A 269,835-nucleotide genomic window follows, 5' to 3' on the forward strand; every position below is an offset into this window, starting at 1 on the left:
TCACTCAAATCAAAGTCATCTGCAAGCCATGTCATCATTTCCCTGATGTCATGGTCCTCTTTGAGAACGAAGGACAAACATAACAACAACACAACAACAATTTTACTTACCCATAAAAAGGTGTGTACTTGAAAATCTCTAAGATCTCTTCCAGTTCTAACCTATGATCTATCCATTACTATATAGCTCAGAAGATAGAAGCTACATTGACCCCACAAAAGAAGATTAAAGAAATAAATAAAAAGATCCCTGAACTTGGGATCAAAAGATGTGGGTTTGAACATTGGCTGTCAGCTACCTTCCCTGGTCAGTTGGTCAGTTAGCATTTATCAAGCAGTCATAATGTGCCAAGCACAAATATACAAATCCAAGTAGAAAGTTCCTGCCCTCAAGGAGCTGACATTCCAACAGGAGAAGACAATACATAAAAAGAACCTGAAAGGGAGGAAGGGAGAGAATGCCCTGACTGCAACCTGGAGAGGAATGAGACAATGAGGAATGAGAGGCTGGTCTGGACATCCTCCTTAAAATGGAGGCTCTGGGAAGAACCATCTAATCAGAGGCAAAGGCATTAGGGCCAGTACTTCCCAATGTATGAATTTCAGGGCTGGGCTGAGGCTGAGCCTTCAAGTTGAAGAGCTAGGGCACAGTGGAGGAGGTCCACAGTGCAGCCTGGAGAGGAAGGGCCTCAGTTCCCTCATCTATAAAATGGGTGGTTTAGACTAGATGGCCTCCAAAGTCCAAATCTATGTGTTATTGAACCCAGACCAACATGACATGTTTAGACAGCCATGTTGTTCTAGTGTCCAGTGAAGAGCCTTGAGTCTATGTCATATGAGGATTGGTTGGAGGAATTGCGGAGGTTTGGCGTGGAGAAGAGGAGACTGAGAAAGGATATGATTTCTCTCTTCAAGGGTACAAAGGACTCTCAGGTGGAAGAGGGATTAACTGTTTTGTTTGACCTCAGAAGGTAGAACTATGGGCAATGAAGGGAAGGCGAAAAGGGCCAATAGAGACTGTCTATTGGGGAAAAACCTTCTACCCATGCATGGCAGCCACCCCGAAGTGGGATGGGCTTCCTGGAGAGAGAAAGGGCTCTCCTCCTTGGACACTTCCAAGAAGTAAAGACTGGACAGCCACATGTTATAGGGAGGAATATTCTGGCTTGGGCTAGACCAGACCGGCCACCAAGTTCTCTTCCTTCTCTCAGATTCCGGGATTCTGAAACAATTCTGAAACACCAGCGCCTTCAAGGATTGAGTCAGACCATACCAATAATTGAGACAGAAGGAAGGAACAGTACCCATGATTTCAATGATATCATGAATTCCTGGTTGAGAAAATTCCCTCTACCAATGCAGGAGCAGTTCTTACCCTGAGATCCACGAACCACTTTTTTAACTTTTAAAAATATTTTGATGATTGTATTTTAATATAACTGGTTTATTTTATTTTATCTGTTTAAGAGTATTATTTGGAGAAGGGACCCAGAGGGTTTGCCAGGCTGTTAAAGGGGTCCATAACACACACACTAAAAAGTAAATAAGCCTGGTCTGAGAGAGTGGCCTGGGATACTCAGAGGTGTAAGAGGTGGTGCTTCCACAAGGCCATGATGCCTTGATAGCAGTGATAGTAATCCCCACATCTATACTGCTTTGAGCTTTGCTGAGTTTCTTCCCCTAAACCTATGAGATAAGTAAAATGCTTAGCCTAAGTGAAGGAGCAGCTTGAGGGGAAGAGGGGTGGAGACTGCGGAGAGGCTGACCCAGAATATAATGTTTGGAGACACAACATACAAACAAACCCCCTTCCCCAGGCTCATCCTCTGCACCAGCAGGGAGGTCAGAAACCAGCTATTTCCACAGATGCTCCCTCAGCATGAGTAGGTCCTAGGAGGTCACACTGGAGCCCCAAGCTGACCTCTCACAGTAGGTGGGAGAGCATGAGTTGGAAGACTTTCCCCGGGCTAAGAGTGTCCCTGCAGAGAATAACAATCTCCAGGGACTTTTGGGAGGACATCCTCAATCCACAATCCAATATCCAAATCCAAGTCCACCTTCCCTCCCCCAGCATAGATTGCACCCATCTCTTCCCAAGCTGATAGGGAAAAAAAGTTCCTCTCTTTGTGACCAACAGGGTGGTCACTCTGAACTAAGCTAGTCCCAATCTAGCCTCCTCCTTCAGTGAAGTGGGACCTTCTAGAGCTTGTGTTGCCCTGGCCTGGCTTTGAGAACCCAGGCAAGGTCCCCCTGGAGCACCATGAGGTATCAGAGGAAGTTAAAAAGGGAAATTGCTCCCACCAGCTCCTTTGGGTTCAGTCACTATCTCAGTGAGCAAGACTGCCAGAGGTCCTTTCAGAGCTGAATCTATGAGCCACCTGTCCAGCTTTCCACCTCTACTTGGATACCTGGAGCTACATCAGCATCTCTCCCTTGAGCTCCAGGCATTCATCTACAGGTGCATGCTGGACAGCTCCACTTGGATTTCCCAGAGGTGACAAACTCAGTGTGCCCCAAACAAAACTCACTATCTTTACCCTTCCCCCAACCCACACCCCTCTTACTAACTCCCCTATTTCTACCAGGTACACCAGTTTCCTTCCATCTGCGTGAATTCACAGCCTTCTTCCCTCTCACTCATGCTCCATGTCCAATTAGCTGCCAAGTGTTGACTTTCCTCCCTCCTCAGCATCTCCTGCATCCTTCCATTTTTCTGCACTCACAGTCTCCTACCTAATCCAGGCTCTCCTCACTTCTTTCCCAGACTCTTTTAAGAACCTTCCAACTGGGGACTCAGCTTCTAGTCTTCCCCCCTTCAATCCATCCTCCATGTGACTGCTAAACTGATATAAAAACCCAGCACTTATTAAGCACCTACTTTATGCAAAACATTGTTCTAGGTGCTGAGAGAACAAAGAAGAATGAACCAGTCCCTGTCCTCAAGGGGATTAAATTCCACAGGGGGAAGCAATGTGTGTGTTATATTAAAAATAAATACAAAGTGATTTTAGAGGGAAGGGCTAGGGTAGCTGGGGGTAGGGGAAGACCAGGAAAGGCTTTCATGTAGGAGGTGGCATCTGAACTGAGCTTTGACAGGAACAAGGGCATGGGGTACACCCAGCCAGTGTAAAGCCTGGAGACAGAAGATAGAGTATCATGTGTGATGGGCAGGATGATCACTTTGGCCAGACTGTGGAATGTGTTTGCAGGGGAGTAATGTCCAGCCAACCTGCAAAAGCAGTTGATGTCAGGTTGTAAAGGGCTTTAAATGCCAAACACATGAATCTGTATGTGATTCTATGGGCAATAGGAAGCCACTGGAGGTTGTTGGGACCAGGGATTTGAGAATCACCTGGGGAGCAGAAAGGAGAGGGACCAGACAGCAACAAGATGTCCCATGTTTTTCTTCCTGAAGAGGTTGGAATGTTCTGATAATTGGACAGGCAGTCAAGGTATTTAAGTCTCTGGAGCCAAGGAAGTTAAGTACCCAGTGCAGGAGGCATGACGGAGAATTTGAAATAAGTCCAAGAGTCACGTAGCTGGTGGGGAATAGGGAGAAAAATACAGCTGAGCCCCCTCCTTAAATAGAGACCCATGGCCCTGCTCTCCAGCCACTGGGTCCAATGAGAGGGCAAAGGATTAGATGGGAGTGTCCAGCAGATCCAGTTTTGCAGCACTGGGATATTATCCAATGATGAGTTTCCTGGGGAAGGAAGGCATGATGGAGAATTCCAAAGAAGACTCAAATCCTACCTTTCAGACTGAATATCTGGGGAATCTTGGGCTAGTCACTTATCCTCTTTCGAATTTCAGTCCCCCTGTGTGAGATAAGAGGGTTTGATTAGACAGAAGATCTCCAGGATCCCCTCCAGCTTGATGGAGCCGCAAGCAAGCTCTGGCTCTTCCATAACAAAGTGATGGGTCTAGTTGAGATTGCCAACATCAGTGAATAACCTTATACCTAGTCATGCATAGAATGTGGTCCAGATGTGCTGGCCTGCCCTTGAGGTCATTCCGGCTGACCTTTCTTCTACTCTTAGCCTGCCAGCACACTTGGTAGGGATTACCCAGGTGGCTCCTTGATTTAAAGGGACACTGGATCCAAAACCAACGGAAGTCATTTTAGCCTCAGAGCTGCAGGCAGTATGGATGATCAATTCACAAGACTTACGGGGCTTTAAAGTTGGAAGGGCCATAGATAGATAGACAAATGAAAAAATGAATGAATGAATATGCAGTCGAAGGGCCCTTAACTAATCATTGAATCATTAGAATCCTGGAGCCAGAAGAAGCCTCTAGAAGCTTCTAGTCCAGCCAGACAAACTTACAGAGGAATGCTAATAATGACAGCGATGATAACTAGTGTTTACATGGCACTTAAAGGTTTGCAAAGTGCTTTGTAAATATCACCTCGTTTTGCCCCCTCATGACAAGACTGGGGGCAGGTTCCATGATGATCCCATTTTGCAATGGAGACAGAGAAGTTAAGTGACTTGCCCAGGGTCACACAACTGCTAGGCATCTGAGGCCAGATTTGCACTCAGGTTTCCTGGTTCCATGTCCAGTGCTCTAACAACTGAACCATCTAGCAGAGAGGGAAGGGACCAACCCAACATCACACAAGAAGTAAGCAGAAGAGTCAGAATTTGAACCCAGGTCCTCTGACTCAGTTGCTTAGTGCCTTTTCCTGTGGCTATGCCAGGCTGACTCATAGGAAGAGACCTTGCTAAATCAGCTGCTTGTGGGGTCCTTAACCTTTCCTGTGTCCTGGACCCTTCTGGGCAGCATTTAGGGAAGCTGATAGCCCCTTTCTCAGGGGAATGTTTTTAAATAACTGAAAGCAATGCTAAATTTCTGTTAGAGATTAGTGAAAATAGAGAATTTTTTTCCATTGAGTTTACCAAGTCCCTGAAATCTTTCTACAGACCCCCCAAACCTCCAGATAAAAGACCCTATTCTATCTAACCCCCTCAATGTATTTATGGGAAGCTGAGGCCCAAAGAGGGGGGATATTCCAGGTCATGTCACAAAGCAGAGGTGGAGCTGGAACCAGCAGCACATAAAGATGCTGAATCTGGAATCAGAGGATGTGGGTTGGACCTCCAACTGCCACTGACCACCTGGGTGACTGCCAGCCAGTAATTTCACTGTTTGGGCCTCAGTTCCCCCATCTGTAAAATGGGGAGGTTGGATTAGGCAGGCATCATAAAGTTCTTCCTAGCTTCCTAGCTCCAGGCCTGTGAATGTATGAACAAAATCACATCTCCTGATTTGAGCCCTTCGGATACTACTTTCTAGCTCTTTTTTTTCCATACAAACTCTGGAATTCCAGAGAGGCGAGGGCAGGGTCGGTACTGGAAGATTCTGCTGTCCTTCTATACAAGTCACTTTATCCTGGGCCTCAGCCCTACTCCTACCCCCCCCCCATAAAACAGGACAGCTTCCCTGGGCGCCACCCCCCCCCCCCGCCTCCGGAATGCCATGCCCTCAAATGAAACCACTTGTAAAGTGCTCAGAGCTCCACACAGACCTGAGTCACACAAACACAGAGAGCTGTCTCACTTTTGGTTGTCCCCACAATCAGTTTGCTGGTGGGACTGGGCATGGGTCAATGGATTCCCCCTTTGGTAGTAAGATCAGACTCTGCTCTCTGGCTGCTGCCCCTAGAGCCAGGACAGATGTCTTCACGGTGCCTAGGCCTGAGGCCGACCATGTTGGGCTCCCAGGAGCCATAAGTTCAAACCCCAAGAAGGCAAAATGAGCCGTCCCAAGTAACTGAGAATGGTGATAAAAGAGAAAGTGAGATTTGGAGATCCATTACCTGCTGACTGGCCAGCACTCCTGATGTGACTGACCATGTCAATCCTTGTAGATGCTCTTCAGGCCTAAGGAAATAAACATGGTCCTGAAATCCCTCCTCCAATACGAGCTGGAAGCGAATGCAGAGGGCATTGAGTCACCACTACTGCAAATGTTATCCCTACAATCAATCAATATTTATGAATCACCTACTGTGTGCCAAGCACTGTGCCAAGTACCTGGGGGGGGGTACAAAATGAGGCAAAAGACAGTCCCTGCCCTCAAGGAGCTTCCATTCTAATGGATCCAAAAGCTCCATGCCTTCCCTCATTCCCCTAGTTGCTAGTACCCTCCTGTCCTCCCTCAGTGAATCCTGAGAGGCGGTGGCATGTACCCTAACTCACACTGTTGAAGTTATAATTATGTGAAATATAGTCATTGGTTCCAGCCCAATGGAAAATTTCAGGGCAAATTTGAATAATATGGACACTTCATGAATTGCATCTGGTGACTTTCTATTTTAGCTAATCATTCTTGTGCAGTAAGTGCTCATCTCGGTTTCTTCTACTTGCTGAAGAAATCCAAGGGCTCTCAATCCTGGCCACCCTGCTCTGGTTACCTCTGTGGCAGATAACAGGTGACCCCACCCCTTCCACGCACACTTTCTCTATTGTTTCAGAAACATCATCTGGGACTTGGCTCAACAGTGCCCCCTACTGGATCATCATGGTCACCACCTTTCCTCCCTTGCCCAGCTTCCTTATTATCCATTCATAAATAATGCAGGTCTTTTCTTTTCCCCTTACCCTGATCTCCAAAATCAACACAGAGCTGCCCTTTGGGTGGTTTTAAGCCTTACCCCCATGCCTCAGCACAGCATGTGGGGTAATATTAGTCTAGACTATGGGCCCTCCCAGCAGCCCCGCAAGCTCTGGCAAGTTCTACCATGATGGAATTACAAGCCTGGCGACAGACTGTCTGGCTGCAGTGGGGGGTGGGGGTGCGGAGAGGCAGGGGTGGTAGTGGGGGAATAGGCACTGAGGCCCAGACCCAGAACCCCAGCCTCTGGGGGAGGAATTCTCAGTCCAAGGTGACCCATGGTTAAGCAGCCCTCTGGGGAGCTACACCGGGAAATTATAATAACAAATACAGAAACTTTAAAATTACAGAAAATCAGTTCATCTTGGTCTTGGTCTTCTTAAAAGTTTTATGATGACTTTTATTTTTTTAGGCAGACGCTTTAAAATTAGAAATTGGAAAGCAGGTGCCAACCTGCCCAGGTAGAGGGAGTTTCTTCACCCAGGAACCAATGACATCATAGGTTCAGTCCCTTTTTATACCACGACCATTTCTTCAAAACAGAGGGAAGCAACTCAAAAACAATGGCACCCGACAGCCTTTGCACCATTCTTCCCACCTCTTTCTTCAGAGGAGAGAGCAAGCTTTATTATTTGTTCTCTGGAATTGAGATTGGTTATTGCAGTTAATCCAAGTTTGTCTGTTAGCATTGCTCTCATTTATATTTTTGTGGTCATCTCGTCTATTGCTTTCCTGGTTCTGTTTACTTTACTCTGCATCCGTTCATACAAGTCTTCCCAGGCTTCTCTGAATTCCTCATATCTTTCCTGTCTCACAGTTTAATCATATTTACCAATCTTCATAAGCTACAGTTGTTCAGCTATTCCCCGGTTGATGAGCTGCTGTAGATTTACAGAATGAATGTTGAACCCCTGTCTCAAAGCTCATTTGCTTAACACTCTTCTTATTGGTGGAGACTGATGATAATACTCCACACCTGCACAAGGGGCGGAGTTAAGGATTCTAGAAAGAAGAGAGATCTTACCTGGTCTTCCCAACTTCGACATTCAAGAAAGAGTGGTTCCAGACTCTATTTAGCTCCGTGAAGGGAAAATCTCTGGGAAGAAGCTAACTTGTAGGGGAGTCTCCCCCCGATTCTGCCTCAGTGTGGGCTTCAGGGAATGACCATGGGTGAGATCTGAGACTCTCTCTCGGATGAGCTAAGATGTTTCACTGCCAACGAGAGAGTCCCTTCACCCTGGGCACTCTCGGGTGTAGTCTCATCTTTTTATCTTTTCTGGTTTCTGTTTGCTATCAGATGGGATGAATGGGTTCATGGCTTTATCTGCTAATCTCTATGCGGTCTTTGTGGCGCTTGGCAAATTGAAGGGGTTGCTATCTGGAGCTCGGCTTGAACCCCTACACTAACAATATTTAGGTGAGGCGGATAGGTATTATTCCATCTCTCCGCCCCAACCTCCTGATCCAGAGGTTGTCCAGACCTGCTAGAATCGGTCTACTTTCGGAGAAGAGTGAGTAGAAGGGACCTTACAGATACACCTTTGTGGCTCTAGAGAGACCCATGTGTACGCACAAAGCCTACGGGGGCAGCACATACACATCCCCTACAATAGTCAATAAACATTTATAAAGCGTCTGCTATGTGTCGGGCACTATGCTAAGTGACCGTAGAGGCCATCTGGTCAGAGGACCTGGATTCAAATCCTGCCTCCAATGCTCCGACTCTGGTCCTGCCTTACCCAACAATAAAACGAAGGGCTTAGACCCCATGGCTGGAGAGCCTGTGGATTATCCACCACACTGATAGTTCTTATATATAACTGCCCTTTTAAAGGGACCAAAGCCAGACTTGGCGTAGAAAACTCCCAGCCAGGGGACGTCCTCCTCCACTGTAGATTGCAAGTCCTCTGGTAACCAGGTCTCCCCAAATAGAGCATTATTTGCCCACCGGGCTCTTATTTCCATTTATTTTTAAAGAGCCAAAGCTCTGGGGTTTTGGGTGGAAAACCCCCAGCATGGAGACGTCCTCCTCCAATGCAGATTACCTGCAGCTCCTCTGCCTAGGCACTGGTGAGTAGCCCAAGGTCACCTTGCTGGCATCCTTCTCCTATGCCACGCTGGCTCTCCAGGGAGCTTGTCATTCTGGGCTCTAGGACAAGGCTCCTACAGGGCAGAACCAGCGCAGCCCACGTTGCAGAGGAGGCCCGAGGCCCGCCCCTATGACCGCTAGGCCCGCCCACCAGGCTAGGGCCCCGCCCCCAGCAGGAGGCCCCGCCCCCAAGGCTCCCCGCCTCTAGACGGCAGGCTCTCCTCCCAATCCGGCGGCCGCGCACCGCCTTGGCCCCGCCTCCTTGCTTCCTTACGTGCGTGCGCGTGCTGCGCCGTGACGTGAGCGCCGACGCCCATGCAGACACCGCCCTCGGCCCGCGGCTGTCTCCCGTGGAGCCGAGGAGCGTGCGCCGGGTCCGGAAGCGCAGCCGCGGGTGGGAGGCGGGTCCCGGCGCTGCCCTCGGAGCCGCCCGGGGCCGAGATGCGCCGGGCCCGCTGCGCCCTGCTCCCGGGGGCCCTGCCAGGGCGGCGGAGGCAGGGCGGCCCTGCAGGTGAGGCCGCGGGCGGGCGGGCCGGGAGGGGCCGCGGTTTAACGTTCGTCCGTCAGTGTGTCCGAGCCGCGGGGGCCTTCGGGGAGCAGGGCTGCGGGGCCCGGCCCGGCTCAGGCTCCCGGGGAGGCCGCGCGCCGGCCTTCAGAGGCGCTGTTGTCGTTGTCGTGGTTGTCACCCCCGCCCCCTCTGGGCCTCAGTTTCCCCCTCTGCCCTCTCCTGCCCCGCAGCTCCGACCCAGGGACGGAGCGTGTCACGGGCCTGAGAAAAGTCCTCGCCAGTGGCCTCCCGTCTGACCCTCCCAACCCTGGCAAGGGCAGGAAACTGAGGCCCGGAGAGTTTGCAGGACTTGGCTGGGGGCCCCCGGAAGGATTTAACCCCCGCGCTCCAGCCGCGGCGCCCCCTTTTAGGTTGGGAGGTGTTTCCCTCTTAGCGAAGTAGGTCCTGAAGGCAGTATCATCCCCCCATTTACAGATGGGGAAACTGAGGATCAGCGAGGTTGAGTGGCATTCCTGGGGTCTCCCAGTAACATGGATGGAACCAATCTCGAGGGAGGCGGGATCTGCTCTCCCACCCGGAGTCCTGTTGTGTGCCCAGCAGAACTCGAATCCAGGCCTTCCTGATTCCTAGGGCTGTTTCCGTCCCGTGGGCTGGGCTGGAATGAGCCCGTAGAGATTATTTAATCCGATGTTCTCGTTTTACAGATGAGAACATTTGTTTCCATTCCCCAAGCATGTGCCCATTTTACAGAAGAGGAAACTGAGGAAGCAGTGTTACTTGACTTGGCCAGGGTCACACAGATAGTAGATGTCCGAGGCCAGATTTGAACTCAGGACCATGAGTCTTTGTGTCTCTAGATCACTTGGCTGCCCCTGCCAAGCAAAGAGCCAGGTGTACAACCAAGGGAAGAGGATGTTCCCTAATGAAAGACTTTTGTTGCCAGGGGTACTTTAATAACCAGCATTTATTAAAAATATATACAATGGAGAGGCGCCCTGGCATTGTAATATGTTTTTAACACTCTGAGATTTAAAAAAAGAATTTCCTCCCCAGCAGCTCCATCACATGATACAGGGATTATGTTTTTCAGCTGTGGGGTTTGAAGGAATTCAAGCCTTGGTTTTTCCTTTTGTTTTGTTTTTTCCTTTGGTGTTTCTAAAATAATGGTAAGAACTCACATTTGTTTACAGGGTGCTTTCCTTACGACAGCCCTGTGGGATAGCAGTATTAGTGTTACTTTCCTCGTTTCATATATGAAGGAATGATGATAGTGATAATCCTAGCTGGCAGGAGGTTCAGGGAGGTTAGATTACACTCAGGCTCACACAGCCAGTGTCAGTGCTCAGCCTCCAACTCAGGTCTTTTAATTACAAGACTGGTTGATTCTTCCAGCACTCAGAGACTTGGTAAGTAATAGAAAGTAAAATCCTGGTGTTGATTGAATACAGACTGAAGCAGGCTATTTTTTACTTTCTTTCGTTAGTTTTCCTTTATTTGAGCCTTGTACAAAATGACTAATATGGAAATGTTTTACATAATTGAACATGTATAACCTAAAAAAAGGAAGTAAAATCCTGTTATCTGGAATTATAGAAAATGAGAGTTGGGAGCAAATTTAGATCAAAACCCTTCATTTCACAGATGAGGGAACTGATCCAAACAGCTAACGTGATTCTGTCCAGTTAGTGGTGAGCCAGGGCTCAAACTACCCTCTCCAAGGTAGTGATGATAAAATGATATTTTACCATCCGAAAGCAGTGGGCTTCTCAGTCGTCATCCTTTTTGGCCGTTGCACTTTGACTCTGTTGACCACTCTTTCTTCCTGGTCACTCTGTTCTCTCTTGGCTTCTGTGACACTGCTGTGTCTTGTCCCCCCCCACCCCTCCACCCCTTGTTTGGATGCGCCACAGCCTCCTTTCCTCGATCATCATCCTTCTCCCACCGGTTGAGCTTGGCTTTCCCAAGGCCTTTCCCTACCTTCTGTTCCCTCTCTGGACTCATGCTCTTGGTGGCCTTGACAGCTTCTATGAGCTCAGTTACTGTCTTCATGCAGAAGACTCCCAGATCTATATACTTAGCCCTAATCTCCCTTGGGAACTAGTCTCATATCGCCACCTGCCTTTCAGTACCCTTACTTAAAAGCCCCAAAATGTCGGAAACAGACCTTATGTTTCCCTAAAAAGCCTCCCCAACTCCAGACTTCTTGTTTCTGTTAAGGATGCTATCATCTTTCCAGTTTCCCAGGCTTACGGTCTTGGTGTCATCTCTGACTCCTCCTGCTGAACATTTAGTTGTCAAGTCTGGTTGATTACAGGCTCCTGCATCTGTCATCTTTTCCTGTTGACCCAGCCACCACTCTCATTCAGACACTCCTCACCTCTGGGCCCGATGGACTGTTTTAATTGTTTCCTAACAGGTCTCCGTGCTTCTGCTCTCCCTTCTACATGCAGTGCATCCAGCGGGCAAGTGCTGGGTTGATGCTTCGGAAGTACAGTGCTGACCATGCCCTTCTGTTCAGAATCTTCAGGAGCTCCCAGGTGTCGCTGTTTTCAAATCCCCAATCCTCGGCCTGGCGTCTAAATACCTGCATAGGCTGGCTCCCTCCCACCTATTTTACAGAGTTGTTAATTAATACAACTCCACCGTTGTGGCATCGCTATCCAAGATGCAATCTTCAGTTAGATTTTGAAAGGATAAAGATTTCGTGTACTCTGCATTCCGGCTAAACTGACTTGTTGTGCCTGACATTCCTTCTCCTCACCTGTGCACAGTCAGGTGTTCATGTGCAGAATGCAGCTCTCTCCCTGCTCCTGCCTTTTGATACCCCTGGCTTTGCTTTCGAGGCATAGCTTAGTAACCCTTTCCTACTGGAAGCTCCTTGATCACCTTCCTTATTGGTGCCCTCCCCTCCTGAAGTATTTGTATTTACATGCTTTAGATTGTCCCCAGGGAGGCTGTAACTTCACCAGTACAGGCCTCCTTTCACATTTATCTCTATTCGAAGCTCCTAGCAAACTGCGTTAAAAAAAAATGTGCCTCATTTCCCCCCAGGCCAGCGCTTTTCCCATTACTCCACATTGCTTCCTCTTGAGGGAATAATCTTGCAGGTCATATAATCCAAGCCACCTTCATTTTCAAACTAAGAAAACTGTTACCTAGGATGGGAGAGGGAAGTTTCCAGATTTGATGACAAAGCTAGTACTAGGACCCTGGTTTCCTGACTTCAGTCCAGGCCTCATCTTTACACCAAGGTGACCTTGCTTTCTCCGCTGGCACAAAGCCAGACACGATCCTGGCTGGCTCAGCAGACCCAAGCTGCCCCTGGTAGGAGAAGGCTTTGTCCATATTACAGACTCTTCCCTTGGCTGTTGGCTTTCTACCCCAGCCAGCTAGGTGATGTCACCACTGCCTGGATCTTCCCCCCTCTTACACGTTGGCATGTCTGGTGTGTGGAGAGCCCAGAGGGGGAAGTGATGGTGAAAATGTTCACAGCACAGCTGAGCAGACTGTTGACTTTACCCTAGCATCACCTGATCTTCTGCAGGTGTGGAGGTAGGATTTTTGTTGTGAGTTCATGTAAAAATCATTGTTAAGAATATGAAAGCTGTAGGTAGGAATACGGGGCTTTAGGGAACGTTTTTGTTCTGCTTCACGGCCACAGGTTTCTTCTTGGCAAATTGGGACTGACTGAAATTGCAGGGTGCAGAATATCGTATAGTAAAAATGTTTAAAAAGGAAAAGTTTTGTTATTAAGAAATGTCCATGTTAGAAGATAATCTGGAGGTTATTAACATATTCCCTTTTCAATTCAGTTCTGGTTTCATCTCACACTGCCATCTTTTAATGCACTTTACTCCATTTAATGTAAGGAAAAATTTTTCAGCCTTGGAAAACGTTAAAAGGATCATATCTGTTGTGTCCTGAATTTACTCTGTCATTGATTTGTGCTATTTTTGGTTGTTGAATTAACTGAATTATAAAATGAAATGGGATTTTCCCAAACTGCCTGATTTTGTATTCTCATGCTTCCTGGGTAGTTAGCCACAGCCATGTTCAGATTAATGTATAGGAAACCATGCGGTCACTATTTAATTCAGCAAGAAGTTAAGGCCCCCTGTGGTGAGAGTCATTAAATAATGGTGCCGCCCAAGAGCTGGGGGGGAGGGTGGCGTGGCGGCGGCTGCGAGCCCTGGCCCCTACCTGGGCAAGTCTTTAAACCTCTTTGGAGGCTTTAAGCCCTAAAGTATCACGTGGTTGTAAGTTCTTACTATTAGGAAAAGACATGACATTTGTCAATGTTATTTAATTAGTAAAAGAATGTAACAAGACGGCTCTTAGGCCATAGACAATCATGTATGTGAACTTGCAGCACAGATTAATCAAAAGCAACAGAGAAATTCAAAACAGTTATAAGACAGAGTTGTTCAGAAATGATTTCTTGGGGGAGGTAAATATGGACCCGGACCTTGAAAGCGTAGGATCAGGGCTGGCGGAAGGGAAGGAGGAGTCAGGGTAATGGTGTGTTTCAACAATCCGGCTAGCAGCTGTTGTGGGGGTGAAAGCCCAACAACAAGATCGCTACCAGCACTGCAAAAGCACAGGTTCTTTTGATCTGCTTAACTAAGGAAAGCAAGGTGAAGGGGTTGGCAAGCCTACTTTAATTCAGCACACAAATATCATTCACTTAGTTCAGGGGGAAAATCCAGCACCCTGAACTTCAGAGCAAAATACAAACAAATTACAAACATCAACAGACAGAACAAATACAGATTCATAGTTACCAACACTAGGTTCAGCCCAGGAGCTCAGAACAAGGGCTGGCCCAGAGTCACGCGTGCCACCACTGCTGCGGCAAAGAGCTCCCAAGAACAAACAGCCAACCCCTGGTTTTTATATCTTTTTCCGGGTCAGGGGTGAGTCACACATGCAACTCACCCATGTGACCTAGAATCGTCACAAAGAGGAGACTTAAACCCACGTGGTCCAAAAGCCTCTGCTGTCCCGGACATGTAAACTAGGCCCTCCCTGGAGTTACCCCCCCCAGTTGCCAATCCACACCCTCGTAGGTTTTACACCTAATAGGGGTTTGGGCCTGGGGCTTAGCACCCAGTAAGGCTCAATGAATTACTCAAAGGAAACAAAGGCCAAACTCTTCAAGGGCACTTGGTTGAACTAAGTGCTAAGGAGCCTGTTTTGCTTACCAACACATGGTGGCATTTTAGGTTCAAGAGAATAGTGTTGCAAAGGCCATGCGTGGGAGGTGGTAAGGAATGTGGCCTGCCTGTGGCATAGGACAGTAGCAGTAAGATAGGAAAAGAGGCCAATTGGGAAGGCTTTCGATGCTAAGTGGATCAGCTTGGCTCCGCCCCCAAAGCATTAGGGAGTAGTTTCAGGGTCTTGAGCTGGTGAGTCATGTGATGATGGAAATGTTCTAGGTAGCTGTGGTGTGCACACTGATGACTGGGATAGGGCGAGCAGCAGCTAGGAGGCTCTTGTTCTGGCCTGCACCTCTGTGGGGGCTGCAGAAATGGAGAATGTAAGAGGAAGAAATAGCAGCATTTGATTAGTGATAGAATGTGAGGCTAGGAGAAGCTGGAAAAAACCAAGCTGAGCCATGGTCTTCTGAGAATCTGAGCGATGTAGAGAATGGTGCTGCCTTCTGCAGACATGGTGGAGGGGCCAGGGAGAGTCAGGTCTGGGTGTACTGAGTTTGAAGGGGTGCAGTGGAGGGGGCCGATTTTCATGTGAGAAATGGGAGATGGAAGATTAACTTTGGGCATGGGCTTAGTCACGTACTGCCGCTGGCTTGGAGGTCAGGCGGGGAGGGGAGATGGAGGAACTACAAGGCTACCTGCCTCCTCCTTAGTGGTCTGACTCCAATGATGGGATTGGGGGGTTTGTTGTTACACCTGGACAATATCTGTCCTCCTCAGAAATCTCCCCCAGCTCCCCATTGCTTCTAGGTTAACATGTAAACAAACCAGGCATTCTGCTTGACTTTTCAACCTCGTCACAATCTGGCCTCATCCTAGCTTTTCTTCCTCATTGTACATGGCGTTCCCTCCAACACACTGTGGTCCAGCCAGATCGGCTTTCTCTCAACTACTCCCCAGCAGCACTCCAGCTCGTCTCCATGTCCTTATACTGGCTCCCTCAGTACATGGAGTGCACTCCTTCCTCACCTCCACCTTATGGAATCACTCTTGAGGACCCAGCCCAAGACTGGCGTTCTCCCTGAGGCCTTTCCCGATCTCCATGGCTGCTCATACCTCCCCTCCAGTTCCCGGGCTGTATTCTGTATCTGATGATTCTGCATCTGCTTCTCTGTCCATGCAGATCTATAATTGAGAGCAGATTGTTCCATTGTGTTTGGTTAGCTATCCGCAGCATATAGCACAGTGCCCGGCCCTTAGCGTGTGCTTCATCATTGCTTGTGGTTTGATCTCTTATATGTCAGCCTTGCCTCCCCACAGAGATCATCACCCTGAGCCTGCATCAGTCACGTTTTCTTCTGTCAACTTCCTAACTCTAGTCTGGTGCTGAGCATACAGACATCAGAGATGGCCTTTACGTTCTCTAAGGAGCAGTCTGATTGTGCCTTTCACCTGTGCTCCCAGTTGGGGTGTTTTGTGGTTGGCGCAGTACAGCTGTTACCTAAGGGTCCTGAGTTGTCGACTCAGGAATGCCAGATACTCCGTTAGGACTGGTCTTCTCGTGCAGCACTTTTACAGAGAGCCTTCCTCTGCCGCTCCTGAGCCAGTAGCAGTCAGTCAGGTGGGGCTGTCATTGGAAACACATTTAGGTTCAGTTAAATAGCAACGTACTCAGCAAACATCGTCCTTGAGCTGAGATCCCGCGTATTAGGTTTCGTGGTGTATCGTATGGTCGGTTACTTACTAGTATATGAACTGACTGGTCAGTGGGAATTTTTTTTCCTCTCTCATGAGTGCCTAAGACCAAGGTGTGTCTCTTAATTTTTTTCTAAATTTGTTCCTTCCTGTATTAGGAGGGCAGAGTTTATAATCTCAAAGAGGATCATAAACATGTCTGAAAGGTTCGGAACCGCCGGATATAAGAAACTCTCAAAGTAGAAGGCAGAAGAATCAAAACATATATTTAGGCTCCACAGTAACCAACCCATGAACCAGCAACCCCATTTTGATATATTGATCAAAAGCTTCCAGGCCCAATAAGTACGCCTTGAAAGAGTAACCAGGAGGCTACAGAGAAGCATGATTGCGTAAAGCAAAATCATGCTTCCCCCTCTATGGTAAAAAGATTACCCACTGGCCTCAAGTCCTTGTTCAGCTTCCTCCCGTAGGTCAGCTCTGCCACTGGCAGCTCCTCCTTCAGCTGTGGCTGTGGCTGTGGCTATAGCAATAGCAGCCTCTGGCTCCAACGGGAGCTGCTTTTAACCATCCAGCTTCTGCGGGGGTGTAAGGTACGCCGGGAAAAGCACAGGTTCTTTCGATCAGCTTAAACAAGGGAAGCAAGGTGAAGGGGCCGACAAGCTTACTCCAGTCCAACATACAAACAGTATTCAGTTCAGGGGAAAAAGCCAAACTAGTCAAGGGCACTTGTTGACTAAGTGCTAAGGAGCCCATTTTTGGTTGCCAACACACTTCCTCCCTTACATTTCAGTAACATAAGGTATTCTGATGCTTTGAATGTTGTCCTCGTCCAGCTTTCTAAACAGCTGCCAATAACAACAATAATAATAATAATAATAATAACATTTATATGGCCCTTATTATGTGCCAGGCACTGTGCTCAGGGTGCTACGATTATTACCACATTTGATCTGCACCACCACCCTGGGAGGTAGGTGCTATTATCCATACCCATTTTCCAGATGGAGAAACCGAGGCAGTCAGCGGCTAAGGTACCAAGTATCTAAGGCTGAGTATTTGTCTCCGGTCTTCCTGCATCCAGGCCCAGCACTCTGTGCCCTGTGGTGCCCCCTTGAATCACGTTCCGATTACCTGCTGTCATTCACCAAGAACACACCAAACCAGGGCCTGCTAGTCTTTATCCTTTCCCAGCGCATCTCTGAAGGTTGCACCTCCTTCAGCTGTAATGCACTCTTGTGAATTGTAGCAAGGGTGTGGAAGATTGCTTTGACCGTGTCATCTCTCTCCTCTCCAGGAATGGGAAGGCTTTGGCTCCGTGGGTAGCCCGCTGATTTTATAACCACACATTGAAACGACTGAGACCAAGAGCCTTGGTTTGATTTCTCCTACTGATCATCTCAGCATGGGGAGGTAAGTGCCTGGCACCAGGGCTTGGCATCGGTCTCCATTTGAATAGGTCACAAGTTTGTAGCATGAGTTAAGTCAGCTAGACACTAGGAATAAAAGTGTATGGCGGTAGTAGCCAGCTTTTTTTTGGCTGTTCCAAGCCCAGTGGGGTGCCACAAAAGGGTGTGACAAACCAGAGTGATGAGAAAGGGGCTTGCTGTAGCTGTCAGGGAAGGGCCAGAAGTGCTGGTATCTCTCAGACATGGAGTAGCTGTTTACAGCTCTCTGAAGGATGGATAGGAGGAGAGGCCCCTAAAGAAAGACAATAGAAATAAAGAAGGGGATTTCTCATTTTTAGTGTCAAAACCGTGCACAAACCGTCTCCTTCTTAGAGCAGCCCCTTTGGTGGGTTTTCATAGCTCTTCTATCCACTGCCTGTCCAGCTCTGCCCTTCCTGCTGCTTTTATCCTATGGGTCTGAATTATAAAAAGACTGGCCTAGGGCTCGGAAAATTATCAGAAATATTTTCTTGACTAGGAAGGATAATTTATTTATTTTATTTCCATTCTTTTTTATTTTTCCCACTTAATAGTATTTTATTTTTTCCAACTACATGTAATAGTTTTCAGCATTCACTTTTATAAGATTTTGAGTTCCAAATTTTTTTCTCCCTCCTCCCCCCCTTCCCCAAGAGGGCCGGCAATCTAATACAGGCTGCACATGTCCAGTAATGTCAGATGTATTTCCATATTAGTCTTGTTGTGCAAGAAGAATCAGAACAAAAGGGAAGAACCACGAGAAAGAAAAAACAACAAAGAAAGAGAAAAGAGTATGTTTCGATCCACATTTCGACTCCATAGTTTTTTCTCTGGATGTGGAAAGCATTTTCCATCATGGATCTTTTGGAGTTGTCATTGTATTGCAGAGTTGGTCATCATTCAGTGTTGCCCTTACTGTGTACAATGTTCTGCTGGTTCTGCTCACTTCACTCAGTTTGTGTACATCTTTCCACCTTTTTCTGAAACCTGCCCGTTTATCATTTCTTATAGCACAGTAGTATGCCATTCCATTCGTATATGGCTGAATAAGTGTATATGGATGGAATCGAATACTGTTGTGCTATAAGAAATGATGAGCAGGCAGGTTTCAGATAAATTTATTTTTACATCCTTTTCTTGTATCCTGCGTTGTTAAATTTCAGTTGTTAAAGTAGCTTTAAATGTTCTTTTATAGTTTACAAGTGCCTGTTGTATTTTAAACAAAAGAAGTTAAAGCCTTGGACCTGTTGGATTAAGTCAGCTTCAGGCTTAGCCCACAATTCTTCTACCTTCATCTTTTCCTCAGGTCTAAAAAAGTTTGATTCAGAATCCAGTATGTGCCGAGCCCTCTATGATGTTAGGGATACAGATACAAAATGACAAACTCACTTGTAGGTGCTGAAATTCTGCTTGATAATAGTTACATGCGGAGTAGGTGTTTATTTAAGAAAATAACCTGTTGCTGAACGTGCTGCTCTAAGGCTGGGTTGATTGATTTACTCAGTCAGCTCCCTTCTTCCCCATTTTCTCTCTCTCTCTTGGCTTGAGCCCGCTTTCCTGGACTTTGCATGTTCTTGTGGGAGGAGAGTGTGTTGTACATGTTGGGGCAATATTTGTATCACACATTCTTACCATGCCCCCTTCGGAAGCACTCATCTCTAAAACCCCTTTATGGCTGGCTGACGAAATCAGCTCTCAGGGGATCACGTTGGGGAGAGCACATTGGTGAGGGCCTCGAGGAGGGCCCCAAGAGCTCCTGGGGCAGACGCGGCCTCACTCTGTTACCTGAGCCTCAGCAGAGAGGAAGGGAGGTGGCCAGGATCCTCAGAGCCTGCGTGCTTACACCGCTCAGTTCCATGGTGCCTTTACATAGTGCACATCATTAACTGCAGTACTGCCTATGTGAGAGTGTTCATCACACACCTCTCTGTAGAGGCAGCAGAGTAGCCCGGTGGATGGTGCTGGGCCTGGAGCCAGGGAGAAGGGCCAGTCACCCCACCTCTTTCTGCCTCAGTTTCCTCAGCTGTAACAAGAACAGCACCTAGCTTACAATGTTGCTGTGAAGATCAAATGAGATCCTGTTTGTTAAGCACTTCACACAGAGCCGGGCATGTAGTAATGCTTGTTTCCTTCCTATGTACATTGTATTATCATAATACCTATTTTCATTCTGCATTGAGTCTTGCTGCGTAGGGTGACGGAGCTGAAGATACAGATAGCTCTTCTGGATGAGGAGCTGGGTCTCTGGGCTTCCAGGGATCTTCAGTCCAGAGGTGGAGAACTGTCCATTTAACATGAAAGTTTCCATGTATACGAGACACCAGAAAATAATGTTTAAAGAGGAGAGTGTAGGAGTTGGCATTATTTTTTATATTAAAAAGAACATTCATGCCAAAGCCATTATCACCAGAGCTAAATAGTAGTTCTAGAATTTTTATTCCCTCGGCTGATTTGTGGTATGGCCATGAGTAATTGTACTTTTTTCTTTGCCTCAACATCCTCTTATAAAGAGGGGACAAAAATATTTAAAATACGAGGGTATCTTAGTGGAATGTTTTAAAAAACAAACAGGAACCCATATGTAAGATACTATTCACAATGTCGCTTTGTTGTTATAAAGAATTGTAAACTAAGGAATCGACTCAGTTGAGGGATGATTTAACAAATTATGGTACCCGAATGTGATGAAATATTATTGTGCTATAAGAAGGAACGTGCTCTAGATTCAGAGAAACTTGGGAAGATTTGTATAACCCATTGCAGGGCAAGTAAGCAGAAACAAGAGAACAGTTTACACGATGACTACCACATTATACAGGAAAAAGAACTTTGAGAGCCGTAAGAGCTCTGATGTAAGCAGTGACTGACCGTGACTGCAGGGAGCGGGCCGAGGGGGGAGCCTCTTCCCCACCTCCTGGCAGAGAGGGGATAGGCTAGAGACGGGTGTGCTTGACTCTGCTTGGTTGTTACACGGAGGGGCTTTGTTTTTGATTCTTTGGGGAGGGTGAGGGCGAGATTGAGGCAGAGAGGGTGGCCACCAAAGAAGACAAGAAATAGGAATGCCGTTGGAGTATTTTATTAAAGGCACGGAAGAACACAGAAGGAATTTCCGAGAGAAACATAGACAAGCAGGACACCTTTGAAACTAACGTGCTGAATTTATGATGTTGTTTTTAAAGATGCAAGCTGTTTGTAACAGACGTGAGCCATTTCAGACGCTACCCCTTGTCATTTCTTTGTGTGTGGGAACGTTCATGTTTGCTGGTGTCGGTCAGATTTAGAATATCTTATAACATTTTGAAAACGTGGCAGTGCCCGAAGGGAATGGCTTTAATACCAAGGATATATTGAACCAAGCTAACACCGTGGGTAGGAAATAGAGGCACCTCAGAAACAGATATGGGCATGACTGGTCCCTCTGGGTCCCTTTGGCTGCTCTGAAATGTGTGCTCTCTGCATTTCAGGATCAGCGTCTCCTGCCTGTTTCCTGCTTCCTGGCATTTTAGCATCTCCCCGGTGGGATGTCCTCGAATTCTGAACACCAACCTACGCCAGATTGTCGTCCTTGGCATCCTGGCTGCTGCTGTTTCCTTGTTATACTTCTCTGTCGTCATAATCCGGCATAAGTATGGGCGCTTGTCCCGGGATAAGAAGTTTCACAGGTGAGAAGCTTCATGACGGGATGGACGGATCTCACTTCACGGCTAAAAAGGGCTCTGGGTTCAGGACAGGACATGCCTTGGCTCGGCCCAGGAAAGGGTGACTCTCCCAAAAATGGGATGATGTCATCTGCGTGCCCAAGTCATGCCAAAGAGGTGTCTCAGATCATTTGAACCAGACTTCTACTGTGGCCGTGCTGGATTTTAAATTAAAGTTGACATTTTACTAGCTTTAAAAGCAAGAAGTTTTGTCTTTTTTGAACTTCAAGTGGTTAAGGCCTGTTTTGTTAGGAGTGAGCGATGTGTCTGGCTCAGAGGGTCATCAACATTGCTTGTTTTCTTTTCTGTCAACTTGAATTATTCAGCAAGTGGTATAAAATGTCATAGTGGTGTTACTGCGCCGCAGCCTAAAAGTTCATCGGACGTAATGACTGCTATTTATAAAACATTCTTTACTGGATTTGAGGAGACCGTTTAAGATCCAACATATCCATTGACTTTCTCCTGCTAGGTATCTGGCCCGAGTGACAGACATCGAAGCTACTGACACCAACAACCCGCACATCAATTATGGTATCGTGGTGGACTGCGGGAGCAGCGGATCTCGGATTTTTGTCTATTGCTGGCCCCGGCACAATGGCAATCCTCATGATCTGTTGGATATCCGACAGATGAGGGACAAAAACCGAAAGCCGGTGGTCATGAAAATAAAACCAGGTATGTGGGTGGTAAATGTTATGTCAGTCTTTTTTATTTTTTGTTTTTTTTTTAAATTTTTGGAGGAGGGAAGGCAGAGCAGTTGGGGTTAAGTGACTTGCCCAAAGTCACACAGCTAGCAAGTGTGTCAGGTGTCTGAGAGGCCGGATTTCAACTCAGGTCCTCCTGACTCCAGAGCTGGTACTCTACTCACTGTGCCACCTGGCTGCCCCCTATGTTAGTCCTTTTTAATGCCTTTGTCTTTTCTGCCTGGGCTGAGCATCTGGATTCTCTGGTTCGTGCTCTTGTGCCCTCCTCACTGGGCTCACTTGTTCTCATCCCATCCAGGCACTCGTGCACACCGATGAGAGACTCAGCTTCCTCAAGTGCTTTGTTCCTGCAGACCTTTTATGACTCAGTGGCTAGAGCGGGGCAGTCCAGGCTTTTCCAGTAGAACCCAGAACTTCCCCTGATGGCGCTCGGAGCCGCTTGCTGTGGCCGGGCCTTTCTGCCCATATGTTCCCTCTCTCATAGTTTGCTGGGAGCCCCAGGGGAGAAGGGCCCATGTCCCTCTTTCTCTGCTCAGGCCTGTAGCTACTTTGCTGCCCCCCACAGTCTTCACTAGTGCTTCTCCCCTCCCCCCCACTTCGCCCCACCATCTTCCCTCAGTTTCAAGACTTGAGGGAAATGAAAAAGAGAGACTCTTCACAAAACATTTGGGGATTCTACCATAGAGAATAAGGTCCCTGATCTGACATTCAAGGCCTTACACCATTTCTCTCTGGCCTAGCTTTCCAGACTTAGCTCCTTCTCTTCCTGTGCTTCAGGCAGGCTAGTCTGCTGACTGTCCTTTGCACATGCTCTGCACAGGCCTGCGTTTCTCCTGCTGCTTCTCTCTGGGTGATGCCAGGCCCATCTGCCAGGCCCAGCTCTAGCTCCCCTCTTTGACAGGCCCTTCCTGCCACCCAGTGCTGCAGTGCCTGATGTCCCAAAGTAACAACAGTAGCGGTACCAGCCTCGGGCCTCTGGTTAGGCACCTGCCCATCCCACCCTCACCCAGGTTTCCGAGCCATCCTCTCATGTGTCTCTCACTCTTTTAATTTACAAATCCACAGAGAATGAGGCCTCTGGTCTATCCTTGGATCTTTTTCTCCCACACTATTTAGCATGATGCTTGCTACATAGTTGTATCTGGTCTACATTTGTTGGTCGACAAATTATCGGAGGTTTTTGCTGTTTTGTTATCTATCCCTCCCTTGTTAATAACAAATGGAAATTTCAAACACTTTAAAAATGGGGTCTGATCCTAGGAAACATTTGTCATTTATTTGGGGTGTAAGAGATGGGTGGTGGTGAATATCTTTGTGATCAGATCCATTATTAACCATATGATATGATTGACCTGAGAGGTGATATGCATGTTTGTGTCTTTCAAAAAAATTGATCTTGTCCAAGCCAGATGATATGTAAGAATTAAAATGTGCTTTGTCCACTGTGTAACATCATGGTTTGTTTTATTTTGACCATGGGCTGGTTCTTTAACGTGAAAAGCAATTTTATGTTATCATCCTACGTCATTTAAACTGTCTTCACTTGAAGCTATCTAAGCAAGTTTATAAGCCCAGACCTCTCAAATTTGCTGTTGAATGTTGGGCACTGGCCCTGTGATTTCATTACTGTAAGGAACTTCTTTTAAGAAAACTCTAGCAATTCAGGCCAGCATGGAGTAGCTGAGGGACTTGGCGCTGGCCCCCTGGCCAGGAGAGGGCAGAGGCAGAAATTGGACCTGGGTGTTCTGGCTCTGAGGCCTCTCTCCCGTCCTCTCAACTACATAAAAGGGAATTCAGTTATTCTCCTCTATCAGAATTGTATGAAGAGAGGCTGGACAGGCAACATTTTTTTTTTTTTTGGAGAGGCAGTCGAGTTAAGTGACTTACTCGGGATCGCACAGTAAATGTCAAGTGTCTGAGTCCCGATCTGAACTCAGGTCCTCCCAACTCCTCAGCTGGTGCTCTGTTCACTGAGCACATAGCTTCCCCAGCATTTACATATAAAAATCATTTTGTAACTATCAGCCTTTATTAAAGCACCTACTGTGTACCAGGCCCTGGGTGTATGAGGCAGAAATAAAACAGCACCTGCCTCAAAGAGCTTAGTCTTTTGGGAAGACAAAACGTCCGTTTGTTAATAGATAAAAAATAAATACGAGGGAATTTTATGGCAGAAGCCCCGAAGCCCGGCTTGTCTCAGGAAAGGCATCAGGGATGGGGCATTTGAGCTGAAAGAAGCTGGAAACTCTTCTGAGGAGACGGTGTGTTGTGTGTGAAGGCCAGTAGTGTATGATAGAGCTGAAAGGTGGGGTGGAAGCCAGAATCATGCCCTCTCCCCCCCACCCCCAGACACACACACACACGTACACACTCGCTCTCTCTCTCTCACACACTGTCTCACACTCACTCTCACTCTTTTAGCCCCCTGGCATTCCATTACCGGGTTCAGGTGCTTCAGTCAAGGCCACAAATACTATTTTCCCCATGTGACGCTCAGTGCTTCTGGAGAAGGCCTGTGCAGCAGTTCCAAGGTATTAGCAGCCTGCCTCTTAGTTGCCTCCTGTTACTGATGGAGCATCTATTGCAAACTTCCTTTTGTGGAAATCACAGGTAGTGAGTGCTCCTGTGCAGCAGGAGACTTAAGGCCTTTCCCTCCTCTCGGCTTTGAGAAAGGACGGAAGACAAAGTCCCTCTTGCCTAACTCTAACATTAGTTTTCACACTTTCTCCTCCTCCTCCCCTTTTATTGCTGTTTTCCCCCTTTGGCCCAGAGATCCGGATCTGCCGTGGCTTCACAGCCTGCCTTGACTTAATCTTCAAACTTTTTATATCAGGATGCAAACACTTCAAGGACTAAGTAGAATGTAATTGGACACATGAGCATGTTCTCCACTCCCCTGCAGGGAGGGGAAAACATTTAGACTTTATTTACAGTTTAACCCTACTCTGCTCCAGCCAGGTCCCCATAGTCCCAGCTCCTTGCACTACCCCCCCCCCTTCAAAGTCTGAGAGAGGATTGGGGTGAGGAGGAAGGTTGTGAGGCTCCTCGCTTCCTCTGCCAGGGCCCTGGCACGCTGAATGTTGTCAGCTGTGGCTCCATCAGAGGTCCATGTGCAATGGGACAGGACAAGGCTCAGCTCTGCCTCAGTCTGACGCTCAACGGCCACATCCCCAATAAGGAGGAAGGTCTTGACTTTCTGTTCTGGGCTCACTAAGGCAGCAAACTCCTTGGCCTCAAATTTGTGGTGTTTTTGGTGTACATTTCCACAAAGGGAAGACATCCAGTGGGTGATTTCTTGTTTTCAAAAACTTTTCTAGTTCTCCTTGGTCCTCCCGATTGGCCAGGGCAGTCAGCTCTGACCACCGGAACCCGCTGTCAGGGATTCAGAAGTCCCGGCCTAGCTGCGCAGCCCCCTTGTTGTTCCCACTGAGGAGGAGGGAAGTCACCGTGTAAAGTGACTGTGCTTTTATGTAAGCATCATCATCAGTTTTTAATTAGCCTCCTTTCTGTCTCTGCCTAGACAGATGGCCTTGGTGTGGCTGGGCACTAGCCTGCTTCAGGATGTGAGTGCTTGCATGGGGCAGGCCTAAGAGATGAGGATTGGGAGCTTCTCTTTGCTGTGGGCTGACCTTAGAATCCACTCTTAACAGAAGATAACCTTGTGATCGTAGAGGCCCTGTGTTACAATCAAATTACTGTAGATTGGGGAGCTGGAGCCATGTGATGAAGGGCCTCAAGCGTGGAATGGAGAAGTTTGTACTTGATCCTACAAGTCATAGGGAAGTTGCTGGAGTTTATTGGGGAGGGGTGAGTGACCTCGTCAGATATTTGCCTTAGGAATATCACTTTGGCAGCTGTGGAAAATAGATTGGAAAGGGAGAGAGAGTGGAAACTGGCAGGCCAATGAGGAGACTGTCACGGTAATCTAGGCTTCATAGAACCACAGAACTGGAGATTCAGAGGGGCCCTCAACAGCCGTCTAGTCCAGCCCATATAGGAAAGGAATCCTTATTGTAACATAGCCAAGAAATGGTTGAAGGAAGAGAAAATATAGACAGTGATCAGGTGTCCAATGGAGAGCTGCCACCAGCCTCAGCATTAGGCGCCATGCCTGGAATGTCAAAGAGGAAGGTTTGCTGAGCGATGGCAGCAGAGAGAACGTCTGGACGTGGCCCTGGGGACCAGCCAGCAGAGATGGGGAGTAGTGGCCGAGTAAGGAACTTGGGATTCTGTGTCCTGGGATTAGAGGAGTTTCATAGCCGACAGGGATTGACTGGAGCTTCTCTTTTGTTCTGCTAGCAAGACAGCTCATTCCCTCACTAACAGAGCAGACGTCGGTCCAGCTTATCCAGAGAAGCGCTAGCTGATTTCTAGGGAGAACCTGTTCCTGATTCCTTTATCTGTAAACAGACATTTAAAAATATCTGTTTGGTTGTTTGCCTGAGTCCACATCAGGTTCTTACAGTTGTGAATCTCAAAAGGGATCTCCCACGGCCTTTGACCCACCCCGTGTCCTTGCCAGAAGCAACCATCCGTCCTGGTGTGAAGACTTTAAGTGAGGGGAGCATGTGCTCCTGAGGCACTTCATCCCCCTCTGGCCTGTTGGGGATGTTTTCCTGGAGTCCTCACCTTTAACAGCGTCCTGTAGCCCGAGCCTCCAGACCAGAGCGCCCCAGCGCATCTCTGGTGTCATGCACTGTCTGACAGCATCTGCCAAACTTGGAGGCTGTATGATCTAGTAGATGCGATGGTGGCCGGCAGTAGAGGCTGTGCTGGTAGTCCCTGTTCTGGACAAGTGGCAGTGACCATGGGCAAGTCACATGAGGCTTCTTTTCTCATTCGTACAATAAGGGGGACATCCTTTCTGGTTTTGACACTGTGATGATGTTGTCCTTATCAATGGTGGTGGTGGTTGGTGGTTTTCAGTTGTGTCTGACTCTTTGTGACCCCTTTTGGAGTTTTCCTGGCAGAGGTACTGGAGTCTTTGCCATTTCCTTCTCTAGCTGATTTTATAGATGAGCAACTGAGGCAAACAGGGTGAAGTGACTTGCCCAGGATCACACAGCTAGTAAGTGTCTGAGACCAGATTTGAACTCAGGAAGATGAGTCTTCCTGAGTCAGGCCCAGGACTCTGGTGCCACCTAGTGGCATGCTTTGTGATTCCAAGTGCCACCTATAAAGAAATGGCTTTTTGCAAATGGAATGTTAGCAACATGAGCCTGTCTGGGAAACTTGCAGGATGGCCATCCCAAGAGAGTAGACCCTCTCAGCTGGAATTTCTGTTGCTTATGTTTCCTGCTTCTCCAGGCATATCAGAGTTTGCTACCTCTCCAGAAAAAGTCAGTGATTATATTTCCCCACTTCTGAGTTTTGCTGCAGAACACGTGCCACGGGCCAAACACAAAGAGACCCCTCTCTATATCCTCTGTACGGCCGGCATGAGAATCCTTCCGGAAAGGTAATGAGCAGTGTGTGTGTTGGGGAAGGCGAGGGAGTAAAAATGGTTTTTGTAAGTTCATGGGAAAAGACTCATGATGGACAATGCCATCCACATCTAGAAAAAGAAACATGGAGTCTAAATGCAGATCAAACAGACTATTTTCTTTTTTTGTTTTGTTTTGTTTTATGTTTTTCTTTCTCATGGGTATTCCCATTTGTTCTAATTCTTCTGTACAATATGACTATTGTAAAAATATGTTTAATAGGAATGTATACGTAGAGTCTATATCGGATTGCATGCTCTCTTGGGAAGGGGGAGGGAAGGGCGGGAGAGAAAATTTAAAACTTATAGAAGTACATATTAAAACCTAAAAATAAATTAACTTATTAAAAATATAAGTTCATGGGAGGTACATTCTCAGTGTGAGGACAGAGGGACAGATGTTAAATAAGGGGTGGGAGAAAGGGGAAGTCTTTTATTTCAGTATGTGGAATAAGAAATTAAAAATTCACCTTTTGCCTTACTTTAGCTCTGGGAGATTTTGATACTCTACATCTCTCGGTTACTATGGTACCACCAGGTCACCCTAAAAATTCTACTCTTAAAGAGTATTAAATTGAATTATTTTAAACTAGGTATTTACTTTTAGAACCTTTGATCCAGATCGTTCTGTTTAGTTCTGGGTCTGGAGTTTTAGTTTAAGATGGAGAATGACCAGGATGTTGAAGGAGCTGAACATGTCTGTGCCAGCAGAGATTTGAGAGTTGTCCTGATAACTCTCTTGAGGGGAAATGCTAGTTAACCTTCAAGTATTTAAAGGATAGTCTTATGAAAGTGGGTTTGGATTGGTTCTGTTTGGCCCCAGAACAGGTCTAGGAGTGATGGGTGAACATCCCAGAATGGCATCCTCCGAGTTAAGGGAACCTCGTGTGATGGGAGCTGTCGTGCAGTGGGGATGGTGGTGGTGGACTTTTCCTCCCCCAGGGGCCTCGGATGAAGGCCAGGGCTGGCCTCATGGGCCTCTCCGAGTTGCTGTGGCTGTGTTGGGCAGGGATGTGCCCTGAACCCAAGTTTTCTCTTATGGCTTTATCTGGCTTCTCTTTTCAGTCAGCAGAAAGCCATATTGGAAGATCTCCTGACAGACATCCCAGCACACTTTGACTTTCTGTTCTCCGACTCTCATGCCGAGGTTATTTCAGGGAAGCAAGAAGGTCAGTGTTTGATCACTTCACGATGCCTTTGTGTCATCAGCAGCATGAGGTTTGGGCAGCTCCACACTCAGCCCCTGAATGTCACCATCCGTACCTTCATATTGGGGAAACCACTGCCTCCTTCCCAACAGACACTTTTACTATAGCCAGATTTACTTTGATCGGGAACTGTCACAGTTACCCAGACGCTCAGCCGTGGGAAACACTTAATTTGTTTCCGCCACAGGAGCCACTTAGGAAATGTATTTCAGGTTGATTTGAACAGAGGAATAAGCTACAGCTCTCCAGACTGATGATGGACAATTATCACCAGTCTTCTCTCTGGAGCCTCCCAGGCTGGTAGCTCCTGGAAGTTTCTCTAAGCTCTAAGGGAGAAGCCGGGTCATTGGAACAGCCATTTTCAGAGAGTTAGGAAAAATTACAGCTTAGAATGAAATGGAGCAGTGAACACGTTTAATATAGTAGCTTATTTTATAGCCCTCTTAACAGAACCCAGAGGGTTTGGCAGATGGGTTGCTAGAAATTGTGGCTAAAGGGTCAGTTTGTGGCTGTGTCCTAGAGTGTTTATGACTGCGGTTGTCATTTGTTCCATTAACCCCTCGGAGTGCATCCCACGTTGACAGTTAGGCTCCTAATTACTGTGATACCCTTCTCTCTTCTCCCTTGCAGAACCAAAGGTTCACAAAGCCATGTTTCTCTTTGTATCCTGAATTGAACAAAGACCAAAAAAAGAGAACATTGCCATGTAAAGAGTTAGAACAGAACAGGAGAATAATGTGTAAAACTGTCCACGTCTGTCTGGAGCTTCTTCTTTTAAGAAAACATACAGCTTTGCCATGGACTTTCAGAGCTGTCTTGCTTCTCGATATCTCCTCTTGAACTTCTCTTCTGTGCTTTTTAAAAATGCTTCAATGACTCTCTTTACTTCTTCTCTTAGCAGCACTCTGGCCAGTGCCTTCCTCCCCCCACATCTTCCATTTTTCCCCTCCCTTTCCCCCCTCGTCTTACCTTTGAAAGGAAATATCATTTTGATCATAAAGAACACTATTTTCTGAATTTGTATGTGAAGGAAGTGATGTGCTTGGAGGGAAGAATGGGATAAAAACAGGAGCCTGTGAAGATTTTGTAAAAACTTAATTGTAATTAATTCCACCAATGCTTCATTGTGGTGTGGAGGGGACCCTGAAATCACAAAGCTGGACCGGTTTCTGAGAGGCTAGAAGGGCTTAGAGGTCAGCCCCAGTGACAGACAGCAGCAGGCCTGTCTTCCTAGGCCTGACCATCACCAGAGGACCAGCTCTTGATAAGTACAGAGAGGCACCTGACCCTGGAGAGGCTGGCCCCCAGTGATGAGTGATGACCATTCACTGACCTTTAGAGGGACTGTTGCCTGAGTCTGAGGAGGAAGCACCCACATTCCCCAAAGCCCATTGCCTTTGAGTCCTAAGGGAATGGTAACCCATTAGGACAGTGTGTCTGATTAAGCAGACTCCAGTCACTCCAGACAGACTAGCCAGGAGAGTTGTGGGAGGACGGCTTCTTGGATGTTTGAGCTCAGACCTCCCGGTCACTGCCATAGGGAATTGTTCTGAATTGTCTTTAGTGTTGTCACACGTACTGTTTTATTTTTCATTTGCTTAACTCCTCAACCAATGAGATGACTGGCATTCACATAATTGCTTGCAAAATACCTTTACATACATTACGTTGTTTGAGCAACCCTGTGAGGTCGGGGCCTTCCAGTGTCATTGTCTCCACTTTACAGGTGAGGGAGTGGAGGCTCTAAGAGCTCAAGAGATTTACCCATGATCACATAGCTAGTGAGCATTGGAGGCAGGTGCTGAGCCCAGATCTTCCTGGGTCCCAAGCCAGCACTATCCCTGGTGCTACAAGGCTGTTCCTGATCCTCCACGGGCCTGCCAAGGGAACCTTGTACGTAATGAGAACTCCCTCACCATGCGATTTGAGAACAAAATTCGTTTTCTGTGGTCTTACTGAAAGTGCTTCTAAGACAGTGTCTTTGATCAGTCCTCCAAATAGAACTTTACCATAATTCCCGTTTGTATGAGTCAGACCGGTTATTGTTCTTTGCCGTGTCCCTAGGTGTCTATGCTTGGATCGGCATTAACTTTGTCCTCGGGCGGTTTGAGCACGTTGAAGATGGTAAGTATGATGGCTAGAATAATGAAACCAGTAGGTCTGCTTGTTGGGAAATTGTAATGATTTCTAGTTGAGTACATTTTTTTTAATTGGAGTTGGAATTTTTCTTAGCTAAACCTCTGACACAGTTTTTACAAGTAAACTTCTCAGTACATTTATTTGTAGGAGTCAAGGGATTAAATAAATGGAACTGAATTGTAGAAGACGTTTGGCTTTATCAGTAGGCCAGTTTGACTAAATCCACTTTAAATTCATCATGACTACAAAACGGGTCTCTTGAGAAGACCCCAAGACCAAGGCAGAGTTTGTCCCAAGCAAGGTCTCCTGCATGTTTTGCAGATGACGAGGCAGTGGTGGAAGTGAACGTTCCTGGGGGCGAGAGCCAAGCGGCTATTGTCCGAAAAAGGACAGCGGGTATTCTGGACATGGGCGGAGTGTCTACCCAGATAGCGTACGAAGTTCCCAAAAGTGTAAGCTTTGCCTCCTCACAGCAGGTTATTATCTGTACAGATTTTCTTCCGTTTGGTTTGATTTTTCATTTAACATGTCTCCATCCATTTTTGTTTTGTTTTCTGAGTCTTAAAGCATCATTACTGTGCTTATTGGGGTGCCACCTCCCCAAACCCAGGAGAAAGGAGTCAGGAGGAGAACGAGGCACATCTCAGCTGAGCTGTTTGGGTTTGGTCATTGAAATCAGCTGGTTTGTTTTGCTAACCTTGGTTAGCTCTTTACTTAGAAATGCCAAGGAATACTTGGTTTGGCTTTGGGTTGGGTTTTTTCTGCCTTCAGTTAGATTTTTTTTCAACAGGTACTGTAAAGTTGTTTTTTTTTTAATGACACAATAAAACAAGTCACGATAAATTTAATCCAGTGATGTGAATGGGAAAGGACTTGCACTGGTTGTGCCTTAGACAACTTGTTACTTTCTCAGAAAAGGCTTAGTGTCTTCATCAGGGCTGAGAAGGAAGGTCTGAATTTGTGATTTATGACGCCTTTCCACTCTGCTTATACACCCTTTGTAGCTCTCTCGGTCACTGCTTGCTGTTTTCCCATTAGGCAGCAAAAAGCAGGGGCTTGCAGGGAGCACTGGCCAGAAAGTAGGAAGCCTGGTTTGGGTTCAGGCCTAAAGCTGGATTGCTGCCCAGCTTGACTGCTCAATTCCTCTGACCATTCATGGGGAGGACATTATCTCTTCTTAGAACAGAACTCATTAAATTCTTTGAGCTTATGAGCGAAAGATGCCAGAAAAATCCGGGTGTCACAAGGTGGACCTTCCCTGTCCCTTGCCAGGAGGTTTTTGTTTTGAGACTATAAACCCGTGTGTGTGTGTGCACGCTTGTGCCCCTGTGTGTGTGTGTACGTGTGTGCCTGTGTGTGTGTGTGTGTGTGTGTGTGTGTGTGTGTGTGTGTACGTGTACACATGCATATATTGGCCTCCCTCTATCCCAGCCCACTGATTCCCACAGCAGTATATGGCTGAGATTCCTAAGACACAGCTTCATGAATTTAATGCTGGACAGTACCTCTGTGAGCCATGAAGCCTGAAACACCACCCTGGGGAGGGAAGACAGTTTGAGAGCCTTTTGTTCTAAAGGACAGTTTCCTTCAGAACAAAGATTAAAAAACAAACTAAGTGTGCTATGCTTTGTTTTGGTTTGTTACGGTTGGTGGTAAGATTTTTTTTTTTGTTATCCTTGCGCTTCCAGGAAGAAGTAGCCAAAAATTTGCTTGCTGAATTTAACCTGGGCTGTGATGTTCATCGCACTGAGCATGTGTACAGAGTGTACGTAGCCACCTTCCTTGGCTTTGGTGGGAATGCAGCCCGGCAGAGGTATGAAGACAGCTTATTTACCAGCACCATGCTAAAGAACAGGTATGAGACTCCTTGCTCAGCAGTGGCTTCGAACCCAGGATCCTGGCTCTTTGGTCATGGAAAAATAGCCAGGCCAAAGAATAGACATAGGGCTGTGTGTGAGTGTGTGTATCAGAGCTGTGATTTCACTTCTCTGGAACCTCCACCTTCATTTGCCTGTGTGTTTAAAGGCTAAAATATAGTCAGCAGGCTGGCCATGATAAAGTTCTGCCCAGTAGTTGATCTACTAGCTGTCTGTGTACTCTGGTCTCTGTCTCCCTCCCTCTGGCCATGCCCTCCAGGGCAGCTGTTGATGGCAGCTCAAAGAGATTCTCTTAGTTGACACAGGAAATTAAAGGGGGTTAATTTGGTTCATCAAACTGAATATCTGTTACGGATCATCTCTTGTGCCCTTCCAAAGCCCAAAGGAGATCAGTGTATGCATCCATCCTATACATTCTCAAATTGTGTTTCTGTGCGAGTCCTGTTTATGATTATAAGCTCCCCGAGAGGAGATACACCATGTTACTGAAGCCGTAAACTCATAAACACATAGGAGAGCACCCCGTGGCCTTCTCAGTCTACCGTCATTGTCTATTGGTTATAATGATTGCTTTTAATTAACAATGTAGTAAAATATGCCACAGAAAGTCCATCTAAATCCTTCCCAATTCTGTAATTACAGGTAGGCTTAGTTAAGATAATTCAGAACTGTAGGAAAGGATACACTCAAACAAAGAGGGTAGAGAAATCCAGAGTACTCCGAAGTGTTGGCGAAATTGCCTTGTTTTAAGGTCGCAAAAGGTGATTTGGTTTGCATGATGAATGGGCCTGTGGTACTCTTTAACTTAGATGTAGGGCAACTAAAATCATACCATGATGTACGGTGGTTTGTCTTCTCTTGAGGCTGAATGTTATATTTTGTTACTTGGATGGATACGGGATCTCCTTGAAGTGGCCATGCCTTCCAATATTGCTGGCAGCAACGCATCCACACTTCTTGGTCTGTGATTCTTATGCATGGCCTCCCATAAATCCTCCCCAAGGGTAAGGTCAGATATTCTGATTAACATTTGCAAACACTTCTTAATAATTTACTGTACATTTACAAATGACTGGAAGGGACAAGGAGCAGATTTGCCAGTGTTCTCTGCTCAGCTCTGAAGTTGCCCAGAGATTTGATTACTTAGTTATGGACCAAACATCATTGGCGTGTGGAGTAACAAGATGGAACTTTCTAGTTCTTGGCAGTCTCTTTCCTTCACTAGCAGTTCTATCACTTCTGCAAAGTCAGGGTAACAGTGCTCACACAGTGCCTGGCATGTGGTAAATAGTTAATAAATCAGTCCTTTCTAGGAAAACTTGTTGTAAAACTTAAAGCACCATGTAAATGTGAATTTTAACTCTTTTCGGTAGTTGTATAGATTTCATCGTTAATGTTTCTTTTTACAGGCTCCTGAGTAAGCAGACAGGTCTAACTTCTGATACTCCATATCTGGACCCTTGCCTGCCCTTAGACATTCGGGATGAGATTCAGCAGAATGGGCAAACTATGTACCTGCGGGGAACTGGGGACTTCACCCTGTGCCGGAAGACTCTCCAACCTTTCATGAACAAGACAAACGAGACCCAGACTTCCCTCAATGGGGTCTATCAGCCTCCAGTTCACTTTGAGAACAGCGAATTCTATGGCTTTTCAGAATTCTACTATTGCACTGAGGATGTGTTAAGAATGGGGGGAGATTACAATGCTGCTAAGTTTATTAAAGCTGCCAAGGTAACGGATTTAAGAAGGGCCGTGTTCCCTGTGTTCTGGGGGAATGACAGCCAGCTCCTGCCTGCTGCCTGTGCTGCTGCCACTGGGGCAGGTCTGTGGGGAGGGGCCTGTGAAGCCTCGGGGGAGGATCTAGCAGGAGGCAGGAAAGGGCCCGCGTCATACTCAGCCTGGCACACTTCTGGAGCTTTCCGAGGGAGCCAAAGCTCAGTTTGAAGAGGCTGGTCTTACAGTGTACAGAGTGGCTCCAAGAGCATCTAGAGCGGGCTCATAGGCAGGCTTTGGGGCACAGAGTGGGTGGGTGTGTGGTGTAGGTTTTAGTGGCAGATGTCAATTGAGTCTTTCTGATGGTTTTCCTTTAGGATTATTGTGCAACAAAGTGGTCCATCTTGCGGGAACGCTTCGACCAGGGACTGTACGCCTCTCATGCTGACCTCCATAGGCTGAAGTGAGTGTAGGAGCCCAGAGGAAGAGAAGCCCAAGTTAAATAGGCAAAGCATTTTCATGTTGGGGATAAATCCAGTTCACCTCCACATCAGAAGGACTGCTTGGAATGAGAGGGGCCTGGCCGGATCAGGAGTGAGGCCCTGCTCACTGGAAGCATTCTGGATGCTCCCTTATCAGGGATGCACTTGGACGGCCTCATCAGATTATAGCAGCATGGGCTTGTCTAGGATGGGTCACCAGACAGAATGAGAATATCTCTGTCTTAAAATAAACTGTCCATAGAGCTGTGGATTTCATTGTTGAAAAGAGCTGACTTGAGACCTTTGGGTTTCTGAGCCGGCCTGGCTGCCTAGGAGAGTGGAACCCAGGCCCTTGGAGGTTGTTTCTTGTCTCTGACAGATCAGTCCAGCTTAATCTTGTTTTCTCTTTTGACTTGTAGGTATCAGTGCTTTAAATCGGCCTGGATGTACGAGGTGTTCCACAGAGGCTTCTCATTTCCAGTTAATTATAGCAATTTAAAGACAGCCTTGCAGGTGTATGACAAGGAGGTGCAGTGGACCCTGGGAGCAATCCTTTACAGAACCCGGTTCTTACCTTTGAGGTAGGGCAGTTCATTGAGACGTGGGAAGGCTGTTTCTTTGCCATTAGGTTGAGGACACAAAAAAAAAAACCCTGTTTCTTGGGAAGCATTCTTGCAGCCTCTGGAGCTCCCGGGTTCCCAAGGTGCCTGGGGATTCATCTGTAAGTGGCTGGCTCTGGGCAGGCTTGAGCAATGGGCTTCTTCCCCTCCTGAGAGCTACCTTGTACTTGTTATGTTGCTTTCCATGCTTGCTCTCAGCTGGCTATCCATAGTCCCTTGCTAAGGGATCAGTACGTCATCCTGGTGCCTACCACCAGGTCGCCTTCCCTTGGGATGGGAGGTGAGTGTGCTGGGCAGCTCTGGGCTGCATTATTCTGGGGAACTGTTCTGGGCCCCAAGACAGCTCAAGCCTCCAAGACAGCTCAAGCCTCCAAGATCACCCTATCCTGGGGAGATCTAAGAGCCTGAATGCAGCTCCATTCCCCACCTCCCCAACCTGGTTTCTGTGGCTCCCTTCTTCACCACACACCTCTACTTCCTGTCTCCTCAAAGGTGCCCTGACTTCCTTCTCTGTCTGACTGCCCTGAGTAATTAGACCAACCTGCATCTGTCCTCCGTTGTTCTGTTGTTCTGTGTGGCTTCAGGGAGAGCCCTGGGCAGCTCCACCCAACCACTTTGATTGCTGTGGTCCCTGGGCTCACTTCACTGACACAAGCTTCTGCTAATTTTAGCCTGGTATAGTGCAGAGGACCCAAGACTTGGAGACGGGAATGACCCAGGTTCAGATGCCATCCCTGACAGTCAGCCAGCTGTGATTTATTAAGCATCTGCTATGTGCGACACAGTGTGCTGGGAATGTAGAGACAGATGTGAAAACTGTCCCTGCCCTCCAGGAGCTTACAGTCTGGGGGAAAACAGCATAAACGGGTCTGGTGCCTACATCAGGGAGAGGAGGGGATGGCGATCTCCTGGCAGGTCTGGGCCAGGACATGGATAAGCTAGAGAGCTTCGAGAGGAGGGCAGCCAGGATTGGCCAAGATAAGGATCAGAGGGGTGGAAGGATTAAAACTGAGAAGACTTGAGGGCCACAGAAGCTGCCTTTGGGCATCTGAAGGGCTGTCATGTGGCTGACACTGAGGCAGCTTTGCCACAAAAGTTATGTGACCTTGGACTTAACTTCTCCAATGGAATCCCGAGGGAGCATGGCAGAGGGGACAGAGGGCGGGCCCCAGGGGAGAGGCTGCCTTCCCCAGAGCAGAAGAGCAGGTGGGGCTGGGGCACAGGGCTTCCTGATTCCCACCACCCCACATTGCTTTCCACGAATGGACCAGAAATCCTTGTGTGTTTAATGCTTACTTTCCATCAAGAGATTTGCTTATTCCCTTATTCCCCTTCATGGTCTTTGGACAAAAGTGCTTCTTTGGAAGAAAAGCTCCATGAGTATAGATGTAAGTGGGAGGGACAGACCTTTGTGGCCTTCCTGATCACCTTTCCCAGGCCTCAGCATGACACATCAGAGTCTGGAGCCCATGCAGAGGCTGCCCCCTTCAGGCTGCTAACCAGGTCCTGGAAGACAGCCTGTTCTTGCCCCAGCTCCTCCCCTGCAACCCATTTTGAGATCCTATAGCTGACTCCCTGGAGGCTCGGGCTCTGGTGCCTCCTTCACTCTGCCCCAATGGTCTCCATGCTCTGCCTTCACTGTATTCTGCTCATCTTTTGTCTTGCCCACTTCTCTTCTAGCTGATGCCTTGAAACTAGATCTTTTGGCTGTCGGTCTCTTCTGCTAACCGTGTTCTGTCGCCATAACCCTTCGAAGCTTGGCCAGGCCTGTACCCCGGGGCCTCCTCATCCCAGAATGATGAGGCCTCTAGTTGTGAAGGCCTGGCCCTAGCTCCCAGAGGATGGCTTAGCAAAGTTCTAGAACGCTCAGAAAAGCCAGGGACTGGAAACCACGTTTTGGCTTGATTTCCCCAGGAGCAGATCTCTCAGACTACATGTTGTTGCTGTGATCATAAAGGCCTGAAGTCATGGGCTCGTGTGGTGCAGTGGATAGAGCCTTGGACCCAGAGTCAGAAGGACTTCAGATCTGGCCTTAGACATTTAACTGGCGGTGCTACCCTGGGCGAGTCCTTTTACCTGTGCCTCAGTTTCTTCATCTGAAAAATGGGGATGATCGTGGCACTAGATGAGATCACCATTGTAAAGCACTTGGCTTAGTGCCTGGCATGTAGTAGGTGCTCTCTAGATCTTAGGTGTCACTGTTATTAGTTGTTCTCATTAGGACACTCGCTTTGCCTTTCTCTGCCTCTCCCAGGCCTCTCCAGTTGGGTCTCTGCAGGGCTCTTATTAGTGCCCGCTTTTTCGTGCCTATTTTTAAAGTAAGCAGCAGGCTCACACACAGGATGCAGGATCGGTGTCGTGGTGGTGGTGACGGTAGCCAACATGTGTCATGCTCTAAGGTGTGTGAAGTGCTTCACATGCATATGCTCTGGGTCCTTTTGACTCCTGAGGCAGCTCTCTTTCTACTGCGGTCTGCCACCCCGCCGCCACTGTCTTCCTCAAGTAAAACTTGGTGCCCGGTCCTAATGTTTGTCAGAGCTAAGCAGAAGATGACTGGTAGGTACTTTGTGCTGCCCCTAAACGTGGGATTCCTCATTGTGGCTTCTGTGCTCTGGTCAGACACCTTCGGGGGTAATTTCTTCATGATGCCATTTTTCTCACACCCTGGTTGTAGTTGCAGGTCTTTAGTTTTTTACAAAATAAGTTAATTGGGCGATTTAGCCTTCATTTGCTCTTTACCTTGATAATGATTCCTGGTTTTTCCCCCTCCGTTTTGGCAGAGACATCCAGCAGGAGAACTTCCGGGCCAGCCACACTCACTGGCGAGGCTTCTCCTTTGTCTACAACCACTACCTGTTCTCCGCCTGCTTCCTGGTCGTCCTCTTATCCATCCTGCTGTATGTGCTGCGCCTGCGGAGGATTCACCGGCGCATGCTGTGGAGCAGCTCGGCGGCCTCCCTCTGGATGGAGGAAGGACTTCCGCCCCAGAAGATGGCTGGAGCCTTGTGAGCCGGGGCTCGTGTGAGGGCCCGGGGAGACTCAGAAAAGAAAAAGCCATTTTTGCCTCAGGGGTTCTTCTCATTTCTCCCTCTTTCTTTCCTTCCCATTTGGTTCCTTCAAATAACAACATTTTTTAAAAGACCTGCTTTCCCGGCAGTGTGGTGTTCGCTTATTTTTGGAAACTGCTGAGAAACGGGAAAGGCACTCGGTGTAAATAGAACCTCCCAGCTAGACATCCTAGGGGCTTTCCTCTTTAAGCAGTTGGTCACATAAACGCACTCTCATATTTGGGGCGGGGGCAGGCCGAGAGGAGCACCTCGGGATGAAGAGGGGCTCTAAGAACCACAAAGTCTTATTGACTGAAGAGCTGATTCCTCTTCCTTTGTTGTGCAGTGAGCTCCTCAGCCCAGCTAGGGGAGTGGGTGTGTGTTTGTATTTATTTTTCAGGCTCACTGCTCTGAGATTTCATTAAAATGTTTTAAAATCCCAAGCCATGCAAATAGAAGACAGACCAGGGTGGGGCTGACAGGCTTTAAAAGTGGTAGTGAAGAAACCTATAAAATGTGAAATGTGGATTGTCTCTGTGTGTATATGGGGTGTGTGAGAGCACGTGTATGTGTGTGCATGTCTATATGATGTGTGCGTACAAAATTATGATGAGTTTGAGTGAGGATAAAGAAAGCCTGTCCCTTCCCAGCTAGGATTCTTTTTCAAAAACAAAAGAAAACAAACTTGAACACTTTTGCTTGGTTTGCATTGAGGGGAGTCTCCTGTCCGTACCACCCCCCCCACCCCGCCCCCCTCAGTGAGAAGCTGACAAAGGTCGATAGCCCCTTCCTCCCTCCTATCTCCATGTCCTGGGAACCCTTTCAGTGTGGACACTGCACAGTGAGGTGGTTCATCCCAGGGACGCTGTGTATTAGAGCGCTCCTCTGTTGGTCTGTTTTCTTTGGCCTAGCTCATTCTTTTTTCCAGTTTCCTCCTTTAAATGGACACCTTGAGACTTGACCAAAAGTGGTACTCCCAAGGACCATATTTTTGTAGAGGGGAAGCATCAGCTGGTGGGGAGCTCTCCCCCGGTGTGATGAGGCTACATCAGCAAAGCTCTTATAAAAACCCAGACAGAGAGGGGAGTGTTATGTATTGGCTTAGAGTAATGCTTCCACGGTTCAGGTGCTTCAGACATTCAGAGAAAAAAATATATTTTAAGGAAAACCAAATTAAAGCCCAGGGGTGTGGGGTGCATTCCCAACCACGGCATTCTAGTTGTAGAGGCTTTGACTGTGTGAGACAGCTCACTGGGATCATCTCGCCCTGAGGTTTGGTCCCTGCCCAGGGTCAAGAGCCTCCTTTTGTGCTGTTCATGGCAGCTGGCCCAGAGGAGGGCCATCGGCAGGCAGCACATCGCTGTTTCCAGTGTCGTTGCTAGCTTTTCCTTTCCATGAGTTTAAAGTAGGCCGCAGGGATGGAATTTGCCAGTCGGGCTGTTTGCCCAGCAGTTTGATAACACTGTTAAGTCAGATTTCCTTAAATACTCTGTTGTCCAAAACACTGTGATGAAATACCACAAAGGACAAAGTTCCCTTCCTGATATAAATTCTCCAAAGATGGAAGTCCCCAAAATGCAAAAATTACTGGAACGTTCCCCACTCCAAGGTGAAAGGTTGGTGATTGCTGGGGCAGTGTGTACTGGAGAGACCTCAGGGGTACTTCCCTGTGGTACCTTCAGATCTGACTTCTGAAATGTGGATGCACCTTTGGACCTTTGGCCCCTGGGGCGCAGTCTTCCTGGGCAGGGAGCGGTGGGATGAGCAGACCAGCTTGAAAGAAGGTGGTCCCCAGGGCTGGAGCTCAATCCAGATGCGGCCACAGCCTGCCTGCTTTTTGGTATCAATAGTGTCTGGACCTTGGGGCTTCACTCTCCCACAGACCAGCAGGCTATGCCATGGAATGCACTTGCCAGTGAAAGCTGAGCTAGAGCCTTCTGGTCCTTTAGCTGTGAAAACCCTGGCAGGGCAGGCTTCCAAGATGAACACAACTTGTATTGGAGTCTCCTTTTATCAGGAAGGGCCCAGGTGGGGCCTCTGTGCTTTGCCTAGATCCAGCTGAGGGTGGGAAGTTGGGCCCAAGTCACCCAACATTCTCATGCCCTCCTCCTCCCCTTCAGAGAGGTGAACACAAAGACAATTGATAGGCTAGAGAGAAATGTTATTTCCTCCTGGGTTTCACTAACTTTGCTCCTTGGAAATTTTCAAGATGAATTTTCTAAGAAGCCAGAAAGCAATAGAAAAAAGGGATTTATTTACTTCTAGTGAAAAAAAAATTTTTAAATCAGATGTAATATTGTGATTGGAAATTTTGTTATCAATTCACTTGTGCCAGATAGGAAATAGCATTACATTCCAATGTTTTTTAGCATTACAGGTAGAAGTAATACCCATTGCCTTCCATGGACCTAACTCAGATTGCAAAAAAAAAAAAGAAAAAAATTCTAATCATTAAATCACTCATTATGTCTGACTGGTCCAAGGCTGGTGAATGTCACACTATAAGTCCCTGCTGTGTTTTTTTTTTTTTATGACTCTTTGTGGTCATCAGGCTATTTGCAAACATTTTGAGTTTCTGGTCCACGTAGCTATGGGTTTTGCTTGTTAAGAAATGTAATTTTCTTGTAGAAATTTCCAACATTCATTCACAGAAACCTTCGGGTCGCTTCCCACCATGCTGGGTCAGAAGGAGGACTGGTAGTAGGCCCAGTTCTGCAGAATAAAAGGCAGGCCAAGCAGGGAGGAGCGGAGTTCAGTAGGAGGAGGATGATGTCAGCCGAGGACCTCGGACCTGTGCAACCTTGAAGAACAATGACCTGCTTTCAGTCCTGTTGTGGAGAGCCCCTCTGTGAATGCAGCTCTGAAGCCTCTGAGCCACACTAAGAGGGTTCGCTTTATTTTCAGACCCTGGGGGAGGCATTGTGAATGTTGAATGTTGCAATGTAGTGACAGATTTATAAAGTGAGGAGATGACATTTTTTTCCCTCTGACCTGCTGACTGTGGTGTACTCACATTTCAAAATCAGGCCCACATAAAACAATTTAGGGTACAAGGAGTGTCACTTAGAGACTAAGTGACAAAAATGGGTTTTCAAGATGTTCTTAAAAACAGCTCCATCTTTGTGTTGTGGTTAACATTCAATGCTGTGAAAGTGCGTTAGGTATTCGGCTATGGCCGTGGCTTGGGACGTTTGGTACTAATGTGGCCTTCTGGCTATTGATGGCAAGTGATGTGACCAACGAAGGAGAATTCTGGGACCTATTGCTGAAATGACAGGGTTTTACTGCAGGGGATTGCAGAAAATGAGGGAATGTGTTTAAATTAAGCTTGCATTTTATCAAATTCATATTTCCTTTCAAAGCTGGTAGACCTTGTTTTGGAAAACTTGGAGGTGGACAATCTCCACCAAATCCGTCTCCTTTCATTTTCCATTTTGTAGCAGCCCCATGTTGGCATGCGTGAGTGGACGATGCTGAGAATAAAGTAGAAATTCATAACATTATTTCTGGTCTGGGTGTGGTCTGGAATCCTGGTAGGTGGAAGAGATTTGGCTGCGTAGTTTGCATCTCATTAAAATGAATAGTTTTCATCGACAATTATCTATTTTCCAGTTAAGTAAAGCCCAGATTCTTGGAGAACCCTGGAATTCCATACATAGACTGTATCTGGCTTGGGGTGTGAGATGGGCAACTGCACTCTCATGGGAGTTTTATAGATAGACCAGCAAATGGAAATAAAATATTCCCAAAGGAGAAATTCAAGGCATGCTTGCTACTCTTCTCTAGACACCAATAACAAGCAAAATGCATAAAGATACTCCTACGGGAGAGTTACTTGGAAGGTTCCAATTCATCCCAAGCATAAGACAGAAGAAGAAAGCTATCTTTTTATTTAATTCCCAAAGATGTTAAATTCACAATTTCATAAGCAAAACATTCAAGCTTCTAGTGTCTTTTATCATAAATGGCACCTAGGAAGTGCTGATACATCCTTGGTTTTACTCCGCACTTTTAAGATGATGGGACTTAAAGCTGCATTCAATTACACAGCATCCCCAAGGGTGGCGGAAGGGGGAGGGGGCACAGAAGTGTTTCCTTATTTTCTGGGATGACATGTGACCAGAATAGAGCCTGCAAGAAACAGCCAAGTTGAGATGGAACCCAGATCACAAAGGGAGGGGGCTAGATTAGGTGGCCTACAAGATCCTTTCCAATTCTAAACCTCAGAAAACTTTGAAACTGTATTTCACTTAAGGGTTGAGTCCACTAGAGATGATTTTCACTCTCCGTGTCTTCATGAGTAATACGTGTATGTGTGTGTGTGTATGTATCACATACACACACAGAGGCAGTTAGGTGGTGCAGTGGGTAGAGCATCAGGCCTGGAGTCAGGAAGACCTGAGTTCAGATGCGGCCTTAGACACTGACTGGCTATGTGACCCTGGGCAAGTCACTTCCCCATGTTTGCCTCAGTTCGCTCATCTGTCAAGTGAGCAGGAGAAGGGAATGGCAGACCACTCCAATATCTCTGCCAATGGGGTCAGATATGACTGACATGAGTGAGCAGCAACTATATATATATATGTATATATATGTATATATATACATATATATATACACGTATATGTTTTATATATGGTTTAATACTCAGTATAATTCAAGGAAGACTTCCTGGCAGACCTGCCCTTTCTGCTTCTATAATATAAAAGATGAAGGAGAGATGGGCTGGTGAACATCGGAGGAGACCAACATCGACAAGATGGCACAGTAGAGGAGGCACCCTAGCCAAGCTCTTCTGACATTGCCTTCCAAACACCTTCGAAATACCGCCTCCAATTGAATTCAAGAACATAAGCAGGAGAAGGAAGGGGTAGAAGGAGGGTGGTTTGGGGAGAGGAACAAGATTGCTCCAAAGCCAATTCCGGTCCTGCTGCTGGTGTCACAAAGAGAGTTGGTGTTCAAATACAGGGTGTTCCCAAAGTCTGGACACATAGGCAAAAATACATATTTTCAAGAAAAGAATGAAATTTTCAACAACATTTTATTTAATTGGAATATTAACAAATAACATCTTCAATATGATTTCTGTCATTTGTGATGCAAAGGTTGATGCACTTTGCAAGATTCACTTGAACTTGATGCAATAACTCCACATTGCTGTCAATTTTAGCACCGTCACTCTTTATGCGTTCTATCAAGTGTGTTGCACCTGTGATTTTCATTGAGTACACCTTCTCCTTTAGCATACCCCAGAAAAAGAAGTCAAGGGGGCTAAAGTCTGTTAATATTCCAAATATTTCAAAATATGCATTTTTGCCTATGTGTTCCAGACTTTAGGGACACCCTGTAGAACTTGTAATACTACTTTGAAAGCCATGCCTTGGGGTAAACATAATTCTTTTATGCTTGAGGTAGATAAAATGGGAAAATAAAACTATGTTCTTGAAATGGATAAACTTTCTTTTTCTACTTGGATCAAGAAAAAGTGCCCGTTTCTAACATCTGGTCCTTTTAAATATGGCTGATACAGTTACAGAATATTTTGTATTACTTTTAATTAACTATTGAGACTAACCTTAGGACACGGATGACCTTACTCTGAGCATCACCATCCCCCAAATGCCCACGTATTCAGTACATCAAATGGCCAGTGGTCCTCCACAAGGGCTTGTGAAGGGAAAGAAAAACCACACATCACTTTTGCATTCAAACTGACTGACAGCAAGGTCATGCAAAGATAAAGGAGAGCCTTTTGAATCCTTGAGTTCTCTCCAGCTTTGCCATGAGCATCCATATCAGAGTGAAACGGAATCCTTTTAAAAGACTTAGCCGGGCCCAGAATGTCAGGTTTTGCCTGTGATGAGGTCTCCTAACAAAGGGAGAAGTTTATCTGTCAGTGTCTATTTAAACACGTTTGTATTTTTTTTTAACCAGGTTGGCCCTTCATTCCCCATCCTTGATTCTCTCTGCAGATCCATTAGGCAGGATGGAGGCTCTCTTTGCTGTTTGACCTTCATCAGTGACCCCTGCTTGGCAGGTGCATGACAGCTCAGCTTCAGGACTCCTTGGCCACTTGAACTGCTCAGTAAACACACACCCAAGGCTGTTGAGTGCAAGGAGGCCTTTGTGAAACCCAAACAAGACGCTGGTCAGTGGAAACACCAGTTCTTCTTCAGGGATTTGCCCTGAGAAGAATACTTGAAGGTATCTATCAGACCATAATGATGACTGGCAAAAATGGCAGCTCTCCTTGTGTCAACACAAACCCCACTCAATGGAGGTTTCAGAAATGGTGGGGATTTTTGGGTGGAGGGTGGGGGGTTGCAACAGGATTCCTGTTAAATCACTCAACATAGGTTTGTTTGGGGGCAGCCTGCTGTGCTTTTAAGCTGGGCACCTCTTCCTTCAGGCCTTGAGGAGAGGGGGAGTTAGATGAGGTCCCCCGGACTATTGTTCCATTTGGCTCCAATTCTTTTCCCTTGACCACTGGGCTTATAATTATCAGTAATGGTAACAGCAGCTTTCCCCTGAGGATTCACCGTGCCTACATTTGTGATCCTGATTCTGGGGTCAGCTCTCTGTCCACTCTCCCACAATGCCTCAGGTGAGAAAACTGAAGGGAACTTCATTTCATGATCCTCCAATGAAAGGAAGCACACACACATCAGGGACACACGTGCACACGTAAGTGTTTGCTATTGCCTTGGAGCAGTCAGAAGAGACACTTCTCATAGATAACAATAACAAGCATTTACATGGTCCTGGGAGGTTTGCAAACACTTTACAACAACCTTAGGAGGCAGGTGCTGCTCTTATTACCATTTTTACAGCAGAGGAAACTGAGGCAAATATGTCCAGTGGCTTAGCCAGGGTCACACAGCTAGTAAGTATCTGTGGTAGGGCTTGAACTTGGGTCTTTCTGACTCCGAGTCTCACATTTACCTGCCTCAGTGAGATTCTCCAGATGCTCCTGTTTGTGAGTGACATTGTGAAAATCATATTAAGCCCTCAGGGCACTGCAGCCTTTCTTCAGTGAGACCTGCAGCAACTCACTGGGTACTCACCAGCCCGGGAAGAGCACAGGTACTCAATCAGATCTTGCCCAGATTATGAGTTATTGTTGTGCAGTTTTAATGTCAACACCTCACTCTTTGGTCTAGAGGCTAATTGCTTTTAATCCATATGGGTCTGTCTGTCTGTCTGCCTCTGCTCTTACAGGAGTTTACAAATAAAGATTAAAAACAATCAGTATAAAATCCTTTTCACCATGCTGCTTTTGGAGAGGCCAGTTACAGAAAAACGAGACAAAACAAAACAAAAAAACTCCAATGTGTAAGACAAATTTAGATCTGTGACCTGGTTAAATTCTGTGTATTTCCACACAGCCACTGATGTCCTCCATCTGCCCTTAACTGTCATGGAATAAATATACAGACACGCAGCTTAAGACAATTATGATCATTGATAAAGATTAGGAAATACGCCATGCCTAGGATGCCTTCTCCTTCTGCCCCTGTGACTCCCTTCTTGCATTGGTGAGTTCCCCCTCCACTTTGAGACAAGGCCCAGACCACCCATCCTTTATTCTCTGGATTTTACCACCATGCACTCCCCCTGGCCCTTTGGGTACTGCCCTGCCCCCCACGTCTTTTCTGCTCCTTTTGTCTTGTTTACCTCCATTAGAGTGTGAGCTCCCAGAGGTCAGGGACTGTCTTTCTTTTGGCTTGTATTCATTTCCTTAGCACTTAGCCCAGGTCTTGGGCATATAGCTGGTGCTTAATAAGTGCTTATTGACTTGGGCTGTTAAAAGAGAAACAGCTTAAAGAAATAGCCAGAAAAGTCGTCTAGAAGAAGGCGGTAGCAGCAGACACCAAATAGAGAAAGTTGTGGGAGATTAAACCTTTCACAGCTTTTTCTCCATTATATAAGTGGGGGTTCAGGATGAGCTCTTTGGCCTGTTCAGCAGTGCTCTTGGCCACCGAGGCCAGCGTGCCACATTCAGTACCTTGTCCCCAAACTCTGTGTTCTCAAACACCACATGAGATGCCTCTAGGGTGGCTGACATCTGCGGAACAGTCCTGTTCCCTTGGCAGGAGGTGACTCTCTTAACACCTTCTCCCCTCTTTCTCTGGGCAATTGCAGGGGGAGTCAAAAGCTCCCTCAGACAGAGGCTTAGATGAGGCAATAAACTGAAACCCATGGCTAGTGATCATGTTATCCCCCGTGAGATGCAGTTTGAACAGGAATCATCGGGAGTAGGGAGCACAGGAACTTCAGTTCATTCAAAGGAGGTCTAACAGCAGAGACTGAATTAATAGAGATACAGCCCAGGGGCAGCCACTGAGGAGCCCGAGGGGCAGGGAGGATGCTGGAGGGCTAACAATAGAGATGAGATGTCCGGCGGGGCTGCCCAGCCCACTCTGCAAGGGCAAAGTGGGGATGGGAGAGGAGGATCATGTCCTCTATCAACCCTAACAAGCACCAATGGGGAACATACTAGACTTGGGATCAGAGGACCTTGGTTCAATCCTCACCCCCAGCACCACTAGCTTAGTGACCTTGAACAAGTCAAATGAATTCTTTTTGCTTTGGCTCTCTGCTCTTTCAAGTTGGGATGGGGAGGAAGGTTGGACCAGAGAGCCTTCACTCGAGGTCCGTGATACCTGTGAGCCCCTTTCTGAGACTGCTGCCCTGCACACAGCCCAGTGGGTTGGGTATGAGAAACAGCCGGAAGGTTTAGAAAGAAGGTGGAGGATGATTAAAAGCATCTTCTGCTGATGACCTTTCTTTACATTTCCAGTGTTTAGTACAGTGCCTGGAGCATAGTAAGCACTTCATAAGGTCTTGGTGACTGATTCCTAGTCCATAAGCTCTGTGAGGGCATCAGCCACACAGTCCCTTCAGCCTCTAGCACAGGACTCTGCACCGAGGAGGTACTCAGATGTTTGTCTGGTGCTTTGTTGGGACCACAGGACCATCAGATTTAGGGCAGGAAAGGACCTCCCAAGCCACCTACTCCCCACCCTATTCTTTGACAGATGTGGAAGCCAAGGCTGAGAGAAGGGAAGTAAGTGACTTGCCCAGAGGAGCCCAGGTCCTCTAATTCCAATTCCAGGGCTCTGTCGCCCTGGGTTCACAGAAAGGGGGATGGGCACCAGGGAGGGGACATAGAGGATTCTGAAAGCATTAGCCTTCATTGTTCACATTTGTCTAAGGTGAGCACGGTGGGGTCTCCACGGCAGACACCTGTGCATCCCTAACCTAGGCTCTGTCATGCTCCATGGGCTTTGGACCATCTGGCCAAGGCTGAGCTGAGGTCCCTCTCTTTGGATGGTCATTCTCCCTGCAGAAGCCCATCACCCTTTCCTCTTGAACACTAAGCCCAAATTCAGAGCCACCAACCGGAAAAGTGTCCCTGTGCACCCAGCTGGGGCCTCAGGATATGTAACCAGATGTTGCCACCTAGTGGCTATGTCTTTGCTGACTCCTGGTCCTCTCTTCCTGCTGGGAGCAGCCCTTCTTTGAGGTCATTATCCTATCGTAGGCTTTCTAGGGACCTTTCCAACCTCATAATTTTACAGGTGAGGAAACTGAGGTCCAGAGAAGAAAAGTTACTTGCTCAAGGTTAAAGTTAGTGGCATTGACTGAGCTGGGATAAGAGCTTTCAGGCACTAATGGTTTTTGGTGTAAACTCCATGAGAGACAGCAAGGAGTTTCAAGTGGATAGAATGCTGGACCTGGAGTCAGGAAGACCTGAGTTCAAATCTTGCTTCAGACACTCACTAGCTGCATGACCCTGGGCAAGTCACTTAATCCTATTTGCCTCAGTTTCCTCATCTGTAAAATGAGCTGGAAAAGGATTTTTACCAAGAAAACCCCAAATGGGGTCACAAAGAGTTGGACAGGTCTGACCAACCAAAAACTCTATGGAAGCAGGAAATATGTGCATTATCTTTTGCTATAAATATTGACAGTGTTCTGTGCTTAGGGTTTGAAAGATGTGATTACGAATTACCCCAGACACTTAGTTGTACGACCTTGGGTCATACAACTTAATTTTACTTTTGCATCTGTAAAATGAAGATGACAATAGTAATAGGTCATAGGATTGTTGAGAGAATCAAATGAGATAACATGTAAAGCTCTTTGATACCTGTAAAGGGTGATATAAATGCTTAATATTCTAAGCTAGGGATTCTTAACCATTTTTGTTTTATGGATCCCTTTTGCAGTCTACTGAACCCTATGCACCCCTTCTCAGAATAATATTTTTATTTTTTCCAATTTTTAAAAATTCTATCTCTCCCTCTCCCTCTCCCTCCCCTTCCCTCTCCCTGAGACAGTAAGCAATCAGATATAGGTTATACATGTGCAATCATGTAAAATGTTTCCATACTAGCAATTTTGTACAAGAAGACTAAGAAGAAAAAAAATGAAAGTGAAAAACAGCATACTTCATCTGTATTCAACCAATATCAGTTCTTTCTCTGGAGGCAGATACTTTGTTACATCATTAGTCCTTTGGGATTGTCTTAGATCATTGTATTGCTGAGAAAAGCTAAGTCATTCACAATTCTTCATTGAAGAATATTTCTGTTACTGTGTACAACATTGTCCTGGTTTTGCTCACTTCACTACGCATCAGTTCATGTAAGTTTTTCCAAGTTTTTCTGAAATCATTTTGCTTGTCATTCTTATAGCACCATAATATTCCATTACCATCATATGCCACAGCTTGGTTAGCCATTCCCCAATTAATTTCTAATTCATAGCTACCACAAAAAGAACTGCTCTCAACATTTTTGTACAAATAGGTCCTTTTCCATTTTGTGGATGTCGTTGGGATATAGACCTAGCAGTGGTGTTGCTGGATCAAAGGGTATGCATGGTGTGTCCTTTGGACACAGTTCCAAATTGCTCTCCAGAATGGTTGGATCAGTTTGAAATGCTACCCACAGTGCCTTAGTGTTCCAGTTTTCCTACATCCCCTCCAACATCCAACATTTCCTTTTTTGTCATATTAGCCACTCTGATAGGTGTGAGGTGGTACTTCAGAGTTGTTTTAATTTTCATTTCCCTGATCAATAGTGATTTAGAACATTTTGTCATATGACTATACATAGCTTTGAATTCTTTGCCTAAAAACTACTTATTCTTATCCTTTGACCATTTATCAATTGGGGAATGATTTGTGTTTTTGTAAATTTGACTCAGTTCTCTATATACTTGAGAAGTGAAGCCTTGAGGGATACTTGTTGCAAAATTTCTCTCCAGTTTTCTGCTTTCCTCATAATTTTGTAGCATTGGTTTTGTTTGTGCAAAAACTTTTTAATTTTATATAATAAAAATTATTTATTTTACATTTTGTAATGCTCTCTACATCTTCTTTGGTCCCATATTCTTCTCTTATCCATAGATCTAACAGATAAACTATTCCATGCTCTCCTAATTTGCTTATGGTATTACCCTTTATGTGTAAATCATATACCCATTTTGACCTTATCTTGGTATATGGTGTGAGATTGGTCTATACCTAGTTTCTGCCATACTGTTTTCCAGCTTTTCCAGCAATTTTTGTCAAATACTGAGTTTTTGTCCCAAAAGCTTAGATCTTTGGGTTTACCATGTACTATGGTCATTTACAATAATGTAATTTGTACCTAATCCATTCCACTGATCCACCACTCTGTTTCTTAGCTAGTACCAGATTGCTTTGATAATTACTGCTTTATAACACAGTTTGAGATTTGGTATGGCTAGAACACCTTCTTTTGCTTTTTTTTTTCATTTATTCCCTTGATGTTCTTGAACTTTTGTTCTTCTAGATGAATTTTGTTATTATTTTTTTCTAGCTTTATAAAATAATTTTTGATAGCTTGATTCATGTGGCACCAAATAAATAGATTGATTTAGGTAGAATTGCCATTTTTATTATATTGACTTGATCAATATAATATTTTTCCAATTATGTAGATCTGACTTTATTTGTGTGAAAAGTATTTTATGGTTGTGTTCATATAATTACTGAGTTTGTCTTGGCACGTAGACTCCCAAGTATTTTATATTGTCTGCTGTTATTTTAAATGGAATTTCTCTCTTTATCTCCTGGACTTTGTTGGTAATATATAGAAATGCTGATGATTTATGTGGGTTTATTTTGTATCCTGCAACTTGGCTAAAGTTGTTAATATTTCCAAGTGGTTTTTTAACTGCTTCTCTAGGATAGAGATTGTTTTGTTTCCTCATTGCCTATTCTAATTCCTTTAATTTCTTTTTCTTCTTTTATTGCTATAGCTAACTTTTTTTTAGTACAATATTAAAATGGGCATCCTTGCTTCATCCTTGATTGTACTAGAAAGGTTTCTACTTTATTCCCATTACAGATAACGTTTGCTGATGGTTTTAGATAAATATTCCTTATCATTTTAAGGTAAGCTCCATTTATTTCTATACTCTCTAGTGTTTTTTAAAAGGAATGGGTGCTATATTTTGTCAAAGGCTTTTTCTACATCTATTGAGATAATCATATGGTTTCTGTTGGTTTTGTCATTGATATGATCAATTATGCTAATAATGTTGAACCAACCCTGCATTCCTGGTATGGATTCCCCTGGTCATAGTGTATGATCCTTGTAATATATTGCTGTCATCTCTTTGTTAGTATTTTATTTAAAATTTTTGCATCAATTGGTTGGTTGGTTGGTTATTGTTCTTAATTCTCAAAGAGGACCAAAATGACATCACTATGCTAAGTCAAGTTTCAGTGTGTCAGAAGTGGTCTTGGGACATGTTGCTGTACTCCAATTATTGATTTGTATTTTATTTTTTAAATTTATTTTTAGTTCAATGGTTTTCTTTCAATTTTATTAATCTCTCCTTTTATTTTCAGGATTTCTAGTTTGGTGTTTGGGGATTTTTAATTTGTTCTTTTTCTAGGTTTTTTTTTTTCACATTACATGCTCAATTCATTGGTCTACTTTTTCTCTACTTTATCGATGTAAGCAATTAGAATATAAATTTTCCTCTAAGTACTGCTTTGACTGCATCCCATAAATTTTGGCATATTGTCTCATCGTTGTCATTTTCTTTAATAAAATTATTGATTATTTCTATGATTTGCTCTTTTGCTCACTTGTTTTTTAGGATTAGATTATTTAATTTCCAATTAATTTTTAGTCTCTCTTTCCATTGTCCATTATTGAATGTAATTTTTATTGCATCTTCTGAAAAGGATGCGTTTACTATTTCTGATTTTCTGCCTTGTGAGGTTTTTATGTCCTAATACATAGTCAATTTTTGTGTAGGTACCATGTACTGCTGAGAAAAAGGTATATTCCTTTCTATTCCCATTCAGTTTTCTCCAGATCCATCATATCTAACTTTTCTATAATTTTATTCACCTCCTTAACTTCCTTCTTTTTTTTTTGTTAGATTTATCTAGTTTCAAGAGGGGAAAGTCAAAGCCCATCTTCAATATCTTTTTCTTTCTCTAATTCATTCAACTTCTCCTCCAAAAATTTAGGTGTTATACCATTTGGTGCTTATATGTTTAGTACTGATGTGACTTCATTGTCTATTGTGCCTTTCAATAAGATATAATTTCCTTCTTTATCTCTTTTATTTAGATCTATTTTTGCTTTTGCTTTGTCTGAGATCATGATTGCTACCCCTGTTTTCTTTGCTTCAGCTGAAGTATAATAGATTTTGTTCCAGCCCCTTTTACCTTGTGTTTATCTTTCTACATCAAATGTTTTTCTTGTAAACAATAAATTGTAGGATTTTGGTTTTTAATCCATTCTGCTATCTGCTTCCATTTTATGGGTGAGTTCATTCCATTCACATTTATAATTATGATAACTAACTATGTATTTCCCTCCATGCTATTTTTTGCTTATTTATCCCTCTTTCTCTCTTACCCCCCACCTTTTCCCTCCTCACAAGTGTTTTACTTCTGATACCACCTTCCCCAATATACCTTCCCTTTTATCAGATCCTCTTCCCTGTCCCTTTTTACTTCCTTATAGGGTAAGATAGATTTATATGTCCAACTGAGTGTGTATGTTATTCCCTCTTTGAGCCAATTTTGATGAGAGTAAGGTTTAAGCTTTGACTACCCCCACTTCCCCAATCTCCCCCTCCATTATAATAGCTCTTTCAAGCCTCTTTTACATGGGATAATTTACTCCACTCAATCTTGCTCCTCCTTCTTCTTCCAATGTAGTTTTCCTTCTCACCCCTTTCTTTTGCGTGTTTGGGTATCATCCCATCAAAGTCACCTTATATCCACACTCTCTATCTACGTATACTCCTTCTAATTGCTCTTATGGCAATAAAGTTATTAAAAGTTATAATATTATCTTGCCATATAGAAATATAAATAGTTTAACCTTATTGAATTTCTTATGTTTTCCCTTTCTTGTTTCTTTTTTTTGTCTTTTTTATGTTTCCTTGAGTCTTATATTTGGAGGTCAAATTTTTCATTCAGCTTTGGTCTTTAAAATAGAAATGCTTGAAAATCCTCTATTTTTTAAGTATCCATTTTTCCCCTCGAAAGATTACATTCAGTTTTGCTTGGTAGGTGATTCTTGGTTGTAATCCTCACTCCTTTGCCTTACAATATATGAAGTCCTCCAGTTCTCTAATGTGGAAGCTGCCAAATCCTGTGGAATCCTGACTGTAGCTCCACAATATTTACATTGTTTTGTTGGCTGCTTGCAATACTTCCTCCTTGATCTGTGAGCTCAGAAATTTGGCTTTGGTATTCCTGGGAGTTTTTGTTCTGGATCTCTTTCAAGTGGTGATTGGTGGATTCCTTCAATTTCTATTTTTCCCTCTGGTTCTAATGTTTCAGGGGAGTTTTCTTTGATAATTTCTTGAAAGATGTTGTCCAGGCTTTCTTTTGTCATGGCTTTCAGGTAGTCCAATAATTCTTATTTTATCTCCCCTGGATCTATTTTCTGAGTGAGTTGTTTTTCCAATGAGAAGTATCACATTTTCTTCTATTGTCTTTTTACTTTTTAATTTTGTTTTATTTTATCTTGATGTCTCATATTGTCATTAGTTTAAATTTATTTAATTTTAATTTTTAAGGAATTATTTTCTTCAGTAAGATTTTATATTTCTTTTTCCATTTGGCCAATTCTATTTTGTAGGGAATTTTTTTTTGGTAAATTTTTGTGTATCTTTTCCCATGCTATTGACTCTTTTTTCATAATTCTGTGGCATTACTCTCATTTCTTTTCCTAATTTTTCTTCTACTTCTCTAATTTGCTTTTAAAAAATCCTTTTAAAGCTCTTACAGGAATTTTTTCAGGCCTGTGACCAATTACATTTTTCTTTGAGGTTTCCCATGTAGCCATTTTGACACTATTGTTGTCTTCTAAGTTTATGCATTGATCCTCCCTACCACCATAGTAACTTTCTATAGTCAACCTCTTTTTTTGTTTGTTTGTTTTTGCTCATTTTTCTGCCTTTTTTGTAACTTGGTGTTTTATGTGAGAGTTCGGCTCTGGCCCTACACTGTCTCAGGCTTTTTTGTGCTGGGGCTCTGGGTTTTACTTCTGGCTTTCACTAGGTTCCAGGGCTTAGTTGCTTGCTTTCGGGGAAGGGTAGGCTTCCTTTCCGGCTTGTACTGGGACATGGGGCCTCCCTGTTGGCCTTCCCTGAATATGGAGTTTAGCTGCCAGCCTACTCCCAGGTGAGGCCTTGATGTTGGGTTGCTATGGAAACAGGGCCTGTCTGCCAGCAGGCCCTGGAGGAGTAATTTTGTTGCTGATCTGCCTGCTGGATTGCTATGGAAAAGGGTCTCATTGTTGGCCAGCCCTGAGGAGGGGCTTCTCTATTGGTCAGCAAATGGGTGCAAGGCCTAACTGGTGGCTTGTGCTGGGGGTGGGGTCGTTGGGATGGGGCCTTGCCCCATGTATAGACTACTCCTTTGCCTAAGTGGCTGCTGGTTTCTAGGAGGGCAGGGCCTCAATGTTGGATTGCCCCAGAGGGTCGCAGGCCCCCTGTTGTGGGGCTGGCTGCTGCTTTTGCTGCTTTGGACCTTGCTCCCCTCCCACTCCTTTTCTGCAGGGCTGGTCGGCTGCTTTCCTGCTCCTAGATCAGTTCTGAGGCAGTTTTCTAGTTGTGTGAAGGGGAATTTGGGTGGGCTTCAGAGGGTTCCTTCCTCACTCCACCATCTTAGCATTGGAAGTCCCAGAATAATGTTTTTAAATGTATACAATGCAGTACATCAAATGAAAAAGGAAACCTACGGTTAGGGAAAATAAAGCTTTTTTTCTACCTATCCAAGCTCAAAAATCCCCTGAATTCTATCAATGCTCCCTAGGTTAAGAACTGATATAACTGGGGAAGCTGATGCCCAAAGAAAGCCAGTGACTTGCCTAAGGTCCCACAGATAGCAGAGACAAGATCAGAATCCCTGTCTCTGACTCTAGAGGCAGTGTCCTTTCTGCTGGACCACCATGCTTAAAAGCGCATGTAGGTGAGACTGGCTAAAGCAAGAAGGGCTTCTCCATGATTGGAGCAGAGTGAAAGTGGGAGATGAAGAGGAGATGGAGCTCATGGTGCATTCCCTCCACTTCCCGCTATCACCTCCTGTCCAGCCTCCTGGCCATGAGTTCCTGTGACCCTACCTTCTGCTTGCCATCTCCTGCTGGGTGTGGCATCTTCCCGGAGGAAGGTGACAAGGGATGACATCTTCCTTCTGTCCCAGAGGACTTCGTCTCACCTCAAAGCACCCTACTGGTGCCAGCTTAAGGCAAGGTCTCCCTCCTGCTGCCAGTGCAGTCTCCCAGCTGGGGTGTGGAGCCCCCTCCCTTTGACCTCAGGCCTCTCGTCTCCTGCTACACTTGTCCTTTGAGGGGGGAGGAAGAGCAAAGTTGGAGAATGGAGCTTCTTTATCCTGCTGAGCAGGTCCGGCCACCATCTACTGCTGCAGCATTTCCTGCCTACTTTCTGCCCTTCAGAGAGAAGACTGGTAAAGTAGCCTTTCATCTGACCACCTGGCCATGGGCACCCATCTTGTATCACTCTTCTCTCTAGTCCGATCTCCAAACTCTAATGAGAAGAATGGTGCCCTCCATTCAATATGAACATTCTCCCCGCTGGTCACACCCTTCACATCCCAGTGATTCTGAACCCCTATAAATCATCAACCAAATTCCCTTCTATACTCTCTACCCCCTGATTCCTCATTCCCATCCTCCTAATTGCTCTTACCACAAAGTTTCTAACAAACTCCATCCAGCCCTTCCACTGTGCCCTCTGGAATGCCTGTTCCTTAGGCAACAAAGTTACATTAATCCTTAATCTTTTCCTCACCCACTCCTTCCATCTACTAATTCTTACTGAAACCTGGCTTTCCCCTGATGACTCAGCCTCCTGGCTATTCTAGGGAATTCCCTCTCCTCATGCAGGTCAGTGCCTTCTCTGCAACTTAAAGAACCAGAGAGATTCCTAGAGCATTGAGAAGTTAAGAAACTTGCCCAGGGTCACACAGCCCATGTGTGTCAAAGGTAGACCTCAAATCCAGAGCTTCAGGACCCTGAGGATGGCTTTCTATACATTATTAAGCCACCTCTCCCTTCACAAAGCAGACACTTACTAAAAGCTTGTCGATGGATTGATAACAGCTAGTGGTGATCAAGAAGCCCTTGGGGGTAAAATTGGATCTATGCTCTGAAGGAAGCTAGGGATTCTAAGAGGTAGCAGTGAGGAGAAGATGCACGTCTGTGTCAACAATTTGGCTAACAGCTGTGGCAGGAGTGAAAAACCAACACAAGCCCAACAACAAGAACGCTGCAGACCCATGTTCTTTAGATCTGCTTTACTAAGGAAAGCAACGTTAAGGGGTTAACAATCTTACTTTAACTCAACATACAAGTATCATTCAGTCAGCTCAGGGGGAAAAGCCAGCACCCTGAACTTCAGAGCTAATACAAACAAATTACGAACATACATTTATGAACAGACCGAATACAATTCATTGTTACCAAAGAACCATCAACATGTGAGTTCAGCCGGGAGCTCAACGAGGCTGGCTCAGAGTCACGTGCCACTCTTGCTGCGGCTCAGAGCTCCGAAAGAGAAAACCAACCTTTGCACTTACATATCCTGTTCAGGGCCAAAAGTGAATCACACATGAGACTCACCCAGGTGACCTAAAATCAGTCACAAAGATGTGACTTAAACCCACGTGGTCCAAAAGCCTCTGACGTCACAAACATGTCACTCAAACCCATGTAAGCTAGGCTTTCCCTTGAGGCAAGGAGGTCAAGGACTCCTAATTTAATCAAGGAAACAAAGGCCAAACTCTTCAAGGGCACTTGGTTGAATAAGTGCTAACAGCCCATCTTGATTTCCAATACAACAGCAGAAGTGTGCTACAGACTGTACAAAGGCGCCTCTCATATGTTGCGCACAAGAATGAGAAGCATCGGAAAGACTATTTTGGCTAGATATTAAGAGCCTGTGAAGGTGAGCCATGTAGGGTAAGGCTAACACCCAGCAACATCATAGATGAAAAAGAACCCTGACTGTATCTTGGGTAGGAAATGAGCGATTAGAAGGAGAGGAGCCATTTCAGCACTGGTTGTCTATGTTTGGTCAGATTATTGGCTAGTTAGGGGTGGGAAGAAAGGATAGCATGCAATTGTGACGGCCCCAGAGTAGAAAATTGCCGGCAATACCCTCTTTAGCATGAATAGATGAAAAAGCATTTGTTAACTGCTTATTGTGAGCAAAGCACTTGAGTGACAAATGCAAAACCTGTACAGTCCCTGCCCTCAAGGAGCTCACATTCTTTTTTGAAATTTTGAAATTTATTTTTTATTAATTAATTATTTTTTATTTTTAGTTTACAACATTCAGTTCCTCAAGTTTTTGAGTTTCAAACTTTCTCTCCCTCCGTCTCTTCCTTGTTCCCCACCCCAAACAGCTTGCAATCCGATATAGGTTCTACATGTACCTTCACACTAAACATATTTTCACAATAGTCAAGTTGTAAAGAAGAACTATAACCAGTAGAATGAACCACAAGAAAGAAGAAATAAAACAGTAAATAAACAACAAGAAAGAGAAAATCATTTGCCTCCATCTGCATTCAGACTCTGTAATTCTTTCTCTGGATATGGACAGCTTTTTCCATCATGAGTCCTTTGGAGCTGATTTAGAACTTGCATTGCTGAGAAGAGCCAAGTCTGTCAAAGTTAGTCCTTACAGAGATGTGTGTCTGTAATCATGTATAAGGTTCTCCTGGTTCTGCTCCCCTCATTCAGCATCAGTTCATATAAGTCTTTCCAGGTTATAATGAAGTCCTCCTTTCTTACAGCACAATAGTATCCCATTACATTCATATACCACAATTTGTTTAGCCATTCCCCAATTGATGGGCATCCCCTTGATTTCCAATTCTTTGCCACCACAAAAAGAGCTGCTATAAATATTTTTGTACAATGGGTCCCTTTCCCACTTGTGTGATCTCTTTGGAATACAACCCTAGAAGTGGTACTGCTGGGTAAAAGGATATGCACATTTTTTTTTTAATCCTTCATTCTTTTTTTTTTTATTTTTATTTATTTATTTTTTTAAATGCAATTTATTTATTTAACATATTTGGTTTTCAGCATTGATTTTCACAACATTTTGAATTACGAATTTTCTCCCCATTTCTACCCTCCCCCCCACTCCAAGATGGCTTATATTCTGGTTGCCCTGTTCCCCAGTCAGCCCTCCCCTCTATCACCCCCCTCCCCTCTCATCCCCTTTTCCCTTCCTTTCTTGTAGGGCAAGATGAATTTCTACACCCCATTGCCTGTGTATCTTATTTTTTAGTTGCATATAAAATTTTTTTTGTTTTTGAACATCTGATTTTAAAACTTTGAGTTCCAAATTCTCTTCCCTCTTCCCTTCCCACACACCCTCCCTAAGAAGTTGAGCAATTCAACCTAGGCCACACATGTATTATTATGTATAACCCTTCCACAATACTCATGTTGTGAAAGGCTAACTACATTTTGCTCCTTCCCAACCCATCCCGCTTTATTGAATTTTCTCCCTTGACCCTGTCCCCTTTCCAAAGTGTTTGTTTTGATTACCTCCACCCCCATCTGCCCCTCCCCTCCATCATCCCCCCGCCTTTTATTTTTTTTTATTTTTTGTTTTTATCTTCCTCCCTCTTCTTTCCTGTGGGGTAAGATACCCAACTGAGTATGTATGGTATTCCCCCTCAGGCCAAATCTGATGAGAGCAAGGTTCACTCATTCCCCCCTCACCTGCCCTCTCCCCTCCTCCCATAGAACTGCTTCCTCTTGCCACCTTTATGCGAGATAATCCACCCCATTCTATCTCTCCCTATCTCCCTCTCTCAGTATGTTACTCTCTCATCCCTTAATTTCATTTTATTTCTTTTAGATATCTTCCCTTCATCTTCACCTCACCCTGTGTCTGCTCTCTCTCTTTTACATATATATATATATATATAAACATATATATATATATATACACATACATAGATATATACATATATACACATTCACTTATATATATACATAAACATATATATATATATATATTTGCATATTCCCTTCAACTACCTTAATACTGAGGTCTCATGAATCATACTCATCATCTTTCCATGTAGGAATGTAAACAAAACAGTTCAACTTTAGTAAGTCCCTTGCAATTTCCGTTTCTTGATTACCTTTTCATGCTTCTCTTGATTCTTGTGTTCGAAAGTCAAATTTTCTATTCAGTTCTGGTCTTTTCACTGAGAAAGCTTGAAAGTCCTCTATTTTATTGAAACTCCATATTTTGCCTTGGAACATGATACTCAGTTTTGCTGGGTAGGTGATTCTAGGTTTTAATCCTAGCTCCATTGACCTCCGGAATATCGCATTCCAAGCCCTTCGATCTCTTAATGTAGAAGCTGCCAGATCTTGGGTTATTCTGATTGGGTTTCCACAATACTCAAATTGTTTCTTTCTGGCTGCTTACAGTATTTTCTCCTTGATCTGGGAGCTCTGGAATTTGGCAACAATATTCCTAGGAGATTTCTTTTTGGGATCTATTTGAGGAGGTGATCGATGGATTCTTTCAATTTCTATTTTGCCCTGTGGCTCTAGAATATCAGGGCAGTTCTCCTTCATAATTTCCTGAAAGATGGTATCTAGGCTCTTTTTTTGATCATGGCTTTCAGGTAGTCCAATAATTTTTAAATTATCTCTCCTGGATCTATTTTCCAGGTCAGTGGTTTTTCCAAGGAGATATTTCACATTGTCTTGCATTTTTTCATTCCTCTGGTTCTGTTTTATAATATCCTGATTTCTCATAAAGTCACTAGCTTCCACTTGCTCCAATCTAATTTTTAAAGTAGTATTTTCTTCAGTGGTCTTTTGGACCTCCTTTTCCATTTGGCTAATTCTGCCTTTCAAGGCATTCTTCTCCTCATTGTCTTTTTGGAGCTCTTTTGCCATTTGAGTTAGTCTATTTTTTAAGGTGTTGTTTTCTTCAGTGTATTTTTCAGTATTTTTTTGGGTCTCCTTTAGCAAGTCATTGACTTGTTTTTCATGGTTTTCTCGTATCCGTCTCATTTCTCTTCCCAATTTTTCCTCTACTTCTCTAACTTGCTTTTCCAAATCCTTTTTGAGTTCTTCTATGGCCTGGGGCCAGTTCATGTTTTTCTTGGAGGCTTTTGTTGTAGGCTCTATGACTTTGTTGTCTTCTTTAGGCTGTATGTTTTGGTCTTCTTTGTCACCAAAGAAAGAATCCAACGTCTGAGACTGACTCTGGGCGCGTTTTCGCTGCCTGGCCATATTCCCAACCAACTAACTTGACCCTTGAGTTTTTCAGTGGGGTATGACTGCTTGTAGACTAACGAGTTCTATGTTCTACGTTTGGGGGGGAGGTGCCAGCTCTGTCAGAGCCGCACTCCTCCTTCCCCAAGGACCCCCAGTCCAGACTGGGCTTAGATCTTCAGCAGGCTGTTGCACTCCTGCTCTGATCCGCCACTTAATTCCTCCCACCAGGTGGGCCCGGAGCCGGAAGTAACAACAGCTGTAGCTGCCCCACCTCCGCTGCCCCCCGGGGCTGGAAGCCGAACCGCGAACTCCTTCCACTCCCACAGCTTTTCCCACTAACCTTCTCCGCAGTCTTTGGTGTTTGTGGGTCGAGGGGTCTGGTAACCGCCGCAGCTCACATATTCAGAGCGCTAGGGCCCCCTCCGCCCCACTTCTGGTCTGGATCGTCCACGCCGCTCAGGCTGGGCTCTGCTCCACTCCGTTCCCAGCTCCCAGCTCCCAGCTCCCAGCTCCCAGCTCCCAGCTCCGTGTGGAATAGACCTCACCCAGAGACCATCCAGGCTGTCCTGGGCTGGAGCCCTGCTTCCCTCTGCTGTTCTGTGGGTTCTGCCATTCTAGAATTGGTTCAGAGCCATTTTTATAGGTTTTTGGAGGGACTCGGGTACGGAGCTCACTCTAGTCCGTGCTTACCAGCCGCCATCTTGGCTCCGCCCCGATATGCACATTTTTATAGCCCTTTGTGCAAAGTTCCAAATTGCTCTCCAGAATGGTTGGATCTGGGGGCAGCTAGGTGGCGCAGTCAGCAGAGCACCGGCCCTGGAGTCAGGAGGACCTGAGTTCAAATCCGGCCTCAGACACTTGACACAAGTACTAGCTGTGTGACCTTGGGCAAGTCACTTAACCCCAATTGCCCTGCCAAAAAGCAAAAAAAAAAAGAAAGAATGGTTGGATCAGTTCACAACTCCAACAATGCATTAGTGTTCCAATTTTCCCACATCCCCTCCAGCATTTATAATTTTCCTGTTTTGTCATGTTAGCCAATCTGACAGGTGAGATGTGATACCTAAGAGTTGTTTTAATTTGCATTTTTCTAATCAATAGTGATAAAGATCATTTTTTCATATGCCTATAGGTATCTTTAATTTCTTCCTCTGAAAACTGCCTGTTCATATCCTTTGACCATTTATCAACTGGGGAATGACTTGTATTTCCATAAATTTGGCTCAGTTCCCTGTATGTTTTAGATATGAGGCCTTTATCAGAGACACTGGTTGTAAAAATTCTTTCCCAATTTTCTGCTTCCCTCCTTATCTTGGTTGCATTGGCTTTGTTTGTACAAAAATTTTTCAATTTGCTGCAATCAAAATTATCCATTTTGCATTTCATAATGCTCTCTATCTCTCGTTGTGTGATGAATTCTTTTCCATAATTCTAATTGGTAAACTATTCCTTGCTCTCCCAGATTGCTTATAGTATCAGCCTTTATATCTAAGTTGTGCATCCATTTTGATTTTATTTTGGCGTATATGGTGTGAGATATTGGTCAATGCCCAGTTTCTGCCATTCTGTTTTCCAGTTTTTGTCAAATAGTGAGTTCTTATCCCAGAATCTGGATTCTTTGGGTTTATCAAACAGTAGATTACTATAGTCATTGACTACCGTGTCTTGTATACCTAACCTATTCCACTGATCCACCACTCTGTTTCTTAGCCAGTACCAAGTAGTTTTGATGACTGCTGCTTTATAGGACAGTTTAATATCTGGCATGGCTAGGCCACCTTCCCTAGCATTTCTTTTCATTAATTCCCCTGATATTCCGGACCTTTTGCTCTTCCAGATAAATTTGGTTATTATTTTTTCTAGCTCTATAAAATATTTTTTTGGTAGTTTAATTGATATGGCAGAGTAAACAAGTGAAGTAAACAAGTAAATTGGATAAAATTGTCACTTCTATTATATTAGTGCAGGCCAACCACAAGCACCTGATGTTTTCCCAGTTACTTAGATCTGACTTTATTTGTGTGAAAAGTGTTTTGTAATTGCGTTCATAAAGTTCCCGTGTTTGTTTGGGCAGGTAGGCTCCCCCAAATTTTCTGTCTACGGTAATTTTAAATGGAATTTCTCTTTCTACTTCTTGCTGTTGGGCCTCGTTAGTAATATATAGGAAAGCTGAGGATTTATGTCAGTTTGTTTTATATCCTGCAACTTTACTAAAATTGTTTATTATTTCAGGTAGTTGTTTACTTGATTCTCTAGGATTCTCTAAGTAAATCATCATATCACCTGCAAAGAGTGATAACTTACTTTCTTCTTTGCCTATTCTAATTCCTTCAATTTCTTTTTCTTCTCTTATTGCTAATGCTAACATTTTTAGTACCGTATTGAATAACAGTGGTGATAATGAAAACGATCTCACATTCTAACGTATAAAGAAGAGTGATGTTGGAAGAGGAATATTTTGGTTTGGAAAATTGCAGGGATTATTAATGAAGCCACAATTTTTCCTGTAACCATAGTGGTATTGATTTGAATATGGTTCCCCATTTGGAAAGTACCAGGGAGATGTGGCAGCAGGGCAGAAGATGAGATGATGGTCAAGGTGGCTGGAGCTAGCCTAGCTATGAGAAAGTGAGAGATGCTCACCAATGAGGACAGCATGGGCCCCACGGAGGGGCTCCAGAGCCCAGACAGTCACATTCTCCAGCACATAGTCTCTATCTGGATGAAGCAGCAGCAAAGTGGATAGCAAAAGAATACTGTATTTTTTATCTTTAAAAAGCAGGGATTCCTCCATTACATATCTGAAGGTTGTTTAAGACTCACTGATGGATGTGAAGAGCCCAGATTGCTTTGTTTGCCAGGACTCTGAGTATCAACAACAAGTGAGACATAAAATAGGGAGACAGCTACCCCCCCAAAGTTTTTCCCACTGTCATGAAGAATACCTGCACCAAGCCCAAAGGGAAGAGAGATTCCCTATAGAAGATGGGGTGTTCTTGTCTGAGATAACATGGTGCTGATGGCATCCAGTGGGGGAACACTACTGGTCTTCCTCAATGAGGTTCACACTCGCTCTAGAGATGAGATCCATTTGGGACAAATCAAGTGGATGCAGAATCATAAGATGCCCTTGAATGGACAAGCTGCTTAGCTGGTCTATTAGTTAAGATGTCTTGGCCAGGCGATGAAGATGAATGTGACCTGGCCCAGAATGGAAGAGGAGGAGAACGAGCTGTATTGAAGTTGGGATATTGCCAAGCATTTTTTCATGATTCCAAGCTACTCCCTGTGGTAGAACCCCTCCTTTTTAACTCCAATATTTTCCTGCTAAAGTCCTATGGTTGCGAATCATGGAACACCCTGTTCTCCAATGATTTCAAAATTTCGGGTGATATAAACAATAGTGGGAAAGACATATAGTAGGTTTAAGAAAGGGGCAGCATATTATCAGTAACGACTTGCACAGAAGGAATGTAGCCAACATCATGGAAGACAGGAAGAGTAACTGGGCCAGTTAAGAAGCAACAGCAAGGGGTGGGCCAGCCTGAACACTAGCGACAGTAATAATCGCGGCCAGCATTCATGTAGAACACTGAAGGTTTGCAAAGCGCTTTACAAATATTATCTCATTTCAATGAATCAATCGATAACCATTTCTTAAAGTCCTACTATGTGCCGGACACTGTGTTAAGTCCTGAGGATACAAAAAAGGGTAAAAGACAGTCCCTGCCCTCAAGGAGCTTACAATCCATGGGGTTAGACAGCCTATGGGTGTACACTGGTGTTGTCTTTGTCTGTCTCTATGCACACATACATACACGGGAAGCTAGGGGGCGCCATAGTGCACAGAGCGCTGGTCCTGGAGTCAAGAAGACGTCCTCCTGAGTTCAAATCTGACCCTAGACTCTTATTAGCTGTGTGACCCTGGGCAAGTCACTTAACCTTGTTTGCCTCAGTTTCCTCAAATGAGCTGGAGAAGGAAATGACATATCACTTACTCCAGTATCTTTGCCAAGGAAACCCCCAATGGGGTCGTGAGGAGTCAGACATGATTGAAAAATGACTGAATAACAACACGCATGTGCATATGTGTATGAATGTACATACATCTAACATGTACACACAAAAAACATACACAACAGATACTGGATAATTTGAGGGGGAGGAGTGATGGGGAGGGATCAGAAAAGGGCTCCTGAAGAAGGTGGCACTGGGATTAATGGGGAATTGCAGAAAGAGGCACCTTAGTACAACCCAAATCCTCATTTTGCCAGTGGGGAGGTGAATAGTCCAAAGTCTCACAGCTTGTTGGTGACAGAATCAGGACTTGGTTCCAGGCCGTTCCACTCTTTTCTCAGCCAAATTCAGACTCATGAAAAGAGATTTAAAAGAGTAATTTACCTAGTGTGGTTTTGTAGTCACAGGACGAGGGTTCAAATCCTGGCTCTGCCATTAACTACCTGTGTGACCCCAGACAAGTTGCTTAACCCCCCTGGGCCTCAGTTTCCTCATCTGTAAGATAAGGAAGGCTGGACTAAAAGTCCTCTTAGGTCCTTTCTTGCTGTGATCTCCATCAAGGATGCCTGAAATTCTACCATCAATGATGCCCTCCCTTGCCTTCTCCCCAAATGCTTTTTTTTTTTCAAATATAAATTGCTCCAAGGCGGGGATTATTGCCAGAAAGGAATGGAAATCACTATGTCCCATATATGTGAGAGCAAAAGATGCCTGATGGGAACTGGAGGGGTCAAGTCCTCCTACGCCGAGATGAGTAATGGGAAGCAGCTGTGGCACTATGGGAAAAAGAAGCATTGGAAGATCTAGATTCGAATTCTGCCTCTGATGCTTACCACCAAATCATTTAATGTCCCTGGGCTTCAGTTTCCTCATCTGCAAATGGTTGGACCAGATGGCACCCAAGGTCCCTCCCCACCTCTGGATTTATGAGCCTCTGACTAGATGCCAACTGAGGTCCCTTCTATGGGTCCCTTCTAGGTCTAGAGTTAGGACCCAAAGACCCGCCTCCCAGACAACACAAGGCAGCCTGTGCCGGCCTCGACCCTGGCCTCCTGTCTCTTTTCGACTCCCCTTCCTCTGCTGACCTACCTTGCTGGGTCCTTCACTGGTACCCAGTCAATATCCGTGGGTGGAACTGCTTCAGGGGGACCTTGTGGGAGGGAAAGAGGGCTGTACCAGGAGCCTGGATGTGCGGGGTCCCAGGCTAGACTCAGCTTCTCTCACTCAGGGCCACATTTCCAGACCTCAGTTTCCCCAAAGGTAAAAGGAGGGGCTTGGAAAAGCTCATAGGCACTCGGGTATATGGCTGAGAGAGACCTGAGGTCCTGTCCAGCTCTGACACATCACCGTCCTGTGAGTCAGACGGCGACCTTAAGCAACCCTGCCTCTACCTGGGTTCATGAGCATGCATTTTTTCCAGAGGATTGTCATTGCTTTCACTGGGCCAGTGGCTGGCTGGGATCGTGGATCCAGCCACAGACCAGCCCATGGTTGGCCTTCCGTCTGCCTCTGAGAAAATGCTTCCGTTGTTGTCTGGTCCAGGCTCCCCACCTCCAGTGTGTGCTCTCTCTCTCTCTCACTCTCTCTCTCTCTCTCTCTCTCTCTCTCTCTCTCTCTCTCTTTCTTTCTTTCTCCCTCCCTCCCTCCTTCCCTCTCTCTCTCTCTCTGTCTCTGTCTCTCTCTCTGTGTCTCTGTCTCTCCCTCTATCTCTCTGTCTCTCTCTCATACACACACAAAACTATATCTCCCTCTTTCTTTCCATCTCTCCCTCTCTGTCTTCCCCCACTTCTTTCTTCCTCCTCCTCTTTTCCCATCTCTCTCCATTTCTCTCTCACTATCTCCTTCCTTTCTCCGTCATCCCCCCTCCCCCCAATTCTCTGCTGAATCACAACTGGATCAGGCCCGTCCTCTCAGAGAAGGTAGACAGACCTGGCAGGATCAAGGTGTCTGGGACTAAGGCTCCAACCCAAACCTGCTTTTCTTTTCTTTTTCTTTTCTTCCTGCAGCTGTTAACAGAATGTCTCTCTCCTCTCCTTCTGTCCTCTCCTCCCAATGGGGTGAGAATGATTTATGGACACAGCTGTCTAATACAGGGGGCCAGGGCTGGCCCTTGGCAAAACCACGAAGGTGGCATGACTTTTCTTTCCTAACTTTTCATGGATTCTCATGCTAATGGGGGGGTCTCTTTTTTTTTTGCTAATGTCATGCCACCCTCCAGCATGATGGAGGACAAAGAAGTCTTGATTTGGATCTGAGGACCCCAGAATCCTGATTCTGCTATTCACTTGTTTCCTGTGTGCCATGGAGAGGGTCATTCTAACTCCTTCATCTGAAGGTTCCACCACAAAATGACTGCTGGGCAGGGGTGGGGGAAGAGGAGGACTGAAGGGCTTGCCTTCTCCTCAAGAGACTCCTAGCTCTGCCTATGTATCTCCCTGGCCTCTGTAGAGAGGGGTCAGGCTCTTTTTCTTGCCCTCTTTGACTCTACACCCAACACTGAAGCCCTGGGAAGAATCGCTTAAAGCTCAGATTTGACCCATGTCTAAGGTCTCTTCCAAAAGAGAGTGCAAGAGTGCTCTACATATTATGCAGATCACATATAGGACAGCTCTTTATTTCTTACATACAAAAGATGCACATTGGCAATTATTTCAACAAAAAGGATTATGATATTTTCCAGGGTGGTTGATACTTTAAACACAAAAACATGAGATGTGCTGCTTGAGCTGAGGTCCAAATGCTGAGTTGGCATTTCCCCTTTACCTTTGTGTGGCATTATTCAAACAGCTCCCCAAGGTCCATATATTCTGGCAAGCCAAGCCAGGGATTAAACTCATCTTCCTTCAGTGGTCATCAAATCAATTCACTTGCAAGTCAAGACACCACCCTCCTGGTGGTCCTCATTGGTCAAATGGTCAAGATACCAACCTCCTGGTGGTCCTCATTGGCCAAGTGGTCAAGACACCACCCTCCTGGTGGTCCTCATTGTTCAAGTGGTGAAGATACCAACCTCCTGGTGGTCCTCATTGGTCAAGGGGTCAAGATACCACTATCCTCATTGGTCCCCTTCAAGAATGAAGGCGGAACAACACCAATTTAAGAAGGAGGGAGGAGCTCCCATGGTGACCACCCCCCAAAAGTCCATCTCCCAGGATTGCTCCTACACTCATAGAAAGAAGCACAAAGCCAGAGGCAGTCAGAAAAAGGACCCTTTGGCTCACCTAGGAAGTGCATTTCTTCCAAGCCCCCATAACTGCAGGGTGCAGGGAGTAGGAAGTCCCAGATAGGGAAAGGTACAAGCTATAGGTTCCAGAGACAGACAAAGAGAGAAGAGAGAAGGGGAGAGGAAGGAAAGGGAAGGGAGAGAACCAGAGGGCTGAGCCACATTTTTTACAGTTTACTGGATGGGCTGTTCTCCCTGGCTTAGAGATCAATCCTCTTTGCTGCGTCATCCTCCCCATCAACTTCTCCCTCCTTCCTTCCCCAACATGGGGAGCCAAGGAACTATTGCATCAGCCAGCACACATAGGGCATCAGAGAGAGTCAGGGCCAACGTGGCACTGGATGAGTCCAGATCCAGGCTCTGTGTTGGGGTGTACTTTAGCCAGAGCTATTGGGAGGGGTTGCCCTGATTATACTCACTTCCTATAAATGAGGAGGCTGCATTAGATGATCTCCAGGGTCCCTTCTCATTCTGAATCTACCATCCCATGATCTAGGTTATGCCCATCTTCAAGACCCAATTTCAGACCCACCTCCCCCAACATGCCTTCCTGGACACCCCCTCCCCATCCAATTCAATCCAATCCAACCCAACAAACACCTAAAAGGCAAGCACCTACTATGAGCTGGCACATAGTAGGCACTTAATGTTTAATGGCTGACTCCTGGAAAGTCCAGTATGTACACAAGGAGACATGTATGTGATCATTTGAGAGAGAGCCTTCAATTAAAGAGATCAGAGAAAGCTTCTTTTAGGACAGGGATTCCCAAACTAGGGTTGTTGTGTTTGTCCTTCATTCCTGAAGAGGACAATGACATCAGGGCAATGATGACATGACTTGCAGTTGACTTTGATTTGAGTGAGAGAGGGTTGTGCAAGGTCCCCAGCCTCATTTTCTTCTCCAGAGCTGTCTGGGTCCAGTGGCCTGACATTCACCAGGATGACTGGAGATGGCCCAGGATGCAATGGGAGACCCTGGCCCTTTTTAGGCTAAGGTTTTTTCAGGTGCTCACTGTGAGTGAGATAACACCCATTCAGCGAGTAGACCTCTTTAGCAAGTGAGCCAAGGGATGGCCCCAACCTAGGGTACATATCCTTAGGGATCATGAGAAGCTTGTAAGAGGGCATGAGGAATAAATGGTAAGTAACCATATTAGCTTGAAATATCCCAAAATCAAACAGTTTTGGTGGAAAAAAGTCATGTATTCAAAAAATTTTAAATGAAAATTAATTTCCTTATTTGATATTTACTTCTTAGATGTATACACATGGTTAACTCTAGAATTTATTTTGTTTTATACTGAATAGGAAGCACAGAAAGCTTAGGTCAAAGCCGAGGTGTATAGAGACTAAAAAAGGTTGGGGACCACTCCTGTAGAAGGCAGCTCCTTGGTTGAACCTTGAAGGAGTCTAGGGATTCTCAGACACACAGATGAGGAGGGAGTGCATTCCAGCCACAGGAGGTAGGAAAGAAGGGCATGGAATGCCAAGACCACACAAAGTTAAGTAGACCAGTTGGGTAGGAACATAGCATGTGCAAAGGGGAATGACATGCAGGAATCCTGGAAAGGTTAACTGAAGCTTCATTGGAACTTTCAGATTCGAATACCGAGTTGTGCAATTTGCATTGTATCCTAGAGGCAATAGGGATGTCCTGAAGATTCTTGAATCAGAGCAGCATGGTCAAGCTTGTGCTTTAGGAAGGTTGTTTTGGCAGCTGGTTCGAGGAAGGATTAAAGGGAAGAGAGTGTGAGATATGAGAATCCAAGCAGGAGGATGCTAAGGGAGCCCTGAACTGGAGTGATGGCTCTGTGAGCAGAGAGATCGCACTGTAGAATTAACAAGACTCCGCAACTGGATATGAGTCGAGGATGGCCCCAAGGCCGTGAACTTGGGCACCTAGAAGAAGGAATCTGTCCTCAAAAGAAATCAAGAAGCTTGTAAAAGGGGTGGGTCTAGGGAGAGCAATAATGAATTTCACTCTCGACACGATGAGTTTGAGATGCCTTTCATTGGAGACATCCACCTGGCAGTTGGTGATGTGGGCTAGAGCGCTGGAGGACATGTGCATAGAGACATCCTCTCTGCCTCATGAGACCTCATCTGTATAATGGGTTCAGGGCAGAAGCTCATGGTTTAGGAAGAACCTTAATAAGCTGGAGGATGGTCAGGATGGAGGGCACCCAAGATGGTGAAGGATCTCAAATCCATGCCATAGAAGGATCAGCTGACACAGTTGGGGTTGTTAAGCCTTGACAAGAGAAAACTCAACATGAATTGGCAGAAGGGATAAAGAAGAACAGCTCATATTCAATTGAGTGATTCAAGGACCATAATAGAGAAGAGACTTGTTCTGCTTGGCCCCTGACTAGATGTAATGGCGGCAAAGGAGCCAATTTAGGCTGGGTATAAGGGAAAACTTGCAACCAGATCGAGCTGCCTCAAAGTGGAATGGACTGCCTTGGGGGGGAGGGAAGTTCTTGCTCAATGGACGCATTCAAGCAAAGGTCACTTGCCAGGTATGCTGTGGTGGAAGGCTGAAGCTTACAACATTCCTCTGTTTGCACTCTTGGCATAGAAATCTTTGTTTCTCTTTACTAAGGAAAGGCAGTGGAAAGAATCACAGAATTTTCATAGTTGGCAGCAAACTCAATGGCTATTGAATCCAATCAGACACTTTCCAGCTGTGTGACCCTGGGCAAGTCTCTTAACTTTCCAGTGCCTCAGTTTCCTCATCTGTAAAATGAGGTTGGACTCAAGTCTTCTAAGTTCTCTTCCAGCTCTAAGGCTCTGTTTGATCCTATGACCATCCTGTAGGATGGGGAGAGAAAAAAGGGAGGGAAGAGGGAAGGAGAGAAGACAGAAGACAAGGCAGAGGAAGGAAGAACGCTAAGAGAGGGCAAAGTCTGAAACATGAAAGACTGTGGCTGAGCTACTGTAGGAAAAGACAATCCGTGGTTGGAATTATAATCCTTTAATATTTGGTGTCAGGCTGGTGCTCACAGCCCTCATGCCTCAAACACTCAGGCTTCCAGACAAGGTGCCTTTCACTATCGTACTCCTAGAGAGGCAAGGCAGTTTAGGGGGTCCTAGGTTTGGGGGAAGCCATGCGATTGGCTAGAAGGGACCTCAGAAGACATCTCCTCCAGTTCTTTCATTTTGCATGTGAGGAAATTGAGCCCCAAGGAGTTCAAATGACTTGCCCACACAGATTTTAAGTGGCAGAACCAGGTCATAATATCATAGCCTAACCACCAGGCCGGTGAGTCCAATCCTCTCATTTGGCTGATGAAGAAATCAAGGCAAAATTAAGTGACTTGCCCAAGTTCAAGCAGGATCAAGAAATCTGGTGTGAGTCCCAGCTTTAACACATGCATGTGACGCGTTCTCCCCTTCCCAATACTCCTTTGCCCCTAAGTCACGCAGTTGGAAGTTATGGCCACTAGGTGGCGGCAGGACCAAAGCTGACACTCCAGGATCTGGGCAAAGTCAAGTTGGGACTGTCGTGTCCCCCGGGACTGTCGTGTGTCCCCCGGGACTGTCGTGTGTCCCCCCTCCCGCCTTTCGGCTTTTCTCTGCCTAAGAAGATGGCTCCAAGCCACCGCCAACGATAACAATCCACTTTTAAAATGGTTTCTTAAGCTTTACAAAGCACTTGATACTAGTGGTAGAAAGAGCTCTCTCTGGTCAGGAGAGACCTGAGTTCAAATCCTTATGCCCGAGACCTAGCAGCTGTGTGTGGGTCTGGAAAAGTCACTTCATCACTTGGACTTTCTCTTTTCTCATCTGGAAAATGGGGGTAGTCATAGTGCCTACCATCCTGGGTGGGTCAAGGGGGCTTCATGGAGGCAGTGGCATTTAAGTTGGACTTTAGCAGTAGGAGCAGCGCAGGAGGACATTCCAGGCATTGGGACAGAGGTGTGGAAGCCTTTGTTGTGTATGACTTCAAGTGCCTGGATGCAGTGAGTGCTCCATAAATGCTTATTGGCTTGATTGGCTGATTTGGGGTGGGGGTGGGGGGAGAGAAGAAGGGAATTTGGACTGGAATTATGCTTGGAAATCAGTAGATAAGCCTGAAAAAAGTTGGGTGGTGTCATGTTGTTTTAATTGGGAGGCAATGGGGAGCCATTAGGGACTTTTGAGCAGAGGAGTAGCATGTCCAGAACTGCAGAATCTGGTTACAGAAAGGACCCTCAGAGACCATCTCATCTAATCTAGGGAAGAAGCAGTCACCAGCAACATCCTTGCCCAGTGGTGGTCCGGCCTTTTCTCCAACACCTCCACAGAGGAAGGAACCAATCATAACGCCGGCTTCCATTTCTATACATTCTGCGTATGTTGTCTTGTGTGAGCTTCACAAAGGTCTTGGGAAGCAGGTGCTGTTATCACCACCATTTTATAGATGAAGAAACTTAGGTTCATTGAGGTTAAAGGGCTTGCCCAAGTTGCTGGCCAGTATGTATATGAGACAGGATTTGAACTCCAAGCCCAGCACTTTACCCACCTGCTACCTTGCTGCTTGTTACTTTTCTAAGACAATCCATTCAACTTTTATAGGAAAATAATCTATAATTGGAATTATAATCCTTTAACATTTGGGTGTCAGGCTGGTGCTCACAGCCCTGGAGACTCGGGAACAAAGTGCCTTTAACTATCATATTCTTAGAGAGGCAAAGCAGTTTAGGGGCTGAATCATTAGGAAGGTTTTCCTGCCCCCTCCCAAATCTGCCTCTCAGCATCTTGCACCCACTGCTCTGGTACATCTTCTGAGACCAAGCAGAATGAGCCTATCCCTTCTTCCAAAGAAAGCTACTGTGTTTCTCCTAATCCTTCTCTTACTGGCTTAAACATCCCCATGTCTTTCACTCCATCCTTGTGGGGCTCGCAGGGGCTCAGAGCCCTTCATCATCCTGGTTATTCTTTTTGGGACGAGCTCCAGCTTGTCAATGTCTTTCCTAACAGGCGACATCTGAGCCGACCACAACAGTCCTTCTGGGACCTGACCAGGGCAGAGGATAGAGTGGCTGTCGCTTCCTCCTTCCTGGGCTCTCTGCCTCTCTCCAGACAACTTAAGGCTGTCTTCACTTGTTCAGCTGCCACTGGCTCCATTCTCCATCCAGGCCACAAAAATCCATCCTTTTTTTATTTTAAGAAAAACTATGCTTCAGTTACACATCTTCCATCTTGCCCTTGTGAATTTGGATTTAGTTGCTGAACCCAAGGGTGATATTTTCCCTTAATTCCTATCATATCTCTTCTCACCAGAGCTGACTCAGTCACCTGATGTCTTTGAATTCTGGGTGTGTCAACTCCCAACCTTTTGGAGTATGACATCTATGCTTATATCCAAACATGAATACCTTGTCTAACAGCACCATGCCAGTCACCAGCCCTTGGGACATTCCAATGGAGATTTCGAGCTAAGCTGAAATGCAATGATGAATGAATGTACAGATAAATGGATGAATCAGTTAGTTAACAAACATTTATTAACACCTACTATGTGCCAAGCTCTGAGGATACAAAGAAAGGAAAAATACAGTTCTTGCTCTCAAGAAGCTCACATTCTAATAGGGGAAGACAGAACATAAAAGGAAGCTGAAGGGGGAGGGGAGGAAAGTTATCAGGGATAGGAATATGATGGAGATGTCCCGAGGGGCCTGGTGGGAAGTGAAGAGGTGGCTGGCCTGGCTGCCTTCCTTACATGGAGATTCTAAGGGGAGCCTCTAATCAGAGGGAAGGGCCCCAGGGCAGAGGATGCTGAGTGAGGCTCGAATTCCTGGGCTGAAGAGGTTCCTGGAGAATGATGGAAAAGGCCAGAGGAATGCAGCTGGGTGCGAAGTGAAGCATAAAGTGCTTACTATGTGCCAAGCACTGTGCAGAGAGGGTACCCATGGAAAAGGAAGACAGATCCTGCTCCTAAGGAGCTCCATTCAAAGGGAGGAGACAGAGTAGAAACAAGGGTAATGCAGGAGCAAAGCAAATGGTCAGGCCTCTTCTTTCATGCCAATCCCATGGATAAAACCACATCTAGTGAACCATTGTTGACTAACATCACAGATGTGGACCTAGAAAGGACCTTCAGGGTCTTCCAGGCCACTCCTTCCATTTACAGATGAGGAAACATGTTACAGGACTTTCCCAAAGGTCTGGCCATGTGACCAGTTCAGAACTCAGAGCTGAGACCAGCTCTCAGTACAAGAAAACTGATCTTGCCAGCATTATCAAGGATTCCCTACCCAGGGCCTTCCTTATAATTGCCAAATAAGGGAGGTAATGCAGAGTTCTGTTCTCCCCATTCTGCAGATGACCACGAGAATCCGAGAGCCTCAGAGAGGTGCAGCAATTCGTCAATAGCCACACAGCTAGAAAGAGGAAAGGCTGGGATCTGGGAACCCAGGGGTTCTGGCTGCAAATGCAGTGCTCAGAGTCAGACAGGAATTGGATAGAGCCATGGACCTCAGGTCAGGAAGATGTGGATTCCTCTCGGGGCCCTGACACGGACTTGCTGTGCGCCCTGGGGCCCAGTGTGCCCCAGTCACTTCCCAGCCCTGAGCTCCAGTGTGCCTGTCTGTAAAATGGGGATAATCGATGAGAGAAGAAACATTTATTCATCTCTTCCTCTGTGCCAGTCCCTGTCCTATGTGCAGGATACAAAGGCAAATGAAAGACCTCGGGCGACTGGGTTAACCTGAGTTAAGGTTCTGAGGTGTCCAGGTGAGCAAGGAATGCGTTCCAAGCGTACCAGACCGCCAGTGCAAAGGCACGGAGACGGGAGACGGCACCGCCTTCCCAGAGTAGCGGTGAGGAAGGGATTTTCTAAGACTCATCAGAAATAGGAGTTGTGGTCTTTATCAGCTGAGCGCAGGATAGTGGTGATAGTTCGCGACCCCTGGGGGTGAAGGACCTGGGAAGGGGTAGGGGACGCCCCAATCCCTCCCTTCTTTTTCCCTCCCCTGCGGCGCCTGTGCTGGGGATCGGGGAGGGGCAGCCCAGCAGAGAAGTTAGAACAAAAGGGGGCCGGGACTGGGCAGCCAGGCGGCGGGCCTGGGTTGGGAAGGGGGTGGGTCCGGGGAGGGGTTTTCTGGGCGGTGCCAGTGAAAAGGAGCTGGAGGGCGCGGGCTGCGGGGCAGCGGGGGCAACAGCCGGAGCCACCGAGGCAGCAGCAGCTTCCCGGCGGGGCCAGGGGCTCCCAGAGCTAGCGCGCAGATACCGCTGCTACTGCCCCAGCAGCCCCAGCAGCCCCAGCAGCCCCAGCAGCCCCAGCAGCCCCAGCAGCCCCAGCAGCCCCAGCAGCCCCAGCAGCCCCAGCAGCCACTGCCCTGGGAGCTTCTGGGAGCCGGGCGCGAACGCAGGGAGCGCGGGAGTCCCTAAACCCGCGGGGCAGGAGCGGCCGGAGCGCGGAGTCCACTCCCAGGAAGTCCCCGCACCTTCGGTAAGTGTCCATGCCCTCGCTCTCCACAGTCCCATCCGGGGGGAGACGCTGGAGAAGCTGGGGAGCAGGAGAAGGGGCAACGGAGCGGGGGAGGGGTCGGAGGAAGGGGCAGTATTGCTGGAATCACGAGATGCCAGGGCTGGGAGAGACCGTCTGCTCAAAAGCGCTCCTTTGGCTGATGAGGGAAACTGAGGATCCAAGAGGCGTCTAGACTAAAGATTCAGTGCGTGAAGGGCCGTCAGAAGGCATCTGCCCCAATCCCCACGTTTTACACAGGAAACTGAAGGAAGGGGACTCGCCCAGGGTCACACAACCAGTGACCTTCTTCCAGGCTATCCTTGTTTCTGGAATCCCCTCCTCTCTTGTGCCACTTAGCATCCCTCGTTCCCCTCCAGGCTCGCCTCCAGCACCACCTCCTCCACGAAGTGCCTCCTGATGCCCCCAGATTAGAGGCCCCGCTTCCCCACTACCCGGAGTTACTTTATATGTGTTTCTCTCCTTGGCTGCGCAGATGTTTCCACCATGTATAAGCTCCTTGAGGGCAGGGACTGTTTTCATTTTTGTCTTTGGGACTCCAGCGCTGTCCAGCATAGAGCCTGGCACTTAGTAGGTGTTAAACAAGGACTTGTTGGTGGATTCCAACTTAATCCAGGGCTCCATCCCCTCTGTTGTGTGGACAGGACTTCTGGGGGGCTAGGGCTGGCACTGACCCCCCCAAGGTCACACGTGTACACAGATGCACACACCCTAGACAGCTGGCACGGGCACACTTGGGCACGCAGGCACACACACTATCGGATCGCTGGACCAGTCCATCCCTTCACTGGACCCAATCCAGAAAGCAGCAGAGGAAAGAGAAGCCTGAAGGCATGGGGGGTGTGTGTGTGGGAAACAGAGGCTAAGACCTTGGAAAATGGAATCTGGGAGCCAGCGAGGGTCTCATCTTTGCCACTAACCAGCTGAATGCCCGTCTTTGAGTCAGTTTTCTTCATCCGTAAATGAAGGGCTGGCAGTTGATAAGGAAGGCTCCTTATAGGCTAATATCCTCCTGTGGGACTCCAGTCCAAGATGTCCCTCTCAGTCTTTTTGGTACAGTCTCATTCATTCTCATGTTTTCATAGTGTCCTGTGTTGCTTTGCTCCTCGATTGGCCACCCCCCACCCCATAGAATATGAGTTGGGGGAGGTCACCCCTGTCTCTCATGACAGTGAAGCTGGACTCAGAGTTGGTGGGGACAGTGGGGAGGCTCAGTGGTTCCTGGGGGATATGTGCTGGGGACCATTTGTGTTCAGGTATGGGCTGGTCCAAGTAACCTCTGAACTCGATTCCTACTCAGAGAGTCTGGGATTCTGGGACTCTTTACTGGGACCTCCAACTGCCCTGTTTATTGTAGGGAGAGAAAGCTGGTTGGCTGTCCAGTCAGAGCTTCTGCAGCTTGTACTGCAGGAGAAGATGCCTGAATTATGGGTGTTCCGGACATGGGAGCTCCTGGGTCACAGACAGTCTCAGGTTGAAGGGCATCATGAGGCATCATTGTCTACTGAGAAATGGCATGGAAGTCGAAGACAGGAAAACCTGGGTTCAAATCCCACTATTTAAACGGCATCTCCTCCCATACTCATGAAAAGGCTCTGTCTGCATACAGTAAGTGCTTAATAAAGGCTTGCTGAACAAATGAATGATCTGTACAGAGTTACATGAAAGAGTGCTGCAGGAGGGACTCTGTCATTTACTCTCTGTGTGACCTTGGGCAGGTCATAGCATCTCTGGACCCCAGTGTACTTGGTAAAATGAGGAGATTTGATTAGGGATCTCTGAAGTCCTGTCCAGCTCTAAATCTGTGCCCCGAAGATTTTCTTTGTGTCCTGCAAAGGGCAGCAGAAGCTAGGGGGCTAAGGAAGCCCAGGGGTGGGGCTGGGCCTTGGGTGGGGGCCTTTGGCCCTTCTGAAGTCATCTCAACACCAGAAGGTTAGACAATGGTACCATGGTTCCTCTGAACCCACAGACACAGCTTAGGTACAACTGGTTCTCTAATAATAGTGAATTTATAGCATTTAAAGACAGAAGACCGTCCAATCTAACCCCTTCATTTGACAGACGAGGAAACTGAGGTCCAGATAGGTTAAGTGACTTGTCTATATATCTCCATACAACTCACTCATTTGTTCATCACACCTTTATTAGGCCCCTACTGTATGGGGAGAGAGTCCTTTGATGGGTTCTGGAGGAGATGCAAAGTTTAAATAAGAGTCTGTCCTCACCTTTGTAGAGCTGAAGATTTAGTACTTTGCAAAGGACTTTCCCCACAAATATTATCATCCCCATTTTATGGACCAGGAAACTGAGGTACAAGGAGGCAGTGACAGAAGGCTGATATATGGTAGAACTAGATCCCCTAACTCTGAGCTCAGTGCTCAGTCTTCTAAGTGGGAAAATCTTTCTCCCGGCAGACTGGATGAGCCCCAAGGTGGGTGAGTCTCTTTGACAGAGGGGTTCCTGGCCATGATGTATCTGTCAGCTTCTTTACCAGCATTTGGTCTTCTCAGACCAATTCGGCAGGGAAGAGGAAAAATTGCAAAGGAAATGAACATTCTGATGCCTAGAGAGGATGCAGTTGGGTTTTACTCTGCCCTGGGAAAGCTCCTGGGGACCAGTTACCAACAGTCAGGTTTTGGTCACTGGCTGAGCATATCTCAGACTATCTTAGGTTAGTGGAGCTGGACAAAGCCTTATCAGTTAGCTAAGCCAAGCCCTTCTTTTACATATGAAGAAACTGAGGCCAGAGCGCCTTGTCCATTCAGGAATTTGGTCCAGACCTGTCATAGAGAGTGGCCTGAGACACTCAAAGGGTAAATGGCACAGCCAATGTGCATCAGCAACAAAACTTGAACCCAAGTATTCTAGTCTTCAAAGCTAACTCTGTCCACTGACTACATCACACTGGAATTCAGGGAGATCGTTACTATGGATAGAAGGTAGCCTCCTGGAGGGCAAAGACTGTTTCATTCTTGCCTTTTTTCCCCCAGTACCTAGTATACAGTTGGGACTGGTATACAGTTGGGACTTAATAAGTGCTTTGTAGACTGATTGATTTTTATCTTCTATATCTAGCACCCAACAGTGCCTGGCTATAGTGGGTGCTTAATAAATGCTTATAGATCGCTAGATTACAGATGTTATTATCCCCATTTTACAGATGAAGCGATTGGCTCGAAATCACAAACCCAGTATGTGTCCAGAGTTAGGGCTTGAACCCAGGTCCTCCTCTGTGCTGTACTGCGTCTTGGCTTGTGCCCAACAGGTGACTAATAAATCCTTGTTGAATTGAAGGGATTTACTCAAAATCTGTGTTGTGGTTGTTCGGTTGTGTCTGATTCTCCATGACTCCATTTGGGGTTTTCTTGGCAAAGATTCTAGAACACTTTGCCGTTTCCTTCTCCAGCTCATTCTACAAATGAAGAAACTGAGGCAAACAGTGTGAAGAGACCTGCTCAGGGTCGCACAGCTAGTAAGTGAGGCCAGATTTGAACTCAGGTCTTCCTGACCCCAGGCCTGGCACTCTATCCACTGCACCACCCAGATGCTCCTCAATATCTACAGCCAAGCCTAGAACAGAGGTGCCCTGATTCCCACCCAGCCCAGGGCTCCCCGTTACTGAGCAGTCACGTCAGGGAGTCAGCTGAGCTCAGTTTGGCTCTGGTTTCATCCAGCTGTCGGCCTTGTCTCTGGCCAAGGAAATGACCCAATAGCAGTGGCCAGAAGTCCCAGTTCTGAGCCTGAGATGGCTGCACTGCAGAACTGGCCAGGATTCTGGGGTGGATTCCAGTGATGGGGAGCAAGGTCGTATTCACCAAGCCGTCCCTCTGGGCTTCCAGAGCGTTCTTGCCCACCGTGTCATTTGATCCCCAAATAACCTGGTGAGACAGTGTAGTGTCACTATCCTGTCATTATTGGGGGGCTGGCAGGGCAGAGATGGAGCCTGAGAGACTTAAGGACCTGGGTGCAGGTCTAGCCTCAGACACAGGCTGCCAACAGGATGACCTTGGGCTAGTCATTCCTCCTCTGTCTGCTTGTAGGTTAGGTGCCCCCTTCCCCCGACTAAATCTCTAAGTCACTTAACTTAGTGCCCAGGCATCAGCCTTTCCTAGCAGTCCTTGCTCAGGACCAATGGGGAGAGTTTCAACACTAATAAAATCACAGGATTAGACCCAAAATAAAGATAATTGTAATAGCCAACATTGATAGAGTGCTTTGAGTTTGGCAAAGCCCTTTATATAGGTTATCAGTCTGAATTCAAATCTGGCCTCAGACTCTTATTAGCTGTGTGATCCTGGGCAAATGACCTATGTAACCTCTGCCTCAGTTTCCACATCTGTAAAAATGGGGATAATGATGGCAGCTACCTCTCAGTTATTGTGAGGATCAAATGAGATCATGTTTGTTAAGTGCTTAGCATAGTGCCTGGCACATAGTAGGTGCTTAATAAATGCTTATTTAATAAATCCTTCCTTCCTTCCTTCTTTCCTTCCTTCCCTCCTTCCTCCCTCCCTCCATTCCTTCCTTCCTTTCTTCCTTCCTTCCTCCCTCCCTCCCTTCTTTCTTTCTTTCTTCTTTCTTTCTTTCTTTCTTTCTTTCTTTCTTTCTTCTTTCTGTCTTTCTTTCTGTCTTTCTTTCCTTCCTTCTTTCCTCCCCCCCCCTCCCTCTCTTCCTTCCTCTCTGCCTCTCTCCCTCCTTCTGTGCAGGATGGCTGCTGAGTATTCCTTACCCTTGGTGTTTTAATGGCCTCCAGGCAGCTCAGAGCAGTGCGGGAATCATGGGAAGGCCTCTGGGCTGGGCACCCCACCACACTGAAGGGGTGAAATCTTGGCTCTCCCTCTGAAGAGCTGGGAGACCCTTAGGCAGGGCACTTCCCCTGGAATTCAGTTTTGTCATCTGTAAAATGGGCTTGGGTTTTGAAAAGATGATTTCTAAGGTCTTCTGCCCATTGTGGTGTTTTATGTTCTAAGGTCCCCTAACCCCCACAGTTCTGATATCTATGTTCTAACCCCCTGTCAGTTCTGACATTCTCTGCTCTAAGACACTCCCCCTTATTCACATTCCATGTTCTGAGGATCCTCTCTGCTCTCACATTCTGTGATCAATGGATTTTCAGTGCTTTAATCCCCTGTATGTGTTTATTTGTTGCTTGTCCTCTGTAAAGCCCCTATAGATGTTAAAGTAAGCAGTCTCCTGGGTTCGGGCTGTGACTTCTGGCTCCTTCCTATCCACTGAAGAGAAACTGAGACCCTCTTGTGTCCTCCTCCTAGGTCCTCCAGGGCAGCCTGACACACCAATTTCATTCCTGGGTTTTGGCTAGGGGTAGGCTGACCTGGAAGAGGTCGGTGGAATTCGTGTTGATTCAGCAAACTTCTAGATGCCTCCCCCTCACCAGAGAGGGGAGTCTGAGAGAGGTTCAGATCTCTCCGGGCTGACCAGCTCAGCTCCCAGAGTCTTCCTCCAGCCTTTGCTTTCCACATCTTTTGGCTTTGCTTGAGTGTAACTGACAACAGCGAGAAAGAAGTTCTCTGTTTCTTTAAGGTCTGTAAAGTGCTTTACAAACATTATCTTCTTTAATCCTCTCATTTAACCCTGGGAGGTAGGTGCTTCTATTATTCCCATTTTACAGATGAGGAAACTGAGTCAGGCAGTGATTCAGGGACTCTTCCTGACTCCAGTCCCAACATTTTACCCCCAGCATCCTCTAGAAACATGTGTAGTGGATCCAGAGTAGGCTTTAGAGTTAGGAAGACCGGAGTTCAAATCCTGCCTTGGAAATACTAGCTGTGGGACCCAAGGCAAATCACCCAGGGTTCTTTGATCCCAGGGCCTTCCCTGGTAAAAATAGGAGATGGAGTCACTGGCCCCGAGGTCCCTTCCAGTTCTCTGACCTCTCCCACTGGTGTCTTCTTATCTCGGAGTTGGAAGGAGCTATTTTGGTCTTGTTAGCTATTTTAAAATAACTGGACCTGGAGTCCGTAAAGCCAAGTGATTGAAGTCACAATCCCAGGACGGCCTATCGACCCCACCAGGAAATAGTTCTGTCAAAGTGAGATTCCAGCAGGAGCCTCAGGCAGCCGAGAGAGAGAACCCCGATCAGTCATGGACAGTTAAGGCTGACAAAGGCTTCATTTTGGAGGCAGAAAACCTTGGTCTGGGCAAATTCCCTCTCTCACCATGCTTTGAAAACCCCCTCCTCCCCGAAGAAATAGTCTGGGTCAGGCAGAATTCTTTGGCTGCCATGCCGAATGGACCACCTCTTTGGATGTCAAAGTGTTCATTTGTATGGGAGAGTGTAAGGTGACTGCTCTGGAGGACCCCTCCCCCCTTCCCCACCCCCCCCACAGGCCTCCTGCTTCCACCTGAGGAATGCCACCAGCCCATGAGCACCATTCATTCATGAGCCTTTGCTTGGAGACCTTCTGGGATGGGGAGCTGCTGCTTCCTGGGAAGGAAGCTTCTTCCACTTTGGGGTTGCTATCACTGTTAGGCTATGGCCTCTCTGAATTTTCCTGCCCCCCAGCACCCCCGCTCCTGGTTCTGCTCTTTGGGGCCAAGAAGAAAAAGTCTAATCACTCCTTGACCTGTGACAGCCTTCGCAAAGCTCTGTATAAATTTGAATGATGGTTAATAATCAATTAATTCATGTAATTATCTACAGATTAATTCTAATCCTGAGCTGCTGTGACTCCTGGCAGGATTTCATGTTATGTTCTTACACTGTGGGCATTTTTATGTGTAAGGCAGTTGAATAATGGAATCCTTTAGGTACACCAGGAACAAAGCTTCTTGCATAGGGCTCCAGACTGAGCTGCCTTGCCCAGAATAACACACTGTAGTTGGGGGGAGGGGGGTAGTATAGAGAGGTTTATAGAATCACAGAGAAGCCATCTATTGCAAGCCACGCCTGAATAGGGATCCTCTCTGTGATATCCCTGATAAATGTTTGTCTGGCCTTTGCTTGAAGCCTCCAATGATGGGGAACTCACCACTCCTCCAGACAGCCCAATCAACTTCTGAACAGCTCAGATGGTTAGCAGGTTTTTCCCAACCTTGACCTTCTGGGGCCAAACAGAGCCTGTCTCATCCTTCCTCTAGCCCCCCCCCCAGATATTCCAGATGACCCCTAAAGTCTTTGCTTCTCCAGCGAAGCATTCCCAGTAATTTCACTCTATCTTCATGTGGTCTATATAGTGCCTGCTCTGAAGTTGCTCTCCCAACTCCCACTCATACTGGCAGGCTGGGTCCTCAGAGGGCTGCTGCTGTGCCCCATCAAGGCTCTAGGGGTATCTCTGGGGGGCTTCGGTCAGTCTTTTCTAATGCCATAGCTCTTGAGTCCCTACCAATAAGCAGTCTTTCCCTCATGACTATCCACTATCAACAAATCAGCCAGACTTTCAGAAAGCAGTTCACATTCCAATTTGTCAATATCCTTCCCAAAATGAGCCAATCAAAGGTGAATCATAGATATGGTCTGACTAGGGCAGAGTACTAGACATTCCACCTCTCAAATTGTACCAACTTCTCCTCTCTTTGTCTTCTCCTTCTCTCTCTTCATCCAAATTTAGTGCCCCCTTCTCCCCAGAGCCCCCAACAATGCCTCATTACCTTAAGGACACCAAGGCTTGAGAGCTTGAGGAGCCATGATGTACATCAAGATAGTTCCATGGAGTGTTTCCCTGTTGGTTAGCCCTGAAGTGGGAGTTTAAAGCCCTAAGTCCTAGCCTTGATCTTGAAGAAGCCTCTTCCCCTGTGCACACCTCACTTTCCTCATTTATGCAATGAGGAAAATGGTCTCGATGTCCACTAAGGAGTCTTCTGTGATTTCTCTAGGAGAAATGACTTGTTTTCCAATGGTTTTCTAGAGACTATCAGGAGACAGAGCCAGCCCTCAGCAAAATTATAAGAGAGGGAAAGATTATCACTTACTCCAGTTAAACAGGCTTTTTAAGAAAAAAGTGAGTGTTATGTGTAAGGCAATCACATAAGGACAAAATGAAAACAGTCCCTGCCCTCAAGGAGGTTGGAAGATAAAGTATATGAACTTGTAAATATATGTAAATGATTATTTGAGGAGACAGATAGTACTAATGACTAGCGGACCTCCTCCAGGAGGTAGAGAGTGAGGAGAGGCTCAGAAGAGTCCAGAGATCCTGAGAGGCAGAGATGAGGAGGGCATGCATTTCCAGGGATGGGGCACAGCTTGTGCAAAGACCAAGAGGTGGGAGATATATTGCTAATGGGCAAACAGCCTGTGAGCCGGTATGGCTAGAATATGATAAAGTTTGTGAAGGAGAATTAAATGAAAGGATCAGCTGGAACTAGCCTTGGGAAGGTTTAAATTCTAAGTCCACTCTCCCTTTGTACATCTGCCCCATCATCCAGAGGACTAGGGTTTTCTGGCAGTCAGGGGTGGGGAATCTGCATCTAATCCAAGGAAAATCACCTTTTATGAGTATCAGCGGCGAGATGGGAATGCTCAACTTTTAGGAATGAGGTCCTTATGGTAGAATCCCAGGCATTGTTGGGGAAGAGATTGGGGCCACTAGGCCTTCCTGGCATGCCAGATGAACTATATCCCTTTTTGACTCTTCTTCTAAGGGATACATGATACTCTCCCAAGAACCTTTGATGTCCAGGAGAAAAGCCACTTATGGTTGATGTAGAACCTTGAACTTACAATCCAGGCCAACTGGGTCTGATGGCTTTCTCTGGTCCCCCCAGCCCTCAGCCCCCAACAGAGTGTGGGTCCCTCAAGAGCATGAGGACAAATTACAATTTATATCTCCCAGACTCCTAGTGTGGCTGGGCTCAGGGTGGGCACTCTGGAAGGAAAGTGGAGTGCTCACAAGCCCCCTTGTTGAGGATGCCACACAAGGAACTCTCCTTTAAGCAAAGGCCAGGTTAGATGTCTCCTGTGGTCTCTTACAGCTCTGGAATTCTGTGAACTGAACTGAACTGACTGTAAAGAAGCTGAGAGGTGAGTTGCATGTATTGAGAAGTCTTACAGGGAGGTGCTTCGGTGATGAATGAACAGAGGGGAAGGCTTTATTCAGCCCCTCCCCCAATTTCCTACAGTCTGGCTCCAGCCTATTTTTTTCAGGCTGATTACACATAACTGTCCCCCCCGCAACATTCCACCAGACTGGCTTACTTGCTCATCTCCATCTGTGTCATCCTATTTCCCCCCTCTGCCTTTGCTGCCCCCTGTGCAGAAGGCTCTCCCTCCTCACCTCGGCTTCTCAGAATCCTCAGCTCCCCTCGGCACTCAGCTTGTGTCCCCTCTCCTAGGAGGTCTTTGTGGATTGCCCCCAGTCAGGAGTTCTTCACCTTTTTGGGCCTATAACCCACTCCTTTGCCGGTGAAGCCTGTGGACCCCTTCTCAGAATCATATTCCCAGAGGCACAAAATAAAATACATAGCATGACAAAGGAAAGCAATGCCACTGAAACACAATGATCAAAACATAATTTTTAAAGAGTTCTTGAGGTTAGGAATCCCTTCCCTCCTTAGGGTGACCTGCCCTCCTCCCCCATTGCTTTATGTTTGCTTGGTAAGTCTTTCATATCTCCTTCTCAATGAACACATCGTACGGAGCCATTGGAAGGGGAGCTACTTCAAAGCAGGGATGGTTTTTCTTTTTCTCTGTATTCGAGGACTTAGCACATTACTTGGCACAGAGCAAATTCTTAATGCTTGTTGAATGGAATGGAATGGAATGGAATCATGGGCAGCTAATAGCCAAGGCACCCTGGGGAGTTAATAGACATGGCACCCCGGGGAGCTAATAGCTAAGAGCCATGACACTCTGGGGAGCTAATAGCCATGGCACCCTGGGCAGCTAATAGCCATGGTACCCTGGGGAGCTAATGCTTCCTTATCTCTCTCCATGGTTGTTGTACCTCTGATCTTGCCCTCCTTACAGACAGACAGACAGACAGATAGATAGATAGATAGATAACTGGACTGGATGGAAAGATGGATGCCAGGTATGAGCTGGAACTGGCTTTGTAACCAGCTTTGGGTTGGAAAGATGACCTCAGGTGCTTGTAAGCATCAGGGAAGATGCTGCTTGCCTGAGTGCATGGGTTTTGAGATCTGCTCCCCCCATGAGTTTCAGCAACCTAGAGAGAACATGTCAGGGAGAGCAGAGTCCCTGGGCTTTCCCACCGCTTCCTGACATTGCATCATGTGGAAAGTATGCAGCCCTCTATCCCCCTCCTTCTCCCTTTATCCTCCTCATTCCCTCTCTCTGCTTTCCCCTGCTCCTCGTTTTCCTCCTCCTCCCCCTCCTCTCCTACACGTGTAGGGATCCTAACCCACGTGTTCTTTGCTCGAATGATCAAGAGGAACATTGTGAGGTCAGGGGGCTGAAGAATGAGCTGACCCCTCAGCTTAGCCTCACAGACAGCTCGGGTTTCTTTTGTTCACCCCAGGGAGAGCTCGGGTGGGTGTTGGGGGCCTCCTCAGCTGGACTGGGATGGAAAGAACTAGGGGGCCAAATTCTGATCACACCCAGGGGAGGCGGAGGTCTTAGTGTTTGGTTTGTTGGCGTATGCCTCTGGATTTTCCATTAAGAAGCTGCCCCGGACTGGGGAAGCAGATGGGATTGTGTCCTATATGGTCAGGACGGAAAGCCTGACATTCCATGATCCTTGTGTTTGATGATTACCAAGTGCAGGTATTCTCCAACTAAGATCATTAATATTAATAGCATTTTATAAAGCTATTAAGTTTGCAAATTATTTACAAATATTATCCTATCCTCATAACTACCCTGGGAGGTAGGGGCCATTTTTATCTCCTTTTATGGATGAGGAAACTGAGGCAGACAGAGATAGGGTGACTTTTCCAGTTTTCCGCAGCAGGATTTGAACTCATGTCTTCCTAACTCCAGGTCCAGTGGTCTATCTACTAGGCCACCTAGCTGCCTCTCAATACAGGGCATCAAGCCAAATAATATATTACAGGAGCAGTTATGGACCTGGACACAGGCAAGTGAATATAAGATATTTACAAAGTGATTTTGAGGGATGCTAGCAACCATGACAAAGAGCCTAGGGGATCTAAGAGGTAGAGGGGTAGAAGGAATGTACGGCAGGCAGAGGACACTGCCAGGGTAAAGATGTGGAAGTGGGAGATGGAATATTGTGTGAGGAACAGCTAGGAGGCCAATTTGGCTGGAATCTACAGTATGTGAGGAGGGGATATGTTGGGTAATCAGCCTGGAGAGATAGGAGGGAGCCAGATTGAGGAGGGTTTGAAGTGCCAGACACAGCAGTTTATATTTTATCCTTGAGGCAATAGGGAGTGAATGAATGAATGAATGAATGAATAAATGAATGAATGAATGAAACATTGATTAAGCACTTCCTAGGTGCCAAGCACTGTGCTAAGCGTTGAGGATACAAGACAGACCCTAAGGAGCGCTGCTGATCCTGGGGCTCTGGGGCTTACCTGCCCCCAGGATGGCAGTTGGTCAGCAGTTGGTACTGGTGGTGGCAAGGAAGGCGGCCCCTTCTCCGCAGTGATTGATCCACTCCATGACTGGGCTGGAAGTTGGGCTTCTGTCTGTCTGAGGGGTACAGATGATCTCAAGGCTCTTGGGTTCAAGGTCCTAGACTCTCTATTGGCATCTGAGGGGAGGTGCTGGTCCAGGTGCTGATTTAACTTGTCTGGTACATGCTGCATCCCTGAGGGGGCTCCCCAGCATTTGCACTGAAGCATTTTGAGCAGAGAGTGATGCCAAGATACAATGAAAAATACAGATTATTCAGATAGATCAGTATAACTTAATATAATATGCATTCATTAAGTACCTAATGTATATGGACTGCAGTGCTAAGTGGGAGGGAACATAGAAAGTTTAGATAAGACTGTACCCGAAGGCCGGATTAGGGCACAGAGGTAGAATTATTAGGAAGAGGTATCAAAATCATCTAATCTAACCGCCTCATTTTATAGGTGAGGAAACCGAAGCCTAGAGAGAAGAAACTCAGCAAGATACCTGGCACATAGTAGGTGCTTAATAAATAGTTATTGATTATTGGGAAAAAAAGAAAAGATGACTTGCCCTAGGTGATACAGGTAGAAAGTAGCAGAAGTAGCTGAATCAAGATTTGAACCCGGGTTCTCCGACTCCATATATAGAATTCTTTCAGCTCTACTGATACACAGAATTATGTGCTAAGTAAGAGCCCTGGATTTCAAGTGAGAGAAACTTCATTTCAATCCCATTGTCCCTACTCCATATCTCTGTGACCCTGGGCAAGTCACGGTCTTTCTTTGGGTCTCAGTTTCTCCTTTTGTTCAGATAAGCAGGTTTGACGAGATGATCTCCGAGGTCCCTTCTAGCCCCAAAGAAGTAGACAATTACAAAACAAAGTGCTGGGTGAGGTCCAGGTTACTGACTTATGGGACCAGGTGAGGCTTTCAGAAGAGCTGGTTTTTTTGAAAGGTGCAGATAATAGTCCATTTTGCCTGGAGTAGAGAATGCATGGAGGGAAGGAATATTCCTATTTGATCTCTTTCCATTTCCACACCTTCATGCTGGATTTGCCTTGTCCTCAGGATTTTCTTTGCAGCTGCGACGTCCATTTTTGTTATGTTATGAATGTGATCTCATTGGGGGTTGGGGGTGGGGGAGGATGTGGGTTTCCACAATGTTTCTGTTCAACAACTTTTGTAACAGATGAGGTTGTGTTGGTTGCTATAAACACTGTGTATCCTACGCCTATCGCCCCGTCCCCACAGGCTTCATGTGGCCTGCGCCAGGAGAGAACTGAAGAATCATTACTCTGTGCTAGGCACTAGGTCAGTGCTGGGGATACAGTGCAAATGGCAAGCAGCCACCATCCTAAAGAAGCTTACATTCTACGGGCACTAGGTGACACAGTGGATCCGGGGCCAGGAAGACCTAAGTTCAAATCCAGCCTCAGACACTTAGTAGCTGGGCAAGTCACTTAACCTCTGTTTGCCTCAGTTTCCTCAGTTGTAAAATGGGGATAATTATAGCACCTTCCTCCCAGGGTTGTTGTGCAGATGAAATAATATTTGTAAAGTGCTTACGTAGTGCCTGGCACATGATAGGTGCTTTATAAGCATTAGGTATTATTATTACGGTTATTTTTATTGTTGTTGTTATTGGAGAGGGTGGTGAACAAAACATATACAGACGAGTAGATACCAAATAGCCTCCAATTCATAAGTGGATCTGTGATCTCACCAATTTGGAAATTCCCTCCTGTGATGCAGATTGCAGCCCATCCATGCCTTCCCATCCTATGTGACTCTTGTTCATATCCTTCCAAAAGCTCACCCCAAGAGGTCCCCCCCATTGTGTTGGAGGCCCTCTTTACTTTCTTCTGACATCAGGAGCACACCAGTGGCAAGCTTTGGCTGGCTACCTGTCATCCCTTGCCCTCATCACATGACCAGCACACCTTCTCTTCCTATTCTAAATCCCATGATGACATCATTTACTACTGTTTTCCTTCTGAGTTCTTCACAGTTGTATAATGGCACAAAGTGGAAGAGTTGCTTTAATTTGCATTTCTCTAATTATTAGTGATTTGGGGCATTTTTCCCCATATGGCTGTTGATAGCTTGGATTTCTTCTTTTGAAAACTGCCTGTTCATATCCTTTGACCATTTTTCAATTGGGAAATGGGCAATAGATGCTGTTCATCCACTTGGTCTTTCCTGTGTAGATGGATAAGTGATTTTGACTTATGGGACCAGGTGAGTGATTTGGGTGATTGTGGCTCTTTTGAGTGATTATGGCTCTCTCCTGAAAAGTTCTGAGGTTTGATGAGATCATCACAATGTCATCCAATGACAGAAGCCTCTGGACCTCCCCATTCACATGGAAGCCCTTTTCAACAAGGACTCTGCTATATCTCCAGTATACTGGCCATTAATCTTGACCAATTTACATCTGCAATTTTATGCTTCACCTGATGTTGTCAGAGCAGGGTTTTTTTCTACTGTTACATCTCCCAAAGAATCCCGAATGGTCCTGATGGGAGATGCTTTTTTGTAAAAGAGTTTATAAGACAGCATTTTGTTTAATCTACACAATCAGATGCTTTTTGGAATCAAGCAACATTAAGCACAAAGAGATCTCCTATTCTCGATATCTTTTTGTCAGTGGTGAGATGATAAAGTTGTGGTCCATTATTGAATATTTATTGTGAAAACCTACTTGTTTCCTCCTGATACTCTTACTGAGGATGCCCTCGATTTGTGTATAGATGACCCTCAATAATTTTATATAGCTAGGAGAGTCATCATTGATAATCTCTTGGTTACCTTTATAGGTATTAATAAATTCCAAGATTCCCCCTCCCCCAACCCATCTTCTGTATGATTAGCTCATATCTGGCTTAGAAACACACGGAGAATTCCATGGAATATAACATGCATTTAAGAAAGATCTCCTTCAGATGCTTTGTAAAGTGGTCACTCAGTGTCTTCACAGTTGTGTCACCTCTAGGACCAATCTTTTCTAAATACAATGGGTTCAAACTAGCTTATTTTCCCATCTTTATTGTTTTCAATACCATTTCTACCCCACCTTGCTTCCATAAGCATATCCAGGACTGTGATGTTAAAATTCAAGTGCGGTCATTCCCTTGTCACAGGATCATAGATTTAGAGCCCCCCAAAATCTTAAAGGCCATCTAGTATGGCCCTTTCATTTTGCAGAGGAGGGAAGTGGGATATTTGTGCAAGTTGTAACTTACCTGAAGTCGTGTGACTTGTGAATGTCTGAGTCAGGGTTTGACCTAGGCTGAATGTCCAGTCCCCCGTCCACCGCATCATGTTCCACCTCCTTCATAGAGACAACATGGAGACAGCGACAGTTTGTTATAATAAGTTTGCAGATCTTTTCCATTTTTCTTTTGCTTTGATTGTTGTTCTTTTTTTAAAAAAATGTTTATTTTTTTGTTATATTTGAGTTCCAAGCTGTTTCCCTCCCTTCTTCCAACTCTGCACTAGAGAAGGCCAACATTTCATACACATGCACATGTGCACACACACACACACACAAAACTTATGTTTATATATGTGTGTATATATATACATATATACACATGTGATACCGTACAACGCATAGTTCTATTATCAGTTCTTTCTCTGGAGGTGGAGAGCATCTTCTTTCATAGATACTTTGTAACCGATTTGGATGTTTATAGAACTCACAATAGTTTAGTTATTCACATTCGCTCCTCAAACAGCGTCGCTGTTACTGCGTACAGCGTTCTCTTGGTTCTGCTCCTTTGCTCTTCATTATTTTATACGAGTCTTTCCGCGTTTTCCTAAGATCAGCCCGCTCGTCATTTCTCACATCACAGTAGTATCCATCACAACATGCACCGTAACTTGTTCAGCTATTTCCCGACGGATGGGCGCCCCTTCAGTTTCCAGTTTTTTGCCGCTGCAATCAGAGCTTCTATAAACACTTTAGAACGCGTAGGTTCTTTTCCTTGTTCCCTGATCAGCTTGGGAAACAGACCTGATAGTGGCGTTGCTGGGTCAAAGGGCATACGTCGTTTTGTGACTCTCGGGGCATAATTCCAGGTTGCTTTCCAGAATGGTTGGATTAAGTCGTAGCTCCACCAACAATGTATTAGTGTCCCAAGTTTTTCACATCCCCTCCAACATTTATCATTTTCTACTTCTGTCATTTTAGCCAATCTGGTAAGTGAGACGGTATCTCAAAGTTGTTTTAATGTGCATTTCTCTAATCAATAATGATTTAGAGCTTTTTTTCATGTAACTATATATAGCTTTCGTTTCTTCCTCCAAAAACTGCTTGTTCATATCCTTTGATATTTGTCAAATGACTCATATTCCTACAAATTTGGCAAAGTTCTCTACGTATTTGAGATAAGAGGGCAGTTTACCATTTTTTTAAATTTTCATCCATAAAATCGATGAAACAAAGGTAAATGAATCCGAAGTATATTCAAAGTAAGTACAAAGAGATTTCAGGAGGGAGAGGGGTAATAGCTGGAGAGAAAGGGCAGGACCTGAGTCGTATTTGCAGGAAGCCGGGGATTCTATGAGGCAAACAGAAAAAAGGGCAGAATGCTGGTTTCAGAATAAAACTGAACTTGGAAGGGCAGCAGGGAGAGCAATGGGGCAGGGTGGGGGATAGATGTTCTGGGCTGCTTCAAACAGCATTGATTTTGCTGGGACGTATCCTCCGTTCCAGTAGGTGATTGGCCGTCAGACTGAAAGAGAGAAGCTGCTAAGAAGGGTGGCCAAGCGGGTCGAAACTCTTTGGATCTAGGGGTTTGGAAAAAGGTCTCACGCTCAGAGGAAAGCCAGGAACTGTTTTGATTGCTGTAATCTGATACTGTACACATCCTACTGACTCTCAGGGAGCTGCAGTGAGTCACCAGAACAACAAAATGGACAATCTTAGCTGAGTGGTTTAAGTACTGGACTCAGAATCAGGAAGACTTGAATTCAAATTCTGCCTTTGACACTGGTGATAATGGGCAAGTCACTTAGCCTTTCTGGTCCTTAGTCTCATCCTGCGCTAAGTGATGGAACTGTAATGGCAAAAGGCAGTCCCTGCTCTCAAGGAGCTCAGTCTAATAGTGGAGACAACATGCAAACAGCTGTGTATAAACAATAGATATGAGATAAATGGGAAATAATCAGCAGAAAAGCACAAAAATTAAGAGCGATCAGGAAAAGCTTGCTGTCGAAGATGGGATTTTATTTGGGACTTGAAGGAAACCAGGGAAGTTAGGAGGCAGAGATGAGGAGGGAGAGCATTCCATGCATGGGGGATGGCCAGTGGAAATGTGTCCAGGCAAGAGAGAGGCTCATTGTGTACAACAGCCAGCAAAGAGACTGGTTATGACTGGATTGCAGAGTACGTGTGTGTGTGGTGTGTGTGTATATGTATGTATGTGTGTGTAGGTGTGTGTGTTTGGAGGGTGGGGTCTTGTATAAGAAGACTGTAATGGGATCAGGGTGGGGGATTAAATTATGAAGGACTTTGAATGCTAAATAGGGAATTTTTTATTTGATCTTGGGAGTCATAGGGAGCTACAGGAGTTTATTAAGGAAATATTTGACAAAGTAAGACCTCTGCTTTAGGAAGATAACTTTGGCAGTTTGAGTGGAGGATAGATTAGAGTGAGGCATAGGCTATTGCCCTAGTCCAGGCATGAGGTGATGAGGGCCTGCTCCAGGGTGGTAATGGTGCCACAGGAGAGAAGGGGTCAAGATGTTACATCAGTAAAATACATAGCCCTTGGCCACAGATTGCATGTGGAGGGTGACAGCAAGAGGAATTGAGAATGACACCTAGGATGCAAGATGGTGGTACCCTCAATAATAAGAAGGAAGTTTGGAAGAGGGGTGGTCTCAGGGGAAAGATACTGAGTTCAGTTTTAAACATGTTGAGTTTAAGGTGCCTATGGGACATCCAGTTTGAGATATTTAATGGGCAGTTGGAGATACGGACATCAGCAAAGAGTAAAGGCTAGATCAGTAGCTATGAGAATCATTATTGTCCTCATCTGTAAAATGGGACTAACCATATCTATAGTTCCTTCATCACAGGATTATTGTAAGGCTCAAATGAGATGGCATGCCAAACACTATATTAAATCAGATTTGGAGCTGAGGGTGGCCCCAGCAGCCATCTCATCCCACCCCTTTATTTTACAGTGAGAATATTCTGACTCGGGGTGCAAAGTGGTATGGCCTGGTTTCATATTCAAGCCCTCTGACTCCAGGTTTGTTGCTGTCTAGTCATTTCAATCATGTCTGACTCTTCATGACCCCATTTGGAATTCTCTTGGCAAAGATACTGGAGTGGTTTGCCATTTCTTTCTCCAGTTAATTTTACAGATGGGAAAACTGAGGCAAAAAGGGTTAAGTGACTTGCCCAAGGTCATACAGCTAGTAAGTGCCTGGCTAGATTTGAACTCAGAAAGATGAGTCTTTCTGACTCTAACCACTGTACCACATAAATGACCTGACTCTAGATCCAGTGCTTCTCTATTAAGTGCCTGCTATATACAAAGCATTGTATTTGGTGCTAAGAAACATGAGATAAGACCCAGGCCTTCCCACTGGCCTGGGAGTTAGAAGCCCTGGATTCTCAGCTTTGGCTCCGACCCAGGCTGTCTGGGGACAGAGCTCGGACAAATCATTTCACTTTCTTGTGCTGTAAATTGGAGATCATGCTGCCCTCACAGGGCTGTCCATGGCACGTTAGGTATAATGTGCTATATAAATGTAAGGTATTGTGGTAATTGATGGGGGTTAATAGCCTCCCCACAACCACCAAATAAAATACTGATCTTGCCATGTTACTCCCTTTCTCAAAAATTTTCAGTAGCTCTCTATTGTCCCTAGGATAGAAATGATTCTTCAGCCTGGAGGTTAAGGTCATCCACAATGTAATTCTCACCTACTGTTCTTATTTTGTATTATCCCCTTCACTCACTCTCTGTTCTAATCAAATATGAAATTCCACCACCAAGGGTGCCTTTACATAGGGAATACCTCGTGTCTAGTATTCAGTCCTTACCTGCTCCTCGTAGGAGGTGTAGTCTCTTCAAAGCACAAATAGCACCTTTCCTGCTTCTTGGGTTATTTTCCTCTTGAATCACTTAGTATAGCTTTGTATCTAATCATTGGTATTCACATTGTATCTTTCGCTAGAATGTAGCCTGTCCAGGACAGAGCCTGTTTCATTCTTTTGTCTTTCATCAATTTAGAGTGGGCATTCTTAACCTTTTTTGTGTGATGGATCCTTGAGCAGGCTAGCCAAGCCTTTGGAGTTCTTGGAATAGTAATTTTTAGAAGCAGAAAAAAATAGGATTGTGGAGGAAACTAGTTTTTTATTCAAATAAATGTGTGCTTCTTTCCCCATCTAAGTTCATGGGTCCCTTGAAATCCACTCACGGACCCCAGGTTAAGAGCCTCTCATCTAGAGTTAAAAGCCTCCTAGTCTAACATCTCATTTTCCACTTAAGAAAACTGAGGCACTCACTTACCTAAGATCACACAGATGATGAGAGTCAGAGGCAGAATTTGAACCCAAGTCTTCTGACTCCAGAATCAGTGTGTTCTCCATTATACTTCACTGCCTTCCTCATCTTTGAATCCCCTCTCTCTAGGCACTGTGCCTGGGACAAAGTGAGTGCTTCATAAATATTTGTTGAGTTCAATGAAATTATCTGGATGAAGGAGAATATGGATCACCAAATGGCAGCGAGTCAAGCTGCTGTCCTCATATTGTTAGTTTTAAGTTTGGAAAGTCTGTGGACCAGAGAGTGAAAATGCATCCCAGACCGTGTGTCTGGTTCTGAGAGCAGGCAGAGGGTCAGGCAGCTGTCATGGTAAAGGAGCAGACATGTACCATGGGCCAGGTCCCTGCCCCTATCCTGAACCAGCCTGTTGTCTTGACCCACGGTTTGTAAGTGGCTCCTCCTGTGGGGGAACAGATGACCATGTCTCTTCCCATTTATTTTTATGGCCACAAATGGCAAAGACTGAGTGTCTCTTCTCTCCTCCCTCACTTATTCCTGAGCAGCTGGAATGCTCTGCCCTGGTTCTGTCCACGCCTTGCCTAGTGAATCAGGACAGTGGAATTTCAACCCTCCTTGTGCCACTTGCCACTCGGGCCTTCATTAAAGAAATAGTTGCGCACAAAAGGTGATGAGAGTGTGGGGTCATTATCAGATGGTCCATGTGCTCCACTGGTACCTCAAGACGTCACAAGAAACCAAGGAAACCCAACCCTCTCCACCTAGTCCATTGGGTGCAGGCAGCTAGGTATCACAGTGGATAGAGTATTGAGCCTGAAGTCAGGAAGATCCAGGTTCAAATGTGACCTTAGACACTTACTAGCTGTGTGACTCCGGGCACGTTACTGAACCTCTGTTTCCCTGAGTTTCCTCATCTGAAATTGGGATCATAATAGCACCTACCTCACAGGGATGTTGTGAGAATAATATGAGATCTTGATAAAACACTTAGCACAGTGCCTGGCACATAGTAGACACTTAATAAATGCCCATCCCTTCCCCTCTCCTCCCACTCCCTACAGTGAGGCCATGAGAGCCCATACAAGAGCATGGACAAGAACCTCATAGATATGGCTGGTTCAGGTTCAGTCTGAATTGTTGGGGGAGCACGGACCTATTTGGGTTTGAATAAATATTAAGGCTTACAGCTGGATTCAATTCCAATGTGTACAAAATGGGGTTAAAAGATCTGATAAAGATCTGGGGGTTTTAGTGGACCACTAACTTCTTGGGTTAGCAGTGTGATCTGGCAGCTGAGAAACTGACCACAGTGCGATAGCATCATGCGATCCATGGTAATGAAGCTTGGCAGCAGTTGAAGATGGTGGCCGAAGGAGGTCTGAGCGGACCTCTGTGGACTCTGCTCCTCTTCCTGACTGGCCTTTGGGAGAGCATCACTGCCTCTTCTTTGATCTCCTTGAGTGGCGCTCCCACTGCCATCACCACGTCCACTCCGCTAATCAGGTTTATAATGCGCTTTCCTGTGAACTGCCCAATGAGAGAGGGAGGGTGCTGGCATCTTTCGAGATGGGGAAGCCCCGAGAGAGAGCAGGCATTGGCTCATTTTACAAATGAAGAAACAGAGCGTTTGACTTGCAAAAGAAAGAAAGAAGAAATAATGGAAAAAAGAAAAAATGAATCAAAGAATGAACGAGAGGAAGGAAAAAAGAATGAATAAGAGGAAGGAAGAGAGAATGAATGAATCAAAGAAAGAGAATGAAAGAAAGGAAGGGTGGAAGAAAGAATCAAAGAAAGAATGAAAGGAAGGAAAGAAGGGAGAAAAAAGAAAGAAGGGAAGGAAGGAAGAACGAAATCTCACTGCATGACATTTTGTCAGGATTCCAATCGATGGATCTATCCATCAAGTATTAAGCACCAGCTCCATGCCAGGCACAGTGCTAGGTGCAGAAGCCATACAAATGCACAAAATGAAACAATCCCTGCTTGCCTTCAGGGAGGTTACATTCTAATGAGAGAGATGAGAAGCGCATAGGTGCACATAAATATAAAGTTGATAAAATGTCTACAAAGTTAATTAAGGTCATAAATGATGGGTAGGCTGCTGGGTTGTACAGTGGATAGAGCCCTGGACCTGGACCTGTAGTCAATCCAGCCTCAGACCTTTACTAGCTTGTGACTCTTGGGAAGTCATTTCAACCCTGCTTGTCTTGGTTTCCTCATCTGTAAAACACAGATAATCATAGCACCTACCTTCTTAGGGTTGTTGTGAGTTTGAGAGGGAGAAAGGTAGCTGTTGGGGGTCATGGGACTAAATCAGGAAATACTCCATGGGGAAGGTGATTCTAAGCATCTTAAAGGACAAGGCTGATGTTAGGAAGGAGTGCACTCCAGGTGTGGGGAATTGAATTGCTAATGAGTTTATGAAATTATGAAATGGGGCAGGCATGCTCCTTCTCTCCAGGAAAGACCAGGATGCAGGTGGAAGCTTTAATAAAGCATGGATGTAGGGGCAAAGGGCACAGAAGATACAGAAACAAATGGGTCCAAAGGGAGAAGAGATACAGACGCAGATTTCTGGGGACCGGGATGGGATGGTGGAGGCAGACCGTGTGGGTAAGAGAACGGTTATTGGGAAAGTCACTTAAATAATCAGGGACTGGATGGATATTGGGGGCACTGGAGGAGCAGGGACCCTTAGGAGCATGAAAAAGTGATGGAGGTGAACATAGGGGCAAGAGAGCAGGATTTTGAAGTCTCATTTTTAGAGGGTATGATTGGGAGCAGACTAATTCAGATCCTTGACACTTGGGGTAAGTTCACTGACATATCCAAGTCATTTCGAAGCTGTCAGTAAAATTTTAAAGTTATATCCACATTATCTCCAAGTTTTCAGGACCATTAGGTGTTCTGCTGGTATTACTGCAGATGTTTGGAACTTATCTAAGATTTAAAATCACAGGACCAAAAGGCCCTAACCACAAAGCTTAGAAGGCTTCCCCTGATTTAGTACATATTTTCAGGACATGATATTTGGTTAATATGATACAGTTTGCAAATGTGACTACTAGGTTCCCCTTTGCCATCTTACTTCCTACTCTACTATTTATACTGGCTACCTGGACACTTACTTACTGTCCTGACTAGACATCAGTTGGGGCCAGGGAGTTGGTCATCAAGAGGACCAGAACAAATTACAGTTTTAACACAGCGATGGCCAGTGGCATCAGGGGTCATCGAGAGGCCAGTTTGGCAGGATCTCTTCCTCTCACAAGTACAAGGTTTAAGTCAGCCAGGGAGCATTAAAGTGTCTACTATGTGCCAACTTCTGTGTTAGTTGCGGGAGAAACAAAGACAAAAACAAAAAAGTCTCTGTCCTCAAGGAGTTTAAATGCCTAACACATAGTAGGTACTTAATAAATGTTTATTGATCGATCATTGAATGAGGGAGTGAGTGTGTACATATAAAATAAGAATGTACATAAAATACAAGAGGAAGAGGAAAGGAAAGGAAGGAAGACATTTTGGAGGCATATATGTACAGATATAGCAATATCTATATACCTATGGCTGAGTCTGAAGATTAAGGGATTTTGGAAGCAGAAGTAGGGAGGAAGTGCATTCCAGGCCTTCGAGATGGTCAGAGCACAGGCTTGGAGTGAGAAATGGAAAGATGACCAATTTGGCTGGACTGACCATAAAGTGGAATAAAAGAGTAGTGTACAGTGAGGCTGGAAAGGTGCGATGAGGCCAGGTTATGAAGGGCTTTGCATTTAAGTAAACAGGGGGTATATTTTATCTTAGATGCTGTAGAGAGCTACAGGAATTTGTTGAGTAGAGAAGTAACAAGGTAAGTCTTGTGCATTGGGAAAATCACTTTGGCAGCTGTGTGGAGGATGGCTTGTAGTGGGGAGACACTTGTGGCAGGGACTCCAATTAGGTCATTGCAGTAGTCAAAGTGTGAGCTGATGAGAGCAGCACCAGAGTAGTGGCAGTAACAGAGGAAAGAAGAGGGTATATTCAAGAGATATTACAACGGTAGGCTTGATTGGACTTAAGTACATATTGGATATGAGGAGTGAGAAAGAGAGAGAAGACCTGAGGATGACATTTTTGTTTGGTTGACCTTAGGTGACTGGGAGGGTGGTGGTGTCCCCTACAGTAATAGGAAAGTTCTTGTTTGTCCTTCATTTTGAAGAGGACCATGACATCAGGAAGGTCATGCCATGACTTGCAAGTGAATTGGATGTAATTTAAGTGAATTTAATTTAATTTAAAGGCTATGCAAAGTTACCAGCTTCACTCTCTCCTCTGGAGCTATCTGGGTCCCCTGGCAAGATACAGACCAGGATGAGATGACTGGACATGGCCCCCAATGTAGTGGGAGACCTTGGCCTTTTTAAGCTAGGGCCATTCCGAGTTTTCACTTTGAATGAGGCAATGCCCTTTCAGTGATTAAGGCTAGGTAAGAAATGAGCCAAAGAATGGCCCCTTTTACCTAGTTAAAAAATTCAGTCTGGGAGAGGAAGATCCTCAGGGTTTCTGGCCAAAACAGAAACAATTAAATTACATTAGGAAAGTAAGGTAGAGGAGAGGGCTGGAGTGGGAAAGCTAATGAGCTTATTTTATTTCATTCCAATCCTGAAACTGAACCTGAACCTCCAGACTGGCCAGAATCATGCCCCGCCTGCAACATTTGGAAATGAGGGAGAGTTCTTTTTAAGCATGGGGAACTGCCCATGTGAAAGAGTCGTAGTTGGCAGCCACCTAGCTGTTAATACAGTTTTGCTGGACCCAACTAGGTAGCAGTATGCCTGGAGATGTGACCAGATATTATGGAGGTAAAATTGACATCTCTTGGCAACAGGTTAGATGAGGGGTCTTGGGGAAAGGAACAGTTGAACATAACTCCAAAGTTCCAAGTATGGGTGACTGGGAGAGTAGATTGCCTTTAATGAAATTAGGGAGATTTGGAAGAGGTAGGGGGGAATGAGTTAAATTTCAGACTTGTTAAATTGGAAATGCTTATGGGGCATTGGAGTGGGGATGTTTGAGATAGATAAATATATTTATGAAGCTCAAGGATTGTCACATACATTTTGCTTTTACAACTTTCAAATCATCAGTTTTGCTGCAGGGAGAATTCCGCCCACACATTTTCTGCCTTAATTGGTCAGGGCCCAGCACCTGGAGTTCATTTAGCAGACTAGCCTGGGGTTGTCCATGAATCACATCATCTAATGGGTAGTGTCATTCAGTGAAAATAAAACATATATTAAGCTCTTACTATGTATTAGGTTTAGGAAACAAAAAGACAAAAAATTAAATATTCCCTGTCCTCAAAGAGCTTACATTCTACTGTGCAGAAAATAGTATATAGACAAATAAGTAAAATCTGAATGATGAAGGAAAAACATTTGGTAAGTGCTTATTCTGTGCTGAGCCCCTGGTCTGATGGGGGAGACCACACATAGTGAAGGTTTCAGTGGCAAATCAGATGTAAAAATTTTATGGTTTGTAGGGTAGAGAGGCATCTTCTTTTTTTTAAAACTACTTAATTTTTAGTTTTAGTTTACAATATTCAGTTCCTCAAGTTTTTGAGTTTCAAATTTTCTCCCCCTCCAGCCCTTCCCCGCTGCCCACCTAAGATGGCATGCAATCTGATATAGGTTCTACATATACCTTCACACTAAACATACTTTCACAATAGTCAAGTTGTAAAGAAGAACTGTAACCAATGGAATGAACCACGAGGAAGAAGAAACAAAACAGAAACAAACAACAAACAAACAAACAAAAGAGAGCAAATAGTTTGTTTCAATCTGCATCCCGACTCTGTAACTCTTTCTCTGGATGTGAATCGCTTTTTCCATCATGAGTCTTTTGGAGCTGTCTTAGAACCCTGCATTGCTGAGAACAGCCAAGTCTACCAAAGTCATCAGAGATGCTGTGTGTCTTTAATCGTGTACAATGTTCTGCTGGTCCTGCTCCCCTCACTCAGTATCAGATCATATAAGTCTTTCCAGGTTATTATGAAGTCCGTCTGCTCCTCAGGCATCTTCTTTAATGTCATTTCCACCAATAAAACTGAATCCATTTCTGGACCATGGACAGAGCCAAGGCCCAGGTCCTCTTTTCTTTGTCTTCAGTAGTTTTGGCTGCCGAGGAGGGCAAGGCTTCAGCACCTAGAGAAGCAGTGAAGGAACTAAGAGATTGATAAGACTCCATCCTACCTATGATTTATTGATAGATACTTTAAAGTGCACATCTGTCTTCGCAGGAATAAAATAATCATAGAGTTAAGAAGATATTATAAGACTGAGTCCTTCTTTTAGTTTAAGTTGATAAGTTCCTCTTTTCTTTAGCTCCTTGAAATAAGTTGCTTTTTCCAGCAGCTGCAGAAGTTCTACTATTCAATCCATGTGTATTACAAAAGTAGCATTCCTAGACACAAATGTCCAGATGCAGAATAAGATTTCTACAGCAGCCTCACTTTGAGATGCAGAATGTTAGATGGAGATCCTAATCCGATAGAATAATAGATTTAAGAGTTACATGGAAACTCCCCATTATGCTTCCCACACACCCATACCCTGGGATTTGGCAATAGCAACAAATTTGTATGTAAAAAGGCCAAGAAAGTGGACTGGTTAAGGGACCTGCCCTGTCCAAATGAATTATGTTCAAAGCTAGTTTCTTAAGATCGTTGCCGCTTTCCATGACTTGTAAATTTCTCTTTTAAAAAATACATTCAAAGCTAGTTTCTTAAGATTACTGCCACGTTCCATGACTTATAAGTTCCTTTAAAAAAACTATAAAAATTAGCTGCTAGCCATTCATTTGTCTCTGACTAACGAGAAACCAATAGACCTGATTTGATTGCGGTTGCTAACTTTGGAAATAAATCGTTATACTAGGGGAAAAAAGAAAGAGAAAAAAAAGGAAGTGACCACAATGTTGGGCTGCATTAGGAGGGGCAGAGTTTCTAGGAATGATGAACAAGGTGTTGGTTACTTCCTTCGGACTCTGCCTGGGCCAGGCCCTGTTTGGAGGATTGTGTTCCATTCTGGTTACCACATGTAACAAAGGACTTGGATAAGTTGGATAGTGACCAGAAGAGGGTGACAAGGGAGATGAAGGCCTCAAGTTCATATCATAGGAGGATTGGTTGGAAGAGATGGGGGCATTTATCCAAGAGAGGAGGAGATTTATCAGAGGATATTGGACCATGGGACCATAAGTTAGAATTGGAAGGGAAAGTCAGAAGCCATCTAGTATAGCTGCCATCTTGTTTTACAGGCGAGGAAATGGGTAGGGTAAATGATTTGTCCAAGGTCACATAACTAGTAAGTGTCAGAAGTGGGCTATGAATGGAGGTCTTTGATACCAGAGCCATAATGGTGCCACAAAGCTTCCGTATGAGTGCAGCCTTCAAGTGTTTGAAGGGCTGTTATGTGGAGGAGAGATTTACTGGCTCTGTTTGGCAGAACCAAGGGCAGCACCAGGCCCAGTGGAGCTCAGGGAAAACTTGCCAACAGTGAGAGCTTGCCAAGAGTGCAATGGGCTGCTTGGAGAGGTGAGTGGGGCTTCCAGTTCACTGGAGGTCCTCAGGCAGAGAGGATGCAAGATCACAGGTTGGGTATTGTTGGAAGAAGACCCTTTTCCAAGTATGGGTAGGACCAAATGGGCTCTGAGGTCTCTTCCAGCTCAAAAATGCTATGAATCCGTTAGTATTTCTCCTTATATCACCAAATGAACCTCCTCTTCCACATCCCCCTCTCTCTGGGGGAAAATTTGGTGGGATAACCCAGAAAATAATCCACCCCTCCCAAGATGTTGTCCTTGCCTATAACACAAGTGCCACTTACTTCCTTTTCCCCTCCTGACTCTGCTGAGAAGCTCTTGGGCTAAATTTGTTTAAATTCAGTGCCCTGCCCTAAGTAAGAGTCTCTTGTCCTGGGTGCTTATGCATGTCTCCTCTCTTACAGAAAACTCCGGGTCTCTTCTACTTGCACTAAACACCACCAGCACCTGCTTGAGGAAGCCCTTCCATCAGAGTGCCCCGCTGGAGACCAAGGATGGAGAGGTCGCTGGCTTCTTGTTGTCACCACTATCTGGCTGTGCTGCTCATCCTCCCATCCCTGATCCTCGCTCAGTATGAGAACTGGCCCTACTACCCTGAGTACTTTCAGCAGCCCCAACCTGAGTACCAGCAGCCTGAGCGTCCAGCAGATGTTCCCAAGATCCAACTGCGTCTGGCTGGACAGAAGAGGAAACACAATGAGGGCCGAGTAGAGTTGTACTACGACGGGGTGTGGGGCACTGTGTGTGATGATGACTTCTCCATCCATGCTGCCCATGTGGTCTGTCGTGAGCTGGGTTATGTGGAAGCCATATCCTGGGCACCCAGTTCCTCCTATGGCAAAGGAGAAGGTAAAACTCAGTGCCCTATACCCTGGTTTGTTGGTGGTGAGGTAGGACCCAGGAACTGGGAACCTAGGTGCTGTTCATCTTGTTAAGGCTTGTAGGATAGATGCCATAGTACATAAAATGAATTCATGAATGGATGGATGGATGAATGAAAAAGCATTTAATGGATATATAGTGTTGATTGTCAGAGCTGGGAAGTAACCTTAGAACTGAGAGTGTCACACCTGGAGGGGAACCTTAGAATAGAGAATATCAGGTTTGGGGGGAGGGGAATCTTAGAACAGAGAATGTCAGATCTGGGAGAGACTTTAGAATACGTATTATCAAAGCAAGGAAAGTTATTAAGACTGCACCATAGACTCCTACAGCTAAAAGGGACTTTAGAAATAAACATATTCATCTCATTTTACATATAAGGAAACTGAGGCCCAGAGAATAGAAAGGTCTTGCTCAAAGGCACAAGGCTAGGATAGGTCAAAGGCTGGGGTTGAACCTGCATCTTCCTAATGATAAGCCTGGCCCTCTATCCATTCCGCCACATTGCTTTTCCTTTGGAACCCTTAACTGAGGACTGCAACCAACCAGTATGTGCATTCTAAATGCCTTTCTATAGAGTCAGAGTCTGGGGATGCCCAGGTTGAAGCACAGCATGGCCACGCCTAGGTGGTGGTGAGTCTGCCATGACAATACAGGACTATTGAAGAGGTGCCCAGATATACCAGTGACATTGACACTAGGGGATGTGGCACAGACTAGCCTGGGTGTGTAAGAAGGTATACCATGGGTGCAGATTTGGTCCAAGTGGGCTTGAGAGAGACAGGGTACAAGAATCAGAGTGAAGAAATGCCAGGAGTTTGTGCAAGAGAATTAATGTTATAAACAGAGTTTGTAGTGCCAGGCTGGGGTCATTCAGTCATGGATCAAGAGCTGGAAGAAACCTTAGAGGCCATCAAGAGTAGCCCTCTCAACTTAGATGAGGAAACTAAGATGCCGGGATGATAATTGACTTGCCCAGGGTCACATGGCTAGTTGGTATCTAAATAGGGATTTGAATCTGGATATCTCTAAAGCCATTTATATTTCAGAGTGAGACCCCTACCCTCCATCCAATTAGCTTTGTGCATGGGAAAGAAACCCCTTTCTCCCTTCTTTCTACCCTCTCTGTCACTCCCAAGTGGCTAATTCTACATTTTCTCCCCTGGGGAGTTTGTAGGGGATTGTAGGAAGGAGATGACCCTTTGCCTTTCTGTTAAGAGATGGCACCAAGCAGAAAGGGGTCACTAGTATTGGTTAGAGATTGTGCATAGAGACTGGACCTGTGATTTCAGTAATACAGGGTACTCCCAGATGAAGGAAATCCCTCTACCAATGCAAGTTAGCACATCTGCAGTTTAGTCTTAGGGAATAACTGACTGATTTTGTAATTGCCCAAAGTCATGTAATCAGTATGTATCAGGAGCAAAACTTGAACCCAAGACTTCCTGGCTATGAGAATAGCTCTCTATTCACTATGACAGCTTGCATATAATAAGAACTTAATAGATGTTTACCTACAGATTTATTTACTGCCTCTCAGAGGCTGCCAGGGTATGAAAAAAGAGACAAGGGACTTGAGTTCAAATCCCAGCACTAACACTGAGCTGTTTAATCTCAGGAAAATAATTTCCTTCTTCTTCTTGAACAGCAAAAGGTGGGCCTAGCTACCCTCCGAGTTCCCTTCCAGTTCTAAGTCAGCGCTCCTACATCCCTCTCCTTCTTTACCCACTGAGGGTCCCAAATGGAAATCGTGTTGCTACCAAACAGCAGTTTGCTGTGGAAACAGCTGTGGGCTAAAGAAGAGTGTTTCAAAGGGCCTCCCTCTTGAACCAGACAGGATGGAGAAACCAGCTGGGAAATTTCAACTCCGGGTTTACAATAAGGTCTTTGTTTTTTACGTTTAAGGACCAACCTCACTCGTGTTGAGTACTGAAGAAGCCGTGATGGGCAGACATGTTTCAGCAGGACCAGGGCTCGGAGAGCTAATGGGCTGGGGGCTGGGGATGGGGGCAGAAGAATGGTCTCACCTCAAGCCTGTGTTGCTTCCTTGCAGGCAACCAGTGAGCAATTATTAAGCACCTACTCCACGCCAGGAACTGGGAATACAAAAACTGAGAAATTAAATCACCCCTGCCTTTGAGGGGCTGACATCCTGTTGGTTCTATCACAGCCCCTAACTTTGAACAATGGGTGTTCTTTCCCTGTGCTTTCCAAACCCTATGGGGATGGAGCAAGAGCAATCCCACAGAGGGGGAAGACTAGAAAGAGAGCTCTTCATGCCCATCCTCGTTCTTTTGCAAGTGAGGAACCTGAGGGTGATGACATCTAGACTACCCTGACTTGCTAAAAAACATTGGCCATACAGCCCCTACTCGAAGACCTCCAACGATGGCAACTCTGTCCCTGCTGGGTCAGCCTGGTCTGTTGCTGGACAGTGCTTATTCTGAGAAAGGTCTTTCTTCTATAGAGTCAAAATCCGCCTCTGAGAGGCTTCTGCCTATTTCACAACAAGCCAACCTTCTTCCCTCTAGGGTCAAGAAAACAAGTCTGATCCCTCTTGCACTATTAGTCAACCCCATGAATAGTTGGAGGCCACTAACTGTCTTGTTCCCAGTAGGCCTTTTTTCAAAGCTCAGCATCTCCATTTCCTTTCATGGATTCTGGTTTGGTGGGGTCTCCAGACATCTCATCACCCTTGCTTGCCCTCCAATTCATCAATGTTCTTCCTAAATGTGGTTCCAAGAGCTTAATGCAGTTCTCCATATGTGGACTGCCAGAGCAGAGGATGATGGGACTTTTGCCTCTCTTGTTGTCTCCCAGAGTTGACTGGAGAAAGGCAATAGAGCTGAGCTTTTACATTTTTTTAATAGTAGGGGTTGGAGTAAAATGGCTTTATGTCAGTGGTTTTCAACATTTTCCAGCATAAAAACCCCCTTTAAATGTCCAAAGAATTGCAGCTCCTTCCATAGCTTGCTTGAGTCATTGATGTAGAGTTAGAAGTGATATTAGAGGCCATTTAATCCATCCCGTCATAGAGGAAGAAACAGAGGTCCAGGGTGGTCATGTAACTCGATCTGGGTCATGCATCCAAGGCAGAGTGGTCTCCTGAAAACCCGGAGGGAGGAGAGTATTAAGGAGGGAGAGAGTGATCAGCAATGTCAAAGACTGCGGGTCAAGGGGAGGTCAAGGAGAATGAGGATTGAGGAAAGGTCATTAGTGACTGGAGAGGGTAGTTTCAGTGGAATAAGGTTAGAAGCCAGATTGTAAGGGGTTAAAAACTGAGTGAGAAGAGATAAAGTGGAGACCCTGATTCTAGGCATCCTTTTCATTGAATTTAGCTACAAAGGGCAGAAGACAGGATAATAGTGGGGATAGAAGGACCATGTAAGAGTCTTTTCAGGATGGGGGAGACATGAGCAAGTCTATAGGCAGTGGAAAGGAGCCAGTAACCAGGGAGAGATGGAAAATAGTTGAAAGAGTGGGGATGATGAGGGAGGGGCAATATGCCAGAGGAGACCGAATGGAATGGGGTCACTTGAACAAGTAGAGGGGTTGGCCTTGGTCAAGAGTAAGACCACTTTGTCATGGGACACAGATGTAAAGGAGGGGATGGTGGCAGAAGCACCTGAATGATAGGAGATAAGGAAGAGGGGAGAAGAGGAAGCTCATGGTGAATGGCCTCAATTTTTTTCTGTAAAATATAAAGCAGGGTCTCTGCTGAAAGAGTGGAAGGAGGGGAAGCCATGGGAGGTTTGGAAGAGTCGTTGTGGAGAGCGGAAGAGTGAGTTGATGAGGGAGGTATCGCAGGATTGCCTAGCAGCAGGGAGGGCCCAGTTGAGGCTGTTTAACATAAATCTGTTGTGGACCCAGTCAGAACAGCTGCGTATGTGTGTAGAAGCGAAGGTGGTGAATTGTGGGAATGATCCAAGACTGGGGCTTGGTTGGGGGTAATTGGAAATACGATAAGGGGGCTAGGGATTCTAGAAAGGAGGACTGTGTAGCGGTGAATTGGTTCACCAAGGGATCGAGATGGAGAGAAGAGGAGACAGTGGCTAATGCAAGAGGGATGGCCTGGGAGAGAATTGAGGAGTCGGGAGATTGGGGGTCTTGGTGTGGAAGAAGGGTAGGGTTTGGTAAGGGAAGGCAGAGGGGGAGGTGAAAAGCCAATAGATTATGGTCCTCTGCCTGCTTTGCTTTTCTCATCTATACAATGGGGATGATAATGGCAACTACCTCCCTCGTTGGTATGACGGTCAAATGAGATAATATTTGCCAAGTGCTTGGTACCAAGCCTGGAACACAGTAGGTGTTCAGTAAATGATTTTTGCCTCCCCTTCCCACCTTCTTTCTGCTAGATCATGTCATTTAGTGAGATGAAACTTTCACATTAATTCCATAAGCCCATAGGGGATCTACGGTTAGGAACTACTTCCTTATGGTTTTTACGAGGAAATTTTGAAAACCCCTCCAGGGTAGATTGAGAGTTTGCCTCCTTGACTTTTGCTGTTAGGGAGGGTCACAGGGGTGAGGAATTTCTTCAGGTTGGCTTAACACACCATTGCCTCTTTCTGGAGGGTCTAAAAGCCCAAGAGGAAGAATTTTGTAGTGGAAGGTCATGGAGACAGAAGAACTGACCTTTAGTTCCAATTTTAATGATTGCCAGCTATGGGACCCTGGGAACATCCTTGAACTTGGCAGCACCTCAGTTTCCTCACCTGCAAAATGAGGAATGATAATCTATGTAGTGCCTGCCTCGTGGGGCTATTTGTAGACGTTGAAGTATAATAGAAATGTGGGACATTCTTTCAGCCATCTGAAGCTGGGCAAGATGGAACCTTCTCTGGCCTATGTGAGAGGCAGACTGCACAATGCTTGAAGAGAACTGGACTCACAGTCAGAGGTTCTAGATTGAAATCCTGGCTCTGGCACTTACTACCTGCATGACCTTGGATCAGTCACTTAACCTCCATATGCCAGCTCTGCAGGGTTAAGAGGCAGGTGGAGACAAACTCTGACCTGGAGCCCAAAGGTCTGAGCTTGAGAATCAGCTTTGACATGGAATTAAGAAAGCAAGACACTGAACCTTCGTTTTCCTCATCTTTAAAACGGACATGATGATGCACACACTACCTGCCTCACTAGAGTGTTGCAGGGACAGTGCAAACTGAAAAGTCCTAAAGAAAGCATAGTTTTTATAGATGCCTCTCAATCCTTCATTCAGTGAGCTTTGATTTAAAGGCCCACATTTTCCAGGTGCTGTCCCAGGGGCTGAGGTTACAGAGATGAAAATGAAAACAATACTGCCCTCAAGAAACTTCCACTCTAAGCCCAGAATCACATGTTCATTTTTCGTTTATTGTTTTTTAACATTCACTATTTTTTTAAAATTCAGAATTTTCTTCCTCCCTCCAAACCCTCCCCTCCCCGATCCATTGAGAAGGCAAGAAATGTGATATCAATTGTACATGCGGAATCATGCGAAATGTATTGCCGTACTGGCTTTGTTGCCTCCAAAAAATCAAGAAAAAGAAAGTGAAAAAATTATGCTTCACTCTGCATGCAGGCTCCGTAAGTTCTTTCTCTGGAGGTGGGTAACACTTTTCGTCAAAAGTGAGGCTGGAGACTTTGCACAGCTCTCTCTCACTTCAAACCAATTCACTTGCAAGTCACAGCATCATCTTCTTGATGTCATGGTCCTCTTTGAGAATGAAGGGCAAACCACAACCACAACCTGTGAGGGGATCCCTTGTATTGCTGAGAATAGCAAAGTTATCCACAGCTGATCATCATACAATATCCCTGTTACTGGGTACAAACATTCTCCTGGTTCTACTCACTTCCCTTTGTATCAGTTCATATAAATCTTCCCAGGTTTTTCTGAAACTATCCTGCCCATCATTTCTTAGAGCACAGCAGCGTCCCATTGTGATCATATACCAGAACTTTTTAAATCACTAAGTGGTGGGCATCCCCCAATTTCCAATTCTTTGCCACCACAAAAAGAGCTTCTATAAATGTTTCTATACAAATAGGTCCTTTTTCCCTTTTCTCTGATCTCTTTGGGATACGGGCCTAGTAATGGTGTTGCTGGGTCGAAGGGTGGGCACGGTTCTACAGCTCAATAGTTCCAAATTCTTCTCCAGAATGATTGGCCTAGTTCACAACTCTACTAAGAGTTCATTAGTGCCCCAATTTTGCCATGACCCCTCCAGCATTTACCATTTTTCTTTTCTGTTATGTTAGTCAACCTGATAAATGTGAGGTGGTAACTCAGAGTTGTTCTAATTTGCATTTCTCTAATCGATAGTGATATAGAACATTTTTTCATTTTACTACTGATAGCTTTGATTTCATCTTCTGAAAACCACCTGTTCATATCTTTGACCATTTATCGATTGGGGAATGACTCATATTTTTACAAATTTGACTCACTTTCCTACATATTTGAGAAATGAGGCCTCTATCTGAGAAACTTTGTGTAAGAGTTTCCCTCCAGTTTCCCGCTTTCCTTCTAATCTTGGTTGCATTAATTTTGCTTGTGCAAAACCTTTTTAATTTAATGTAATCAAAACTATCCATTTTAGTTCTCATGATTCTCTCTATCTCTTGTTTGGTCATAAATTCTTCCCTTATCCATAGATCTGACAGGTAAAATTTTGCTTGCTCCCCTAATTTGCTAATATCACCTTTTTTCTTAATCATGTACCTATTTTGACCTCACCTTGGAATACCAAAGTGTTAAATGTTGGTCTATACCTAATTTCTGCCAAACTGCTTTCCAGTTTTCCTAGAAATTTTTGTCAAATAGTGAGTTCCTGTCTTAAAAGTTTCGATCTTTGGGTTTATCAAATACTAGATTACTATGGTCATTTACTACTGTGTCTTGTGTACCTAATCTTTCCACTGATCAACCATTCTTAGATTGTTTTGCTAATTACAGCTTTGTAATACAGTTTGAAATTTGATACCTCTAAGCCACCTTCCCTCACATTTTTTTTCATTAATTCCCTTGAGATTCTTGACCTATTGTTTTTCCAGATGAATTTTATTTTTTTTCTGGTTTTTAAAATAATTTTTGGTTGTTTTATTGGTATGGCCCACTTTGCACTTCTTATATACATTATATATACAGTACACATACACACATATATATGCATATACTTTTATATGCCCATATTGGTCCCCCCCCCCAGTAGAATGTAAGCTTGAGGTCAGGGACTGTTTCATTTTTATCTTTTCATCATCATCATTTGCCACAGTACCTGGCACACAGTAGGTGCTTAATACATGCTTGTTGATTGATTGCTACACAAGGTGTTCCAAAAGTCTGTGCAGTTTTAGTTAAGTAACACTTGAAGGTATAAGCATCCAGGGGGAGGGTTAATCACCAGTTATGAGTGTTTTTTCCTTCACCCCCCCCCCCCGTGGCAGTCCCCTGAGTCATGCCCCAACCTGTAATTTCCTAAGGGTTTTTTTGGTAACAGCTTTGAGAAAAATACTAGACTTGGGGCCAGGAGAGACCTGGGTTCAGACCCTGCCCCTGATGCTCACCAGCTTGTGATCCCAGGCAAGTCTCAACCTCTCTGAATCTCATTTCCTCATACCTAAAATTAGGCTAAGAGCTATTATTATATTTGGTTTCTGACTTTTGGGGTTGAGAGGACCACATGAGTTATCCATAAAGTGCTTTTATAAACATTAAAGTGTTATCATGGTGATCATAAGTGACTTTAGGTGTTATCAAGTCAACCTCTTCATTTTGCAGATGGGGAAAATGAGACTTAGAGGGAGCCTGCTAGTGCACAAGTGGTAAACAGCAGAGGTGGCACTTGAACCCATTTCCTCTACCTTGATTTAACTCTAAATTCAGCATTTCCCCCACTATACCAGGAAATCACTTCAGCCTGCCATCCAGAGCTTTGAGAATGAGTTCAGGATACAGACCCAGGGCTAGTTGTCCTTGGCTTCGTGGGGACTGGCCCAATTCTTTCTTAGGATGATTTTACCTATGAACTACAAGAAGGGAAATATCTAGGTCACAGAATAAGAAGAGTATGACAGGAGGATGGGCTGAGGGGATGGGGTTGTATGTAGGGCAATGTAGTTCAGGTCTTAGTTCTAGATCAGCGTAAGATGATGATGATAAGATCATAGAGTCATAGATAAGATCATAGACTCATACATAAGATCATAGATGTCATAGATAAGGTCATAGAGTCTTGGATAAGATCACAGATGTCATAGATAAGGTCATAAAGTCATAGATAAGATCATAGAATCATAGGTAAGATCATAGATATCATAGATAAGGTCACAGAGTCATAGATGAGGTCATAGATGTCATAGATAAAATCATAGGTGTCATAGATAAGATCATAGGTGTCATAGATAAGATCATAGGTGTCATAGATAAGATCGTAGTGTCATAGATAAGATGGTAGAGTCATAGATAAGATAATAGATGTCATAGATAAGGTCATAGAGTCATAGATAAGGTCATAGAGTCATAGATAAGATCATAGATGTCATAGATAAGATCCTAAGATGATTGACTCATAGATAGAGAACTGGAAGGGACTTCTGGAGGAATCAACCATCTTGTTTCCCCAAGACCCAAACCTTCTTTCACATTATTCTTGGCTTCTGTCTTCTTCCCTGCAGGCCCCATCTGGATGGACAATGTTCATTGCACCGGTAGAGAGGTGACCCTGGCCTCCTGCTCCTCGAATGGGTGGGGTGTCACTGACTGCAAACATACAGAAGATGTGGGTGTGGTGTGCAGTGATAAAAGGATCCCTGGTTTCAAGTTTGACAACTCGCTCATCAATCAGATTGATGTAAGTAATGCTCGCTTCCATGTGCACTCTGCACCCCTGGTCATGTTCGATTTGCACCAAGTTACATGATGGTGATGGTGATGATGATGGTGATGATGATGATGATGGTGGTGGTGGTGGTGGTGGTTTGATGATGATGCATGTGAGCATTTATATGCCACTTAAAGGTTTATAGAGTGTTTTACCCATGTGATTTCATCTTCATAATAATCCTGGGAGTGGGTGCTGGTCTTATCCTCATTTTACAGGTGAGAAAACAACATCCCAGTCCATTCTCCACTCAGCTGTCAAAGTAATCTTCCTAAAGTGCAGCTCCAGCTATATATAACTCCCCCACCTCATTCAATAACCTCCTGTGGCTCCCTATTACTTCAATAGGGATTACTTCAATATAAAATCCTGTTTGGCTTTTAAAGCCCCTTACAACCTGGCTCCTTCCTATCCTTCTAGTCTTCTTACTCACTTCTTCAAACTCTCTGACCCAGTCACACTGGCCTCCTGGCTGTTGAGCCTTCAGGACACTTCATCTCCCAACCCCAGAATTTTCCCTGACTGTCCCCAAAACCTGGACCTCTCTCCCTCCTCCTTTCCACCTCCCAGCTTTCCTGGCTTTCTTCCAATCTCCTCCAAAGTCTCACCTTCTGTAAGAACCTTTATCAGCCCTTCCTCATCTAAATGCCTTCCTTCCATTGATTATCCCCAATCTATCCTGCTTTCATCTTGTTTGTACATAGCTTTTTGTATGTTGTCTCCCATATTAGATTGTGACCTCCTTGAGAACAAGACCTGTCTTTTGTATCACCAGTGATTGGCACACAGTTGGCACTCAATAAATGCTTGTAGACTTAACTGAGATTGAGAGAGGTTCAGTGAGCCACCTAGGATCACACAGCTAGTTAAATATCTAAGGCAGGATTCAAATTCAGGTCTTCTGAACTCCTAAGTCCAATGCTTTCCACTGGACCACATAGTTGCCTTAGCTTAAAGGGTCTTCTATGATTAGGATGTTGCAGGCTCCCGGAATCTGAAGTGGAAGAGGACTCAGTGGCCATCTAGTCCAACTCAGATCTGAACTCCAATCCTCTTTATACAATAATTGGTTTTTGCTTGATGACTTTCCATGACGGGGAGCCTGCTACCTCCCAAGGCAGCCTGTCCCCTTGGGGACAACGTTGACCATTGGAAGTTTTCCTGACTTCAACCCTCCATTTGTTCTTCCATCCTGTGGCCAGCAGCAGCACAAGTCTGCTTAGTACCCACCAACAGCGTGACCTTTGGGCAATCCCTTGCCCTCCTTCAGCCTTAGTTTCTAACTCTTTAAAATGGGAGGGTTGGAATGGATGACTCCTGAATCTGGTGGACAGCTCTTTAAATACATGAAGACAGCTAACACGTTCCACCTCCTCACCCCCTCAGTCTTTTCTTCTACAGGTTAAATATTCCCAGTTCCTGAACCATAGCTTTCAACAAATATCTCAATTAATTAGTTAAGTAACATGTATTTAATTAATGTCTCATAGTCAAGCACTGCAAGGCCCATGGAAATCCCCCTCTCTGCCTTCAAGGAACTTCCCAGAAAATAACCCCTGATGATGGAATACTTTCAAGGACCAACACCCATAGGATCCAACCCATAGGGTCTCTATTATTTGAGTCAAATGCCATGCATCATGGAGATGTGGAAAGAGAACTGGCTTGGGAGCCTGGAGGACCTCGTTCAAGTCCTCCCTAATGCATCCTGGTTATACAACTCTGGATAAATCTCTTAACTTTTCACTGTTTGGGACAAGTCTGTAAGATAGTAAATTGTAGAAGAGATGCCAACCTGCATTGGTGGCATGTTTTCCTCATCTGGGAGTTCTCTATCCCATGAAATCACAGGTCTAGCCCCTATCCTATTCTTAGTGGATACTTATGGTAATTGGTCTCCAGCTGTTTTGGGGAGCTGATGATGGAGATGTTGACAGAAGTCTTTGAAATTGCCCTGTTTGGACTCCAGAAGGTATCTGCCAATGGAATGTGGTTTCGACATTTTCTCTCCATGACTAACCCCATCCTCCCATCTTCTCTTATATTCCTAGAGCACACCAAAAACTCTGGGATGCTGGCCAAGCCTGAATTATGGAAAAGAGATTAGTCGTTAGACTCACCAGGCTTGTTTTATCCCAAATGATGGGATGGGATAAGACCACCCCCATTGTGTACCCTTCAAGTTGGGCCAGCATCCAACCCAGCATTACATCATGGCTAGAGGAGGTTATTATATATCTCAGATACACTGCAGTAATTCAAGGAGCCATTTTTTGTTTGTTTGTTTTTTCTTAATGCAAGCTATCCCTCAACAAGTTGGGAGCTATTTTTCAAGAGTTGTTAAGAACAAAAGAGGCATGTCTTTGTGGTCCACCTGGTGATGAGCCTCACTAGCTTAGCTAGGCAGGTCAACAATCAAACATTTAATAAGCACCCACTATGTGGTAGGCTTTGGCAATACAAAAGCAAAAATGAAGCAATCCTACCTTCAGGGGGCCCACATTCTATCAATCAACAAGCATTTTTAATGTACCTACTATGTGCCATGCACAGTGAGAGGCCCTTGGGATACAAAGACAAAGATGAAACATTGCCTCCCTCAGAGGGCTTACTTCTATCCAAGAAACAACACGTAGATATATAAAAGGCTACAAAGTGTCGAGTAAACACATACAAGGTCATTTTTGGTGGGGAAGCAAAGGCAGCTCTAGGGACTCTGTGGGTGGCGGCCCTCGAACTGAGCTTTGGAGGAAGCTAAAGTCTCCAAGAGATGAGGGTGAAGAGGGAGGGCATTCCAGGCCTGGGGGATGTGCAAAACTAGAGGGCTGGAAGATGAGATGGCATGTGAGGGACAGCAAGAAGACTTTTTGACGGGTTTGTAGATTGTGTGAAAGGCTGGGATTCAGACAGAGAAATATGCATTTGGTTTCAAGGGTAATATTGACCCACTGGGATTTCTTGGCATGGTCAGACCTGGACTTTAGGGAAAATCACCTTGGCAGTTGTGTGGAGTGGGCAAGGAGGCCAGTTAGGAGACCATTGTACTAGTCTGGGTGAGGAACAATGAGGAACTAGACTAGAATGGTTGTCGCATATCAGCTGATGGCACCCCTCCAGGCAGGGCTCATGCTCAAAGCCTTGCTGGCTTGGTGGGATCTGCTAGAGTATGTTGTCTCCTGGAACAGTCTGGAAAATCAGAGTCACATTCATGCTATAGACACAATGGGAGTAACTCACCAACTCGTAGTTTGCACATTTCATGGAATCACAGAATTTGAGAGTTGGTGGCCATCTAGTCCAATTCAAACCCCCAAGGAATCCCCACAATAATATTCCTACAAGTGATCAGTTAGCCTCTCCTCTAAGACCTCCATGGGAGGGTCACTCACTCTCAAAACTGGGAGGGATAGAGTCCAACCTCTACCCAATCAAGGATATCCTCTTAAGTACCTTCAACATGTGGCCATCTAGTCCTTTCTAGAACATTCCAAACTAAGGGGAATCAACACTCTCCCTCCTTCCTTCCTAAGGCTGGCCCTTCTGCTTTGAGATAGTTCCATTTTTTAGCAAGTTTGTCTTTCCATAAAGTCTAAACCTTCCTCATGTCTCCTCCAACTAGATTGGAAGCTCTCTGAGTACAAGGCCTTGTTTCATTCCTCCTTATGTTTCCCTCAGCCCTCACACAATGCTTTGCATACAATAGGTGCTCAACATATACTGCCATTGCCTACATACACATGCGTGTCTGTGTGTGTGAGTGTGAAACTTGTTGTTGTTCAGGCATTTCAATTGTCTGACTCTTCGTGATCCTGTTTGGGTTTTCTTGGCAAAGATACTGGAGTGGTTTGCCATTTCCTTCTTCAGCTCATTTGACAGATGAGGAAACTGAGGCAAATAGGGTGAAGTGACTTTCCCGTGGTCATACGGATAGTAAGAATCTGAGGTCAAATTTGAACTCAGGTCTTTCTGACTCCAGGCCCAGTGTTTTATTCACTGTGCTACTTAGCTGCCCACATCTATTTGTCTATCTATCTCTCTATCTACCTACACACCATTATACACACACACACACATACATATAATGTGTGTGTATGTTCATTGTGGTTGTGGTATGTGTATATTATATATATAACAATTATGTGTGTGTGGGTATGTACGAAGGCAATTCATCTTTGTATCCCATTATATTGTTTTAGGGTTAGAAGAGAAAAGACCTTGGATGGTCTCAAGACCAAGTCCTTCACTTTATAGATGAAGAAACTAAGGCACAGAGGGATTAGACTTATACAGCCAGTTAGTGTCTGAGGTAGGATTTGAACTCAGGACCTGCTGATTACAAGTCCAGTGCCCTATCTACTATATCAACCAGTCCCTCATAGATGAAAGTCCATCTGTTAAGTAGGCTGGTTTGGTTGGAGCATAGGATGCATATTTTCCGGCCATGGTAAATAAAGCTAATCCCCCTCCAACTGTCAGCCCTTCAGATATTCAATGACAGCCATCCTGTACCCATGGACCCTTCTCTTTTTCAGACTATGGAGCCTTAGACCTTTCAAAAATGTAAGCTGATGTCATTCTGGTTTCTAATGATGAGCATGATCTAAGCCTCCAACAATATTGGTGGCTTTTGATGGTTAAATCCAGTCTACAGCCCTAGTAATGTGCCCCCATGGAGTTTAGCTCATATAATCTCCTGGAAAATTTCAGATGTGTTGCTCATCTCACAGAGGCTCTGCCCTAAAGTTCCGTATTACCTTCCCTACTCCCCCGTGCCCCAACTCCATAGTACCTATGACAGTGCCGAGCCTGTAAAAGCACTCAGTAAATGTTGGCTGCTTGGTTGATTGATCTGGCTCATGTACCCTGGTGAGCATCTATTTTCCCAACAATGCCTTCTCCCCATGCCTGTAAAATGGACTTTTGCCCTCCTTAGGTTGTGATTCTGCAGGGATAAATTTAGATTGAGCAGCAATGAAAAGTACATAGGATTTTCTAATTTCCTCACACTATACACCCAAAGAACTGAGACAGTGAGCTTGTTTATGACATACTTAATAGGTCTCTGTTCAGTTTATTGCCTTAATTGTAGCTCCAGGATAACTCATTTTGAGCACTGAGCTCAGATCTAGATTGCTTGGGATAAGAGAGGCATTGACAGCTTGAATGGGAGGAAGGTGAGTCAAAATGCTGCTAGGGCACTGGATCAGGCAAATTTAGACAATCTTAGGGTCATAGGTTCAGAACCGTAAAGGATGTTCAAGGCCAGCAAGTCCAACTGCCCTTATTTCTTTTCTCCATCCCTCCGCTCCCTGCCCTAGAGAAGGCTACAGTTAAACGCACGCGCACACACACGTACGTGTATAAATCATGCTACACATACTTCTATTTATGAGTTCTTCCTCTGGAGGTGGAGAGCATCTTCTTTCATATATCCAAATCTTGCGATGTTTTTCTAAAATCAATCAGCTCATCATTTCTTATAACGCAACAGTATTCCATCACAATCACACACCACAACTTGTTTAGCCATTCCTCATTTCAAGGGCATCGATCATTTTAGCCAGTCTGATAGGTATAAGATGATATCTCAAAGTTGTTTTAATTTGCATTTCTATATCAATAACGATTTAGAGCATTTTTCCATATGACCATATACTTTTGATTTCTTCATTGAAAAACTGCCTATTCATATCCTTTAATCATTTATCAATTGGGGAATGACTCTTTTTCTTATAAATTTGACAAAGTTCTTTATATATTTGAGAAATGAAACCTTTGTCTGAGAGACTGTTTATAAACATTTTCCCTTGAATTTTCTGATGTCCTTCTAATCTTGGCTACACTGGTTTTATTTGTACAAGAACCCTTTAATTTAACATAATAAAAATTACCCATTTTACACCTTACAATGAATGCTCTCTATCTCCTGTTTCTTCTTATATTATTCTCCTATCCATGACTCTCATAGGTAATATGTTCATGTTCTTCTAATTTTCTTGTGATATCTCCTTTTATATCTAGGTCATGTACCCATTTTGACCTCATCTTGGTACATGGTTTAAGATAGTGGTCTATGCCCAATTTTTGCCAGACTGCATTCCAGCTTTCCCAACAATTTTTACCAAATAATGAATTCTTATCCCCAAAACATAAATCTTTACGTTTGTCAAACACAACGTTGCTATACTACTATATGACTACGGTATATTGCATGTCTATTCTGTTCCCCTGTCTACCTTTCTATTTCTTAGCCAGTACTAGATAGCTTTGTGGCTTACTGACTTATAATGTAGTTTGAGGTCTGGTACTGCTGAAGCTCCTTACTTTACATTTTTTCCATTAGAAATTCTTAAACATTTGTTCTTCCAAATGAATTTTGCTATTTTTTCTAACTCAGTAAAATAATTTTTAAAGCAATTTAATTGGGATGGCATTGAATAAATAAATTGGATAAGATTGTCATTTTTTATTATTTTGGTTTTGTCTACCGATAAACCATTAATATTTCTCCAATTATTTAAATCTGGCTTTATTTGCATAAGGAGCATTTTATAATTATGTCCACTTAGTTCCTGGGTCTGTTTTAGCAGGTATACTCTCAGGTGTTTTATGCTCTCTACAGTTATTTTTAGTGGGCTACCTCTTGCTATCTCTTCTTAAAGGATTTCTTTGGTGATATATAAAAATCCTTCTAATTGACATGGGCTTATTTTATATCCTTCTACTTTCCTAAAATTATTAATTGTTTCAACTAAATTTTTAGTTGAATCTTTAGGATTTTCAAAGAGATAGTTTATTACATCTCCTTATTTTACAGACAAGGAAACTGAGGCTGACAGGACAAATGACTTCTGCAGGTCACACAGCTAGCTAGTGAGCATTTGAGGCAACACCAATGTCCACAGGGAGAAGGCACAATGCCCATCTGGCCATCCTTCTCTTTGGGCCACCACCATGCATCATTCTGACACTCATTCCTTTTCAAGAAAACATTCCAAAGAACTCAACAAACATTCCTTGACAATCCCCGATCTGTTTGGCAGTGAGGTAGTCTGAGGCCCGAAAGGGTCAGTCCCCAAGATCTATGTTATGAGAAATTATGGAGCCCATTGGGAATTTTGTTACCTCTGTTCAGAGATTCTGGGATCTTAGTCTCTGAATGGAAGGCAGCATGGCATGGTATCAGGAAGACCTGGGTCCAAGTCATGTATTGGCTGTGTGACCCTGGGCAAGTCAGATAGACAGACAGATAGGTAGGTAGATAGGTAGATAGGTAGGTAGGTAGGTAGGTAGATAGATAGATAGATAGATAGATAGATAGATAGATAGATAGCATTTATCCAGGTCTTACTTTGTGTCAGGCACTGTAAGGGGATGTAAAAAGAAGAAAACAAGGTTGACCCCAACTCTAAAGGAGGCTGCATTCTAATGGGGGAATACAAAATGCAGGGAACAGGGACAACAGCCTGTACAAAGGCCTGGAGATGGGAGGTGGAGCATAGTGCATGAGGAACAGCAACGAGTTTGTGGAGTCTGTGGAGTGGAGTGAAATCTGAGAAGACCAGAAGGGCTTCCTGCAGAAGTGAGGTGGGCGGGGGGGGGGGGGGCGGGCTTTTGGCTGAGTCCTGCAGGAAGCCTGAGCACAGCAGTGTGGAGGAACATAATTCAATGCTCAGCCAGTCATGGGCTGAAGAGGAGTGTTGTGTACAAGGAACAACCAGGCCAGTGGATCACAGAGTATGTAGAGGGGTGCCTGGAAAGGTAGGACAGTCCAGGGTGTAAAGTGCTTTGAAAACCAAATCAAATATTTTATATTTGGTCTTGAAAATAATAGGGAACCATGGAAGTCCATTGGTTAGAGAAGAAAGTAAGACATGGACGTACCTGTGCCTTGGCAGCTGAGCAGAGGATGGATTGGAGAGAGGGAGAGACCTGGGGCAAGGAGACTAGTTGCAAGGGTAATACAATAGTCCAGTCAAGAGGTGATGAAGGGAGGGGAGGAATTGAAGATGACACCAAAGTTTCAAGCCTGGGTGACTGGGAGGCTGGTGTTGTCTATAATAATAGTCACACAGGAAGAGGGGAGAGCTGGGAGGGGGAAATGAGTTCTGTTTCAGCCACGTTAAAGTTCAGATACATATGAAACATCTAATTGGATTTGCCCAAGAGACTGTTGGTGATATGGAACCAGAGTAGGGATTAATATTCTAGATCTGAGGATTGTCTGCATAGAGATGGTAACTGAACCCTCCAAGTGAGATGGAATAGAGAAAGAAAAGGAGAGCCCAGGACAGAGCCTTGAAGGACACCTACAGCTAGTGAGTGTGATCAGGAAGGAGATACATAAATGGAGACTGAGCAGAATGAATCAGACATGAAGACCCAGACTGGATAGAGTAACCAAAAGAGAGGAAGAGCACCAATGTCCAAGGCTGCAGAGGCCAAAAAGGCTGAAGACTATGATTTGGCAATGAAGAGCTCACTGGCAACTTTGGAGAGAATAATTTCCATTGAATGATTAAGTCAAAAAGCAGACTGGAGAAGGTTGAGCAGATGAAGTAGAGGAAGTTACAAAACTGTAAAAAAATAATTAACAGTCCATAAAAGCAGAATTAGTTGCCAAGCAGCCAGATTACTGGTGAGGAACCTTTGCATGCTTAGCTAGGCTGGCCCTACTCTGTTGTCAACGGTGTGATGGGGTTATAATTTTTAATAGCAATAATAGCATTATGTAATACTTCAGGGTTTGCAGACCTTTGGGTAAACTCATTTGATTCTTGCCCAGTTTTTTTTAACAGATGAAATAACTAAGCTGAGAGAAAGGAATGACTTGTCCAGGGTAACGCATCTAAATAAGTACCTGAGGCAGGATTTAAACCCAGATCTTCCGGATTGAAAGCCAAGCATCCTTTTTACTGCACCACCTATCTGCCTGTAGGAGACTTGCTTATCACTATGGAAGTGATTATTGAAAAAAGGCCACTGTGCTTGGCAGTGGGATGAGGCCTTTTCCCCTCCTCCTTTCTTTCCCCTTCTCTCCTTTTCTCTTTCTCCTTTTCCTTCTTCTCCTTTTTGTTCCTCTTCTACCCTCTCCTTTTTTCTCTACTTTCCCCTTCCCCTCTTCTCTGCTTCCCCTTTTTCTCTTCCTTCCCCTTCTTTACTTCTCTTTTCCCATTTTTCTCCTCTCTTTTGCTTTTATCTCCTTTTCTCTTTCACCTATCTTCCTCCTCCTTTTTTTCTCCCTTCCTCTCTCTCCTTCCTTTACCCCCTTTCCTTTTTTTCTCCTTCCTCCCTTTCCCCTTCCCTTCCCTTCCCTTCCCTTCCCTTCCCTTCCCTTCCCTTCCCTTCCCTTCCCTTCCCTTCCCTTCCCTTCCCTTCCCTTCCCTTCCCTTCCCTTCCTTTCCCTTCCCTTCCTTTCCCTTCCCTTCCCTTCCGTTCCCTTCCCCTTCTTCCTTTCCCCTTTGCATTTGCTGCATGCATACCACTGTCCTGGTCACAAAGGGGAACAGAAGACCTGGATGAGGATGTTTCAGACCATCCAGATAGACAAGATTGGCACACAGCTGGAGGCTGCAGTCCAAGCCAGAAGCCAGCACATGGTAGCAGGATACAGAAGACCCAGGCAGAAGTGCCAAAGGCATTTACCATGGCCAGCTAAGCCCTCCTAGGGAGCAGTGAGGTCGGAGGCATAGGATGACTTCACAGATCTCCGTTGTTTTTCATTTCCCTCGAATGCTTCCCTATTGCTGTAATGGGGATTCGGCTTGTGGCTGCCATGACTCACAGCGGCATTTCCCCGTCCACAGCCACTGCGGGAACTTTCCATGTGCAAACAAGCCATTGGCTGGGGGCCGAGAGCCTGCACCTCTTCCCCTGCTGGCATCCTGCAAAACTAGGTCATTGAAATGGGACTTGGCTACAGGGGAAGAATCTTCATAGCAGTTAGATGGCTCGAGATTCTTTCATCTACAGTGTAGTGGAGACGTGCTTGTACAGGCTGACGTGGTTAGCCCTTGTGGGTAAAGGGGGCTTGGTGATTAGGGAGCACTGGAAAGACCCTCTTCCCTACAAAACCCCTCCCCTACCAGCTTTGTAAGATACTTGGGACTCCAGCATTAGAGCTCCATTCCTTTGGGTTAAGGAATTGCCTTATAGTAGTTTTTGTGGATAAGATGAAGAGATGTTGGCTGGATAATAGTATGGTGAGGCAGCTGAAAGATGGCTGAATTTGGAGTCAGATAATTTGAGTTCAGATCTCAACTCTGCTTCTCCCTACCCGTGTGACCTGGGCCAAGTCAGCTCTTTGGGTTTCAGTCTCCTTTTCTCTAAAGTGAAGGGCTTGACATTTAAGGCCCCTTTGCAGCTCTAAATCTGTGATCTGGGGACTCATTTAGGGGGATTCATCCAGTTGCATGATTATGAGTAAAAAGTATCAATTAATGAATTGATGTCCACTTGGAGGGAGGTCTCGTGTGCCACAAGGTTCTGTTCTCAGCCTTCCCTTAGCTTACCTTTCTATCACTGTCTTGGATAAAGACAAAGAAGAGAAAGGCAGCCAAATCTATAGGCAAAGTGAAGCTGAGAGTGGTAGCAGACATGATGGGCTGACTTGAACAAAGTGAAACCTCTTTTGAAGGTAAATAGAGGCTCCTATGGTGAGTGGAAAAGCACAGGTCTAGGCACCACAAGGCCTGGGTTCTAGCCCCAGTTCTACCATTAACCAAGGGGACAAATGACTCCCTTTCTCTAGATTCTCTAGACAAATGATTCCCTCTCTCTAGGCTCTCTAGACAAATGACTCCCTCTCTCTAGGCTCTCTAGACAAATGACTCTCTCCTTCCTCATCTGTAAAATCACAAGTTAGTGGTTTCTAAGGCCTCTTCTAGGCCTTGCATCTTGTGCTTGTATAAAACTGAGCTTTGGTAGTGGTTTGGAAGGAAGACATGAACAGTGTGTTTGAAGCACCAGTGTAAAAGACCCTAGGCTGCTAGGGGGTGCATGACAGCAATGACTGGGTGATGGGCTGATTGAGGAGGGGGCAGCGAAACTGGGGAGAGTGACACTAAGAGGGGACCAAGGAAGACAAGTATCTACTTGGTAATGTTGCCAACACCTAGAGAAAACTGGATGGGTTCAAGGTTCTATATGAGACTAAGGTTAGGCCCAGACAAGCTCTTTACCTACACCTTGGTTCCCTTCCTGTATTGTCAATTGCCACCTCCATATCCCTTGCACTAGCATATTGTACAATTATGAAAACCCTGAATTCCCTTTCTCTGACTCAGTCTCCAATCCATGGAACGTGAGTCTTAACATCTCTGCTCCCTACCATCTTGCTTCCTGCCCCCTTCTAGGTCTACAAGGCTTCTTTTACTGTTTACACAGGGAACCAAATGAAATTTCAGCTCATCATTCAACCTTTGCCCTTGGCGATCTGCTTCCTGCTGGTCTGGTGGCCTAGACTTAATGAAAGGCTTTTCATCAAAGGGCTCCCTAATGAGGACTTGTGATGAGGCCTCTGTTACCGGCAGTGTCCTAGGCTTGGTTCAGGGATGCATACCCTTTTTGGCTTTTGGGGAGAGATCATAGATATGGCTTTGGCAGGTTAGTACTCCCTTCCCCCTCCTCCTTCTCCCCCATCCCCTGGAATTCTCCACACAAGGGGAGTGGAGAAAACATTCATCACTCCACACAGAGCTCTTTCTCACTCAGGGATGCCTGAGGTATTTGTTATGGAACTTAGCCTGAGACAGTCTCCTTTAAAAAAAACTCAATTAGCACCATTTATTTTCTCTCCCTCCCATCCCAGCCCTGACTAAAAACAAAAAAAGAGAAAGAAAAATAAAATATGTGTAACAAATAAACATAGTCAAGCAAAGCATATTTCCACATTGGCCATGTTCAAAAATGTCTGTCCCATTCTGCACCCTGAGTCCCTCAGGGTATCTGCCAGCACATGGCTCAGGATTTTTGCTATCCTGAATAATGCTGTTGGCACTTTTATAGTGCTATCTTTCCTTCTCCCTGCCTTCATCAATCACATCCCTAGGGTAGAGTCCTAGCCATGGAATCTCTGCCTCAAAGACTGTGGTAACTCTACTTATAGAAATCCTTACTGCTTTCTGATAAGACTGCAGCATGCTAGTACCCTCTGGGGGGAGCTATGAAATACAGTCCAACCGGTCTGGATTTCTATTTAGAATTAGGCAAGAGGAGGGAATAAATTGTTATACTCTTTGACCCAATCACCTCATTGCTTGGCTTAATCCCAAAGGAGGTCAAAGACAGAAACAAAGGCTCAGTATATGCTAAAATATGTGTAGCAATACTTTTTGTGATAGTGGAAAAGTAGAAACAAAATACATACCTATTGATTTGGGAATGGCTTAAACTGTCCCCCTACCCTGTGGCATAAGAATAGAAAAGAAGCAGTGGGTGCATTGGAAGGACAGCTGGCCAGGGAGCCACCTCTGATGTAACTGACTGTGTAACTCTGGATAATTACTCTAGGAGGTTCTCAGAAGCTCAAGATTGCGGAGGAGACACTGACCCACATTATTTGAGGTTTCCTCATCTGGGAGTTCCTTATGAAAAATAAATCATAGCTATAGCCCCTATCCCTACATGAATGCAATGGAATATTTGTATGCTGGAAAAAATAACAAATGTGGGGAATTTAGAGAATCATAGGAGGATTGGTATGAACTGATGCAAAGTGAACTAAGAAAGACCAGGAGAATACACTATGACTACTACAAGGATATAAATGAAAAGATCACTAAGGAAGTCAAGTTCTGAGGAACTGAAAAGCCAGTGAGGGGCTTGGAGAAGAGCTAATGAAGCTCTCTTCTTTATAGCAGAGTGGGGGTGGGGGGATGGGGGAGGTGGCAGTGACAAAGACAGAAGGTTACCCACATGCTTAGATGCTGTATCAAATGTTTTTGCTTAATTGTTCTACTTTGTTACAAGGAAATTAATGTGGAAGGGAGAGTTTTTTACCTCTAGAAGTGGCTATTATAAAGATAAAAATATCATAAAATATATTTTTTTAAAAATAAGATTGTATGAATTGCCACCTTTCCAGGAGTGTAATAGCATGACTTTGCCAGTGAAGTCTGCCAGTTTAGTGGCTGTAAAGGAATACCTTCCCTCTAGGCATGGTGGCACATGCCTGGGATCCAAGCTACCAAGGAAGGCTGAGGCTGGTGGGTTGCTTGAGTTTGGGAAGCTGAGAGGGTATTTGCATTGGATAGCACCAATATGATGAGCCCTCTGAAGCAGTGGAAATTTGGGGTTGGTGGGAGTAGGGCACCAGGCTGCCTAAGGAGTGAACCAGTCCAGGATAGAAGCTGAGAACTGAGTAGGGCAGAGCTTCTGTACCAATCAGGAAGGGAGGGAAGGGGTTAAGGCTTGGAGTGGCTACTGCCCTTGCAGCCCAGGCAAGATTTTTTAAAAATGGATTTTTAAAAGTACCTAGATTGTTTTAATATTCATGTCTCTGACTATTCAGGGATTTGAGCAATTTTTCAAATGGTTATCAATCATTTCTATTTCTCCCTTCTCTGGGCCTCAGTTTTCTCTGTCAGAAAACAGGACCAATATTTCCTCCTCTTCCCTCCCTTAAAATATTTCCCAGCACAGTGTGGTGAGGACTTAGCCTGGTTCTGCATGGCTCCAAAGGGAAGAACCGGGTGCCATGGGGGGAACATGTAAAGAAGCAAATCCAGGCTGGATATGAAGAAAAACTTCTGAACACTGTCTTTTGAAAAAAAAATTCTTTTGAGTGTTTTGAATAGTGTGGTTTCTTCTTCTCTCCCCCCTTCTCCCTCCCTCCTTCCTCCCCCTCTCCCTCCTCTTCTTCTCCTTCCTCCCCCTCCCTCTCTTCTTCTCCTCTTTCTTCTTCCTCCTCCTAGTCTTTCTTCTCCTCACTAGATCCTCTCTTCTCTAGAAGTCATGGTTTGGATCCTTTCTGGTACACATATACCAGATAATCACTCTTTATTGTGCAGTCTTTCTTTGGTCTGGCCCTGTGATTTCAAGGATGTAGGAGTCTTTTGTTAATGGCAGTCCCTCTACCAGATACAGATAGTTCCACAGTTTATAGTTTTAGAGAGTTGCCTATGGACACAGAGAGGTTAAGTGATTTGTCCAGGGTTACACAGCCAAAACATGTGAGAGACAGGACCTGAACTCTGGTCTTCCTGAGCACAGATCCACTCTGCGCTGCTGCATCTTGTACAAAGACGGAGATTCCCAATGGCACCTGCAACTTACCATAGCAAAGCTCCAGGGCCTGGGTCCCGCTGGGCCTCAGGTTATCTGTCCCACAGCAAAATAGAGTAGGGATCATCACAGATCATTTGCCAAATTCTTTGGAATCTTTTTTTTGAAAGTCTGGAGTGAGAAATAAATGGCATGATGGGACACAGTGGTGGGGTCGAGAGATGGCTGGCCAGATGCATCATGGTACGCAGACTGATAATGAGCCCCTGTGGACTTGAGGACTGTGGTCAAAGTCATATGAGACAAGGACGTAAAGTACTTTGCAAACCTTAAGGGGCTGCTATGTCAGTGTCAGTTACGGTGGTCGTTATTGTCTCACTCTTCTCGTCTTGTCTTCTTGTCTTGGGGCGTGTTGCTGTCCTGCAGTTATTGATTTATATTTAACGATCTGAGGCCTCTGCAGAGGGGGAAAAGATGGCTTTTTGTGACTGAGGAGGTGTTGGGATGTGAGCTTGTCTTGGAGGCTCCTTGGATGTTGGCTCTTTGGGTGTAGGCTCCTTGGAGGTAGACTCTTTGAAAACACCTTCAAGACCTCTCCAATAGAAGACACCCTGTTTCCTTCCTTCACCCTGTTTCCAGATGGGTTTAGTTTCTTCTGCTAGAAGAAACTCTTTTTGGAAAATCATTCATAGCACAGAGTTTGGAGGTTATGAGTATTTGGTGTGGAGATATCTCTTTAAAACATTGTTCTTAAGTTTTTATCAGTCAATATCACAGCTGGGTGATTATGGATGACATTTGATCCAGGAGCAAATACAAAATTCTCTGCTTGGCATTCAAAGCCATTCCAAACCCAGCCCCCTCCCACCTTTCCAGTCCCCTCATACCTTACTCCCCACCTTGTACGGTTCAATCCAGTGACACCGGCCTCCTGGCTGTTCAGTGAACAAGACACTCCATCTCTCTGAGCTCCAAGCATTTTCTTTGGCTGATACCTAAGCCTGGAATGCTCTCCCTCCTCTGCTACAACTAATGACCTCCCTGGCTTCCTTTAAGTCCCAACTAAAATCTACCTTCTACAGGAATCTTTTCCTAACCCCTTTTAATTACAGTGCTTCCCCTCTGTTAATCATTTCTTATTTTTCCTGTATGTATAGAGTTTTCTTCATATATATTTATTGGCATGTTGTCTCCCCTATTAGATTGTAAACTCCTTGAGGGCAGGGGTTGGTTTTTGTCTCTTTCTATATCCCCAGAACTTAGGAAAGCACCTAGCACTTAATAAATGTTTATTGATTGATAATACCCTAGTCCTGGTGCAGTTTATTTATTTGGAATTCTTAAGAATAGTTTGGGGTTCGTATTTGTAGTCCTGGGACTTTTGTTGTCTGTTAGTTTATGTAAGAGAGTCAGTTTCTGGTGTATAATTCTGGTGGTGGATTATTTTCTAGGTAGATGCTAAACCTTTGCAACCTGCTTTGATATATTACACACTTTGCGCTGTTTCCTTGTAGAGTCTGCATTGGTCACTAAGGCCAGGCTCCTCCAGTATATAACCCTTCTCTAATTTCTGCTGGTGATGACCTGATCCTGAATTACTGCTATCTCCCCCATTAGACTGGGAGCACCTTGAAGGCCATGACCAGTTTTTGCTTTTCTTTATAACCCCAGAACTTAACACAGTGCCTGTCATACAGTAAATGGGCAATTAATAAATGCCTTTTGACTGACTGATGTGAATCAGTGTGAATGCTGCTCCAGCTGAGTCATCTTAGGCAAAGAACCCCTTCCTGGCAGTGTAGACGGTTTAGCTGAAGTGGGTGTTCTATGTCTGGGCTGTGCTGGATGAGACTTGTTCTTAGCAAAACCTTTGGAAAGCTCAACTTATCCATGTCACCCAGGTATTAAAAATCAGAGGCGGGATTTGTACCATGGTCCTCTGACTTCGATCGGACTCCACTGAAAGGGAAGGAGGGAAGGATTCTGAACCACGACTTAGAAACCCAAGACCCTCTTTTCCAGGTAGAAATGGAATCTTCGTGTTGTTATTATCATCAGTGGCATCCTCTCATTCTCATCTTTCTCAGTGGGATTCCCATAGAAATGGTCCTGGGACAAGGCACTGTCCCCTGACTATTCTTTTATGTTTAACGTTCTATAGACGGCCACACAAACGGATACATACACTGCTTTCTATATTTAAATAACACTTCAGGCCTTAAGCTCCTCTCCAGTAACAAAGCAGACATCAGACACTACATGAACCTCGGCCTTTTCCCTCATGGTTTTGATCTTTGCTAGGACTCTGTATTGCAAGACCTTTTATTTCATGGAGCTGGGAAACTGCAGGTACTTGCTCTGGCAACACCTATTGAAATTATCCTTATGTTTTTGTGGCTCGATGTTTGTTGTTCAGTTGTGTCTGATTCTCCAGGACCCTGTAGACCACAGCACGCCAATACTGGCTGTGGGGTTTTCTTGGCAAATATAGTTCTCCAGTGGATTAAGGCAAGCAGAGACTAAATGACTCGCCCAGGGTCATACAGCTAGTAAGTGTCTGAGGTCATATTTGAACTCAGGTCTTCCTGACTCCAACCCCACCCCCTTCCCCACCCTCTGCACTATGGTGCCCCCTGGTGCCTCTGTCTGGACAATTGTGGACAAAAGTGGAGGGTGTGACGCTGCTTCTGTTCCTGTAGTTCATTATTGACTTTAACAGAGTACTTTGAAGTCTACATTGTAGCATCGGGGCTCGTGGTGTATCAGTCCGCAAAAGAGAATTAGGGCACTTCCTGTTTGGCATTTGACTGATACTCAGCTTTACAGCCCGCACCATGGGTCAGTTTCTACTATGTGTCCTTAAATAATCTACATTGCTCTGTCTGCATCTCCCTCTGTCTCTCCTCTGTCTGTCTCTGTCTCTGAATCTATCTCCATCTCTCTCTCTCTCTCTGCCCCTGTCTGTCTCTCTGTCTCTGTTTCTCTCTCCATTTCTGTCGCTGTCTCTCTCTCTGTCTCCGTCTCTCTGTCTCTCTCTCTCTACTTCTGTCTGTCTCTCTCTGTCTGTCTCTCTATTTCTCTGTGTCTCTGTCTCTGTCTCTCTCTGTGTCTCTGTCTCTGTCTCTCTCCCCCTCCGTCTTTTGGATGGTGTTCAGAATAAACTGCCTCCCTCTCTTTGGTTTTCCATGTTCTTCCATGTTCTGTGGACTCTTCCTTGCACCAGAGGCTCTTATCCCCATCGCCATCATTATCATTGTGCTGTAGTTCCTATCTGCCCTCTCACTCACATCCTAAGTCCTATATAAAAGGTGGTGGGGCCTGAAAAGTCCCTTTCTCTCACTCCCCACCCCCTTCCTATTCCCCTCAGCAGGAAAAGGCACAGTTAGAAATTTTTTAAATTCCAAGGGTTAGGGCCTTCTCACTCCAAGTTAGGTGCCACATGCTTGGAGGTTGTCCTGACCTGGACCCTGGCCTTATCTCTCCAGCGGCTTCTAGAGGCCAGAGGCTTGGGGATGCCTAACAGGATACTTCCTCTCTGGAGGTCTCAGCAACTCACTGTGAAGACCCCTCTTGGTCCCCCATCCCTTCATGTGAAATGTTGTCCTTGGTGCTTAGGAGGGCTGCTCTGAAGGGCTTTGCACTAGTCACTTATTTCTAAAATGGGAGAGAGAGAGAGAGAGAGAGAGAGAGAGAGACAGACAGAGACAGAGAGAGAGACAGAGACAGAGAGAGAGAAAGAGATAGACAGACAGAGAGAGAGACAGAGAGACAGAGACAGACAGACAGAAACAGAGACAGACAGACGGAGACAGAGACGCACACACAGAGACAGAGACAGAGACACAGAGAGGGGAAAAGAGACAGGGAGAGAGAAACAGAGACAGACCGACAGAGAGGAGGGGGGGGAGGGAGGGAGGGAGAGGGAAAGAGAGACAGAGACAGAGAGGGAGAGAGACAGAGACAGACAGGGAGAGACAGACAGACAGAGAGACAGAGACAGCTAGAGAGAACATAGATAGAGAGGCAAAGACAGAGAGCCAGAGTCAGAGAGAGAGACAGGGGCAGAGAGGGCAGCAGACAGTAATAACTAGTATCTCAATGGTGCTGTGTGGCTGACGAAGCGCATTACAAATATCACCTCATTTTGGCAGATGGTCTATACTGGATGAGTCGTTGAAAGACGTGGCATCTAGCCCTTGTTTCAGTGTTTCCCTGCCGTGTGACCGTGGTCCACTGCCTTCCTTTCTCTGGTCTTACCTTCTTCTTTACAATGAAGGACTTGGCCAAGTGATCTCCAAGGTCCCTCCATTGCTAATACTCCAGGATCTTCTCACGTCATGTTCCTGTCACTGAGCTTATGTCCCCTAGGGCCAGCCCGGGGCCAAGTCATGAACCAGTCAGATTCTGCCTTTGGGGGTATCCTTCCTTCCTTTTCTGTCCTGCTCCTTCCATGGGGCCCTGTGCCCTTGGCCTTCCATAAACTCACAAAGGATTAGACATCTAGGTACAGAAGGAACCTGAGAGCTCATTCAGTCCAGCCCCCTCGATGGAAAAATCAAGAAAAACTGAGGCTCAGGGAGTCAGTGACTTGCCTAAGGTCACACAGATGGTATGTTTAAGAGGTACGATTTGAACCCAGGACTCTGTGTACTCTAACACATTCCTGCACTCAGCAGGAGCCCCACCTGACCTGATTCCCCTGTACAATGTACCCAACAGTCCCTGGCCCACAGTAAGTGCTTGAAAAGGCTTTTCCCATCCATTCCTTCATTGTCACTTAACCCATCTTCCTGCCCTTCCTCCCCCTCTCATGTCAGTAACCTAGAATTTCTTGGGTGTAGAAGCTCCCTTTGTGCCCCATGGATCAGCAGTCTAGCATTTACTCTCTGAGAGCATCTTCTGAAGCCAGAGCAGTTCAGTGGCTTGCCCCTAGCCACAGAGATCGATTTGGACCTGGCTCTTCCTGACTCCCCATCCAGAAGGCACCCCACTCTGCTCCTCGTCAGTAGGGGACACAATCCCCTCCTCCATGACTAAATCCTCCTCCAGTGGAATAATCCTTCCAGCCTGTTTAGATGATTTACCTAAAGTGGGTGTTATGTGTCTGGACTGTGGGGACGGGGCTCTCTCTTAGAAACGGTGATGGCGATGATGAGCTCATCCCTAAGCACTCCAGCTGAGTCATGCAGACATTATCCCAGGAGCCTCTATCACTTTATAGACGGAGGAGGAAAAGTGATTATTAGCCTACAGTTACGAGAAGGAGGGGCGGCGGTGAGGCCCCAGGAACTCACTGCCTATGGTTTCTAGTTGTTTATCTTACCCAAACGGAGAACTTTTTCCAGGGTCTCTCTCTCACAAAACTCCTTCGTTTCTCTATTCTTTGTCGTTAGAAAGAGACAAGAGACCTGTGGAAGGCATTTTGTCCAAGCACAGGGCCAGCAGGTGGCCCAAACTCAATGTGACCCTAGACAAATCACTCAGCCTCTCTCAGACTCAGTTTCCTCATCTGTAAAAAAGAAGAGGTAAGAAGCACCTGCTTTTTGAGTTTGAGGCCAAAATGAGAACCGGTATCACTATACAATTCTATTATTATTTTTATTGTCACAGTAACTATTGCTGTTTTAATATGATAATTATCATACGAGAAATGAGAGAGAGAGATGACGTTTAGGTAAGAATGGGACCCGGCCCTTATGACTCTCACAGTCCACTAGGAAACCAGGATTTAGAGTTAGGAGAGACCCTTTGATGTCATATGGAGGTCCAAGCCCTTTCCTCCCTGCACAGTGGAGAAGATGCTTTCTCCCTCTCCAAAACTTTTCCTCCTTCTTGGCTCCAGCTCTAGTGACCCTCCTCAACCAAGCTTCCTCCCACCCCACCCCATCCCCTGCTCAGTTCCTAGGGCTCTTTCCCTTTCCACATTCTCTTGTGCTTGTATGTATACATGTTATCTCCCCCACAGAATATAACCTCCTTGAGGGCAGGGACTGTGCTTTTTTTGTCCCAGTGCTTTGCACAGAGTAGGACCACAAGTTCAAGCCCCACATTTTGCAAAGGAATGGGCTGAGTACGAGAGAGGTACGGTGTCACACAGATAGTCAGCATCAGAGACAGGATTCAAACCTAGGTCCCCTTACTTCTGAGACAGGCCTCTTTTTCCTGGGGTCCTCTGCTTCTGAGCATGGCACTTAGTGGGGACTGAATAAATGTTGGTTGTTGTGTTGTGGAAATTGTGCCCTGGAGACAGAACTATCCCTAGTTTCTTTTTTTTACATCTTTTTTTAATTAAGATTTTTTATTTTTAGTTTACAACACTCAGTTCCGCATGATTTTGAGTTCCAGATTTTCTTCACCTCCCTTCCCCACTTCCTCCCCAAGACAGCATGGGATCCGACATATCTTCTACCTATAACTTCGCATTAAACTTATTTATACAATAGTCAAGTTGTAAAGAAGAATTATGACCAATGGAATCATGAGAAAGGAGAAACAAAACTGAAAAAAAACCCCAAAAACAAAAGATAAGAAAAAAAGAGAACAAACAGTGTGCCTCAATCTGCATTCAGACTCCATAGTTCTTTCTCTGGATGTAGCCAGCTCTCTCCATCATGAGTCCTTTGGAGCTGTCTTTGAGCCTTGTATTGCTGAGGACAGCCAAGTCTATCAAAGTTAGTCATCACAGAATCAATATGTCTGTGGCTGTGGACAATGTTCTCCTGGTTCTGCTCCTCTCACTCAGCATTATATCATGTAGGTTTTTCCAGGTTATTATGAAGTCTGTATCTTCCCCATTTCTTATAGCACAATAGTATTCCATTAACTTCATATACCACAATTTGTTCAGCCATTCCCCAATTGATGGACATCCCCTTGATTTCCAATTCTTTGCTACTACAAAAAGAGCCACTATAAATATTTGTGTACCTATGGCTCCCTTTCCCGTTTGTGTGATCCCTTTGGGATACAACCCTAGAAGTAGTATTGCTGGGCCAAAGGGTATGCACATTTTTATAGCCCTTTGGGCATAGTTCCAAATTGCTCTCCAGAATGGCTGGATCAGTTCACAACTCCATTGGCAATGTAACAGTGTTCCAATTTTCCCACATCCTCTCCAGCATTAATCATTTTCCTGTTTTGTCATGTTAGCCCATCTGACAGGAGTTGTTTTGATTTGCATTTCTGTAATCAGCAGTGATTTAGAGTGTTTTCTATCAAGGCTTCACTCAGGTGCTATCACCAGTACAATGGACAGAGTGTTGTGCCTCAAGTCAGGAAGACTTGAATTCGAATCTAGCCTCGGATACTTACTAGTTGTGTGACCCTGGGCATGTCTTTTCATCTTTGTCTGCCTCAGTTTCTTCAACTGTAAAATGGTGCTTAGTAACAGCATCAACCTCCCAAGGTTGCTTGCAGGACTGAATAGTGCATAGTGCCTGGCACATAGTAGGTACTTAACTTCTGGTTAGTTGATTGACTGATAGCATGGTAGAATGGAAAGAGGACTACATAAATTAAAAATAAAATAATTTTTTAAAAAGGGTACTGAATAGGAGACATGGGTTTGAATCCTAGGTCTGACACATATTTGCTTTGTGATCATGAAGTCACTTAATTTCTCTGTTCTTCAGTTTTCTCATCTGTAACACAGAGATAATAATGGCTTCCACCTCCCAGGGTAGTTGTGGGGACTAAATGAGGTCACATACATAAAAGGCTTTGCAGACCTTAAAGCAATGTACAATTGTGAGCTATTGTTATCACAATCATCTGTAAAATGCGGGTCATGGGGGACCCTCAAATTCCCTACTCACAGAGGAAGTGCTTTATAAACTTTGAAGCGCTGTGTAAATGTGAACAGTTGTGATAATGGCTGTGATATGGCTGTGACTGGCCCCAAATACTCAAGGACTAAGAAGCAGTGGCCACATTTGAACCCAGATCTTCTGGCTTTCAATCCACTTCTCTGTAAGGAACATCAAGCTTGACTCAGGAGGCAGTAAGAAACCAGAGGCCTTCTTTTGGAAAAGAGTGACCTTGAACAAGTCATTTTACCTCCTTTGGGCTCAGTTTCCCCATCTGAAAAAGTCTGCCTTCAGGTGGATTGGGTAAAATCTCTAATCCTGCCTCACAGACTCACTGGCTGTATGGCCCTGGATGAGTCACGTGGCATCTTTCAGCCTCAGTTTCCTCATCTGTTAAGCTGGGCGTGGTGACCTCCAAGGGCCCTTAGTTCTAAATCCATGATACTACTTGACTCACAGTGAACACTTAACACATGTTTGTTGACTGACCGATCCTGTGATCCCAAGAGCCTCTATGTTCTGGTGGATGAGATATCTACTACATGGCAAAGCTGTATTAGATGCTGGGAGAAATCTAAGGGAGTGGATATGTCTCTTCTCTTTGGCTTTTATTCTAGAAGGGAAGATCAGAGCTGTTGTACTGGAGTAGAATGGGCAGGATAGTTGGTCTGCTGGCCTGGCATTTCCTCAGAGCCAAGAAGAAACTGGGTTTCTGGGTCACAGTGGGTATTGTTAGGCAGAAAACAAACCAGAACCTATACATACCTCCAGACTCAAAGAAAAAAAAAGCATCCGCCACCCTCCCACATCCTTTCAGGTTGGAAAATGAAATCGAGAGGATTTGGTTTTCCAGGAACTTTGGAGGATGCCTGATTTGTAACAAAGGGGGCTTTGCAGACTTTTCCCATTATAGCTTTTGTCACTGCTCCAGCATGACATCATCCCCAAAGGGCTGAGCCAGTGGTAAGTGGAGTGAGCTGGTTTCCCCCAACTCCCACCACCAGCACCACCCCACGCACCAGCCCTGTTTGACCCCGGTTTGTGGGGAGACTATTTCCTGGTTCCCCTCCCTAAACCCTCCCTTAGCTCCCATCTGTCCTGATTCTGGCTTTCGATGATTGTTTTCTGTTTTCCTACTCAGCCTCCCAAACCCCCAACCATCCTGACCCAGGGGCTGTGGGATGGTCCCCCCTCAAACTCCTAGCCACCTAACCCTGGCTACCTGGGACTGTGCCTTAGTGACTCTACAGTCAGATCTGGAAAGGACTTTGAAAAACCATCTGGGCCAACTCTCTGTGGAAGAAATATACTGTACTCTGTGTTTGGGGCACAAGCCTGCTAGAGACAATTTGTATTAATTAAATTATCCTCATTCCAAGAATGTCTGCTTAGAGAGAATCCAAAGGGATAGAATCACGATCATCATTTAATGTCGGCCTGCCCTGGAGTGTTGTTTTTCTGTAAGCTTTTGATCTTTCATCTACCACGTCCTTTAAGGATTCTTCTTTCCACCCAGTGAAAGGTGAACCGGAGAGATGCCTTGATGAGCCGAATGAATCCAAGACTTCGTTCTCATGTGTCATCACTACCCTCATCAGTCCAGGGAGGCGTCTTTCCTGGGCTGACGAGCCTCTCCATTTTGAAACTGGTTAGGCCTTTGATAAGAATGACTTAAAATGATTCCATTACAGTACCTTATTTTAGAAGTGATAGAAAGGGTTTCTCATTTAAGTGGGACCAAGGGCTTTCATTCGAAGTACAAACATGACTTGTTTTTACTGTGCTGTGCAGATCCAATGTTGGTTACAAATCGAAGGTTGATGGCAGCCCCGCATTGAGGGAGTCTACTGGCACCATTTTTTGAAATAGCACATGCTTACGTTGTGCCTCCATGTCACATTTTGGTCATTCTCTCAGTATTTCATTCTTTTTTCACTCTTATATCTGTCATGGTGGTCTGTGATCAACAATCTTTCGTGTTACTATCATAATTGTTTCGGGGCTCCACGATCCAAGCCCATGTAAGATGGCAGACTTAATCAGTAAATGTTGGCTGTGCTGTGAGCGCCCCACCCATCGGCTGTCCCCATCTCTCTCTGTGTCTTCTGGCCTCCCTATTGTCTGAGACACAACAATATCGAAATTAGGCCAGCCTCTAAGTATTCAAGTGGCAAATTTCATTGTTGTCTTATTTTTAAGAAATTGCCCCAGCCACCCCAGCCTTCAGCACCCCCCACCCTGATCAGCCAGCGGCTGTCAACATCGAGGCAGGACCCTCCATCAGCAAAAAGATTAAGACTTGTCGAAGGCTCAGATCATGGCTAGCATTTTTTAGCCACAAAGTATTTTTAAATTAAGGCATGCACATTGTTTTGTTTTTTTAAGACATGATACTACTGGACACTTAATAGACTACATTATAGTATAAACATAACTTTTATATGCACTGGGAAGCCAAAAATGCTTGTGACTTGCTTTATTGCAATATTCACTTTATTACAGTGATCTAGAACTGAACCCACAATATCTCCAAGGTCTGCCTCCACTGTCCTAATATTCTCTTGGAATATATAACCTAAAAAAGGAAGGGAGTGGGGGGAAGGGGGAGAACTCAGTCAGCTTCAACACCCTTCACTTTACAGGTGAGGAAAATGAGCCCTGGAAAGATTAGATAACTTGCCTGAGAGCACCCAGCTAGGAATGGCGAAGCCGAAATTTGAACCCAGGCCATTGGGTTCCCAAGTTGGTGCTCTTCATGTTTTGCCACCTTGCTCTGCCCGCCCCCACCCCCATCCTTATATACCCTGACCTGGCTGAATAGGACAATTTCTGCTCCTTGCTGAAGGAAGCACATACATAGTAACGTAACAGCAGCCACTAGTCACAGTTATATAATGCTTCAAAGTTTGTGCCGTTATCTTGGCTGAGCTTGCCCCATGCCTCGAATTGGACCCCTCTCCCCTCCCCCTTTCCTGGAAGAGGCAGCTCCAGCACTCCTTCTCTATGACACCCTTTGTGATTCCCAGCCCCTCCTATCCCAGGGCTGTCCTCACCCCCAAACTACCTTGGATTTATTGTGCATTTCATTTATCTTATGCTTCCCTTTGTAATATAGAACAAGCCCAAGGAGCACGGGGGTTCTGTACACATGGTCTCTCCTAATAGAATGTCAGCTCCTTGAGGACAGGGCATATTTCATTTTTCTTTGTGCCCCCAGTGCCCAGTATTGAGCCTGGTACACACTAGGTGCTTAATAAATCCTTTTTGATTGATTAATGTAGATGCTCTTATTGTCCCCCCCCCTCATTATTTCTGGCTTCCAACTTAACCCATCAAGCATTCATTCATTCATTCTACAAGCATTTATTAAGCACCTGCCATGTGTCCATGGATGTAGCTAGGTGGGCTGGAGTCAGGAGGACCTGGATTCAAACTCTGCCTCAGACACAGTGTGCTCACTGTAGGTGCGACCTTGGGTAGCTCCCTAGATCTCTGGGCCACTCCTCAGTGGTCTGACACCATACATTGGAGAGAAGGGGCCAACCTGCATTGAAAGGTGTTTCCTCAACTGGGAGTTCCTTCTACCAATGAAATCCTAGTTCCGGTTGTATGCTAGGTGCTAGGGATGCAAAACAAAGACCAAAAAGAAGATGTACCTGCCCGCCAAGGAGCTTCCATTCTACTGGGTCCTAAGAATCTATGATCCATTCATTCAACGTTAAAGAAGCATTTATTACACTCCTACTATGTGCCAGATAAAACCAAAACAATACCCTCAGGCAGCTTACAGTTTACTTGGATGACATAACACAAAATATATGCAAAGGAAACACAAAGGATTTATGTCTTTCTTTTCCTTATGTGTATCCACAGCATTTAGGACAGTGTCTGGCACGCAGGAGGGGCTTAATAAATGTTTATTGCATTAGGGAGGGCAGAAGGTATCTCCTGTAGGAGTTAGTGCCTGAGCTTATTATACAGCCTGGAGGGAAGCCTGGGATTCTCAGAGAAAGGGAGAGAATTCTGGGGAATCAGCCTGTTTGAAGGATCGGTCCGGACATGGATTGTGCTCAGGAAGCAGTGAATAGGCCGGTTTGGCTGGAATGGAGAGTATACAGATGGGAATAATGTAGAATAAGCTTGGAAAGGCAGACTTTTGTCACCTTTGGGCTTGGCTGCAGCGAATAGCTCCTGCGACTGGATTCTGCCTGGGGAAGGAACTCCCAATTCTCACCTTCCTTGGATCTGGGATTCTCTCAGTTTCCACAGCGCTGTCTGCACCCCCCACTGGGCTACCTGGCTGTCTCAGCCTTACACCAGGCGGGGGGAATGTGCATCCAAAGTCTTCTTTTCCCTTTCCATTCCAAGTCGGCGTCCCATCATTAAGGAGGCTAGATGTCAGAGTTGATGCACAGAGTGATGGGCTTGGAGTCAGGAAGACCTCAGTTCAAATCCAGCCTCAGACACTGCCTAGCTGTGTGACCCCGAGAACATCACATTATGTCTGCCTCGGTTTATTTCCTCGTCTGTAAAACGGGGATAATAATAGCACCTACTTCTCAGGATTGTTGTGAGGATAAAGTAAGCTAGTATTTGTAAATAATCACGCACATATCAAAGTGCTATATGAATGCCGTCGCTTCTGCTTTTGCTGCTGCTGCTGCTGGAGGCAGCACAGCGGGGAGCTGTTCACATTGCCTTTAACAAGAGAGAAGGAGAGTTCCAAGCGCTTGCTAAGGTGACCTTCCATCTTTTCAATCAGTGGAGAAATAGTTGTTTAGTGCCTGCTAGACGCAAGACACCGAAGCCTGTAGGAGCTGCTTTTGCCCTCTGGGAGAGCACGATCTATAGCCAAGAGGACTGCACAGGGAGGGAGCTAACGGTGCTGAGTGAGCGGCTCAGCCCATGCATCCTAGATTCCGGGAAGGTGAGTTTTGGAAGGGAGCTCGGGGGCCAACCCAGACATGAAAGGAATTCGGAGGAAGGAGGGGTCTATGGAGTGCAAAGTCTTTGAAGGCTGCAGACAGGTAGAGGGAGAGTCTTTTTCAAGACTACATTTTTGTTGATTTCTCCTACCTTCTAGATTGACCAGCATACCTTTTCCCAAAAAGCAATCCCTCATGAAAAAAATTGAAAAGGGGGTGGTGGTGAAGGGCAGGGTTTGGAGAACAGTTCAGCAAATCTAACCAACATATTGAAAAAGTCTGATGTATACAATGTTCCACACCCACAGTCCTCCACTTAGTAGGGATTTTTCCTAGAATCACCAGAACTGCAAAGGAAACTCATGGACCATCTATTCCAATCTCCTGATTTCACATGTGCAAAACTGAGGCCCAGAGAGAGGAATCCACTTGCCCAAGGTCCCACACAGTTAGGTCCCACATCAGAGTCAGGATTGGAACCCAGGTCCGCTGATTCAAGAAGCAGCTCTTTTTCCATTGTACTTGGTCACGGAGCAGGTTGGATGGATGGTGGGTGGGTCACCTGAATGCAGCAATGTCCATAAGCTATTAAAAGAGCCAAGGGAAAGCCCCTCCCCCACACCCTGTGCAATCATAGAACCGTAGAGCTGGAGGGGACCCCAGAGATCATATAGTCTGTTTCATCTTACAGATGAGGAAACTGAGGATCAGGATGGCCAAGAGACTTTCCCAAGGTCACAGAGGTAGCAAGCATCTAAGGTCCTCTGACTCCTGGAGTCCAGGGCTGATAGTGTTTATGCAATACCATTTGTTGGGGCACAAGGAGTAACTATTCATTGACTAATTTTTTTTTTTTTGTGTGTGTGTGTGTGTGTGTGTGTGTGTGTGTACACATACTCGAGTGCACAAGCACATGTTTTAGGTGCTGCAGGGCCAAATGCAAATAAGAAAGGGGGTCATTAAATGATATATGAGGATCCCTGAGGGCCACATATTGACTTAGAAAATCATACTTATTTATAAATTTATTTTTTTTAAATTACCACATCAACACTTTAAAATCTGATAGGAACTATAGATAAGAATCTGGCTCAAGCCTTACTGGGAAGTGTCAGGAGGCTGTTTGACACCTCAGCTGTAATGGATGCAAAGACGAATTAGATACAGCCCCACCCTCATGGGTCTTGGCTCCATGGGCTGGTAGAGGAACCTCACCTGTGCCTAAAAAATCCATGGAATGAGACACTGTGTAATACATACCATAAGCAAGGTCTGGACTATGTGCTCTGGAAATTCAGAGGAAGGAGACAGACCTTTGAGGTGATCTCCCTGGATAGAATATAATCTCCTTGAGGGCAAGGATTACTTCATTTTTGTCTTGTCACATAGAGTCAGATCTAGCACACAGAGGGATCTCAGAAGCTGTCAAGTCCAACCCCACATATTACAGATGAGGAAACCAAAACTCAGAAAGATCTAATGATGTGCCAGATCCTACAGCCAGTGAGGAGCAGGATCAGGTCTTTGGATTCCAGATGTCACATGCTTTCCATTTACCATGTGACTCTGTTTAGAAACTTAGACTTATTTGAATGGAAGAGCACCTCAGAGATCCACCCTCTCATTTTACAGATGAGGAACTGAGGCCTGCTGAGAGAAAGTGATGACCACAAGGGAATTTCAAGGCAGATTACTCTTCCCAGTAAATCACATCTCCTTCCCAGCTCCCTGTTCTTATCCTGCCTCTCTTCCTTCCTGGTCTGCCTGGCCCTGAGCCCCAGATGCCTGGACAGATTCCACATGTCCTTCCTAGACTAGTCTCCCTGGACCAGCTGTACATTTATGAGATCAGGGTATGAGCCCCTAGGGAGCGAAGAGGACACAGGAAGCCCACACCAGCCTTCTGTCTAATTGTGCTGGGTGATTTCACTGGGATGATGTGGACACACAAATTATGTTGTGAAGTAGGGTGGAACAAACATGTGATTTTGAAGGCCAGGGGCCTGAATTTGGACCCCAGCTTGCCCATTTACTGCCGGGATCACTTTGGAACAGGGTGACCTCAAGGGATGACAGGTGGGCAGTGAAACATTCCCCTGGTGATCTCATACTTCCTCCATCCCAGGTTTGTAGTGAGATGCTGAGTGACGTCAGGAGAAATAAAGGAAGGCCTCCAGCCCCTTGGGTGGACCTTCTGTGGGGAAACTTGTGGGAAGACAAGGACAAGAGCCTCTCAGAATGGGTAGGCACAGATGGGTAGCAATCTGCATCTTCGGAAGGACTATCCAAATCAAGGTCATAGGAATTAAAGTAATGAAATGGACTATATCCTCTAACGTCAAATCAAATGATTATCGACTGAGATAATATTTGTAAACTGCTTGATACAGTGTCTGGCACATAGTGGGTGCTTGGTACAGTGCCTGGGACATAGTAGGTACCATATAAAAGCTTATTCACCTCCCCCTTCCCTAAGATCCTTTCAGTTCTAAACCCGTAATTCTCTGAATACATCCTCCTCTGCTATTGGTTCTTCTCAAAGATCTTGGAATACTTCAGAAAAACTTTAAGGTACTTTAGGGCAAGATTTTTGAATCCTGGCTTGGCCACTAACCAGCCTGGTGATTGCAGACAAATGGCTTTCCTTTTCCAATTCTCAATTTCCACGTCTGTAAAATGGCAGAAAAGTAGTGTGTTGGGAGGAAAGCTCCATGTGAAACTTGTAGACATGCGAGCTAGCATTTAAATTAGAGATCCCTGTGGAAAATGACTCAAGTCATTTCCAGTGAATTAGGAGCTCCTACTGGGACTCTCCGTCAAACGTTCAGTGACTAATGTCTGCAGCCAGAAGGCAGAGAGTTAGTTGGTCATAAACTGGGAAGGACTCTGAGGCCATAGAGTCTAGCTCTCTCATTTTACAGAAGAAGAAACTGAGTCTTGGGGAAGTGAAGTCACACAAGCAGTAAATGTCAAGGCAGAATTTGAACCCAGGCCAAAGGATCTGACCAGACCTTGTGCCCTTTTCAGTGTGCCACCAGGAGAGCACTGGACCTGGAGTCAAGGAAGACCTAGGTTCAAAACTCGCCTCTTACACTTACTAGCTGTGTGACCCTGGGCAAGTCACTTAAATTCCCTCAGCCTGTAAATGAAGGGGTGGGTGAAGCAGCCTCCAGGGTCCCTTCTATCCCCAAGTCTGGGAGTCTAGGATGTCCTAACAGCCCTCTCACTAACTGGTGTCTAATGTTTAAAGGAGCCACGTTCCTTGTCCTGGAGACCGCTGGGTGGCTTAGCGGATAGAGCACTGAGCCTGGAGTCAGAAACCCTCTTAAATCACTGAAGCACAAACTACCGGCCTCCTGACTTGTGCGGCAGTGGGGGCCGCTCCCCCGCTGTGTCCCCTCCCCACCCCCACCCCCGCCCGGGCTCTGCTGCCCAGAGGAGGGAGGGTCGCCTCGTCACCCGTGGAACGTGCTGTCCCTTCAGAACACGTTCACCCTCGCGCACGTCGTGCCGGAGCGCAGCCTGCTTCCCAGCAGAGCTGCCCCGCGGGTTTCCCCCAGCCCCACGCCGGCTGAGCTCCGCTTGACCACGTCCTGGGTAGGAGCCTGCACGGCCAAGGGGCACCCGTGCTTGGAGGCGCGGAACAGGCCGGCGTGTTTGTGTGCCCGGGGCAGATCGCGTTTCAGGAGCCCCCGAAGCCGAGATCGGAAAAACAGCGTTCAGCTCGGGAGGCCGCCGGGGAAGAGCGGCTGGGGCAGCGTCTGCAGGGGCCGCCTCCAGCCAACGAAGCCGGTTGGTCTAGACGCGGGAGGCTCTAAGAAGGCGTTTGGGTCACTGGCCACCTTTGAGAGCTCCCTGAGGCCCGAGGAGATCAGGCCAGGGCAAACCCACCCTCTCACCGTTGCATGATCACAGATTTAGAGCTGGAAGGTACCTTCAAGGCCACTGCACCCAGTTTACAGACGATGAAACAGAGGTACAGTCACATTAAGTCATCTGCTAAATATCTGAGGTAGGATTCGAACCCTGATCTTCCTTACTCTTGTGTCCAGCTCTCTATTTAGTCCGTCAGTTCTTCCCCGCCCCCGCCCCAGCTGCGGTGCTTCCAGGAACACTTTTACTCCAGCTTAGAGGGACAGGCCCACGGTCTCTGCAGCCTCACACATTGAGGGCCTTCCCATTCCTCAGTGCCGCAGTTTCCCTGCCCTAAAATGTTCCCCTCCCAGGGCTAGCTAGAGGATCACTGAGGTAGGGGCTAGAGTTTTGGGGTTAGATGTAGAAGATCCCGAGGTGGTATAATTGATAGAGTAGGGGACTTGGAGGGAGGAAGATCCGAGTTCAAATCCTGCAGCAGACACCCAGCCTTGGGCGAATCACTTTATGTTGAGGAGTCTGTTTTTTCATCGGTGAAAAAGGGATAAAAATCACACCTATCATCCCGGGTTGTTTTGAGGATCAAAGGAGATAAGATAAGGTTTGGAAAAGAAAGATTTACAGACAGACAGAGACAGAGAGATCTGGGTTCAAGTCCTGTAACTTCCTTTTGGGGCATCCTTGGGGAAGCCACTTCCCTGGGCTTCTGTAAAATGGAGGGATCAGAGGATGGCCTTCACGGCCTCTTCCAGCCCCAAACTGCCATCTTTTGATCCCTCATTTTACAAGGGGGAGGGGAGCTGAGGCTCCAGATGGCTGTGACTTTCCCAAAGTCTCCCAGGCAAGCTCGGTCTCCCTCTGAGCACGTCCTCACTCACTTCTCTAGGTCTGTTCCATCCATCCACGTGAGACCCCTGGCACATGGAAACCTCTGCTCTCACAATGACAGACACCAGAGAACCCTCCCACACACCACAATGACCACATGCCTCCTCCTGTGAGTCAGAGGCTGCTGGTGCCTCAGACTCCCCGAATTAGAGAGTCTGAGAAATTAGAGGCTGGAGGCTGTGACTGAAGTGGGTGGGGGAGTCAGAGACCTGAGTTCAAATCCTGACTCTCCCCCTTTGTGACCTTAGGCAAGTTCACTTCATGCCTTCAGGTCTCTGTTTCCTCATCTTTAAAAGGATTTGTGGTCTCTGACTCCCCTTCCAGCTCTAAGTCTGTGAACTTCGGATCCAGGACCAGAGAGGTCCATTTTGTCCAAGGCTTCCCAGCAAAGCCAGGACTGAGTCAGGTTCCTCATTGCTCTTTCCCCGATCTGCAGCTGCTGCCCCCACCCAGAGGCCCCTGGGCCCCATCCCCACTCCCTGACTGATTCTTGGGGGGAGAGTGGAGGTTTCCCAGTGACCCCTTGTGACAGGGCTCCCCCCGCCAACTTAGTGACAGATGGTGGTGAAGTTCCTGGCAGTGCTCCATAACCACAGTAGGAAACAAGACTGGGGCTCTGGGACAGGCCCCATCCCCCTTTGGAAGCCCTGGGCCCAGGGCTGGGGGATATGGGATAGGAGGGGTGACTTTCCCTGAGCTCATCCAGCGAGGTCATCACCTCCTGGAGCATGGAGTTGGAGAGGGCCTTGAAGGCCACCCGCCTCTGAAGCATGTTCAGAGGGCAGGGGGCTGAATGTGGAGGCCCAGGCCTGGCTGTGCCACCTCCCTCCACCACCAATGACAAGCATCCATATAGCACTGGGACATTTGCAAAAAGCTTTCCATATGTTACAACCACCCTGGGAGGTCCTGATTGGACAGATGGGGGAACAGAGGCTGACAGAGGTTAAGTGGCTTTCCTGGGGCCACACAGATAAGTCTAGGTCTGAGGCTGGATTTGAACTCAAGTCTTCCAGGGCCTTTGTATGACTTTGGCAGTCAATCCAGCCTTCCACATGTCGGGCACTACACAGGTCTCGTCTTTCCGGCCCTCAGTTTCCTCATCTGTAAGGAGGCTAGTCTCTCTGTCTTATCATTCTCTCACTAAAGGGCAGGGTGGCTTCTCCTCCCACATCTGCTGGAGCTGACCCCAGGAGCCCCCCGGGACTGGACAGGGCGGGGGTGGGGAGAGCCTGAATCGTGGGAACCGTAAGGAGGTGCCTTCGAGATGAGCCAATCCACCCCGCCATTGGGTGTTTGAGAACTGAGGCCTGGACAGGGAAAATGACTTGGCTTTTATCACACTGACCCAGGGCAGGGGCTTGTGCTCTCCCCACGAGCCCAGGCCTGAGTCTCACCAGAGCTTCGGCTCTTCCTTGGTTCATGTGTTACAAGGGGGGAAGAAGAAGGGCAGAACAATGGCAGCCGCCTTCCCGGAGGAGAGCTCTGTACAGGCAAACCTCCCCCAGTGTCCTAGAGCCCACCCACACGAACATGGTGTGGAGAATCCAAACCATCCATGAGCATTTAGTGAGCACCTACTGTGTGCCCTGTACTAGCTGGGTTCTGGGGTACAGGAACAGAGGTGGTGCCATCCCTGAGCATTTAGTGAGCACCTACTGTGTGCCCTGTACTAGCTGGGTTCTGGGGTACAGGAACAGAGGTGGTGCCATCCCTGAGCATTTAGTGAGCACCTACTGGGTGTGCTGCACTAGCTGGGTTCTGGGGTACGGGAACAGAGGTGGTGCCATCCCTGAGCATTTAGTGAGCACCTACTGGGTGTGCTGCACCAGCTGGGTTCTGGGGTACAGAAACAGAGGTGGTGCCATCCCTGAGAATTTAGTGAGCACCTACTGTGTGCCCTGTACTAGCTGGGTTCTGGGGTACGGGAGCAGAGGTAGTACTATCCCTGAGCATTTAGTGAGCACCTACTGTGTGCCCTGCACTAGCTGGGTTCTGGGGTACAGGAGCAGAGGTGGCACCATCCACGAGCATTTAGTGAGCACCTACTGGGTGTGCTGCACTAGCTGGGTTCTGGGGTACAGAAACAGAGGTGGTGCCATCCCTGAGCATTTAGTGAGCACCTACTGGGTGTGCTGCACTAGCTGGGTTCTGGGGTACAGGAGCAGAGGTGGCGCCATCCACGAGCATTTAGTGAGCACCTACTGGGTGTGCTGCACTAGCTGGGTTCTAGGGTACAGAAACAGAGGTGGTGCCATCCCTGAGCATTTAGTGAGCACCTACTGGGTGTGCTGCACTAGCTGGGTTCTGGGGTACAGGAGCAGAGGTGGCGCCATCCACGAGCATTTAGTGAGCACCTACTGGGTGTGCTGCACTAGCTGGGTTCTGGGGTACAGAAACAGAGGTGGTGCCATCCCTGAGCATTTAGTGAGCACCTACTGGGTGTGCTGCACTAGCTGGGTTCTGGGGTACAGGAGCAGAGGTGGCGCCATCCACGAGCATTTAGTGAGCACCTACTGGGTGTGCTGCACTAGCTGGGTTCTGGGGTACAGAAACAGAGGTGGTGCCATCCCTGAGCATTTAGTGAGCACCTACTGTGTGCCCTGTACTAGCTGGGTTCTGGGGTACAGAAACAGAGGTGGCGCCATCCCTTCCCTCAAGGAGTTTACATTCTATTGGGGAAATAACACAGCCCTGTACACACAAGTACTGCCCCACTGTCTCTGAGAGCTGGGATTTTGGGAAGTCCTGGTTCTAGCATCGTTCATTTAGACTGGAAGGAACATCTGAGGCTGTCTAGTCAGGCAGCCTGGAGGTGCAGTGGACAGAGCACCGGACCTAGAGTCAGGAAGACCTGAATTTGAATCCTGTCATTCCTTACCGGAGATAAGTAAGGCACGGCAAGGAGTCCAGTTTGGCTGGAATATGCAAGAGGGAGTGATGCGGAATTAGTCTGGGAAGGCAGCCTGGTGCAGGGCATCAAACAGAGCTAAAACAGGCTCCACAGGAGCCTGCCCCTGCCCCCACCCCCACCCATGGTGCTGGGCCTGCCCCTGCCCCCATCCATGGTGGGGGTGGGGTGGGTGAGGACCGGAAGCCGGTCTAAAAATGGACCGGCTCCCCTGAGGGATGCTGGGCTCCCTCTGACCAGAGGTCTTTGAGCGGAGGCTGGAGAGGACTCTTTCTAGCTGGGCTACAATAGGGATTCCTTCAGGTCTGGGTCAGGGCAGACAGCTGCCGAGGTCTTCCTGCCTCTCCAGCTCTGGGACCGTCCCACAGGGAAGGCGTCAGGTTCAGGAAGGTTCAGCCACATGGGGTGGGGGGGCTCCCTCCTGTGTCCCTGTGCTCATGTCTGCCTTCCGCTCGACTCGAGGCCGGGTCCAGGCCCTGCTCTGTATGCCCATCATTGAGCGCGCTGAGGCCACATCTCCAGCACTCGCTAAGTGCTTGTTGACCGACTGCCCATCAGAGCCCGAGAGCATGCTGGGGCTTCCTGCGAACATGAGATAAACCCCAGGACGCTGCTCCAGCTTTCTCGGAGGGTCTGAGCCCGTCTGGGCCTTTGATCACTCATGAAGCTAACCCGGAGTCTTTGTAACAGCACAGTTTGTGTCGAAGCGGAAAACCAAGGAGGCTGAACTCATGGTCTCCATTCAGTCCACAAGCAAGCCCTTGTTAGTTCATTTCAATTCCAATTCAACAGCAATAAAAGCTCGCGTTCATACAGTGCCTTGAGATTTGTAAAACGACCCTGGAGGAAGGAAGATTCTATTCGTACTCCCACTTTACAGATGAGGAAACTGAGGCAAGCAACGACTTACCCAAGGTCACACGATGACCTGAGGCCAGATTTGAACTCAGGTTTTCCAGATTCCCAGCCCAGCACTCTATGCTCTATCCACTGTCCCACCAGGCTGCCTATAAGCATCTATTAAGTACCCCAAGGCACCGGGGGTGCCAGGACAAAAATAGGCAATAGTTCTTGCCCTCAAGAAACTTATATTCTACAGGCAGAGGGCACGGCATTCACAGAGACAAGAGAGCATTCTAACATCTGGCTTCCTGTAAGAGGTGGCCTCTCATTTCAGCCTTGCAGGAAGCCAGGGCTTCTAAGAAACAGAGATGGGAAGGAAGTGTGCACCAGGCAGGGGGCACAGCCTGTACAGAGGTAGGAATAAAGAAGCAGAAACTGGACAGCCACATTTCGGGGAGAGGGGTCGTAGGCAATGTTTAGTAAGCTGGGCTGGAGCTAGATTGTGAAGGCTGAGGAATTTTCCTTTTGAATTATAGAATTATAGATCGACGCTTCGGCAGTGACCTGGGAGGCTTCTTCAAGAAGCCAATGAGCCAGAAGTTTCTTGAGGGCTCTTGGTTTTATTTGTTTGTCTCTGTAGCCCCAGGGCCCATCCCAGTACCTGGTATCTGGTCCAACTGAGTCATGGTCCCTTTGGCATCTGGAAAAGTGATCATGCAGTCCCTGATAGGAGACCTTCAGTGAGGGGGAACCTACCACTTCCAGATACACCCATTCCACTCTGGGATAGTTCTATCGTTAGAAAAATTTCCCTTATCCTGAGCCTAATTTTGCCTTTAAGGCAATTGGAAAGGACCGAAGTTTTTTGAGCCAAGAAGTCACACAGCCGACAGTGTTTTAGGAATACTATTTTGGTAGCTGTGTGGAAGGTGAATCAGAGAGGGAAGAGAATAGAAACATGGAGACCAGGTAGGAGGGAGGCAATAGCATGGTCCAGACAACAGGTAATGAGACCCTGTCTGTCCCCTAGACAATGCAAGCATGCTAGGAGATGTGAAATCCACGGTCAATGTTGTTCCTTCCCTTGAGGAGTTTCTTGTCTTCAATTCCCTGCCCAGACAGTCATGCCCTGTTCTCGGTGCTGGGGGCACAAAGGAAGCCAAAAGCATGGTCTCTGCCCTCAAAGAACTCCCATTCTAATGAGGACAGACCATGAAAAAAACCTCAGCAGAAGCCATAGAAAGTAAGTGGATGGTCATTTCAGAGTCCAGGCCCCCGCAGTGGGAGTGGGGGGAGGAGAGACCAGCTGTGCCTGGCACATGCGAGGCTCAATTTTCCTCTCCTGGGGGAGCCCAGCTTGGGCGGACAGCAGGGGTTCTGGGCCTCCTGCATCATTTCCCACTTCCCTGGGCTGGCTTGTGGGTGGGCATTTGACGTTTGACCATCAAACTGTCTCCTCTGGGCCTGGTTTATTTTCCTAACTTGCTTGCCCTTGGCACATTCCTTGATGCAATCTCCAGCTAACCTTTCAAAATGGGTGACCTTTCCCTGTAGGCCAAGACCCATGCTTTCATCATGCTCTGGAATTTTCAAGTCACTGGCAGCTGTTAGTATTAGAGACTCCATTCAGGTGGCACATCTAAGGAGCGCTATACAGCCCAGGGGGCCAAAAGTTTGGGTTTCCTTTCAAGCTTGAGCACTGACCTGCTGGGGTGAGCCTCTCCCTGCTACGTTATTTCCATTTGTAAATTGGGGAGAATAAATCTTCCCCCTCGTCCAGGCCTCCCTGAGCTGTGGGCAGGGTATGTGAGGTCTGGAAAATGTTGTGAATTCCTTAGAGGGTGGCCTTCTGTGAGGCAGGAGATGGGACTGGGTAAGCTGGAAAGAACCTAGAGACCACAGAATCTGAGATCCCTAGCCGTATGACCCTGGGTGAGTCCCTTTCCATCTCTAGGAAATCTGAAAAACAAGGGGGCTGGCCCGGTGGCCTCTGAGGCCTCTTACAGTTTGAAACCCACAATCCCATGAGCCAGTCCAATCTCTTTATCTGAGGTAAGATTCAAACCCAGGTTCTGTGACTTTAAAACTGGCTTTCTTTCTACTGTACTGTTTCCCTTATGAATGTAAAAGACCATGATTTGTCCCTATGGGGGAGAAAGAAAACGAGATTTGTGGGTTTCTTCAATTCCAAGGATGGGCCAACGGCCTCAGGCAGTGTCCCAGCTACCAGGCTCCATGTTTAAAGGGCAAGGGCAGCACGTTGCCTTGTTTTAAAATAAAGAGTTTTTAAAAATCTTCTCTTCATTTCTCAAAGTGAGTCTTGAACCAGATCCCAGCACATGTGGGCTTGTGGGGCCATGGGAGGGATTCCATAGCAGTGAAGTCAGGAGGAAAGTTATGTGGCTTTTTTTTTTGGACAAAGAAGTCTCCGAGAAGTAGCCGATGAATGGATGTTTTTCCTTCTGGAGTGCAGGGCTGCTTGGTGTGTGTCTCTGTCCTCACGTAGGCCCTGCAGGCTCTCGGTGGCCTGACTCTCAGCTCCTCTGAACCCACGTTCCTAAGCGGGGGGGGGGGGGGGCGGGGAGGGGCTTGGGAGGGACCGTTGTCCTTTGAAACCTTCATCCAGCCCCAGCCCCTCCTGTGTGTATAGTCCTGTGCTGGGGGTCAGATACAGGCCCTGCCCACTGGTCACTAAAGAGTAGTTGGGATGCCAGATTTATACACATAAAACAGATAAGTAACAGCATGGGGTTGGGGTGGGGTAGAGGTTTAGGTCAATGTGAGTGAGGAGGAGACAGAAAGTGTCCTAGGAATGGAAACAGAACTAGGGTGAGGTTGATTGACTGATTGGAAACCTTATGGTGTCCCATGGCCTGGTTCCTTCTCCTCCAAAGTTGAATTGCAGGTGTACCCAACCCCATCCTCCCACAACTTGTCCCAAGCGTACAAATTGCTAATGATGGCTCTGCATGGCAGATGGGGCGGGGAGTCAAAGAGAAAGACCTTGGGTGAGGCACCTTGGTCTAGGAGACAAAGCACTAGATTTGGAGTCAGGGACCCGGGCTCAAATCTTAGTTCTGATTCTTGCTACTTTGTGTAAATGACTTGTTCTCTCTGGACCTGTTTCCTCATCTACAAAGTGGAGCTGTTCAGGTCTTTTTCAGTCATGTCTGACTCTCTGTGACTCCATTTGGGGTTTTCTCAGCAGAGATACTGGAGTACTTTGCCATTTCCTCCTCCATCTCATTTTATAGATGAGGAAACTGAGGCAAGCCGGATGAAGTGACTTGCCCAGGGTCACACAGCTAGTAAGTGTCTGAGGTCGGATTCGAACTCAGGGAGAGGAGTCTTCCTGATTCCAGAGCTGATACTCTATCCACTGCAGCGCCACCTAGCGGCCGACAGTGGGGAGGGGTAGATTAAATGACTTTTGAGGTCTCTGAATCTCTAGTCTGTGCAGACTGGAAGGTTTGGGGTGGGCTTCCTGGAAAAGCTGGACTTTGAAGGCTGGCAAGGATTGGGTGAGATAGAGACACCTCAAGTGGGGAGGTGTGTATAAGCCTAGCTCACTCTCCTTGACTCTTTTTCTAAAATGTTGATACTCTTTTAACATCAGCACCTCCCTGCATGCCGCTCCCCCTCTGCCACTCAGACAGCATGAATTTATATCACGAAGAAAAGAGAGAGAGAAAAAAGCAGTTCACCAAAACTAACCAATACATCAGCCAATGGTCAATAATATATTCAGTATCCCACACCCATAGTCCCTCACCTCGGCAAAGATGGGAAGGAGATGCCTTCACTTATCCCTCCTTCTGGATTGAGTTCGTCACTGTACTTACACCTGTTAGTGTTCAGTTTGGACCCACTTTTAAGAGTGGAAAGGGATCAGACTTGCTGCCCCCTATCCAGGTTTGTTGAAGATGGCCCCAGTGGCACTTGGTGAGTTTATGGATGACAAGAGGCATTGGATTCCCTTTCTGGCGGTATCACTACCTTGCTAGGGACACTTGGCTAACTCAGTAACAAGTTAGCATTTTCCATCAATTGATCAACAAGCATTTATTAGGCACCTACTATGTTCTGGGGCTACAACGATAAAAACGGAACAGTCCCTGCCCTGCGCAGGGAGACACCTGTATGGTCTTCTATAGAATAGATATAAAACAAATGACTTCCTGGTACTTTGGGCAGGGGGGAGGGAGCGAACATCTCAGGGTGGGATCAGGAACAGCTTCATGAAGGCAGCTTTGATGATAATAATGACTCACATTCACACACAGCTTTAAGATTTGGAAAACACTTTCCATGCAGTGTTTCATTTGACCCTCACAGTATCCTGGCAGGGGAGTGCTATTATTATCCCATTTCATAGATGTGGATGCTGAGCCTCAGTAGTGGAAGACTTGCCCTGATCATACAGATGGTGTCAGAGGCAGGATGGGAACCCAGGTTCCCCTGATTTCAAGCCCAATGCTATTTCCCCTCTGCCCCACCTACAGCCATCCTATGAGATAGGTATTACAATCTCCATTCTATAGATGAGAAAAGAGCCCCAGAGAAACAGAAGTCCCAAGTGGCAATGCCATGTCCTCTGACCCCAAATCCAGCCCTCTCTACTGCACCCTTCTGCCAATATCCAGAAGCCTCATATGGGATCTGTAACCTTGCCCGACCAAGCGAGATTCAAGTGAAATGAGAATGCTGAGATAAAGAGGATCACCCAGGGATAGGAGTCAGGGGTCTGGGGCTCTCATCTCATCTCCATCACCAAGATTACACCACACCCTTCTCTTGTCCTCTGTTTAATGGCAGAGGGGGTTAGGTGGAAGGAAACCTCTGGATGCCTTCTAAGGTCTCTTTCGGCTCCAGCAGGGAAGCAGCATCACTGCTCCAGAAGGACAGCTGCCCACAGCTTCTGGGACCGGCTTTAGTCTGGGTCCTCCTGGGCCAGGCTTGGATCGCCCCAGCCACCCACTTTCCCCCTCTGCCCCCAGGCTCCCAGTCTTTCCTCCTTTCAGCTGGGACCAGCACCCACAGCTCCTTCAGAGGGAAAATGAGCCAGGGGAGCAGCTTTGTTGGTCCCTCTTGTCCTCTCCTTAGGAAGCAGAGGTCTGGGACTGGAGCCAGGCTGGGGTCAGGGGATGATGTCACAAGCTAGCACCTTTCCCCATTTCACTCTGTAACTCTCGCCTGGAGGCAGAATGGACAGACAGGGTGGTCACCTGGGGCCCAGGCTTGGCTCCCCACGACTGCCCAGGTGTCTTGGCTGATGGGAGGAAATGTAAGAAGAGGCTTTACAGACCTGGAAAAACTTAATCCTGCCAATGGCGACCTTCCTTCCGCTTGGCATGCGAGGGAAGTGGAGCCGAATACCAGCGTTCTTGGGATGACATATTTTCCACCGCTATGTGGGTCTGACCTGAAATCTCTGAAATGATGCCTTGTGAAGCCAAGCTGACACTCTGATTTATGGAGCTGGGGCAAGAATAGACAGGCTTTGCTCTGGGCACCCAGACAGTGGTTCTCTTCAGCCCTGTGGGCTCCACAAAATGATTTGCATGTTGGCAGGGCTGGGAGCAGCTGTCACTGGGCCCCCTGTATTCCTCCATCCCCTTCATCCCATATCCAACAACCACCCCCTGTCCTGCACGTCCGACCATCTCTGCCACGCCATCACCCTCAGGCTACCTCCTTGCCCTGGAATGCACCTTTCTCCAAGGTCTCAGAGATTACCTTCTGCCTGCGGGTAGTTCTTGGGGTCAACAATTGAGAATTTGTTTTATTGATAAGGAAACAGATGCCCAGGTGCCATGCACAATTAAAAGCTTAACAAAAGTTTGTTGAAGTGATGCCCATAGGGGCGAAGTGACTGGCTTAGTTTAAGGTCACATAGATAATAAGTGGCACATCTGGGATTTGAACCCGAGTCCCATGGCTCTAAATTGAGTATTCTTTTTGTTTGTAAAAGACTGGATCTGTGACATCATTTATTTAGGGAACCCCCAGTGGGGGAACACCATCAACGTAGACCTGCAATTTCCAGAGTTCGCCATACTGAGCCCTACCCAGACCCTGGCCATCTTCTCACATACTCTCTAACTCTGGGAAGTGTAACTAAATCAGTACCACTCTCCTAGAGGCAGCTGGTGGAGCAGTGGATAGAGCACCAGGCCTGGAGTTTGAGTTCAAATGTGGCCTCAGACACTAGCTGTGTGACCCTGGGAAAGTCACTTAACTCTGTTTGCCTCAGTTTTCTCATCTGTAATTTGATCTGCAGAAGGAAATTGCAAATCACTCCTACTATCTTTGCCAAGAAAATCCCACATGGGGTCATGAAGAGTTGGACAGAACTGAACAACAACAGATGGCCTCTAAGATCCCTTATGGGATGGAGGGCAGGGGAACCTGTGGTCTAGGTAATCTGAATTTATAATCTACTATCCTATCACTACAAGATTGCCTAGGGCACAGAGAGTTTGAGTGACTTGTTTAGGGTTTCACAGTCATTCTGTGTCCAAGGTGGGACTGAACCTGTCCTGACCCCACCTCCAGCTCTCTCTTCAACTCCCGTGTTTCCCCTGGGATAAATAATTTAGGCGATTGTTGTCAGATGATCTACTAGGACCACTCATCCGGAGCACCTTGAGGGGAAGTGACCTGCTTGGTGGCCAGCTTGGAGTAGATCCTGAAACCCTGGTCCCCAGGGTGACCCCCCCCCTTCCCATGCTTCTTCAGCTGTGAGTACCCTTCATTGGGAACCACAAGAGAGGGGGCTGGAGTCTGGAGATGATTAATAATAATAGGAGGGTAATTAACATCCTGGCTCTGGTTGCTTGACTTCCAAAAAGGAGCTCTAGCAAATTCCTACCATAGCTGGTCACTCAGAAAATTTTCCAGTGGCTCAGGCCACGGACGCTCCCTCCCAGCTGTGGAAAAGCTTAGATTGTGCCTGTCATCTCCTGGGACACACACCCTGGTGGTGCCCCACCCTGGCTCTGCTTTTATGGACACTGCTCCCCAAACACCATAAACCTGAAGCCATCATCACCAGCAGCCCAGGGCTGTCTCTGCAACTTACTAGCTTGGTGACCTTCTACAAATTCCTTCCCTCCATGGACCTCAATTTTCTCAGTTATGAAAAGGAAGCATTGTGTATGGTTCTGTGATTGATTCTGTGATGATGGAGAGAATATCAAGGACCTTGACATGATGGGATATGGAAAGCTATGCCCATTTTACACATAGGGATACTGAGGCTCAGAGGGCTTAAACAGTCTAAGTGGCAAAGGTGGAGATCAAATTCAGACCTTCTGACTCCAAGTTCAGTGGTCTTTCCACTGTCCTGTGCTATCCTTATCACCGTTTTCCACCGGTGTGGAAACCGAGGCTGAGAAGGTTAAGTGACTTGTGTCAGAAGCAGGACTTGAACCCTGGTTTCCCTGACCCTGAGGTTGCCTCTCGGATCAGTGATAATGTTAAGAGCCAACAGAATGCCTTTATGAGGTAAGCAAGCTTAACAAGCAGCATCTCCCTTGAGCCTCACAACAGCCCTGTGAGGTGGATGTGATCATCATCCCTGTTTCACAGTTGAGAATAGAGGGTCAGAGAAATTCATTGACTTGGCACTGGTCACACAGCAAATTGTCTCAGAGTCAGAGGATTCGAACCCAAGTCCTCTGACTCAAAGTCCAATGCTCTTCGATGCCAATCAACTTTATGACCTGAGGTTGTTTGTAGACCATGAGGTCATAGACTTAGAGGAGAAGGAACTTGACAGGCCATAAAGTCCACTCCCTTCACTTTACAGATGGGGGAACTGAGGCACGGAGAGGTGTAGTGGTTGGCTCAAGGTTGCACATTTGGTTTGTACCTGATATTCAAGACTGAGGGTTTTCCTGACTGCAAGTTGAGGGCACCATTCACTTTAACTCTTAGTCAGAACTCTGGTTTTTCTTGTGCGCTCATCCCACCTCTCCAAAAGGATCATAAGCTCCTCAAGGGCGTGGGTTTCTGGTGGTTCTTTGGTATCTCTTCCTAGCACAGGAATCAATCAATTGTGGATATTTATTAAGTGCTTACTGTATGCCATGTGCTAGGGATACAGAAACAAAAAAGTGAGTCATCTTGGAGCTCATGGAGCCCAGTTACTGACTTCCCCCAGGCCTGGAATACTCTTGCGCCTCTTCTCCACCTCCCACTTCCAAACCCCACCTTCTAGTAACTCTAGGGCTTCCCCAGTTCATTATCTCCAGTCTGTCTGGTCAACATCTTGTTTGTACTCAAATTATCTCTCTCGCTAGACTGTGTACTCCTTGAGGGCAGGTGCTGGATTCTTGGCATTGCTGTTTTGCCTTTCTTTGCATCCCTGGTGCTGGACAGCAGCTCCGTGCCTGGCACACAGGGATCACTGAATATATGACTTGGCCTGACTCTGCCCTCTGCCTCTGTCTGAAGAGTTACTCTGGAGACTTGCCTGCCGATCAATGGGTCCTTCCTTCCTTTCACCCACCTCCTTCCTGCTCTCTCTCTTTATAGAACATGAACATCCGGGTGGATGACATTCGGATCCGCGCTGTCCTCTCTGCGTACCGGAAGCGCACACCAGTGACTGAGGGCTATGTGGAGGTGAAGGATGGCAACAGCTGGAAGCAGGTCTGTGACAAGCACTGGACCACCAAGAACTCCCGGGTCATCTGTGGCATGTTTGGCTTCCCCAATGAGAAAAAGTACAACACCAAGGTGTACAAGTAAGTGGGAGCCCGAGCTGTGGCGGGGCTCTAGGCCCCTTGGGAATGGAAGCTCCCTAGGGGATGTGGTAGTGGGAGGGGAGGGCTGGAATCTGGGACCCGCCCTTTATGTCTTCTCAGGTACCTCCCACCTGGTCCCAGGAGGGCAAGCTGGCCCTGCAGATAAGCCTGCCAGATGCTGTTAGGCCATGGAACTAGAGTTGAGTTGAAAGCATGAGCTTGTAGTTTGGATTCTGGCTCAAGCATTTAGTACCTATATGACTTTGGCAAAGTCCCTTAACTTCTCTGGGCCTCAGTTTCCAGAACTATAAAATAAAGGAGTGGCCTCTGATGCCCCTTCCAGCTTCAGAGCTAGGATCCTAGATGTGAGCAAGTCTCTTGACCTCTTGTTCAGGATCCTCTCTGAGCCTTGATTTCTTCATTTGTCAAATGAGGGAGGCAGCAGCTCTGCTCCAAAGAAGGGGCTGATCTGCCTTGGTGGAGTGAGTTCCCTACACAATGAAATCACTGGTTCAGTTTAAAAAACAGAGAGGAGATCAGCCTGGATAATTTTTGAGGGCTCTTACTGCTTTAACTCTCTTAAGAGAGGGACTGACATGGGATCCCTCCCATGCCTCGCTTCCTGCCTGCTCCCCTATCAACAGGAGCTAACATGTAGATAGCGCTTCCTCTCCCGACAGCCTTTTCCATACTGAGGCAGCTCTTGTAGCTAGGAAGCATCTTCTAACGCGAAGCTTAAGTTGGCTTCTTCTCAACTTCCACCCCGTGCTCCTGGTCCTGTCTGCCTGATCCCTGATTGTGGTGCAGGGGGGAGTCAGAGGGGAACAGACCTGTCTGCTCTTCCCTGGGAGGTGCTCATCCCCCCATTGACAGCGAGGCTGGCCTCTGGGAAGAGTGATGAGAGCCGCTGGCTGCCCAGCTGATGCCTTCTCTGCACCTCTTACCAGCCAAGAAAAACAAACATCTTTGTCTCTGAGCCTTCTAGAATTGTTGACAAGCCTCCTATATGTGCAACAGCAAAGGTTTTTCCCTACACACACACACACACACACACATACACACACAAAGGTTTTCCCCTACACACACACACACACACACACACACACACACACACACACATACAGACACTCTGACTGCACTTAGGACTGGATTGGTCAGAGACTACCAATACCTTTCTCCCCTGGATCCTTTTCCCTGTGTTTTCCCTTCCACCTAATCAGAGCCAAGATGTAGCAGAGGGGACAGGATACTTGTCTTAAGGGGTACAGGATCATTTGATTAACCAGTCCATCAGCAAACACATCACATGACTACTACAGTATGTGCCAGACATAGGGATACAAAGACAGCAGTGAATTCCTGCCCTCAAGGAGATTATATTCCATCAGATTATAGGTCTAGAGTTCTGTTTGGGGACAGATAGGTAGATATTATTGGGGGGGCAGGACTAGTTAGAGACAGTGGGGTAGGGAGCTGGCCCACCCCTGAAACTTCCTGGCTGTGTTACCCTGGGCAAGTCACTTAACATTCTCTGTGCTCTAGGCATTTCTCTGAGACTACAGAAAAGTTTCTGACTAACATTGAGAGAGGGATTTTCCTCATTTGGGAGTGCCTTACAATCTCTATTTCCCCATCAAAAACTTTCTGGAGCTGTCCAGCAGCATGAAGGATTCCCTCAGGTGGTTGTGATGGTCTCACCACTGAAAGTCACAGAAGGATTACAAAATTTAGAGCTAGAAAGGCCCTCACAGACCATCTAGTCCAATTTAAAACAAATTTACATTTTAATGATCACAGCAGCCTCTAGACCCATTTGGAAAATGGTAGCCGACATCCCGAGAAACACCCCGCCCCCCCCGAGGGAAGTGGATATGATCCTTTTTTTAAGGAAGGCATGTGCGTGTGTTTGTTATTCCTGATCATTGTGTTGGACCTAGAGAAAGATCAGCAATGGCCATGCCAACTCCTTCATTTTACGGAAGGGTACACTGATGTCCAGACAGGGTAAGTGGCTTGCCTGTTGTCACAGCTAGAAGTGCTGGAGTCAGGGACCTGACTCTAGTCCTCGGTGCCAAGCTCAGCTCTCTTGTCCACAGCCTCACCCTGATTCTTCATATTTACCAAAAAGCAAACTGAGGCCCAGAGAGCCAAAGAGACATGACTAGTAAGTGAGCCAGGATTCAAAGCTAGATTCCCTTTCTCCATATCCAACATATTCAGGTGAAGACTGGATAGCTGAGTCCCTGTCATCAATATGAGAGGGATTCCTTCAAGGAAGATGGAGGGCTCTGGAATCAGATGGATTATCTCACAGCTCCCTCCCTCCCCATTCCCAGTGATCTCATAAGATGAAGGACAAAGCCATTATCACATGTGCAAGGCCGGTCAAAACCAAAACATTTCTTCCTGGGAGAGAGAAAGACTTCACTTTCTGTGAGAAAACCTTTCTGCCTTCACATTGTGACTGTTGGAACAGAATTTTCCTCACAACAGCAACTAGCTTGGCTTGTTTTCTTCTAACTCCAGAGAAGCCAGATCTCCCATCATGTCCTTGAGGAAGGCTCAGTCTCCTTGTCTTTCTTCACTTCCCTCCCCAGCCCAGTTCGAGGCAAGATGGTGCAGTGGATAGAGCACCAGGCTTGGAGACAGGAAGACTCACTCATCTTTCTGAGTTCAAATCTGGCCTTAGACACTTACTGGACAAGTCACTTCACCCTTTTTGCCTCAGTTTCCTCATCTGTAAAATGAGCTAGAGAAGGAAATGGCAAACCATTCCAGTATCTTTGCCAAGAAAACTCAAAATGGGGTCATGAGGATTCAGACACAACTGAAAAACAAATAAACTGGGCATTACAAGGTTCTGTATCCTGGGCCAGGAGCTCTTTGCTGAGAAGAGAAATGATTAACAGATGTGGAGCAAATGGAAGAGAACCCAATTGGCATCTTCCCAAACACCTCCCAGAGCTGGCTTTTCCAAAGCTGCCGCTGGGCTTGGGAGGCCTGGGGTGGAGAGGCCACACTATCATCAGCCACTTTCCTTGTTAAAGAAAGTGACTGAGGAGATGCCCGATCCAACCCAGAGTGTCCAGGTGGCATTCGTCATCCAGCGGCTCCCATTCTTTGGGCACTGTGACGTGTACCCAGATAATAATCGTGACAGCGATCATAATTTGGATGGTACTTCGAGGTCGGCAAAGCACTTTTCATAGGTTTTTATCTCATTTAATCCCCACAACAACCCCGAGGGGTAGGCGCTATTATTAACCTCATTTTACAGATAAGGAAACTGAGGCAGAGTTTAAATGACTTACGCAAATATTGACTTAAAGGCATCAAGGACTTCCAAAGGAAGATGGCCCATGGCCAAAGAGCTACAAGTCTGGCCCCTTCATTTTGTGGGTGAGGAACCTGAGGCCAGAGAAGACTAGAAGACATTGATGCAGTGCTCTATGGTCTGCAAAGCACTCTGGGAATACGTTTTAGTTGAGCCTGACAAAATCCCTCAGAGGTGGGTGCTATTATTATCCCCATTTTAAAGACGAAGAAGCTGAAGCAGACAGGGAAATGACTTGCCCAGGGTCATACAACCAGGGAGCCACAGAACCCAGGTCCCTTGATTCCAAATCCACCGTTCTTTCCACCGTACTACAGAGCTGAGCTTTAAAGGAAGCTGGCGATTCTTAGAGGTAGAGGGGAGAAAGGAGAACATTCCAGCATGATCACAGGAACGCAGAGGGACTTTGGGGTCATCTTGGCCAACCCCCTCATTTCACACAGGGGGAAACTGAGGCACAAAAAGCAAAGTCACCTCCCCAAGACACGCAGGTGGTAAATAGCAAAGTTGAGATCTGAACTCAGGTCTTCTGACTTCCTCTCTGGTACTAGCCCTCGAATCAGAAGACTTGGGCTCAAATTCTGCCTCTGACACTTGCTACCCGTATTAGTTTGGGGCTCAGTCCCCACTCTAGCCCATTCAGCTCTTGAAATGATCTTCCTAAAGCATGAAACGACCATGCCAGCCCACATATCCTCAGTAAACTCCAGTGGCTCCCTATTACCCCCAGAATCAAATATAAAATCCTCTGCTAGGCTTTTAAAGCCCTTCACAACCTGGCCTCATCCTACCTTTCTGGTCTTCTTACACGCTCCTCCCTTCCACGTACTCTGCTCCAGTGACACTGGCTTTCTTGTAATTCCTCAAACACAATTCTTCCTTTCCAATTTTCTGTGCTTTTGCACTAGCTATGCCCCACGCCTGGAATGCCATCCCTTCTCACCTCTGCCTCTGGGCTTCCTTCAAGATTCAGCTCACATCCCACTTTTGCAAGAAGACTTTTCCAGTCTTTGTCCCTCAACAAGTGATTCCCTTCAACTTACCCATCTCTTGTATGTCCAGAGTTGTTTGCTTGTTGTCTTTCCTTAGAATGTAAGCTCCTTGAGGGCAGGGGCCATATTTTTGCCTTCTTTGTATCTCTAGGGCTTAGCATAGTGCCTGGCACATAGTAGGTGCTTAATGAAAGCTAGTTGATTGACTGGTAGACGAATCCTTTATAGGCACTTTAAGCAGCCCTTTAAGACTGGAATCCCCCAACTGGTCCTGGACTTGGAGTCAGGGGGACCTGATTTCAAATCTTGCCTCAGATACTATCTATGTGACCCTTGGCAAGTCATTTAATCTCTATCAATCTCAGTTTCTATCTGTAATATAGGAATGATAATGGCACCTACCCCCAAGGTTGTTGTGAGCATAAGTGAGATTAATTTTTGTAAAGTGCTATATAGATAATTGTCATGATGATGACGATGCTATTACATGCCAGGCACTAGGTAAAGCTCTAGGGATCCAAAAGGCCAGTCCTTGGCCTCAAGAAATTTACATTCTAGTATGGAAGACTGTATGTAAATAGGTACAAGATACAAACTGGATGACAGACTCAAAATCCAAAAAGGTCTTGACTAGAGCCTTGGACCAAATCTAAGAACATGAAATTGAGTAGAAATAAATGTAAAGTCTTATATTTGGACTCAAAAAATCAACTCCCCCAGTTCCAGATGTGGGGAGGTCTGGTTACAGGAAAGGCTGTCTACTGGATTTTCGATTCACTATGAGTCAACATTGTGTTGTGGCAGCCCAAAGAACTAACGCAGTCTTGAGCTGCATGAAGAGATGTGTAGACTCCAGGACTGGGGAGATCCCTCCATTCTCTGCCTGGTCAGACCTTCTCTGCAGTTCTGTGTGTTATACTGTGGATACCACAATTTAGGAAGGATGTAGATTATCTGGAGAGTATTCAGAGCAAGGCAACCAAGGTGGTGAAGAGACTGGAGATGATGTCATTTGGGACGGTCTGAAGGAACCAGGGGAGGTTAGCCAGAAGGGAAGATGGAGGAAGTGGATGGGCTGTCAGGTGGATGTGGAATCAGCCTTAGAAGCCCAGACCAGGAGCACTGTAGGCTTCATGTCAGAAAAAACGTTGGGAGATGTCCTGGAGTGGTGTGTATCAGGTCAGGAGGAAGTGGACTTCCCTTTTGTGAAGGTCTTCAAGAAAAGCCTCAATCATTACCTATCAAGTATGGAGTAGTGGGGATTCCGTCCAAGTATGGATGGACAAGCTGGCCACCGAGGTCTTTTCCAGCTCAATGATGTGTCTCTCAGATGTCATTACAGTGGCGTTCTATGGCATTGCCACCATTGCATTAACTACAATGACTACTTTAATACCAATGTATTAATGACAATGTGAAATGACTTTGGTTGGGGCAAGGTTGCAAGGGTGTGTGCAGCATGTGGTAATGGCCAGTGTCCTGGCCTGGGAGTTAGGAAGGCCTGGGTTCAAATCCCTCTGGTGCTATTTACCAAGCCTATGACCCTGAGCAAATAATTTACCACCTCCAAGCCTCAGTCTTATCTATAAAATGGGGGCAGTAATAACTGTAATACACCTAACCTCCCAGCTCTCCAAGCAACCTCTCTGACACTCAGTCAGTCAACAAGCGTTTCTGAAGCACCTACTAGGTGACTGGTTCTATGTTAAGCACTAAGGACACAGAGAAAGGCAAAGATATGATTGCTTCCTTCAAGGCGTTCTCATTCAAATAGGAGAGATAACGCACCCACTGAGGTCCCTCCCCACCACAAATCTATGTGGAGACACAGGGTAATGTTGGAATCAGGAGGACCTGGGTTCAAATTGTGACCCTGGACAGGTCATTTAACTCCATTGGGTCTTAGTTTCTTTCTCTGTAAAGTAAGAGGACTGGGCCTAGAGGCTTCTAGGTTCCCTTGTTGCTGTCAATCTCCAATCCTGGGATAAGAGCAGTGATCAGAGATTGTATGAGAAGGAAGAAGAGGTCTCATTTGGTGATCTCTTCACTTGCCCTTGGTGGCAATGTACTATGGAAAGAATGAGAGGACCTGGGTTCAGATCCTGCCTCTGATGCTTACTGCATATATGACCTTGGGCAAACTCATTGCTCCCCCCTGCCTCAGTTTCTTCCTTTGTAAAAAGAGGGATTTGGACAGAGGTCCCTTAGAGTTCTAGACTGATGATATTAGAGATGGCTGGGTGGTGTAGTCCATGGAGCACTAGAGTTAGCAACAAAGAGTCATGAATTCAAATCCTCCCTCCCATTCTGGCAACTCACCAAACTGTTCTGAGACTCAGTCTCTTTATCTGTAAATACTGACCTCACAGGGAAATAGAATGAGATAAGCCCCATGAAGGACTCTGTCATCACAAAGTGCTAGAGAAAACCAGCTGTGATTGTTACGCTGTGGTCCTATGGTCCCTTCGGTGTAAGTGAAATCCTGACATTCCCATCAATAACACCATGAAGTGAGGGGACTATTAATTGAGAGCCTTACCAAAAGGCTTTTTCTGAGCCAAGAGCAATCTGGTGAGCTCTATCTAAGCCCGTCCTTGCTGACATCCTAGGAGACCTCTCTGTGGCCCCTCCATATGGAAGCAGCTTGGAGGGAACACAATGTTCTGAAGTGAGAAGACAAGGACAGGAAGAAGGAAAAAGATGGTCCTGGTGTTCATTACAGCAGTCAGAGCCACAAGCCTGTCTCTACAGCAAGCATCAAGGGCCCAGCCTCTTGACTCATATCTTATTGGCTCTCATCTCTGTTCATGTCTCATTTGCTCCAAAGAAACCGAGCCTTTGGGAGGCTGTCCCTGGGTCGGTCTATCTCTGGGACCTGCAGGACATCCCAAAGGGATGGGCTAGCATCGGGTCTGCCCAGGATGCTGGGTAAATTCCCCATGGAAGAAAGGCATTTAGTTGGCAAGGGTGTTGTTTACAGTTTTTCTGGAATGTTAGAGAATTCTGCAAGTATGGGAGAGAGGGAGGAGCCTGGGGAACAGGGAGAGACCCTGAGGAGTGAGAGGACAAGGAGGCTGGCTGAGGGTCTTTGTTCCACTCATCACCAGTGGACTCCTATCTTGTTCAGGTAATATCCCCTTCCTGGGGCGATGACCTCTTTACCCCCAATATAAGAGCAAGATGGAAGCTTCCATACTAAGTCCTTGGCAATCTGGCTTCTCCTGCCCCCATCCTTATCTTCAGGCACAGCTTTCATCATCATCTTAATTAATTATAACAATAGCTAATATTTCTATAATGTTTTAAGGTTGGCAAAATGCTCTGTAAAGAGGATCTCATTTGATCCTCACAACAACACTGAGAGGTAGGTGCTGTGATTATCCCCATTTGACAAATGGGGAAACTGAGGCAGCAGAAGTGATGTGACCTGCCCGGGGTTCCACAGCTAGTCAGTGTCTTAGGCCAGATTCAAACTCAGGTCTTCTTGGCTCCAAGGCCAGTGTTCTAACTACTACACTACCTGGCTGCCTCTCTATGGCTTTCTTCAAATCATTTATACTTTATGTATACATATGGTTTCCCCCGATTGACTTCTTTGAGGACAGAGCACAGTTCTAGGCACATAGTAGGTGCTTAATAAATGATTTGATTGATTGGAGTCAACAGGGCACATACTACCTATGTGACCTTAGACTAATCTCTTCATCTCTCTCAGCCTCAGTCTCTCATCTGCAAAATGGGGACCAGATGGCTTTGGACAGTCCTCCTACCTCTGTATTTGTCACCCCATGAGAGGTTGATTTTATCAGCTCGAGAATACTTCCTTCCCTGTTGCCTGTAGAATAGAGTCATATAGACTCTCGGAGCGGGAAGAGACCTCAGAGAGCCTCTAGTTCAAACCACATGTGAATGACAATGCTCTCATGATTTCATTGTTCAGCCGTTTCAGTTGTGTCTGACTCTTCATGACCCCATTTGGGATTTTCTTGGCAGATACTAGTTATTTGTCATTTCAACAATCAGGCTAGCAGCTTCTGTGGGGGTGTAAGATCCACCCACAGCCAGCACCCAGAAAGCTGCCAACAGCACAGGTTCTTTTGATCTGCCTTAATAAGGAAAGCAAGGTTAAAGGGGTTGACAAGCTTACTTTAATCCAGCATACAGACAGCATTCACTTAGTTCAGGGGAAAAATCCAGCACCCTGAATTTCAGAACAAAATACAAACAAATTACAAACATCAACAGACAGACCCAATACAATTCATAGCTACCAACATCTAGGTTCAGCCCGGGAGCTCAGAACAAGGGCTGGCCCAGAGTCACGCGCCACTACTGCTGCAGCAAAGAGCTCCCAGGAACAGACATCGACCCCTGGTTTTTATATCTTTTTCAGCGTCAGGGGTGAGTCACGAATGCGACTCACCCACGTGACCTAGAATCATCACAGAGAGGTGGACTTAAACCCACGTGGTCTAAAAGCCTCTGCTCTCCCAGACGTGTAAACTAGGCCTTCCCTGGAATTTGCCCCACCTTGGGCCCCACCTTAGTTGCCAATCCCCCCCCCCCCCCCCCACACACACACACACACTAAGGTTTTACACCTAATAGGGGTTTGGGCCTGGGGCTAAGCACCTAGTAAGACTCAATCAAAGACACTGAATTAATCAAAGCAAACAAAGGCCAAACTCTTCAAGGGCACTTGGTTGAGCTAAGTGCTAAGGAGCCCATTTTGATTACCAACACACTTCCCCAGCTCATTTTACAGGTGAGGAAACTGAGGCAAACAGGGTTAAATGACTTGCCCAGGGTCACCCAGCTAGTAAGTGCCTGTGGCCAGATTTGAACTCAGAAAGATGAGTCTTCCTGACTCCAGGCCTAGACCTCTGTCCACTGTACCACCTAGACAAAGGGTCCTCCAGTCTTGAAGGTTGCTGTTGGTGGGAGCCCACTATTTTCATGGTGGCCTATTCCTTTTGGGAAACTTTAGAGTCAATTTTTTCATGATTGTGGGCTGAAATTTGCTCCTCTGTGTCGTCTACTGTCCTGCTCCTAATTCTGTTTTGTGAGACCGAGCAGAAAAAGTAGAAACCCTCTTTCACAGAAGCTCATAGAATTTAGGACTAGAGGGACCTTTGAGGTCATCTGATCCAACTTCCTGATTTTTTCAAATGAGGAAACTGAGGCCCAGAGAGATTAATAATAATAACAACCACCACATGATTATGCTTTAATGAGAGCAAAGTGCTTCATATACATCATTTAATCATTTCATTTGGGGTCCAATGACTTGCCCATGGCCACAGAAGTAGTAAATTGTCAATGTTGAAATTTGAACCCAAATCCTCCAACTCTAAGTCTCATATCATCATGTTGCCTTCCATAATAGCCCTGCAAGTACCTGAAGACAGCCATTGTAGTCTCCTTCCCTCAAAAACCCCTAGTTGCTTCAACCAGGTTGCATATAGCATAAATATCCAGGAGGAGTGAGGGGCAGTTAATTGTGTCAAACAGTAATAGAGATAAGGTAGAATGAAGAATGGAAAAAAAGATTGAAATTTAGGATGGGAGAAACCTACAGAAGATGGAAGCAGCAGCAGGTAACAGAGGAGGAAAGAAAAAATTTAGCAGTTAGGAGATGTTGGGGACCTTGGACAGAGACACTTGAATACTTTGGAGGCATTGGAAGTCTTTTTGCACAGAGCTGACAACCGAGTGGAAAATGATGTAATGGACATGTTTGGGACAAAGGATGTGAGCTGAGAGAATGTCCAAGCAGGAAGAACCTAGAACGGAGAACATCCAAGCGAGAAGAACTTTAGAACAGAGAATGTCCAAGCAAGAAGGACCTTAGAGTGGAGAACGTCCAAGTGAGAAAGACCTTAGGGAGGAGAATGCAACAATTCGAAAGGCCCTTAGAACATCGAATATGAAAGCTGGGTGGGTGCTTAGAATACAGAACACAGGATGTCCGGGTTGGGAGGGCTCTTCGAACACCATTCCACCTCCAAGGACCTTTTCCATCATAGTCTGGCCCCACTGCTTATTAGCACAGCACCTGGCCTTGCTAGGTGTTTAATAAATGTTTGGTGAATTAAGTTCCCACTTAATAAAGGATGGCCCTGAAGCTCAGACAATGTCAGATGGCCTGAGAAGTTCCCAGGCCAAAGGTCCCCTCTGCCACCCCACCTGCCCAGCTCACGCTCTCTGTCACTCTCCCCTTCTCCCGCAGGATGTACGCCAGCCGGCGGAAACAGAGGTACTGGCCGTACTCTATGGATTGTACAGGCAATGAGGCTCACATCTCCAGTTGCAAATTGGGCAATCAGGCTGCCGTGGACCCCGTGAAGAATTTCTCCTGTGAGAACGGGATGCCCGCCGTGGTGAGCTGTGTGCCCGGCCGGGACTTTGCCCCCGGCAGTCTTACGGGCTTCGGAAAAGCCTTCAGGTCAGAGGTCAGTACACTCAATCTTGTTCAGATGCTTAGTGCGGTGCAAGCTCAGGCGGCGGAGAAGCCCTGAGAGGGAGGGGCCCAGGGAGGCGAGGCTTCAGCCAAGTAATGTCACTTGGAGGGGGGGAAGGGAGTAGGCTTGGGAACTGCCTGGAAGTGCTGGTAATTCCCCAGGAGAAGGCGAGGGAGGGAGAAGCTTTGTGAACGAACCATGAAAATCTCTGCTTATGCTCACCACTCCTCTGCTCTCAAACCTTCCATGCCTCCCAGGACCTTGAGAATAGAGTCCGTGCTCCTCAGATCATTCTAAGCCTTCCATAACCTTTGTACCTTCTTACCCTTCCCACTTGATTTCTCACTAATCCCCCTTATTATACCCAATGCAACAAGGAAGAGAGGAAGGAAGGAAGGAAGGAAGGAAGAGAAGGAAGAAGGGAGGGATGGAGGAAGAAAGGGAGGGATGGAGGAAGGAAGGAAGGAAGGAACAAAGGAGGGAGGAAGAGAGGAAGTATTTATTAAGCACCTACTATGTGCCATAATGGGGCAGGCTAGGTAGTGCAGTGGAGAGTTGACTGGACTTGGAATTAGGAATTTTCATGAATTCAAACCTGGCCTCAGATACTAACTGTGTGACCCTGGGCAAGTCACTTAACCCTGTTTGCCTTATTTTCCTCATCTGTAAGATGAGCCAGAGAAGGAAATGGCAAACCAGTATCCTTGCCAAGAAAGGCCCAGATGGGGTCACAGAGAGTTGGACACGACCAAACCAACTGAACAGCATGTGCCACAAATTACTAATAGTTTCATCTGATCCACACAACGACAACCACCCTGGGAGGCAGAGGCTGCTACTCTCTCCATTTTACAGGTGATGGAAGTGAGGAAACTGAGGCAAACAAGGTGAAGTGACTTGCCCAGGGTCACACAGCTAGTAAGTATCTGAGGTCAGATTCCAACTCAGGTCTTTCTGACAAGCCCAGGTCTCCATCTCCTCGCTGCCTCAATATTCACTGTTCATAAGAAGGGCTCTAATAACAGTTTATTGGAAGGTGGTTTCTAGGACAGTTTCAATGCCAAGTTAAAAGGTTTGGACTTCTATTTGGTAGGTACTAGGGAGCCATGGAAGGTTTTGGAACAGAGGAGGCTCCTTGGAGGGCTCCTCCTAGTTCTCAGAAATCATCCAATGCAGTGTCCCCATTGAAAGGTTGGCCCTGCTCCTAAAACTCCCCGCCACTGTCGGTCAAAGGGAGTAGGAGGGAGACCGCTGCCACCCGGCCCCTGGCCCAGCTGGGCATTCCTCCAACATGAACACTTTCGGCACTCAGGGCCTCACCATCCTGCTGTCACCCACGTACTTGGTCTGCCTGAGGACAGAAAGCACCCAGCGCTACCCAGTTCCTGACTGTCCTTTGGGAGCTGATATCCCTGCATGGTGAACATGGACCTGTATAGTCTGGATCCCAAATGTACAGTCAGGGCAACATTAGGAGGCCTGAGTTCAAACTGTTCCACTGTGTGACCTTGGACAAGTGACTTACCCTCTCTGGGTCTCAGTTTCCTCAAATGTAAAATGGAACCTGCCTTCTAGACTCAACTTGGTGCCCCCTAAAGACCTGCTCTGCCATTCCATAAAGTTGTCTAGCTACAATGTTATGTGTCTTTAAGGTTCCTTCCAACTCTGATTTTCTGTGTTTTGAAGTCAGTCCATTAACAAACATTTATTAAGCACCTACTATGTGCCAAGCACTGTGCTAAGACGGTCTTTGCCCTCAAGGAGCTCAATTGTATGGGGGGGAGGGGTAATATAATAATAATTAGTATATCCATGTTATATATCGGGTGGGTGTAAGGTGATCTCAGAGGGGAAGGCACTAGCAGCTGGAAGGACCCAGAAAGGCCTTCTCCAGAAGGCAGAATCTGAGCAAAGTCTTGAAGGAAGCCATTGAAAGAGGTGGGAGTAGCAAGTACTTTTCCAGGTCTGACATCCTCTGCTCTAAGGTCCTTCTGCCTCTGGTGTTCTGTGGTCCAAGGTCCCTCCGGCTCTGACATGCTATGATTCTCTGCTCTCTCCCATTTCCTGACTAGAGCCCAGCTGTTGGGGAATCCCCACCTTTTATCATTTAAAAGAAAGGGGTCAAGTTGAAACAAAACAAACCCATTCCACACTCCCCCCACCGTCAGCCCCACCACACCCTCTCCATAAAAAGGCCCTTGCATTATTTTTTCCCCAACTGTATTCTTCCTCCCATCCAGTGCCAGCTGACTCTCTGCCTAGTCCCTGCAGGGAGAGGGCCTGCTGACTTTACACTTTGCCTTTGTTGTGATCTGGCCTGTAGGCAGCCTGTTGGAATGGAGCTGAGATCTGGGCTTGGCTGTGGGGGAGCTCAGAGAAAGGAAATTTAGCCCAAACACAGGCGTGAGCCAGGAAGTTTAAAACAGAGATCTAGAGGGAGAAGAAGGAGTCTGTTTGTAGTTTGGGAGCCTCCTGCTGATACTTCTCAGGAAGTCAGGAACAGGTCTTTGGACTCAGTTTCTCCATCTGTAAAATTCGCACGAGTGCGCGCACGCGAGTGCGTGTGTGTGTGTGTGTGTGTGTGTGTGTGTGTGTGTGTGTGTGTGTATTAGACCGGGATTCAGATGGGTGGTGCAGGGAATAGAAAGGTGAACCTGGAGTCAGGAAGACCTGAATCCAAATCCTGCCTCAAACGCTCACTGGCTAGGCAACCCTGGGCAAGCCACTTAGGCTCTCTCCGCCTCAGTTTCCTCAAATGTAAAGTGGGAATGACGATAGCACCTACGTTCTAGGTTGTTAGGATGATCAAATGAGACAATAATTATGAAACATTTTGCAAAGCTCACAGAGCTATAGAAAGGTTGCTGTGGCTGTTGTCATTATCTCTAAGGTTTGTTCTAGCTCTGCCATTGTGTGATTTTGGTCCCCTGCCCCCAGGCATGATCTCATACTGGGGTTTCTCTAGGATCAGAGAGGCCGACTCAGCTCACAGGCTAATTAAAAAGGAACACGAGCACAGCTTAGAGAGAGGAAAGGAGCCCCAGGGGACCGGCAACTGATGAATTGACGGAGCCTTCGTTAAGTGCCTGCTATGCGCCAGGCATTGGGCTAGTCCTAGGGACATAAAACCAAAAAGGAAACATCCACCCTCCATGGGGACACATGTGGCTGTGTGCAAGTCACAGATGAAGCAGACACAAGAGAGCCTTGGAGGGGAGGCCCCAGAGGCAGGAAAGGCGAGTAAGCTGGCGCCTCTTGAGGAAAGCGGATTCTTTCAAGTGATAGAGGTAAGGGAGGACCAGCATCCAGACATGGGGTCAGCTAACCAGAGGAACAGAAGGAGGCAGAACAGCTGGACCATGGAATGCATGGAGGGGAGCAGAATGTGAGGAGGGGCCCGATTGGGAAGGGCTTTAAATACCAGGCAGATCCTCAAGGTAATAGGGAGCCACTGGAGTTTATTGAGTGAGGGGAAGAGAAGATGACATAAAGCACCAATAGCAAGCATTTATCTATCACTCTGAGGACTGCAAAATACTTTATGTATGTGTATATATGTATAGATATGTAGATATGTATATACACTCATATGTACATGCACACACATATGTGTGTGTGTTTATATATGTATATGTATATATATTTACACATACACACATTATCTATGACAGCAAGGAGACCAAGTCAGTCAATACTTAAAGAAATTAATTCAGGCTATTCAGGTCAAATACCGAAGCTGAAATACCTTGGCCCCATAATGAGAAGACAGGAGTCATTGGAAAAGATCCTGATGTTGGGGAAGATTGAAGGCAAAAGGAAAAGGGGACGGCAGAGGATGAGATGGATAAATAGTGTCATGGAGACAGTGGACATGAGTTTGGACAGACTTTGGGAGACAGTGGAGGAGAGAAGGGCCTGGCAGCTAAGATCCATGGGTCACAGAAAGTCGGACAAGACTGAACACCAACAAAAAATATATACACACATAAGTATGTATATACACTTACATATAATGAACACATATATAGTATATATTACCTCAATATACAAATATATTAAATATATTAATAAATATATTATATATAATATATAAATATATAACAAAAATCTATACATGCATAGGTATAGTTACATCTGCATAAAGGACTCTATATGTAGCATGCATGTTTGTGTATGTGTGTGAGAGGGATATGGGGCAGGGGGAGTCCTGCTGCTTTGCCTCGATGACCATGGTGGGGGGTTGATGGGCCAAGAGATTGGCAGAGCCAGTTAGATTGGAAGGGAATTTTGAGGTCACTGGTCCAACTCTGACACTATGAGGTCACTGGTCCAACTCCGACACTATATAGTTGAGAAAATTGACTCCCCAGGATGTGGAAGGACTTGCTCTTGGTCTCCCAGATAAGCAGGGCAGAGCCAGGACCCCAAAACCAGGGCTCCTTTTACTTCATCATGAAGGCTCCTGTCATGCACGTGAGTACCTGCTGATGGCCCCCTCCTTACACACCTGCTGATCCCCTGACTCTCTCCCCAGCAGCCCAAGAGCAACAGACTGGAGCCTCCCTCCCCAGACAATCACCTCTTTTTAGACTCTGGATAACTGCCTCTGATACTAATGGTGGAGAAAAAGATTCGATCAAGGTCTCTGGACTTCCTCTCCCAGATGTCTGCCTTTAGCCTCCTGGCTGAGGCAAGGATTGGGTTAAGCCTCCTCCTCCTCAGATTTCTTGCATTCAAACCCAGAGCTCAATGCCATTCCAGGAGGATGCTTAGCTTTGAGCCATAACAGAAGCAAAAACAGTGAAATCATCAGACCTCTCCCCAGTGGGGACCAAGCAGAGACTCAACTAGCAGAGGATGGGGAAAAAATAAAATTAGAGGGAAAATGATGGGACCCCTTTTTAAACAGAGAGAGGATGGTGAGGCTGGGGTGGGATAGGATGGGTTTTGAAAAAATTAACTAGGTAGACAAAGCGATGTAAAACGTCGGACACTGTGTTCAAATCCTACTTTGGCAAAGTGGGCCTCATTTTCCTCAACTGTCAATTGAGGAGAATAGATTCAATGAATCTCAGGCCCCCTCAAATTCTATGTTTATGATCCTTTCAGCACAGCATTTGGCAAAGTTCTCCCCTGGTCTTTGTGGACAACATGGCGAGACATCGACTTGATGAGGATGTGTTTAAGGTTGATTGAATGATCAGACTCAAAAATACTCATTTGAAAGCCTGTACAGAAGGAGATCTCTCATGGAGTGCACTGCAATCCACCCTAGGCATTTTGCAGCCTAATTTGGCTATTCTCAGGACATTGTAGGCACTAAGGAAATGTTTGACTGACTGATTTGATTAATTCTGCCCATCAGTTGGATGGAGGCATAGATGGCTTGCTCACCCAATATGCAGTGTCTGGGGCTGCATTTGAACTCAGGAAGCTGAGTCTTCTTGACTCCAGGCCTGGCGCTGTATCCACTGCAGCGCCACCTAGCTCCCATCTAGACAACCACTTATCAGCAATATTTTTGAGGGAATTTTTTCTCAGCTACAAGTGGTGCCAGCTGGCTTCTGAGGTCCCTTCTAATTCTGAGACTGATTCTGGAAAGTCCCCCACATGATTGTTAGAGCTGAGACTACAGTCCTGGTCTCCTAATTCGCAGTCCAAGTTTCATTCCACTGTCATCGTTCATCTTGCATCTAATCAATGAGACCCAAGGGACAAGTCATTTAACCTCAAAAGCCTTTGGTTTCCTCCTCTGTAATAGGAGGGGGGTTTTACTCCATGACCTCTGATGTCTCTTCCTGCTCTAAACCCTATGTGTCTCCTCTGGGCCATCCAAGAGCCCGCCCTTCTCAGCTCAGATTTCAGCTGTTAAGCTGTAGACTAAAAGTTCTTTTAAAAAATGACATATTTTCTTTTCACCCTTATTTCACTTTTCCACCTCACCTCTCTAGAGAACCATCCCTTGGAACAAAACTTTAAAAATAAAGAAGAAAAACAAAGTAGTTCATTAAAGCCAGCAAACACATCAGCTGGCTGTGACAGTATGTCCGACATTCCACACCCATGGTCCCTAACGTTCTCATCTCTTCTTCTGGAGCCACACTTGGTCATTATGATTATGTTGTGTTGATTTTCAATCGTGTCCGATTTATTATGACCCCATTTGAGGTTTTCTTGGCAAAGGTACTGGAGCGATTTGTCATTTCCTTCTCCAGCTCATTTTACAGATGAGGAAATTGAGGCAAACAGGGTGAAGTGGCTTGCCCAGGATCACACAGCTAGTAAGTGTCTGAGGCCAGATTTGAACTCAGAAAAATGAGTCCTCCTGAGTCCAGGCATGGTGCTCTGTGCACTGTGGTGCCACCTAGCTGCTCTATATGATCATGCAGTATTCCATTTGCTTTTGTTTTGTTTCTGTTAACATCGTTGCACTTGCTGGGAATTTTGTTTTCCTGGTTTTCCTGACTTCACTCTGTATCAGTTCATACAAGTCTCCTCATCCTTCTCTGAATTCTCCAGATTTATGGTTTCTTACCATGCAATCATAATCTATTCTGTTCATAGTCCACATTTTCTTCATCTATCCCCCCATCAATGGGCATCGATTTGTTTCCAGATCTTCGCTAACACAAGATGTGATGCAATTAATATTTTGTGGTATTATCAGACTCATCTTTGTCTTTCATCTCTGTGGGTCAAAAGGTATGGTCATTTTGGTTCCCTTTGTAGTATAATTTATTCCAACTGGCTTTCCAGAATGACTGGAACAATTTCCTCAGCCCCTCTAACAGTTCCCAGTCCCCTTTTGTGTTGGGTGTGAGCTGAAACCTCAGAGCTATTTTGATTTATGTTTCTTGTGTTATTGGTGAGTTGGAGCAATTTTTCATATGGCTGTTCACAGCTGGCAGTTCTTTTGAGAACTGTCTGTTCGTGTTCTTTGAGCACGTCCCCGTTGGGAAGGACTCCTCAAAAGAACCAAGTCTGACAGTGGAATGGTCCTTTACCAGGCCAAACCCCACCTCTCTCCTTCTTCCAGCACTGGAGGACACTCTCTCTGCAGTCACCCCAAGAACTCTTGGCTCCTGCCATTATGTACTCTTGTAAGGGTTACTGGGACTTGGACTTCTGAAGCTGTTAAAGATAATGTCCTGAAAGGCCTGTCACCAATGAGGCCTTTTGGTAGCTTGGAACGGTTGTTTGTTCCAATTGTTCATGGCCCATCACTTGCTGGGTTTCAACATCAGTTGAGCTTAGACAAGACGCTGTAGGGGAAAGAGCCCTGTGGCTGGAGTGCTTGAATCCTGGCTTTTTGGCTTCCTGCCCATGTGACCTTGGGTGAGTCTGCCTGGCCTCAGTGCCTTCATCTATAAAATTTGGATTAGACTGGACTGGACTCCTTCCAACTATACATATTTGATCAATCAGCCAACAAACACTGATTAAATGCTGAGCACTGGGCACACCAAGACAGAGACGCCCTCCAACCACGCTCTAGATGGATAACCGGTGCTTGAAGAGCTCTCCAGAGTTGTTTGCACGGCGCCTTGGATGCACCAAGACAGAGACGCCCTCCAACCACACTCTAGATGGATAACCTGTGCCTGAAGAGCTCTCCAGAGTTTGCACGGCGCCTTGGATGCACCAAGACAGAGACGCCCTCCAACCATGTTCTAGATGGATAACCGGTGCTTGAAGAGCTCTCCAAAGTTTGCACGGTTTGCACGGCGCCTTGGATGCACCAAGACAGAGATGCCCTCCAACCACGTTATAGATGGATAACCAGTGCTTGAAGAGCTCTCCAAAGTTTGCACGTTTGCACGGCACCTTGGATGCACCAAGACAAAGATGCCCTCCAACCACGTTCTGGATGGATAACCGGTGCTTGAAGAGCTCTCCAAAGTTTGCACGGTGCCTCGGGTGCATTATCTCACCTCATTATAACCCAAGGATTAAGGGGATGGAAGTATTTTTATTCTCATTTTGCAGACGAGGACACTGAGGCTGGATCTTGACCGGATCAGGATCCCATAGCTGGTGCCAGAGGTGAGATTCGCACCCAGGTTTTCCTCACTCTAAGCCCAGTGCTCTCTCCTTTTTACTTTGGCACTGATGGGCTGAAAGCTGAGGGTCTCATCTCTAGCCATTTTCTATGCTGTAGCCAAGATATTAGGGGAGGGGAAGGGGAAGGGGAAGAGAGTAAGCATTTATGTTGTGCCTGCTGTATGCTGGGCACTGTGCTAAGCACTTTATAGATGTTTTCTCATTTGATCCTCAAACCGCCCTGGGAAGGAGGTGCTGTTAGCATCCCCATTTTACAGATGAGGAAACTGAGGCAAACAGGTTAAATGACTGGCCCAGGATCACACAGCTAGTGAGTGAAGAAGTTCAGAAGCTTGGGAACAAAATCCCCTCTCTATTGACTGAACCGCTGGTAGGACTGGGAGGAGGAGAGGGCAGAGACAAAGAGACCCAGGGAATGTTTTATTTTGGGGGGACCGGACTCATGATATTGTTGGTGACCACTGGGGAAACTCCTTCTTTTAATGTGGATCGGCACCTGTTCTGTAATCTACGGTCTCGTAGTGTTGCCTGAGCTTAAGTGACGTGCCCAGGGACTTGGCCTCGGACCTTTCTGATTTTGAGGCTGGCCCTCCACCCATGATCCCACACTGCCTCGCCTTAGCAGTAATAAGAGGTTGCATTTTTAAGGCATCCTGGACAAGGACAGCTACCCCCAGTTTACAGATGCGATTGCCCAGGCTCAGATGGGTTGAGCTGCTTGCCCGGGGTCATCTAGCTAAAGAATCTCTTTGTTGGACTCAAACCCAGCTCTTCTGACTCCGTATTCAGAATTCCCAAGAAACACCTGACCCATCCTGGAGAAATGCCACAGGTTGGGGAAGTTAGGTGGCTCAGTGAGTAGAGCACTGGCCCTGGAGTCAGGAGGACCTGAGTTCAAATCCAGCCTCAGATACTTGAAACACTAGCTGTGTGACCTTGGGCAAGTTACTTAGCCCCAATTGCCCCGCCTTCCCCCCTCAAAAAAAAAGAAATGCCACAGTTGTTAGTGACTCCTCATTCCCCACGCCACTCTTCCTGCTGCCCACTTACTGCCTCACCTCCCATGGGACAGTTCTGGGATCCTATAGGCCTGGATTGACCAAGGCCCTCCTCGCCTCCTTCCATATCCTTCCTGGACACAACATGGGCAGTTGTGTGATTGTGGGAAGGAGACCATGTGTCCGTATCCCATGAGTCATGACTGAGTGACTGAAGAATTCTAGCAAATATCAGCCCCATGCAAGTCCACAAATGGCTGAAGGTCCCTAGGCTCCTTCTGTTGATAATTAACAGCCACTAAGAGTGATTTTATGTAACCTCCAGCCCATTGGAAGAAGAGCAGATGTGGGAAGAGGGAAATCTGGGGCTCAGCAGATGTGCTGAAAGGGACTCATGTGACTTTGGTCATAAAAGGGCAGTTAGTTCTCACACAATTGGCCTATTTGGTGGGCCTGAATCATCACTGAATCGTCCAGAAACCTTAGGCCCAGAATGGAGGGTGGCATTGGTGGGGTAGCACCAGCTCTGCCCAGCTTTGCACCATCATGGTACACCCAGTCATGCTAAGCTCCTGTGAGCCTACCTCTCCTCCTCGTGTTCAGAGCACTGGCCTTGGAAGCAGGAAGACCTAGGTTCAAATCCTACCTCAGGCACCCATTAGTGTGGTTACTGTGGGCCTGTTGCTCAACCTCCCTGTCTCAGTTTCCTTATCTGTAAAATGAGGGGTTGGTCCTTGACAGCCTCTAAGGAGCCCTCTGGCTCTAAACACATAATCTTGTGCTTCTTCCCAAGCCCTCTTCCCTATCGTTGACCCAGAAGGACTGGAGGGTTTGTTATCCATGCCTCTGTTAAAGACAGCCCCCTTTGAAAGATAAGCTTCCCCCTGCCCCAATTCTATCAGGAGCCCCAAAAATGAAAGTGGGTTGTGTTGGGTTCCCCACAAGCTTCTGTTGTCTATACCTCCAGTGACAGGCCCTCACTAAACATTAACACTGGACTGGACTATCTGAATTTATGGTTTTATCCACCAACTAAGGGAGAAGGAAAGGGAATAAGCATTTTTATAGTACCTACTATGTGCCAGGCACTGTGTTAAGTCCCTGGGAGGTAGATGCTGTTATTATCCCCACTTTACAGTGAAGGAGGTTAAGTGACCTGCACAGGGTCACACAGCTAGTAAGTGTCTGAGGCTGGATTTGAACTCAGGTCTTCCTGACTCCAGGCCCAGCCATCTCTCTCCCACTCCACCAGGTGCCTAGATTGTAAGCTCCTTTAGGGCAGGCACCACATCTTACCTGAGCTTGATATCTCCCTCAGTGATGAGCACAATATTTACATGTTTTTAGTGGGTAGTGTCAATAGAATTTCCAGTTAGAAGGCACCTCAGTGGTCTTCTGGTCCAAGCCATAGTGGAGGAAGAAGCTTCTGTCCAGCAGGCCAGAGAGCCAACCAGCCTGGCCTGCAGACCTCCATGGACAGGGAGCCCCTGGCTGCTGAGCAGCCCTGCCCATGCTCAGCCAGTTCTCGCCATTAGAAAGATCTCCTGAACGAAATTGGCCTCCTTGTGCTCTCTACCTCTTTCCCCTGGTTCTGCTTCCTGGAAAGACCCAATGGAACCAGTCTGAATCCCTCTCCCACGTCCCAGTCCCTCAAATACTCAGCCACTGCTATCATGACCCTACCTCCTTCCTATCCATCAAGTCTTCTCTTCTCCAGGCCAAGCATCACCAGCTCCTTCCACAGAGGCTCCCTCTCTCCCTCCTTCCCTTCCTTCCTCAAGGCCTTTCCCTGCCCTGGCCTTTCCTCTGGGCACTCTCCAGCCTTCAGCTTAGCCAAGGCCTTCCTAATGTTTTCTATTATGGTGATGAAATCAGGCCGTCACTGGGACATCCCCTCTTGGGCCATGTCATCAGGCCCTGATCTGAGGGAGACAACCTGGTAGTGACGTCTGGGGATTGATCGTTACTTTGGGAGGAGATCCTGCTCTATTCTCCTAAAGTCTCCAGATCTAGGGCTCCAGAGACAAGATGGTTGTGGAGAAGTCCCGAGGTGATGGAGGTGAGGGGGGCTGCTTTTGGAGAATGAGAGGGGTGGGAAGGTGTGGGGGCCCGGGGGCCCAGCTGCCCTGCGAGCCAGGGAAGGGGCCATCCTCTAAGCCTCTTGTGTCCCTGGAACTTAGTCCAGTGACCACCACATAGTAGGTGCTTAACAAATGTGTCTGATTGATCTGGTGGCTTGAGCAATGGTTAGGGTCCCTGACCAAGTTCTCCCAATGCCTTCTACTATGAAGCCCCCATAAATATGAATTGTCACTAGTACCATTAACATTATCATAATCATTATCAACTCTGCCTCAATGTTGATTTAAGGTTTGTAAAGGGTTCTGCCCACAATGATGGTGAGGTGGGCAGATGGGATGAAGTGTCCTAAATATGGAGTCTACATCCTGTGCCCATCACTTAGGAACTCCGTGACCTTTGGCACCTTCCTCCTAGGGTTGTTGTGAGGACCACATGAAGTAAAGTGCTTTGCAAATCTCAATTTGATAGTTGGAGGAAACTGAGTCTCAGAGAAAGAAGTCAAGTGACTTCCCCATGGCCACACAGCTTGTGAGTGCACAAGCCAGGTTTCAGATCTAGGCTTATTGGAGTCCCAGGACCTGTGTTTGAATCCCAGCTTCCTGGGCCTCATTTGTAAAATGAGATTGGCCTGGGTGACCTCTGAGAGTCCTTCCCGCTGGCATGCACTATGTAGGAGGTGGCATAATAGTGAGATGCCCCATAGGGAATCTGGCACAATACTAGGTTCTGACTAGGGATGGAGAGTGCCTGAGAGGCAGGCAGCAGATCTCCTTAAGACTGACCATGCATCAGGCACTTCTGCACTCAGCAGGGGCCTCTTTCTCTTCCCCAGCAACCCCTGGTACGGCTGAGAGGAGGTGCCAACACCGGAGAAGGCCGAGTGGAGGTGCTCAAGAACGGGGAGTGGGGAACCATCTGTGATGACCAGTGGAACCTGGTGTCGGCCAGCGTGGTGTGCCGGGAGCTGGGCTTTGGGAGCGCCAAAGAGGCCATCACGGGCGCCAGGCTCGGGCAAGGTAAGAAGCAGCTCCTGGCTTCTCCTGGCTTCTCCTGGCCTGCCTCTGCCCAGGGCAGCTCATGGGCAGCCACAGGAGCCCTTCCCCATCCCCCAAGATCTTCCCAGCCTTCCCTTTCCAGGACTTAGGGAATGGTGATGTTTGCCTGTGGCCGCTTCCAGGGAATTCCTCTCTCCCAAACCCAGCCTTTTGTCTTTCATTTTATTTCATTTTTAAGAGAGTATTGTTTCTTTCTTTCCTTCCTTCATTTCCTTCCTTCCCTTCCCTACCCCTTCCCCTTCTTTCCTTCTTTTTTTCTTCCTTCTTCCATTTTACTACCTTCTTTCCTTTTTTCCTCCCTTTCTCCTTCGTTTTCTCCATCCCTCTCTTCCTTCTTCCATTCCTTCTTTCTTTTCTTCCTTTTATCCTCCTTTCCTTCTTTTTTCTCTCTTCCTTCTTTTCTTCTTTCCTTCTTCCCTTCCTTCCTTTCTCCCTTCCTTTTTCCTCCCTTCTTCCCTTCCTTCCTCCCTCTCTCCCTCCTTCCCTTCCTTCCTTCGTTCCTTCCTTCCTTCATTCCTTCCTTTCTCCATCCCTCCCTTCCTTCTTTCTTCCTTTTCCCTCCCTTCCTTCTTCCATTCCTTCTTTCTTTTCTTTCTTTTATCCTACCTTCCTTCTTTTTTTCTCTCTTACTTCTTTTCTTCTTTCCTTCTTCCCTTCCTTCCTTTCCTCTCTCCCTCTCTCCTTCCCTCCCTCCCTCCCTTCCTTCCTTCTTTCCTTCCTTCCTTCTTCCTTCCTTCCCTCCTTCCTTCCTTCCTTCCTTCCTTCCTTCCTTCCTTCCTTCCTTCCTTCCTTCCTTCCTTCCTTCCCCATCCTGGTCACTCTCTCCTGAACATGATCCTGCCTTTCCTAAAATGTAGTGCCCAGAACTGGGTCCTGCACTCTGGCTGTGGCCTGATAGACCACAGAGGACGGATCATCTCCCTCCGTCTGAAGACTAGAGTATCATGGCCTTGGGGGCCACCACATCATGCTGAGTTCTCAAGTGTCCAAAAAGTCTCAGTGTAGTTTTAAGCTTTAATAACAATGAAGATGATGATGGGCTTTAATGGTTTAAAACTATCCTAAGACCCTAAGGACAGCCTGCATTTGTTGCACATCGCATCAGTAAACAGTTTGCTCATCCCGGCGTCTGCCCAGGTTCAGTCCAACAAGCAGTGCCATTGTCTTCACCTCAGCCCATCTTTTTAGCCTGAGGAGGGAGCTTTCCTCCTCACTGGCATCCAGCACATTCCCCCTTCCTGCTTCATGTTCCCTGCCAAGCCGATGGGCTTTCCATCTCTGCCTCCTTTATGCAAGACACCGATAAAATGTAAGAGCCCAGGACAGAGGGGATTCCCCCAACACTTGCCTGAGGCTCCCTCCAAGCTGAAGGCGATCCACTAATTACATCTTTTGGGACCTCCTTATTCAGCTCATTCCAAATCTTCTGAATGGCTAGAATATCATCTAACCCAGATCTTTCCATCGCCCCCACCAACACAGCACAAAAGACTCCAGGCATTCTGGTGAAATCTAAGCATGCTCTAGCTGCAATGGGTCCTTGATCTGCCAGGGGCACAGTGGAAAGATCAGAGACTCTGGAGTTAGAGGTTCTGGGGGTCAAATTCCATCTCTTTGTGACCATGGCCAAATCACTCTGGGACAGGATCTCTGTGAAGGCACTGGAGATACGTAGCCTTGAGAATAGAGGACTTAGGAGGGCATGAGAGCTGTGTCCAAGTATTTGAAGGGTTGGCGTAGGAAAGACAGATCAGACTTGTTCTTCTCGAACCCAGAGAATAGAACCAGGGCCAGTGACTAAAGGTCACAAATTTAAGCTGTATGTCAGGAAAAAGCTAACCATCAGAGCTGTGCCCAAAATAGAAGCTGCCTTCAGGAGTGGTGGTTTCTCTGTGACTGCAGGCCTTCAAGGAGATGCTCGAGGACCAATGGCTACTAGGTTACATGGGGGATTCTGGAATGGCCATAGCGGTCTCCTCCAACCCTGAGATTCTGAGATCCCAACACACCCAGACAAAGGGCTCTGGGACAATGTGGGGAGATTGAGATCTCTTTCACCTGGGCAGGTCAGGGATGGGTTTACAAAGAAGGTGGTGACTGAGCTCAGCCAAGAAAGCTTCCAAAGGGCAAAGAGGAGGAGCAAGAGCATAAAAGGTGGGGAACAGGTCCTGGTTAAGCTCCAGCCCCTCTACCTACTGTATTCCCCTCCTCCTGTAACAAGAACACCAACGGGGAGGCAGCCCAGTACAATGGAAATGTGCTGGTTGTGTTTGAAACCATTAGCCCAGAGTTTGAAGCTTGGCTCTACCACCTTGGGTGGGTCATTTCCCTTCTCTGACCTTCCCCTATAAAATGAAGGAGGTGGGCTAGACAGTAGCCCTCTAAGCTCCCAGTTCGTGATCTGTGATCCCTTGAACTCCTCACAAGGTTGGTGCTGACCCCAACCACCACCATTGAGATGGAATTTGGTTTCCATTACCTGTTCAAGCCTGGATCCAGACAAGCTTTGAAAAGGGCAACCCTGTGAAGAGATGTTTTTCAAACATGAGCGTAGAGAAGAACACCCCCCAAACCACGGGAGGCCCTTCACATACCAAACATCCTTACACTTCCTCCCCAGACCCTGCTTCTAGGAATTGCTGAGGCTCAGGGCCCCTCGCTAACAATGAGCCGTGTCTTCGATTTCAGTTTTAAAAACAAGGCACAGAAACATCTGCATCTGGCAGGAGCGAGTGTGGATTTTATTGGGCGGTGAGGGGCTCAGCAGCGAGGGTCCCAGGCCTGGGAGATGGGGCTGTGATGTCAAAGGGTCATAGATTTCCAAGCTGGGAAAGTCTTTAGAGATCGAGTACAGCCCCTCATTTCACACATTCTACACGTATTTCCAGCCCATCAGAAACCCAATCCTAGAACAGAATGTGCCAAGCTCATTAGCCGCTAGATTCTTAAGTCTAAGAAAAGCCCAAAGAGGTCTCTAGGGTCTGCCTCACACTTTATGCTTTTGTTTTTAATGTTATTTTAATTGATGCCTTTTGTTTTTTAAAAATACACTCCTTTCTTTTTTAAACATTATTTCTTTTATTAATTGCTGCCCCCCCTTTTCATGCCCCCTGCATACCCTCCACATGTACATGTACTATCTAGCCAAGTGCATTTCCATATTGGCAGTGCCTGAAAATGTCTCTTTCTGCATTTTAAGTTCCTCACCAAGTGGCAAGTTTCATCTGCATTTACTCAGTCATGATTTATCATTGCATGGATTCATGTTCTAAAGTATTTGAAAGTTCTACCATGTTATTATTATGCAAATAGGTCTCCAGCTTCTGATCGCTTCACTCTGTATCAGTTCATAGAGAGATCTTCTGACTTTCCTCTGAAACTGTCCATTTCATCCTTTCTCATGTCAAAGGAATATTCCATCACATTCACATTCCATGATTTTTTTTAATCATTCCCCAATAGGAGGACATTTCCTTGGTTTCCAGTTTTCCTGCCTGCCACTTCTGAAGGGTTCCTAATATGTGGAAGCCAAGGGACCACACTTCTGTCCTTTTGGCTTGCATAGAAATGGATCTTTCAGAACCACCTGGGAGTTCTCTTCTCAGGAAGTCCTAATCAAATGTCAAACCATGCTTTTAAGTGGGTGTGTGAGAAGAGGTTCTGTGGGCTGGAGCTCAATGAGGAGCACTGGGACTGGTAGTCATAGATGGTGAGCAATTGGAGCTAGAGGGGACCAAAGAAAGCAAGAAAGTGGTATGTATGATAGAGAAGTTTCCAAGAGGGCAAAGATATGGGTGAAGTACAGAGGGCAAATGGGGTTTCTCCAGATCTGGGACATTGCCTCATAACTACTGGAACCAGTCATTGAAGCGATCTTTCCCAGTTAGGACCACTGGCCTCAGAGCCTAGGTTCCAGGCCTTCCAATGACCCACGTTTGTCTGTGTGAGACCAGGAAAATCACCGAGTTTCTCAGTGCACCAGGTCAGTCTTGAAGACTATAAATTACAGAATACATGAGTGGAGGAAGTTTCTCAAATCAAGGAAATCACAGATTCAGACCAAAATTTTGAAAAATCCAAATTATGAGAGATTGTACTGTTCTTGCCAAAATTAAAAAGCTATTTGCTTTTCCTTTTAAAAGAATATCTCACCTCTGACATGGTGTGACCTAGGGCAAATCCCTTAACTTCTCTGGGTCTCAGTTTCTTCATTTGTAAAAAGGAGAGAGTCTAGAATTTCTTTTTTTTTTAATGCAATTTATTTATTTAACATATTTGGTTTTCAGCATTGATTTTCACAACAGTTTGAATTACAAATTTTCTCCCCATTTCTGCCCTCCCCCCCCCACTCCAAGATGGCGTATATTCTGGTTGCCCTGTTCCCCAGTCAGCCCTCCCCTCTATCACCCCCCTCCCCTCTCATCCCCTTTTCCCTTCCTTTCTTGTAGGGCAAGATAAATTTCTACGCCCCATTGCCTGTGTATCTTATTTTTTAGTTGCATACAAAAAGTTTTTTTGTTTTTGAACATCTGATTTTAAAACTTTGAGTTCCAAATTCCCTTCCCTCTTCCCTTCCCACCACCCTCCCTAAGAAGTTGAGCAATTCAACCTAGGCCACATATGTATTATTATGTATAACCCTTCCACAATATTCATGTTGTGAAAGGCTAACTACATTTTGCTCCTTCCCAACCCATCCCGCTTTATGAATTTTCTTCCTTGACCCTGTCCCCTTTCCAAAGTGTTTGTTTTGATTACCTCCACCCCCATCTGCCCTCCACTCCATCATCCCCCTGCCTTTTATTTTTTTTTTTATCTTCCTCCCTCTTCTTTCCTGTGGGGTAAGATAACCAACTGAGTATGTATGGTATTCCCCCTCAGGCCCAATCTGATGAGAGCAAGGTTCACTCATTCCCCCCTCACCTGCCACTCCCCTCCTCTCCTAGAACTGCTTCCTCTTGCCACCTTTATGGGAGATAATCCACCCCATTCTATCTCTCCCTATCTCCCTCTCTCAGTAAGTTACTCTCTCATCCCTTAATTTCATTTTATTTCTTTTAGCTATCTTCCCTTCATCCTCAACTCACCCTGTGTCTGCTCTCTTTCTTTTACATATATATATATATATACACATACATACACATACATACATATACACATAGATACATGCATACATACACATTCACTTATATATATACATAAACATATATATATGCATATATATATATGCATATTCCCTTCAACTACCCTAATACTGAGGTCTCATGAATCATACTCATCATCTTTCCATGTAGGAATGTAAACAAAACAGTTCAACTTTAGTAAGTCCCTTGCAATTTCCGTTTCTTGATTACCTTTTCATGCTTCTCTTGATTCTTGTGTTTGAAAGTCAAATTTTCTATTCAGTTCTGGTCTTTTCACTGAGAAAGCTTGAAAGTCCTCCATTTTATTGAAAGTCCATATTTTGCCTTGGAACATGATACTCAGTTTTGCTGGGTAGGTGATTCTAGGTTTTAATCCTAGCTCCGTTGACCTCCGGAATATCGCATTCCAAGCCCTTCGATCTCTTAATGTAGAAGCTGCCAGGTCTTGGGTTATTCTGATTGGGTTTCCACAATATTCAAATTGTTTCTTTCTGGCTGCTTGCAGTATTTTCTCCTTGATCTGGGAGCTCTGGAATTTGGCAACAATATTCCTAGGAGATTTCTTTTTGGGATCTATTTGCGGAGGCGATCGATGGATTCTTTCAATTTCTATTTTGCCCTGTGGCTCTAGAATATCAGGGCAGTTCTCCTTGATAATTTCCTGAAAGATGGTATCTAGGCTCTTTTTTTGATCATGGCTTTCAGGTAGTCCAATAATTTTTAAATTATCTCTCCTGGATCTATTTTCCAGGTCAGTGGTTTTTCCAAGGAGATATTTCACATTGTCTTCCATTTTTTCATTCCTCTGGTTCTGTTTTATAATATCCTGATTTCTCATAAAGTCACTAGCTTCCACTTGCTCCAATCTAATTTTTAAAGTAGTATTTTCTTCAGTGGTCTTTTGGACCTCCTTTTCCATTTGGCTAATTCTGCCTTTCAAGGAATTCTTCTCCTCATTGGCTTTTTGGAGCTCTTTTGCCATTTGAGTTAGTCTATTTTGTAAGGTGTGTTTTCTTCAGTGTATTTTTCAGTATTTTTTTGGGTCTCCTTTAGCAAGTCATTGACTTGTTTTTCATGGTTTTCTCGCATCCTTCTTATTTCTCTTCCCAATTTTTCCTCTACTTCTCTAACTTGCTTTTCCAAATCCTTTTTGAGTTCTTCTATGGTCTGGGGCCAGTTCATGTTTTTCTTGGAGGCTTTGGTTGTAGGCTCTATGACTTTGCTGTCTTCTTTAGGCTGTATGTTTTGGTCTTCTTTGTCACCAAAGAAAGAATCCAAAGTCTGAGACTGAATCTGGGCGCGTTTTCGCGTCCTGGCCATATTCCCAACCAACTAACTTGACCCTTGAGTTTTTCAGTGGGGTATGACTGCTTGTAGATTACAGAGTTCTATGTTCTACGTTTGGGGGGGAGGTGCCAGCTCTGTCAGAGCCGCACTCCTCCTTCCCCAAGGACCCCCAGTCCAGACTGGGCTCAGATCTTCGGCAGGCTGTGCACCCCTGCTGTGATCTGCCACTTAATTCCCCCCACCAGGTGGGCCTGGAGCCGGAAGTAACAACAGCTGTAGCTGCCCCACCTCCGCTGCCCCCGGGGCTGGAAGCCGAACCGCGAACTCCTTCCACTCCCGCAGCTTTTCCCACTAACCTTCTCCGCAGTCTTTGGTGTTTGTGGGTCGAGGGGTCTGGTAACTGCTCACGTATTCAGGGCGCTAGGGCCCCCTCCGCCCGGCTTCCGGTCTGGATCGTCCATGCCGCTCAGGCTGGGCTCTGCTCCACTCCGTTCCCAGCTCCCAGCTCCCAGCTCCCAGCTCCGTGTGGAATAGAGCTCACCCAGAGACCATCCGGGCTGTCCTGGGCTGGAGCCCTGCTTCCCTCTGCTGTTCTGTGGGTTCTGCCGTTCTAGAATTGGTTCAGAGCCATTTTTATAGGTTTTTGGAGGGACTCGGGTACTGGAGCTCACTCTAGTCCGTGCTTACCAGCCGCCATCTTGGCTCCGCCGAGTCTAGAATTTCTATGATGTCTCTTTTTCAGTTCCAAATTCTCTCCCTCCTTCCACCCTTCCCCCCACCCATTGAGAAAGCAAGAAATAAAATGCCCATTAGACAGGTGAGGTCACACATTTTCTTAGTACCCACTATGCACTGGGTGAGGCCCTGGGGACACAAAAAGCCAAAGCTAAAAAAAGGTCTTTTCCTCAAAGAGTTTGTATTCTATAGGGGGAAAGGAGGGGATGTTGCAACATATACACAGATAAATACAAGTGTATATAAAATAAATGTGAAGTCCTTGTGGAGGTGGCTGCCACTGACAGCTCATGAAATCAAAGAAGGGTTCTTGTAGAAGACAGTACTTGAGCTGGGCCTTGAAGGAAGCTCATGGTTCCCAGAGGCAGAGGTGACAAAGGAGAATATTTTCCCCTTCCTTGTTCCCCACTCTGCCAAGTCTCTGAGGGGCTTTGCGGTTTGTTCCTTTGATTGTCTTGTCTATCCATGGCTGGTTGCTTCCTGGTGCCCCGTGGCCTAGTGGGTAGGGTCCATGCAGATGTGAGAAGTCAACAAGGGCTCCTCGGATGAGATAAACATTCCATGGGGACAGAGGGAAGCCAGCTTCCAGAGGGTGTGTGCAGGCTGACCTAATTCTTTCCTGAGTAGCCCGGTTTCCTAAGGGCCTTAGAACTAGAGAAACTGGGGACAAATCGGTGCTACATTTTGGGGAGGGGTCACTTCTTGGAAGAGCTAATCTACCAGACTCTCTTTCTCTCTATGGAAAACTAGCTTATAAGAGATATCAACACTAAGGAATGAGATGTGTTTCTTCAGAAAAAAGAAAAAAAAGTGCAACTTTTTTATCTTGGCAAGAAAAATGGCATCTCTTGTAACTGGGATGGATACTTGAAATGATTGGTTCCAGCTGGTCCCTGAGGAGGCATCATGATTCCAGAGAAATGCAGCTTTACCCTCTTCTCCATATTTGCCACCCTAGGAAGAGGCCTTCAGTGCCCTGGGAAGTCAGGGCTGGCAGCCAGGCCCAGAGAAAGGATTCTGGCCAAGGGTAGGGCTGGGAATCTCTCAGAGGGATGAGCCTGACCCAGGGAGCTCAGAAGCTAGAGGTCAAGTCAGAACAGCTGGTCCAAGAACTCAATTAAGTAACCATTTATGAAACATCAGCTGAACATGATGACATAGTGGGTTAAGTCCTGGCTTGGAATCGGGAGAGCCTGAGTTAAAATCATGCCTCTGATGCCCATCACTTGTGTGACACTTAGCAAATAACTTGATATCTCTGAGCCTCAATGAACTGAGTTCAAATCCATCCTCAGGCACTGACTAGCTGAGGGAGCCTGGGCGAGTCATTTAATCTTCTTTTTGCCTTACCTGACAAATGGGGATAATAAGAACAGTACCTACCTCCCGTGGTTGTTCTGAGGATCAAACAAGGTGTTGCCATTATTCAGTCATGTCGAGCTCTGTGTGACCCATGTGCTTTGGCCAGGGTGGGGTTTCTTGGCAAGGCAACTAGAGTAGTTTGTTATTTCTTTCTTTATCAAACAAGATGATATTTGTAAAGTTAACACAGTGCCTGGCACACAGTAGGAGCTGTATAAATGCTGGTCACTATTATCATTATTAATTATTATTTCTGACACTATGTCTACCCTGGTCCTCAGTTTCCTCATCTGTAAAATGAGGAAGTTGGACTAGATGGCCCCTCAGATATACTTCCTATTGCTTATCTAGTTCTGTAACACCCAAGAGCCCCATAATTGTAGAGAGACTGTGATTTGTGTCAGGGTAGACTGAGGCAGCCTTAGATATTCCAATTGTCCTAAGCCCTGATTGGGAAGATGAAAAATTTAGATACAGAGCATGCAGTCTGGTAGAAAATTGTGGCTGGTATTTATATAGTGACTTGTGGTTTGCAAAATGTATTTTCTCATGATCTTGTGTGATCATCCTGTCAGAGTCATGCCAGTACAGTGCCTGATACACGGTTAGCACTATCTATTTATCTACTTATCTATCCATCTATCTTTCTATCTTTCTATCTATCCCTGTCCATCCATCCATCTATCATCTATCCATCTATCTTTCTATCTATCTATCCCTATCCATCTATCTATCTTGTCTATCTGTCTGTTTCTCTGTCTCTCTGTTTGTCTCTCTGTCTCTCTATGTATCTATCAATCTCTGTCTGTCTCTGTCTTTCTCTATCTACCTATCTATCGATCTATCTCTCTGTCTTTGTTGATTGATTGATATCATATGGCTGAGAGTCAGGAATCCCCTTAATGCCAGAAGAATCAGACGTGTAGGAGACCCAGTGGGCCCTGGAAACATGCATGGTAAATCCTAGCTCTCTTCATGTCACTCACCTCTCAAAGGTTCCGTGGTTCTGTTTCCTCTAGAATAAAATACAATCTCCTCCATCTGGCATTCCAAGAGCTTGACCGGTTGGCTGCGGTGATGTACATTCCCAGGCTGATTTCCCATTGCCCCTCACCATTTACTCTATATTCACCCCCTACATGTGATTTTCTATCTTCTGACTCTGCCCAGTCTGTTCCTCGTGGCTGGAACGCATCCCCTCCCCCCCCCACACATCCCTCTAGGTATCCCAAGCTTTTTCCAAGGCTCGGCCCAAGTGCCAGCTCTTACAAAAGGCCCCAAGTCCTCCAGTCACTTAGTATTTATACCCAGGCAAACCACTTCACTTTCCTGTACCTCAGTTTCCTCATATGTAAAATGGACGGAGTAATGGCTCCTATCGATGATGATGATGAATTTCATGCTGGGGATGATGGTGGTGTGAGAGGCCCTTGGACTCCTTTCCTTTTCGATAGGCTCTTACTCATGGATCCTCAGAAAGATATTTTGGAGCATGTGAGCAAATAGTTCCCTAATAAGTTGGAGATCTGGCTGAGTCCTAACTCATCCCTCCCTAGCACTAGAGTCCATTGATTACACCTTTGTTGTCTTACGTCATCACACAGCAGCTTTCCCCCATTACTACCCAGAGTAAGGTTCTAGGTTCTATATCAGGAACCTAGAATATTAATGCTAGAAGCAAAGTTAAGGGATTTTCTAATGGTTCAGTTACCTCCCACTCGTTTTCACTGAGTAAAACCAAAGCCCCAAATCCAACCGACTTCTAACAGTCTAATCTGGCAAGGATTTATTTAAAGCACCTACTATGCGCAGAGGCATTGGGGAAATTCCCAACATTGCTATGCAGCTTTAAGGTTTTGGAAAGTGCTTTACATTACTTGTCTTGTTTGATCCTGACAACGACCCCAGGAGTGCTACCAGTATCACTCTCCTCACGTATGGATGAGGAAACCGAGACTTGCTCATAGGCTCATGCAGATAGCAAGTTTCTGACAACCCCAGATTTTGCTGACTCCACAGCTGCCACTGCAGACACGGGCCAAGCTGCTTCTCCATTCACTGAAAGCAGCTATTTGTAGAAATGTTTCGTACAGCACTTTGCAAAACCATTGCCTCCAACTATAGACAAAACCTTTGCCTATTATATGGTGTCCAATATCCCTTATGGGACAAGTTTGTCTTTGCAAATGAATGTGCCAGCTTCCTTTTAGCAGACAATGAACAGTACCGGCCTGAAGTGGTGGCTCGTCTACAAGGATCCTTAGAGCTAAGTTTCGAGCTCAGGTGAAAGACCCAAATCAGCCCAGGAGCCAGGGAATGTTTGCTGGTCTTCCTCCTTTCACCATTTTTGTCCTGGTCTTTAAAGAAAATTACATGTACTGAATATGTTTTAGCTCTATAAGCCTTTTTAGTTCTGGAAAGAAGGAAGGAAGGAAGGAGGGAGGGAGGGAGGAAGGAAGGAAGGGAAGGAGGGAAGAAGGAAGGAAGGAAGGAAGGAAGGAAGGAAGGAAGGAAGGAAGGAAGGAAGGAAGGAAGGAAGGAAGGAAGGAAGGAAGGAAGGAGGGAGGGAGGGAGGGAAGGAAGGAAGGAAGGAAGGAAGGAAGGAAGGAAGGAAGGAAGGAAGGAAGGAAGGAAGGGAGGGAAGGAAGGAAGGAAGGAGGGAAGGAGGGAGGGAGGGAGGGAAGGAGAGGAGAGGAGAGGAGTGGAGAAGGGAAGGGAAGGAAAGGAAAGGAAAGGAGGAGAAGCAGTGTGTGCAGAGAAGGAAGACTAGCCAGCACCTAGCCTTGGCCCACACCCACAGTTTGGAGTGATCCAGCAAATATAACAGGAGCAGTCAGACAAGTGGGGGAAGATGCCACACAGAGGAGACCAAGAAGAGGCTGGAGTAGGCTGAGAACATTCCTGGTGTGGCATGGAGAGGGTGAAGAAGTGTCGCGGGGGTCAGGGCTGAGGAACACACCAAAGCTCCCCCTCAGAGGTGGGAAGTGATTGGGGGCAGTTCAAGGTCACTAGTGAGGAAGACACGGCAGCGATGGATGGTCTGAGGACAGACAGCCTGGCATATAGCAGCAAGGGGGGTGCCATAGAGGCCTGGTTTCTGGCAAGATAAGGCAAATGTCCAGCCATTAGAGAACTATGAACTTGGACTCTGGAAGACCTGGGTTCAAATCTTCTCTTTGACACTAGTTCTTTGACCTTGGGCAAGTCACTGAACCTGTTTCCTTATCTGTAAAGGCAGGGAGTTTGACTAGATAATTCTAAGGTTCCTTCCATCCCTAGATCCTGAGTCCATTTGTTCATCAAGCATTTATTAAGTGCTTACTGTATGTCAGATACTGGAGCTGCAGAGACAAAAATGGAACAGTGCCTGCCCTCAGGAGTGTCATCCTTTTGGAGGAAAACAACTTGTTCATAGAAAATTAATTACAAAGCTATTTCCAAGTGTCACAGCAGCCCTCTGCAATGTTTCCTACTGGTTTTATTACCCCCACTTTACAGATGAGAACACCAAGGCTCAGAGGAGGACAGGGCTGCCCAGGATTGTTCAGTCAGTGAGGGTCAGAGGCAAGATTTGAACCCAGCTCTTCCTACCTCATGCTCTGCATTGTGGGACCTGGGACCAAGAGCAGGATAATGATGGTGATGGAGGGAAGCCTGCTCTCCATTGCAAGTCCGTGCACCTCCTCCATGTTTCTATGATCTTATCAACTCTTTTGCCATTTCCCCCTCTAGGCATAGGGTCCATCCACCTCAATGAAATACAGTGCACGGGGTTTGAGAAATCCATCATCGACTGTAAATTCAACGTCGAGAACCTGGGCTGCAACCATGAAGAAGATGCTGGGGTGCGGTGCAACATCCCGGCCATGGGCTTCCAGAACCAGGTGAGGGGATGGGAGGCAGCTGACCAGCCGTGGAGGGCCATAGAACTGTGCGATTTGAGACTCTAGAAACGATCTCCAATCCAACCCTCTCATCTTACAGGAAAGTTAGAGAAGTCCAAGGTTGCACAGGTCATAAAATAGAGGGTCAAGTCCAAGGGGTGGGGGAGGGGAAGACAGGGAATAAGCATTTATCTAGTGCCTGCTGTGTGGTAAGCGCTTTATATATGCTATCTCAATTTATCCTCACAATAACCTTGGGCGGCAGGTGCTATTATTAATCCAATTTTGCAGGTGAGGAAACTGAGGCAAGCAGAGATTAAGTGACTTACCCAGGATCACACAGCTAGCAAGTGTCTGAGGTTGGATTTGAACTCAGGTCTTCCTGACTCCAGACCCAGCATTCTGTGCACTCTGGTGCCACCTAGCTGCCTTAATGAAAAGATCATTGACTATGGAGTCTAAGGGCCTGGGTTCAAATTTCACCCCAGAGAGTTATTACCCATGTGACCTTGGGCAAGTCTTGACCTTCCTCTTCTGTAAAACGAGAGCCTTGGACAAGGTGTCCTCTGAGGTCCCTTCCAGCTCTGTGATGCTCTGATTCCAGATTTAGAGCTAACCAGCACAAGATGAAACATGACACTTCCAAGAGCTCTGTGCAGCCTGGGACCAGGCCAGCATCAGGGTAGGGTGGGGCTTTCTGGCCAGATTTGGGAAAAAAAAAACTAGACCCAAGAAAACTGAGTTTTCCGAGAAGATGCAGCTAAATCAGGGTAACATATATTTATCCCGCAGAACCAGGACCTGATCCCTCCCCATGGCCTCTGATGATGGGTTCCTGAGTGTGAGCAAAAAGCCATAACTTCTGGCTGGGAGTTTGGTGTGTTGCATGGAGGGGGAGGAAGGAAAGGGGGCTTCTTGCACAGTTTCACATCTGGATTAAATTATGTCATAATGAGAAATAATAGCATAGAATAACCTAGCACAGTGTGGTTACGATGTGCTTTTACATACTTTGTCTCATTTGATCCACCCAGTGGCCCTGGAAAGTAGGGAGTTCATGTCTTACTACTTTACATTTTACATTTAGGGAAACTGAGACCCAGATTAACTAAAAAATGTACTTGGAATAATGGAACCAGGATGTGGTACATAGCCAGGCCTCTGTGTCTTCTGGTACATTAATCTGAATTCGCCGGATTCTCTCTGATTGCTACACAGCTAAATGGCCAGAGAAGTTGAAGGCTGTCTCTGGAATTCAGTAGCCAGGAGGAACAAGGTAGATACTTTGATCTAATGGATAATTGGATTTCTGCTCTTAGATGGATTCTGTTTGTGCTTGGGTTGGCCAGGGAAAATGACATGTGCCAGTCAGAGGAAGTTAAGTAAATGGTGCCAGCCTATTTAGGAAAGCTGAGCAGCCTTCTGTAAATAAGTAAAGCCTTCCTCTGCCTCCCCAGCCCCAGTGACTGAACTCCAAAGATGGCTAACAGCCAGACCAGTCTATCCTGACTGTGGCAGGGTTGCCAAGAGAGATATCTAAAACCAATGAATGAATGAATGAAAAACATTTATTAAGCACTTACTGTGTTCTGGACATAGAAATGCAAAAATGGTACAGCCCCTCCCTTCAAAAGTTACATTCTAATTGTAGGAAACAGCATACATGGGGGAGAGCTGGTCCAGGAAGGGTGTTTCATTCTGGAAAGCCACAAGGATGGTAAATATGGCCATGGGAGAGTCCATTGATAAGCTCCTACCAGAAGCAATCTCAGTATTGGATGCATTAACCTGATCTGCGAGGCATCCACAGTGAATGGATAAACAGCTGGCTTGGAATCAGAAAGATCCTGGTTCTAGTCCCACTCCTGACCCATGCTGACCCTAGATAAGCTACTTAGCTTCTCAATGTCCCCAAATGACTTTCTAAGATATACAGTTGCAGAATAGACATAGATTTGCATTGGTGGAGGGAGTTTCCTCACCAGAAGTTACACAGATCTGATTTAAAAAAAATGTTTCCCAGAGCAAGGTGTAGAAAGTTGCGGGGTGGGGGGAAGGGATGGAAAGGAGAACATATACACAACAGGGTAGGTGGCTGACTGGGATCTCAAGCATCATCGACGGTCTGGGGCCATCTTGACCTAGCAAGCTATGTGAATTTCCAGTCACTCACCAATGTGGAGAGCTGACCCCAAGGTGGGAGATCCACCTCTCCCAGGGCCCATGGTCTCTGGAGTCCTGTGGTCCAGAGGGAGCAATGGAAGAGCTCATGCAAAGAAGGCTGGGACTACAGATCCAACTTCAAGCTTTCCAGTGATCTGCAGAGAATGTGCTATGTCTATGTTTCTGGCAGTGCCAAGAAATATCTCTGTAAGCAAACAGTGTGAGCTGTTATCCATCTTAGAAGAGATGAAAGAACTGGTGGAATGTGGTCTACTCTCCAGGGTATTGGGGGTTCCTTGAAGGAGTGGAGCAGAGATTTCCAGGAATAACCAAAGGAGGATGTGAAGAAACTGAAGGCAATCCTCACCTGTGCCAGGAGGGTGGAAAGCCAAAGAGATACCACAGATTAGGAAGAAAAGGAGGACCACTGAACACTGGGAGCCAAGAAACAAGACCAAGAATCTTCCTAGAGAGGGGTTGAGAACTGGACCATCTTGGGCAGTACCAGCTTCTTCCATCCCAAGAAATGACACTGTGGATTCACAGATGCCAGTGAGTGAAAGGTCATTCAGTAGTGACCAGAGAAAGAAGAGATGAGCAGCAGTGGCTAGTAATACCCTGCTAAGGAACATCTGTAGGCTGGGGCCAATTGCCTACTTGTCTTACACAGTAGAGAGGTTTGGTCTCTTCCCAGGACCCTAAGCATCCCAAACCTTGACCCACCTGTCCCCCCACTGTCCATTTCTCATGATTTGTATGGGGACAATGATGCTGTCCCAAAGGAGCTAGAAAGTTTCACTGAAAATTATGGTGTTCTAGGCAAAAACAGGAGACCTTAGGAATACCGGTAATATTTTCATCCCTATCACTGCTTGAACTCAGGGGAGAGACCCTAAACACCCTCCTAGCTCTTAAATCCTGAGGTTCTGTACTTCTCCCAATGACCCCCACTCTGAAAACCAGATGGAATCACTGCAGAGATGTTGACAAACTGTCTTACCATTTTAGTTCATGGAAAAAGTATTTGCAGTCCAAGCTGTTATGGAGTTGTGCCTGACTCTTCATGAACCCATTTGGGGTTTTCTTGGCAAATTTACTAGAGTAATTTCCTAGAGAAATTGCCATTTCCTTCCCCAGCTCATTTTACAGATAAGGAAACTGAGGTAAAGAGGGTTAAGTTGTTTGCCCAGGGTCACACAGCTAATAAGTGTCTGAGGCCAGATTTGAACTCATTGAACAGGAGTCTTCCCGATTCCATGCCCAGTGCTCTACCCCCTGCACCACCTAGCTGCCCCTTGTAGTCAAGGTACTGAGCTTGGATTCTGGCTCTGCAGCTTATACAGGAGGCAAAGGAAAGAGTCAGATGTCCTGAGTTTGAATCCTGACTCTGAAGCTTTCTACCTCTGTGACCTAGGGTAAGTCCCTTAACCTCCGTGGTCCTTAGTTTCTTTATCTGTAAAGTGAAGGATTTGGATTAGCAGGTCTCTGAGGTCCTTTCTAGCTCTGGGTCTATGATCCTGTAGCCTTGTTGGGCCTCGGTTTTCTCATCTGTAAGCTGAGGGGAGTCAGCCCTTGAGGCCTTTCCCAGCTCTGAGTGATGGTCATATACATGGAGAGTGCTTTCTTATAGAGTGGATTTCTGTGTGATTTTGTAAAAGAGAAACAAGAAGGCTGAGGCAGGAATTCAGAGAATTGAAATGTGACCCTGGACAAATCCCTGGACCTCTGTTTTGTTTACCTGTCAAATGAAGAGGTCGAACTACCTTCTCTAAGATTCACTGGGAAATTATCTATCTCCAAGATTCTGGAAAACACTGAAAAGCTTGGATCGGGATACCTTGGCTATCTCTTAACAACTGATCGCAGAAGTAGAAGATTTCTGAGCCTCCCAAGCTGGAAGAGGGGAGGGGAGCAGATGATGATTTGACCAGATGAAGGCAGCCATCTTTGATGTCTCTCTGGGTCTTCACTGAACCCTCTTTCACCCCTGAGCTCAGGACTTGGCCCTGACTAAGCACACGTGTGGGATTTATGTTGGAAGGTCCTCATGTTTCCCTTAGAATTAACATTTGCATGGCATCATCCACCCCACAAAATAAGTTTGAGACCACGTAACCACAGCCTTATATCAAAACACTGATGGGTTTCCTGTGTGCCCAGCTCATAGGCAGGGTTTGGGTTTTCTAGTTAGCATTCTGTATTTTTCATTCCATTTAAAGATCCCATAGCCCTGCTAGAGAAAGCCAAGGGGATAGAAAGATAAAGAAATGCAAAACGTTTGAAGAAAATTAGCCCTCCTTCCTTCCTCTCTCCTTCCACCCTTCCTTCGAGGCTACAGAGCCTAGGGTTTTTGCCTTCCTTTATATATGCTTAGCACACTGCCTGGAATAGGTGCTTAATAAATGCTTGTTAGTTGATTGATTCATAAGTGAAATGAAGATGAAGCCAGAGATCAGGGGGTAGGCCCAGAAGTCCCTGGCTGACCTTCTTGGAGGCCCAGTGGACCGAGCTTTCAGTTGTCACCGTTCAGTGATTTTTCAGTCGTGTCTGACTCTTTGTGACCCCATTTGGAGTTTTCTTGGCAGAGATACTGGAGTGGTTGGCCTTTTCCTTCTCCAGCTCATTTTACAGATGAGGAAACTGAGGCAAACAGGGTTAAGTGACTTGCCCTGGGTCACACAGCTAGGAAGTATCTGAGGCCAGATTTGAACTCAGGAAGATGAGGCTTCCTGACTCCTTGGTCAAAGGCTACAGAACATTAACATTCTCATTTCTAAGGCTTTCACATATTCAGTCCAATTCAATTCTGTTAAATAAGCGTTTGCCAAATGCCTATTACATGCCAGACACTGAGGATTCAGAGACAAAGCTGAAAACAATCCCTGCCCTCAAGAACCTTACAGTCTGGGGAGCCCTGAGCAAAGGCAGAGAAATTTGCCCATGGTTACAGAGCTAATGAGCATCAGGGCTCAGATTGGAAGCCAGGTCTCCAGGCTAGGAGGCTAGTGTTCCTGTCCTTACTACCTTTTCAAAGTCAGAGCAGACCCCTCCGCCCCTCTGCCTCTTGGAATCCCCTGGTTTCTTCCAAGACTCAGCTCAATGTCCACCTGCTGTAGGAAGCCTTTCCTAGTCCCTCCCACTATGCATGCCATCCCTGCCAATGTCCACTTGTCCCCATTTGGTATATATCTTCTAGGTACCTCATCATTTGAATGTTGCCTCCTCCATTAGAACGTGAGCTTCTTGAGGGCAGGACCTGGGTTTTGCCTCCCTGTACGTATCCAGCACCCAGTACCTGGCACATAGAAAGCCTTAATAAATGCTTGTCATTTGACTGACTGATTCAAGGCCACTAGCATGGGCCTTCTGGAAATTGGAGCCAAGTTATACCCAGTGGAGCTCGGCAACTAACTGCTCTTCCTTCCCAGCCTCCTTTCTTAAAATTGTATACGATGTAAATGCTTTTTGAAATTTAAATAGTTATGCACTTTATAACCAAAAGAAATAGAGACAGAGGCTGGACCTATTATTTCATTGTTATGAAGGACTCCCAGAGGAGGAAATTCCCTCAACTAACAAAGGTTAGCCCCTTCTCTGCAATGTATAGTCTTGCAAAGTTATCTAGAACACTGAGAGGTTAAGTGACTTGCCCAGGGTCACCCAGCCAATACATATGCGAGACGAGCCCAGGTCTTCCTGGCTTTGAGTCCAGATCTCTATCTACTCTGCCACATTGCTCTTTTCAGTAATGACAAAAGTCAAATGACTGCTTAAAATAAGGAATACACTCTCATACCAAGCTCTCAATATGTCAAAAATTTTAACAGAAAGTAGTGCTTGAGTTAAGTTTCAAAGAATGTGGCAGGTGAAAGCTGAAATGACTAAGGAAACAAAGCTTTGCTTTTCTGAGCGTATCAATTTATTAAGCAATGAGTTCCAACGACCTGGAACCGGACCCCTTCCTTAGCTTAGTGCTGGGCCCTGAATACAGGGGAGACAGACTTTTATACATTAAAAAACAATGAAGTAAGGGCAATTAATTAAAAAGAAACAATATATTGAGTAGTCTGAGTTCTAATTGGATGAAAGATGAGGGGCTTTCCTCGTTGGGAAGGGAGAGCAAATCCATGCAATTCTCTGAATTCAGAAAAAGAGGTGTCCCCCTTCCTCCAAGGTCTGTAAACAATCTAAGGAACATGGAAGCAATTGACCACTATGGGGCCAGTTTTCAGATGAGACATATGGGTTGCTTGAGATGTACGATTATGAGAAAACTCCTTACATCAGTTTTTGGATCTGACTGGGCTTCTGTTCAGGGTGACTGAGGTCCTTGGCTAAAGGTCTCTAAACAGCAGATTCAGGTGGTCTAGCATTCCAGCCATAGTGATCTAGGTTCAAACAATACAATAAGGTTTTCTTCCAATTCCCACAACTGAGAAAAGTTTTCTCACAAGACAGAAATTGGACTAGATCCACAATTGAATAGAAAGGGAACTGAGCTAGCTTCAGAAATAAGTCACAAGATGGAGTCAGTGTGGTTCGCCCAATTCCCACTACCACTTGCTGCTCCAATCCCCTCAATTCCTCTTTCTGATTTATGGGGGAGTAGGAAGGCTACTCCCATGGATCACTTATCTATAGGCCACATCTATAGAGTTTTTCATATATTTATAATCAGAATTTCAGATCAAACAACTTAAAAAGAGATAAGTTTTTGAGAGGGAGATTTACATTTCATCAAGGTAATGAAGAAAACTTTATCATAAACATCATGAAACAAAAGGGCAAAGCCAAACAATAACCATCAATATTAATTAACATCAAGTCTCCTAGTATCCTAGTAACCCATCTCCAATGGCTATTTAATCAGCACATTTTGAGTCCCAGATGTCCCATGTGATTGTCTGCTCCCTGGATATCTTCTTGGGCATTCCGGAATAGACCTCATTCTCAGGGAAGCTCTGAAGGGGGCTCTGCTTCTCTGGTTCCAAGTCAGTCGTAGAGGTTCCAAGATAATTCTGCTAGAAACAAGACAGTACAATTTTGTATAATCTCTTAAAGTTGGTTTTCCAATCTCAAAACTTCAGAGAATTTCAGTTTTTTATATAACACAGGCTGTTTCTACCTTTACCTAAATCCTGCACCTGATATAAGAATCTTTAAAAAAATTCATGAGGATCTAACTGTACAAACTTCTGTCTTTTAAATAAATTGACAGATGTTTTAAAATGGGAAAATAATTTTACCTTCTTTACAATTATCAATGCAATTTTATATGTAAAATCATTAATCCAATTTTGAGAACTTATTACTAAAACTCAGAACTTCAATGCTAGATACATTTAGAAATTAGTCATATGTATATAATTTATATGTATATAGTTCTTAGGGGGAAAAATCTAAACCTCTTGCTTTCTCAAAACTTACTATTCCACTTAATTAGAAAACTTTTACATTATAATTTTCTCTCATTACTTACTCTAATTCTCCATTTAGAAGGATATTAGCCTCATATTATAATTCAAACACAAATATAGATTAAAATTGTAATACTTTTCAAACTTGCTTCTTATGACAGTAACTCAGAAATGTCCCAATATCAACCTATTAATTAAAAGATTTAGTATTGTACTTACAAATCTTCTACTGCTCACATGCCCTTATTATAGAAATTTGCTATGGAGGGAAAAGGAAGGACATAATTATTATAATGTCATATATCATAAGGGGAAAAACTCCGGTAACTCTCTTTGATTCCAGGCACAAGTAATAGCTGAAAGCCAGTCATGTAGTCACAGGGTATCAAAAACCAGTCTCAGGATTAACCAGGTGGAGAAATTTCCTGTTCCAAAAGGAAATAGCAGAATGGGGAAACTGAGTCAAGAGGCTCTTACTTTAGGCCATGCCAAAGCTATCCCCAAAACTTTTCCCAGGCACAGACATCTACCTTTAGCAGTTCTCAGACTGCAGCACATGCCATTTTCCACTACTGGCTACATGACAACTCAGACAACCATACCTGTAATCAAAAGTCAAAACAATAAATTATAGTGCTGAGTTTTTACCTCAAATAGCAAAATTTCACTAACCACAACTTAGGTCTTGAATACTATTAATTTTCTCATATTTCCCTAACAGTTACATTTAATTTATCCTTTACTTATAATAAACTAACCACATTCAGGGGTTTCAGATATATAGCAAATACCTGAGAGTTGACTCATGTGGATATATTGAAGTTACATCTTTAAACCACGCTATACATTTTCATAATTTTTACAAATGACAACCAAAAATTCTCTAAATAGAAACTCACTCTTTATTACAGTAAACTTTATTGTTATCTTTTAAAAATAAAATATACTCCATTAAATACTCGACAGTTTACAAAAATCTATTTTTATCGTATTATTTTAAAAGCTCAGCCCATAATCTAACAGTATCCATATAAAAGTTGGTTTTTTCTAATAGCATTTCTGATGCAATGATTTTCTAATTTCACGATATAAGAGAATTTAGAAATGCAGTAATAACATACACAATACCGCATATTTAAAACATAAAACAAGCTTATTACTAGTCAGATGACATTGATTCAACCAAATGCATTTCCAAATTATCCTACGTAGAAATCATTACCTTATTACCTTTTGCATTTTATACTATCTACATCTAAAACCCAATTTGCAATTATATTCAATTAAAGAAATAATAGTAATATTAATAATAGTCACCATTTTATGGTGCTTATTATATGCCATCAGTGTGTTAAGCACTTCACAATCATTATATCAATTTTTCCTCACAACAATCCTGGGAGGTGAGTACCAGTATTGTTTTCCTCTTTACTGATCAGGAAACTGAGGCAAACAGAGATAACTTGCTTAAGATCACATAGCTAATAATTTTTTTGAGATCAGAATGTAACTCATTTCCCTGTATTTTTCCAGCATATTTTTGTTGTTGTTCAACACTTTTATTTGGAAAACTGATCTGAGATAAAAGAGGTTAGCAGGATCAGAGGGGGAGAAAATACAGGTGGTCTCTGATCTGGGATAGGGATCAGCTGAGCTGGGATGGGGAGAGTTCAAAGGGTCCTTGATTTAAACAACCTTATCATGGCCAAGGAAGTGTTAACAAGAGGTGGCTATAAAGTGCAAAATGTATACCTATTTTCTCTCTTCACTCTGGGATTAATTTCAAACTAGCTGCCTTCCTTCATTACACTGAAATAATAAGTCTATCAGTCTTCAGGGGAAAAGTGGTCTAAGTTCCGCTTACCTCTGAAACTATGAGAGAATTTAATTCTTATTTTTCCTTAAAACAAATTATACAGGGTGGTACCCCAAAACTCACTAAAATATTTCAGAAGGGGGTAAGTTCCTAGAATTACCCAAAGTCCCAGAAGTTCTCCACTGCCATCTTAAAATGACTAATTTTCAAACCTCCAAAATCTATTAAGATGTTTTAGCAGTTTTTTTAACCTAATGTGTTGATACTAAAATCTTAAAATGAGAGTTAGTCCTGCTTACTGAAACAACTGCTTCAAGTATGAAACTAGATGACTTCTGAGGTCTCTTCCATCTCTAAATCTATAGAATCATATGTCTAGATAAAAATGCTACTACTAACATTTTAAAGACTATTTTGAAATGGTGTCATCTGTGTTTTATACCTGTTTTTAGTGAGAATGCTTCCAATGTTTATTTCTCTATTACATATACTATTACCTTAAGTTTTCTATTTTAAATTTCATAGCAGTCATCTTCTTTGTTATATTCTCCAGATCTCTTTTAAGTACCTTTTAATTTTAGCTTCATTTCCTCATGTAATTTTTTTTAAATCTTCAATTTGCTCTTGTGACTTTCTAACCAGCGTTAATCCCTGTTTAATTCCCTTAAATTTTTTATATCTTGTTTTTGAAGATGCCTCTTGGGGTGGCTTATGAGCTTTCTTTTTCTATCTATGCATTTTTGCTGCATTAATTCTTTTTTTTTCTCCATAGCATTTTTATTGTATTTACACTTTTCTTATCGTTGCTTATTTTGTCTGTTTGTCTTGGTGTGATTTTTAAGATATTTTCATATGACTGCTTCTAACCTCCTTCAAAGCTTCTCCCCATCTTCCATTTCCACTGTTGTTGCTCTCTGTCACCTCTTGCCATTCTGCTGCTGTTCCCTCACTACAGTAGGTAAGGTGCAGTGGCTTAAATGACAGCCCCCAACTCTTACTGATACCTTTTACTTAAGTCATAACTCCCCAGATTTCTCCTCTCAGCTCTATAGTTCTTTGTCAATCATGCCTCTATCTTTAGATGTTTTTTTATGATATCTCATTTTCTTAGTTTTACTCTCTTTAGTAATAAAATAGTTCTCTGCAAAGTAGCTAACATGTTATCATGCTTTGCAACTACACAGTTGTCTCTACCTTGGTGCCCACGAGAAAGTTTCTTCATATTCATATTTCTCTAGTTTTTGATAAGTAGAAGATCTGTCTCTGCCTGTTCATAACATTAAACTGTCCCCATACAACAAGGCATCCTGCCACATTACTAAAAAAGAAATCCAAGTCCTCCAATCCACCGCGTAGATAATTTCCTCACCAAAAGTGTCCAAAATCCCATCTGAAGGCTGTTTCTTCCTAAACATATTTTAACAGTTTACATCAAAACAAGGTTATTTTTCTACTTGCTATTCAATATCAATATGCCTCTCCATAACAGGGGCAACATTCCACTCCCTTTGACAGTTAATGTCTTCCTTTATACAAAACTCCTTTTTGTGCCCTTTTCATGATTAACTGCTTCTTATGAAAAGAACACTAAAGAGAGGAAACAGGGTACCTTATGCAAGGTAGCTGCCCCTCCACTAAAATTCTTCTTCCATACCCCATCACACCTTAGAAGTGATCCTGGGTTCTCCAGGCACTGTCTGCAGAGGCAGAAAAGGGTTTTGACAAAGCCCTTCTTCCAAGGATGTCTATCTCCAAAGCTCCATCTTGGTGTGCAAAGGCTTATCCCACCGGGTTGACCATGAAGGGTTGAGTTGTTTCATCCATGGCTGCTTATGAAAACTATTTCCTGTGGGAAAGGAGGTTATTCTCTGTATCAGTCTACACATGGGACCCTTGATGAAATTGATGTAATCGATAAATTGATTTCATTGATCAGCAAATATTTATTAAATGTTTACTATGTCCCAGGCACTGTACATGTATAGCTGCAGAGCTACACTGTGGATACAGAATCAAAAATGAATAAGAACCTGCCCACATGGAGCTTATATTCTATTGGGGAGGACAGTATGTACATACTAAAATGATATACTGAATATAGCAACAAGTAAATAATGAAACACAAATAATAACAAAATAAATACAATGATGCAACAAAAGAAACAAATCCACAGCATACAAACAAAATAAACAAAAAATAAAATTCAAAACAAGGTAAAGGCAGTGTAAGTTAGGTGGGGAGGGGGAATCAGGAAAAGGTACAAAGTGGCACGTGAGCTTAGTTGTAAAGGGAACCAGGAATTCCAAGAGATGGAGATGAGACGGAAGTGCATGGCAGGCCAGTGCAAAGGGAGACAGGAGGAGAGTCCCATGTGAGGACTGCAAGAAAGCCAATTTGATTGGATCGTAGAGTAAATAAAGGGAAGTAATATGAACTAAAGCTGGGAAAGTAGCTGGAGCCGGCTTGTTCAGGGCTTTAAATGCCAAACTTGAGAGTGTATGTTGGCAGCTGTTTGAAAGATGAATGGGAGAGACGAGTGACTGATTGACTTGAAGCAGGGAGACTATTTAGGTTATTGCAGCAGTTCAGGCAAGAGACAGTCAATAAGCATTTATTAAGCACCTATTATGTGCAGGCACCGTGCTAAGGGCTGTGGATACAGAGAAAGGCAAAAGGCAGTCTCTGGTCTCAAGGGGAGAAACAACATACAAATAAATGATGTATAGACAAACTATATGGGATAAATAGAAACTAATCAACAGTGAAGGCACTAGAATCCAAGGATTGGGAAAGGCTTCCTGGAGAAGGAGAGACTTAAGGTGGGACTTGAAGGAAGCCAGGAGGCAGAGATAAGGAGGGAGAGCATTCCAGGCATGGGGGTAGCTGGGGAAAATGCCTGGAACCAAGAAATGGAGTATCTTGTTTGAAGAACAGCCAAGAAGCCAATGTGACAGAATCAAAGAGCATGTGGGGGTGAGGGTAGGGCCATAAGGCATAAGAAATCTGTAAAGACAGGAGGGGGCTAGGTTATGAAGAGCTTTAGAAGCCAAGCAGGATTTTGTATTTGATCCTGGAGGTGATAGGAATCCACTGGAATTTGTTAAGTGTGTGTGTATGTGTGTGTGTGTGTGTGTGTGTGTGTGTATGTGTGTGTGCGTGTGATGTAGTCAGACCTACACTTTAGTGGCTGAATGGAGGGTGAACTGGACCTGGGAGAGCCTTGAGGCAGGCGGATCCCCCCAGTAGCTATTGCAATACGACAGGCAGGAGGTGATGAGGGCATGGACCAGGGTGCAGGCAGTGTCAGGGGGATGAATTGGAGAGATGCTGCAGAGCTTGTATGTGGATGATGAGAGAGGGAGGAGTCAAGGAGCAAAGGACCTGAAATAAGATGGTGGGTGACCTTGTGAGTAGAGAGAAGGGAATAGATGGGAAAGGTCATGGATTCTTGAGCTGCTAAAGAAATTCAATTAAATCCGCATCCCAACGTCCCATGCTTGGAATGCTCTTCCTCCTCATCTCTGCCTCCTGGCTTCCTTCATGTCCCAGCTAAAATCCCACCTTCCGCAGGAAGCCTTTCCTGGTCCCCCTTAGTGCCAGTGCCTTTTCTCTGTTGGTTGTTTCCCATTTACCATGTCTATAGCTTCTCTGTACATATTTTCGGGTTATTACTTCCACTGAGGTCAGGGGCCATATCATGCACTCTTATCCCCTGTGCCTGACACATAGTAGGTTCTCATACATGACTGTTGAATTGAACACCAACATCTCTACTCGGACGTGCTGAACGCATGAAATGCCGCACCCCAAGGGCATCAATTTCAGATACATGGCAGGAAGGACATTCCGGGTTATATGGGAAGGAGAGGGCGAGAGTTGTAAGAGGTGACCTTCCCAGCCTTCCTTCATCCGTACCACGCGTGTCCTCTGATCTCACCCAACACTCTGCTCCTCTTCCTAAGCCTCAGTTTCCTCATCTGTAAAGTGCCAGCAATGTGTAGTAGTAGAGAGGGGCCAGCTTGGAAATCAGGAAGGTCTAGTTTCGTGTCTTGCCTCTGACACATCCTAGTTATGTGTGTGACCACAGTTTCTTCACTAGGACTCCCCTAAGTGGATGAGATCTCATTTCCAGGCCAAACGAAAACAACAAATATCTCCTTATTCAAGCCTGTGCAGGATAAATAAACTCCTTTCAGACTCAGTTTGGTAATCTGTAAAATGGGATGATAATGGCACTCGCTTCCCAGGGTCATTGTGACGATCAAATGAGATTTTGTGAAGTGCTTCGCCAACCTGAATGTGCCGTGTAAATGCCACCTATTGTGATACTGGGAAGCAGGGGAGTTCAGTAGAGCTGGCCTCTGAGCCAGGAAGATCTTGGTTTCAGTCCTAGCTCTAGCACATCCCAGCCGCGGGACCCTAGGCCAGTCATTTAACCTTAGGGCTCTAAGTTACTCTCTAAGACTTTTAAGTCGCAGCGAGGGAGCTGCCCAGTATTGTTAGAGGGGGTTTCCTCATTGGGGAGTCTCTTTTACCAATGAAATAAAAGGTTCAGTCCTATCCCTATCCCTCAAATGAGATGATGCCTGTAGAATGCTTTTTAAACTTTAGTGATATATGTACATTCATTCATACGTGCCTACATGTGTGTCTACAGGTGTCCCAAAAATCTTAGTGCACTTTAAAGTTTGGAGACTTTGGGGATCGTCTGTAGATATACATGTGTATGAACACGTGTACATATTACATGTGTATATACATAAATTATATACACATAGGTCTATGTGTGTGTGTTAGTTATCACTGTTATTGCCAGTGTGACCCAAGAACTCAGTTTTCTGCTGTATAAAATGAAGGGATTCTGGCTCTAAATCCTGTGATCTTGCCAAATAACTCAAAAACTTCATTGTTTGGGGGGATGGGGAGAGTACTAGTAATTCTGTCAAGAAGGTCCTAGATCTCTGATTGGGGTGTGTGTGTGTGTGTGTGTGTGTGTGTGTGTGTGTGTTATGTATTTATGTGTGTATGTTGTGGTATGTGTGTATGTGTATGCATGTGTGTGTGGTATGGTGGTATTTATGTGTGTGCGTGTTGTGGTGTATGTGCATGTATGTGTGTATGTGGTGTGGCATGTGTATGGTGTAATGTGTGTGTGTTGTGGGGTGTGTGTGTGTGTGTGTGTCCAGGGTGGGGGAAAGAAGCAGTGTCCTAGTAGACAACCCTCCCCGTGCATTGTTCATATGTTTCTGCCATCCCCCTTTCCCACCCTGTTCTCAGACTTAGGGGCATGATGGCAGGTCTAGACTATGTCCCAGTATTTGGATTGAGCTCCTGGGAAAGCCTGGAGAGGAGAGTGGAAAGACCAGAAGGAGCCTTCTGAGAGACATCCCTCCCTGCCCTCTGGGCCATCTTTTCCACCCCCTTCTCCAGTGACCGGATTCCTTTTCTCCACAGCTGCGCCTGAGCGGGGGCCGCAACCCTTACGAGGGCCGCGTCGAGGTGCTGGTAGAGCGAAATGGGACGCTGAAGTGGGGGACCGTGTGCGGGGAGAACTGGGGCGTCGTGGAAGCCATGGTGGTCTGCCGACAGCTGGGCCTTGGCTTTGCCAGTAACGCCTTCCAGGTAGGAACCAAACCTTTCCCTGGAGTCCCCTACCTCTCTGCCTGTCTAAATCCTGCCCAACTCTTCTGGGTCTGGTTCAAGGTCCAGCTCTTTTCCTTGAGAGACAAGTCTGGGTCAATGGACCCGAGTTTGAATCCTGGCTCTGCCCCTTACTACCTGTGGGACCTTAGGTAAATCCTTTCTGGGCCCCAGTTTCTTCATCTGTAAATTAGCCTCTGAGGTAGCCTTCCACCTCTGCATCTCTAGTCCATAACTATGATCCTAGACGCCTTTGTCAAACAAGAAGCTGCTGAGGACACATTCCCAGCTCTGGATTCTCACCCCAGCTTTTCCTGGGGATGGAGCAAACAGAGACCAGAGGGGAGGCTGAGGGAGGAGGGGGTGTGGCTTTGGTGATTTTGCAAAGGCTGAGCTAGGGGATGAGGCTGGGTGCTGAGCAGAGGATGGGGAACAGCTGGAGAGTGTCCTGCCTCCATGAAGCCCTGGCCCTCCCACCTCTCTAGCTCCCTATTCCCCTGCTGCAGGGATGCGGTAATGAGGCCAGCCAGCTCTCAGGCTGCTTGCAACAGCTGTTCCACATGCAACGTGGCATCTCAGTTAATGCTGTTTACAGCTGGCCCCAGCAGGAGGGATGCGGGGGAGAGCAGGAGCTGCTGTCAGGCTGCATCTCCCAGGGCAACAGAAAAACAGCCAGACATGTCGGCCCAGCCCCTATCGAGCACGGTGCACCCCATCTTGGGAGGCCGAGGTCACCTGAACCACGATCTGGCTTACAAGCGCACAGTGGCTGGAATGACCAGTGAGGAGGTGCCAAGCTGGCAGGGCCCCATCGCACTCTGGCCTTGATGATGCTGGACACTGACAGCGTAGCAGGGAGAAAGATCACTGGCCTGGGAATCAGCAGACCCGGAGACCTGACGCTCACTCAGAGGGTGTGTCCCTGCCGGGAATCCTGGCAAGCCTCTCCAAACCTATTAAATAGGAATAACCATAGAGGCCCTGGTTACACCATAGGGTTATGTGAGGGCAGATCACTTTGCAAACCTTGTTGTGGCTCAATCATTTTCAGTTGTGTCCGACTCTTATGACCCCATTTGGGGTTTTCTTGGCAGAGATACTGGAGCGGTTTGCCATTTCCTTCTCCAGCTCATTTTACAGGTGAAGAAACTGAGGCAAACAGGATTGAGCAACTTGCCCAGGGTCACACAACTTGTGTCTTAGGTAGATTTGAACTCAGGAAGATGAGTCTTCCTGACTCCAGGTCAGGCAGTCTGTCCATTGCACTACCACCCAGCTCCCCTTATGGGAACTCCATGCTACTAATCAGCAAGCATTTATTAAGCACCTTCTGTGTGCCAAGCCCTGTGCTAAGTGCCAGGGACACAAGATAAAAACAATCCCTGTTATCAAGAAGCTCCGTTCTAATGGGGGAGAGAACATTAAAAAAGAACCACATACATACAAAAAGACGTGTATATACAGGATACATTCAAAGTAGGTAGAGTTGCCTTGAATGGGGAAGCCAAAGTGTCTGCTTCCACCTCACCAACTCCCCCTTTCCCTCCTGTCAGCTTCCCCCACTCTGCAAAGTAGAAGGAAGATTTCTTGTTCATGATTCCCAGGTGAGAAGGTGCTCACTCTCATGGGCGGCCAGTGTTCCATGTGAGAATCAGCTCTGGGGCGGGGGTCCCTGCTCAGCCCCAGCCTCAAGGGAAAACCAGAGTCAGGCATGGCCGCGAACTGCATTAGCCATGTGACTTTGGTCGAGTCTCCCTCTCTGGGACTCAGTTTCTTCCTTTGTAAAAGGAGGGAGTTGGGCTAAGTGGCTCCTGAGGTTCCTCCCACCTCTAGATGGGTGACCCTATTATAAGGGACAGGGACTAAACCTCTGCTGCCATTGCTATTGAGAACTCACAGGTAAGGAACCGTCCTCCACCAGTGCAGATAGTCACCTTCTCTGAAATTTAGACCATTCCAGAGTTTGCTGGGGCACTGGGAAGTTAAGTGACTTGTCCGGGGTGATGCAGCCAGAATGTGTTGGTGGTGGGGCTCGCACCCGGGTCATTCTGACTCCAGCCAGGCTCTCTCACCACCACGTGATGCTGCCCCTCGCACGGTCTGCTATTGTGGGTACATAACAAATATTTGTTGGATTGAATTGAGGTAAATTGTCATTGTCATCGACTGCCACTTGGAGCAGTTAATAAGGTAGCACCTGGTGAAGTAGATAGAGTGCCAGGCCTGGACTCAGGAAGACCCGAGTTCAAATCCAGACTTAGACACTGACTAATTGTATGACCCTGGGCATGTCACTTAACTTCTATTTGCCTCAGTTTCCTCATCTGTAAAATTCGGATAATAGCCCCTCCCTCCCAGGGCTGTTGTGAGGTTAAAAAGAGATAATAATCCCAAGGCGCTTAGCCGTATAAATGTTAGCTATTATTATTATTATTAATGGTAATGATGATAACCTTCACTTGCAATATTGGAAAAGACCCTGAACTGGGGACTGAATGTTCCAGGTTCGTGTTCTAGCTCTGCCACTCACGGGATGCCCGGCCTCTAGCAAGTCGCTCTCCCTCCCCTGGCCCTGATCTCACACTCCCCTGCTCTAAAGCCTTTACTATTTCCCTAGCGCCTCCAGGATAAAATACAATCTCTTCAGTTTGGTATTTAGAGGCCTTCCCCGCCGCCTCCAAACCACCTTTCAGGCTTACTGCCGCAGCCTGATCATCTTCAGTGGATTCCCCGTTCTGACCACGCTGTCCTACCTGTCTTCCCCAGACACGGCCATCTAGATTCCACCTTATGCCTTTGGCCGGGTTTTCCTGGCATGTGGAAGGAGCTCCCTACTCACCTTCACGTCTAGAATGCCTAGCCTCCTTCGAAGCTCAGTTGAGGTGCTTCCTCCTCCAGGAAGCCTTCCCTGATGCCCTTAGCAATTAGCACTCCTTCCCTCCTCATTTGTCCTTTTTCTTTCCTTTTTTTTGGTGGTGGTGGTGAGGGCCAGGAAGAGCTCAGACTAGTAACATCATTGATATAGAAAACTCTCAGTGAGAAAACTCCCTCTGTCAATGCAGGCCAGCACCTTCCCTGAGACTGTTAGTCTTAGAGTTTCCTGGGGGCACTGAGAGAGTAAGCAATTGTCCAGGGTCACACAGTCAGGGAATGTCCAAGGCAACCAAGGCCTTCCTGACCCTGTGGCTAACTGTGCCCACTCTGCCTCATGGTTCATTCGTCTCTCTTTCATATTACCATAATAGGTCCTTAGGATCACAGACTCTAGAGCTGGAAGGAACCTCAGAGGCCATGTAGTCCAACCCCCTCATTTTACAGTGGAGGAAATTGAGGCCCATAGAAGTTAGGTGACTTGGTCAGGGTGACATGGGTAAGTAAGCATCAGAGACAGGATTTGAACCTGGGTCCTGTGACCCCTGAGCCAGGGCTCCTTCCTCTGTACCACACAACAGCATGTGAACTTGAAGGCAAACAGCATTTCTCTTTTGTCTTTGTAATCTCAACTCCTCACGGTGCCTGGCACAGAGTCAGCACTTGTTGGGTCGGACGGGCCTCATTTTCCCCCCTCCATCACTAGGCTACCAAGAAGCTCCTATGAGAGGGCAGCTAACAAGGACAGGCCTCCCCCTACAGGGCAAGCGCAGCTCAGTACATTGTTCTTTCCTTTCTTCCTTGGCCTAGGAGACCTGGTACTGGCACGGGGACATCGACGCCAACACTGTGGTCATGAGCGGGGTCAAGTGCTCCGGGACAGAGATGGCCCTGTCACACTGCCGCCACCATGGAGAGAACGTGGCTTGCCCCCAAGGCAGGCATCACGCTGCCGGCGTCGCCTGCTCGGAAAGTGAGTGGCTCTTGATGCCCATCCCTTCCCACCCTGCAGGGGAGCGGAAGCAGAACCTGGATTCTCGGCGGGGGGGGGGGGGGGCTCTTACTAGGTATTTGTTCTTTCTCCTAGTAGAGTGTAGGCCCCTGGAGGACAGGAACTGTCTCCCTTTTGTTTTTGTATTCCTAGTGCCTAGTACAGTGCCTGACACACATAGTAAGGGCTTAATAAGTAAAAGTTTTTTCAATTGAATTAAATGACCATGCTGTAAGGGGAAATAGGAGAGGCAGCAGGACACAGTGGAAAGTGCACTGGATTTGAATTGGGACCTGAGTTCAAATCTTACCTTTCCTACTAACTATCTGTGTAACCTCAGGTCACTTGCACCTCCCTGGGACTCAGTTTCTTCTTTCATAAAAAATGAGAAGGTTGGACTAGATTATCTCTAAGGAAACTTCTAGTTCTAAATTCTGTGATCCTGTGACCTCCATACCCAACTGGAAGAGAGAGAGATCAGAAAATCCAACTGTCATCAAAAGAAAGGAATTTCAGGGTAAGGAAGCACTCCCCCCACCACCTCCACAGGTCATTAAGGCATTTCCAAGTGAACCAACTAATTCCTGATAGCCGATCCTCCCATAGCATCATCCTCCTCTTCTTCTTCCCCATCCTCTTTATTACCATCACCATCACCACCATCATCACCATCACCACCACCATCATCACCATCACCACCACCACCATCACCATCATCATCACCTTTATCATCATCATTGTCATTTGTCAGAGAACTTTATACGGTGCTCTTTTGTCACAGATGTTACTCGAACCTGTTGACGACCCTGTGAGGCGGGTGCCTCAGGTAGCCTTATGCCCATTTTATAGCTGAGGGAACTGAGGCCCAGAGGAGAAGTAAAGTGATCTGCCCAATATCACACAAAGAGCCCGCAGTAGCAGACATCGAACCCAGATCTTCTGCTTCTGTATCAGTAAGGCAAGATCCATGACCTTGCAGTTGACCATGAACATGCCTGTATAGTTCAGATTTGCAAAGTATAAGAGATTCTCTAGGTAGAAGGCAGGGGAAGTATGACATTTATTTAGACACCAGAGGATCAAATCCCAAAACCAGTAATTCCAATTTGACATAGCACCAATTGTATTCCAAAACTAGTAAGTCCACCTCAATGTAACAACAAAGAAATTATAACACAGTATTACAGCAAAGAACCTAGACAATCCTGTAACCTTCCCCGCTGCTGGGGCCTTCCCATAAACACTCACGAATCCCAACTGTCTGCTTGCCTGTGTCCTCTTCCCCCCTCAGTTCTCTGGTCTCTACTCTCTGCTCTGCATTCTCTCTGCAGCTCTTTCTTGTCTCTTCACAGCTCTCTGAGTTCTGTAGCTTGCTAGTCTGCAGATTCTCAGCTCTGTTGTCTCAGAGTTCTTATTTCTTCTCCTTGGGCTGAATTCTCAATTCTTAATGGCTACCTTCTGGGTATATACACTCTTCTTAGGTCCTGAGGGCCTCATGTCCAGTCAGTGAAAAGGTGTAGGCCTGGGGCTTAGCATTTAGTAAGTAAAGGGTGTAGGCCTGTCTCTAATCAAACCTCCCTTAACTGGCCCCACCTGAGGCCTATGGATGGGAAAGCTCTTTAATCACTGATTCATAGCTTCTAAGTCCAGGAGATTTCCATTGAACCACACTGCCTCTCGAGCCCTTCCCAGTTTGCTGTTCTTTACTCACTTACAAAGCATTTCCACATCTGTTCTCCTTTGATCTGCCTGTAAGTAGCAATGGTAGATTTTGAACCCAGGTCTCCCAACTCCTGACCTAGCACTCTCTCTACTACACCAAATTCTGTGATTTGTGTGTGTGTGTGTGTGGTAGGGGGCAGTTCTTTAAGGACAGACCTTGAACTGCATCAGTTTGAGGAACTTCTCATGTGGAAACTCTCTTTCCTGGTGCAGATCTGAGATCTAGAACTTGAAATCTTAGGAAGAGCCTGGGACACAGAGCAGTTAAGTGACTCGTCTAGCATCAGATAGCCATGCCGTGTCAGAGGCAGAACCCAGGTCTTTCCTGACTTTGATTACATTCTATCCACTATGCCATACTTCCGATTATTAAAAACACACAAACAAACCCAAGGACATAGATGTGGGTTGGTGGTTCCAACCACTATCCCTGCTCTGGAATCAGGAAGATGGTATATTTGAGTTAGTTTCAATTAAATTCTATTCAGATACTATATATAATCTGATGTGCATGTATGTGTATGTACACACATATATAATTCAGATTATATTATTATATATTAGTAATATGTTGTTGTTTGGTCATTTTTTGGTTGTGTCTGACTCTTCATGACCCCATTTGGGGTCTCCAAATTTGCCTCTCCATTTGCCTCTCCAGCTCATTTTTACAGATGAGAAAATTGAGGCAAACAGGGTTCAGTGACTTGTCCAGGGTCACACAGCTAGTAAATTTCTGAGGCCAAATTTGAACTCAGGTCCTCCTGACTCGAGGCCTGGCACTCTATCCACTGTGCCACCTAGCTGCCCATTGTGTAACATACTATAGAATATATTACATATTATTCAGATTACATTATATTAAATTTGATTCGGATTATAACATAATCTGAATTCTATATATAATCTGAATCAAATTTAACCAATCAAATGATCGACATACAGATAAAGAGATGATAAGATAGAGAAACAGAATAGGTAGATAAACAGGATAGAATAAACAGACAAACAGATGATAGACAGATAGATGATAGACAGACAGATGACAGACAGACAGACAGATGATAGACAGATGATAGACAGACAGATAGACAGATAGGTAGCTAGACAGAGCCTACTGTATGCAGACATGGTCACCTAGCTCAGCCCTCTGCCAGGGGCTTGTGGGGGAATATGAACTTCAGATAAGACGAAGGGCCTGCCCTCAATACTCTAACAATAGCTGGTATTTATGGAGCCTCTGAAGTTTGCAGCACTCTTTGGGAGCCTCATAGTCCTGAGGCAGGGAGGGCCCTCAGATGTTACTCTCTCCATATTATGGATGAGGAGACAGAGGTTCAGAAGATCACCCTGCATCTAGATCTCTTCTGCTTCCAGGTCCCATGCTCTGTCCACTTCTCGACACTGAGGCCTCTGAAGCTGCTGGTCTAGTAGCCATTCAGCGAGCATCTTTAATGCTTCCTCCTTCTTTCTGCCAGGCACAGTGCTGAGTGCTCCAGATACCAAAAGAGACAAAAGACAGGCCCTGCCCTCAAGGAGCTTACGGTCTAATGGGGGAAACGACATGCAAACAAATATGTACAAACAAACTATATACATGGGATAAATAAGAGATAATTAACAGAGGGAAGACACTGGAAGGAAGAGGGATTAGGGAAAGCTTCCTGTAGAAGGTGGGATTTTAGTTGGAACTTAAAGGAAGCCAGGGAGGTCAGGAACCAGAGCAAAAGGAGAATGCTCCAGGCATGCGGGACAGCGAGAGAGAATGCCTGGATCTGAGAGAGGGAGCGTCTTGTTTGTGGGACAGCCAGGAGGTCCATGTCACTGGACAAAGAGTACGTGCCAAAGAATAAGCTGTAAGAAGACTGAAAAGGTTGGAGAAGGAAGGTGGCTGAATGAGGGATGGACTAGAAGGGAAGAGCCTGGAAGCAGACCCCACCCCCAGCAGCTATTGCAATAATCCAGGTGGGAGGTGATGAGGGTCTGCACCAGGGTAGGGGGCAGAGGAGAGAAGGGGGCATATTGGAGAGATGCTGCAGAGGTGACATCCACGAGCCTTGGCAACAGCCTGGATATGGGGGAGGCATGAGAAAGAGGGAGGAACCCAGGATAAGCAGTAGTCTGGGAGCCTGAGGCATGAGAAGGATGGTGGTGCCCTCTACAGTAATAGAGAAGGTAGGAGGCAGGCAGGGCTTGAGGCAAAGTTAATGAAATCTGTTTTGGACATAGCAATTTAAGATGTCTACTGGACATCCAGCTCAAGATATCTGAAAGGCAGCTGAAGATGTGAGATTAGAAGTTAGCAGAAAGATTGAGGCAGGAAAGGTAGATTTGAGAGTTGAAGAGGGAGAAAGTTACTAACACTCGGAATCAAGGGAGGCTTTCTGAAAGAAGCGGCAATTTAAATGGGCTAGGTAGAAATTCCCTTCCTTTCTCTCCTTCCTACTCCATTGATAGATGGTTTAAAAATTATAAACTAATTAACCAGAGAGAGAGAGAGAGAGAGGGAGGAGGGAGAGAGGAAGGGAGGAGGAAGGAAGGAAGGAGGGAGGGAGTGAGGGAAGGAAGGAAGGAAGGAAAGAAGGAAGGAAGGAAGGAAGGAAGGAAGGAAGGAAGGAAGGAAGGAAAGGAAGGAAGGAAGGGAAGGAAGGAAGGAAGAAAGAAAGAAAGAAGAAAGAAAGAAAGAAAGAAAGAAAGAAAGAGAAGAAGGAAGGAAGGAAAGAAGAGAGGAAGGAAGGAAAGAAAGAAAGAAAGAAAGAAAGAAAGAAAGAAAGAAAGAAAGAAAGAAAGAGAAAGGAGAAAGGAAGGAAGGAAGGAAAGAAGAAGGAAAGAAGGAAAGAAAGAAAGAAGGAAAGAAAGAAAGAAAGAAAGAAAGAAAGAAAGAAAGAAAGAAAGAAAGAAAGAAAGAAAGAAAGAAAGAGAGAACAACCAGGAATATGCTGGTCAATTCGTGGTGCCACATTTATGGAATCACACCAGCAATGAAGCAAGTGTCCAGAGGAGAATGACCAGTGTGTTGAGATGGAATGGAATGGAAGGGCACTTATTAGCACTTTTTGCTAAGTGCTGGGAATAGAAATGGAAAATCGAGACAGTCCCTGCTCTCTAAGAGTTCACGTTCCACCCTGCCCCTCCAAATAAAACATGGAGGAGAGAGGCCAGCCCTGTTCTTCTCAGCCTGAAGGGCAGACCTGGAAGTGATGGGTGGAAGTTCTAGAGGCGGACTTCACCTTGAAGTAAGGATCTGAAAATACAGTGTGTGATCTCAGAACATTCTCTCTCTTTTTCAGGCACTCTTGTGCCTACTTTATGGGACAGTCTTACTCCTATTAGTGTAGAGGCTGGGCAACCTCCTCTTTGGGATACTGTACAGGAGAAAACATTCCTGTCGAGTTTGGACCAGACAGACTCTAAGGTTTCTTCCTACACTAAAATTCTTCGATTTCGTGAATTCAAGTGAATTCATAAAATCATCAAGAGGTTGAAATTCAGGGAATGGCAAACATGTCAATCTAGACACAAGGAATAATGTGGAAAAACAAAGTTGAGGAGTTGTTTGAGGGATAGAGAATAATCCACTTTGGTTGGAGCATTGTCTTAATGGAGTGAAGTAACTAGAAAAGGTAAGTGGAGAGAAAAAAAAAGATAGGTTAGCACCAAATGGTGGGAGTCCCTGAAGGCGGACCCAAGGAGATTCAACATTTCTGTTGGTTGCTTTAATTGTGCTTCATCATTTTCTTTCCTCCTCACACCCTGGGGCCGGGTCACCCTCTCTGCCTTCCTGGCGCATGGAAGCTGCCCCTGACCTGGTCCTCAATGCCGAGCTCGTCCAGCAGACGACATACCTCGAGGACCGGCCCATGTTAATGCTTCAGTGCGCCATGGAGGAGAACTGCCTGGCATCCTCTGCTGCCCAGACCTCACCCACCACAGGCTACCGCCGGCTACTTCGGTTCTCCTCCCAGATTCACAACAATGGCCAGTCGGACTTCCGTCCCAAGAACGGCCGCCATGCATGGATCTGGCATGACTGCCACAGGCAAGTGTCCGCGGCTCCCCTCACCCTGTCCCCGTCACTTCCCCACACATCCCCCCTGGGAGGTGTCACCAAGGCTTCCTTCCATGGGCTTTGTGAGCATTCATCCTAACTCATTTGCCCTCTCCTTCTGTCTGGATGTGGTGTAGTGACAACAGAAACAGCAGCAACAGTAATAATGATATATAGGAGCTATCATCGTAATGATTATTGTCATATACAATCATGATACCGATGGTAAGTTATAATTATCGTCGTGATGTGTGATGACGATATAAGTTATAATTATGATGATGATAAAGAGTGAGGATATTTAATGATGAGGATGATAAAAGAGCCATGATAATTAGTGCAGAACAACGATACAGAATAGCTAGTGATAAAAGAGCCATGATAATTATTGTGATAAATGATGATGATGACAGTGATAAAATGGTGATTAATGACAGCCACAACAACCACAACGATGAGGACGGCTGACATTCACATGGTGCTCGCCGTGTGCTTTTTACAAAGGGATCCTCACAACCGCTCTGGGAGGGAGGGGCTGTCATCATCCCCATTTTGCAGCTGGTGAAACAGGTAGACAGAGGCTGCGACTTACCCAAGGTCACTCAACTAGTATGTGGAGCCAGACAGACCTGAGTTCAAGTCCTACCCCAGACTCACGTTGGCTATGTGACTCTGGGCAAGTCACTTAAGCTCTCAGCGCTCAGAACAACTCTCTAAGACTGTACGTTGCAGAGAAGGTGTCAGATATCTCTGCCTGATTGGCACAGGTTATATGAGGTTATGCTAGGTTATGTGAGAAGAACGCCAGACTTCAGATCTGGCAGGCTGGCCGAAGTCCTAAAGTGGGGCAGATCCTAGGACAGACATGTAGCAAAGGCCCTAAGATGACCCACCCTGGGCCCTCCATTTGATAGCTATAGTAGTACAGGCCCTGGGAGGTGAAGGGATCTGTGCTCGGTCACACAAGGGGGTAAGTATTAGAGCAAACTCAGACTCTCTGCTGCCAGATTCACGGCTTTTTCCAGTTTATCACCTTCTCGCATCCCTTATCTGAGTCTCAGTTTCCTCGTCTGCTCAATGGAGGGGGTAATATTTGAATTTCCAGCCTCATAATGCCTGCTCTGAGAAAAGCACTTTACAGATGTAAAGGCCTTGAGAAATGTGCAATGGAAGCTATTTTTATTTTTGGTATGATTTCATCAGTATGGGGCGGGTGGCATACTGGACTGCCTGGGGATGGAGGGCCCCTTTTGTGGCCCTGCTGGACCCGCAGCTGCTCTGCCTTCTTGCACAATGCCATCCTCTCCTCTTTGACTGAATTTGCCCCCAAGGCTAGGACCCATTGTGCCAACTATGGTGTTGACCCCAGAAGGCTGTGATTTCCCTGCACGAACAATCCTTCCAGTTTGGAGTTCATGCTAATGAGAGCAGGGGCAGGATGTCATTAGCAGGTGACGTTTTAGAATGATTATCTGGATCTTGCTGGACCCAAGTCATCCCCAAACCTCATACCTCTTGGCCATATTGCCTTCAGGATGAATTACGAGCCCCTATATTTGATGTTTAAAACTGATTACAACCCAGTACTAGCTCCTTGCCAGGCCTGTGGCAGCTCATTCCCCTTCAAGCGCTCTGTGCTCCCTCCAAACTCATCTTTTATGATCAAATGAGATAATATATATGTTGCTTTGCAAACCTTAAAGGGTTCTATCAATAGAAGTCGTGAGTATTACTGTTAGCTGCTCCCATTACACAGCCGTCCATACACCAACTCTGTCCTTTGTACTGAGTGTGCCCCAAGCCTCAAATACCATCCCTTCTCTTTTTCTTCTTGTTGTAGTTCAGTCATTCCATTGTGTCCAACTCTTCATGACCCCACAGACCACAGTGCACCAGTCCCTTCTCTCTTCTACTATGTCTTGAAATCTGTCCAAGTTCATGTTTGTTGTTTCCATGACACCATCTATCCATCTCCTTCTCCTTTTGCTTTCAATCTTTCCCAGCATCAGGGTCTTTTCCAATGAGTCCTGTCTTCTCGTCATGTCACCAAAGTATTTAAGCTTCAGCTTCAGAATTTGACTTTCCAATGAATAGTCGGAATTAATTTATTTAAGTATTGACAGATTTGATCTCCTTGCTGTCCAAGGGACTCTCTTCTCCAGGACCACAATTCGAAAGCATTGATTTTGTAGCACTCAGCTTTCCTTATAGTCCAACTCTCACAGACACATGTTGCTACTGAAAAAAACAATAGCTTTGACTTATATGGACCTTTGTCAGAGAGGTGATGTCTTTGCTTTTTAGTATGCTGTCCAGATTTGCTGTAGCTTTCCTTCCAAGGAGCGTGTTTTAATTTCATGGCTGCAGTCACCATCTACAGTGATCTTTGAGCCCAAGAATATAAGATCTGACATTGCTTCCATTTCGTCTCCTTGTATTTGCCAGGAAGTGATGGGATCCGTTGCCAAGATCTTAGTTTTTTTCGATGTTAAGCTTCAAGCCAGCTTTTATACTCTCCTCTTTCCCACTCATCAAGAGGCTCCTAAATTCCTCTCCACTTTCTGCCATCAGAGTGGTATTGTCTGCATATCTGAGATTGTTGATACCTCTCCTGGCAAACTTAATTCCAGCTTTTAATTCATCTAGCCTGGCATTTTGCATGATGCACTCTGCATATGTTAAATAAATAAGATGACAGTATACAGCCTTGTCATGCTCCTTTTCCAATCTTAAACCAATCAGTTGTTCCATGTGTAGTTCTAACTGTTGCTTCTTGACCTGAATACAGATTCCTCAGGAGACAAGTAATATGATCTGACACTCTCATCTCATTGACGACTTGCCACAATTTGTCATGATCCATACAGTCAAAGGCTTTAGTGTAGCCTATGAAGCAGAAGTCTATGTTTTTCTGGAACTCACTTGCTTTCTCCTTAATCCAGGGAATGTTGGCAATTTAGTCTCTAGTTCCTCTGCATCTTTGAAAACCAGCCTGCTCTTCTGGGAATTCTCGGTTCACGTATTATTGAAGCCTAGCTTGCAGAATCTTAAGCATAAACTCGCTGCTGTGTGAGATGAGCACAATTGTTTGGTAATTTGAACATTCTTTGACCTTGTCCTTATTTAGGATTGGGACATAAACTGATCTTTTCCAGTTCCATGGCCACAGTTCAGTTTTCCAAATTTGCTGGTATGTTGAATGCAGTACTTTGACAGTATTATCTTTTAGGGTTTTATATAGCTCAGCTGGAATTCCATCACATCCACCAGCCTCATTGTTAGCAATGCTTCCTAACGCCCCACTTGGCTTCATTCTCCAGGACGTCTGACTCCAGATCAGTAACTACATCATCATGGTTACCAGTGATATTAAGGTCTTTCTCATGTATTTCTTCTGTGTATTCTTGCCACCTCTTCTTAATCTCTTCTGCTTCTGTTAAGTCCTTTCCATTTTTGTCTTCTATCATGCTCTTTTTGCATGAAATATTCCCTTTATATATCTAATTTTCTTGAAGAGATGTCTTGTCTTTCTCATTCTATTATTTTCTTCTATTTCATTGCATTGTTCATTTAAGAAATCTTTCTTATCTCTCCCAGTTATTTTCTGGAACTCTACATTCCATTGAGTATATCTTTCCCTTTCTCTGTTCCCTTTCCCCTTCTTTCTTCCCTAAGCTATTTGGCTGATCAGGCAGCCAATTTGCTTTCTTGATCTTCCTTTTTTTGGAATGTTTTTGTTGCTGCCTCTTGTACAATATTGTGAACTTCTTTCTGTCTATAGTTCTTCAGGCACCCTATCTACCACATCTAATTCCTTAAATCTATTTGTCACTTCCACTTCATATGTGTAAGGGATATTGTTTTGGTCATATATGGTCATATGGTCCCATGGTTTTCCCTACTTTTTTCAATTTAAGTCTGAATTTTGCAATAAGAAGCTCAAGATCTAAGATGCAATCAGCCTTAGGTCTTGTTTTTAACAGACTATGTAGAACTTCTTCATCTTTGTCTGCAAAGTACATAATCGATCTGATTTCAATATTGATAATCTGGTGATGTGCATGTTTAGAGGCACCTCTTGAGTTGTTGAAAAAGAATGTTTGCTATGACCAGGGAGTTATCATGACAAAACTCTATTAGTCTCTGCCCCATTTCGTACTCCAAGGCCAAACTTGCCTGTTATTCCAATTAATTTTTCTTTCCTACTTTATCATTCCATTCCCCTAGGATGAAAGTGACATTTCTTTTTGGTGTTCTTTCTAGAAGATGTAGTAGGTCTTTATAGAACTGATCCCCTTTGGCTTCTTTAGCATCAATGTTTGAAGCATACACTTGTATTACTTTGATGTTGAATGGTTTGCCTTGGGTTCGAACAGATCTCATTCTGTCATTTTTTAGTTTGTACTGGAGTACTGCTTTTCTCACCCCTGTCTTGACTATGAGGGCTACTCCATTTCTTCTAAGGGGACTCTTTCCCGCAGTAGTATACACAATGATTTCCTGAATTAATTACACCCATTTCTATCCATTCAAGTTCACTGACACCTAAGATATCAAGGTTTAATCTTTCCACCTCCTGTTTGACTACATCTGTTTCCCTTGCTTCATAGATCTTATATTCCAGGGTCCTGTGTAACACTGATCTTTAGAGCATTGGATTTTCTTTCCATCACCAGATGCATCTGCAGCTGAGCTTCCTTTTAGCTCTGACCCAGCCGCTTCATTCTCTCTGGAGCTACTTGGAGTGCTCCTCCACTCTTCTCCAGTAGCATGTTAGATGCCTTCTGACCTGGGGGGCTTACCTTCTGATGTCTTCTCTTTTTAGTACCATCCATGGGGTTTTCTTGGCAAAGAACTAGATTGCTTTTCATTTCCTTTTCCAGTGGATCACTTTTTGGCAGAACTCTCTCCTATGACCTGTCTGCCTTTTCTGGTTTCATTGAGCTACAAGCCCCTTCACCAAAAAAAGGTGGTGATCTGGGCAGTGGGGGTCCCCTCCTCACTTCTACCTACAAGAATCCCTCTTTTCCTTCAAATGCCACCTCTGATGTGAGTCTCTCCCTCATCCCTCTAGTTGTTGGTTCCCTTCTTGCTCTGAAATTATTTCCATTTACTTTGTGTGTGTTTCAAATTTACCTATCTTTTCCCCTTTCTTTTCCACTCTCCTCACCACCAATAAAATGAAAGGTCCCTGAGGGCAGGACTGCTTCATTTTTATCTCTATACTCCATGTCCAGGACAGTGCCTGGCACATAGTGTCAGAATGTAAGCTGCCAAAGGGTGGGGGTCATTTCATGTTGGCCTTTGTAACACCCCCCCCCCCATTGCCTGGCATGGTATTTGGCACAGAGTAGACATTTAATAAATGATTGTTGAATGAATAAACATAGGTTTCCCCTGGTGAATGATATTAGTACCATGGTGCCTAATGGATTTCATTTTTAAAAACCATATGGATTGCCAAGGACAAACCCACAGATATCTTAATGCTGAATCTGCCCCTGCATATGTAAGTAAAGTATAATTATCATCTATGCCATCCATATGGAAGCACACCCAGAGATTACATGGTAGGAGGCTATATGGGACATATATTTACACGCACAAGGAACGCTCCCCCTTCTAAGAATAGGCCCATGGAGATGTCATTGAAAAATTTCTTCTGATCTCTAACCCCAAAGCTGTCATCTACCTTTTTGCACATAGTCTCATTTATTTGAAGCTTCTAAGTGGCCAGCGGGGCGTCTCGGTCAGCTGTTGGGTGGGGTGGACAGGGAGGGCAGTCCCAATTAAGGCAGCACGCAGTCATCCCTTCCATCCCTTTTTCTAGGGAAAATAGAAGGGAATTTTTCTAGAAGATACTTTGTTGGCCACAGAAGTTCTCAGAGACCATCTGCTAAGTTCTGGAGGGGCTATGGTCTGAGGTGGAGGCGGGAATGTCCTCACCAAAAAGTTACAGACCTTTGAGGGGTCAGAGTACTGAAATACAAGGGCTCAGATTGAAATGGTCGGCACTCGGAGCGAAGCCAGCCAACCTGTGGTCTATATCCGTGTGAAGGATGAAGAAAATGATGGTCCCCATAAGCTGCGTCGACACGAGGATTAAAGATAGTATCATATGCTTTGAAAAAGTTAAAATGGTGTCATAGTATTGAGCCGCATGAAAGCACAGTGACAAAGCCCTTTGGCCTCTGCTCCAGAGACCCTGGGTCCTGATGATTCCTTGCCCAGATCCAGACATCCACATCATTGCCCAAAACACCCTCCTCTGGTCTCCTTTATGTGCTGACTTCTCCCATTAACATTAGAAGTACCAGCATTTAAGAAAACATTGAAGGACCAAGTTGGGTTAATTGATGCGGTGCATTTTTTTTTATCTATAAGGCAAAGAAAACAAAATTTTATTTCAAAGTAATTTTTTTCGCATCAATTCATTCAGCTGGTCCTCCTAGTCTTAAAATGTGAGCTTGTCAAGGGCAAGGACTGTCTTGCCTGCTTGTTTTTGCTTAATAAATGCTTAATCAGTCATCATTCATTCATAATGTTGATAAAGTGTATGGAGGTCCCTTATGGGTGCTATTGGTGAATTCTGGCTCCTGCCCTGGGTCGGGTTAGCTGCTCTTGTCCTAGAGGGTCAGGCTATGTCAATGGGACTTCTCAAGCACCCATGGATGGACATTTCACTGATCATCATTTGGCAGCAAATTCAGGGTGGCTCTGGCACCAGATCTATGAGATCTTTGGGTTGGAAGGACATAGAATCGATCATCCAGGCAGTACAGGGTTGGCATCTACAATGTCCCCAGCAAGTGGTCACTCAGATTTTGCCTGAACATCTCTAGTAATGAAGAAGCTCACTCCTTCAAGAGGCAGCTCCTTCTGCACCTAGCAGCATTGTTACTGAACCAAAATGTCTTCTTCTCTGTAATTTCCAGCCAATAGATTATTCCTTGTTCTCTCTTCTGAAGACAATGAGAACAAGTCAGATTCCTCTTCCACAAAAGAAGCTCTTCAAAAATTTAAATACAGTTAGATAGTGCAATGGATGGAGCTGTGGACTTGGAGTCAGGAAGACCTGAGTTCAAATCCAGCCTCAGCCACCAACTGAATGACCTTGACAAGTCATTCCCCCTCTAAGCACCCTGGGACTTCTCTAAGATTGTATATTACAAAGCAGATGCTGATCTACATTGATGTAAGGGCTTTGGGGGCTAGGGAGGAAGCTTTCTACACCAATGAAATGACAGATTTGTACTAATATCATAATAACCACAACAATAAATAACATTGATCTTGAGCTAAACTGCTTTATGCTATCTCATCTATGTCCTTTGACCCTCACAACAGTCCTGAGATGTAAATTCTATAATATATCCATTTTACAGGCAAGGAAACTGAGTTGGAGGGTTTAAATGACTTGCCACAGCTAGTGAGTGTGAACACTTCTCTGGAATGTTTTAGAGGGAATTCTTTTTCAGGTATGGTTTGGGTTGGGTGGATGCTGAGGTCTCTTCCAACTCCAAAATTCTGTAGATTCTGTGGTTCTAATCCCCTTTCATGTGACAGGCTTTCAGACACTTAACTACGGCCTCCCTTCAGCTCTACATACATAATCCTATAGTTCTACAAGGGCCAATTTCATCCCTCCGACCCAGAATCACAGAATCTGAGCAGCTAGCTAGTCTAACCCATACCTGAAAGGAATTCCCACTGAAGCATTCTGGGCTTGAGCCTCTGCCTGAAGACCTCCATGGAGGGCAGAGCCCACCACCTTGATTCTTCAGGATTAAGTGTCCTCCAAAAAGCCTCCAGCTGTTCTAAGGTTTTGCAAGCTGCTATCTGTCACCACAGTCTTGGGGAAGGGAAGGAAAGGAAAGGGGCTATCCTGAAGAGGCAGGGGCCCAGGGTGGGGAAGGAGGAATGGTCCTGGATTGAACGTTCTCTTCACTAGACTGTTTGTCTTTGTGCTTGGGCTAGACTCTGTTTAGACAGTGAAATGTAAACGGATTTCTCTCTGGTCCTCCCAGCTGGTAAACATGAGAACATAAACCCATCTCTGAATGAGGCAGACATTTTTTAGGCACTGAGTCAGACCCAAGGTCTTGGTCTGCTCCAGGGAGAAGTTAAAATAGCCACTTTTAAAGCCGCTTCTCCTGTGGCTACCACAAAATGAATATTCTCGGCGCATTCACTGCTCAGGGATGTCTTCCACAAAAACCTGGCTGACCTGGGAAATGCTACCCAATGCCAGTAGGCAGTCAGAATTAGGATTCTCAGGCAGGCTGTTTAATCCTAAAAACATAGAAGGAAAAGGTACCACTTGTGCCTCAAAAAGTATGCTCTTTCCCTCTATTCTTGGGTGCCCTCTGAAATCCATACGCCTGTGGAGAAGAGACAAAGAGTTTTTTCCATTGGATAGTGAGCCTGGAAAGTACTTCAGAGATCATCTAGTCATATTCTTTTATTTTACAAATGGGGAAAATTGAGGTCCAAAGAGGCTTAGAGTCCCAAGCTTGAACAAGACTATTTGAACTAATCACATTCTCGATACGTGACTAGCCTATTTCATGTTCCCGTCATGCATGATCTTTTTCCACAAATTTTGCGCCACCTCAAATGAGGGTGGGACGACTGATTTAGAAAGACCCCCTCATTTTATAGATAGATAAGAAGGCAGGCCCCTCAAGCTAGTAAGGGTCAGAGCCAAGTTTTCAAACCTAGATATTCCAACTCCAGATCTCAGCCCAATGTCTTCATTTTACAGATAAGGAAACTGAGGCATGGCAAGGTGAAATTATTTGCCTGAGGTCACACAAATAATGAGAGGAATTAGGATTTGAACCTCCCTTTCTTCTCTTGGCATCATGAGGAGGCCAGTGAGACATGGAGCTCGCTCCCATGTGACCAGCCCATCTTCTGGGATTTTTCCATCTGATTCTCAACTGAAAACTTTTAATGCCATCTTTTATTCCAGTTCTTCATCAAAGTTCCTCAGGGGTTGTATTTCACCACCTGTTCGCACTCACCATGCCCTTGATGTTTCCCTTTGGGTGATACCCACCTTTAACTCTTCAGACACTGTTGTGTCTTGTATCATTGCCACATAGCCAAATCTGGTTCTGATGAGACATGGTGCCATGTTGAGGATCCTGGGTTCTCCAAGACTATGTCAGTGGGCACAAGCCCACTGTCCCTCTGGAAAAGCTTTGAGGATGGGCCCAGCAACAGACCAAGTCTGCTTTCTGTGGGCCAGGCTAGCTAAGAATAAGAAGACTCATTTGCCAGTAGGCTGGTCACTTGGTAATGAATTCTTTGGCCTCATGACCTATGAAACAAAGGAAAATACAAAATGGCACCCCCAGCAGAAGGCAGAAGGTGCTAAAAATTGTGCTTTAAGACAGTGTGCTCTTTAACGCTGGGCAGCAAGGTGGCTCAGTGAATAGAGCGCCGGGCCTGGAGCCAGGAAGATTCTTCTTTGTGAGTTCAAATCCGGCCTTACTTATTAGTTGTGCAACTCTGGACCAATCATGGATCTTCTCTACCTGTCAGTTTCTCCATATGTAAAATGGTGGGGGGGTGGAGGTGGCCTCCCAAGGTCCCTTCTAGCTCTGGATCAATGATCCTGTGGGGTGCCTTGAGTGTCAGTGGGGGCTAATTTTCTCCTTCTCTCCCCTAGGCACTACCACAGCATGGAAGTTTTTACCCACTATGATCTGCTGAACCTCAATGGGACCAAGGTGGCCGAAGGCCACAAAGCCAGCTTCTGCTTGGAAGACACAGAGTGTGAAGGAGGTGGGCTCCTTTCTGGCCTTGGGTGAGGAGAAGAGAGCTGGGCAATGGGGAGAGGAGAAGGGCAAGTGAGTCCCCAGAAGGGTCAGACTTGGCTTCAAGGTCATACCTTTACCATGACAACCCCCATACCAAGCCTAGGAAAAACACCTCCCCCCACCCCTGCTTTTGCCTATGCTAGATGGAGGTTCACAGATGCTTAGAGTTGGAAAGGGGCTCAGTAGTCATTTAATCTAAGCTGTATGTGGCTGAGAATCTCTTCTATGACATCCCCAAAGAGTGGTCATCAAGCCTCCATTCGAAGACCGTGAGTGATGAGGAACTCACTACCTACTGTCATGGCCCATGACACTCTCAGACAGATCTAAGCTAAATCCACCTCTTTGCATCTTCTTCCTATGGCTCCCAGTTCTGCCTTTCAAGGCCAAGCAGTACAAATCTAACCCCTTTTCCATAAGAGAGTCCTTCAAAGAGGGAGACCCTGAGGTCTTCCCTTCTTCAGGCTACAGATTTCTAATTCCTCACTCCTAAGGTCAAAGAGCCAGAGTAATTTGCCTTGGGAGGGAGGTCTCTTCCAGTATCTGGCTGGATACGTGAGGAAGGCGGATTAGACCATCCATGGGGGAGGCCAGTTTGGTCTGGATGTTGGGGAAAACTTTCAGTGGAAACTGGCCCTAAGTGGAATGGGCTGTGTCAGGAGGTAGGGGCTCACCATTCAGTCCCTGGCAGTCTTTAAGCCAAGGTTAGAGGGCCACTCCTCGGTAATTCCAGATGAGGCACAGATTGGTCACCAACATCCCCCTCAACCCCAGTGTTTGCAGAGAGACTGCTTTAAGAGCCTGGAGGAACAAGGCTCCCTTGGCCCCTGCTCCTGGGGATCTTTCAGTCTAGTTAGAGAAACAAGACATTCTCATGCAACAAAGACAAACAGTGATAAATGAGTTAAATGGACAGAAGATCTGTCACAGTATGTATGAGCCTACGTGATGTGGCCTGAGGGTAGGGTACAGACTGGGAGTCCAGAGGAGCTGAGGTCACTGTGGCCACAGCTATTGGGAAAGACCCTTTGAAGGATGTGGGAGTTAGGCTGGGCCTGGAAAGATGGGGAGGATCTGGCTGTGCTGAGAAAACAGAGCAGGCTCTTCCAAGCTGCTGGTTTACACATCCTTGTTTGTACCATACAATTGACACTTACTATTAGTTGTGGAAAGGCTGAGATTCCAGCTAGTTATGCGTGTGTGTGTGTGTGTGTGTGTGTGTGTGTGTGAGAGAGAGAGAGAGAGAGAGGGAGAGGGAGAGGGAGAGAGAGAGAGAGAGACGGAGACAGAGATAGAGGAGAGGAGATAGAGAGCTGACAGACAGTGTTTGGGGTGGGAGTCAGCCAGTGAACAGCCCTTTCAAAGTGTCCTAGGTGTGCTGAGCAGCATTTATGTGCTTACTGCATGTCAGTGGAAGGAGTAACTAAGGAAGAGAACACAGTCCCTTATGTCTTGGCCTTTTTCTCTAGAAATCCAGAAGAATTATGAATGCGCCAACTTCGGTGAGCAGGGCATCACTCTGGGCTGCTGGGACATCTACCGTCACGACATTGACTGCCAATGGGTCGACATTACCGATGTGCCCCCTGGGGACTATTTATTCCAGGTACTGCTTCAGGAGACCCTCTCTTCCCCCTCCCAATCCAGAAGAGCAGCTGGATTGGGGAGGGAGAGAGGAGGAACTTGACTTTTCTCACTTGCAACAGCCTGCCCTGATGTCCTGTCTATCCCCTTGCAGTAGGAGCTGGGCACCATGCCCTCCCACCCTGCCCAGACTAATCCTCCAGGCAGGCCCTGCCCGCTCCCTCCCCCCATCCTCCAGCAGCAGCCTACGACTCCAGAGTTTCTGGTCCTGCTCATGCATACATACATACATGTATACATACATACACACACATATATACATATATACTCATATACACACATACATATATACACAAATATCTATACGCACATACATATATGTATATATACACGCATATGTATATATTTGACCATATCCAAGTTAATATGCTGCTCCAGCCCTCAGTGCCTCATCCTGAAAACAGAGTGAATGGTCACCTCAGAGTGGTTTTGAGGCTCTAATGAAATCAGGAGCAGTCTGGGGACTGGCCCTGTGATTTCTCTGGTACAGTTGGTTCCCTTCTGCTAATGCAGGTCAGGACCTTCTCTGCAATTCCCAGTCTTGGAGAACTGAGAGGTCAGTTAAGTGACTTGTCCAGGGACACACAGCCAATATGTGTCAGAGCGGAGACTTGAACCCAGGTCTTCCTGGCTCCAAAGCCAGCTCTATACACTCTGGACTGGTGTCAGACTCTAATAGAAACCCACGGGATGACCTTGAAAACCATAAATGGACACGATCTCTGTTGTATTGTACTTTCATTTTTATTTGTTTGTTTGTTTTCTTAAATATTCCCCAATCCCATTTTCATCTGTTTCGGGCTGTACTCTGGGCTGTTTTCTGGGGCCACTGGTTTGACACTTCTGCACTCCCTCATATGATCGTATAATACAAAGGTGAAAAAAATAATCCCTGCTCTGAAGGAGCTTATAATCCACTGAGAGGATAAACTGTGCCATAGACAAATATAATCCAAGTGTTAAGAGCCTGCTGTTGCTATTCTGTCCCATTCAACTCTTCATGACCCCATTTAGGCTTCTCTTGTCAAAGATACTGGAGTGGTTTGCCATTTCTTTCTCTAGCTCATTTTACAGAAGAGGAAACTGAGACAAGCAGGGTTAAGTGACTTGCCCAGGGTCACACAGCTGGGAAGTATCTGAGGCCAGATTTGAACTGACAAAGATGAGTCTTCCTGGTACCCCCTAGCTGCCTCAGTGAGGTCAAACAAGAGATTGGAGGAGGCAATGGTTGCTACTCATTGGAGAATCAGCCGGGCTTTGTAGTAAAGGTAGCAGGTGAGCTGGGCCTGGGTGGGTGCTAAGGTCATCCTAATGCTGCATCTCTGTGGTTCCTATCTACAGGCAAAGAGGAGAAACCTGGGGGCTGACCCCCACAAAAAGGCATGGGTTCAGGAGAGAAGAGGGGACCAGGCAAGGGCAGCTGGTCCAGTCTGTGCTGACTGTGGGAATTAGCCCAAGAGGCTGTTCCCCACTGGGCAGACAATGTACGCTCCTACAGCTTTGTAGACGTGTCTCTCCGAGCCTTTCTCCTCTTCATGTCCCACTCCCCTTGCCCAGCCGGGTAGCATGGTGGGTAACCATGAATGTGCAATCCAGCTTTGAGACTGTTCCAAGGAATGTGGCCAGCCCAGGGCCCAGTCCTTTCCCCCACCCTGCCGACAGATCTCAACACCTTTGGAGAAGTGACCACAGAGGGAGGGCAGGAATGAGCCAGCCTGGCAATTCTGCTCAGGGACAGCCAGAACCACAGACTTAGAGAGAGAAGGGCCCATCAAACGTCTGAGGAGTCATTTTTATATTTAACACATCAGCATCAAGGTATGTGTGTCTATCCATCCACTCATCCATATAGAATGGACGGTATGTCATTATACGCATACGTCTCACTGGACTTTTATTTAATTTTTCCAGTGAACAAAAATCTATTTTCTTTCCCTCCCACCTACCCCTCCCCATTGAAAAAGAGAAGGAACAACAAAACCTCTGTAATGAATATGAATAACTGGGCAAACCAAGTACCTAGATTGGCCACATCCAGAAATGAGGGTGTCTCATTCTGCTCCTGAGCCCATCTCCTTTCTCTCAGAAGCAGGTGCAGGCTGCATTGTAGAACCAGGATTGGCATGGGCACCGATGAGTTCCCAAGTCTTTCAAAGGTCTTTGTAGTGCGTGCGTGCGTGTGTGTGTGTGTGTGTGCATTTGTGTATATGTGCATATGCACACAGGTGTATATTTATATGTATACATACATGTGTGTGCATTTATACATGTATATGTGTGTCCATGTGTGTATAGATGTATATGTACATGTGTGCACATGTGCATATTTATGTGTGTGCATGCGTGTGTGTGTGTGTGTAGAGAGAAGGTGCCTGACTTCCACTGGTACGATAGTTTCCTCGCCTGGGACTGCTCTGTAACAATGATGTCACAGGTCAAGGCCTTGTCCCCTATTCTATTTAATGCATTTGAACCCAGAACTTCAGAGTCCAAATCCAGTGGGTTTTTTTACCTCTCACTTACTGGTTATGAAAATCTGGGCATGTCACTTGACCTCTCCCAGCTGAACTTTCCCCATCTGTGAAATGGCGATAATACCAGCTCCTATCTCTCAGGGTCGCTGTGAGGATCCAATGAGGACATATTTACAAAGAACTAGACACACCTGGAAGGTGCATGGAGATGTGAATTCTCTGGCCTTCTTCCTGAAGAGGAGACAGTCACAGGGACTCATGAGCAGGCACAGAGTCCTATGAGGCAGAGCAGGATTAGAAGCCAGGCTGCCAACGTCCTGTCTCATAGTCTTTCTTCCGTGTCACCTGAGGAGGTGGGAGCCAAGCAGCACAGGGGAGAATGGGGCGTATTGTACCGGCTCCTGCAAACTTCTCCCAGACGTTTCCCCTTTGGTGTGTGTGTTTAAATAACACCAGTGAGGTGCCAGGTTATGAATGAATATTCCAAAGTGTTGGACATTTCCAGTGTAAATCACTGTGGTGTTCCAGAGGGTGGGGGGAGGGAGACAGTGGAAAAACTGGGGAAGGAAAGTGGGGCATTCATAAGGCAGGATACTCACGTCCTGGGCCAAAGGGAGTGGCCCGAGCTCAGAGGGACAGGGGGCCTGATGCCCACTTGATGAGGACATCAAACCGCACCATGAAGGCTGGGTCTGCAGAGTCCAGCAGAAGGCCCATCGCCCCAGGCTGGGGAAGTGGGAGAGCTGACCATGGGTGGGCCCAGCCTCTGGGCAGCCCACTTTTCTGCTGAGCACAGCAGTCTGGCCTCAGGGTTGGGAGGGTCCCAGTCAACCTTGGGATAAAAGAGGCTGCAGGTGGTCAGGCTGGGATGAGCATCTCAGAGGCTGACTCAGCCTCTGCCCCAATAAGCTGGGCCTGGTGCGATGAGGTGAGTGGGGCTGTCCCCTCTGACCTTAGTTTTACTGTTAGCAGGGCTCAGCTTTTAAGGATGAGGATCAGTATGCTGTACCGTCAGTAGTAGTAGTAATCGTAATTAATAAATAAATAATGAACATACAGAGAATTTCCTCACCTGGGAATTCCTTGTGATAACGAAATCATAGGTTTCATCATTTATATTGTTATCATCAGCATTCTTGTTATTCTCACTGTTTATCATTTTAGCTTGGGAGAATCATTTCATCATTGTGAGCTGCTTGAAGGCAAGACCCTTGTTTCTGCTTCTCTTTATATCCTTGGTGATTAGCACAGCGCCAGGCACACATTAGGTACTTAATAAATGCTTATTGACCGTAGTAGCTGCCTGATGACAACTCCTTCTGCTCTGTGAGGATTGACAACTAACTGATCTGCAGCTTTTTAGTCTAAAAGAGCTGCCAGGGGCACAGAGGTCAGGTTACTAGCCCAGGGTCACACAGCCAGTATGTGTAAGAGGTGGGACTTGAACCCAGGCCTTAGGGACTCCAAAGCCAACGTTCTATAGCCATTATACCACAATTGCCTCTCATGGTCATCACCATTCTTTTAGAAATTACAGCCATTTCCCTGCCCTTGAGTGAGGGAAAATCTTTCTCCACGTCTCTGTCTCTCTCTCTCTCTGTGTGTGTCTCTCTCATTTTCTGGGGAACACCTGCCACACACCATGCCTGGTCCCTGGCATTCTGATTTCCTTCTCTTCTAATAGAGAGGTGGGCAAGTCCTCAGTTCAGCAGTTACTTTCAAGGAAGGACTTTTGGGGAACTAAGAGGAGAAACAAGGAAAAGAAAGAGAAAGAGAGAGAGGAGAGAAGGAAGGAAGAGAAAGAAAAAGAAAGGGAGAAAAGCAAGAGAGAGAAGGAAAGGAAGAAAGTAAGAAAGAAAGAAAGGAATGAAGGAAGGAAGGAAGAAAAGAGAGAGAAGGAAAGAAAGGGAGAAAAAAGAGAAATGAAATAAGGAAGAGAAAAAGAAAGACAAGGAAAGGAAGAAAAAAGAAAGTGAGAAAGAAAGAAGAAAAGAGAAAGAGAGAAAGAAGGAAAGATTTCAAAAGAAAGGGAGAAAAGAGAAAAGAAGGAAAGAAAAAATAGAAGAAAAGAAAGAAAACAAAGGGAGAAAGAGAAAGAAAGGGGAGAGAGAGAAAGAGAGAGAGAGAGAAATAACAATGCTTAGCAATAGTAGAGTTTGCTGAGATCTTAGAGAGCAGAGCTGGGTGGGTGGGCCCTTCCTACTTATGTGGCTACATGGAGTTGGGAAGTCCTGGGTTCAAATTCCACCTTACATACTCGGGATCATAGATGAGCTGGCCACGTTGTTTGAATGCCAAATGTACATTTGCCTAAAAGACTTTTACAGAGAACTCCCACAAGGCAAGCACTCACATGGAGGTCATGGAGTGATCCAAGGACACTCTCAAGGTCTTTCTGAAGAACTTTGGAATTGTCTGTGAGATAGGGGAGCCCTGGCATAGGACCACTCAGCATGGCATGCCCTCTCAGAGAAGGCGCTGTGCTCTATGAGTGAAGCAGAACGTCAGTAGCTCAAAAGAAACCCAAAATACACAAATTTAGAGACAACTCCACCCCAAATGTTCACACGGACCATTTGTGCCCAACCTGTGCCTGAGCCTCCATATTGGCCTGAGCAGCCGCAGTCAGACTCACTGTGATATCATTGTGGTCCTCTTTGAGCAGGAAGGACAACCCACTATTCCAGAGTAGCTGGTGGCCCTGTGGCCCTGACAGTCAGTGGACATTTATTAAGCACCTACTATGTATATTTCTAGCACCATACTAAGCTGAGAGATACAAAGAAAAGCAAAAGCATGATCCAGTCTAATGAGGCGGATAAATGTTTGTACATACAAGATACATCCAATGGAAATCAATGGTGATCTCAGAAGAGAGGGATAGGGACAAAGAAGGGCCAAGCAGGGCCTTCACTGGACTCTCTCCACCTCATTTCAGTCCTGTTTCCAAATCTGTAGCCCCCACTCTGCTAAGTTCCTGACATCTGCAGGGTCTCCTTAACTCTCAGCCCATTTTCTAGAGCAGAGATGACTGACAGGCTGCCAGCCCAATGACTGGTTCTGGCCTCCCCTGCCTTGTCAAGTGACCTGTCCCACCCACTTAATTCATAGAATCTCAGAGGCCAGTCAGGCCAGCCCTAACCCAAACATGTGTATAGTACCCAAATTCATTCATTCAACAAACATTTAAATACCTAGTTTGTGCTGTGAGAGACACTGGAAGAGATGCTTAAAAAAGGCAAGTTCTTTCTAATGGTCCACTCAGGAACCATGCTCACTCAAGAAAATAGTTTATAAGAGCCGTAGAATTAGTTTTTTTAAAACTTAACTTGATTTTTTCCATTAACAGGCATTTATTTTCTTTTTAAAAATATTATTTCATTAAATGTTTCCCAATTACAGTAAAATTTTTTTAACATTCATTTTTTAAAATTTTGAGTTCCAAATTCTCTCCCACCCATAGAGAAGGCAAGCAATATGTTGATTATACACATTAAATCATGCAAGTTACATTTCCATATTAGCTGTCATGCATTTATTTCCAACCTTTCCCACTCCCTAACTCTGACTGAACAAAAAAAGGGAAAAGCAAAACCTTTATAACAAATATATAGTCAAGTAAAACAAATTCTTTTCTGAGCCACGTCCCAAAGTCCATATCTCATTCTGCCCCCTGAGTCCATCCCCTCTCTGTCAGGAGGTGGACGTCATGTGTTCTCATCAGTCCTTTGGAATCAGGGTTGGCCATTGCATCGATCAGAGTTCTCACATCTTTTTTATAATGTTGCTATTGTAGAAATTATTTTCCTGGTTTTTCTCATTTCAGTCTGCATCAGTTCATGCAAATCTTCCCAGGTTTCTCTGAAACCCACTCCTTCATCATTTCTTTCTATACAATAGTATTTCATCACCTTCATACCCCTAACTTATTTAGCCATTCCCCAGATGATAATAGGCTTCTTCTCCCTAAAAAAAATAGCTACTCTAAATATTTTCGAACATATGCATCTTTCTTTGAGCTCTTTGGGCCAGGTCACTAGTATAAAGGTTATACGCAATAGAATGGCTCTTGAGACACAGTCCCAGTGGCTCAATCCAGAATAAATCACAGAATTTAAAGCCAGATGGTATCTTAGAGGTTACCTCCCCCAACCCTTCATTCTATAAATGAAGAAACTCACACAGCATTTGCCCACAGTTAATTGCTAGTAATCAGGAGAACCAGCATTCAGTATGGTACAAGAAGAAAGTGCCAGAGGACCTGGGCTCAAATCACACCATTTACCTAGGTAACCTTGGGCAAGTCACCTCCCTGGGTCTCAGTTTCCTTATCTGTAAACTGAGGAAATCAGAATAGATGGTCTCTGAGGATCCTTCCGGTTCTTGTTCTATGATTCTGTGTGTAACATTATACAAACAGCTTAACTCCTCAGGCCTGTTTCCTTTTCTGTAATAATAATTTTTAAAAATATGTATTTTCCCCCAATTGTATGTTAAAATAATGCTTAACATTTGTTTTTTTTAAAGTGTGAGTTCCAGATTCTATCCCTCCCTCCCTTCCTCCCCTTGCCCATCCCTGAGATGGCAAGCCATCCGATATAGGCCATACATGCGCAATCATGCAAAACATTTCCATGTAAAAAAATGAAAGAAGGACTATAAGAAAGTGAAAACTAGTATGCGTCAGTCATAATTAATAGCTGGCATTTTTATAGCATTTTGAGCTGTGCCTACGTAGAGATGTCATCTCATGCGGTGTTCACCACAACCTTGGGAGGTGGCTGCTATCATTATCCTCATCTTACTGATGAAGAAACCGAGGCAGACAGAAGATGAGTTGCCCAGGGTCACATGCTAGTGTCTAAGGCTGGATCTGAACTCAGAACTTCCTAGCTCCAGGCCCAGCGCTCTATCACCACAACCCCAGCAGTTGAACCAGACTCTGAGGTCCTTCCCAGCTCTGGATCTGTGATCCTCTCGGGGTGACCTAAGGGGAACATGAGCACTGCTTTTGAGTATTTGGAAAGCTGCCACGTGGCAGAGGGATCGGACTTTGTTCTGCTTGGTGCTAAAGGGAGAATTAGGGGCAAAGATGAGAAATGGCAGAAGGGGTGGGGAAAGGCAATTAGGAGATGGTGGGCATAGGAAGGGTGAGGAAGGACTGAGGTGAGCAGGGGAGGGGGATTCTGGAGACCAGCCGCTGGAGAAACAACTGACATGGCAGGAGGTGGGGGGCGGCAGCAAAGGCAGGGTTGGTGATAATGTAATTCCAGTGAGATGACTGAGAAATCCCCTTGACCAGGCCAAGCCTTCATGTGCCCAGACCAGCAACGTCTCAGAGGCATGCTGCAAAGGCACACTCCTTCTTAGGATCTGAGGATTGTTAGACCGTGACCTGGCAGTGACCTCAGAGGCCTCATTTTACACATGAAGAAACTGAGGCATGAGAGATGAGGTGGCTTGAGCCCAAGGGCACAAGGCTGTTGGTGGCATAGTCAGATTGCCAGGCCTAGAATCAGGAAGACCTGAGTCCAGGAGGGACCTTAGAGTCTGATCCAACGCTCCTATTTTATAGAGGATGGAAATTCCCAGAGAAGGGAAAGGACTTAGCCAAGGTCATGCAGCCCATTAAGTGTCAGAACCAGAGCTGCAGCCCCAGTCTTCTAACTCTCAAATTCAGCATGTTCTTTTGACTTGATTTCCCCGTCCCCACCCAGGTCATCATTAACCCCAACTACGAAGTGGCCGAGTCAGATTACAGCAACAACGTCATGAAGTGCCGGACCCGCTATGACGGACATCACATCTGGATGTACAACTGCCACATTGGTGAGTCAAGGGGGCAGGCTGGGAGGCAAGGCACCCCCTGGAGCTCCCTTCCCATCTCCCCCTGGATCTGCTTGGCTTCCTTCCTTCTCCCTCTGGGAAGCTCAGTCTGCTTCCTCAAGGAGCCAATGTCATCTTGTCGATTCTAGTAGCGGGCTCAGGCGAGGGGCCAAACTGCTTTTCTGGGATGGGGAAGGAAGCTGTGGACACCGGGCCTGGGCTGAGGCTACATTTTCACGCCCAGCCTTGCCTGGCAGAAGCAGGGCACACAAAACTGACCCCAGAGCTATTTTAAGGGCTGGGCAGAGGCCACCCAACTCAGTGCTCTTGTGACCACAAAATTGTAGGAGATTGGTTTAACAACCACTTTGTTGCATGTTGTCTGGCCCACTTGGCTGCCTGTGTGTCAGGCTCATTTTCTGATGTGAACAGAGGAGTGGGGAGCTATTGCTCAACCAGCCTTGCTTCCTAGGGTTGATCCAATTCAAGCTTTTATTAAACACCTACTGTGTGCCAAGTGTACCTTTCTCCCTGCTTCCTTCCCTATGCTCTTCCTCTTTCAGGCGCTCGTGTAGTCTTTCCCTTAAGTACTCCTAAAAGATTTTTTGGTGGGGGAGGAGGGAAGGGTTGAGCTTCCTCCTTCCCAAATTGACCATTTCTCTGTCTTCCTTTACCCTTCTCTCCCCCTCCCCCAACAGGTGGATCCTACAGTGAAGAAACAGAGAACAAATTTAATCACTTCACAGGACTCACAAATAACCTGCTCCCCACTCAGTGAAGAGTCAGTCTTGGACCCCCCTGGACCCCCCTGTCCTAGGGCCTCACTGCACTGGTCTCCCTGGGACCTTCCCTAACCACTGCACAGCACAGCTCAGATGGATGCCCCGTACTCCCTCCCCTGACTCCCTGACAAAAGCCTTGGGCGTCTGCAGTGAGGCCGAGGACCTGTCTTGGCCTGGTCTCATAGGCTCCAGATTCAGAAGGACCTTACAGATCTAGCCCAACCCTCTCATTTTACAAGTGAGGCAACTACGGCCCAAAGAGGGGTTGACGCTCGGCCAAGGTCACACAGCCCATGTTCTAACCCAATTCTTTCCACTAAACCGCTTCCTCCTGCCCAAAACATACCTGATAATTGAACCCTTTTCTTTTCCTCTACCTCCCCTGGTACATGGGAATTAGCAGGGCAATTGCCACAGACATGCAGTGTTGGGAGGTCAGGGGAGGGCAAGGTGGTGCCCACCACGATGCAGGGGGAAATGGTTACCTTCTCCCTAGTGAGCTGATCCTGTCCTTGGGCCCCAGGGGTGCAGGTGTCCACTCAGGAGAGAAACCCAGCCGGCCAAAGCAGGGAGGGGTGCTATCTAAGGAACCCAGGGTCTCAGGTTCCTGGAGACTTTGTGACTCCAGATGCTCCCTGCCCCTTTCTTCATATCTTTTGTCAGTTGGAGATTAGCAACCTCTTGACATAGGTCTCCAGCTCCCCGGGACCATGGTTTGAAGCCACATTTCAAGACCAGTGCTGGTCCCCTCCCCTTCTCCACCAGCTTCCCTTTGGTGGAAATCCATCAAGAGAGCAGGCAGCCTGCTTCCCATAAGCCCTTTCCAAAGCATCTTCTTAATCTCCAAGTCTCTACGCTGCTACATCCCCAGATATCCCATGCTAGAGATATAGCCAAAGCAGTGCATGCCTGTGTCATCAGCTCTAAAATCAAGTCTGTGTAAGCCTCCATTTGCAAAATCACCATCCAGGATTGGGAAATTCTTTCTCCATTGCAATCCGTGCAGCCCAGAGCTGTGTATATGTTTCAAGAAACCCCTGGTGGTGAGGTTACTGAAAAAGCTTGCCTGTCTTGCCTTCAAGTCAGAGGCCAACTGCAGGGCTATGGCAGTGGTCAGGCTCCCCAGGAGCCCTCCAAAGTCTGGTTGATTTCACCCAGGCTAGTCCTCCAGAGTCTGGTTGATTTCACCCAGGCTAGTCCTCCAGAGTCTGGTTGATTTCACCCAGGCTAGTCCTCCAGAGTCTGGTGGATTTCACCCAGGCTAGTCCTCCAGAGTCTGGTTGATTTCACCCAGGCTAGTCCTCCAGAGTCTGGTTGATTTCACCCAGGCTAGTCCTCCAGAGTCTGGTTGATTTCACCCAGGCTAGTCCTCCAGAGTCTGGTTGATTTCACCCAGGCTAGTCCTCCAGAGTCTGGTTGATTTCACCCAGGCTAGTCCTTAAAAATCTAGCTGATTTCACTCAGCACCAACTAGTCCTCCCCAGTCTAGCTGATTTCACCCAGGATAGTTCTCCAAAGTCTAGTTGATTTCGTCTAGCATGGGTCCAGTGACCTCTCACTCCCCTCAGCCTTCCATCTTTCCCACCACTCACAGGTGCTACCTGTATCTATTTCTGATCACGGGACTAGGAGAGCATATGCTTTTTTTTCTATTTTATTTTAAGAATACCAATTTTACATTGTATTTGCATGTTATGTCCAAAACCAAATGTAATGATATTTAATATGGGCATCTGGGCCCTTGGAAGCACAGCCATACAGAAAGAACTGAAGCCAAACCCACCTGTGTAAGCGCCTTTGCCACCACCACCATCACTACCACCACCATCATCATCCCGCTGGGCTGACCTGAATGACTGGTGCTATAAACAAATTCCTGGGTGGGAGGACACTCACCAGGTGCTGCAGGTCATCACAGATGTTTACATATACTTGAATCACAGGTGTTTGTTCCCAGAATAAAAGGTTACCATTATATACAATGTGTGTGGTTCCATGGGGTAGCATGTGTGACCAAGTGCACCAGATCTTGTCTTTTCACAGAATCACAGAGTTGGCAGAGACCGTGGGAGCCATCTGGTCCCATGACAATCCTCCTACACCATGCCATGCCCCGCATCCAATCAAGCTCAGCACACTTTGAAAGAAACAGAAAATGCCATTCACTCTCTAGGGCACCTAGGACATCAGGAGCATTGAGCCCCAGGGTTCTCTTCCTGAAAATAAGTTTCCCTCTAGCTCTAAATCCTGTGGTCTTATGGCTTCCTCCTCCAACAGAGCATTCAGCATGCAGTAGGTTCTTCATATATGTTTGCTGCATGAATGAATCTCAGAGCTGGAAGGGACCCCAGAAGTCCAACCCATGCCTGAAAAATAATCCCCTCTACAAGAGCTTGGATCTGTTACATGCTACCTGTGTGACCTTGGTCATGTCACTGGACTGCTCTGGGCCTCAGTTTCTCCATCTTTAAAATGAGGGACTTAGACCAGGTGGCCTCTGAGGTCCCTTCCAGCTCTAGATCTGGGCTCCTCTCTATGATTCTGAGTGATCCAGCCTTTGCCTGTGGACCTTACGTGAGGGAGAGCCCATCGCTGCCCGAGGGGACAGCTCTCACTGTTCAGAAATTCTCCCTGACATCGAGCCCAAACTGGTGTTTTTTCTACTTGTCCATGTTGGGTCTGGTTCTGCCCTCCAAGGCCAAGCAGAGCAAGATTTATCCCTCCTCCACATGGGAGCCTTGGTGACACATGAAGACAGCTCTCATGCTCCCATGTACCATGTGCCAAGTTCTGTGCTGGCTGCTGCAGACAAGGACATAACCACCTCCCCTCTCAAGGCGCTTACATTTTAATGGGAGAAATGAACACAAGGTCCCCTGGGAAGGGGCTGGACCTCATGATACATAAGCTATCTTCTGGGTCTAGAATCCATTTGGCAGATGAGGAAACTGAGGCCCAGTGAAGGGACATGCTCAAGTCAGCCACAGTGAATTATCAAGCATTTATTAAGCACTTACTACATGCCAGGTGTTGTGATAAGCCCTGGAGATAAAGAGAAAGACAAAAGCAGTACTTGCCCTCAGGGAGAGCACATTCTTCACAGAAGTCATACCAAGACAGCACAAGAAGAGCTTAATACATGTTTTATTTTCTTTTTCTTCCTTCATTCCTTTTTTTGTCTTTCTCCTCTCTTCCTCCTCCTTCTCTCCCTCCTTCTCCTCCTCCTCTTCTTCCTCCTCTTTCTCTCTCTTTCTCTCTCTCTCTCTCTCTCACACACACACACACGCACTCCATCTATTTCTCTGGAATCAAAAGGAATCAAGTTCATATTTCAAATTCTGACTGTCCCTTATTACCCGTGTAACCTTGGGCAAGTAACTGCATGTCTCTGTGCCTCAGTTTCCTTAGCTGTCAAATGAGAGGGTTAGACTCTAAGGCCTCTAAGGACACTTCCAGATCTACATCTACGATGCTACAGTCCTCATTCTCGCATCTGGCTCTTTCCAAATAATCTTAGGGATCCCTGACCATCTGATCCAACTCCCTTATTTTATAGAGAAACCAAGGCCAGGGGGTCAGTGAATGACTCGGGATCTTGTGGCCATTAAACAGTAGAGGCGGCATTCAAAGCCCAGTCACCTGACTTCCACTGGGCATTACTGCCTCCCACTACATGGTCAGGCAATATGGTAGAGTAGAAAGAGGTTAAGGACTGAAGTCCCGGAACTGAAGACTGTCTCTGACATTCACTGTGACATTGGGTAGGCTGCTTCAACTCTCTGTGCCTCCATCTCTGTAACTCAGTGGCCTCTGAGGTCCCTTCCAGGTATGCGTCTATGACCCCTCAGATGGGCTCTGAAGGATTAGGAGCGGTGCTTCTCTGCAGCACTTGGCACCTTGTAGGCACTTAATCAATGGTTACTGTTTGATCTGTTACTAAGACAGCTAGGCCCAGAACTAGGTGGCACTGAGCCAGCCACACTGTCCACGTCCCTTTGTGACCGATGTCCCTCCAACAGAATGTCTCTGTGCAAACCCAGTTGACCTTCTGGGACCTCAAACCCATGACCTCTGCCTCAGCTGCACATACATTGGTCTCGCCAAACAAGAGAACCAGCTTTCAAGGAGTGATAAGGATCCCATCGTCCCTCAGCAAAGAGCATTCCCTGCTCTTCCATTTTTTTTTCTTGGAGTATCTATTTCAAGGGCTTATGGTGGTTGTAGCATACTACCAACAAAACCAAAGAGAGAGTGGAAATGTGGCAGCCAGATTGGGTGCTCTAAGATCCCTTCCCACTCTCAGCCCTATGGTCTTATACGTGACCCTTGTGTATGGAGATGAGCCAGCCACACGGTGAGTGTGCGAGGTAACAGAGGACAGCCCCAAAGCATTTCTGGTCTATTTCAATGGATCACTGATGTCAATATTAGAGCCATCTACATTTCCCCTAAACCCCTTCCAGAGGATGGACCCACCATGCCGGGAGGCTTTCAGTGTTTCATGGGTATGAGGGAGCCATGTGATGTGATGGTGAGATAGGTCTGGAGTCAGAGCCCACCCTGGGTGGTCAAACTCTGCCACTGACCCTCTTTGAGATCTTGGTCATCATCTCCCTGGACCTGTTTCCTCACCTGTAAAATAGGGGGCTAGATACCCAGCTATAAATCTATGATCATGCTTTTGGCATGACCTGCCCATCTCTCTTTTCTTTAAATAATTTTCATTCATAGCTTTAGTTTTTTCATCACCTACGTTTTTCATTGTATCCCTCTTCCCTCCCCTTCCCATAATGCCACTGCCCATGAGAGAAAAAAATGTCATTAGCATAGTCTTTAATCTTCAAACACACTAATGACTTCAGATTATAACAAGTTATGATAGCAGGCCATCACTAGTCATTAAACAATCTTGTTTAAATGTGTGTATTGAACACCCACCCAAGGTTAAGATTTTGTGTTCTTCTTTGGAGACATCTAACCGTCACAATGAAAAGACCTGACATCATACGCAGAGCTCTGCACCTGTAGTCCTCCACCTCTGCAGAGAGGATGTGGGAGGGGGGATCATTTCTTTTTTTCAGTCTTACAGGTCACAAGCTGACCCTTAGGCCTAACCCTAACAAAGGTCATCACGAGTAATACATTACCACCTACTTTCCTCTTCTAAGTATCACTCCATTGCCTGACACATAGCAGGCTCTTAATGTTTAACTGACTGAATTATTTACAATTTTGATTCTTTGGAGATGGTGTTCTACGATCCACAGCCATATAGCAATAGCCAAATTATTGACTTAAAAGATTTTTTTTGGTCATGTTGCAGCTTGGGGTCACTGAAGCAGCTGTTTCTTAAGCTATCATGTGGTACTATACCTACCACTATACATGGTGGGACAGCATGAGAAAGCTGGGAAGAGCTATCGCCTGCCCATGGCAAAACTAGCCATCTCACAGCATAATGTTATGGACTTAGAGGCAAGAACACCTGGGTTCAAATCCTACCTCAGACACTTCCTAGCTGGGACACCCTGAAGTTTACTTGACCCCTATGCTCCGGTTGTCATGGGATTTGTCACTTTCATATTAATCAATATGTGTAATAATGATACTATTTAGATTTGTTGGAGCTTCCCTATTTTCCAGGAGACCCTAACCTGAGAGCTGCGATCACAACAGATATGCTACAGCAGAAATCAATCAAATCCAAATCCCCTGACATGCTAACAATCCCCATGCTTGTAACCAACAAGTGAACTGAACTGGGTGCTTCACTCCTGTTTCTGCTAAGCTGACTCTGGTTCTGTGCCCCACTGAATGATCACAAGGTTCAATGACCCTTAATGATTTGAATAATTTGGAGACTGTTCACACAGGACTCAACAGCCTCCAAGAATGCCTGTGTTGTGGTTCAGTCTTTTGTGTGTTATGGTCCAGACTTTTTATGATTTTCATGCTTAAAAGCCCTACCCCTGCCATAAGCAGGCAAGCCCCCCTTCTCAGGAAGGCAGACTTTGCTTGCAAGCTATTTTCCTCACTCTGAAATTAAACTTTTGTTTGATTTCTGACTCACCTGTCTCTGGCCTGTTTTGTTCAGCTCCAGTCATTCACAGGTTTGAGACCAGTCTGGTCTAGATGAAATTTAAAATTCTTTTGTCAGGGACAATACCACCACCCACTTGTAGGGGGATCAAATATTTCAGGGAAGGTAGAGCAGAAAGGGACTTCATCCTCATCAGACACAATTAGGACTTCTGCTTTCCATGTGGAAGCAGCCCCTTGACAGCCCACACGGACATTCCATATTTAAGGAGAACCTCATGGAGCCTCCAACCCAGCTGACCAGTCATTGTTTGGTTTGGTCAAAGGCAGAAAGAGGAAGGACACTGGCTCATACTCTTCTGTTAAAGGAGAATAGGAAGAGGAGGAAGACCCAATGAAGGGCCCTGACTCCAGGCAGAAATACCTCCAGGCCCAGTCCCAGCCTCCCCTCTTCCCCCTCCCCCTCTTCCAACCTGGTCCTTAAGCCATCCAGCAGGGACCCAGCCAGGACTGGTGGACAACACCCCCGATGTCCTGTGGGGAGAATGGCCCATTTATCATGGATGGGGCAGCATCAAGGAAAAGACATTAGTACAACTTTCATCCAGGCCATTTTTAATTTTCTTCTCAACATCTAAAAATACACTCAAGGCCATCAGACCCTTGGTTGGCGACCTTTCAGTGATGGCTGTTGGCTGGAGCTGGTCATTGGGCCTGGTGGAAGGGGGGCCAGCCCCCAGAGCCCTGGAGCTTGGGTCCTAGGCTGCTCCACTGGGAAGCCTGGTGACTCAAGGCTGGGCAGAGGACTCAGCCTTCGCCTGTTCTCTACATTTCTTCTGGAGGCCCAGGGCCCGGGCCACTAGCCTCCGGGCCACAGCTGTGCTGGTCTGTGGCCGTTCCTTGGGCAAATGCAGGAGCTCTGAAAGTAATGGTGAGAGCGCAATCTTTTCACGGGCTGAACCACAGCATTCTGAGATCCTTGGGAGATCCTCCTGTGGAGGCTCCAAGCCTGATCCTCCCTCCTAGACTGGGATAAAACCCTCCTTTCTCTCTCAATTTCCCCACCTGTAAAATGTGGCTTTTAAAAAACAATTACTCATAAATAACTCATTTCTAAAGCTTTTTCCCCTTAAAACCTCTTCTGTATCCCTGGCACTTAGTGCAGTGCCCGATGTATAAGCACTTAATAAATGGTGACTAAGATCATTATCCCCATTTTACAGAGAAGGAACCAAGGCCCACAGACACAAAGCCACTTCCCCAAGCACGTACAGTTCAGGAAGCATCCCCCCCCATCCCCTGGGCTTACAGTCAGGACCATGACCCACCAAAGGCTCTCAGAATCCCAGGCTAGGCCTCAGTAATGGTGCTCAGATTTGCCCCATCCTGTCATCAAGGGCTCGGCAGGAAGCAAAGAGAGAACCAGGAGGTAACTCCCCAAGGATCTGGGGGTGGGAGGAAGGCCTGCTTTGTGGCACCTGTACCTGTTCTCTGCTGTTTTCTCCCCCCACCCCCAGAGAAGATCACACAGCTCCCACAGCATCTTGGGCCTCAGAGCCCAAAGGGCATCCAGCCAGTTCTGGGCCAAGGCCCCAAGGCCCAGAGAGGCCAAGTTACTTGATGGGTGTCACACAGCTGGCAAGAAAAGTGAATCCTCACACTGCAAACCCAGTACTCTGAATACTGCCCCACTTCTGCTCCTAATGATTTTATAACACTTAACAAATATTATCTCATTTGCTTCTCACAATAACCCTGAGAGATAGATGGTTTCTTACTTGGACGCTGGAGGGCTTTGAGCTTGGACTGTCTGGCTCCCTGAGTGAGGGGACGGATCCTCAGTTCTGAGAAATCCCTGATCAAGGCTTCATTTGCTGTAGAGAGAGAACACACCTGGGTGTCACCAAGCTCCTTCCTGGCCTTCCCTCGAGTGAGGCCTCACCTGGGGGCCTGCGGAGGTGTGAGGAGCGCCAAACACAGGCTCATTACCTGATGCTAGGCAAGAAAAGATGCCTAAAGCATGAGTGTCATCCACCCACTGGATCTTGAACCCTTTCTCCCTAGGAAGAAGACATGTCAGAGTTAAGAAAATGCCATAGGACAAAAACTTTCTCTCTCAAAACCTCCCAGGAAACCTCCCTCTCTGCTCCACTTCCCAAACACGGCCCATTCTCTACTGTGTGATCTCCCCAAACACTTTGCTTGATTTCTCAAATCCTCAGTTTCCTCCTCTGTAAATTGGGTTTCATAACAGCACTCACTTCCCAGGGCTGATGTGAGGACAAATGAGATGGTATTTGTAAAGTGCTTTGCAAACTTTAAATAATTATGCAGATGAGAATTAATGGTGTTATTATTATTGGGGAGAGAGAGCACAAATTCAGAGTGGGAAGATATGTGAGAGGTCCCTGAGGTCATTTTACAGATGAGGAAAAAAAATGTCCAAAGACCAGAGGATCACAGACCTGGAGCTGGCTCCCTCATTCCAAAGATGGGGAAACCGAGGCTGAGTGAAGTGGCTTCACAGGATCATGGGTCTAGGCTGGCAGGGACCTCAGAGGTCACACCATCCACCCACTCATCTTACAGATGAGGAAACAGAGACCGAGGGTGACTGTCATAGCCCCAGTCAGTGCCAGAGGCAGCATCTGAACCCAGGTCCCCTCAGATCCTAGACCCTGCCCCCAGAATACCACCAAGACACTCTCCCACAGGAAGCAATGACAGACCCACATCTGGCCCCCTGCCAGCCCCAGTCTCACACGGAGCTGGCCAGCTTCACCTTTGCAATGATGGGGATTGAGGCCAGCAGGAACAGAGGACAAGAGGGAGTCACCCTCTGGGGATGATGATGCCAGGGCAGGGTGTCCAGGGTCACCACACTGACTCCTCTCTCCAGCCCAAACCCCCAGTGGCCCCAGCTCCTCTCATCCACTCACTGAAATTCCGAAAATGCCTCTAGGAGGTCCTCTGTCTTCAAGGAGGGCTTAAAGTCATAGATTTCCACCACGTGGCCAAAGCCATTCTCCCCCCATGACTGGTTATCAGCCAGATAGCAGCTGTTCAAGTGGATCTTCTCAATCTGAATCTCTTGGTCAACCACGTTGTCCATGATCTGGGAACAGGCCAGAGGGGTAAAGTCTTTGGGGAGGCCTGTCCAAGACAAGGGGCCAGTGGAGCTGACCAAGCAGTGCCTGGGAGGAGCCTGAAATGCCCCTCAATATGCAGTCAGAGAATGGGGGTAGGGGTCAAACCCTGGTTCTGTCATGGAGTAGCTACGCGTGTGTAGGGGTGAGTTAGTGTGCATATGTGGATGTGTGCCCAAGCAGGTAGGGGTGAGTGAGCACGTGTATGAGTGCTGTACGTGCACGTAGACATGTTTATGCGTGTGCAGGCATGTATGAGTATGTACGCATGTTGTGTGTGTATAACGTGTGCTTCACATGTGCGTGTGGTACAATGTGTCTTATATGCATGCGTGAGTGCACGTGTAGTGGGGACACACACCCATCATGTGTGTATGTGACCATGTCCGTGTAGTGTGACAAATGTGCACACGTGTCTGTAGACTAGTCTGGACTTACAGTTGTGAGGCTCCCTGTGTGGCCACTTCCTCCATGAAGGCAAATCCATAATGACTCTGCCGCTGGGCATCAGAGGGAGTAGCGCAGAGACACCTGCTGCTGTGGGTGTGTGGGTGTGTGAGAGGCTCTTCCTGGCTCCGAGGCTGGCCCCGCCCACTACACCACCCTGCCCCTCTCTGCCTAGCCTGCAGACAAATCCCTTCTGGGCTCTGGCTCTCAGTTCTCCCCACTGGGCTTAGACCTGCTGACCTTCCAAGTCCTTTGTTACGTTCCTATGACACTAGGAATGAATATGAGAGGCCACGGCCCTGTGGGGCACGGGGAGCAGGGAAGGGCACAGAACAAACTCTGGCCATTGAGTCAGGGGCCCTGGGCTCCCAGCCATCCCTTGGCAGCACAGCCTATGTAGCTCTGGGCCTCAGGGGGCTGGAGGCTCTTCCCGTTCTAAATATGTCACACCAAAATATCTCTGGGGGTTTCTGGATGCAATTTCTTACAGTTATGGAGGGAGTGGAGTGGTTTTTTTTTTCTGGTGGGTTAGGAGGAAGGGGCTAATGATGAGCTCCTTCTCCAGCATGGGGGTAAATGGAGAGCTGGGCTGGGGACCAAGAGACTTGGGTGCCACTCCAACTGTCCCAACCGGGCAAGTCATGAAACCCTTTCAGGTCTCAAGTTTCCCTATCTTTAAAATGGGCATGAATGTCACCTGTTCCACCCTAGCTCACCCAGGTAGGTGGCATCATGGAGTCAGGAAGGCTTGAGTTCAAATCTGGCCTCGGATACTTCCTAGCTGTGTGACCCTGGCCAAGTCAGTTAACTGACATCTGCCTCAATTTCCCTTTCATCCACATCCCTAGAAACATGGCTATATGGAGGCTTTTGGACACAGCCCTTCCCAACACTGATATGCAGCCATGTATGGCCTCTACTGCCCTGCCCCCTCCTCCCAGCCACCCTTTCTATGGTCGCCCATCTCAGGACCTAAGGGGCCTGTTACCTCCTGTATCAGCTCATCAGACTCCTCCTCGGAGGAGCTGCCAGCTTCTTCCTCCTGGACACTCTTCACTGGGAGGGTCTTCCTCCTATCCTCCAAAGGGATCTGAAGATTGGAGCTGGTCTGATCCTTTGCTTCCTGGCAGTCTGCCTCCTGTGCCTGGTTCTTGGAGCCAGGGGGATCCAGCTCATCTGAGTCCGGCTTAGCCTCACCTGGGACCATTTGGTTCTGGTCTTTTAAATCTCCTGCCACTCCAGGCACTGCCTGATCGGGGAGTCCGGGGTCAGGGTCAGGGTCAGGGCCCTGGTCCTCGCTGCCAACATCTTTGGGTTCTTCTGGGATCTTTCCAACTGGGTTCCCACGCCCATCCCCAATATTTGCCTCTACCGGCAGTAGGTCCGGAGCTCGCTCAGACTTCCTGCGTAGCGCCCGAGGCACGTACAGGGCCTGGTCAGGTTTGCGGCCACTCTGCCTCCGGACCTGCCGCGGAGCCCGGGGTCCAGAGGCTGGTTCCTGGGCTAATCTGGGCCGGGGCCTTCGAGACTTGCCCCGGCGGCCAGGGATCGGGTGGGAGGGAAAGTAGTTATCCAAATTCGGTAACCTAGAAGCAAAGTGGGAGAAGAGGTGTTCTAGTGGCCACAGGTCAAGTCTAACAATAACTCTCATTCCTGTAGCATTTGAGGGAAAAGAGCCCTGAGCTTCAAGGAGGGAGGCAGTCTTGTTCTCATTTTACGGATCAACAAATGAAAGCCTGGAGAGGTGATGTAATAGAGGATTACAGGACCACAGATGTGGAGCTGATGGGACCTTAGGGGTCATTAAGTCCAAACTCCTCCTTTTACAGATGAGGAAACTGAGGCACAGAAAGCTGACGTCACTTGCCCGAAGCCACAGAGACAGTGAGTGGCAAAGCCGGGGATCAAAGCCAGGTCTTCTGACTCGCAACCCGTGCCCTTGCCCAGGGTCACATGGCGAGACATGTCAGACTGGCTATGCCGAGTCTTCTGATGGCAAGGCCAGTGGGCTTTACTGTTTACAAAGCCAATGTGGGGCCTGATTCGATAAGAGGGAGGCTCAAGCCCATGGCAGGGGCTATGTCCCAAACGGTCCCTGGCTCCTAGGCCCCCAAATGTATTCTCCATTTAGAAGCTGGAGAGCTGATCCCAGAGTTCACCAGTGGAGTGGGAGAGGCCACGTTCCTCCAGGATTTCAGCCCTGGGGAGCTGGCCTTCGCACCTGGTGTCCAGGTGACAGATGACTGTCCTCCTCTTTGGGCCCTCCCCAACTGAGAAGCTGCTCAGGAGTTTGAAATTCTCGGCCGTTCGGTGGATCAAGTACCGGAGGCGACTTGAGAGGGGTGGGAAGAGAAGCACTCTGTGGGAGGGAAGCATGAGGGAGTTAGTCAGGCTGGCCCCAGTCCCTGGGGGGCTGGGAGGGGATCAAGGTGGCTTCCCCCAGGGCACTGAGAACCATTTGAAGGAGTCAAACCACCTACCCAGCCCACCCTGAAGGAGCTCAGGGGGACTGGAACCCCGCACCCCACTTTCTGCTCCTTTACAGTCTCCTAACTAGCCCCACACTTCAAATCCCATCTAGAACCAACCCACCAAGGTACTGGGGCTTTGCAGGGATCATCTTCATCTAGCCTGGCGCCTCCACCCCCAGCCCCTTCTTACTCCGGGGACACCAGCCAAATTAACAGTGCTATTGCCACACGAAAGTCCCTCTAGGTCGACCCACCATCTAGGTACCTGCCCAGACACATTCCATTCTCCATCTCTGCCGTTTCCCCCGTTAGAATGTAAGCTCCTTGGGGGCAGGAACTATCTCACCTTTCTATTTGCATTTCCAATGCCTAGTAATGTGCCTGGCACACAGTAGGTGCTTACCAATGCCTTTTCATTCATTCATTCAGGCAACTTTTAGAGCATAGTTTCCAGGGGCATAGCTTCAAGGAAGAAGGAGGTGACAGTCTCACTGACATCTGCCCAAATCTGGAGTACTGAGCTCAGTCCTGGGCACCACACTGTAGGGAGGCCAGGACCATGTAGGGTCTTAGGAACTTAGGAGATTCAGTGAGGAGAAGAAGAGCCTCAGGAGCTGCAAAAGCCACCTTCACATCCCTCAAGGTCTCTTCTATGGACCAGGGCTAAGCCTTGTCCTGCTTAGCCCCAAGGGCAGACCCAGCAGCACTACAGGGCTGGCTGGGAGGTGGTGGCTCCCCCACTTTGAAGGTCTTCACACAGAGGCTGTGAGATCACCTGTCAGGACTGGGCAGCCTTCAAAGTCCCTCTGACCCTCAGATTCTGAGACACTGGGCCACTGGGGCCCTCATCTCCACATGCAAAGGAAATGCTAATACAAGAGGAGGGAGGAGGGCAGAGCCAAGAAGACCTAGTTCCCATCCCCACTCTGATGCTCAACAGCACGGATCTGGAACAAGAAGGGACCTCTGGAGCTCATCTAGTCCAAGCCTTTATTTTGTCAATGAGGAAACTGAGGCCCAGAGGAAACTGAGATCAGAACCCAGGTCTTCTGGCTCCAAGGTCAGTCCCTCTTCTGGAGCAAGCCTTTGCTTTTCTAATCCTCCGTCCCACCATCAGTAAGATGGGCATAACAATGACTAGGCTAGCCACCTCCCGGGGCTGCTGGGGAAGAGGACAGCAGAGGACCTGGCATCTTTCCAAGGAGCTGGGGCACTATTCTATCATTGACTCAGACCCACAAGGGCCCTTGGAGGTTGTCTAGTCTATGCCCCTCATGTTACAGATGAGGAAACTGAGGCTAAGAGTGGCCAAGCTATCTGGCCAAGGTCACAGCGAGGCTCAAAAAGCACCTGTGAGAGGGTTGGCACTCCCAATACCAGAGTCTGTCTGCTGCACCACGCACTATGCACAAGATATCTCAGCTGGAGAGGGACCAGAGAGCCACCTCATGTGATATCTTCACTTATCAAATGAGCCAGCCAGGCCCTGACAAGAGAAAGGGCTTGCCTGTGGTCACGAGGCTCATCAGTGGCAGAGGAAAGCTAGAGATGAGAGGGGCCGAGCCTGTTGAGACCTGGGCTCAGCTTGCTCACGGTCAGCGCAGGGCACTGAGAACACTAGTGATTCATTTAGATCAGGCTTTGCAGTCAATACCAGAGGCAGCTGGGGCTGGAGTGGACTTGGAATCATGAAGGCCGGGGTTTAAATCCTGCCCCAGACACAGGCTAGCTGTGGGTCCCTGGGCAATTCAATTTCTGGGGCCTCTGTGTGCTCATCTGAGCCTAGCACAAAGGAAGCGCCTGTCGACGGACTACAAAGCAAGGCAGTTGGACTGGATGGCCCCTGAGCTCCCGTCTGGATCTGAAGTCATGATCCTATGAGCTCAGATGAGCTCATCAATATCTTCGAGACCCCATTTGGGGTTTTCTTAGTAGAGATACTGGAGTGGTTTGCCACCTCCTCACTCTACAGATGAGGAAACTGAGACAAACAGGGAAGTGACTTGCCCAGGGTCACACAACTAGGAAGTGTCTGAGGCTGGACTTGAACTCAGGTCTTCCTGACTCTAGGCCCAGCACTCTATCCACTGCACCCACCACCTAGCTGCTGACAACGATGATGATACACTCACCCTGCTAGCACTTTAAAGTGTACCAGGCAGTGTGAGTCATCCTGATCTATATCTCACCACTGGGCCCAGAGGGCTCTGGAGGAGAAAGTGAGGCTGGTGACTTTGCTCAGCCCTCCCTCACTTCAATCCAGTTCACCTGCATGTGACAGCATTCCCTCTCTGATGTTATGGTCCTCTTCAAGAACAACAAAAGCCAGGCACTGTGCTGAGCACCTTTTAAAAAATAATTATCTTATTTGCTCCTCACCAGAACCCTGAGAGGCAGATGTTATATCACTCCAGCTTTACAGATGAGGAAACTGAGGCAAACAGGGTGAAGAGACTTGCCCAGGATCACACAGTTAGTCAGTGTCTGAGACTTCATTTGAACTCCTGACTTAGGTCCAGGGCTTTCTCCACTGTGCCCCTGAAAATATACTGCTTTAAAGTTGGCCAAGCACTTTGTGTAAATTATCTCATTTGATAAGGGGATTACAGATTGACTGTCCAATCAGTCAGTTAGTCCATTAATGAGCATCTACAAAGCACCTACTATGTGCCAGGCATTCTGCTAAGTGCTGGGGATACAAAGAAAAGTCCCTGCCCTCAAAAAGGTTACATTATAATGTATACGTACATAAATAATACAAAGTCACCCTCACAGGGCTGCTGTGTCAATGTCAGCTACTACAATAATAGAATCTCATCCGCACCTTACAACCACCCTGCCAGGTCAGTGCCAGAGGCATTATCATTACCCCCATTTCAGAGACAAGGACACTGAGGCTCAGTGAAGTCTAAGTGACTCATGTAGTCACAAAGCTAAGCCACGTAAGAGGCAGGATTCGAACCTAGCTCTTCCTGATTCCAAGGCCAACACTCCATCTATGGGCAAAGATGGTCAAGGTTCTTGACCCTGATGCTTCTCTGGGTCAAGGTTTCCTTTTATTCAATATGGCCACAGAGTACACCTTCTTAACTGTAGCTAATCACTTCCTATGAGTGAACTGATCTAGGTGAGAGGAAATGGAGGGGTCACTGCAGATACTGCAATCAAGCATCGCTCTGTATGCTGAGAGGGGATTGGATCGGCAATGGTGCCTCACCGGGCTCTCTGCCCCCAAGCTATCTCACCTGGACAGCTGCTTCTGCAGGAGGAATCGGTCCAGTTCCTCCTTGACATGGAGGATAAAGTCATTCTCTGTTGGGGAGAGGACGACACCATCTAGGCTGAGCAGGGCCAGGGTGAACTCTGAGCAGTCCTGCACAAAAGACCAAGAGATTGTAACACCAGACAATGAACTCAAGGATGATGAGAACAAGGATCCAAGCTCTCACTCCCAAGAAGCCCCGGGGAGGGGGGGGAAGGAAAGACCATTAGTCCTACTTTACCAAGGAAAAAAACCTGACATGGGGCAGGTCACTTCACCTCTGGCTTCTCCATCTGTAAAAGGAGATTGATGGCCTCTCAGGTCCCTAAAACTATGATGCCAACATCCAGATCTACATGGAGTAGTGCCACCAACAGCTTTGCATACAAAAGCTCCAAGTACCTCCATGCTACAGAACTTACTGGGACCTGGTGGTGAGTTCTGGCCTAGAGGTAGGAGGACTGGGTTTGATGTCTGGCTATATTGCTTGGGAGTAAAGTAGAATTCACCTACGGCACCCCCCCCCCAACTGTGGTGACCAAGTGTGTTCATATCCAACGTTATTGGATCCCCAAAATGAATGCGTGAGCTAGGTGATGTGAATGTCATTATATTATTATCAGAGGACTGGGCTTAGAGTCTAAGACCTGAATTCAAACCCTAGCTGCGTGACTCTGAGCAAGTCACCTAACCTCTATCTGTCTTAAATTTCCTCAATTGGGATAGTAACAGCACCTACCTCCCAGGACTGCTGTAAGGATCTAGGGAGGTAATACTTGCAAAAGTGCTTAGTATGCTGCTCGGCACACAGTGAAGGCCCAAAAAATGCTTGTTCCTCCCCTTACCTTGACTGACCCCTACCCCACTAGTGTTGAAGCTAGAGAACCTGGGCTCCCAAATGAGTTTTGCCACTTATGAGCTATGTGACCTCAGACATGCTGCTTAAACTCTGAGTTTATTTCTTAATAAAATGAAAAGCTTGGAATAGATCAGGGCTTCTTAAACTTTTTCACTTGTCACTCCTTCCCACATTTTGGCTGCATTCTTTAGTGTGACCACATGTACAGTGCAAAGTGTGCATGCCATGCCTTAACAACCAAGGCTGCTGCGAAGTTGGGCCATGTAACACAGGAAACCACTGCCAGAAACACCTTGGATTCTTTACGCATTTGATTTTTAATTAACTTTGGTCATTGTGCATTCAGAAACCTGTTACTGTTGCCAAAATTTTCACACCCCTACATGGGGTTGAGACCCACCGTTTAAGAAGCACCGGACTAGATGAGCTCTAAGGTCCTCCCCAGCTCTGACATTTCATCCTTTATTCTAACTCTCTGCAGATCTGATATCCAATTGCTTTAATGCCTCCTCTGTAAAATGAGGAATCATAGGAACAAGGATTTGGAACTGGAAGGCACCTTGGAATTCACATCATTCTACCTTTTCATTTGACCAGAGAAGGTAAATGAATTGGGTGGGGTCAGCCAGCTGGGAAGTTTGTGAGACAGGGGAGTCTTCCTCTAATTTCAAGCCCATCAATTGGTAAGTTTATATTAAACACCAAGTATGTGCCAAGCCCTGTGCAAGGTGTGGGGAGACAGACACACAACAAAGAAACAATCCCTACTCCTAACACTCTCTTGTAGGAGGCACCATGTGTGTATAAACACACGGAAAGACAAGGCAGCTGGGGAGGGATGATACCAGCAGGTGAAGAGACCAGGGAGTGCTTCTTGCAGAAGGTGGTGGGTGCTCTAATGAAGGGGAGGAACTGGAAGTAAGGAAGGAGTGGGGCCAGTGCCCAGGTGTGAAGAAAGGACAAGTTTGCATAGCACTCTACTCATTTTACCACTAGGGGTCGCTAAGGTGCTTCCCAACTCGGTCTATTTCTTACAGCCCCAATATTCCAGATTCTGAGACCTCTTCCAACTCCGACATTCTAAAATCTACAGTTTCCTCTGTAAAATGAAATGGCCGGACTGAAGGACCTCTGAGGTCCCCATCAGCTCTGACATTCTGTATTCTAGTAAGAATAATATTAATAATTACTGCGGGGGGGAGAGGAAGAGGGAGGGAGGAAGAGAGAGAGAGAGAGATTGAAAGAGACAGAGAGAGAAGAGAGAGAGAGAGAGAAAGAGAGAGAGAGAGACAGAGAGACCCTCCTGTGATTGTCACAGGACAATCTATTTCCTTTATCTTTATAGAGATGGACAATGGAGGCATCCTTGAACTCCTGCAGGATAACCTCCTCTTGCCATGTAACCCAGAAAATTTCAGTCAGCTTTTGTATGAGCAATGCCCCTCCCCCACCTTGTAAATCTCACCTGGAATAGAATCAGCAACAGGTGCTTTGCCACATGAGAGGAGCCTAATGGCATTCAGCTAGGGAGGGATTAACTTCAACCTGAGGTAAACGGTCAATGGCTTCAGCATTGATTGATGACGGTCTGTTGAGAAGACTCTAGGATCATATCCTTATCACTAATCAATGTGGCTCCATCAGCACTGAGTAGGTGAGATGCACCATTGGTCTTTGGCCCATAACTAGCCTTCAGGGCATCATAAAAGCGCTTTGGATTGTTATTATCCGCATAAAACTGAATTTCATCTGCCTTCTTACTGAGCCAAGAATCCCGCATCTATTTATATTGGCACTTTAAATTCTGCAAAGTACTTTGCAAATATACCACCTCACACCTATCAGATTGGCTAATGTGACAGAAAAGGAAAATGACAAATGCTGGAGGGGATATGGGAAAATTGAGACACTAATGCACCGTTGTTGATGGAGTTGTGAACTAGTCCAACCATTCTGGAGAGTAACTTGGAACTATGCCCAAAGGGCTATAAAACTGTGCATAGTCTTTGACCCAGCAATAGCACTACTAAGTCTGTTTCCCAAAGGCATCAAAGAAGCGGGAAAAGGACCTATTTGTACAAAAATATTTATAGCAGCTCTTTTTGTGACAGTAGAATGGCAGAATGAGCTGTGGTATATGATTGTGATGGAATACTATTGGGCTAGAAGAAACGATGAGCAGGCTGATTTCAGAAAAACTGGGGAAGACTTGTATGAACTGATGCAAAGTGAAGTGAGCAGAACCAGGAGAACACTGAACACAGTAACAGCAATATGGGAATAAGGAATGTGGAAAAACTGAAACACTAATGCATGTTTTGCATAACTTTATGTATAAAAAAATTATCTCATAGTGTAAGAAATGGGAGGAGGAGTTTAGTTTCCACAGAACTAAAGGTGTACTTCCCCCCTCCCTCCCCTAGCTTTAGCAGAAACCAGGCCTCAAGGTCGGTCAGGTGAGAGGTCACAGGTTTGTACGCATAGGCATGCTTTTTGAGGAGGCAGTCAGGGGAATTAGAGAGGCCAAACCAGGTTGAACCAGTTCAAGCTTATCTAGGGTCTGGTCTTGGTCCAGAATCCAGGCCTACTGATTTGCACAATTTGCATATGTTAAAGAGGGAAAGTAGGGGAAGTAACTAAGACAAGGAAAATCTAATTAACTTCACTTTTGCTTCTGTATCCTTATTATCCTACCTGTATAAACTGTATAACCTAGGAAAACTATGTAAAAAACAAAGACTGTAAACTAACCATAACTCTAGCAGGAGTGGAGGGAATGGATACCCCTGCTCCTGCAGCTGTATCAGTGTAAGTGTTCCAGTGAGCACTATACCTGCTCTCTCAAGGAGTGTAATAAAATGCCTTCCTCTGCCTACTCTGGTCCTGAGTTCTTTGGGTGAGAATGGGCAAATCACATGGATTTTCCTAAGGTTAAGGAAAGGAAAGCAATGAGCATCGGAAGCTTGTCTTGGGCTTACTTCCTGTTCCTGCCTTGGGGAGTCCTGTGATTCCCCACTGCAGTGTTAAGAGAGCTAAGGGCCATCACTTGGGTCCTCCTTAGGGTCTGACTCCTAGGATGCCCTGTGATCCCCACAGATTAAGGAGGGCTACCACTTGGTCTTCCTCTGGTAGTCCTGCGGTCTGCACAGCCTTCCTTAAGGGTCATCACGTGGCTCTTTCCTTGGGTCCAACCCTAGAAGGTCCTGTGATTTCCCCACTACTGTTGTAAGGGGCCATCACTGGGGTCCTCCTTAGGGTCTGACCCCTCGGGGGCCCTGTGATCCCCACAGAGGAAGGGGGGGGGGTTACCACTTGGTCTTCCTCTGGGAGTCCTGTGGTCTGTACAGCCTTCCCTAGGGATTATCACAGGGTTCTTCCTCAGGACTTTGGCCCTGCCTAGGAAGTCCAGTGATCCCCAAAATTGCGTTTTCTCACAATTTGGGGAAGTCCAGTGATCCCCAAAACCGTGTTTCTCACAATCATATCTTCACAATAAGCAGACAAGGTAGGTACTACTATCACCCCCATTTTACAGATGGGAAAAATAAGGCAGAAAGAGGTTAACTGATTTACCTAGGGTCACCTGGTTAGAAAGTGCCTGAGACAGTATTTGCACTCAGGTCTTCCAGACTCCAGGTCTAATTAACTACTTTCTTCAGCACCTATGGGACTGCTTTTGTTAACATTCCCCTTTATTCTAACATTCTGTCCATCGTAACATCCACATTCTAGTCTAACATAATATGTTCCCATTAGTCTAACATTCCAACTTCCTACCTCTCTATTGTGAGTCTTCGTTCTACTGTAACACTGTAGTGTTCTATTTATAGTAACATTCTACATTCTATTCTAACATTCCAAGTGTTCTATTTATTGTAACATTCTACGTGGTTCCACACTGTATTTCACAACCTCCGATCTATTCTAAGATCCTACATTCTATTGCAACGTTATCCTAAAGTCCTAAGTCCTTGGGCCCTTTGCGGCTCTGACGATTTAAGTTCGAACTTTTGCTCCGTAAGATGCAAAGGGCTGCACTAGGTGACCGCTGGGCTATCGAGTCTCGATCTACGGCTCAGACGAACGGCACCACAACTGGGGTCCCACCCCCAGCCCATCCGGAAGCCGCGGGAGGTTATCCAGGGCTACAATGTAGCGCAACACGGGGGGGAGGGGGGAGGGGATGGGCTAGGTCCTGGATCGGTCAGTGGGGAGGGGAGAGGAGCGGGCTGCCGGGAGCCGGGGGTCCCGCCGGCGCTGGGGGCATGGGGTGCGCGCACGCTCTCCCGGGGCTCCAGGGTCCCTCCAGGAAGACGCAGACCCCGAGGCAGCGCCGCCCCCTCCCCCACTGCCGGGGCGCGATCTCTCCCTCGCCGGCCTCCCTGCCCCTTAGCAAGGACGTGAACTTGAGGGGGTCGGCGGGGGTCTCCCAGGTAACCCCCCCACCCCATGCGCTTTGTACGGTGCGCGACACTCCCCACCCCCAGTGCCCCTGAGTTCCCGAGACACTCACCGCGGCCGGACCTCAGCGGCGCAGTCACTCCCAGGCTCTGACCCGCCTCCTCTCCCCGCCTCGCCCCTCCCTGCTCTTAAAAAAAAAAAAAAAAAAAAAACACCCAAATCCCCGGGCGGGGTCGCAGCTCCACCCCGCGGCCCGGGGGAGGCATGGCAGCGAGGCGCGTCCAAATGTTCACAGCTGGCGGCGAGCTTAGGGGGTGCGCATCTCGTCCAGGCCCTCCCTTTTACAGAAAAGGAAGCTGAGGCCCAAGGGATGAGAAGGGACCCTCCCCAGCGCCACAGTGAGTAAGAGGCAGAGCCTAACTTCTGACTCTAAATTCCGTGCTCGGTCCCAGGCGCCCCCCACCCCACCCCAACCTTGAGCTTCCCCACTTTGCTCCAAACACGATCGTGTAGGATCGTAGATTTAGAGCTGAGATGGCCCTCCTCATTCTGCAGCTGAGGAAACTGAGGCCCGGAGAAGCGACTTGTCCGAGGTCGCACAGAATCAGGATTCAAACCCACGTTCTATTAAGCAGCTATTCATCAATAACCCATCAATAAAACATTCATTAAGTGCCTACTATTTGCCAGGCACTGTGCTAAACAATGGGAATACAAAAGGAGGCAAAAGACAATGCCTGCCCTCAAGGAGCTCCCAGTCTAATTATGTGCCAAGCACTGGGGTCACAGAACGGAACTCTCTCCTCAAGTAACGAGCTTAGCTCTCAACTGGGAGCCGGCAAAGTTAGACATACAGATAACATTCACAAAGGGAAAAGACCGATCAACCCCGGCTACTAAACCCAGCCCTTAACGTTGCGCAGTGATTTCAAGATCACATCTGCACTTGTACAGTACATAGATTCCTGGGTACCCAGAGCTGCAAGGGACCTCAAAGGTTATCTCAGCCAAGATGCCCATTTTATAGACCAGGAAACCGAGACCTAAGTGAATTGTCCAAAGGGCAATGGGGCTCAAACTCAGGACCTCTGTCTCCAAACCCAGGGCTCTTTCCATTGTATGCTACCTTGCTCTGCTATGAGCTGACTGGGTAATCCTGGATAAGCCACTTTCTCTTGGCGTCTCAGTTTCCTCATCCGTAAAATAAATCTAGATCACCTCCAAAGTCCCATGTGTCCTGTTTTTGTTCTTCAGTGGTGTCTGACTCTGTGAGCCCACTCTGTGTTTTCTTAGGAAAGATACTAGAGTGGTTTGCCATTTCCAGCTCATTTCACAGATGAGGACACTGAGGCAAACAGGCTTAAGTGACTTGCCTAGTGTCACACAGCTATTAAGTTTCTGAGGCTGGATTTGACTGTAGGGAGAGGGGTCTTTCTAACTCCAGTCTCCTTGCTCTATCCACTGAGCCACCTAGCTGTCCTTGGCGACCCAAAGGATGCCGGGGTCCACCATGGCTGTGGCATTCCATCTGCGATCTTGTAGCTGCTTGCTTCTGGAATAATAGCTCAGTAATAACCTGCTAACATTTACATGGCATTTTAAGGTTCACAAAAGGCCAGGTACAAGCAGGATAGGAGAAAGCAATGGAGGCAGACATCCTGGGTTCAATTCGGCCTCTGTGCCTAGGTCAATCTCTTTAGGCCCTCTTCTCTTCCGTAAAATGAGGGCTTGAACCAGGAGATTTCTAAAGCTTGATGTTTACCAAAGTCCTGTTAGCTTCTGATTGCCATCACCCTCTTTTGTGTCTCCTGATAGAATACAAACCCCTGGCAGGGCAGGCAGGGACTATTTCCTTGTTGACTTTTTATTTGTCTGTTACAGAATAGGGGATTAGTAAGTGCTGGTTGGTTGACCGATGGATCGATTTTCCAGATGAGAACCCTGAGCACCCTGGGAAGTGACCTGTCCAGAATAACACAGCCAGGTGGGACACCAGCCCAGGACACCAGCTTCTTGACTCCAGCCCAGCAAACTGATCACTGCCCCTCACTATGCCAGGATCCCAGGTGGGCTCATCCAAGCCCGTTTTTGAAAGAGAGGTGATCCGTTCGTAGCCTGCTTGCTAAAAATGGTCATTGCTGTATAGTAGACAGAAAGCTTCTTCTGTAGTCAGGAAGAAGCTTCTAATCCCACCCGTGACAATTACTAGCTGTGTGAATCTGGGCAAATCATTGAAACGTTCGGTGCCTCAGTTTGCCCATTTGTAAAATGGGGCTGATAGACATATAGAATGTCCCAACCTCACAGGATTGGTGTAAGCCTCAAGGTAGGCACTTGGTGAACCTCACAGCACTAAACCTGAAAAGTAAAGGCGGCTCCCATCCTTCTGATGACTACCGAGGCAGAGATGGGCACTATTTCCAGAGCTCCGCCTCGCCGAGTCTGACTGTCCCTCCATGCCTGGAATGCTCTCCCTACCTATCTCCACTTCCAGCTCCCCTGGCTCCCTTTAAGACAGTTCAAATTCCACTTTCTCCCGGAGGCCTTTCTTCCCCAGACTCACAGCTGCTAGTACCTTTCCTCTGAGAACAGCTCTTTCTTACTTTATGTATCTTGTATATATATAGTTTTTTTTCCCCTGCATGCTGACTTCTCTGTGAGAATGTGAGCTTCCTGAGGGCAGGGATTATTTGTCTGTCTTTCTTTGTGTCCCTAGTGCTTAGCCTGGCACATAGTAGGTACTTAATGAATGCTTGCTGACTGACCAAATCTTTCATAACCATATAGGAACAAAGAGGCAGCCTCATGCAGGGGGCCTGGTGGGTTATCCGGTCTGGCCAAAAGCCTCTATTAGCAAAATGGAGGTGTGGTCTGTATTTGGGGGCAGGGGAAGCTTACAAGAATGCTAGGGCTTGGGGTCCAACCGTGTGGGCTAGTTCTGCAGCAGTAAAGGGGCCTGGCCTGTTAAAAGCTTGTTTGTTCCTTGCCTGCATTTGGGGGTTTTATGAGTTTTCATTGTCGCTGTTTTGATTGGGTAGTTTCCTCTCCCCACCCTTCCTCCCATCCCCCCAGACTCCACGAAACACTCAAGACCGGAAATCTCAAGTTCAAGGAACTTAGAAAATATGGCTGGCGTTTGGCACGAGGGCATGAGGCAGTGTACATTGCCTGGCAAAACGTCGCTTCTTCTGTTGAAAGGATGGGCATCATTGAGGGTCATGATCTTCAAGCAGATTTGAACCCATGTCTTAGAGAAGCAACCATGTGGTCCAGTGGACAGAGTCAGGAAAACTTGAGTTCAAATGCAGCTTCAGACACTAGCGGTGTGACCCTGGGCAAGTCACTTAGCCTCTGCTTACCTCAGTGTCCTCACCTATGAAATGGGGATAATAATAGCCCCTTCCTCCTAGGGTTGTTGTGAGGATCCAATGAGACCTGATTTGTAATAAATAGATACACAATAAATGAAAGAAAGAATGAATGAAAACCAAAACTCTTAGCACAGTAGGTGCTAGGCACATAGTAGGTGCTGAACACATAGTAGGTGCTAGGCACATAGTAGGTGCTGAACACATAGTAGGTGCCATATAAATGCTTATTCCCTTCCCCCCTCCCTGGGTGATCATGGGTAAGCCTTGCTGGGTCTCAGTTTCCTCAAGTGTAAAATAGGGATATTACTTGCCCCTCACAGGGTTGCTGGTGGTGCAGTGGATAGAGCACTGGGCCTGGAATCAAAGTCCTGAATTCAAATCCTGCCTCAAACACTTCCTAGCAGTGTGACTCTAGGCAAGTCATTTAGCTTCGGTTTCCTCATTTGGGGGTAATGGTGACACCTACTTCCCGGAGTTAACACTATCTATTAATCTAATCCATGTATTAATATAAAATGCCTTGCATAATCTTAAGTGCCACATGAGCCTCAGCTGTTTTTATGACCTCTGAGATCACTTCCTGTGATTCTGTCATTGTCATCTGTCACCAGATGACTTTGGAAAAGCCCCTTCACCTCTCTGGGTCTCAGTCTCCTCCTCTGTAAAATGGGGACTCGAGGATGTGATCCCCACAGTCAGTTCTCAGATTCTAAATTCTGCAGATGATCGCTTAAATTAGGAAGACTAAAAGAATGGTTATACCCCCAACAGGAATAGGGATGTCTGGGAGAGAGACGACTTTGGTTGGGTCAGGGGCAGGACATCGAGTTGGAGGTACTAAACAGGCAGTCACTGCTGTGGGCCTGGAGCTTGGAAGAGAGGTTAGGGCTAGCATGTACATCTGAGAGTCACCTGCATAGGGATGATAATTAAACCCATGGGAGCTAATGAGGTCACTAAGTGGATGAATATACAGAGAGGAGAGGACCCTGAACAGAGCCTTGGAGCAGACCTAGCATTAGGGGGCATGAAGAGAAGACTGAGTGGTCTGTTAGGTAGGAGGAAATCTAAAAGTACAAAGGCATGGGATGAGACAGTCACCAGCAGTGCGGAATGCTGCAGAGAGATCAATGAGGACGCTTGAGAAATGCCTGTCAGATTTAGGAATGAAGAGGTCAATGGCAGCATTGAAGAGAGAAATTTCAGATGAGTGATGAGACAGAGGGTGAGACTGATTGCAAAGGATTGTGAAGGGAGGAGAGGAAGCAGAGACAAGAAGTGTAAACAGCTTTTTCCACAAGTTTGACTATGAAAAGGAGGAGAGATTGAGGACAATATCTTGAGGAGATAGTAGTGAGCATTTTTTTTAAGGATGGGGGAGACTTGGGTATATTTGTAGGCAGCAAGAAAGAAGCTAGTAGACAGGGAGAGACTGAAGACTAGAGAAAAGGAAGATGATTGAGGCTGGAATCTGCTGGAGAAGATAGGAGGGGATGGGATCAAGAGTGTATTAGAGGGGTTAGCCTTGTCGAGGAGAAGGACCATCTCTTCATCACAAACTGGGGTGAAGGAGGAGAAAATAAAGAATTCTGTCAAGGGGATGGAGGGGAACTTAGAAATGGTCTAATCATAGCCTACCAGAGGGAACCTCATTCTTCTGAAAAGAAAACAGGCCTAGAGAGCTTAGATGACGGAAGGGCACACAGCTAATGAGCTGAATTCAGAAAGAGGCAAATCCTGGCTCTTTTCCCTTCCCCACACCAGAGGAGGAGGAACTGGAAGGAAGTATGAGAACTGAGGATTAGTAAAGAAGACAAAGAGGGAAAAGAAGAAAATAAAGAGCAAGTGACTGGTAAGGGAGGGAAGAAGAGATGGGGGTGGGGAAGGGAAACAGGGATGGGGGGACCCAAATGTCTGGCAGTAGTAGAATGTGAGATCCCTGAAGGCAGGCAGTTTGGTTTTAGTCTTTTGCAATTCAGTGAATTGACAGTAAGAGAGAGACTGGCCTTACCAGGTTGACAGCTGGTCCCTCTGTGTACAAATTCATTGATGTGTCCATCTGTGTCATCACCCTGCCTCCCAGCAGGGGAAGGGCCAGCACCTCCCCCAAAGCCCCAAACCCCCTGTTGTCACTCAGCTCCTAGGAGACCAACTGTCTCCAGCTGCTCCGTGGGTTCTAGCCGCCCATCTTAAAGGGCCAGAGACACTGAGGAGGCCCCCAAGAGGGTCTGACACAAACACCGCCTAGGATGATCCACACGCATACTGGGGAGCATCAAACTTCCTCTCTTCTGCCAGCTGACCTCCGGATCTGGACTCCTGCCTCCACATGGTCAGAGGGTTAGGTGGAGAAGGAAGGAGCCTTTTGAACAAAAGAAAGTACTTCCACCTTGCTACTGGAGGACAACTCTGTTAAACTCCCCCTTGCCTCAAATGTCAGAATAACTCAGTCCCAAAGGACAAATCCTTTCCTTCCAAAGCAGGACTTTAGCAGAGTTGTGATTATGAAGCACTCAATTCCTGGTCACTCAAACAGAAGTCTTCAGAGGCAGCCAGGGGTGGCAGAAAGAACATCGGACCTGCAGTCTAGAAGATCTGAGTTCAAATCCTCCCTCAGGTGCTTACTAGCCATGTGACCCTGGGCAAGTCACCTAAGCTCTCTCAGTTTCCTCTACCTGCAAAATGAAAGCTAATACTATCACTTACCTCACAGGGTTGTTCTAAGGTCCAAATGAAGTGTTATAGACATGTTATTCCTGTTTATCCAACTGAATATAAGTTCTTAGCAAATAGAGATTGTTTCATTCTCTGGACTTGTATCCCAGCTCCTAGCGCACTGGAGAAGCTTGATAAATTGCTTGTTGATTGAAGACATCTTTGGCTCTGCAGGGCACCAAGAAGCAGTCTGAGAGGCAGAGCAGGGTGCAGAGGGACAGTCCCTTAGGAATGTGTTACCCTGACCACATATTCCTGGTCATAAATGCTCCCGGGTCCCTTCTCCCTCTGGTGGCATGGTACCAATTTGTGGGAGAGGGTAGCCCTGAATGTAGGAAATTCTTTCCTGTCTGGGGCTATTTGATTAAATGTCTTTGAACTATTGTGTCCTCTGGTTGGCCTAATAAAAGAAGATACAGCAGAAAGATTTTGAATGGGTGTTGACCCATAATGTACTTTGAGCCTGGGGTAGTTTTCAGGGAATCCATGAGTGAAAGGGTCAGGAAAGAATAGGCAAAGACTGATCTATTCAATTTTTTTTAAAATAGATGGGGACCCCAAGTGTTCATGTATTTACATTTGACCTCTCATGCTGGAGCTAAGGAGGGGTGACTGGGTCCCCTGTTCAAAGATTTATTAGGTAAGGAATAATTGAGGTGTGTTGAGGGGGACAAACTTCTGTCCCTCCACTAGTCCTGTGCCTTGTGCTTGCCTCACCTTGCTAATTACCCACATTTTGTGCATTTGTAGACAGGCATTGAATGCCGTACACAGGCTTCATTGTTGGCTATTTTCTTGGATTGTCTCCTGTGAATTTCTGAGTGCCTGTGCCCCAATCTTTCTTCCTATACTGTGACTTTCTCCAGCATCCTACCTTGGTGAAGATGTATGGGCAGTGTTCTCTTTCCCCACTTACTTTCCAACTAAAAGCCTTTTTGCTTAGATTTGCAAGACTATGGACAAATGAAGATTGGCACTTTGTCTCAAGGTACTGTCTTACAGAGTTGCCTGGGGCCCTGGGAGACTGAGTGACTTGCCCAGGGAAACAGAGCCCAAGTAAGGACATGAACCGAGATCTTCCAAACTCCTAGACCAGCCCTCTATCTGCTGTAATGCAGTGCCTCTTGGTACACATATTGTTACCAGCCTTTACTAGGTGCACTCCATCCCTGGTCAAGAGTCTGTTATTCCCACATTTTAAGCTGGGATGTTACTGAAGCTTCTAGAATATCTTACGTACACTTTCTCCTTTGAACTTCACAACAACTCTGGGAAACAGGTAGATACTGCTGGTACTATTATCCCCATTTTAAAGGTGAGGAAACCAAGCCTCAGAGATGTGAAGTGTCTTGCCCATGATTACTCAGCTAGTGTCAGAGGCGAGTTTCAAACCCCAGTCTCTCCTGACTGCACTAGTCCTACACTATGCTAGCTAGTTTCAAGTGTTCTTAAAAAAAGCATGGAGCCCCCACACCCACCTCAAAAAGCAACATCTTTTTCATATAGAGTTGTGGTGGGGTTTTTCTCCATCTGGACCTGTGATTTTATCAGTGTGGGCAACTCCATGGTGTGAACACTGCTCTACGACCCTGTACCTCCCTGCCTCCCAAGTAGCATTGGCAGAAGGTCACCTCAGGTCTTCCTGACTTTATCCCCACTGACAAGCAGCATTCTGGGCAGGGGGTGCAGGGTGCAGGGAGGAGAGGCGAGGTAACATTCTCTGGTTTCTGTTTCGGGCCAAACTGATGAGACGTAATGATCAAACCCCTTTATTAATGCTGCCCTTCCAGAATTGGCAACTGTATAGATGGAAAACCTTAACAAAGACCACCATGGGTTTTTCCTTCTGAGACCAGACTCATCCTGCCGATGGCATCCTCTCTAGATTCCTCTTTTCAAAGGAGGAAAGCCTGGATTCCTCCTTCTTCTGCAAAATGCAGGGGGTGAGTCTGTCTAGGGCCCCAGAGCTGTCCTCTGTGTGATTTCATCGCCATCTGCCGGCAATGCAGACATCTGCCACTCCAGAACCCGGATGGGAAAGGGATAGGCTGAGCCCAGCCTAGGCATAGGGTGGTATGGAAGCACAGAGGCAGGGCCACATTGGAAGCCTCCCCTGCCACTCCTTTCCATTCTCTGTGTGAAATCCTCCTACCATGGATCCCTAGGAGCACACAGCAATATGGGGTAGGTATGAGCCCTAGATTAGGGGTCTGGAGGCCTGGGTTCTAGTTCTGCTACTTACTAGCTGTGTGATGTTAGGCAGGTCACAGCCTGTATGGACCTCAGTCTCTTTATTTAGGCAATGACTAGGCTCTCTCTGTGGTGCTTTTCAGCTCTTACTCTCCCAGCTCCATGTTCATAGGATCTATGGCTGGGAACTCAGAAACCATCTAGGCTGACAACCCCCCCCCCCATTTTACAGATGAGGAAACTGAGACCCAGGAAAGCAAAGTGATTTACCCAAGGTCATCCCAATAGTAATTGCTGAGATTTGAAACCAGGTCCTCATTGATACACAACTGGTCTAGTTCCTCCTGTCTGCCTTTTTTTGGCCCCTCCAGGCCCCTGGTTCCACTCAGATTCCTTTGGTTGCTGGCTGCTCCCCCTACCTGTTCCCTGCCCTGATTTGTCAGCCATGGCTCCATATTGGAACCCCCACCAATGGTCTCAGAACTGACAGAGTTTTAGACTCACTCATTGAAAGGCTGCATGGGTGATGTAATAGGAAAAAAATACCCAACAAAACCCTGAACTGGGAATCAGGAGAGACCTGGGTTAGAATCCTGCTGGCAACACTTCCACCACCACTTCCTAGTTGTATGACCATGGACAAGAAGTCACAACTTCTTGGGCCCTCAGTTTCCTTATTTATAAAATGGGTCTTATACTATCTGCAGTACAGATCTCTCTGTGGCCCCACCAAGTGTATAATTTCTTTTTTTCTCTTCTTCATAATGGGATTGTGGTGAGAAACGACCATCATCATGATAACCCTAGCTGACCTTCACAGACAACTGCCACATTTGCAGAACTCTCTTCACATACCAATTATTTCATTTTAGATAAGTGATATTGTAGGGAAACCACTTGGCCAACTGCATGGCTGCATAGAAAGGCAGCTGTTGCCAACACGGTTCCCCTTGCCTCTTACCCAACATCCGTTACTGTTGACCAGGTACAGATAAGACAAAGAAATCAAAGAACAACTTATCAAGGCAAAGACCTTCCAGTTTATTCCAGGTCACATCACATCTCTTTTGGCAGAGAAGTCAAAGATGTCTTCCCGATTCCCCACCACGTTGACACTTTCTCCAGTGCACAGAATCACAAAATTTCAGAGCTGGAAAGGATGTCAGCAGCTCTTTAGCCCAACCTATGCTGGAAAGAAATCTCCACCATAACACAAACATGCTTGAAGGGTGCCTGGGGAAATGACTGTTCTCTCCTAGACAATGTCTAGACCCCAACACAGCTGGACATACAGATGTAGGAGTGTAGTCAGCATCACAGGTACTGAGGGACAGATGTACCATGTTACAAAGGGTGGTGTACTGGACTGGCTCTTGGAAGAACCAAGTTCTAGGCCTAGCTCCATCATTAAATAGAGCTTTGATCCTGTTACTTACCCTACAGGGCCTAGTTTACTCATCTCTTAAACTGGATTGGGGGATTGGCTTAGATAATCTCTGATTTTCCCTTCGGGCAGAAAACACTGTGCACATATTGGAGGTAGGCGGATCTCCTGTTGATACTCCGAAGGATCCATGGTGCTCCAGGTGAGGCAGGGCCAACACACCTGAGTCAACAGTTGTCAAATGCTTCAGAGAGTTTTCAGGGCTTGGACTGTTGAAAAAAAAAATTTGGCTAGAAGGGAATCATTGGTGACCTTGGAAAGGACTGTCTTGCAAGAGTTATGGGTTGTGTGCCAAAGCCAGATTGCAAAGAGCTAAGGAAGAAATGGTTTTTCAGCACTGATGGCAGAGTTGCCAGAGTGACTGAGGGGTGAAGAAGTCAAGCTTTGAGGGCAGCGGCTGCCAGGTAGCAGGTAAGAGCAGCAGGGTCAGAACCATGGAGAGCTCTGATCAGGGTCAGAACCATGGAGAGCTGGGATTGGATCAGTGCGGGGGACTCCTAAGGCAGGTAGAAAGGGTTAGTATTGTTTCTTCCTTGCCACTCCAGTATGATTGACATTTTTATACTCTTAATCTAAGGGTGGATGGCCCCTCTGAGACCTCCAGATAGACAAATGAATGAGTAAAATGAGTGAAAAAGAATTTATTAAAATACTTATGTGTCAGGCACTGTGCCAAGCACTGGAGGAAGAAATACAAAAGGGAGAGTCCCTACCCTCAAGAAGCTTATAGTCTAATGGGGGTGGGGTGGGGTGAGGAACACCACAAGTAGGGGAGTGATAGCCAGGAAAGTGTTTGGGTCTGGGAAGTAAGGATGGTGAGTGGAAAAATAAAGCAGTTAATTGACACACGCCTTTCCAGAATCAGTAACTGTGCTGATCTGATTACAATTCTTAGAGTAGGCTGGGATATGGGTGAGGGGCTGAGGGATGGAAAGATACATAGTCTGTGGCAGAGCCGAAAATGGAGAAGGCAAAGAAGCATGGTTGGGTCTGGGGCTGGTAAGATATGAGCTATCACCAATTGGTATAATAGAGCCCCAGGACCAGAGCTCCTGAGGCTGCAGCCCCACTCAGAGCCTTGCTCAGTCCATGGAGGTTCCAAAGATACATTGGGGTCTGGCCCAAGCATTCAGGGTCCCATGAGTACATCAGTTTTGCATCAGAAATGTTTAAAATTCTCTTGAGCGTGATTATATGGTATCTGTATATGCCAGTGAAGAATGTGGCTGTTGAGTAGGACATAATAATTGGACCAGAGCAAGAGCCAGACCCAAGAAGGTGAGGGCAGGGCAGTGCTGGGAGCCTGGGTTGGGACCAGCAGCTGGGACTAGACATGGGCTCAAGAGGTTCAGAGAGCACATTTTGGGGTGTCTTTGCCCTATTAACTGAATGTCAGGGCACTCAAGAGGCTCATGAGGTTCTCTCCCACAAAAATGTGTCCACTGAAGGTAACAAGAAAGATAGAGAAGGAACAGAATGATAACAAACCATGAGATCTAGCCAATCTTTTGCCCTATTATGATGGATTCCATCTCAGCAGCCCCGGGGCCTCGGGGTGGGTGCTGTGCCGGCCCCCCACATAATGGCGCTGGGAAATGGAGAGAGTTGTAGGTATGAAGGATGAGACCAGAGAAAACTGCCAGAGCTCAGGGTAGCTGTACACCAAGTGATGAGATGAGAATGTCTGTTTGCAAAAGGCCTGTCAATTAAGGATAATCTGGGTTCAGCTGGTTCTGGTATACAAAGACAAACCTAGAGAAACCCTACCACAGTCAGAGACAACTTTCCCTTTAAATTCAGAAACTTACAGATGGGAGAGTATAGAAGAGGCATCTAATCTTATTGACATATAGAAGAAATATGCAGAAGGGGCTAATTACCTGCTAAGTAGCGATGAATCAAAAATGGAACTGTGTAATTATTTTTTCTCTTCTTCATAAACTCTCACATGTCATGTTGGCTATGTCATGATAGATTTAATCAAATAACTTTTCATTTAGACCCTGTCACAAATAAATCAAAATTTTATAACATTAAAAATGACCCAAATATCTGTTTGCATATTTGGTTCTAGTCCAATACAGAAACATAGGATGCAGACTACATGAAGAGACATGAAAAGTCTCTTGTCAGTATCCTTGAGTAGGGACTCTGTCTAGCTTCACTTAAAATTATGCATGGTTGGTGGTGATTTAAAGAATTACAATTTGGCCTTCATTAGTGTAATGGCTTTTTATGGTTAATTACAAATACTCTTACACAATGATATGATACATTTGGGTGACTTCTTAAAACCTGTTTTTATATCATCTAATAAATACTGATTTCTCAAATGTGAATAATAAACAAAAACTCATTTAACTGGTGGAAATTTATCTTACCTGAAAGACACATACAGAGGAGACAGCCTCAGGAAAACAAGCTTTGGAAAAGCTATAGAATGAAGGCATGGGGTTTCGGGAAAGATGGTATTGGTAGCTTCTGGTCAGCAGGTATTTGAATAGCCATTATGTGCTCAGCATAGCGTTCCCACATCAGAGAAGGTGCTGTGCTGTATGAGCAAAGCAGAATTGAAACAGCTCAAAGGAAACGCAGGATGCAAGATGTGCAAGTTTGGATTATCGACCCCAAACATCCACATGGACTATTTGTGCCTGACCTGTGGTAGAGCATTCTGAGCTCATATTGGCCTGATCAGCCACAGTCGGACACACTGAATTTTGACTCAAGCATAGTGATGTCATTTTGGTCCTCTTCGAGAACGAAGGATAACAGCCACAACCATGTGATTCGCACTAAGGGAGACAGATGATAAGGCTTGGTTTCTACCCTTAAGATTTAGTTCTGAAGACAAGAAAAAATAAGACATTCAGTTCAATAAATGTTTATTAAGCTCCTATGTGCAAGACATTGTGCTAAGTGCTGGGAATACAAAAATGAGTTCTTGCCCTCCAGAAGCTTACAGTCTAATTGTGCATATGTGTGGGTAACAGAAAGCTATAGTAATAAGTTGTAGGAGGTATGAAGGTAAAAGAGATCAAGTAAACCCTAAGAAATTTCAAGAGATCACTTTCAGATAGAGGGGCAAAGCTTGCTTAATGGAAGTGGCAGGTGAATGGGGTCTGATAGAGAAGGAATTCCAAGGTGGAGAGGAGGAGGGAACACCAAGGCACAGCAGAGCAGAGAATGGAGAGGACAGTTGGATGCCATGACATAAAGCTGGAAAGGCAGGTCAGGAAGCTGTGATGGGTTCTGAGAGGACCAGACCTGCGAGTTAGGGAAGGGTTGCTGGGGGAAGGGCAGGGTTGGAGGGGAGGCTAGAGACAG

The 269,835-nt window shown here is 46.2% G+C and overlaps 3 protein-coding genes across 5 annotated transcripts; 2 read left to right on the forward strand and 1 right to left on the reverse strand.

Moving 5' to 3' along the window:
- The first annotated feature begins 9,038 nt into the window (after positions 1–9,038).
- ENTPD4 (ectonucleoside triphosphate diphosphohydrolase 4) lies at positions 9,039–41,968 on the forward strand. 2 transcript variants are annotated; one of them, XR_005009879.1, is made up of 14 exons: positions 9,039–9,217; positions 17,360–17,475; positions 20,954–21,151; positions 21,660–21,865; positions 27,202–27,352; positions 28,442–28,545; positions 30,649–30,708; positions 31,045–31,199; positions 32,412–32,578; positions 34,010–34,334; positions 34,694–34,779; positions 35,218–35,379; positions 38,199–40,081; positions 41,117–41,968. XR_005009879.1 is itself a non-coding variant. In XM_036749648.1 (13 exons), exons 2-13 carry the CDS (start codon positions 17,468–17,470, stop codon positions 38,425–38,427), a joined length of 1,851 nt encoding a protein of 616 aa, XP_036605543.1. In that variant the 5' UTR covers positions 9,039–9,217; positions 17,360–17,467; the 3' UTR covers positions 38,428–41,968. The 2 variants fall into 2 exon arrangements, 1 of the variants encoding a protein (XP_036605543.1); XM_036749648.1 differs by having other exon boundaries at positions 38,199–41,968.
- Positions 41,969–74,893: 32,925 nt separating this feature from the next.
- On the forward strand, positions 74,894–238,140 carry LOXL2 (lysyl oxidase like 2). 2 transcript variants are annotated; one of them, XM_036752881.1, is made up of 14 exons: positions 74,894–74,940; positions 101,987–102,431; positions 111,126–111,301; positions 155,338–155,549; positions 166,105–166,327; positions 178,310–178,493; positions 190,793–190,944; positions 205,796–205,963; positions 209,663–209,825; positions 215,358–215,601; positions 225,287–225,402; positions 226,907–227,043; positions 235,273–235,384; positions 236,080–238,140. In XM_036752881.1, exons 2-14 carry the CDS (start codon positions 102,077–102,079, stop codon positions 236,157–236,159), a joined length of 2,322 nt encoding a protein of 773 aa, XP_036608776.1. In that variant the 5' UTR covers positions 74,894–74,940; positions 101,987–102,076; the 3' UTR covers positions 236,160–238,140. The 2 variants fall into 2 exon arrangements, with proteins under 2 accessions (XP_036608776.1, XP_036608777.1); XM_036752882.1 differs by lacking the exons at positions 178,310–178,493; positions 190,793–190,944.
- Positions 238,141–242,796: 4,656 nt separating this feature from the next.
- On the reverse strand, positions 242,797–257,054 carry R3HCC1 (R3H domain and coiled-coil containing 1). The gene is given in 9 exon segments (XM_036752986.1): positions 242,797–243,121; positions 243,981–244,076; positions 244,192–244,262; positions 245,142–245,317; positions 246,784–247,381; positions 248,017–248,154; positions 251,512–251,639; positions 256,897–256,986; positions 256,989–257,054. Coding segments are annotated over 9 exon segments (1,494 nt in total). The 3' UTR covers positions 242,797–242,990.
- Positions 257,055–269,835: the final 12,781 nt, after the last annotated feature.

The sequence above is a fragment of the Trichosurus vulpecula genome, chromosome 3, assembly GCF_011100635.1.
Source record: "Trichosurus vulpecula isolate mTriVul1 chromosome 3, mTriVul1.pri, whole genome shotgun sequence".
Classification (NCBI taxonomy): Eukaryota; Metazoa; Chordata; class Mammalia; order Diprotodontia; family Phalangeridae; genus Trichosurus; species Trichosurus vulpecula.

What these genes read in the sequence shown, in the direction of transcription:
- ENTPD4 (XM_036749648.1), top strand. An exon ending in TATTTCAGGGAAGCAAGAAG is followed by an intron (nt 28,546 to 30,648) that starts GTCAGTGTTTGA and finishes CCGTGTCCCTAG; the next exon opens with GTGTCTATGCTTGGATCGGC. An exon ending in GCTGACCTCCATAGGCTGAA is followed by an intron (nt 34,780 to 35,217) that starts GTGAGTGTAGGA and finishes TTTGACTTGTAG; the next exon opens with GTATCAGTGCTTTAAATCGG.
- LOXL2 (XM_036752881.1), top strand. Translation starts at nt 102,077, where the DNA reads ATGGAGAGGTCGCTGGCTTCTTGTTGTCACCACTATCTGGCTGTGCTG. An exon ending in GAAAAGCCTTCAGGTCAGAG is followed by an intron (nt 166,328 to 178,309) that starts GTCAGTACACTC and finishes TCTCTTCCCCAG; the next exon opens with CAACCCCTGGTACGGCTGAG. An exon ending in TTGCCAGTAACGCCTTCCAG is followed by an intron (nt 205,964 to 209,662) that starts GTAGGAACCAAA and finishes TCCTTGGCCTAG; the next exon opens with GAGACCTGGTACTGGCACGG.